The sequence below is a fragment of the Lepidothrix coronata genome, unplaced genomic scaffold, assembly GCF_001604755.1.
Source record: "Lepidothrix coronata isolate B3197 unplaced genomic scaffold, Lepidothrix_coronata-1.0 Scaffold59, whole genome shotgun sequence".
NCBI classification, from domain to species: Eukaryota; Metazoa; Chordata; class Aves; order Passeriformes; family Pipridae; genus Lepidothrix; species Lepidothrix coronata.
Window position 1 is genome coordinate 1459293 of NW_016690239.1, and position 261026 is coordinate 1720318.

Below are 261026 nucleotides of genomic sequence, written 5' to 3' on the forward strand. Positions count from 1 at the left end.
TTTCTCTTGCAGTAAGAAAGAATTGCTGCCAAGATGACCAGGATGCCCAGTGTCCCAGATATTAAACAAAATGGGTGCAGTCATTTTTGGGCTCAGCTGCTCTGTCCTTCCCAGAAACTACCTTGGTGCTACACATTGCTTGTTCCTGTCTGTCTTGGGGGATATTTTGCCTGGTATAAATGAACAGAATTGTTTTGCAATAATCATTTATTTGCAGGAGAAAATGTGTTTCTCCCAAGATAGATGAAAGTGGCAGAAAAGCAGAGAGGATAAATGAATTCAAACCCAGTATAATCAATGATGGACCCTTTATTTTCTGTTATTTTGTTTCAGTTCTGTCTTAAAACCAGGAAGTGAGTTTTTGCATAAAAGTGATTTGTGATTTATTTGGCACTTGTTTTGATGCAGACGTGGGATACACACAACCTGTTTGTTTCAACAATACTTGTGATGTTTATAGCTGCCTTTTTTTCCCTCCAACCTCATTTCCCCCCATTGGTTCCTGTCATCTCCTTTCCCGTTTACTTCTTAACTTGTCCTGCAACTTTTGTGTGCATCTCTACAAGTACTCCCTTCTGCACTCAAGAAAGAATCCTTGGATTGTCTTGAATATTTATCACTAAGATCTGTCTACATTCTTCATAAAGAAGAAAGAATGTTTGGAAGGTGCTTTTGCGTAATATTTAGCTGGCCTGTCCTTAAACTGGGAGAGCTGTGAAAGGTATGCAGGTTGTCATCAGCATCAGTGGGAAGTGGATATTTCCTAACAGAGAAATGTATTGGCGCTGGATAAAAGAGACAAATATGTCTAATCCCAAAGAAATGTTATGTATGTTGAAGTCAGAGGGGGTATTTGGCAAGAGCAAAGATACAGGATTCAGTCTGTTGCACCTACAGAGTTGCTGGGCATTTAAGTTAGAGCTGCTACAGAGGGAGCGACTTAGTGTCTGTTGCTTACATTGATAAAGCTTTGTTGTGTCTGCATTTTATTATTTCCTTAAGGACATATGCCCCTCTAGCTCCAATATATACCTGGCAAGTTTCCTGCTATGCATACCAAATGCTACAGTGGTAAAAATAACGCCAACTTAATTTTATTTGAATGAGAGAGAACAAAGTAACATTTTACTCAATTGGTTGAAAATTCCTGCTGTTGTATAAGAAGAAAATGCATTCTGCAAATTCTGTGCACAGTGATCTTTTCCTTTTAAATATGTTTTGCAGAGTGTTGAAAGAGAGCAGAGCAATCTGTCCAGTATTGTTTCTAATGTGTATAGAAGAAGCCTTAAAATGGAGCAAGAGCATCTGTATATAATATACACATTTAAAAAACCATTCTTTTCAATCCAGTTAAGCCTCCTTTGTGCTGGGAATTTTATGTTTGATATAGATTAATATTTTAATTTTTCCTTCCGACATTAAGAAAACCCAAGAGATTTTAGAAGAATGTTTTGGATCATGTTCTATTTGTTTGTTACAAAAAATTGTTTGTTTAGTTTTGTCTCCATTTATTGATGATATTGGAGCTTAAAAAAATAACAACAACTTGGCCTTTCTTTCACTTGCCAGCAGCTATTTCTTGACTTTTCAGTAGCAGGAGAGGGACTTTTTTTTTCCCTGTCTGTTTTGTTGTGAAGTTGTATTGGCAATTAAGCCGTGTATTTGGAAAGCAGAAGCATCATTGCTCTCCAATCAGCTCCTAACTGAATTTAATCAGTTGTCTTTAGGGAGCTAAAAGACATTGTGTTATATAGTTTTCATCATCTTTTTGAGCTTTGAGTGATAAGCAGCTTGTTCTGAGGGTTAGTTATGAAAGACTGAATTGGATCTGATCTCTACTTGTTGCTATTTTGACTGATGCTTGGTAATGATTTTGTTCCCAAGGGTTTTTTCAAAATACGGATCAGACAAAATATTTTGCACACAACACTATGGTGCTTCCCGGGAACATTATTTTAAGCAAATTGCATGTTCTGATAGCATTACGTATTTTGTGGTTGTGCTTCTGGACCTGTCTTTGTCAAGGTTTTATTTTAAATCTTAATGATTAATCACTGAGGCAGCCTGAGTTGTTGGGATTTTTATGTGTTGCAAGGGCAGATTAGATTGTGAAATAGGCTGTAGTCTATGGACTGGCTTACAGAAATATTTAAGGTTTTACAAATCTGTTTTTTTGCCTTTAAATGTTGGCTTGATGCCTGTTACACTGTGTTCGCTCAAAAACATAGCTATAAATAATTATGTAGGGAATTCATTATTCTTTTACTTTCCTCTAAGGACATTTGCTTAGTTGTGTAATTACCTATTGAATTTTATGAATGGTAAAACTAAGATTTGCACTAAAAACCAATTTGAAAATATTGACTTAGTTTTGCTCATAAACATGCCTCTTAATCTTGATTTCACCAGAGAACTGGTCCATGTCAGACGTGTATTCCTCTTCTTTTAATTGCCTTTTTTTCCTGATGTAGAGCTTATGTTTGATTTTTTAATTTTTCTTTTTCTTTTCACAAGGGGAAGAACTTATGTATTCAATTCATATGTGCAGCCTGCTAGTGAGGCAATGCATTTACGAGCTGAGCCACAAAGAGCTTGTATAGAGTGGACACAGATAGCTTTGGTCTTCAGGCCCAGTACTAACAATCTTATGCTGAATACCTGCCTATGCTTTCCCTGCTAGAAGCTATTCCTGCTTCTTGAAGACTATATGTGAACAAGATTGTGGCTAGATGGAAGATCTAAATAAATAATTACAAAAAACCTCATTTGTAAATTGATATATTCTTACATTCTTTGTGAGCCTCAAATGATGAGATGTGTTTTGCTTCCAGAGGAAAAAAAAAGGAGCTTTTCAGACTTTAGCTTTTACCCATAACAAAATGAAGGCATTTTTGGAGGTATTGTACAAACACTGATTTTAATACATGAAAATATGTATCTACTGCTCAGCTTAATTTTCTCATGTCAGGGGATATTTTGTTAGGTTCAGATTGTTTCTGATCTCTTTTTGCTGATTTCACTGAAAGCCACAGCAGTGATGCTGGTGGCCCCTGCTTGCTATTGTGGTTACATTGAAGCCTTACACAAGTGATAAATACTAGAATGTCCGATTATTTAAAACACATCTGAAACACATTAAAACTATTATTTCATGGGCAATTGATGGAATTGTGGTGCCCTATGTTTTTCACTCTAAGTTATAAGTTATTGAAGGAAATGTGTTGCGCTTGGATGAAGCCACCTTATAGTGAGTCTGGCATATGGAGTATGATGTCTGTACCGCTCTGTTCAGGTGTTAGTGGGAGCAACCAAACTTTGCTGTTAAGGCCAGTGCGTGACCTTAAATTGTGGGCAGACAATGTAGTTTCAGGGTGACCTGCTGTTTGTATCATACAATGTTAATCAGTTTTTAGTCAAATAAAGTGAGACTGCCTTTATTATGATATGAAATTACATAATGTCACTAGGAGGAGTACTAGTATGGGAAAGCAACTGTTTTATATGTATTTCTTGTTGTGTGAAGTGTACCAACTTCACCGAGAAGGTGTGTGTGAAGCACTTAGAACAGTGCAGGGATTCATAAGAATATGTCAGTTCAACAGCTGATGCAGAGTTTTATTCATGGCTTGTATTTGTTCCTGAGTCATGTGGTAAGAACCAGCAAGATGGGGAGTGGGAGTAGGACAGCCTTTAGAAGAGGTCTGGCTTGGGAGTGTAGGGCTGCAGAAAGAGAGGGAGGAGAAAAGGACTTTCCCTTCTGATGGCAGTTGTGGAGCTGCAGACATGGGGGAAAAAATTGCATTAGGCTCATTGAGCTATAGATTTCCTCAGCTGTAGTAAGAGTTTGAAAAGTCTCCTTTTTTGGCCTGGAGAGAATAGAACAGATGCCCCTATAAAGCATGGGATTTTGGCAGGCATGACTGGAGGGGAGATGGCTGAGAAAAACCCAGCAGAAAAGAAGTTCATTTGTGGACTTCAGTTCTTTCATGGGCCCCTTTTTGCCTCAAATGGTTTCTAAGAATAGAAATCAAAATGTTGCCATGTATTTAAAAAACCCACACACCCTTTAACCAAAACAAACAGGCAAAACATCATAAAGCTCTTCTTACATGTCCATTTACTCTTCTTGTATCAGAGTGTGAGAAAATTACAGGGGGGAACAACTGAATAATACTTTATTAAAAATTGAAGGATAGGAGCTCTCTTTACAGCCTGGAATAGGTGTACATGTTTGATGTTACTCTGTATGCAGCTGAAGTCAACACATCCTTTTCCAAGCAGCAATAGAAATCTCAAAGATGGGGCTCATATGTGATGGCTTCTGAGATGACTGCTAGCATTGCTTTTGATCTTGCTGAGGTGATGGGTGGGTGTTGCAAGGTTTCTGAGAGGTCCTATGTGGCCTCCTGCGAGAGAATAGGGGAGATGCGAGTTCTGAAGGAGGGTGGGTGGCATCCCTACTAGTGGCAGCTGTTGGACCTTCTTTGGCATTCCCATTGCTGCTGTCTTGCATCCTGTCTATGTGCTTCTCCTCTGAGTCTGAGAGGGAGAGGAGAAATGGGGCTTTCCAGTTGCTCAGGATCTACCAGAGCCTGCACTCAATCCCATTTGGCAGCATCAGGTGCTCCCCTTTTCAACAGGGCAATCGAAGGGTGTGGCAGTACTTGTGCATTACTGAGCCTGGTGGGACTTCTGCAGAGGAGGAGGAGGTAAGGGCTTGGTTATTTAGACAGGCAGAAATGTGAGGGGTTTTTAAGCAGTTAGACAAACTGCTGAAGGTTAAGAATGATCTTTCCAACTTTGCTAAATATACAGTGGGAGACTCTTCCATCACAGTGTATGGAATGAGAAGAAAGGATTAGCTTAACTCAGTGTTTAGGCTTTCCCTTTGGCCAAATATCTTCATGTCTCTCTCTTTCAGTTTTGTTTTAATCAGAGTGGGTTTGCAAGAGCTGAACCTTTCAAAGCCTTACATGTGTGCTGAGAAACTCCTTGCCTGTTTTTGCTTGTCCAGTGCAAGAAAAAAAACTACACAGTAGTAAATAGTTAAGATCAAAATTAGGAATAGGAATGAATGAAAATCAAGTGTTTTGTTTTATTTTGTCCCCTGCTTCTCCCAGAAAATTCACTGTGGTTTCTGGTTCTCGTATGCAGCATTGTCTTACTCAATAATTTTGAACATTGTGGTGAGATGCAAGGTCTATTATATGCTATCATCGAATGTTTTCTAGTTATGGTAAACACAAACATACAAAGTATCTGCAATGGGGCCAGGGTTCTTATGCACATATTTAATTATAGCTAATGCAGAGACTGTCAAAAATGTTTTATGAAGATAAATGCAGTACTTTCACAACATTTTCTTGTGGGTCTATTTACTTGGAAGGTTTTTTTAACAAGACCTTAAAATATGGGGGTTCTTTTTAGAAATAAGATGTTATAAGTCAGCTGCAAAATTCAGCTTATGATTACATGTAAGTGCACCATAAACATAACTGCATAATTCCTTTTATGGAAAAGTAAACCTGAAGTGATTTTTGTAATTTTAAATATTGCACCGATTTTCAGGGTTTGCTTTGATGCTGTATGGTTTTGATTGGGAACAAACACCTAACACAAGGAGAACAGCTTGGTCCCCTGTAAAGCAAATGTCATCCTCTGCTCCAAAATGCAAGTGTTTTCAAGGGAAAATAACTGCCCGTTGGAATGTGCACAAGCAGCTTTAGTTTCTCTCCCTTGTGAGGCCGGGCTGCTCCTAGTCGCTGTCAGGATTCAGGGAGTAAAGAAAGATACTCTGTAATTAGCCAGAGGGATTTACTGAACCTTTTGTCTTTCATGTTACTCCACCAGTATATTCCTGTTTAACTCAGGAGTGTTTTGTTTCGTCCCTTACTAAGTAGATACATTTTAACATATACAAGAGCCATTTCTGTCCAATTAGTCACAAAATTGCCAGTTTTGTGGGCAGTAGCAGCACAGAGCTGTCTTCTCTTGGACTATGCGCTTAGACAGTACTTCCAGCACTGATTATATGTTCCTGTAGATTTGAATGTTGCTTTTTTGTGTCATTTCACTCAGACTTTGCTGGAATATTAGGTAGGACCTGAAGCAATCCTAGGTATATAAAACCACTTCCTTAAAATCTGATATTGTAAAATATCTCAATTCTTCCACCTCTTCCAAAGTAGGTCATTAATAATACTGTTAAGATGCGTAGTATTATTTCTAAGTTCCACATAAACCTGTAGTCCCCTATGTGTTGAATGATTTTCAACAGCTGGTTTACTCATAGGATAATGAAAGAGAGAGAACTGGTTCTTGCAAACAAGTGAGTTGCTGAAAGAGGGGAATATGGGTGAAGTAGAAAAAGGCAGAAATATATATAGATATGCCTTTGATAGGTTTCCTCCTATTGTCTCCAGTCGTGGTTTTGAGTTTTCAGTTGTTGTGCAGATTAAACTTAGGGAGACTGTTGCAGGATGAAAATTAGCCTTCTGCTTTTAGGCCAAATTAGCTTTAAATGCTATGTCTTTTATGTTAGAAATATAGCTGGTTGATCAGTTGGCTCTGAAAAATGTCATTATCAGACCCAGCTTTTGCAGGGGACTGAGCTTAATGCAGGCTCCTGTAGAAACCATGAAGCATAGCTAGTTGGATTTATTTTTCCTAAAAATGATGAAAATTATAGTATTTATTCAGTATTTATTATTCCCCTTACTACTTTTTTAAACACATCTTATTGCACGTGTAGATCTCTGAAAAATAAATCAGTCTTTGTACAACTTCTTTGACCTTATTTACTTTTTAGGAATTCTTTTGAAAACAGTAATGTGTCAAGGAAATGTTTGCTTATAATAAGGAAAGATTAAAGACTATTTCAGCCTTGTCCTTGAAATAATTGCCAAGGAAATTGCTAGAGTTAGTAATAGCGTTTAATCAGGAGTCTGTCCAACATTAGCTACAATTTATCCATCATCTGCCATTTAAACTGAAATGGAAATAAGATGCTTTCCTAAGATGCTTGTATTATTAAATAATGTGCTGAAATAATATGTTGAAATAAAATTTCCCATGCTTAGGAGAAATAATGTTTGCTCAAACTCCATAAGCAGTTTGAAGTTATTGAAGGATAAAATTTGTAAAATCTTCAAGTTCCTGTTATTATCTGAGAAAAGTGAACAGTATTTTAAATGCTGTTACAGATATGACAAAGAAATGAAAGCATATCAATAGATTTGCCCAACTATTCTGTTACTATACTTTAAAATGTGAATGCATAAAATTAGTCAACATGTTACATAATAAATGTGATGATAAACTGTGGTATTGATATAAAGCCTTGGAATGAGATGATACAGCCAAGTGGAAGAGAGACGGCATCAGTCTGAGGCCTAAGAAGCAGTGATTCATTGGAGATAGTGTGAGAGAATTGGCAGGGTGCTGTGTGCTTTTTTTATGGAAACAACTTAGCTCTGGAAGGTTTAAGATTTTTCTAATCTTACTGATTAATTGCTCATAAGCAACAGCTACTTAGACCAATGCTTGAAAATTTTACACAGTGTTCAGCCTCCATGTGATATTTATTTATTTTAGAAAAACTCCTGGCAGTTTGAAGTACACTGCAGTATCACATTTTATCTTTCCTACAAATTTTTGCTATTCAGAGTTCAACTCATAACTTACTTAATTTTGTCCCATTATATGGCTAAAAGTCAGTGTAGTAAAATCTTCAGAATTTGGCATTTAATCTGGTATTCTTCTTTCTATCACAAATCTGCTTTCTGCTGTGGCAAGGTTCATCACATCAGTCCAGAGCTAAATCCTTTTGTCTCCTTGATATCACACACTCTTTATCCTACACCTTGTAGTTTCTTGCAAAAGGTCGGCTAAAACCAGGGCTTATTTCCATCATGCATCAAATGTATATCAGTTGGAGAACGTCCTATTAGTTCTTTTTTTTTTAATGGCAGATGGAGCTCAAAACCACTAGAAAATACGTATTTTTGGTACATCATATCTCTGTAACTGTAGTTTGTAACTATAGCTATGGTTGTTTCATTGTTGATGTGGGAAAGCACTTGTGGGTGGCTTACATTTAGCCAAGAGTTACTAAGAGATGAAATAATAATGAAACTTACTGTTGCAGTGTTTGTTTCATTAAATAAAAGAGGGAAAGATCATCGATGGGAACAAGAAGGGTTTGAGATGTTATGATTTTGGGAGATGTGTGTATCATTTGTCCTTTTATCACCAATGCAGAAAAAAGCCCCAGCCCCAGTTGGAAAGAGAGTTTTTCTTCTCTGATGGTTCCCTTGGGGTTGCTCTGAAATGGATCTGCTTGTACTGTGCTTCTGACTAAAGACTGAAGCATGTTGTTCAGAAAATGGCATTGATCTTTTCCATTTGACTAATTTTTGTGCTGTAAAATACTAACCTGTTTCGACTTGCCAGTACTATTCGTTCCACAGACCATTTACAAAAAGAGACAGACCTTGGCCAGATGAAATTTTTATCTCTGCTGTTTCCAAGGCAGTTTTCATTTTCCACCATTGGGAAATTTGTAGTCAGACAGCTTAAAATTCTGGATCAATTTACGCATCTGAAAAGAAGAATTCTTGATTTAGACATTGAATTACCTCCTCCTATTGCCTGAATATTTGGTAGACAGTGGACTTGGGGGAAATCCTATCCCTAGCTAGTACAAAACTTAAACAGAAAGCTCCCAGGCAGACTTTTTTTGGCAGCACACATAAGGTTTTATTTTTCATGCTAGGAAAGTTCACTGTATTTATAAGAACTGGTGTTATTCATGGTTTTTCAGAACACATACTTGAAGTCAAGCAGCTGCAATGTACAGTTAATCTGGCAAACATTTACCTCTCTGCTTAATCTGAGTATCACTCAGGGATTTTTCTAGCTCTTTATAAGGCTTTTTGAAAACTCTCACCAAAGTTGTTCTGCCAGGTGCAGAACAGGACCTTAACTTGGTCTTATTTGTACTATTGGACTTTCCTTTCAAGCCTGTTTAACTGTGTATGCATCACTAAATTTTTCTGTGAAAGTGGTATGTTAGTGGTCATTCAAGAGTTGGAAATACAATATCCCTTGTATTTCCAGGAAGACAGGATCTGTCTTAAAATACATCATCAGTTTTATTACATCCCCAAACAAGAACTATGAAAATCTGAAATGTGTATAAACCTATCTCTGCCAGCTTGAGAAAGTGCTTCTTATTGTTTTGCACTTGGCCGATAAGAGTGCTGCCAGCCACTGAGGCAAGGAGACAGCCCTCAGACAAGAGGAGGAGCCACTGAAGAGTAATTTACCAGTGCTGTAAATCACCAAACTACACTTGCACCGGTTTGCTGGGCCAGGGAGGCTGCACGGGCTGCTCACCTGGTGGTGAGGGGAAGGGTCTGGATGCTGTGTTCAGACGGGTGTCCTCTCCATCCCAGGTGGCCTCTGCATTGCTGGTGGGCTGTTTTAGGTCAAGTTCTGCATGCTGCTTTTTAGCCACAGAATGGACCATAGGAACAGTTACATGGATGTATACTATATACAGTACAGCCCAGGGCTGAAGAGTGTGGTTGAAATCCCTATCATGCCAAAACTCATCAAATTTGGATGTCTTAGTCTCTATGGTTTTGTTCAAACTACAGGAAGCCCTTGAGTTTGGAGCCCACCCTACCTGTACCATGAAAAGCAGAAATGTGTGTGAACACACCTTTTTCCTCACCTCCTTATTATAGTTTTCCTGTAAAGAAGTGAGTTTGTAAGGAGACCCAATCTACTGCGTGTTCCAGAAGGTTCTGAGTTTGGGCAATGGCTGGACTGTTCTCTCTCTGGGACTGCTGGACATTTCTCCGATAGTTTCACACCTGTGCTGGGGGCATGGACGTCCCTAGGTACTAGCAGGAGAGATTAATTCTGGTTTTGAATTAATGTTTTGACAAAAAATGTATTGTAAATTGTGATATCAGCAGGTGTTCAGTATGAGATACATTAGGAAGCAGATAGACATGGAAATTAAATTAATATATAAGCACAGATAGAAATTCCCAGCCTTTTTAAGCAGAAAACCCAGAATATCAGGGTAAACGAAGTGAATTTTCCCACTGTACCTATAAACATTTTGTACGGCCCATTTGCTGTATGGAGTATTCTAGGGATTTCTGAATAGAACTGATTTATCAGATTGCTAGCAGTCTGTTGTTTGTTAGGTCTCTAGGCACCATAAATGAGGGTGACTGAGGCATTTGGATAAATGTTGTTTCTTCCTTATATGGTACATCCTTACCGTCTAAGAGAGTATCTATTAATTACTACCCACTTTGCAAACTTGTCTGTTTTTTCATGAGAGGATAGGGTACAATTTGAACTATTCTATTTTTACAATCCTTTTTTCTCTGCTTTTATCCTGCTTTTCTAGGAGAAATGGAGAACCTGGTACAGCTTCTGTTGCTTAGCTCATTTTATCTGTCTTCAGTGAATGCTGTTGGCGTCAGCCAGGGCAGAAAGTGCTGTTTGAGCTCTCACCCGAGCTAGCAGCATTCCTGTGTGTGTGCTTGATTATGGAGACAGGCCATCTTTTCCAGAAGTTGATTTGTATTGCCTAAATTAGTCTTCTGCTCTGAATTACTCTGAATTACTCTCCTCTGAGCACAGGGGGAACATCAGCAAACCAGCTTTCTCGTTTAACTGCCTGTGGCTGGTTGCTGTGAACAGTGCCTTTTGCTCATACCTGTGTCTGATGGTCAGACTCTCTTCTCAGTTGATGTTTATAGAGCTATTTAGCATTAACAGCACCTTTTTAGCTATTGCGCACAGATTTAGCACACATTGCTACAGTGTTTTCTGTGTCTTTGCAGCTTTCTTGTTTCAATGGAACCTTTTTGCATCTGTTCTGCTCTATTGAAATCATATGTTCTATACCTATGGGGTGTAGAATACAGCAGCACATAAGCTGTTTTTAATTTTGTTGCTGTTCTGCATTTAGGAGTGACTCATTGCTCTGGAGACTGAGTTGATAAAACATTTGCACATCTCATTAATCTAATACTGTAATTCCCAAGAAACATTACACTGAAAAAACCTATTGGTAAGATGGTGCATGGTGAGCTTTCCTGTATTGTTAGTACTATGGTCTGCATGTAACAAACCTAGGTGCAATTTTCTATCAAATGAAAATCCAATGCAAGGACTTCTTCACAGAATCCAAAAATTGATGTCTTGGAACTCAGACTTCAGAAAGCATTGGATCAAGGGTTTGAAAAGGCTGCAGTTTCATTTTGTCAGTCATACCTTTAATTGTCATTAATATCAACTTTTATGCTTTTCTGAGCAGTGACACTTCTCTTTCTTTTTCAACATAAATCTTGGAAATTGGTGACAACCAGCAGATTCATCAAGCGATTGGTTTTAGAACTATTTTAAAGCTCTTATTTTATGTAATGGTCGTCCATAAAGTCATACAGAATAATTAAAAAAATGGAAACCCACATACAGCCTTGTTCCCCTATGGTTCTATGATTCTCATTTAGACAAACATTTTAATGTATAAAATATCTAAGTGAGCTACTTTTTAAATTCTGAGCACTAAACTGATTATCTTCTTGTCTCACTGACTATTTGTTTTTACTTTGTCTTGGAATATAGTGTCTCATGTCTCCCCTCCTTCCCTTCCCCTCCCGAAGACTTCAAACAAGAAAGAGCTAATGAAGGATCCCTACAGTCCATCTTTTCAGTATAAAAAATTCTAGAAGTGAGGAGAAGCTGAAGGTAACATGTGACATGGCAAACAATCATTCCCAATACTAATTGTAAAGGAATGTGCTTTTTGTAGAAAAGACAAGCAAAAAGTAGGAAGGGAAACCACTGGAGGGTCCATTGGAAAACATTTTACTATAGTCAGTCTTCAAACTTCTCACTTCAAAGACAGTAATACTAGGCCAGGCTTCAGAGCAACCTATTTTTTGGGATCTGAGCAGCCTGCCCCCATGTGAACTTGAAAACTCCCTATGTGGAGCAAAAGCTTGGTGTTTGCTGTAACATTCTTCATGATGAATGCTAGTTTTGCAGCATTTTTTNATAATAAGGAAAGATTAAAGACTATTTCAGCCTTGTCCTTGAAATAATTGCCAAGGAAATTGCTAGAGTTAGTAATAGCGTTTAATCAGGAGTCTTTCCAACATTAGCTACAATTTATCCATCATCTGCCATTTAAACTGAAATGGAAATAAGATGCTTTCCTAAGATGCTTGTATTATTAAATAATGTGCTGAAATAATATGTTGAAATAAAATTTCCCATGCTTAGGAGAAATAATGTTTGCTCAAACTCCATAAGCAGTTTGAAGTTATTGAAGGATAAAATTTGTAAAATCTTCAAGTTCCTGTTATTATCTGAGAAAAGTGAACAGTATTTTAAATGCTGTTACAGATATGACAAAGAAATGAAAGCACATCAATAGATTTGCCCAACTATTCTGTTACTATACTTTAAAATGTGAATGCATAAAATTAGTCAACATGTTACATAATAAATGTGATGATAAACTGTGGTATTGATATAAAGCCTTGGAATGAGATGATACAGCCAAGTGGAAGAGAGACGGCATCAGCCTGAGGCCTAAGAAGCAGTGATTCATTGGAGATAGTGTGAGAGAATTGGCAGGGTGCTGTGTGCTTTTTTTATGGAAACAACTTAGCTCTGGAAGGTTTAAGATTTTTCTAATCTTACTGATTAATTGCTCATAAGCAACAGCTACTTAGACCAATGCTTGAAAATTTTGCACAGTGTTCAGCCTCCATGTGATATTTATTTATTTTAGAAAAACTCCTGGCAGTTTGAAGTACACTGCAGTATCACATTTTATCTTTCCTACAAATTTTTGCTATTCAGAGTTCAACTCATAACTTACTTAATTTTGTCCCATTATATGGCTAAAAGTCAGTGTAGTAAAATCTTCAGAATTTGGCATTTAATCTGGTATTCTTCTTTCTATCACAAATCTGCTTTCTGCTGTGGCAAGGTTCATCACATCAGTCCAGAGCTAAATCCTTTTGTCTCCTTGATATCACACACTCTTTATCCTACACCTTGTAGTTTCTTGCAAAAGGTCGGCTAAAACCAGGGCTTATTTCCATCATGCATCAAATGTATATCAGTTGGAGAACGTCCTATTAGTTCTTTTTTTTTTAATGGCAGATGGAGCTCAAAACCACTAGAAAATACGTATTTTTGGTACATCATATCTCTGTAACTGTAGTTTGTAACTATAGCTATGGTTGTTTCATTGTTGATGTGGGAAAGCACTTGTGGGTGGCTTACATTTAGCCAAGAGTTACTAAGAGATGAAATAATAATGAAACTTACTGTTGCAGTGTTTGTTTCATTAAATAAAAGAGGGAAAGATCATCGATGGGAACAAGAAGGGTTTGAGATGTTATGATTTTGGGAGATGTGTGTATCATTTGTCCTTTTATCACCAATGCAGAAAAAAGCCCCAGCCCCAGTTGGAAAGAGAGTTTTTCTTCTCTGATGGTTCCCTTGGGGTTGCTCTGAAATGGATCTGCTTGTACTGTGCTTCTGACTAAAGACTGAAGCATGTTGTTCAGAAAATGGCATTGATCTTTTCCATTTGACTAATTTTTGTGCTGTAAAATACTAACCTGTTTCGACTTGCCAGTACTATTCGTTCCACAGACCATTTACAAAAAGAGACAGACCTTGGCCAGATGAAATTTTTATCTCTGCTGTTTCCAAGGCAGTTTTCATTTTCCACCATTGGGAAATTTGTAGTCAGACAGCTTAAAATTCTGGATCAATTTACGCATCTGAAAAGAAGAATTCTTGATTTAGACATTGAATTACCTCCTCCTATTGCCTGAATATTTGGTAGACAGTGGACTTGGGGGAAATCCTATCCCTAGCTAGTACAAAACTTAAACAGAAAGCTCCCAGGCAGACTTTTTTTGGCAGCACACATAAGGTTTTATTTTTCATGCTAGGAAAGTTCACTGTATTTATAAGAACTGGTGTTATTCATGGTTTTTCAGAACACATACTTGAAGTCAAGCAGCTGCAATGTACAGTTAATCTGGCAAACATTTACCTCTCTGCTTAATCTGAGTATCACTCAGGGATTTTTCTAGCTCTTTATAAGGCTTTTTGAAAACTCTCACCAAAGTTGTTCTGCCAGGTGCAGAACAGGACCTTAACTTGGTCTTATTTGTACTATTGGACTTTCCTTTCAAGCCTGTTTAACTGTGTATGCATCACTAAATTTTTCTGTGAAAGTGGTATGTTAGTGGTCATTCAAGAGTTGGAAATACAATATCCCTTGTATTTCCAGGAAGACAGGATCTGTCTTAAAATACATCATCAGTTTTATTACATCCCCAAACAAGAACTATGAAAATCTGAAATGTGTATAAACCTATCTCTGCCAGCTTGAGAAAGTGCTTCTTATTGTTTTGCACTTGGCCGATAAGAGTGCTGCCAGCCACTGAGGCAAGGAGACAGCCCTCAGACAAGAGGAGGAGCCACTGAAGAGTAATTTACCAGTGCTGTAAATCACCAAACTACACTTGCACCGGTTTGCTGGGCCAGGGAGGCTGCACGGGCTGCTCACCTGGTGGTGAGGGGAAGGGTCTGGATGCTGTGTTCAGACGGGTGTCCTCTCCATCCCAGGTGGCCTCTGCATTGCTGGTGGGCTGTTTTAGGTCAAGTTCTGCACGCTGCTTTTTAGCCACAGAATGGACCATAGGAACAGTTACATGGATGTATACTATATACAGTACAGCCCAGGGCTGAAGAGTGTGGTTGAAATCCCTATCATGCCAAAACTCATCAAATTTGGATGTCTTAGTCTCTATGGTTTTGTTCAAACTACAGGAAGCCCTTGAGTTTGGAGCCCACCCTACCTGTACCATGAAAAGCAGAAATGTGTGTGAACACACCTTTTTCCTCACCTCCTTATTATAGTTTTCCTGTAAAGAAGTGAGTTTGTAAGGAGACCCAATCTACTGTGTGTTCCAGAAGGTTCTGAGTTTGGGCAATGGCTGGACTGTTCTCTCTCTGGGACTGCTGGACATTTCTCCGATAGTTTCACACCTGTGCTGGGGGCATGGACGTCCCTAGGTACTAGCAGGAGAGATTAATTCTGGTTTTGAATTAATGTTTTGACAAAAAATGTATTGTAAATTGTGATATCAGCAGGTGTTCAGTATGAGATACATTAGGAAGCAGATAGACATGGAAATTAAATTAATATATAAGCACAGATAGAAATTCCCAGCCTTTTTAAGCAGAAAACCCAGAATATCAGGGTAAACGAAGTGAATTTTCCCACTGTACCTATAAACATTTTGTACGGCCCATTTGCTGTATGGAGTATTCTAGGGATTTCTGAATAGAACTGATATATCAGATTGCTAGCAGTCTGTTGTTTGTTAGGTCTCTAGGCACCATAAATGAGGGTGACTGAGGCATTTGGATAAATGTTGTTTCTTCCTTATATGGTACATCCTTACCGTCTAAGAGAGTATCTATTAATTACTACCCACTTTGCAAACTTGTCTGTTTTTTCATGAGAGGATAGGGTACAATTTGAACTATTCTATTTTTACAATCCTTTTTTCTCTGCTTTTATCCTGCTTTTCTAGGAGAAATGGAGAACCTGGTACAGCTTCTGTTGCTTAGCTCATTTTATCTGTCTTCAGTGAATGCTGTTGGCGTCAGCCAGGGCAGAAAGTGCTGTTTGAGCTCTCACCCGAGCTAGCAGCATTCCTGTGTGTGTGCTTGATTATGGAGACAGGCCATCTTTTCCAGAAGTTGATTTGTATTGCCTAAATTAGTCTTCTGCTCTGAATTACTCTGAATTACTCTCCTCTGAGCACAGGGGGAACATCAGCAAACCAGCTTTCTCGTTTAACTGCCTGTGGCTGGTTGCTGTGAACAGTGCCTTTTGCTCATACCTGTGTCTGATGGTCAGACTCTCTTCTCAGTTGATGTTTATAGAGCTATTTAGCATTAACAGCACCTTTTTAGCTATTGCGCACAGATTTAGCACACATTGCTACAGTGTTTTCTGTGTCTTTGCAGCTTTCTTGTTTCAATGGAACCTTTTTGCATCTGTTCTGCTCTATTGAAATCATATGTTCTATACCTATGGGGTGTAGAATACAGCAGCACATAAGCTGTTTTTAATTTTGTTGCTGTTCTGCATTTAGGAGTGACTCATTGCTCTGGAGACTGAGTTGATAAAACATTTGCACATCTCATTAATCTAATACTGTAATTCCCAAGAAACATTACACTGAAAAAACCTATTGGTAAGATGGTGCATGGTGAGCTTTCCTGTATTGTTAGTACTATGGTCTGCATGTAACAAACCTAGGTGCAATTTTCTATCAAATGAAAATACAATGCAAGGACTTCTTCACAGAATCCAAAAATTGATGTCTTGGAACTCAGACTTCAGAAAGCATTGGATCAAGGGTTTGAAAAGGCTGCAGTTTCATTTTGTCAGTCATACCTTTAATTGTCATTAATATCAACTTTTATGCTTTTCTGAGCAGTGACACTTCTCTTTCTTTTTCAACATAAATCTTGGAAATTGGTGACAACCAGCAGATTCATCAAGCGATTGGTTTTAGAACTATTTTAAAGCTCTTATTTTATGTAATGGTCGTCCATAAAGTCATACAGAATAATTAAAAAAATGGAAACCCACATACAGCCTTGTTCCCCTATGGTTCTATGATTCTCATTTAGACAAACATTTTAATGTATAAAATATCTAAGTGAGCTACTTTTTAAATTCTGAGCACTAAACTGATTATCTTCTTGTCTCACTGACTATTTGTTTTTACTTTGTCTTGGAATATAGTGTCTCATGTCTCCCCTCCTTCCCTTCCCCTCCCGAAGACTTCAAACAAGAAAGAGCTAATGAAGGATCCCTACAGTCCATCTTTTCAGTATAAAAAATTCTAGAAGTGAGGAGAAGCTGAAGGTAACATGTGACATGGCAAACAATCATTCCCAATACTAATTGTAAAGGAATGTGCTTTTTGTAGAAAAGACAAGCAAAAAGTAGGAAGGGAAACCACTGGAGGGTCCATTGGAAAACATTTTACTATAGTCAGTCTTCAAACTTCTCACTTCAAAGACAGTAATACTAGGCCAGGCTTCAGAGCAACCTATTTTTTGGGATCTGAGCAGCCTGCCCCCATGTGAACTTGAAAACTCCCTATGTGGAGCAAAAGCTTGGTGTTTGCTGTAACATTCTTCATGATGAATGCTAGTTTTGCAGCATTTTTTTGTCTTCTGAAAGTAATACCTTTTTAGGTAGTAAAGTAATGATAACATACCAAGGGTGAAAATTCGGAATGTGGTAAAATGTATGGGCAGTTCTCAACTTAAGCCAAACTCCGTTCTTGTAAATTTTTTTCTAATATAAGAAGATCGCACGATGAAGTAGAGCACCTAAGACAGCAAGCTGAACCTGAGCTTTGTTGGGTTTTTTTTAAGTTATCCATAGTATGTGTGTGTGTATACATGCTTTATTTCCTTTCCATCCAGAGGACATAAAAAAAGTTCTCTTGCCCTGTCACCAGTCACCTGTGGGCAGACTGGTGAGCACCTGATGTGTAAATTTGCCCCACAGTTTCTGGAGGGCAATGTTCTTCAAGTCACAGTGATTTTTTTTGTTGTTGTTGTTGTTGTTTTTGTTTTGTTTTGCCTCGTGTAAATGACATCTGCTCTGTTCAACTTTGTATGCATTCCAGGGACTTTCTGTTTATTGCAAATATAAGACTGGGCACCGAAACTCCAATTGAAGAAATATTTCTTTAACTTCCTATAACTTGAGATAATAACCTCCAGTTTAGGTTGGAGAGTATACCTACATGCAATTCAGCCTAGTAGGTAGTGTTTTAACATTTCTTGGTTCAAGATAGAGAAATATAAAATGAGCAAGTGAGCAACAGATAAATTGTATGGTCATAATTACCTGTAATAAATTGATTTTTAGATACCTGAAGTCCACCGATAACCTTATATATTTCTTCTGTAGCCTGTCCATTGTCCACCTGGGGTTCTTAACCTCTAGAATAAGATAAATGCCAAAATAGTCACCTTTTTTCTTTTTGATTATGTCCAAATCTTTATTCTTTTTCACGGCTGATGACATAGTGTTGTTTTGCATATAAATTCTAGTTAAAGTTCTCCTGTACAAAACAGGAAAACGTGATGAGAAAGTTAAATATATACCTTGCTTAACTGTAGGTATGTTTATAATCTTTTTATCCAAGCTTCATTGTTTTTTAGTTTCCATAGAAATGTCTTTTTTAACTGTGATTAATACCATCTTCTGTGTGCTACAGGCAGTAAAATAGAGTACATAATATTTCTAGAGTGTGTCAGACACCTGCTTTCAGTGTTCTCTAAAATATTTATGTGAATTAAAATAGACTGTTTTCAAATTTTTTTGAAAAGTACATCTTCTTCACTTTTTTTTTGTTTTTTATTTTTTTTAAGGAAAAGCTGTATTATTATATAGCAATATTTCTAGTACTGGGATTTGTCTTTATGTTTCTTCTTCATTTCAGATACGAAAAGTCTTTCAAGCTGGATTTATATAACACCTTTTTATGCCAAATATCTTGCATATTCTTTAAAAAAAAGAAAAGAAAAAAGAAAAGGCAGTATATTATTACCCAGATGATTCAAATTTCTGCTAAATTGAAATATTAAATTTGATATTGAAACTCTTACCATATGTTTGGGAGCAAGGAAAATAGTGAGAGGAATGAGAGGGAGTCAGAACATGATGAAAATTTGGCAAATGCTGAGACAAGTGCTGAGACAAGTGCTTCAGCACTGGGATGGACTTCATGATGTGTGGGGTGTGGGTGAGTTTCCATAGCAAGGAGGGCCACCCTGGAGCAGCCTTTGAGGTGGGAAGCAGCAGCCTTCAGTAGTCAGGGAGTGAGGAGAGGGTGTGCACCAGGAGCAGGATACCCTGGGTCCTGCTTGGGCCCTTCTTTCCTCAGGGGCTGGTGAGGGCCTTATCCTTGAGCAGTGACATCAACAGGTGAAAAGGTTAATATGGGTGGGAATAACAAACATGGGAGAAGTGTGGTCTCTCATGCCATCTCTTTGGTGTCCTACAAGCGTGGGGGCAGCTCTGTGAAGACCAAGTTGAGCGTGAGTGTCCAGCCAGAGAAAATGTATGCCGTGTTTTGTTTTCTTCAGCTTGAAAAGCAGCCAGGAGTGTTTTCTTCATAGCCTCCCTCAGCATGAGTGCAAGGCACGTGTGTCAGGTGGTGGTGTCTGCCATGTGAGCAGGGAGCAGAGGGGCTCTCCTGTGTGTGACCCTGTTAATTGTGTTAAATGGACAGGGAGGGAGAGAAAAAATATGAAGTTCTTGAACATCTGACAGGTGCATTTGGTGTTTAATATCCTTATCTGCCCAGAAATTTAAGGATTAAAGAAGCACGATTTGTTACAGCCATTTTCCCCTCTTGGATCTGTCATCTTGGCTGTAAGTAATGGATTATTTTGAGGAGGAAAAAAATGCCTCAAGGACACAACTCACTGCCCTCACAAATGACTTTACATCTTTTTTCCACGTATGTTTGAATTGCTTTTATCAGAGATTCTGAAATAGTGCCCTGGTACATAAGTTGTGGGAGATGGTTGCAAAGGCTGCAAGCTTTTGTATTTGTGAGTTTCCCTGATCTTGATGGAATGCAGACTTGATAGACACAAGTGAGAGTTGTAGTATCTTGAAGGAAGGGCTCTTGCCCCATTGAAGCAGAGGCATCGGTTTTTAAACCAGTGCATCCTACTCTTGATCTTTCTTTTTGAGGCCTGTTTCATTTTATAATGCTTCACGAAATGGCATTTGATCTTTTTATCCTGTGATTTAAAATCTGTCTACTATGTTAAGAACAGTAGTGCAAGAAGTGTGCATAATTTACTGAAGAAAATATAAAATTTTATAAACTAATTTTTTTTATTAAGGAGTAAATATATATTTATTCAAAATATTGGGAAAATTTCTGTTTTATCTTGTAGTGGTGTCCATCAGTTCTACATCTAAGCTTCATACATTGCCCCACAGTTCCTGTGCTCCGGGTCTTTCCCTTACTGTGTTCACATCACTTTGTCATCCATCTGTTTCTTTAGCTGGCAGCATACAGTTATTCACAAAACATGGATCAAATTAAGGATATTGAGTGGGGTACTTAGTATATCTTTAATTCTGAAGGCATGTTTCTTTCTGTTCCTTATACACAGCTTATGCTACTTCTTTTGTCTATGGAATAACCTATACTTTCCACTTTTATCTAAAGATATTGGCTGTTATGGTAGACTACCAAAGACTTGTTAAACATACTTCATTTTTATTCTTAATTCTGTTGGAGTTTTAGATACACAGACTGGCTCTAGTCATGATGCTTTTAAATTTATGGCTTTGTTTTTACTTGAGAAGAAAGAAAACCAACTCTATAAGAAGATAAAATATTCTCTTTGCTGAGATCAAGATGTGTTATATATAATATATTATGCAGAAATCTGTGCATTGCTTTCTAATTTATATATGATTGTTTCCAAAAGTAAACAAAATTAAATATGAAGTGAAATGGAATAAAATAATAAAACGATGAGGAGTTTTAAGTTTTTTCAATAACATCAAAACCTAACAAGAAGGTATCTGTTTCTAGATATGGAAAGAATCACCAAAAATATGTTTTGATGTCATTGCTACTTATGATACCAGGTGGCATTTTTTATTTTTCATTTTCCATGTCTTTTCCTCTGAGTCAGCAATCCAAAATAATTATCCTACTGTTTTTAATATTTATGATACAGATTCTGTTATATATATCTGTCTGGACAATTTGCAAAAGGCAATGAGATATGTGTAAGTTGTCCTGAAGAAACAGTCATGGACTGACTAAAGTTTAACCCATGTTAGCTTGTTGTTTCATTTGCATGCTAAGCAAATAAAAAATTTTAAATATTTGGTTTGCTGTTAGTCTACATGCATTATTAATATAAGCTACCAGATACTACCTTTTCTAATTAATCCTGCAGGAAAATAGTTGAGCCCTATTAGCAATATTACTAATAATTGATAGTACCAACTATTAAGTTGCCATAATACTTTCATAATGAAACCCAGTTTGTGTAACCTAAGTTTTTTAGACATATACTTTCACCTTAAGAGATGTGGCAAAAATGGAATTTCCTTTTTTTCCTAGAAAGTCAAATAATATATGTTTTCATTGCAATTCAGGTAGTTCAGAAAAATGCTAATTAAATATATTCAGTCGATTGAAGATGTAGCCAGGTTTTGCTCTTTGCCTTTTCCATTTGCCATTTCCCTTACTCTTTTCTAGTACTACATATTTGGCCACATGCATTCAATAGGTAATCTCCCTGTCAGAAGCTTGCATCATCTTCTGCTTAAATTGCATAAATTTAATTAGCAAATTCCTACTATAGCATCTTGTGTTTGATGTACCACTAAATTGAATACCCACTGGGTAACTGTTCTTCATGTTACTCGACCTTTGAGCCTGAGAGCTCCAACAGTGTTGTAAGTTCCATCATACTGGACAGAGTTTGGTATCAAGTGTTTCATAGAATCATATGATAGTTTGGGTTGGAAGGGACCATTGAAGGTCATCTAGTCCCACCCTCCTGCAATGAGCAGGAACATCTTCAACTGGATCATGTTGCTGAGAACTGCGTCTAACCTGGCCTTTAAAGTTTCCAGGGATGGGGCATCTACCATCTCTCTGAGCAATATTTTTCAGTGTCCCACCACCCCAGTCATAAAAAATGTCTCCCTTACATGACATCTGAGATCTAGTTTCCTTCTCATCTATGCATATTGGAAGAAATTTCTTTCCACATCTGTTCCTGTCCTCATTTTGCAGCTACTTTGAACTCTAGACCTGATTACTGAAAGCTTCAAAAAGGCTCCTCGGATCAGACCAGTATCAATGAGCTGAAGCTCAGTAATCCTGAGTAATTTGTGTCAGTTTTGGCTGTCTCGCTGCCGCAATGTCTAGAGCTCTCCTATGAGAGGATCCACTGTGCTGTTTTTTACCTGCAAGTCACTTTAAAGATAATTCTTCCAAATAAAATGAAATCTATTCTTTAATAGGTACAGCTCTCGAGTGAAATAAAAGATTGCTCAGAGTGGTGATTTTAAAATAGGACTATTTTAAACCAGATGTGCTTTTTGTTTTATTTACTTGCTGGGAGCAGGGTTCAGGTGTCTGTAATCGTTCCCTGTGAGTGACGATGCTCTTGTTACCAGGTTGCTTTGCAAGGAGAACTCTGCCTTTTGCTGCATCAGGGTGGGCAATGGAATTGGCTCTTGGAGATGAGGCCTGGGACCCTACACCTGATAGGCTTCAGGAATCAAATATTTCAGACTTTGTAGAGGACACTCTAAGTCTGAGACCCAAGGATGAGCTGGAAACAATTCCTGTGGAAGAAGTTCGAGACCTTAAACCTGAAGATTTGCAAGAATCTGCTCCTGCTGAAGCAACGCAGGACACTAAACCTGGGACTGGGCAGGTACAGCAAAGGGGTACTATAGGTTAAAGGTTTGGGGCAATTTTATGTCTACAGTAATGTATTTATTAACAATTATAATCTTACTGTTTTCTCAATTATACTTGAGAAGACTTGCTCGGGTTTTGTGGATTCAACCTGTTGTTTCTAAGAGGTCGGATCTGTGAAGCCCCAACAAGGCAGTGCATGTCATGCAAGCCCTTTTTGCCCTAGCTAGGCAGAAGTTTACGTATGCCCCGTCATCTTCAGGTGAATTGAGTGGAATGAGAGTATCTGTTGCAAGGTGACCTACATAGCCAACTTCTAGAGATAATGCTGATAGTGGATAAATTGAAGCTATCCTAATATGAGGTGGACTTTTGTGTACAATTTGATATTACTAGCCTCTGTTGAGAGTGAGGCTAGAAATATATGTTTCTATCTATAATATTTGTGGTACTGTGTTCCTCTGCAGAAAACTGCACTCTTTGATATCACACAGCTCAAGGAGAAACATGAATATTGGGAGCTTCAAGTACAGCAGGTGTAAAAGAGGTTTTTTATATTGGAACAAACTTAAAATCTTTTTCAGTGTTGTTCCAAACAAGTGAAAAAAAGATGTCAGGAATGAGAGACAGGCTTTGATGAACAGTCCTGGTGATCTGATCCTTCATTGTAAAACAAGTCCTTGCTCTTCTCTGCTGCAAGAAGCACACATGTCCTAAATGATGGATGGGGTTCTGCCCCCATTTGTATGAACTGTTCAGCTCTCTCTGTAGCAGGCATTTAAAACCTCTCTTACAAACCAGGTGAGTGTCCTACCCAGCAGGTGAGTGGGTCTGTGTCTTTTTCTCTGAGTCAATAGTCCAAATCTACTGGAAGTTGGATCTCAGCCTGCTATGTTTTGTGATAAGTGCTTTGAATTTTTTTTAAATTGAGATTTTCACCAACATTGCTATCCGAAATTTGAGAAGTCTGTCCCAAAGAAGCTTCTGTTAAAAATAGAATATTGTTGCAGAAAGTGTAGCTGACAGATTGACTGCTTTTATCTACAGTGTTGTTCTTTTGAAAAACTCTTAATTGAGAAATGTTAGGAAGAATTCCCTGTCAGAATGAAAAGATGAGTCTTGTTTCTGGATGAAAGAATATTTAATAATGCAACAAGAAAATTAACAAGTGTCTGACATTCTAATAATTCATGAATCTGAAAACATTTTTTACAGAGTGCCTTGACTGTTGGAAAATCTGAACTTCTGATATTGAATGTTTTTTCATTTTCTTATCAAGGGTTTGCCTGAGTTTTAGAGAGAAGGGTCAAGGTGAGATGTGACATGCTGTCATGCTTGCCAGCAGCCAAGCCCCACACAGCCGCTTACTAACTCACTCACTCCCCCACCAGTGGGATCTGGGAGAGAATCAGGAGGGTAAAAGCAAGCAAACTCATAGGTTGAGATAAAGACAGTTCAGTAGGAATAGGAAGAGCAAAAGCCGTGTGCACAAGCAAAACAAAACAAGGAATTGATTCACTGCTTCCCATGGGCAGGCAGGTGTTCAGCCATCCCCAGGAGAGCAGGGCCCCATCACACGATAACAGTGACTTGGGAAGGCAAACACCATCACTCCAAAGGTGCCCCTCTCCATCCTTCTTCCCCCAACTTTTTATACCAAGAATGATGCCATAAGCTACGTAATATTCCTTTGGTCAGTTTAGTTCAGCTGTCCCGGTTGTGTCTCCTCCCAGCCTCCCATGCACCCCCAATTTCCTCACCAGCGTGGCAATATGAAAAGCAGAAAAGGCCTTGGCTCTGTGTAAGCCCTGCTCAGCAATAACAAAAACATCTCTATGTTATTAACCTTGTGTTCAGCACAAATCCAAAACACAGCCCCACACTAGCCACAATGAAGAAAATTAACTCTACCATAACCAGCACACATGCAACTCAGGTACTAAAATTTTGAAGAATAAATGCTGCTGAAACATGGCTTTCTTTCTACTTCTAAAAATGATTTCTTGGTATGAGCAGACTTCACTCTAAATCTTGGCCTGTAATGGTTGATTTTCTTATTTGCCAAATAATTTGTTTATTTACTAAATAAGAATGTTATTCCATCTGTAATATTAAAGTGTGAGGGAATTCTTTAAGTTCCGCTTTAACAGTTCATCTTTTATAACTTTTTACCCAAGTAAAATTAAGTATTGCTGAATGAAAGAGTGTGATTGATTAATTAGCAGTTGGGATCCCTTTACATATGCCCTACATTCTTGAGGCTGGTTTTGAGAGGAAATAAGCCCTAATATGCATTTTCAAGTATGGAGTAAGGAAAGGACAAGGGCTATTTTCAAAACCTTGCGATTTAATCTTGGCATAGTTTATTGCTTTGCTCTGATGCCACTGAACATGCTTTTTCAGACCATAAAAATACAGCTCTGTGAAAACATTCACTTTGGCATAGCCCTCCACTTTTCTCTCTCTAATAGCTGGGAACAGTTCTTGCTGTTTAGTTCTGTAGTGTTTCCTGAGTTCTTTTGCTGTTGCTGACTGCATGTGTGGGACCTCATGAGTTCCAGGGTTGTATGTGTTCATGGCCCCTTTCAAAATGAAACTATTAATCATGTTGATAAAGTTGCAAAATTCTTGGCACGTGCTCAGGAGTTCTTGCTTATATTCAGAAGCTCTTTTTATTGTTTTTAAAACTCATCCTAACATTTCTTTAAGCTCTCTAGTGAACATTTAATTTAACTAAAAAAAGAGGGGATTCATTAGAAAATGTGTTCTCCCAGGAAATTTCTTAGTCTTAATACTTTGAACTGGATATAAATAAGTTAAGAAATTATTTCCATTAGGGTTTTAATGTTAGATAAATAAAAGCAAAGAACCATTTATAAAGAACTAAAGAATGCTATTGTTAGTAAAGATACAAAATGCTCAATCAACGCTTTTAAAAATATTTCTGCCTTTTTAGGACTGTCAAGAGGCAAACTTTCAGTGTATTCTGGACACTAAGCACTTGCATTATATAATGATGTGTGTGTAGTTCTTGAACTTTTAAAATAATGTTTAGTTTATGAACTTTTCAACTTGAGATACAGCAGATTTTGCCTGGTGACAGAAAGTAAACAGAAGTTAGAACCTGCAGTTTCATTAGCTGCCTAGACTAAATACAGTTTGTTTTCTAACACAGCAGTGTGAATGCCATTCATTCCCCAGCCTTTATATTCAGGGACTTCTAGTAGATTTATGGATCTTGAGTGTCTTTTTCTTTCTGTTTCTTGGTCTCCGTCCCTCCTTTTCTGGCATCATTTTGTAATGATTCAAATATTCCACTATTCTCTCTTTAAAATGCCAGTAGTGCTTGCTAGAAATGCCAAAGTAATGGACTAGGAAATTCTGGCTCCTTTTCTCTAGAAACAATCCAGCATCATCATACAGATGACAAAGCCACCATATCTTACCAATTTTAGCCTATGAGTGGGGAATCATTAGCAGCCAATAACTGCCCCTAATAATAGCAGACACTCCTACTATTAGGGGAGCATAGACTGACTGGGGCACAGGAGAGGATTGTTTCCGATAAGGTTTCCTGTAAAGTGTGAGTGTGCTTAAATAAGAACAAGTGACATGCTCAGCCAAGTATTTGGGTTTTATTACTCTCAAGGTGTTCTGCATAGCCCCTTGTAATTCCCCATTCTGTGCTGTTTGCTCTGCTCCCTTCCTCCATGAGGATAACTTCATTGATTACTCCAAGTTAGTCTAATAGATCTCACCTAAAGAAACTAAGTTTGATGCAGACTGGCTCCTTGGTATAACCTAGACATTAAATACCACTGTTTCTGCTGTCAGTGCTTTCTTTGGATGCAATCACAAAGCAACGCTAAAAGGACCTGGAGTCTGCAACATTGGCTCATTCCCAACATTTGTTACATCACGCCTTCTTCGGGGAGTGCAGTCGTGTGTCATCTTCACATATGGTCAGAGTACATTATGAGTGAATGGTGCTCTTTCCCAAAGAATGTGCAGCTGTTTTTTTCTGTTTGTGGTCAGGAGCAATTTAGATTGATAATATCCTTGGAGGAAGAAAAAATATATTTGTGGTGATGGATATCATGCATCCAAAGCAGCCTGATTTCTGTTCGCTATTCACATTAGAATCTTACTTGTCAGAATTTGCAATGCCTGTGATAATGGCTTTCTTCCCTTAGGGGGATTCATGTAAAAATTTTGAATCATGTACAAATTCATGTACAGGTCAGACTGCCTAATGCTTTCTGAGTTTTTATAAATTAATTTAATTGTAGCTGAGATAGCTCTTGTGATTTTTGGCTTTTCTTCCAGGCTGAATTAATGATTATTACTTCAACTGGTTGTAACAGGGTTCACTTGGATATTGGGTAATTAATCATAGAATGATAGAATCAACTGGGTTGGAAAAGACCACCGAGATCATCAAGTCCAACCCTTGATCCAACACTACCATGGTTACCAGACCATGGCACTAAGTGCCACATCCAGTCTCATCTTAAAAACCTCCAGGGACAGTGAATCCACCACCTCCCTGGGCAGCCCATTCCAATATCTGATTACTCTATCCATAAAAAATTTCTTCCTAATATCCAACCTAATCTTCCCCTGGCAGAACTTAAGATCGTGCCCTCTTGTCCTACTGCTGGTTGCCTGGGAGAAGAGACCAACCCCCACGTGGCTACAACCTCCTTTCAGGGAGTTGTAGAGAGAGATGAGGCCTCCCCTGAGCCTCCTTTTCTCCAGGCTAAACAACCCCAGCTCCCTCAGCCTCTCCTCATAGGACTTGTGCTGGAGTCTCTTCACCAACCTTTTTGCTCTTCTCTGGACCTACTCCAGCACCTCAATATTCTTCCTGAACTGACGGGCCCAGAACTGGACACAGAACACAAGGTGTGGCCTCACCAGCACTGAGTACAGGGGAAGAATCACTTCCCTGGTCCTGCTGGCCACACTGTTCCTGATACAGGCCAGGATGAATGTCCTATATCCTTGGGATGAATGTTGTTTACTATTGCCATTAATGACATAAACGAAGGGATTGAGTGCACCCTCAGCAGATTTGCAGATGACACCAAGCTGTTTGGTGCAGTTGACACACCTGAGGGATGGGGTGCTATTCAGAGTGACCTGCACAAGCTCAAAAAATGGGCCCCTGGGAGTCTCATGAGATTTAGTAAGACAGCACAAGGTGCTGCACCTGAGTCCAGGCAGCCCCTGGTTTCAATACAAGCTGGCAGATTAAGCCCTGCCAAGAAGGACTTGGGAGTGACGGTGTATGAGAGGTTGGACATGAGCCGGCAGTGTGTGCTTGCAGCCCAGAAAACCAATTGTATGCTGGGCTGCATCTAAAGAAGCATGGCCAGGTGATTCTGCCCCTCTACTCTTTAATTCATTACTGTGAGTGTGGTGAAGCACTGAAACAGGTTGCCCAGGGAAGTTTTGGATGCTCCATCCCTGGAAGTGTTCAAGACCAGGTTGGATGGGACTCTGAGCAACCTGGTCTAGTGGAAGGTGTCCCTGTCCATGGCAGATGAGTTGGAACGAGATGAGCTTTAAGGTCCCTTCCAATCCAAATAATTCTATGAATCTATGATGATTGGCACATCCTGAATGGGTCCTGTTTTATAAATGTAACCTCCTGAATCTCAAGCCAGTAGCTGGAACTGAGTTTGGCTTTTCAAGCTGGTTCTGTAGTGTACTGACACATTACTTCACAAGTCTGAACTGTGGTAAGCCGTTGGTTTTGAAGCTGAACATTCCATCAGGAAAGAGCTGCTGCTTACAAGCTGAGTTTTGCTGTCCCTGGCCATGGTCAGTTAAGCTGGTGTTAGAAGAGGTAGAGCAAGTGTGCTACATGACTTAGCCTACAGTGCTAAAGCCCTTTACAGTCACAGTCTACCAAATCCTGTGTGAAACCTGCGTGAGCAGCTGGAGAATTGTGATCATTGCTCGTAATGAGGAGCCATAACTTAGGCAAATATAAATGGTGACTCAGGGGACACTGTGAATTGTAAAACAGAGAACAGCAGATTAGTTTCAGAGGGGCAGATAGATGAATGCCCAGCAACCTCCCTTCAGCAACCCAAGGAGTGGAAAATGGCCCATAAAATGCCAAATAATCCAAAACACAAACTCTAATTATATCCATGATTTCAGATTCTAGATGAAAATTAGAAGGTTTCATAAATCAATACCAAGTTTTTAGGAGTAGAAAAAAGTATGAGGTTGAGATTAGTTTACAAAAGGCTTTTTTTTCAGATCATAGCATTGTTAATCAGGTTGTGTCTCAAATTACATTAGTTTAGAACTTACATTGTCTGTATTACTTCAGCAGGTCAAAAGTGTTTTGCTACATTTCGGTATTTATGTGGTTAATGGTGATCATCACAAATTTCTTCACTATTTTAATGCTAAAAAAATCACTTCCCCAACATTTCTTCCCTCCTGCCCCCCTTTCCTAGTTTTTTAAAGCTGTGTCATCCACCTTAATTCTTAAAGACTGTCCAAAATGCAGTTACTCTCACCTAATTTGTCTAGCTTCAGTTTCTAATCCTTTGCTTTTGTTTTGACGTTTTCTACTAGATTAAAGACCTATTTACTATTATAAGCCCTTCCTGCTCTAGCTTGTGTGTAATTCTTGTTCAAGTCACCTCCAAAATTTCTCACTGCAATAAACAGACTCAACTGCTTTAACATGCCTGAAGTAATTTTTCCATCACTCCTCTAAGATTTTACAGTTCTTAGCGGCAGCCTAAAAGACGTGGGCACCTGTCCTGCACATATTATCATAGTAATAATCTTGCTAATACCATAACATCACCTACTTGCTCTCTCTTGACATTTCTTTATAGGTTCAAATATCATGCTGACCTTCTAAGCTGCAGACTTGCAAAGAGTCTTTGTGTGAAACCAGTATTGTTCATGATCCTTTCTAGATTGCTCCTTTCCAAAATATTCTGTTACCTAGTTCCCCTTTTAAATAGATCTGTGTGTTTTGCTTAAATTAATTTAGGCAGGCCAAATTCAAAGTAATTGAGTCATCTCCATCATTGTTTTTGCATCCTAGGGTTTTCAGATCAACCTACCAGTGAAGTGTCCACTTTGTTGATTATCCTTTTTCTGCAAAATCATTGCCTTAGTCCATCAAATTTGGCAGAGCGGTGGAGCTCCCAAAGATGTTAATTTTATGCTGAAGTTGTGAAAAAAAGAGCAGGGGCTGTGAAGCAGACAGAAAAGGGTAGTTCCACAGTGAGCAGATGGTTGCAATCTGATCTTTGTCCCCTCTGTATGGCAGTGGTTGGATGGTGAGTAGATGTGAAACTTGTTGTAGAGCAACAAGCACATATGTACATTCAGGACAGCTGCTGTCATCTGAAGTTTGCCCTTGCAGAGGTAGGAAAGGATACTGGTGAAAGCAGGGAGCATTGTGGTGCTGCCAAGAATAGGAATTTGATGCATGAGGGGACTTCGGGAATCAGAGTCACTGGGCTAATGCAATGGATGGGATGGGGAAATGCATAAAGACTTAAACAAATGCAGGTTTTGCTGTTTTAGGCTGCCATTAGTTCCACTGAACTGGTTTACCATCCTTATGTTCACATATTAGGTGTGACATGGGTCTGGGCTGCATATTTAGATTGAAATGTGATTGTTTGTCAAATATTTTTTATATGTCAGTGCACTAAACACCCAAATCTATCTGAAAAAAAAGTATTTTTGTTTAAGTTAAAAAAATGAATGTACTATCCTAGTTTTTCTCAATGAAAAATTCAAACAGGAGACAGTCACAGCTAGAAACACTAAGCAAATATTTTAGAGCAGCAAAAGAAACCTAGTGTTGTGTTACTTTGGGTACTGTATGACAAAATTGATTAGAATGCTGTTTAAGAGCTAGCCTGTATTTTCAAAGACAAATCCTACATGATTAGACAGCTAATGCATTATTCATGTGATACTAGGGAGAGGTATAGATTTCTGCTGATAGTTACATATGGCCAGCCAGAGCAGTAGTATCTAGTCTTGCCATTACTTGCCATGGGGAAACATGATCAGGACTCTGTTGTGCTGTTATGGGGCCCTTTAGACCCCATTCTCTGCTGTACAGAAAGCCAAATGCAAAAAAGAGAATGGCAGTGAGAAGATATTAATTTGTGTAGATTTTTTTTGATGACAGTGGTTCAATTTTGAATAGCATCATTTAATGATTGTGGGTTGCTGTATTTTATATTTTTGTCGAAATAATATTTTATTTCTTAAAAATACTCTAGCAGAAATGTTTCTAAACATGTATATATAGAAGAAGGGGCCTCTGGTGGTCTAGTGGTTAGGGTGCAGGACTCTCACCGCTGCGACCTGGGTTCGATTCCCGGCCCCCCGGGCAGATGGAGCTCGTCAGCCCTGTGAGGCAATCCATCTAAGAGAAGGTCACTCTAAACAAACCTACGTTCTGAGACCCTCACTGCCACTGTCCAAGCGTGCTTGGCCCCGGCAGATGAACCTCAGGATTAAAGGGTGGGCTCAGTTCAGCGCACGCTGTGTCTCACCTAAAAAATCCACTGCGCAGGCTCAAAGGGTTAATGACCTTTCCCAAATCTTCGCTCACGAAGACTGGCCATTATTATAGAAGAAACAGATAAAAATATTATATGACCTTCAACTGCATCTTTAAGAACAAGTTTTCAAAAAGTTAACGGGCTAGATTATTTAACTTTTTCTGTGTTACTTTCTCTCAATTTTTTTTTAAAAATATCTTTTAAATAATAATTCATTATGATATATAGACCTTAACTCATGTTGCATGCTCTCTTTAAATGATTTGCTCATTGAATTTGCTCTACCAAAGCTATCTGTTATAAATATTTTGCTGGTGTCCAAGCACTGTTCAAATAAACTTTCTAATAATGTCTCTGAAGTCTGACATAGCAGGTGATTTGTTATGGTTATACAAAGGTAGGACTTACAAGATTAAGGCACTTGGCCTTGGAGCATTTGACTGTGAAGATCAAATGTTCAGTATAAGTGTATACAAAGATGATGTGGTATTTTCGATTTATCATGAAAATGAAGAAAATTGCTATAAAAGCAGATCATTGAAATATTTTACTGTTTCTGAAGTCTGCTTTTCTTACTGGTTTGGAAACTGGGTCAGTTGTATTCCCCCCATTCTGTTATTCACTAATGTCCAAGTGATATTAATTTCTACTCCATTTTTACATAACCTGTGAGGTCCCATGCAGATTTAACGTCCTTCTCTGAAGAAGTGCTTAGGAGTAGTTTTAAGTACATTAAGACCAGAATTGTATCATTTCTATCTATGTAGTATCTAACAAATCAGATTTTTACGTTTGTTAAATTGTTACATGATATTTTAGTTTAAGCCTACTATTAGCAATAATTGATTGAAGAGAGCTTATATTTTTCTGGTTTATTAATACAGCAAATTTAATTATTTTTTGTTTTGTTTTGTTACCAATCCTTCAAAATATAGCCACAAGAATCCTGTTTGGCCTGGTGAATTTAATGAAATATTCTTTTTATTGTGGTTCAGAGGGGTATCTCTTTACCATGCAAGGAAATTGAATTAAAAGCTGTCAGACTTCAAGGGGAGTTTTTTACAGCAAGCATGTGATGGAATTAGACCTAGATTGCAAGAATTAAAAAATATTGTGTTGTTAATAAATTGCCTCACCTACTAGCTAAGCATGCCCTTTTGGTTGCCTCGAAGTAGCAGCCAGTAGTTCAGATAATCAGATTGTAAACATCAGTGTCCAGTGATCTACTCTTGGCCTGCTTCAGGAGATCTGCTAGTCATATATAAAGAAACACTAAAAAAGACACATTTAAAAATGGGCAAGGAAATTTAATACACACTATTCTGTGCATGAAAGTGAATTCACCAGAATTTACATTTAATTTCTTGTCAAACACTAAGCATTTGATTGTAAACTCTGTGAAGTTGAGCTACATGCTGCAATTGGCATCTTCTGGAAATACTGCTCAAAGTGATAAAAAGTGCTTAAAAGTGTTATTGAAAGCTAGTAAGAAGGAAGAAAGACATTACAAGGAAGTATTATTCCAGATATGTGAGCATAATGGATTAATCTGTTGAATATAAAATTAGTTTTTGCTAGGTGTTTATTTTTTCTTTTTGACCAACACATTAGAGAATTTTATACAGGATAAATTATCATAGGGAAAAACAAAAAAAAGGAAGACAGCATCAATATTATTTTTGGAGGTTTTTAAAGTGCTTTTTGTTCTCTTCGGTTTATTTGAATTGTTTTTATTCTTGTGACTGAAAAAAGCAGTCAGGTAGATTAACTGTATTAATCAAAGACAGTGACCAATGAATCAGACGAGGAAGGATAAGAAGTCATGATCACTTCCATAATACCTGAGCAAAGTATATTGTAAATGCAAAATACAGTCTCCATGAGTGTGCATTGGGACATAATTTAGAGAAGCTGCTAGAGTTGGTTTCTGTAATTCATTCTCTCTTCATGATCACGGATGAAACATAACTGTGTCCCCCTGTGTTTATCATACAAGAATTAGCTCTTCATGTTTGTTATTGCCCAGGTTTTGTAAGTTATTTACAACATAAAGTAGAATTAAAATTTCCTACAACATATTCTAAGTTAAAAAAGACAAGTTCAAAATGTAATGATAATGTCCAGTGTATAAGTACAATAGCTTTATTTGAGAAAATGATAATATTTTTTTGCTGACAAAGGTGATGCCCTACTTGTGTAATTTGTTTTTGTAGTATCTCATCAACATGTATTCAGGGAAATAGAAAATATGTCTAGCTATATTTTCTAAACTATCAATCACTGTTAGAGAAGCATAATATATGATATATGTATCTTTTAATGACCAAGGTACTGTGTCCATAATTACTACAGAGTTTTTTATTCATGTAAATAAAACCACAGCATTTTAAAATGTTAAATTGCATAGATTCTTTGTGAAATGTGTTTCTTTTTTTCTACTCAGCAATCAGGCTTAAGTTCCTTTGAATATGGATGTTTATCTCTTGTCATTTTTGCATCAGAGTAGCACAGAGATAAATGTGGTTGAACTGAAGTTGCTGTGTACTGCCAGGACACTTGTATTTTTTTCCTAATACGTATTCTGCTGGCCAGCAGCACATGTGTGTGCGTAACGAATTTATCTTTTTTTGTTTTCATGTATCCTCTGAGGACAAATCTTTTGCTACATGTAATTGTAATACTCCGAACATATTCTCTCAGTGACCCCAAATGTTATGGACTTTTTGCTTCCTGTAGCATTGTAAGTATCAGCTAAGGGATATCTAAGCTTAAGAATACAAATACATAAAAATGCAATGCCATAATTCTGATTTTTGTTCTTCACAGTTTAATGTTTTATAAAGTTTCTCAATACAGTGAATAAACAAAAGCATGGCTATTACTTGGTTCTGTCTGAATTAGGCTGCAGTGAGTTCATATAGAGTACTAATTCACTGTTTCAAGAATGTTTGTAGAGAATGATTTGTCAGTTGTCTTATGCTCTGATGAAAAGAAAAATGGCTTTGAGTACAGTGCAAACATTTCCATTGTCTTCTAAATTTTGCGGTTAAAAAAGTTAGACACAAAAGAAATTTTGTTAATGAACATTGAATGTTAAGTAAATCAATTTCATTGAATTAAAATGAAGATTTAATAGGCAGAAGCCAGTGTTAAATGGTTACTGAGCATATCTAGGAAGAAGATGAAACACAACTAAATTTTTTTTGTATACTTGCAGAGATTGTTTTGGATTTCAAGCAGTTACATACACACAAAAAAAGACAGGTCTTAAGAAATTCTACTGTAGTTATAAAGGGTAGACCAGCAAAGAGGTTAATAATGTTTTCACTCAGTTTCCATGCAATTGAGTGCAACTTCCACATAAATTGTCAGAACAATCAGATGACAGTGAACTGGTTAATATTTACAGAATTATATTCTTGGATACAGAACTGTTGGTCTGGAAAATGAAATTCCACTTTTAATTTCTAAATATATGTTTGTTCCCTCTGTTCTCTGAATTTTATATTTAGTCCAATACACATGACATGGATGCTAAGTTTACCTAAAACAATTATCAATCTCGCCAGCCTTGACAAGGTTAGGGGAATTGTTCTGACCTTTTGCAGTGTCATTTAAAATCAAATATATCTTATGCTGCGATGTTACAGATGTCAGAAAACTTTCTAATAAGAATTGTTTTGATCACATCTTAAACTGCACCATCATATGATAAAGTAGTTCTCTGTTCCAACAGGATTATTTTGTGTTTAAAATTTATGCATGTTATTTTTTAAATTTTCATAAATTTTTATTTCTCTGATAGTGCACACACATTTATCATAGATATAGCAACAAAGCAATTAAGTCATAATCAATGAAGCAGCATAGAATTCCCAGATATCATACATTATATATTAGTTGCACAATTGCAGGGAAAAAGTTCTGCAGTGCTTGAGTATCTGAGTGTATAATTGCTATTAATGTTCATTAACTTGGTAAGACATATCTTTTGAAAATGTAAAGCAAATTGGATCAAACACTGTTTTTACTAAACCTTTACGGAACATTTTCATATAATTTTAAGGTTCAGATTTTTTTTCCAAATTATCATTTTCTCCATAGACGGTTCATTTGCTCTCATGTTCCCACTTTCACTGTGAGGTTTGAAAGATCAAAACTGAACAAAACTCATAAATTTCCTTGACTTCATGCTGAAAATTTTACATGATATTGCTGAAGAGATACAAGTCAACTCCACTCTACTGCAAGATTTCAGGGACTTCTTTGTTTATATATTAAAAATACTTTAAAATTTGAACTGGAAGTAAATTTCCTGATTATAGAATGGTTTTGATAAGCATGATAAAAAACTAAAGTGGCAGCTGTGTGTAAAAGCAGAAACTTGAGTTGTGCCCCCAACCCTTTATGGGGTCCAAACCAATGGCTGAACTGTACGTGTGCTGAAAACATTTTGTCCAAGACTAAATCTTGTCTGAAATAAAAAACTTTCTGTATGTAGTGGAGGCCTACAGAGGCCTTGGCACCAATTTTTGTTGATCTACTGAATGATTCCTGTTGTGCTACATAATTGCTAATGGAGACATAGCCAAGAATGTAATCTCCTACCAGTGTTAATTACTTCCTTAGATAACCAATTTCAAAGCTTCCTCCTTAGCATCCCACAACCTCCCCACTTCTTTAAATACTAGTACATTTTGTAAAAGTTGTTACTACTGAGTTAAATAGAGGTGGGTATTTTTTCAGTTATTGGCTTCCATTTCTTGCACACTATGCAAACCTACTAGAAGATACGATATTGCCTTGACTCTTGGCTAAAAAAAGAATAAGGATTGTTAGTGGTATAAGGTACTTGTGCAGCCAGAGGATTTGTTTTTGAAAACTGCTCCCTACATGTATGTATTATCAGGAAGGATGTGTAGCATCCTGACATTTGTTTCTATGTTCTCTGACATCAGGAATATGATAAACGAACAAAATGGGTTTGTGGACAAAATTATGAAAACAACACTTTAGATCTATTTAATTTTGCCTAAATCTGTGAAAGAAGAGTCTACACTCACTACAGTTGGTGGTTTTTTTTCAGGATAATTATAGATCCAACCTAAGGTTGCTTGAGCACTGAGATTACTTTCACAACTAAACAAATATAGATATCTTTGCAAAATGGATTATCAAGCTCTAGAACATGAAAGACTCTCTTTAGCTCTGGATTGAAGTCTTCTTACAAGACTCATTCTTAATTCTCTTGTAGTACTGTAGTCAGTCGAGTAACTTACAGCTTTGGGTGGCAATGGAAGTCTATGTCACGCAAACTCTAGTGATGAATAAACTTCTGACCGCATAGGATCACCATGCTGCTCCCTTAGCGCCCCTTCCACATACTGAAGAAAGAAGTGGTTTTGTTATTCCACATTGCCCCTTTCTGCCTTGAATGAAGCCAGAACGCTAATGCCGACCTTCAGCATGTGGATGATTGATGTTCTGCAAATCAACATTTTCCCAAGCAAAAGAAATGGACTGATATTAATAAGTTTTATTCCCTGATTGCTAGTTCTATAATTTATTAAAAGCCTGTGTATAGCCAGTTACTTTCCACCAAAAATTACATTTAGTATGAAAGTATTTCCCTATCTAAGAGTCCCTTTTATTTTCTCTGGATTTAAAATACTGAAAGGTAAAGAAGAGAGTGTCTTGCATCCCTGACATTGAATTTACCTTCCATTCACGTGTTATGTGCCTTAATATAATACTGTTCTGTTCAGGACATGAACTGCAGGACAAAAGTGTCTCTCCAGTTGTAGAGGCTTTTAATTTTTTTCTCTTTGTTGTTTTCTCATATCTGGATTTCTTTGTTTGTTTTTTTTCCCCCAAAAGATGGATAAGTTTTCATATTCTATGTTTTAGAAACAGTGTGGTTAAATGTTTCTGTTGAGATTGATATCTTTCTAAAAACAGTTCTATATAGTAGATAGTCGGAAATATTGTACCAGTAGCCCTCTTCTAGTATTTGAGTTTCAGAATAAAATAGTAACCAAATACTTGATGAACACATGGATTATGGATCTTGAAGGTTATATATGTCTGGGATCTGAAAAACATTGGCTTTTTTATGAGAGTGTCTTTTTGTAGTTACGGAGATAGTGCTGGTGAGCTTTAATTTGTATTTTATTAAGTAAAAAGTTTTTTAAGAAACTTTTGTAGGTTTTTTGCACTTGAATAATATCTTGGGACTAGAGTGGGACATTAAAGAGTGATATATTTTAAATACATGAATAGTCTTCCAGTATGCAAAATCCCCCATTTTGTTTCCTTTGCTAGGTTTCCTTTTGATTACAGATGGTCTATGTGATAGTTGCTATAGAAACCAGACCATTTTACTTCAATCTCTCCCTGTTGCTATGGTGTGCAGAGAGCTGCTATGTGTAATGTGTCATTTAGAATTTTTTGTGATACTCCATGTAATAGTTAACTTGCAATCAATATTCTGTAACGGCAGATAGAGTAATGTGACATGCTAATTAATGCTTTCTGCTACCAACTGTTGGATTCAACAGCTTGGCAGAAATTAGTTGCAAAGCTAGTTTGATGAATTCTGCAAATACAGCTTCCTTTAAATGCTCTAATATTAGAAGAAAATAACTCTGTTAACTCGCTGTTAGGCAGAATTGTTTTTCTTGCAATAGCACACTCCCTAACTGAGGATGAGTGTATACAAGGCACTCAGAACCTCTGAAGGCAGAAACCTTGGGTCTTCAGGGAGGCTACACCAGCCAAAGAAGCTGGTTTTGCAACCTGCAGTTGCTAGTGGCATCTGTAGCCTTCCAGCAGTTCCCAAAGGCAGCAGCAATTGGGATCGGTAAGCGTGAATAAGCTGGATCGCAGCTGTCGTGGCCTCCAACCTTCATCCTTCTGTCAGCCTGAAGTAAAACCAGTGTGGGGTAGGGTGTAAGACTTGTAACCCTTCCACGTTGCAGTTTTTGTATCTGGATTTGGCAACTAAAAATTTAAAAAAAATAAAATTCGATTTCTGTCAGACTTCAAAAATTAAATTTTCAGGAAATGCTCTAAGGATGGCATGAACAAGTCCTTGGCGAAGATGATGATCTTGTCATTCATTGTCCTGAGGTGAAGATGAGATTATTTTTATGCAGAACAGTTGTATACAGGAAGAAAGCCTGATCTGAAGCACATCACTGAGGACATCTATGTACTATGGCAAATGTTCGGTGATCAGTTGCCTACCACCAGACTTGGTTTAGTCGTAGCTCCTCCTTGATTTATTTTGCTCGCACCCCACTGCTAACGCAACATAAAAATAACAGAGCTTTCCCTGCACCTGAAGGGTTGGGAGGAGTCCACGCCATAGGAACGTGGTGGCTCTTTGCCTCCCCTCTGGGGTGACCAACCCCTAAAGGGGCTGTGCTGGGTGGGATCAGGAGTCGGGTTTGTGCCGTTGCGGTGGGCTGGCACAGCACCTTGGCCTGAAGCACCAGTGTGCTCCCCAGGAGCACATTCTGTGCAAATAAAGTGAGTTTCATGGGGATTTAATTTGTTCCCGAGTGTTGTCACCTCAGAGAGGCTTCAAAATCCTCATCCCACTTTCCCCACACAGTTTCAGTAATAAACAGCAAGGAGTGTTTAGATGATGTTAGCTGCGTCCTGAAGCTTCTGTGGGCTGTCTCTTCAGATGGGAAAATGGTACCATCAGGGTGCATGTGTGTATGGCTTTGGTAGAGTTCTCAAGGGAGAGACTTTAAGTCATGAAGCGGAACTCACTTTGAGACAGGAAAGCTTAATTATAGTCCCTTTTCAGATGTGAAATATTCTTTAATATTATTTAACCTGAAGTAAAGAAGAATAAAGAAAACTTTTTTGTTCTGTTAAGAGAAGTTTCGGGGAAATGGTGTGTGCTCTTTGGAAGTGCAATAAGATAAACCTTTGGAAACATCAGGATCCCTCTGCCAATGTATGCAGTATGCACTATTTATATGTTAGCATAATCATGTTTTCAGAGTTAAGCCTGGTATAAGTTAAATGACAATTCATCTTCAGCATAGCTAATTACCTCACAGCTCACATTTCATCGTCATGAATCATAGAATCATTAAGGTTGGAAAAGACTTCCAAGATCCTAGAGTCCAAGATCCTAGAGTCCCACCTTTGGCAAAACACCACTATGTCAACTAAACCATAGCACTAAGCACTAAGTGCCATGTCCAGTTGTTTCTTGAACCCTTCCAGACTACCGAGTCCAGCCATTAACCCATAACCACTGTGTTCACCACTAAACCATGTCTCTGTCACATCTGCATGCCTTTGTACACTTTCAAGGACAGTGATTCCACCACCTCCCTGGGCAGCCCATTCCAATGCCTGACCACCCTTTCAGTGAATAAAATTTATTCTGATGTCCAACCTTAACATCCCCTGGTGAAATTGAGGCCATTTCCTCTTGTCCTGCTTTTTTCTTAAATTATGTCCAGCCTTCCTGGACCCCTTTGTTTTTAACCAAGGGACTCTGAACCAGTGTCCTGAACAGACCAAAGTCCTCCCTTCAAAAGTCCAAGGCGGAGGTTTTGTTGACCCCCTTGTTGCTTCACCAAAAATCAGAAACTCATTGTTTTGTGTTCACTATGCCTGAGACGGACTCTGACCACCACATCTCCCACCAGCTCTTCTCTGTTCATAAACAGCAGGTCTAGTGGGCACCGTCCTTGGTAGGCTTGCTTACCAGCTGTGTCAGGAATTTATCTTTCACACACTGTAGGAACCTCCTAGACTGTCTTCTCTCCACTGTGTTGAGTTCCCAGCAGACATCCAGCAAGTTAAAGTCTCCTCAAAGAATTTAATCTCATTTTTATTTTTTTCGAGGTGATAAATATATGGAGTTAAATGTGCTAAATTGAATTTTTTTCTTAATCTGATTTACAGTGCTGAAGTTGAGTAGCACATATACCTATTACCTATCATTTGAGCACCTAAATCAGGAGATAGTCATAGCACTTACACCTTCCACTGTTGTCGTTTGTTGGTTTGGTTTTTTAATCACTTCTTTTTCTGTTTTTTCTTGACTGAACTTAAAATGAAATAATCAAAACTTCTACTTTAGGTCTCATGCCTTTGTTTAGAAAAAATACAAATTTTTGCCTCTTGGAGAAACATTGACTCACATAGCTACGAGTGCAAAGCACAATTCTTCATTCTTTGAGAGAGAGAGATGTTTGTCATGTCATAGGAACTGGCTTCTAAATTACATCCTTTCCAACACACATGTGTACAAATGGCAGTCACAGGGTTTATGTTTCACAGGAACTGTCTGTCACAGTCTCTATGGACCATGGGTGTGGGCCCTGTTGTATTCTAATAATATGAATTTTCAGAGTTCTAATAGTTTATTAATATTTACAAAGGAGAGGATAAATTCCAACAGTAAAGTAGTGCACATTTCAGCATAATTTTTCATATTAAAAGTTAAAGTCTTTTTTAACTAGCCTTCTTAATTAAAAATTAAGTCACCAAACACACTACACAATTGAGGAAAGCTGTCTGAAACTGTTGCTGTAAGAGTCAAAATTGAAATGGAGGGTAACATATGTTTTTGTTCTATCTCATTCATTCTTTTTGTTGTTATTGTTGCATGCGAGCTAATGGAAATGAAAGACCTCTAATCTAGATAATTGAACCTAGTCAGCTAAGATGCATTGAGAATCTGACATCTGGAAACATCAGGGTATATTAATCTTGTCATTTTAAGTGGTTATGTTTTAGAGGACACTACTAAAACTGCTATGGTGTGTTTATGGTTTGGGCTAAATGGTTTCCAAAATCAATCTTTGTCTTAAAATATATGTCCATGTGGATAGTATCGAAGATAGGTATGCAGATGGATGCTCATCTGATGTCATATAAAACATAATCCAGAGATCGTTCTTAAAATTTTAAGGTTTTATTTTAGAAGTCCGGATTGAGTTACTTCTTTGTATCACTGTTATCTAGGGAAAACAGAAAAATTATAGTAACCACTAGAAGTCACAGGTTATTTCCAAGTTACACATAATGTGTTCTTGAGCAGGAAATGTTACTTGCACCATGCCGGCTGAAATAATTTTCAGGTATTGACTGGAATGCATTTAAATACATTAGTTCAGACATGTCTTGATAATTTTGAGTATAGTTTTACTTTTTGTAGCTATGTAGCAACTGGATAGTCTTTAATTACAAATAAAGTATTTTTAATTTATTTCTTGCAGATTGAGCTTGTTTGTACTATTTTAATTCTTAAGTGACTTGCTAAAACACCTAAAACCCAACAAAAATCATTAAAGAATTTTTTTTAAGAGCATAGCCTTTATAGATTATGTACACAACTACTTCCTACAGAGATTTCCTTTATACTCTAAAGAAGACTGTTGCATTACTAAATGTCTTTCTAGCTCTCTTAATCCCTCTTGAGCAAAAGAGAGACATCTTCTGTTTCTTTGGTTGTGATGAGCTGTACTTGCTTTTAAAAACCCATGTGATTTGTGGGGTTTAGGTTGGTGCTTACTGTAAGCAAAATATTACCAGTAGTGCAGGTTTTTTTTTTCTTTTTGAGAGGTGCTTGATGCTTGATGTAGTAGTGCTTTATAATTAGCTGTGGAGGTAGGTTTCTTTTACATTTGTTTCTGGAGAATACTAGATGTGGCATGGATATTGTGTGCACTTGTATTTCTAGAAGTGAAAGTTTCTCTGTTGAAGACTTGAGGCAAAGTGTAATGAAACTGCTCCTGAAATTACATGTTTATTGCATCTTTGATGAAAGTGGTAGACTTCTGATTGATTTTACTAATGTCTTTCTTCTGTCCTCATGCCTTCCTCCCCCCCCGCCCCCTTCTGCTTGTGCTACTTCTAAAAATTACATTGCAATCTCTTTGGAACACATACTTTGCTCTGTTTCAGTTCCTTGGAGTACTTCGCACAGTTGGAGCAATGAAAATTATCAGATGTTGGAAGTAATACCTCAATTCACATTCTAGATGGTGAAAAGTAGACAAGACTAAACTAAGGTGGTTTTTTTTAAAGGAAAGAAAATGGAAAAATGTATTTATAACTTAAAAAAAGGGAAAGAAAAAATATCCTTACTTGTTTTCTTCCATAATTCAGGAGCGATTTTGGACTTTAGCATCCCCACCACTGCTCAGCTTTTACAATTTTTGTGTAAGATATAACACACAGAACTAAATTCAAAATCAAACTTGCAGGAAGCGAAACTAGCTTTGCTATATTTTAACAAAAATACTGAATACACTGTTGAGATTCCTAGTGGCAATTAAATCTACAGGATTTGCTGGAGCACAATATAAATTCAAACAGCAAGTCCATAAGTGTGCTTGACAACTAATTTCTTCACTCTAGAGAAAATGGCCTCCTCCTTTGTTTGATGCCAAAACCATTCTGTGCCTATTGTGTGTGTGGCAGCAGCTGTATAGAACGATTTCCTATACCATGAATATAGTTAATTGCTGCAGCTATAATTTCCCTTGGTGGAAGAAAAGTCCCATACCATCTGAAGGGGAAAGGAGAAAAGGAAAAAAAGTCCTTCAGGACTGGAATTGTAATTATGGGTTTGTTTTCTCTATTCTTTGTCAAGGTAGATTGGTACTGAAAAGATAAGCCTGACAGTGAGTTGAAAGTTGCTGGTGCACTGGAAGGTTGCTGTCCTTATGATAAATGCAATGCCAACGATGTGAACAGTGTAACAGATACTCATCTCCATGAGTAATGGCAAGTAATGTTCTTGGTTTTCTAAGATGTAGGACTGTGTTAAGAAATGTCTTTCTTTTTCATGAGATGCATCTTTCTCCATAGTGTGGACCTGTTTGCCACTTCGTTAACACTATCACTGTCTAATTCTGCTGAGGGAAGTGACAGCTTACTATGTATGAGGCACATACTCTTTCACCTACCCTGCAAAAATGTCAAGCTGCTCAAAATGTTGAAGATGAGTTGGACTCTTTCTTCCCGTTTAATCTGCTTACTTTTCTGACGATGAAGATCAGGAAATAGATCAATGCATAGCTTTTAGCCTCTGTTCCTGTTTTGCTTTAGTCTTTTTGCCATATTCTCCCTATAAAATGATTATGAGAACAGAGGTATGCAAAACAATTTTTATATTAATTTTTGGTACTCCTTTTAGGAACCAGAGTTGTGTTTCAAAGGAGGAAGAGCTGTAAATTCAGAATTAGTTTCAGTCCCTAGTATAAAAAGGTAAAGCTCTAAAATATTTCATTAATTCTCCTTTTGAATATTGTGCATTTCCTAATGTTTGTTTTTTCAAATTTAAGCTCACTAGCTTGCTGATTGTTGGTGTCACATTATGGACAAGCTGAAGGTATGACTAAGCGTAAGACACACAAGCTTTCCTGCGTCTGTGTTCCTGGACAAATAGAATTTGAGACAAATTCTTCTGAATAATTTCATCAGTGAATGAAACCAAGGGAGTAATTGTCCAGGAGTAAGCATTTGGTGTGTGCTACATGATAGTGGTGCTTAGCCTTTTACGAGGTGTCAAGACTTAGTATACCTGATACTACACAGGAACACATCTACAATTGATCTGAATCCAGCTGTACTCTTTGTTAATATAATTTATGTGCTCTGTCATAACCAAAGCACTATGCAGACAGTCTAAATCAACCATTTTGTAAGTGAAATAAGCTGCACTCTGTGGAAAAACAGTGAAGATATAAGATTGGTCTTGGAAGATTTTTTTTTTCTTTTAGTCCTATTTACAAAGTGCATTAATTATTGCATGCAGTTAGGTGACATCTAACTTCTGCCCTCTGGAACATGTGAAGGAAATTCTGTTAAGCTTAACTATAATAATTATTGCTTTTGTAGAGGAAAAGTCCTAAAAAGAATGAATGATGTCAAAAGATGAGAGAAAGTAAGATTTATGTAAATACTTGTAGTGACCTCATAAAACTGTGATGAAAGCAGCAGAAGTATTGTATTGCTTTTTAAAAGAGTTATAGCAATACTTTTTTTGAATATATTGTCCTCAAATAAGGATAGTCACTCCTGAATTAGCAGAAGCTAAGATTTTTATGCATTGTGAAGAGTAGGTGAGAGACTGGAGAGGATAGCAGAACATCTTTTTGCATAAAGATTTGTTCTCTTTTGACTTTCATGAAGCAGAGATTGAAATACCAGCCCTCAGGTGTGGCATAGAAGTAGGAAAGGGTATGCTGGTCTTTCTTAGCCATTTTCTAACCATTCATGACCAAACTTAGTGGTGGTGTTGAATAGATTGACATTAGATATTCTTGGGCCACCCCAAGCCTTCTACCTAGGAAAATTTAAAGTGGAGAAAACTGGGCCATCTGCTCGGGAGCAGATCCCAATACTGCAACTCCTGCAGACTTTAGCTTGGGCACAGCAGTGCCAGGGACTGCACTGAGCAGCCCATGGTCAGAAGGAGACGTCTTCCATCCCCATCTCTCCTGTCACTTCCCATCCAGGTTGGACTGCTGGCAGGTGTGGGAAGGGGCCTGTGTTTGCTCATCTCTGAGTGATGCTGATGCCAGTTCCCGGTCTTTCCCTGGGGAGGAGGTGGTGGGCAGTGGGAAAGCATTTGGCTGGCTGCCAGCAGGGCCCTGAAGGATATTAAGCTACATTTTAAATTAGTAAAGTTGGTGCAAGGGGGTTTAAGTTCTGGCTTCAAAACAAAGTTTTTGTTTTCAAGGTTGACCATATTTTTATTTTTTTTAATTAAGTAGTTAAAGAATACAGAAACTAAACATTTCATTATAGATCAAGTAAAAGATTTGGGATTCTTAATATAGTATTTCCTGAACTGTTCATGTCTGTGTAAACAATCTGACTTTTTTCTTTTTACTGGAAACCAATTTACTTTCTTAATTTGTGAACAGTTCAAAACCTATTTTATGCAGGACATCTTGCGAATTCTGTCATGATTTCAGTTTTTTCCTCTTGTTTCTCCTCAGAATGGAGCTGCTATTTTTCAGTTATTTTAGGCATCACTCCATGTTTAGTGTTATACCCATTTAGGATTCAAAGTTGCATCTACAAGGAAATGTAAAGGCATTAGCAGCACATGGCATACAGTTTGCTTTCTGTATCATACTTTTGTTTGCAAGTGGTAACATTTTTTGACTTGATTATGCCTCTAGGAGAAAAAAATGATAATGACATGCTGCATTTCATAATATTGTGCTGTATTCTTTATTATGTATACATTACATGGCTATGAAACCTGCAGTTCATGCTCTGCTGCTCTTCCCTCATTCCAGTCCTTTTGAACTTCTGATCACTCTGTTGTCAAAACAATATACCATCCAAACAGAGAAACCAAGATTAGTCAGATTTAAGTTATCATGTATGCAGTCTGTCTCAGGAGACAAGAGCTTCCTGACACCACATCAGGTTTCAAGCAAAGTAGGACTGTGAGGTTTAAAATGTTTTCATTTCCAGTGAAATGCTTTAATGCCATCTGAATTCTTCCAAGCAACAAGTAGCTGGAGGAAGTAGAGATTTCATTAGTTAATACCCTAGGGATATCTTATTTGAGTTCACGAGATGTGCCATCTGGAAATTCTTGTTCATTCACATGCTGCATCCTTTTTTGGACACTGAATAGCTCTGAGGTGCTTGATTTGAGTTGCTTTGGAAGTGCCCAAAATAAAATGGGGAGAAATATTTGAAAGTCTCTATTAAAAAATAAATAAATAATAAAAAAATCTGTTTTCATCTGAGTTGCCCAGGTTACCCTTCTCTGCTGTGAAACCAGTCCAAACTTCTCTTCTCCTCACTGCTATGCTCCAAGCACTGCCTTTTTTTCTTCTACTTTGCATCCAGTTATCCCTTAAATTTGCTAATAGGTCACCATCATCAGCATATCCTTCTCTTTCCCTCTCTTTTTTTTCTGCCTCTCTTCACGCACTAGAGTCTCCAGTAGGGTTTATAGAAACTTTGGGAACATTGCCAACTCCAGACAAGCATAATCAGCCCAATCGTTGTGACATTTTGATGACATCCCTTAGCCATCTTGCTTGTCATTGGATACGTTTGCTAGGATGAAGCTTGGGGTCTCCTGGTTCAATTGGGTTTTGCTTGCAAAATGTTAATTTGGGAAAAGTCTTTGATTTGGCAGAGCCCAAGGGTGTCAGAAGTGTAACTTATGGTTTTCTGTCTCTCTTTGCCTCCTATCCCATAGCCCCAGCCTTGGAGCTCAAGGGCTTCTGGGTTTTTTTGGTCCGGGGTATCGTAGCTGCCCATGGAGCCAAAGATTGGGAAATCCACATCCCCACAGAGACTGGCAAAGCCCAGAGGGTGCTGCAAAACTGGTAGTAATGTGTTTATTTTCACTCACCATTGCGTAACACAGACATCCTTCTTGGGCCTTGGGTCAGGTTGGAGAAGAAAGAATGTTTTGAATTACTTTAATGAAGTGTGCTGAAAATTCAATAATAAAATAGGATTTATTTTGTTATTTCAAAATCTATTCAAATATATTTAGCCTTAGTTTCTAAGGCATTTTATCCAAAATTGTGGCCCTTTGTGTAATAGCAGCCATGTTTATCCCTCAGTGTTTTCTACAGAATCTACAGTTTCTTTTCACTTGGCTACTCATTTAAGGAAATTTGTTGGAAATTAATGTTAAGTGAGGTTGTCTCCCTTAGTCAAATATTACCAAAACTGGCAAATGAGCCCAGTACAAAGAGGGAGACAAGTTTTATTTTATTAGGAAGCCAGTCTAAGAGGTGATTGTTATTTACTTCTATTTGTTTGGAAATAGTGAAATATTGCCCATCATCTGCAGAAAATCCACTGCATATTGCACCAGCTGCTTTTACTGTACTAGATTTATTTTCCTAGAAATGTTTCTTTTAAATAAGCTGTGATATGTATTTTAGAAAAAGTTGGAGTTTTTGTTTGTTTATTTTGTAAGAAAGAACTATCAGGGAATTTAACCGAGTACTGTGAACTTCTTAAAAAATATGGTTTGTGTGGCATTTGAACTTTTCTGTTCCTTATTTTATGGTTTGCCAATCAGCAACAATACAATTCAGTAGAAATATAGTAGCTGTTTTCCAAGAGTCCAACAAATTTTTTAATTATGGAGGGAATATTTGAAGAAGGCTTTGGAAGATAGTGAAACTGCTGTAAAAGGAAAATTCTGTTTTGTTGGGTTTTTTTTTAAATGTTGTAGTTTCTGTTTACTTTTTCATAGCAGTGCATTCTTGCAACTTTCCAGCTTCTTCTCAATGTCTATAACAGCTTCACAAACAATTGTAAAGCATCGTGTAATTGTCTTTTGAATACATTTCTTTTTCCATTAGTAGTAAGGACAGATTTAGAAAACCAGAGTTCTTTTCAATAAAATTAAACTGGTTATACCCTTTCTTACAATACAGAAATAATAGGTTGTTATTCTCCCATTGGGGCCTCTGGTGGTCTAGTGGTTAGGGTGCAGGACTCTCACCGCTGCGACCCGGGTTCGATTCCCGGCCCCCCGGGCAGATGGATCTCGTCAGCCTTGTAAGACAATCCATCTAAGAGAAGGTCACTCTAAACAAACCTACGTCCTGAGAACCTCACTGCCACTGTCCAAGCTTGCTTGGCCCCGGCAGATGAACCTCAGGATTAAAGGGTGGGCTCAGTTCAGCGCACGCTGTGTCTCACCTAAAAAATCCACTGCGCAGGCTCGAAGGGTTAATGACCATTCCCAAATCTTCGCTTGCGAAGACTGGCCATTATTATATTCTCCCATTGTATTCTAAAAGCTAAACATTAAGTAGTATAAGAAATGGAGATTGTAAATTCTTTCTTTAAGCAACAAAACTGCTGCAAGTTAAATTTAGGCAAAATTCTGTGAAAGACATCGACGGAGATCATTTAGTCCAACCCCCTTCTCAGAGCAGGCTCAGCTAGAGCTGGTTGTTTTAAGTATGTCTCAGGATGGAGACTGCACAGTCTCTCTGGGCAACTTGTTAAATGTGCTTAACCACCCTAACTATAAAATAGTTTTCTAATATTCAATTTGAATTGTCTGTATTTCAGCTTGTGCCCATTGCCTCTTGTGCTGCATGGGGCATCACTGCATAGGTGACATCCCTTTGGGTATGTGAACGTATGGATAAGGTCTCCCTGAACCTTCTCTTCTCCAGGCTGAACTTTACCAACTTTCTCTTCTTTCATGTAAGGTGCTCCAAGCCTTTAATCATCTTCATGGGCCTTGGCTGAACTGACTCTAGTCTGTTCATATATGTCTTGATGATGCTGTGTTTCCCTGGGGAAGAAGATTTTCTGCAGGAAAGAAGATTTGCAAGATTATGCCCCTCTGGGAATGTGTGATGAACTCTACACCTCATAGAATCGCTGTGAGTGAGTGGTTTGGAGCCTCTGAGATGTGGGGGCTCATGTGTACCCTCACTGTGGACATCATTATAAGCTGCTTCTAAGTGACCTGTCAGCAGAATTCTGCCTTTTTGGGGATTGGAAAACAAATGTATCTAGCTGTGAGAGTACCTTGCTCTGTCTCTCATGTACTCCTGAAATTGAAGTGCTCAAATGTGCTTAGCAGGTGGCTTGTCTTATGTTCCTCCTTTATCATCCCCTGCTCCTGCTCTGGATAGAGAAATGCAGCAGTTTGGGTTAAGAACTCAGAGTGGTTCTGGCTGTTTATTTTAACCTCTCGCATTACACAGAAGCTCTTAGATTTTGTAGCTGTGTCAGTGTGATCAGTGGTTTACTGACATGTTAAATCACACACATCTAGGAATGGAAGTGGATGCTACTGAGCAAAAATACATTCCACATCTACTGCGTGTAGCTGGTAACTTTCCAAATGGGCAGTGCTCATTGCTTTGGAATGACTCGTTCTTGGGCTGATTTCTTCTGTTTTCTTTCCTCCTCGTTCTGAGTGGGATGTTTTTTTAATGAGTGTCACTTAATAGAAAATGCGAACTAAATAGTGTTGATCCTCAGCAGTAGCTCGTCCCCTTTTACTGTAAAGAATACCATCAAAACTGTTGAGCAGTTCCTATCTGCAGTGGTTGTCTCCCCTTTGATGCTCACACTCCTTTTTCTCTCTTGTCTCCCTCCCTTGACAGTGTGATGCTGTAGCCCCAGTGGCTTGTAAGGGGCTTAATATGACAAGAGCTTACCATTAGCACACACACTCAATACAGTACGTTTATAATTTGCTGACTGGTTAAGTAGTTCAGTCAAGCCTAGAGTCCTTGACATTGCAGTTCACCATACTTCTATCTTGGGGCTAAGCAGATATTTCCCATGAAACATGATAAAACATGCCAGGATCCTCCTGCCTTTGTGCACTCTTTGGGCACTTCATGCTCCTGGTTAATGTTTTTTTGTGGTTTTTGTTTGTTTGTTTGTTTTGTTTTGTTTTGTTTTTGGTAGAGAGACATACTAATACTGTGAATAGATTTTTACTAAGTGATGCTTCAGTAGCCCTATGGGGACTGTGGGACAGAAAAAGCTCTTCTTCCAAACTCCTTTCTTTAACGAGTTACAGATGAGTCAGGTGGGATTTGCTTTGCAGTATATTTGCAGAGAATTTGTGGATTAACTAATGTGCATTTCATGTCATGATTAGCTGCATTGGAGCTACCACTGAACCCAGTACATTGGGATGTGTAAGCATAGACAGCTTGGAATTTAATTTAAAGCATGAATCAACAAGCAGATGTGCTAAAATAAGGAGAAAAAATAAGAACTAGACAGAACAGGTTAAGGAGAGTAAAGTACTGCAAGAAAAGGTTAAAAGACTGCCTGTCTTTCTAAAGTATTTTCTGAAAGGCAACCAGATGGAGAGTTTGACTGTTCTGATTTGAAAGGAAGAAAAGCAGCTTTTATGTCAAGAAACATAAGGAGAACTGTGTCTTATGTAGTCAAAAGATAGCATTACTGTGCCTGCTGTCAAGTCAGAAGATAGCATATGTGTTAATAGGTATTCTTTTCTAAACTTAAAATCTGTATTCAGTATTTTTATTGCTGCCCAGTGCAGTAATTTCTCCATGTGACTTCAAGAACATCTGCTAAAATTATTTTATCTTCTTTTATTTTAAGGATTTTAATAGATTGATGAAGCAGTTTAATAATACTTACAGATAATGTCATAAAATAAATTTATAATTATTTACTTTTTATTGCTTTACACTTTTTTATTTTCTGTGGCATTTTTTACATAAGCCTTTTATATTTAAATAGAGAGATATAGTCAAGTTTCAAATATTTAGTTACTAGTAACAGTTCTTTGGTCAACTTTGCCATCTAGTGGCTGTAATTAAAACAGAACCGCTCATTTTCTTGATTTTTTTTTTTTTAACAAAAAGTAATGTACCACAGTATTGCTGTTTTTTTTCTTCGCATCGAATATTCTATCATTTTTGAGTTGGCATAATTTTCAGATACGACTGAAACCACACATAATATGCTCATGAAAATAACCACTTTATCTTCTAATGTTTAAAAGCTTAGTAAATGAGTGACTGCAAGTATAGGAGAGTTTGATACATTCATTTTCTGTTTTTAAAAGAAAGTAGTCTTCTCATAATAGCATCAAAAGTAAAAACATAATCCCTGTTAAAATCTCTCATGAAAAGGTGTCATTTTAGGCTTCTTTTTGTACTACACATTGGTTTTCCTTTAATATCCTTGTAGCATATGTAAGATAAATTATCCTTCCTCAAATATCATCCCTACAAGGTAGAGAAAGGAGAAACCTGCAGCTGCAGTGCTTGTGCTCCTAGTATGCTTTATAGACACCTTGGCAGGCTGCTGAGTCCACAGACTGTATAAATACTGTTTTCTCCTCTTCTTAGTTCTGATGCAGAACCAAATCCAAGAGAAATAGAAATTAATATGGCTCTAAGTTGTAATTTTGTATATTGTACTGCCTATTTTTCTGTGAACTACCGTTAAAATAGAAACTGTAACAGCTGTTTCCTCAATCTTCCATATCCTGCAATGGCATGAACTGTGAACAACTACAGCAAAGAAATGTGTGGTGCAGTAACGACCCCTAAAACCTCTGGACAGTGATCCAGCTGCCATCCTCTCTCTGAACTACACCAAGCCACAGGCAAGGCAGCTCCCCAATTGATATGTAATCTTTTTTTTTCCCTCTCTCTTTTTTTTTTCAATCTAGAAGCATTTTTTTTTTCTTGCTCATATGCTTTGTTTAAATTTAGGAAAAAGTGGCTTAAAGAGAGATTGACGGAAAGTTAATTCTTTCATCAAGAAAAAAAAAACATCTCTATCCATAACATGGGCAATTGAAATTAACAGTGATATTTAATTTTTGAAAATGTCAAAACTGCCATTGCAGCAAGTTGATTTTTAAACATGAATTATCTACTCTTAATCTCTTTTCAGTTCCAAAGGAAAAAAATAACTGTTCTCTGAACAGTAGAACTACAGAAACTTGATTTTCTTTTGTTGTAGACCTTTTTTTATTTCATGTATCCCAATGATAATAAATCTTTCTAGGCAAGTGACAGCATGTGATGTGACTGATCCAAAGTTATATATATATGGTGATTTCTCACACATATAGGCACAATATAGTATTGTAGAAGAGCATGTAATGTTTGTTTATAATTTCATATGATTTTGTAATTATCAGGAGTTTGGGTATCTCTTATTTTATCCATCTTCTAGTAGTCACCAAGCCTGCAGAAGCAAAGTATCCTTGAAATTTCCAGTACATGAATTAAATTGACTAACAGGTGGAGAAACTGATGATGTGATGACAGAGAGAACCATCTGCTGGATGAAAGGAAGAATCACAGAATTACATAAAGCTTTGTTCCCGTAAGAAATCTCATCTAAAAAGCAATGGGAAAGGTTATCATACATCTTGGTCAAAATAGGGCCAAGAGAGCATAAGAAACTACAATAAGAAACTGAAAGTAACAGTAAGAAGTAGCATGGACATCTTCTTAATGTTTCATAACAGTCATATTATCAAATTCAATGCAGCAAATTATTTAACTTTTGGAACTTGTTTAATACATTCCTAAAGTACAGGAATGAGTAGGCATAAGAGCAGAACAAAAAGGGGGGGGTGGTGCAGACTGTCTTTAATGAGAAAGAAACAAGTCCTTGACTTTTGAGCTGGGGACTAGGGAGAGGTGCTGATAATGTCTGAGATGGCGCGAGAGATGACCTTCACATTGAAGGGGAAAACAAAGATGACTGGATGTAGAAGCTGCCAAAAGTGCATTGCTAATGAATTTCTGATAACATCTGTATATGCATGATATGACCTGAACTGATGGCAGAACATATCTGAACATTAGAGTTCTCAGGTGGAAACAGTAGGATTGTAGACAAATTGGAGGAAAGAAGAGAGGATACCACATAGAAACATGGTGTGTTCAAATACCTGTCTGACAGGAAAACCTGAAAAGCAGGCTGCCAGTACAGAGGGTGATGGATACAAGTAGAGGATCACAAGGAAAGAAGTTGAAATACAGTTGATGTTTTTGGATAACAAGAGGCAGAGTGAACTGCAGACATAAAGAACTTCAGCTGGCACGAAGACAACGTGTCTGTGAGCAGAACTCCCTTTAAAGAAGACTAGATATCTTGGATAGCAGATCACATAAAATATCCTGCATCAGAGCAGTGGTCCTAGCACAGTAGTCGATCTCTAACTGTAGTTAAAAATTATAGTAGTTGGAGAGGGTAGCAGAGAGCCTGTCAGATCTTTGAGGTCCCTCGTTTTCCTTGTTTTTTCAGAGTGTGTATCCCTCACTACTTGCACTTGTGTCAGTTTATGTATCTGCTGTCCTTGAATTCGTCCTCTCTTCTCCAGTCTGTGGTACTGCCAGTGGCAGCAATTACCAAAATTTCATGTCTAGTGTTGTAAGAAATATTTTATTTTATTTGCTTGATTTTATTTTACTTGTTTGAAACTGATCTCCTAGAAAGTTTAAACTATGACTTGCTGGTTGCAATTCTCTGACGTAAATCTGTGTGAGAAAAATTGCAGCTGTAACTTGGATGATACCTTAGCAGATTTGTATAAATCAAGGTTAGTGATAATTTAAGGCAAATTGTTTATGATCTGTCTTTGAAGAGCTTTAAACATCAAAAAATGAGCTTGAAAAAATTTGCAGTTTGGATTACCTCTCTAGATTAATAGGCAAAGTAGGGTTTGCATACATTGCTTCTTTTCAGGATCAGCTATTATAACAATGAGGAACTGTTTTACTTAAAGATAATTTTTAAATTATTTAAGCTATTTTTGCTCAGCAATTATGTGTGCATAGAAGTTGTAAGCAAGATCTAAATATTGCTGATTAATTAATACATTTGAACTAACAAAAATAACGTAGTGATAGATAAAAAAATCAAAATGTTTCAGGTTAAAAGCATTTTGCTCCTTTCCAGTCTCTTTAGAAAAAATTGAGTGCAACTTCATTAGCTTTATAAGATTAAAAAAAAAATTAAAAAATTGAGCAGTACAGCTCTGAGGTAGAGGCAGCCAGCATGAAGAGATCTTAATGAACATGAAGACTCCTTAAGACCAATATTTTTTTCCAGAGAAAGGTGAGCAGAGAAGAAACATTTATAACATTAATAGAAAGTCAACAACATTCATTTCTGGTAGAAGAGAGAAAGGTGGGAACCATACTTTGCAAAAGCTCATTGTCAATGATTAAATCAGCAAACTGTTACTTAAAAATGTAATCTGAATGCAGAATTCTTGAGCTAGTATTGCATATTTTTTATATTACATTAATTTTTTTCCTGGAAAACAGAGATCATGTATGGATGATACAGTAGACTTATTCTTTTGGAATACCACTAAAAAGACATCTGACTGAAGAATATTGTAGTCTGTCAAGCAGTGGAAGAGTTAGACATCAAAAAAAGTAGGTTCTTTAAAAGCCTTGTGAGGAATCAAGTGCAGCACATGATCAGTAAAATGTCATGTGGAGAAAGATGACACTCCTTGAGAGAAGTCACATTCTTAAGGTTATTTCCAGCAGTTTCTAAGAGCCAGAGTTTTCATACTTTCATACTTTGTGTGTGTGCGCGTGCATGTGTAATTTATTGCATAATACATAGGAAATGCTTTGTAAAAGTTGGACTTTTGAGAATCTCNAGTTTTCATACTTTCATACTTTGTGTGTGTGCGCGCGCGTGTGTAATTTATTGTATAATACATAGGAAATGCTTTGTAAAAGTTGGACTTTTGAGAATCTCATATAGGTTTTTTACCTGTAACTTCATAAGCAGAATGTGTTTTTTGGTTTGGTTTTGATTTTTAAGGGGTGCGGACTGCATCACTTTCTGTACAATTCAGAAAACTGAGGGATTCAGAAACAGCTTATTCTGCCAAAAAGTCTGAGACGTATTTGTTATAATTTCTCTGTCACCACAGACCCCTCATATAGTTTTGCATGGAAGCTTTAAATGCTTTATTTGTGGATAACTGAGTGGCTTAAAATATCTCAAATCAGTTTCTCTGAAGTGCTTCCCATTAAATGTTAATGCATAAATTAGTCTGTTTAGCAACTGACCAATATGCCAAAAACCTTTAGCTAAAAATAATACATTATTTCATAAACACTGACTCAGGTAAACTATTAAGAAGTGAGCCTGAAAAGCTTTAGAAGGATTACAATTAGAAGCAAATTAAACATTCTGATGCAAATTTAGGAATCCATTCACATACTTAGAATGAAGTTATGATGCAACCTAAATGTATGTGTAAATTTTTAGGGGGAGAGGCCTTTCTGAGGGACAGTGATTTACACTGAGTATCCATAACACAAAGCTCATGTCCCAGAAAAGTAGTTTTGATGATCTTCCAAGAGTCATGATGATTTGGGAGGGTTTTTAAGGACTGGAAGAAAGCAAATATAACCACGGTCTCCATGAAGGCTGAGAAGAAAAAGAAGAATCTAGAGAGCTACAGGCTGGTAACCTTTACCTCGATCCCAGTGAAAGCGCTGGAGCAAGTCCTTTTGGAAACTGTTATTAAACATATGAAGGACAAATAGGTGACTGGGACCAGTCAGCATATATTTACAAAGGGCAAATCGGGTTTGACCAGCTTGACAGTCTTTTACAATGAGGCTTAGAAGACAAGGGTAGAAGAATGGATGCTGCTTATCCTTCCTCTGGTGAAGTTTTCCAAGCTGTTTCCCAGGACATCCTCATAGGCAAAATGATGGACTAAATAAGTGGATGGTGAAGTGACTTGTCCGAACTGCCAGACTCAAAGGGCTGTGTTTAGCAGTGTGAAGTGCAGCCCATACTGGAGTCCAGTCACTAGTTTTGTGTCCCAGGTTACTAGTGTAACCTCTTCATTAATAGTCTGGGTGATTGAGTGGAGAATACCCTCAGCAAGTTTGTGGGTGCTACAAAACTGGGAGAAGTGGCTGATACGTCAGAGCATTGTGCTGCCTTCCAGATGGACCTCAACAGGCTGAAGAAAAGGTCTGATGGAAACCTCACGAAGTTCAACAAAGGGAAATGCACAGTTGTCCACCCAGAAAAAAATAACCCTGTGCACTAGTATAAACTGGGGCTGATCATCTACAAAGCAGCTTTGTAGAAAAGGCAATGGGATCCTGGTGAACTCCAAGTGAACACAAGTCAGCAACATGTCCTTACTGCAAAGCCCAAGAGCCTTCTAGGCTGTATTAGGAAGAGTACTGCCAGCAAGTCAAGGAGATGATCTTTCTCTGCTCAGCGCTTGTGAGACACATCTGGAGTGCTTCATCCAGTTCTGGGTTCCCTTGGATGAGAGAGACATGGACATTCTAGAGTGACACCAGCCAAGAGCCACAAAATACAGGCAATTCCAATTAAACATAAGATAAAGCTTTTTTTCTGCGGGGGTGGTCTAACACTTTTAACAGGTTGCCCAGAGAGGTTATGAAGCCTCCATCCTTGCAGATAACTTGAAACTCCCTTGGATATGGCCCTGAGCAACCTGTTCTTGCTGAACCTGCTCTGACCAGGGTGTTGGACCCGTGATCTCCAGTAGTGCCTTCCTACTTCAACCATTTTGTGATTCTGTGGATAAACTGAAATAATTTAAAGAACTTATCTGTAATGGATTCTGAAGGTAGCATAGGGTGCGCAATCATTTTTTCTGTGACTTCTTATAAGGTGTTTTGAGGGGAGGTTTTATTCTGTGGTTTGGTTTTTTTTTTCATCCAGAAAAAGGATTCAGCATAGTTTTTTTCTGTCATTACTCTCATTTGGAATGGATGCAATGCCGTTTGAGGTAGCTGAGGCAGCTGTTCCTTGAGCTTGCTGGCATTAAACACTTCAGATCCATCTCATTAGCTCTGGGCAGTCACTTGATCAGATTATGGACGATCTGGCCACGAGCTTTGGGTGACTGTGAGATGGCAGAGGCTTTACCCAGAGAGTGCTGGTTAGCTGAGGAAGCCAATCAAAGTAAACGACAACAATTCTCTGACAGCCTCTTTTTTTTTTTCCCACTCTTCAGTTTATATAACCTGTGAGATGAAGCACTTAAGGAGAATACAAATAACTGTATCCCTCATTTACCCTCTAAAGGTTCATTCCTATTCAATTTTTCATGCCAACCCATTCATTTAATTTCAGATAGGAACTTTTGTCCTTTCTTCTGTGCTGTTTCAGTATTGGAAAAGCTGCATCTAAATATTTGAAAATCAGCCTCACCTATTACTTCAAAACTCTTCTGAAGTTTCTCCTTATTTGTTATACCTGTCGGTATATGTGTCAATGTTTCTTCCTGCTTCCCAAGTGTCTCTACCAGTGTTCTAAATGTTTTCTATGTATCTGATAAGCTCCTTTTTTGAAGATGCTATTGTTTTGCCCTGTGTGCAAAAACAAAATCAATCACTGAGTACATTAACCTTGGTATTGTCTTAATGATAATGACTAACTAAAAGGTCATTTCAAAAATACATCACAAGAAAAACAAGATTCGTATATTTATTTTTCTTTTTCAATGTTAGAGCATGGAAAAAATACCTTTCACTGGCTTGGTGGTTTTCTGTCTTTTAGTGAGGTTTTCAGATTTTTAGTTATTCTTGTGTTAGATGCCTTGTTACACCTTCAATTTAAGGCAGCATGGAAGTTTTTTTATTAGAGTGACAATGGTAAGGGGAGTTTTGGTTGCAATTTTGCTGAGAATCATTAGACTCTTGCAGTTTGCCTTAAGACTAAGCTTACCCAAAAAGTACAGGGAAGATAGTGATAAAATTTGCTAATACAATAGTCATCATTGTTTCTCTAAATGCAATAAACACTGCTAGACATCATACATTTTGTAATGAGAATGTGGAAGACCAAAAAAAAAAAAAAAAAGGTAAGATACTTCACAGCACAGTGTGTGTGCTGAAGAAAATTTAACATAAAATGTACATGGTCTGATTCTGTATTCACTGCATTGTCCTATGGGAACTATGGAAAAGTCATATTTGCTGAACATAAAATTGTACTGGATTCCAACTATAATGGAGTTTGACTTGGACATATTTGTGTTCCTTCTATCCCCAAAATAGTCATCCCTCCCTCATCCCTCCATAAAAAGCGACTGGGACTCACAATGAAAAAAAAATTCTTTGGTAATTGTTTGACGTAGGTCATGACAAAGTATTTTAGTAATTTGGGAGTAGGAAGGGAGAGAGAAATCGAAGTAATTTTCCTGTCTATGTTGAAAGGAAAGATTTTATGGTTAAATTATGAAATCTTTGGTTGTGAGAGTAGTTGTAGACTAATTTGAGCAAGAGTTCTTGTACTGTTTTTTTAAGAGATGGCCGTGGTTGCTATGGGTCTTCTTGATGAGTTTCAGGAATAATTAAAAACATAGATGCATTTATCTTCTTTAGAAGCAATTGAAACTTCTAATATTAATTGATACTTTTCATGTTGTTTGCCTTACGAGTGCAGCACTTACATGAAACCAATATTATTGATGATTTCCAAACAAAATTCACAAATCTTTAAAGAAGTTGAATGTATAACACATAGCTGAAGCATGGCTTTTATATTTCTGTTTATGTATGGATCTTCCAAAAGAGTAAAAAGTAGTCATTATAAGGAGAGAATTTAGAGAACTGATTGTTATGTATATATGTAAGGAACTGCTGTATTATTCTGTCTAGCTGTATCTAATGTTTTATTCTATCATTAGCTGTTTTAAAAAATGATACTTTTTTATGGTGATATTCACTATGTCCTGACTTCACAATGCTTTTTTCTTCCTGCTAGTTGTCATTATTGGTATTATTAATAGTTTTATTAGAGTAACTCTAAACAGTCCTGATTAGTGAGATTAATGGTCTGCATTGTTTATTGATCTGGTATACTGCTTTTGGACTGTGAAAGTGTTACAAGGACACTTCCTTATGTGTCACCGTGAAGTACCAACTTCTGTTCTTCTGCTAATAAATCAATACCTATCTGACTGTGTGTTAAGAGGTAAAATAAAGATAACTTAGATTTAGGTGTATAGATTAGGTCCTTATATCCACAATTTCCTGTTTTTAATTTTATTAGTCTTATTATATTTTTTTAAGATGCTGAGAGGATATGCAGATCCGCCTGGGATGAGTTATCAGCAATATATCTTCACTAACAGTTGTGGCTTTACACCAAAACTACATTTGACTTAGAAAGACCAGTCAACCCACTGGTGTCTGTAGGAGCTGCTAGTTGTTAGATAGAGTGGAATAAAAACTACCAAAAAACTCCCATCACAAACAAACCCCCAAACCAGTCAAGCTAGTGATATTTGAATGACTAAATAGGCATTTTATTCCCCAAAGACACATAGATGCTTAGCACCACTGCTTTTAATTTTTTTAAGAGGGATGTTGCACATGAAAAAAAAAAAGCATACTTGAAATTGGCAGGAGTTAGGTGCATGAAGTGAGTTTGAGTTGCCACACTTTGGACCTGTAAATGTTAACTCTCTTAGTTGCGTGATTTTGTCACAGAGTCAGAGGGCTTCTGATTTCTATGGGCTGAACCTCATTATCTTCCACTGGAATAAAACTCTTCTCACCATTCAACTGGTTTGATTATCTGATAACATTTTACCCCCACACAGATAACTTACATTCTTTGGAGTCCCCTCTTTCAAGCTTGGAACCCAACCCAGCCTCTGAGGAGTACCATCTTCTTTTTCTTTACCTTTTTGAAAAGATTTAACCTTTTCATTAGTCATGATCACACAGTTTACATAAAAACAAGATAAAGATATCTTGTATAATCTCTAATTTTTTCATTGCAGCTTTTAATAATGTTATGATATAATTATAGTAAAAAATTATTATAATAAATGTAACAAATATTAATATATTAAATATTATTTTAGTAATAATAGCTGTTATTGTACTAAAAATATTTTCAGCATACTGCATATTCTAGTTTTTAGCAAAATGCTGGTAGTGAAAGAGTTAAGTACACCTCAATGTTAAAAAAGTGCCTCATATATTTATCTGACCATAGATATGCGATACTGGAGACATTTGCGACTCTTAGACCACTGCTATAAAGTAGTGAAGGACTTAATTTTAAGATATAGTGTAGCTATTAAGCCCTTTCAATATTGGAATACTCAGTCTCTACCAAAAGAAAAGTGATGAACTGTGATCATAAACAGGTTAATTTAATCTGTCCTGATTTCAGAAGTGTACCCTTATTACTTTAAGGGTAATAATTTTTCATTATATTTGTCTTTTCAAAATCATTATCTATAAGTCTCAATTATCCAAGTATTTAATTAGTTCTCTCAGTGTTTTTGGTAAAAAGAAAAAAAAGGTTGAAGTGTGTATTCTGAGTTTTAATGTTCTCTCAAGTTCTTTTTGTAAACAGTATCAGCAGAGGAGACTGTACCTCTGATGCAAGTCAGGTAGCAAGGCCACTCAGCAGTCCTGCCTACAGTTCATGTGAAACACGTATCGCCAGACAAAGCATCTGCCTATTTGGAGGGTGGTTCTGTAGTCCTGTGAATCCAGAGTGAATTAAAGTCACTCCATCATTTTTTCAGGCTGTTGGGAAGGGTTAATTAACAAATCAGATATGCCTAAGACCAGAGGTAACACTGAAGCAAGGATGCTCTTGCTGGTTTGTGCATTGGGAAGAAAGCTGTAATAGCAGCAGCAGCAGCAATAACAACAGCAGCAGCGACAGCAGCAGCAGCAAGAGACCTTCGGAAAGCCAGGGTTGCAGTGGTCTGAGATATAAAGATCCTGTTATGTCTCTGTCTCTTCCAACTTCAGAATGGTTGATACAAACCTTACGCCACGTGTAGTAAAGGATGCATACGAATACGGAATTTGCTTTGTAAGAACTGGATGCTGAGGAAATAAAGACGTGCCTCTGGGTTTTTGTTGTTGGGGGTTTTTTTCTACCTTTCTTTTTAAATCATCGGAAACAGAAGAGATTGATTTACTCAGAGAGAATAAGTTTCGTCTGTCTTCGATGTAATTTAAAACATCTTGGGAGCTGAAGGGTGACTGTTTTATTTACCTGTTCCCTTGCACTTGGGGCTGAAAAGTGAGGAGAGATGGACAGTGTCTCAGACGAGACAGGAATGACTGAAGCTTGGTGAAAGCATACCCTGATTGTTGTCTGCTGTCCTCTTCATGCAGTGCTGTGGGTTGGTGCACCGACGGCGAGTACGGGTTTCCTATGTAAGTTTTGATTTGTGTAAGAATGATGCTAACTTGTATGTTCAACTCCTAATATATTAGATGGTATGGTATGGCTGAGGCAGGTATTTTAATGTATAGCTGAGTGACTGACCAGAGTGCTAACTACATGTGAAGTAAGTTTTTACAGCCCAAAGACACAAGGATCTTTTTAACAGGTATGAGTCTCTTGTCATCTGTTTTCTTCTAACTTGTTCATATTCTCAAGAATATATCTTATTTTAAAATAAACCTGTAGTGTTAAAGGACTGGAAGTCTGACCATTCTGACTTCTTTTTCTAAGCTCTGTATTTATTCTTGCTAGTAGCTCTGTGTAAGTGGAGTCATTAGAAAAGGACATCTATTTATCTGTGTAAGATAAATGAAAATAAAGTTATAAGCAATTAGGGTCTGGGCACAAAAATTATTTGAAAGACCCTGAGGAACATAAAAATAATCTTATGAGGTAGTTCTTTTGAAAAAGAGCAGTAGTACAGTGGCAGAAGTATTGCCTGCTGGTTTGCACAGTGTATTTGCTTTCCCGAACAGAGTACTTCAATACTCTGGTGTGGTATGACTGCTCTGTCTTGCAAAATGGCTGTCTTCAACAAATTCCACAAGGAAGGCCAGCACCAAAGCTCAAGTATTAGTAATGAAAAAGATTGACTATTAGTTGAAATATGTCTGAACTATACTCAGCTGATATGCTAATCTCCTGAGTAATTAATTTGTGTTTTAACACTCAGTTTCTATTCTGCTGTTCAGTTGTCAGAGAGACATGATGAGAAGCAGGAGGTTGCAATGATCAGGCTAAGCTGCAAATTGAAATTTCTGAGTATTAGCAACAAGCAGCTTGTAGCTTGTTGCAGAAGGAAAGAGCAAAGGCATCAGGAGAAATAATTCTGTTGTCAGAAATGCTGTGTGTTTCTCTGTGCCGTAGAAAGGTCTTTTAGACAGTGCTTAAAAATCGATCACAGAACAAGCAAGGTCATAAATAGGTGCAATCTAGGTCAAAGTTTGTGTAGGGGACTGATGAAGAGAATAAAATTATTAAAAAGAAAACACATCTCTTCATAACATATTGCAGAGATGTAACCAATTGTAAATGTTAGTGTGGTCATAGTTGTTTTGTACAGCTAATTTGACTTTTGATGTATTTTGTTCTGACTGGTGCAATAGTTGATACTGTTCTGTAAGAAGCAGGCAGAAGTATGGAGCATCAGACAAGATCAAGGTAAGAATTAAAATAGTACAGCATTTTGTATAAACAAGGCAAAAAACAGTGCATAGTTACTTTTAGCCATCAATTCAATATAAAAGCAAAACTTGGACATCGCTTATACAGATACTTATTTGACATATAGCTATTCCCACCATTATGCAGAAGTTGAAATACAAATCCATTTTATGTATTTCTTAACTGTTAGATCCCTCAAGCCGGTGGAGTTTAGGGCATTTGAAAATACTGACCTCCTGAGATGCATCACCTTTCATTTCTCCTTGTTATTGTAGCACCAACCATTGTGAATAATATTATCTAGACAGAATAAAATATCTGCCTGTTTCACAACCTGGAAGTGTCAGAACACTCATTTGTGAATGACCATGACATCTACTCAGCTTTAGTCTCAGATTAAACCCCATGAATGCCATAATTTTTTTGATGTTTACGGGCAATGGAGAGAAAGATGCTTAGTGAATATTTTATAAAGTATTAAGGTTTGTACCTTATTTTGTGATACTTTTTGTGTAAATGGTATTGTGCCATGCTGATGGATCTTGTGGTATTCTGAAGACCCCACTAAATGTTTATAAAAAAGAAGGTTGCTCCGTCTTAGTTAGGACAAGTGAAATGAAGTTTGCCCTTGATCTTTTTGATCCGGTCCCTCTTACGTGAAAGACGACCGTGTTCTTAAATAACTTAATTACAATAAAAATTCTCACTGTTGTTTGAATCCTTGATTATCCAAACCCACTATTATTAAATTTTTTTGGCGTTCCCCATGGCATTGGGCTAATTGAGGTTGTACTGCGTGATTCTTTTGGGACGAAAGCACTGAAATTAAAGTGAGCCAAGATATGACCCTTTTTATTAACGTCTGAGTCACTGGGGAAAAACAGTAGACTTTTATTCTGGGTTATTAGTGTACAGTTCTGAAATTGCTTATGAATTTGTAGTGGTGAATGATCCACCTTAGAACTTTGGGGTGCTTTTTCATTTTTGGGGGAGTTTAAGATTCTGTACTTTATGTAACCAAAAACATACGACCAAATCTAACTGACTGTTGTTTGCTTCCAAAACAGCTCATCCTGGTCCAGGTCCTAAAAATTCTGGTCCAGGTGCAGATCTTCGTCATAATCAATCCCTTTGATGATCTTTTGGGTCAGGAATAGATCATTACCCTTAGTTACACAGGCTCACATTATTTCTTTGGAGGTGCAGCATTGTTGGTAAAGAAGATGTTTGTATTCATACATTGCTCCTTTCTGTGATCGCTTGCATGTTAGACTGTCATGCACAGAGATTAGTCCTGCAGCTGTGTGCAGGGATAAAACTGAAGACCTGGATGGGTTGTATCCATCTTTACCTTCTCTCCAGGCTTTGCGGCTGTTGAGTGATGTGCAGACCACACAATGGTAACAAAATGAAATTTGGCTCAGGAGTTCTCTCCGGGCTTTTCTCTCATTAACTCTTCCTTCATCATGGCACCATGTAATGCCTGCATTAAGTCCTGACTCTTTCTCGTCCTGTTCTGCAGTTTCTCTGGGTTAGTGGGTAATCAGGGTGATGGGAGGCTGAAGTGTCATTTAATGCAATATGTTTAATATGGTGTTCCCAAATCTTCGTTCGCGAAGCCTAGCCAATATGGTGTGGAATAATCTTCAGCTTCTAATGGTAGGATGTGCCATATGAACATTATGACTGCATGCTAATACCCAATTCTAGAAATAATGATTCTTATATTGGACATTTTCATGGCAAAGCTGGAGATAAGTGCAAATAACTTCTTCACCTTATTCCACTGGTCATGTGTGTGAGATGGGGTCATGCCATTTGTCAGACAGGGTCTATTTGGGGTAGTATTGAGGACTAGCTGTGTGGAGTCCTTCCAGTGAACAATCTCATCTCTTTCCGGAAGTGGAGTTTAAAACTAATTGTATGTTGGCCAGAAATGTTCTCACAACTCTTCCTGTCTGCACGATACAGAACATCTAAAAGCACTGGAGCCTGAAGACTGACCAGTTTATTTCACTTTCAAACTTTAGTCCAGTCTATCCATCCAACTTTCAAGAGAAGTTGTAGTCTGATGGAGGTCACTCAGAAATCTTACACTGTTTCCAGGTCTCTGCTGTTTTCCCTGGATGTGTCTGGAAATGAAGGCTGTTTGAACACAGAGTCCAAGATAATGTCAGAGTCTGCATGTTTCTGAACAGAGCAATTCTCTCAACCTCTTTGCTTGACTGTATGTGCTGCCTTCTCTTACTGCTGTGAGTGATCTCATTTGCAATGATGCAACTTTCCAGCCAAACTGGAAAAATTGTTTTTATGGCAACATAATAGGAGTTGATTCTGAACTTTTTATCCATGGCAAGTGAAATCAAGGAGGAGAGTCCATATTGTTTCTTGAAAGACTCTACAAGTCAGTGAACATGGAAGTAACGAAATACACATCTGGAAGTCATCTACCGGAGCACACAGACAGGTAAATGTAAGCACCTTGAGCATGTTAGTGTACTGCAGAGCTTCCTGGCTTCTCAGGGTGCAGGTGTGTTTGCAGAGTACTTGCTTATTACCATTCTTACAGAAGAGTAGGTATGGATGTAGCCATGGAGGACCAACAAAAGCTAATCTGGATAGGCAAGCCATAGGCTGGAATCCATTGTACTTTTAATAACAGCTTAAAATCTTTAGTTGTCTGGATTTCACAACATTGTATATAATAGTGATTTGTTTGAAAAATATTAATTTGTTTGAAAACTCATGTTGTTGACCTTTTGAATTTTTGTGTGCTTTTTTGTTTTGGTTTGGGTTTTTTCTAGAATTATGAAATTACTTTTTTGCTTAGCTGGATGGACTATTCAGAATAAGACTGAGCCAATGTTTTAAATATTTTCCTTAGCTTTAGAACTAATTTGATAAAACCTGGAGATGACGTCTGAAAGGCAAATATTCATTACTCTGGCTCTAATCCTTAACAAACGACTACTGTAATTTGCCATGAAAAAAAGGGGGGTAAAACTCTTTAAAAATGCATTTCAAAACAATATAAACTTTATTTAAATATAAGTAGTGAACTTTGTGGTATGGCTTGTACTGTGTATTTTAGTTTAACATAATTAAGGTCCTTGGTGTCATTTTTGTTTCAAGATGCTTCTTGTCTAATGGTGGGGACTGTAATTGGAGAGCTTTCTGCCTGCAGCAGTGAGCAGAATCCAGACGGTAGGCTTTTTGTGCCTGTGTCTGGAGGATATTTCAGACCTCCTGAGGAAATGTTCTCTTTTTGGTGGTGTTAGATTTGGACTAGGGCTTTTTTTTTCTGTTCCTTTTGAGACTGTAATCTTTTCCATCTATCACTTAATCATGTTCCTCACCAGACCATTCTTTATCATAGCAGATGCTGTCCTTTCCCTTGTTCCTTTTGTTCTCTACCTCCCTTTCTCTTCTTCATTGCTGATTTATAGTTTTGGGTTTTTTCCAGATATAGCTACTTTTTTTACTCTTCTCCACCATGCTTCTCTGGTTTTGACCTGCGGAATTCCTGCTTCACAGTTCTAAATTTCTTTTCCTTCTGTTGACATTAGCCTCAGCCTTGTATTTTCCCTTCCTAGGACTGCACCTGCAGGGCTATTTCTATGATCCCTAACACTCCTGTGCTGTTAAACCTAGTCTGGCATCTATCCCTCTTTTTTCCATTGTTGCTGTCATCAGTTTTAGTGGGAGTTTGAGCTGTTCACAAGTAAAAGTTGCAGGCTAAGGCAGCCATGGATGAACTGATGTTATCAGGATTTACCTCTGTGATTCTCTTTGTATATTGTAGGCAGAAAAGCACATGCTGAGAAGGAGGAAAGGAAGTATAGAGAAGTTGTGGTTTACTGATGATGAGATTTAGAGCAGTTCTTTTAGCATAAACCTGTTATATTTATAACTTAAAGGAATTGGCTGGAAAAGGAAAAATAGTCCTTTAACCTTTTTTAGTGACTGGACTGCCCTCAATATTGGGTGCCTCAGTACTGTTATGGAGCAACACATAATCTATGGATTTGGAGCATATTTTCTGTATTTAAAATATTTTTTGGAAGTTCTTTTGCATTTTTTTCTATACCCTAATTTTCTAATATTTCTCTTTGGTAGTGTGGAAAGAAGATAGTAAGTGAATAAAGTGGAATAAACTGATGTGGCAATATTTAAGGGGAAAGTGATCTGAAGCAAGACTCTGTTAGTTGTTGTATACCAGTCAAACTAGGACTGCTAAACTTTGCACTGATGAAATGAAAAGAAATAAATTCCCTTTACCTGCATTTACTCTGCTACAATTGTCTAACAACTTGTTATTCATTATTCTGGGGAGTAGTACTGAAGTTAAACTGTTTAGATTACAACTCCAGTCTTTTCACATGAAAATTCACACATTTGCTCCTATTGTTTTTCCTGTCCCATAATTAAGTAGTCATAATTTCTCTTTTGGACTCTGTGGCTCCATTTAAATGATTGCTTTCCATTTTATAGCACAGAGTTTGGACTACAAAGCCTCTGTTTAAAGAAAATACATTTTCTTGTCTCCCTTCTTTAAATTCTTTCTTCTTACTGCATTCCCTAGGTACAGCCTTTGAATTTAATTAACTAGCAAAAGGGGCTTCTTTTGAAAAAAAAATAATCTTACATTTAGGAGAATTAAATGGAACATTTATAGCTCATTTTGCATCTCGAAGTAAAAAATATATATAACAATATGGCTGGTGGGTAAAATATTGCAGGCAATATCTGCAGTAAGGGTCTGCTGGCTTTGCTTTTTTATTCCATACATAATGTAGCTGTTTGAATAATATATTTAAAAAGCTAAAAATTTCAAGACAGGAGTAATATCACAATTTTAATTTTATACTGAAGTAAAGAGTTATAGAACCCCATTTTAATTACTTTCCTCTATTCTCAGCTGTTAAGGCTGAATTCCTATTTCTTCTGGTAATCCTATCACTATTTCACTAATTGCTTAACTGGGGCATTATTTTGTTATTCCCTTCTAATTTGGGTATATCAAATTCGTGACATTGTTTGCATTGTTACTAGCAAGAAAAGCTCAAACTGGTGAAATCAACCTTCTTCACTTGTAAACTCCTCTTCCTCCCCCACCTTGACTTTATTTTATGCATATTATTTTAATATTACAGTTTTCTGAAGCTCTGCTTAAATAAGGTGTTTTTAAAAAGGCTTTGTGTTTTCTGAAACCTGTGGTATATTACTGAAAATAAGTTGCAAATTTGCAACAAGTTATACACTTAGACCACTGTACGCTCTATGATTAGGCTATTGGAGTTAATAAGTGGGAATCAGGACTTAATAACCTTTGTCTCCAGACTCACCAGTGATTCATCCTGTGGCTGTGAACAAATCATATAGAAAGAGGCCTGGGGCACTTCCTTTCCACAAAACTGACACTTTGATGGAAAGAGAATCGGGCTGCACAAGTATGTGTGCAGAAATATAATATTTTGTATGAAACCTGAAAAAAAGAGTATTTGTTGAAGCTAAACACTTAAAACTAGTTTGAGATTGCTACAAGTAAAATGTAACCCATTTTCATATTTCATGTCCTTTCAGCTCACAGTCTTTTTATCCTCTGCCTTTTCTCCCACTTCATACACAGTGAACTTTGTCATTCTTAGTTGGTAAAAATGTTTTTCTCCTTTGTTCTTAGGCTTTTATTGGTTTGGTTGTTTTGTTCTTTTGTGACTGTATGTTTTCCTTTCCAGCACTTACTTTTTCCTTCTGCTCTTCTTGGATATAATGTCTTTGAGTACAGTACTTACTGACTTCAGTGGTAGAGAAAAAATTTAAGTACTCCTGGCAATTTTAATACATTTTCTGATGAATTGGCATTCCATAACAATTTTATGAGACTGTGAAGTCATGATAAATTAACTGGCTATCTTACAATACTAATTGAGTCTCCTGAATTCTCTAAGGAAGATTGCAATGTTTAATGTCTTTCCTACTATCTTTATACTAAAGTGGCAAAATTAGTAACTTACTGACAGGGAAATGATAGAAAATAAAAGAATACTTTTATATTTGAATGGAAAAGATAGATTCGGTGAAGTGCTGAACATAGCAAAAGTCCTTCACTGAGCAGAATCTCTTCTGGTAAAAGTCTTGCAATGGTCTGGTGTGATTAAACACCCCTTTCCAGCAGGAACATTGAAAGAATACTGAAAAATTTTCCGAGCAAAGCCCTGACAGAATTAAATCTATCCAGAGATGTCAAGGGCATCAACAAAAGCTTCTATAGGTATATTGGTGATAAAAGGAAAACAAAGAAAAATGTGGTACCTTTGAAGACAGAAACAGGATACCTGGGTACCTGGGACATGGAGAAGACTGAGGTACTCAAAAACTTTTTTGCTTCAGTCTTCACTGACAAATGCTTCAGCCACACCACCCAAGTCACAGAAGGCAAAGGCAGAGACTGAGAATGTAGAACTGCCTGCTGTAGGAGATCATGTTTGAGACCATCTAAGGAACCTGAAGGTGCACAAGTCCATGGGACCTGATGAAATGCATCTGCGGGTCCTGAGGCAACTGGCAGATGAAGTGGCTAAGCCACTATCCATCATACGTGAGAAGTCATGGCAGTCAAGTGAAGTTCTCACTGACTTGAAAATGGGAAACGTAATCCCATATGCTATGCAATATGGAGAATAAGGAGGTGATTGGTAACAGTCAGCATGGTTTTACTAAGGGAAAATCATGCCTGACAGATTTGGTGGCCTTCTACATCTGGGCTACAGCATTGGTGGATGAGGGAAGAGAAACTGACATCATTTACCTGGGCTTGTGCAAAGCATTTGACACTGCCCTGCACAACATCCTGGTCTCTAAACTGAGGAGACATGGATCTGACAGATGGACCACTCGGTGAATAAGGAATTGGCTGGATAGTCGCACTCAAAGGGTTGTGGCCAATGGCTCAATGTCATTGTTGGGACAGTTTAACATCTTTATCAGCAGTATGGACAGTGGGATAAAGTGCACTGTCAGCAAGTTGGCTGACGTTAACAAGCTGTGTGGTGCAGTTGACATACTGGAGGGCAGAGATGCCATGCATAAGGACTTTGTCCTACTTGAGAGGTGCGCTTTTGCCAACCTCAAGAATTTCAATAAGGCCAAGTACAAGGTCTTGCACCTGGGTCAGGGCAATCCCAAGCACAGGTACAGGCTGGGCAGAGAGTATTCTGAGTGGACTGAGAGCCATAGACCCGAGGAGAAAGACTTAGAGGTGTTGGTGGATGAGAAGCTCAACATGACTAGGCAATGTGCGCTTGCAGTCCAGAAATTCAGCTGTATCCTGAGCTGCATCAAAAGAAGTGTGGCCAGCAGGTTGGCGGAAGTGATTCTCCCCTTCTACTCTGCTCTTCTGAGACCCTGCCTGGAGCACTGCATTCAGCTCTGGGGCCCCCAACATAAGAAGGACATGAACTTGCTGGAGTGAGTCCAAAGGAGGGCCATGAACATGATCAGAGGCATAGAACACCTCTCCTATGAAGACAGGCTGGTGGAGTTATGATTGTTCAGTCTGGAAAAGAGTAGGCTCTGGGCAAACCTTACAGCACCTTCCAGTCCCTGAAGGGGGCCTGCAAGAAAGCTGGACAGGGACAGGGACAGCCTGTGGTGATAGGACAAGGAAGAATGGTTTTAAACTCAAAGAGGGCAGATGTTACAAAGAAATTCTTCACTATATGAATGGTGAGACACCAGAGCAGGTTGCTTAGAGAAGTTTGGGCTGCCCCGTCCCTGGAAGTGTTCAACACAAGGTTGGATGGGGATTTGAGGAACTTGTTCCAGTGAAGGGTGTTTCTGCTTATGCCAGGGGCTTTGGAACTGAATGATCTTTAAGGTCCCTTCCAACCCAGACCATTCTATGGTTCTGTAAAAAGTAAGCTGTTGGTTAGTGAGTGAACGAAGCATCGGTTTGATTTATACCTCAGAGAGCAGTTTCACTTGTAGAGCTCTTTTATATGTCATTTCCAGTCACATCAACTTTAACATTATTCATGGCTGCAGATATGCCCTGAACCATCTAGATTGTAAATGTTAATAGTTTTGATGCTTATAACATTGTAATTTCTGTTCAGTTCAACCAAGCATGCACTACTGTAAGAAACAGATTATTTGTAGGGCTGTGGTACCAGGTGGCAGGGCCTTTATACTGAGTGTGCTGTGTTAATGGTTTATGTCTATTCTTTACTTAAAAACAGCCAGTCATCAGGAATGAGTAGTGTTTACACACTCCTCCTCTAGATGGAACCACTCTGCTACTTCACTTGGACGAAATACTATTAGTTTAAGAGCTGAAGAAACTGTTGCAGTATGTATTTGCAGTCATGATCTATGTTAACATGCACAAGTGTAACTAGGAGCATACTGTGTGGCATTAGAGCATAATGCAAAACAAGGAATGCTCTTGAGGTTTGTGTTCCTTCTGGAAACAATTTGAAGGTAGCATTTGCAAGCTTTGATCTGTTATAAAGGAATGAAAATTATTATCTTTATGGGAATAGTGACCTGTTTATTCTACATCTGGCAAAATGCTTCATCTTATCCCTCATCTCTGTAAAGTCTTTTTCAAAGCTTATAACCAGACTGCTAGCAATAACACTCACCATCTTCACATTTTATAGTCTTTTCTGTTTATGAGTTTGCACACAGAACTCGCTCAACTATACCAGGCATTGACACATCTATTTTCAGCAGAAACATCTTGCTTCATTTGTTGCTCTTCTATTTCCATTTGTTACTTCTAGAAACTATCCCAGGTAAAATAGCTTTCTTTTTCTTTGCTAACACTTTTCCCATATTTTCTGATCACTTGGATTTTTTCAGTAAGTTGTGAATACAACTTTTCCAAGGTTTCTCTGTTTTTATCTTACTTTAAAATACTCTGTTTTACTCATTTTTCCAGTTGTGAATGTGAGCTACATGTATTAGAAAATGTACTCTTTGCTGGTTTTATTGAATTAATTTGTGAGCCACAGATATTAATTAAACTGGATTTTTTGCTATTTCTAAGAGCATCACTTATGTGCAAGACTTGTCTCACTGCAGGCCATGCAAAAGATTCAGAAGATAGACCAGTTTGTTTAACTATGTGCCTACTCAGAATCAAACAGAGCAAAAAGTTGTCCAAAAGACAAGAAAGAAAAATATTGTAATACAGTTAATCTAATGGGGTTTAGTCTTCATTTTCTCCCAGAATATTGAAAGTGTGCTGAAATAGCATGGTTTTACACAAAACAAGCATTGGTAAATAAATATAAGATGCTGATTCTTGGCCCCCAGCAGCTAAGGAAAGACAGGCTTAGTCAGGCAATTATTTTAAGACTACATCCATTGTTTGATGCTATCCTATCTGCCTTGTGAGCAGAAGGAGATATGGCAATGGATTGTTACTCATTTTGTAGAATCTTTGTTACCACATAATAGTACTGAAATACCAAGTGATGAAGCATTGTTACTAGGCTATAGATATTAAAAAACAAAAATACTGTTCAGCAGTTATATTGTATGTAACAGTCCAATAAAGCTATTAAGATCCCAGATATAGAGGCAAAAACTGGACTGATTTATTGAACACGCAAGTGCTATTTAAGGGTCTCAGGGGCTTACATGCTAATGAGGAGGCAGGGTTATTCCAAACAGAGGTTTCCACAACCTATTAGCATTTCCAGTAACAGAGGTGACACAAGGAGAAAAATAATTTTACCTTTCTCCGATACAGTATTTACATTTTGCGGAAAAAGGTTCGATATTTCCAGTAAGCAGTTACATTGGGAAGGGTGATCAGCTTTACCCAAAAGAAGGATTTACACAGGGAGGGAGAAAACAATGGGATATTTGATAGCATCATGCAAAGTCTCTCTACATCCTGCTGGGGGAGATCGGGACAATGGATCTTGTCTGGTCTTTTAAATGGTGTTTTTTTCCCCAGCCTCTGTGGCCCAAGGCTTCCTGTTTAATCCTAGCTGTTCTTTTTCTGCTGGTATTCGAATTTTGGACTGAAACAGTTGTAAGTGTAATTCCCACACCTTGAATTTTCCAGCTTTTGGTAAAACATACTTTGGATATGCCAAGGCTCATTTTTGTGAAGGTTGCCTATAGATTACAATACATACCTTAGGAGAAGACAACAGTTGCAACAAGTCACCAAAGGGCATCAGAATGAAAGAAATGTTATCCTGACTGAGGCAAAGAAGGGTTCATTAAACCAGGAAAGTGCATGAAATGATACCTTGTCTAAGAAGGAAATATTTACGTCTCCAAGGAAACAAAACAGGATTTATTTTTTGAGGAAAAATGACCACAGAGTTTTGTAAATCAGGAAGAAATAAATTAAGTCTCAGTGTCAAACATTGAGGGGGGATTCAATGATCAGGTTAATTATAAAATGCTAAGTTCTTCACCAGAAAGAGATACTCAATGAGGGTTGCAGCCTCAGGGTTAAGAGATGCAGAAAGATGGAAAATGCAATAGAAACAGATTGTGCAAAGGAAGAGATTCAGCTTCTTTACTTTTGTCTTAATAAAAAAATTTAACTGTTGACTGCTTTGGAAGTTGAAAGAAAATCTCTTTTTTTTTTTTTAATCTTAAACTGGCTTCTGTCAAAGGTTGGAAAGCTCCTAGGTAATAACATGCCTCATCCAAGCCTATTGGAAGTCAAACTTCCCAACATATTCAATTCATATTTTAAGAAATATTCTGTTTGTCCAATGCATCTGCCAGGTAATGACCAAAGGTAATAAGATTTGCCTTAGGAAAGGGTGTCCCAGGATTGCGTAAATCTGTGTGTCCTAATCATCAGAGGGAATCAAGACAGCAATTTTTCAACTGGTCTCCAGTGAGGTTGCCAAAAAATGTTTTAAAACTGTTTCCCTTTTTATGATCTATGGTGTTACACCTTCACATCCATATGCAGTAGGGTTTCTTAAAAATTAAAATATTAAAAAACAAAGAAATAAACAAAACCCCACCAAAATCAAGAAAGCTTCTTAGGAGAGCTGGAAGATTGCACAGCAAATCTCTCCTGGTCTGAATGTGGTGACCTGGCTCAGCCTTGCCATTGCTGAGCTCCTGCCAGCTGCAGACACAGGACTCCTGTGCAGGACCCTTCCTCCAGGTGTGCATTTGAAAATGGGGTGTTTGGGCCAAATATTCTCCTTTTATTTTATACTTATATTTGAAATTGCTTTGGATTCAAAGAGATAAGACATCATGTCATCATGTTTTTTGCTAATACTGCTACTTACAGTTAAGGAGTTGACCCCCGTCATAGTTACATTTCTAAGCTGGATAAAGTGGTCCTTGTAACTTTTGAAGAAAAATGCCAAAGTACAGTAGACTGAAATAAACCTCAGACATCAATTGAAATAAATTTTTCTTGAAATAAATAAGTAAAAAGGAGACAGAACAGAGAAGATAAAAACTGTTTCCAGAAATAGTGATATTTACCTGTGGTACAGGCTGCAATCACAGAGGTGATCTCTGCAGTCACTCATGTCTGGATTCAAAGGAAATCTCTCTGCCTTCCTGTGCAAAGCTTGCTCACAGTACCAGTTGTTATTGTAAGGCTGCGTTGCAGGAATGCTGAACAAAAAGGATTTCTGTACCCCTTGAGAAATGGCATGATCACAGGCAGAAAAAAATTCTTTGTTTTCTTAGATACTGTAAAAATACAGAAGGAATAGTGTAGCTGGTTTGCATTAGGGAAGTCATATATGTTCTAGACAAAAATACATTTATTCAGATAACACGGATGGTAGACGAGACAGAAAAGCCAGTTTATGACTACTGCAGTAAAAAAAAAAGAGTTGTTCAAGAAGAGTTCAACCAGCTGGAAATCAAAATTTTGTAAAACTGCCAAAGTCAGTGAGACCCAAAGCAATTTTCTGATTCAATGATGGTCACATGTTCATGTGCCTGTGTGTTTTCTTTAATTTCTGTACTTTAAATTTAACAAATTTAAAGCATGCTAAAAAAGGACAAATTAGACAAATAAAACTTGCAGTTATGATAATTTCTTTGGAGCTTGTATTCTTCTTTTGTGTATGTGACAAGTTTCTGGGGTGCTTTTCAAATACAGAGGTGTGTGAATCACAAATTGAAAGTAACTTCTCTGTCACTTTGTCATAAAAAATGTGGATTTCTGACCTAAGAGGTAGAAAAGTAATTTTTTTTTTAAGAAATTATTACTATCTGGTTCCTTGATTCAATTTAGCAAATTACATTTACAGGTCTAAATGTACAAATTTATTTTGCTTAGAGAAATTGGAACTGTTCAAGGCCAGGTTGGATGAGGCCCTGAGCAACCTAATCTAGCGAATGGCTTCCCTGCCCATGGCAGGGGGCTTGGAACTGGAGGATTTTTTAGTTCCCTTACAACTCCAACCATTCTATGATTCTCTTAATTTAAGTGACTAAATTACTGAGATAAATACAGAACTCTTACCATGATTTCAGCAGGTTAAGTTTCTCGATTTGAACTTCAGAGATTCCTCAGTGTACTTCCCATACTGAGTAGGTACAATGTGGTGTCTCTATTGCAACACTACAGACCAGTTTGTCCAAGCTGCAGGGCTGACCAGCAACAGTGAATGTTACGACCCAGGAAAAATTGGTTATAAGAAATTCCTTCTTTCAGGACTTGCGTTTCCCAGTAAGAACCGGGATGAGAAAATAAGATGTGTCACTCACAACTCAGAAAGGTCTTGCCCAAGTCAAGCAAATGAGATAAATTTAAGGCCTATTTGATGGACTTGCAATGGTGTCTTGCCAAAACTAGATGCAAACTCCAGGAAGCTGGAAAAGGTATGGCCAGGACCGTTCTCAGCCACCAAGATTGCTTGTCCTGGTTCGGTTTCAACTTGTTGAGGCAGGATGTCAGCACCAGCCCAGCACCAAGAGGGATACATGAGCTGCTGCTGCACAAGGTAAACCTGCCTCCAAACACTCTAAAGTCTTGGAGATCAATGGGAATATCTGGCTTCACACATTTTGTCAATATGAAGTTTTGAAACTTTGCCAATGGTTGTGCCTTGCTGTGAAGGAGGACAGAGCAGGGATCTCAGGAGAGGCCATTGCCACTGCAGCTACTGCAGCCACTGCCTCCTGCCTGCCTCCTGCCTACCTCCTGCCTGCAGAGCACCACAGCCTGGCAGCACCAGGGTGGGAAATGGCTGTCCCTGTGCAGGAGGAGGAGGAGGAGGCTGGAGCAATGCTGGCTCTTCATCAGCTTAAATTGAAGGTATATTGCTGCCCCAGTGTTACATGTTGTGAATCATGTTGAGATAAAGATATTTGTGTTAGGTTATGGGCTTTATGAGAATCTCTTTCTCTCTCATTTTTAATTTGCATGAACCCTTCTAGGTTTGCAGACTGGTCTGTCCCACTGGCTGTTCTCTTAGCTCAGGAGGCCACTCTCTAGCACTACTGATAGGACACTCCTGTTAACAGGCAGCATAAATTGCTGCACATCATTCTGTCACATGCTGGTCGCTTTTATCCAGCAGTGCCCAAGATGTGCTCCTGAGCTTGTTCTGTGCTGGAACATTTAATTTGGTACATGAAAGATGATGTAATTCATGGCCTTTTTCCAGTACAATACTCTTGATTATATTGGATCGTGTTGGGCAACCTAAGAGGATAATCTGTGTATATAATACATAAATATTACCTGGACAAGCTGAACTTTATTTAATTACCTTTTCTTTGTCCCCTGTTCTGCCTTTTCACCCTAGTCTTGTTGACTAACTACAAAGGTACTATAAGCCAGAGCCAAGTGTTTTCCCTTGATCTGTCCTGGGCTGGCTGCTCACACCACTCTTGCTGTCTTCCCTGCATGTAGATGCTGTAACTCGAGAAGCAGAGATACAGGTCCATCATATCACTTTGTGTATAGCAAATATAAATAGACATGAGAAAGGGGAGAAAAAAAAGGCTGTATGAGCCAGTATCTTTCTGGATACACGGTCTTCAAGATGGCAAATATTGTAATCTTTTAATAGCATGTTTCAGAGCATTTTTGTTTAGAAAGCCATTCTTTGCAGTATGCTGCTTGTCCCTGAGGAATGATGTGACATAGTAGAACAGATTCTGCTTTGTACTTGCTTTTCATTGATGATTTCATTGATTAAAATACAACATTGTGAGAGTTTAAAATGAAACTGTCTCTCTGAAAGGCTTGCACAGTTCTAGTAATAATTTTGAATATCACTGCTCTAAACTTCATTGCTTATTCTTAGCAATTTTGGCTTGAAATGCTCGATGTTTTCTAATAACAACATCTAAAAAGCTCTGTTTTTTCATAGTCTAGGGTGTTTGGCTTTTCAGACTGTGAAATTTTTCAATCAATGCAAGAGATAGCCACAGGAAAATAGTATCATCAGATGGTGTATTTAATTAGTGTCAGAAGTAAAAAAAAAAGTTAAAAGAAATTTTTGTTTCTCTCTTATACTCTTCATGGCTTTGTTTGTGTGTATACAATGTTTCAGTGGTTTTGTTATATAAAATATTGCAAACGTGTCAGATCCTTTTTTTTTTTTTTTTGGCCCCGGGGGGGGAATCCGAAAGAAACGGTGGAAAAAGCAAAAAAAAAAAAACAGAAGAATAAAAAAGAAAATATTCAAGTCATGTCAATAACTCATAGTAAAGGATATTACTAAAAATTTCAAATAAATAAATGCATTAAAAAGCATTTATTTAATGTAAATATATTTGGATGAGAGATGCACACAAATGCGTTGGGGTAGTAGGTTTCATAGTTTTGATTTTCTTATATAAGAATAATAGAAACTTTTTCAGGTGTAGAAACAATTACTAGATTTTGAAAAAGACACCAGAATTCTTATTACTCCCCAAGGCTTGAGGAATTTTGTTTCATGGAAACATTCTTGGAATTAATATATTACTTCAGGAACTGATACCTTTCTTAACATGTAGTATATCTTTCACAGAAAGATTTGATTTGGCTTGCCGTTGATTATTGATTGATGCTTTTGATTATTTTTCTGTGTGATTTCGAATGCAATTTAATACTCACCAAGTATTAAACCTCAGTTCTTTAAGTATTTTTAGTAATTCCATTATTCTTTATTTGCAATGAACTGAAATACCACTGAAATATTACATTTACATACTCTTTAAGCTTTCCTTTGCCATGAGCATATCATTAATTTTCTACTTATAAATATCTAATGTGAACTTTTCAGTTACCTCTAAAGCATCATGCAAACCCTTGTAAAAATCAGATTTTTTTTTTCACATTTTTTGGTGAACCACTTTTTTTACACTTTTCTACATTATTATGAAACATTTCTATTTTTTCTTTGTACTGCTGAATAGGACAGATATAGAAAGAAGTTTTTGTCCTACCAGCTTTAGAAACTAGCTACAGGAAACAGATACTGCATGCTGTTAGTAGCCATAGAATTTCTTCCTGTTCTGAGAAGCATAATCCCTGAGTCAGCTGCAGTATCTCAGATAATACACTTTGAAAATATGAATGATGATTATAACCTATGACAAATACTGAAGAATTATTTTTAAATCAAACTTCAAGTTATCTGAATTTTGGTTGGCTTCAGACCTTTGCAGTTAGGGGTATTCTGGCTCCTTGTAAATCCATCCCATTTTCTTCCCTGCCTGCTGGGCTGTACCAGTGTGGCAGCAGCTTCTTGCCTTGCTACCTGACTCCTTCATTCATCCCATACACATTGACTTCGAAATTGTGCAGCTTGGAGGTTTTCTACGACCATGGCCTGTATTCCAGAAGTTTTTTTAGAATGAGATTAGAGGAAATGAGATGATCCTTTGAGAAACATTAGTTACAAGTATGATTTGGAGTAAGCTGTGGGGATCTGTCTAGAGCAAGGAGTCAGTTTGCTGCTGTTCTTTGTTTGGCGGGCCAAGCTGGGTGGTGACAGCACTGGTGGCTGAGACTGATGGGAGGGACAGTGAGGCTGGGAGTCAGAGGAGTTGGAGGGGAGGCCGGCAACTGGGCTGTGCAGTCACAAGTCATTTGGTGGCAGGGAGGAGATGACCACCAAAACTCAGAGCTGGCAGGGACAGCAGGAGGAGGGCACTCTGTCTAAGCAGCAATATCTTTCCACTATCAGTAAGCAGAAGACCATTTATCTGATCCTTTTTGAGGGTCTGGCCATTATTCTGCATAAAGAACAGCAAATACAGTTTGGCAGACCATGTCATGGATTCCTGTGTTATGTATACAAAGACTTTTCTTTAATGATCTTCATTAAGCAGTGCAGTCCTATAATATTCATCTAATTGCTTCACAAACTTTAATTAGCAAATTTACTGCATTTCTTTGCAAGGTTACATTCTTATCCTGTTTTATATTGAGAAAGCAGACACATTAATTCAAGTGTCTGGTAATTTTGGGGAGCCAAAATGAAATGTCTTGGGTAACATACATCTGTTTCAGTCACAGCTCTGAACTGAGGACAGTTGCAGGAAGTACTGTGAAGATTGTTACAATCAGAATCAATGCACACATTCATATATATTTTTTTTTCTGGTGATGATGGTGCTGGAACTTTTATTAAAACCTATTAAAAAAGCAAAACCTCTGAAGAAAATATTGAGATTAGGAATTCAGTTATTTGAAAGCTGAAACACCCTAGAATTTTGTGTATATGCTGCAATGTGCTATTTAAAGACCAAGTACCACATTCTTTTCTTCCTAAGACCATAGCTGTATTCATTACAGGATGACTGATACTCAGAAACAAAAAAACCCAACAATTGTCTTGATGTGAGACATCACTTTGTTGCTGAAGGCGGAGCTCACTAAGTCAATGTAGGGCAGGAAGAGAGAGGATAGTTTTATGAATAGAATGGAAATGGATTTGGTACTTGTTGGGCTTTTGGTGAGGCTGAACATTTTGGTTAAATTGAGATTTGGCTAATAGTCTAAGTATCTTGTGTACCAACATTTGGGAAAACCCAGCTTAAAACAGCTCTATGATCTCAAAATTGAAGTGCTGAAGATTTGTTTGCAGAACTGCTGAGTATGCAAAACAGCAAAAGTCCACAAATGTGCTCTAGATACAGAAAACATTACAGAATGTAAATTCTTGAAAGGATCAGACCAGAATCCTCTCAGACTAGATTCCTCATTAACTAATGGGCTCATCTGGAATTTATATTCCAGCTATCAAATGAGAATAACAGTAGCATCTCCCCTCACAAACATCTTCTGAAAACATGTTCATTACAGACAGAAAAACTATTGGATATTGCAGTGATTATACAAGAAATGCATCATGAGAAAGGAGAGGATGCATGATGAACACATGCAGAATATGTTTGTCATTTTATTTTTATTGTTCAGCATTGTTCCTCTTAAGAGGACCGTCTGTTTTCTACAGTGAGATTTGCGTCCTCTGGGATTAAAGATTACACCATAGGTCCTGCATATAACAGCTAATTTATAGACTTTCTAGTCTTGTTAGCATCTAAATTTTTAACCCTTATTGTCTTTTATTTCATGATAGTTTTGCAGTAAGAATTGCTTAATGTATGCCATTGGTACTAATTTAACTGCTTTAAGTAAAATCCAGTATTACAAAATCCTTCTGTGTGAGGGAATATATTTAGTTCATTTTATTCGAGCACATGCCTGGCAAGCCATTAGCAGCTGCTACTCTAAAATTCTGTGAACTGAGTTAATATTAAGAAGGAGAAAGCTCAAATGCCAGCTGTTTTCCAGCTGGTACGTATGGGACCAAGTTCATGTTTATTATCACAATATATAAGGACAGATCTGATGCAGTCTGTTCTACACCAGTGACAGTACTGCAGGATACCTTTGTGTTAGGTAGTAATGTAACAGACTTTATACTTATATTCTTTAACTTTCTGAATGGAATAAAGTAATTCATTTCTCCGTGAAATATTTTCTTTAATATGTCTAGACATGGCATATTTGAAACAGAACTGTTTCTAATAAATGCCTGACAACTCATTGAGAATCTTTCTTGTACTTGTGTTTCACTGCATAGAGTTGCTACATTGCTGGATGTCTATCCAGTCATATACCTTTGTATTCCTCCTTACCATCTGCTAGAATTGGAACCTCAGTGCATTTACTGGAGGCAATTATTCATTGTTTTATTTGAGCCCTAAATATTTGAAGCTACAGATAGTTCTTTAGCTCTATGAGACTTCTTTAGCTCTATGAGACTAAGTGGACTTATGAAGAAAAGAGGTATCTAATTAAAAACTGTGTGCATATAAACCTTTATTCTAGTATATGCAAAGCAAAGTGTACCAGACTTTTTCTATTACTTTCAACATGGATCTGAAGAAGACTGTAATTATTTTGAAATCAGATGCTTATTTCCACTGGAAAATACGCACACTTTATGTCTATCCTGGTCAGGATAAGCAGTTTCTAGAGTTTTGGGGTTTTTTTAACAAAGTAAAACATTTATGTTGCCACCTGGGAAAAGACCTTAATATTATTCTAATACCCACCAAAAAATTATGGACCATCCACAAGTTGAATTTGTGGAATCCTGAACCCATTGCATTTATGCAAATACATTAAATAATCAGTGTAAAGTGACAGATGATGCTTGAAACATAATCTAGATCTGTATCATCAGCAGATAATAATATTAAGTTATTATTTAGGAAGTCCTAGAAAAATGGGGTGTTGTGATGCAAGCTGCATCTGTGTGTCATATTCTCAATATCTGTCAGCTGGATTTAATTTTGTACTATTTTTAAATTGTTTTTTATCATCTTGCCCTCTTGTTCTGTTCCACCATCTCCTTCTGTATTTTATTTTTTTATTTTTTTGTTTTCTTCTTTTCAAGATAAAATATCACCATTTCAGGATAACACTGTAGTTTTATGATATGTCCTACCTTCTTACCTGCTGACTTGTATTTATATTTAAATAAACTAACATATATATATTTGAATATGGTTCAAGCAGGTCACTTCCTTATAGTGGGAAAAGAACTTTTGAATTAGATTCTGTTTGTGAGTTGTGTAGATACCAGCAGTAGGATTTCCAGATGTTATCCCAGGAAAGGACGATCCTTCTCACAAGTTCGGTGCTCAGACGCCGTGCAGGTACACTTGTACTGGATCCATACCTGAGCAGTAGCAACCAGATACACAGAGCACTTTAGGTACATCCTACCATTCTTGGATATACCATGCTCTCTGGTGAATCCATGAGACCCTAACAATCTCTTCCATCTGGAAATGGTTTGAAAGATTCCCCTGTAAATTCATACAGCTACTGAAAACAGGATCCATTTTCTCTCTCTTTAAAGACAGCGCAGTCTGGCTTTTTTCACTGCACTGTTTCTCTTCTAATGGACTGCTCCAAATGCTCTCATACTGTGCAGTGAAGCATAAGTATTTTGCAAATGGTACTGGCCTGTGTGCTGAGTGAGGGAGCAGAGGTCTTCCTGTATAATCCGATTTCAATCAACTCACTCTAATCACTACTGATAGTTGCAAAATTTAGCCTGGATCTGCTCTGGTAATCTAGATTGACAGGAGGTAAAAGTAAAAGGACAGAAGGGCAGAGGAACAAAGAGAAACGAGCAGGGACAGTGATTTTCTGTCTTTGCTTCCCTTTCTGGGACGCGTGTCTGTGCCGGCGAGTGAGCCCAGCGTGGCGGCAGGTGCCGGGAGAACAGGTGCCCTCCGCAGGGCTAGAGCTGCAGCCACCACACCACGGGCACTGGCAGTGCCACAGGTACCTGCATGATCTGTTGGCATGTATTATTTATTGACACTGAGATCCTAATTCTCTTAATTACTCAAAAGATCCTGGGGTCGTGAAATATTCAGGTATAGCAGCAGTTAAACAGTGCATCCATCCAGCAGCTGTGTATCTCTGACATCCTCTGAAGGCAAGTGGCTTCCAGTGTTGGGCTTCATTCTCCTACAACCTCAGAGCTTGGGTGGAAGCTTGGAGGATAACTGAACTCTGCATTTTCTCACTGAAAGGATAAAGTGTCTGTGAGAATAAGTCTTTTTGACTTTTGGTTTTAACTTTTCCAAGAGAAGAGCCAACTTTGGATTTCATGGATATACAGAAGTACAACCAGCTGCTGCTGAAGACAGATGTGTCTTGGTTTGACTGGATTGTACATCGGGAAGAAAAATGACTTTTTTTATTGTTACCTGACCACATGCTCAGAGTGCCTGTGTCAGCCAGGCTAAGGGAGATACACCCTGGTGTAACCAAGGCACCTGGACTACCCCTCCATCTGACTTTCCATGCTGGTGGGGCTGTTGTTGGTCTTTTCAGCCTTGCATGTTGCCATGCTAAAAACACCCAAGGCTAAAAATGTGTCCTGGGTAAGTACAAAAGAATGAACAAAGTTTCTATAAATATACATTTTTCATATATATATATGAATATGCTTCTCTCTATGTATGTAGAAATATAAACTTATACAGACTGAGGTATAAGGTAGATGAAAAGATTATAAATCATTAAATATCATAATTATTTAAAGTATTCCTAAGAATTAAGAAAAAAGCATACAGTATTTTGAATACTAGAATTTGGAGGAACTGTATTAGAAAATTTTACAATTAGAGACTCTCAGCTTACTTGTTTTTTATATATACTTTTCATCTATGCTGGTAAAGGATTTGTGCTGTGTACTTTTAAATCCATCGCAAAATTGCTGTGGCTTTCAGGGTGCACGGTCAAGGTTTTATGGTTTAAAGATCTTGAGGGGTTCAATGACCAATTATAGTTTAATTTCTATTTTCTTTTATTTCAGTAATTTGATACTGTAGGTGTTCTTCTGTGTGGTATGATTCACATCTTTAAGCATTATTTAAAAAGTCCAGGAATTGTTTCAGTATGTTGTTCTAATACACAGTGGGATGAGGGAGTCCGTTTTAGTGTCTTTTCTGTTGACTTTCCTCTTTTTTTTACTAAGAAAATACATTTTTATTTTGTTCTTATGTGTTATTTCTGTGCCAGAAACTAGGATTTTTATTGGGGAATAAAGTAAGCCACAAAATATAATTCCTAAGTAACAGTGCCCTTTCCTAACCCCCATCATGTATGATTATACAACGCTACCAGTGCACAGCCTGCTCTAGCAAATAAGCAGAATATCATTAAATCCCAGTTCCATGTAGAGTCCTGGAAATGCTGACAACTGCTCAGTAGATAGCTTTAGGGCTTCTTCAGTGACCTCTGAGTCCCAAATACTGCCCCAACTCTGTTCACCATGACTGCATTGCCTTTTCTACAGTGCTGGGGTTGTTTCGAAGTAAAGGATGTTGCTGCCAGTTGTGAGGATACAGATACCTTCCCTTCCCTGCTTAGTGATTAATAGCTATGAAAATGCATTAAATTTCAGATTAATTAGAAATTTAAGTATGTTCATGAAGCAGGTTGTGGTTTTATGTAAGCACGGTTGAGAGGTGTTTGTATCCCCCAAATTATGTTCTGAGGAATAAACTGCTCACATACAAAGTGTGTCTTCCTGGAAGTAGAAATCTCGTATGTTTGCAGCTATGATGGTCTCCAGGTTTGGGTATTTAAATATAAGGTATATTTAAGTATTGAAATATGTGTTTCTGTTTCTGTTGGAGAATGCTGAGGTACTTATTACCCATGGGTTTGCAGCATGGAATAATTACCAAGAATAAAATAAATAAGTCCTCTCTCCCACTCCATGCTTTCACTACCAATTTGCATAAAAAAGGAATTAGATATATGCTGTCATGGAAATGGTAAATTTTGGTAATTGTTTCAATTGTGTGATTGATACAGATTTTATCTATCATAGCATAGCTCTATGTTGTAGACATTAATGACCTTTAATTGTTTCACTAAACCCATAGTTGCACACATGAAATGTATAAAGTATAAACTGATTTGAAAATTCCTGTGCAAATATGACAACTTACATGATTGCAACTATGTGCTATATAAAGAAATAGATGCAGCATCCAAACCACTGTAGCTTTTGGTATTACTTCTACTTCATATACCATTTTCATGTTAAATAAAACCCACAAACAAACCTGCAAAAGTTATCTGTAAGGATTTCTGACTTTGTTTTGAACTAAGTGTGTTCTATTAGTAATTTATAATTGTGACTGAATAGCTGCTTGAGCAAAAGTAAGAAATTCATAGTTATAAAAAGATGAAGATAGTTTCATCTAATTCTTACATTTATCTCTTGCTCTTCAGTTTTATTGTGGGATGTGTGTGTTAAATCATTCCATCCATCTTTGGCAATACAATCTAAAAGTCACTCACTACTAAGTGATAGAAGGTATCACTTCTCTAGTAAGTATAATTTTGTGATAAGTATTTTAAATGAAAAAAAAAAAAGAAAAAGAATACCTATTGCATCAAGAATGTTTAAAACAAGTAATGAGAATAGTGATTTTTTTTTAGTGCTCTAATGTTTTGAAAATCTGACGTATCCTGCAGTGAAGTATAAGGGCACCTTACAGAATCAGATATCTGCTCAAAGTATCACTTGGTTTAAATCCCAGCAGGTGGGATTATCTTCAACTCCCTGAAAATCTGGATTTTGACTCTGAAAGTTTTACCTGTCTGGGGATTTGATCTTGATCTTTGTGCATATGCAGTGAAAATATGAGGGTCCAAGGCTGAATCACAAGGATGAGTGCATGAAAAAAATTTTGGCTGTAATCTAGCAAGACACTTTGACATCTGGTGAAATTTTGCCTAATTTTTCACCTGCACAGTATTGAGCTTGTGGCCAACCACTTTGCTGAATCAGGGTCTTTGCTAAATTTTTGCTATTCTGTGATTGAAGTTGACATTCCATCTTTGTATGTTTAGCATACAATGTTCTTAAGGACAGAAACCACACTGTGCTGGTGTATCTTTTTATCAAAAAACTGCTACCTGCATAATTCGTAGTTTCTCTTCAGGGACTTGAAGTGCCTACCTGAGTGCCTGCCCTTGTGAAAAAGAAAATCCAAACCTGCTACAATGTTTGAAAACTAGGCAGCTTCTGGGACCTTTGCCAACATTTTGCACCAACGTGTCTGACAATGCTGACTACTACAAGGACCCTCACCTCAGAAATAGCAAGGCTGAAAAATTAATATCTCATATCTTTCAAGCACTGAGGAGTCAACAACTTCTTAGTGTGTTGTTTCATCCCCAGAAGCTCTTCAGATGCCATTTGATAGATCTGCATGCCTTCGATATGGGCTCTGTGACTTGCGGCCATGGTTTTGTGGATATGATCACAAGGAAAGCTTTGATTGCTGCTATGTGTGGTGTCTGGCTTTTTAAAGGCAGTAAATGGCCTCCTAGGAGCTGTGGGGAGTTTTAACTTATGTGGAGAATATTTTCACTTCTCTCTCTAATGGCTGTTGGTGCTACCACATGTGAATGTTTTTGAAAGTTACTGGGAAGAACTGAAGCTGACCTAGACAAGAAGACTGTAAAATCTATTTGTCATCTAGTGCCTTGGGGTTTTTTATATTTGATTTGCAAAATGCATTCATCTAATTATCCCTAATGGAATAATTTTGTCAAATTGACTCCTATTGACATGAATTTAATTTTCATTGTCTAACATAAACAATTTGATTGTTTGTTTCTTTATGTAACAAAGCTACCTTTGAGCTCTGTGACAACTGTAGTTAGGACCTACAACTGTGGAAAAACCAGTAGGTTGCAATAAATGCAGCTATGTGACATGATATATTTCTTTAAACCATGTTTTCAACCTAGGCATCAGATGCTGGTGAGAACTTTGAACTAGGAACTTTGAAATTTGAAGTACCATAGCATCTTCAAAATATTGTTTTATGTGTGTTAGTGAAAGATTTCTCCCCTATAGTTTCTTTAAACTATTTGGCTTGTCTGTTATACCAGTATATTAAAGGAATAAACACCAGTATTCTATAAAAGTATATAAATTCCAGTATTCTATAAAAGACATCTAATTGTGTACCTGATGTAATTTTCAAGGGTAACATCATTTTAGTATTCTAACTACAATAATTTTTACCTATCCAAACGTCCTCTGGTCTTTGGAACCTTATGAGCCCTGCTGGAGGGCCACAAACCTTGACTCTGTGCCAAGGCAACCTACTGAGCAGAAAGGTCATTGAGCCATAAATGCACAAAAATAAATTCTAGCTCTTTAGCTGAAAGCTGTAGAGCCTCCCGCCATGCTCTGCTGCAAGTAGTTATAGATTGTGGCACCCACTGCAAAAAAAGAGCAAAATCTACGTGCCACTTCGGTAGAGTAACTCTTCTTCCCTGAAACAGAGGTTGGGGTGGGTGGGAAATTTGCTGCGTTGCTATTACTGTAAGTAGGATGCTTATGAGTGCGTACACAGTATGTTTCTGCTTTTATTAATATTTAAATTGAGTTGTCAGTGTTGGTATTTAAGAGAAAAATCTTCTTGATTGCAAAGTATCTTTTATCTCTGTCTTCTTAATTATTAACACTCTTTGTTGCACACCTACTATCACTCAAGTTCAAAGGAATGGAATTTACAGAGGAGAAATACTGACTTTAATGTAATTAACTAAATTTTAATTCCTGGTGAATTCCCTCAGCTAATAAAAGGGATTGATATTTCTATCTCACTTTATTACTTAAGAAGTTACGTGATGATCCACATGGTATTACAACAGTACAGAAAGTGAGTGAAGAAAGAAGTAAAAGAGGATGCAAATAATGAAATATGCTTGTTCTAGCTCAGAATATTTCAAGATAGGATGGGTCATTGGTGGAACATTTATAGAATAGTTCAGTTATATTGAAACTCTTGAAAACTGAAAAAATGGAAGATTATGTAGTCAAAGAAAAAGGGAGAGGAGGAGATAAAATTCTAGGGTAGAAAAGGGAGATAAAGTAAAAGGCAAAGTAGAGCTTTGAATCTAAGGAGATGTGATAGTATTAGAAAGAAAGGATTACCCAAATGCAGAAATACCAAGAAGAGGATGTAGCTACATTAAGAGCTCTATTTTTGTGTCTTCATTTGGGATCAACTTGAAAATAGGAAACTAAACAAGTAGTTTGAAGGACAGAGAGTGCAAAAAGCCTGGAAATAATAGGAAAGTTACCTAAATATGATTTCATGTTTACCATGAAACATGAAAGATTATGGTAATACGAATGAAATTTGATGTGCTTCTAGCAAAGAGGACAAAAGGTTCCCTTGCATGAGTTGTCTTGCTTGAGGTTCTCACGTGTCCTTTGAAAAATCGTGACTCTTGCCATTTGAATATTAACATAGCTGAAACAGCTGTAGGTATTTTTGGCTGAAATGTACCATTACTGGTGACAAACAGAAAAATAAAACAAATATTGTGTGTTACATTGCTTATGAAGTGGTGTTTCTTTTCAGTAAATTGATAGGTTGCTGTTTTAGTTCTGTCTTGGCCTGAGCTTAGTGTATGCTAATGAAAAATTATACTCATTCTGTCAAATAATCATGGACTGAAATGACATTGTAATTTGCTTTTTTCCTGGTTGTTATCAAGTCCTCAGTTTCTATTGGAGACAGGTCTTAGCATTCTTGGGTAATAGGCCAAGCTTCTTCTGCAAAGTTCTGATGTCAACTTTGTCTCTCTCTGCTGGCAGCACAGGTTTTTTTCTATTAATAGAGGTAGGCCTGGGTTATCTCCATCCCTCAGAGGCAAACCTGTGAGAAAACTCCTGTGGCTGCTGAATTGTCTTTCTTGGCTTGCACAGTGCTCCTGTGGTGTGCTACAGAAAGTTCAGGGGATTCAAAGCACTAGGAAAGAAAAGGCAAAAAGCTTAGCTGCATATTATCCCTTCCTCTGTTTTTTCTTTTACTTATTTATCAGTGTAATTCCCGCTGATTTTGGTTTGAGGTACATTCATAATCCGATTAGCAAAAAGGTCATCAGGGCATGCAGAACTTTGAGTAGTCTGCTGTAAGCTAGAGGACTTGCTTTCCTTGACATTTCTGAACGTTTTCCCTTGAACCAGGGGAACCAGGATTCTGCCACATCCTCAGAGCAGCTGGGCTGTGCCAGCAAACAGAGCTGCATGGATGGCAGCTTCTTTGGGAAGTATTGGCCCATGTGCAAGGCTGCAATTGCACTTGGTCTGCTGGCACTGGGAGTCTGGGATAGATGGGGGTGATACATCCCCATTGATAACACTGCTTGACTCAGGCAAGACTGCCTGATCTTTAACATTAGGCAATCATGTCTGAAAAATTAATGAGGCATTCCAAATTGGAATCTATCATTAATTTTAGCACTGCATCTTTGTGGAGAGTGTGCTGAGTTTGCGACTACTAGGCAGCAATTTTAAAGAGTTTGGAGGACAATTTATGTTAAAGGTAGAAAGTTGTTGTTAACTGACTTCATACAGTAATGAGGACTTAACATTCCCAGAATACTTTTTTGTGAATACCATGCAATAGCATATACAAGCATTTACCACAGACTTCTAACTGCTACTTCTAAGCTCTGTGGACTTCTGTAACCACACAAATATAATGGGGAAGGTAAGAGGAATATGTTTTCCCCTTCTTAAGATGTAAGAGTTAGAGGTAGGGTTTTTTCACTATCAAGAGTTAATAACAAAACAAGAAGTTACCAGTTGACCCAGTCACAACTGATTTGAGCTACCTTGAACTGTCTTGAAATTTTTAGAGGCCTTATGTTTATTCTGGGAGAGAGGAGAGTGTAGGAAAAAATACAAACCTGACTTTGAAGGTAATGTCATCTGAGTTAAATAGAAGGTGAAATTACAGAAGCATCTGTGCATAAAAGGAAATTATACCTATTTTTCTCAGCAGTATTTTTATTGGCCTTTGACATTACAATCTGGACACAGGAATGCCAGCTGTATATTCCAGTGGTTTAGTTATTTCTATTGTAATTTTATTTTTTCTTTCATAAATTTTTTGCCCCTGCAAAAATTGGAGATGCTTGCAATACAAATGTATACAGTAATTTTCCTATATTTAAATTGCAAAGATTAAAACTGTCTGGGGTTGCAATTTAGGACAAATTGCCAGATATATCTCGCATTTCTAGAGGCATAAATGGGCCTAGAGTGAATAAAGTGTAAATGGATTATTTTTCCAATGATGCATGACAAATTTAAACATGTAACTCAAAACAATAGTGCACTAATGGGAGAATTATTCCTAAAACTATGGTAGCCAAGGGAAACAGAAAGGTAGGCAAGAGAGTGGATAGTGGACATTTAGGGCTGAGAAAATACTGCAACTCTATGAATACTCTATAAAAACTAAAGAAGATAGAGAAGTTTTAACTCATTCATATTTGCCTAATGTTACAGATGATAGGGAAATATTTTGTTCCGTTGAACACACTAGTGCTGTATGTTAAGGCTGTATATTTTTGGTTTGGATTCATCTTTCTCCCTTTTAAAAATACTTGTCCTCATCACAGTTGCTAAATTTCAACTGGAATTCTGCTCGTGTATAGATTTGGTAATGTCCTGCTGTTATTTTATACCATTAAGTTATGTTGTCCTTCAAGTAATGTGTGATATGGAACAAAAATTATGCATATTGTAAAAGAGAAATGTTCAAGAAATGTGTCCATATTTTTTTAAAAATTTTGGATACAGCTGATCAGAATTTCATGTTCAAACTGTTAATTGTTTTTGAGTATTTAGGTCCAATTTGAATGTAATACTGTGCAGAAAACTAAGCCAAGTACACCATTTATTTTTATTATTTATTGTAGTAGAAAGAACTATGATAAAAATTACCACAATAAAAAAAAAGCAGCACCTTTAACATAGTTTCTCTGAATGGTCATCAGGAAATACTTACCTAGTTACTATAAAGTGTGTATTTGTTTCCTCCTAAGGTGTCAGTAAGCTGTGTAGTAAGATGTCTTCTATATAATGAGAACAGCATCATCACTTGTTAACACAGAATATAACAGTTGATTACTAGACTAGATAAATCTCAAGAAAGATATGCAGAGGTATGTCAAACAGAAAAAAAAAAGCTACAAATACCCTGCAAAAAGGTTATGCATGTGGATACACATTGTCAATGAAAATACCTCTCTTTCCCACTATACATGATTTCTAAATGTTTTCAGTCACAAGTGAAACATCTTGGAAATGAAAGAAGAAATTCAAAGAGAATGTGAGAGTGACATTAATTTGCTCTGAAAAAGCAGTAAAGAAGCAAATATAGGTGTAAAAGCTCTAGGTTTCAAGAATTCAAAAGTCCAGACTTGCACCTAGAGCCTGTTGGTGAGTCCTACTCTGCAGCAGCTCAAAGGATGGCCTTATATCTGATGTTCCACTATCTCTACTTCCTAATTTCTTTCAATTCATGTTGGTTTGGGTAAATAAGTATTTGGGTACTATAATAGATTCAGTTCTATCAGATACAGCATACTGAATTCTTGCCGTATTTCCAGACCAAATGCTTTTCTCCTCATTTCAATATGTCTGGCTTCTCTTCCAGGAATATCCTACTCCATGAAATTTCTGCCATGTTATAGAACCTGGTTCTTGAATATAAAGTATTTTTAATCAACTCTGTGAGAATTTATTAAGCAAATTTAATTTGATAAACTTCAACAGACACTCTCATACTTTCTGTAGTATCTTGCTTACAGAATTTTTAGAAAATAATAGGAGTGTCTTTGCAAACCACACCTCAGTTTTTTAGTTTTCAGCATTCCAAAGCAGTACCATATTCTTCATGTGCGAATTATTTTATTACAGGCTCATCTATGTGTATTACTTGCAGGTTTTTCTATCTTATGGCTTTTTCTTCCACTGGAAGAACTGCTGTGACAAACAGTTATTTATATTTTTTGATGTGACTTCCCTTGAGTCTTCCAGTCATTTTGAGGTTTTATTGTCTGATTTCCCTCTATATCCACTCTGTGTTGAATAAAGAATTCATATGCACCATAGGAGACAGTAATCAAAAGGGAAGACCATGAAATTCAACCAAGACAAATGCAGGGTCCTGTACCTGGGGAAGAATAACCCCATGAACCAGTATGGGCTGCGGGCTGACCTGCTGGAAGGTAGCTCTGTGGAGAAGGACATGGGTGTTCATGAGCCAGCAGTGTGCCCATGTGGCCAGGGACATCAAGGATATCCTGCGCTGCACTAGGAAGAGCACTGCCAGCAGGTCGAGGGAGGTGATCCTGCCCCTCTGCTCAGCCCTAGCAAGGCCCAGTCTGGAGTGGTGTGTCCATTTCGAGGCTCCTCAGTACAAGAGAGACATGGAGCTATTGGATCAGATCCAGCAGAGTGCTATGAAGATGATTGGGGCTCTGGAGCATCTCTCTTACGAGGAATGGCGAGGAATTACGAGGGGACCTCATCAGTGTCTATAATTACCTGAAGGAAGGGTGCCAAGAGGATGGATCCAAGCTCTTCTCAGTGATGCCAGGTAATAGTACAAGAGGCAGTGGGCAGAAACTGATGCACAGGAAGTTCCTCTGGAATGTGAGGAAGAGCTTCTTTACTGTGCAGTGACTGAGCACTGCAACAGATTACTGAGAGGTTGTGAAGTCTCCCTCACTGCAGACATTCAAGAACCATCTGGATGTAATTCTATTCAACTTGCTCTAGGATGACCCTGCTTGAGCAGGGAGGTTGGGCCAGATGACCCACTGGGTCCCTTCCAACCTGACCTATTCTGTAATTCTGTGAAATATGTTCAGCACTGTCTAGTGTACTAGGTACTCTTATTGTGAGTAAGGATAATATTTTTGTTAAATAATATTAAACATGTTATTTCTTAAATATGCATGTTATTTCTTAAAATAAGACTAGTAAACAATTTGACAGAGATGCATTTAAAAAACATAATCTCCTTAAGACTGAGAGGAAGCTATTAAAAAAAATTGCGTGTTACTGTGTTTGGTCCTTTGAGTGCATTAATATGCAAGATATTATTTTACAGATTTTTTCATTGCTGCACTTCTGAATGAGGTTTCCTGTTGTTAAACTCCAAGTACCAAAAGTTCTGGCTTACTCCTTCTTGGGCTAACAAGGACCATTCAGATGTCCTTGAAGTTAAAGTTCCTTCCTAAAGATACAGGAATATCTAAAGACATCAGGAAAACCAGAACGAAATCCAAAAAGCACAAGGGGAACGGGGAAAACAAAGTAATGTTATCCCAGCTGTTGATATTTACTTCTTTATTTGTTTCATATTAGAAGGCATGGATCAGACACGACATATTCTGAGAAACTGCTTACTCTTTATAAATCGTCATCTCAATCTAGTCCTAGAGCTGTTCTTGCCTGTTGGTGACAATGGGATGTTACTGGAATGCCTTTATTAGTTGTCAGAAATTAGAACAATAGTTAATATGGTCTGCTGTGATTCAGACAGGTGAGTATGAAGCGGAAGCACCAAAGTACAACACCCAAATTCAAGAACTTTCTTCTCACAAAAACCTTGATTTGCAAAATCGGAAGTTGCTCATATACCGTACCTCATTTCTCACAAACCAGACAACTAATTTTTTGGTTCTGTTTGATTGATCACTTAGAAAAAAGTGCACTTCCTTCTAATTTTATCAGACTTTCTATTGTACAGAAATTGAGATTTTAATTAGTGATTTCTGAACAGTGACAAAACAAAGATTTGTAAGTTCTTGGTGTGCATATGTGCATGGAATACTGTGCTTGGAAGACATTAATACATCGTGATGTTCTTTGGAGTCATTAACAACTGATAGAGAATTAAGCTAATGAGGCAAAATATAACTATAGAATGGACATTAATTTCCTCTTAAAATAACATATTTTTAGGAGTAGATTTTTGCAGAGGAAGGAGAAACGCAATCACACATTGCCATCTAAAGCAGATCTGCAATTTGACAACGGAAAAATTGTATTCTTTCATGGAAAATAAACAAAACATTTAGTTTCAAATCTGTTTTGAACTTTTTAAAAGTTTTAATGTAATATGGATATATTATTAATGTAATATTATAGTCTATATTGAGTTTCATTTAGGTAGCTTTCATTTTAAGAGTTTTGACAAATTATTATTTTTTTAAAATTGTAAAATACTTCTCAATATCATGGAAACTTGTGTTAGGAGATTTTTCCTATTGTAAACAGAAATTAAACAAACTGTGTGCCAGCTATTTCAGCACTGCAGGGCCCTTGCAAGGTCACTTAAAAAAGCTCATAAACTTAATTGAGTTCTCCTCGAGCTTTGATATGACGAGTAAGTAGAAAAGTGTTGGATCGCCAGAAATTTCAAAGTGTTCCCAGTGCCAGGGCCAAGAAAGCAGCAGGAGAAGGGACAGGGCAGAGCAGCGATGTGCTCTTGAGTTCCTGGCAAAATGACACAAAGATTAGAGCAAAATCTGCTAAGTGACTTTCCAACTTTCTTTTGAACAAACTGTACTCTCAAGTGTAATTTCAAATGTCATCAACTTTGTCACATGCTTAATGTAGTCCTATAAGTTTAAGTAATTATCTCTAAATGCTTGTTTGAAGTCAGTAAATCTGTTCTAGTGTAACCTCTGTGTGCTGTGTAAGTGCAAGGGCAAAGCTAGGTGTGGTTATTCTATATTTCTGATAAGTAAAATAACATCAGTCACACAATCTCATTCCACTGTCACCAGATCAGACATTTCAGTCTTTTCATCCTGTTAGGGATGACAAGGATTGTGGGCTGCACTGCAAGGCTTATGTTATTGGTCTGTTTTTCTCTATCAGATAGTCTCATATTATCAATCTATCACCTCTCTACAGTGTTGGACCAGAAGTCTATTTAAATGAGCAAAACTGATGTGTCACCTTTTCAAAACAAATGAGAAGTTTATTTTTATTTCAGCAAGTCTAGTGATCCAGGAACAGCCCCCAAGGCCTGGGCCTGGGAAATCTGAGTGGAATGTTCAGCTACTGTGCATGACTGGAGTGAGGTGGTTTTGCTTCAGACAGAAGTTAAGTCCCTGCTGATAGCCTAGCAGCATGGCTATTTAACCAGCACCATGATTTCTAATCTGTTTGTGGGAGGATCCAGGTTTGGGGCTGCTTGATAAGCTCCCCCAAACACCATCAGTCACTGCATTGATCTGCCAAACCTTATTTTCCCTTCTCTCCTCCCAAGTTCTTCACCTTTCCCACCCTCATTCTCATCCAAATAAAAAGCCCTCCCGTAAATAGTTTTTTCCCAATTTGTTCCAGTTTTGATATGTCTGACAGTGTTGCCCAGGCATATGGCCTTACAGCACCTTACTGATAGGGTTACTTGCACACTGTGTTACATGTGTGACCAGTTTGGTGGGAGAGGGAGGAGAAAGGTTCATATGCTGATGGGTAAATTAGGCACTAGTACCTCTCTAAATCTGAACTGCTACTGGGGAAACAACATGCTAAGTGATCAGATCCAAGTAAACATGCAAGTTTTAATTTGAACTCTTTTGTGGGTGATTCAAACACTCATGAAGAAATGGCTTTAGAATTGCAGTCTTTCCTGTAAATTTACCTTAAGATCTTAGTAAATTGGAAAGAGATTATTTTGAGATATTTTGTAGGTGACTTCTTCCAAGGGACAAAGTGTCTGGTTTGTTTTTCAAAGTGCTTCTTTGAAATGTATTTGTAACTAAAATAAATATTAAAAATGTGCACATTGCCTCCTTTAGAAAAAAAAAACAATAAAAAAGTCTAAAACCCAATTGCTCTAAACTATTGGAGTGATTTCTGCATATTTATAACTGGAACAGTGCTAGACTAGCTCATGATCGAGAATTAAAGACTTCTTTTCACTTGCAGCCAATGCTTTTAACTGCTCCCTTGTATCTTTTTCTCTGTATATTTATTGTTGCTAAGGGAAATACTTTGAATCCTATGAGAAATGAGGTATGTTCCCACACTAATGGAAACTACTGTATTCTTGTACTGTGCAGTTTTAAAGGAACTCTTCGTGCTGCAAGTTACATCACGAGTAATGAACACATTGGCTCTGGGAAAAGATGTTCTCCTAGTGACGGTGTAAACTTTGTTGTAAATATGACATTTTTAAGGAAAAGGAATGAAAAAGCTCTTTAGCAATGACTCAGGCATTTCAGATTAATTAATTATAGTGTTGTGTGATGGTCTTTGAACTCAGGCTCTACTTCAAGTACTAGTAGCTGGTTTATTGTTGATATATTGTAGTGTGCTAATGTCCTACTGATGGAGTTTAGCAGTGTGATTTTTATAGCTGTTGGATGGTTGTATTAACCATTGTATTGTTGCACAATGAATGGTACTACAGTTCTAAATCTGCACAGAAACTTGAAATAGTGAAGATTTGAGGCCAAATCTCACTGTGGTGTGAGAAAGAGGGGAGTTAACTTTCTATAGTTATTTCAGGCATAAGACATGTAGATTAAGGTAAATAATAGAAAGGTAAATACTTGCAATGGTAATAATATTGGAGTATATTTAGAAACAAAGGGCAAACTTTCTCTGAAGTATGTTATACCTTGTAGCATGGAATCTTAGACTGGCTTTGGAGGGACCCTAAAGACCATCTAGTTCCAATCCCATGGGCAGGGACACTTTCCAGTCGACTGCATTGCTCAAAGGCCCATCCCACTTGGCCTTGAACGCTTCCAGGGCTGAAGCGTCCACAACTTCTCTGGGAAACCTGCTCCAGTGCCTCATCAGCCTCCCAGTGAAGAATTTCTCCCTAATATCTGTTCTAAATCTCCACTCTTTCAGTTTTAAAATCATTCCCCCTTGTCCCGTCACTACATGTTCTTGTAAAAAGTCCCTCTTCAGCTTTCTTGTTGGCCCCCTTTACATACTGGAAGGCTGCTCCGAAGTCTTCCTGGAGCCTTCTCTTCTGCAAGCTCAACAGACCCAAGTCTCTCAGTCTGTCTTCATAGGAGAGGTGCTCCAGCTCTCTGATCATCTTTGTGGCCTTTTCTGGACTTGTTCCAACAGGTCCGTGTCCTTATGTTCAGGGCCCCAGAGCTGGATGCAGTACTCCTTGTGGGGTCTCACAAGGGCACAGTAGAGGGGGAGAATCACAACCCATAACCTGCTGGTTACACCTCTTTTAATGCAGCCCAGGATGTGGTTGGCTTTCTGTGATGTGAGCACACATTGTCAGCTCATACTGAACTTCCCATCCACCTACCAAGTCCTTTCGTCAGGGTCGCTCTCAATCCGTTTTCTGCCCATTCTGTATTTGTGCTTGCAATTGCCCTGACCCAGTTGCATCTGTCATTAACAAGAGACTTAATGGCACTGTTAAAACTGTAGTTTAGGTTGAAGTTTCAAGACTTGACAGACTGTGTAACTTGTAAAAATAGGTAGGTAATTCCTCAAGTCTATAACTAACTACTTAACACATGCATTCTGATAGGATTTTTCTTTTATGAGTGTGCCTGACTAAAAGGAGGAGGTTGAAGAAATCCATTCAAAACCATTGTGCTTCCAAAGTGAATGTTTTCTTTTTTTTCTGGTATTGGCCATGACTTGTATTAAGCTACACAAAAAGTAGCCTAATTAGATGTTCACTTCTTGTGTGGCCGTAATGTGCAAATTGACAGAGAATATGAAACCCAAAGAGAAAAAAATTCTTCCTGAAGATTCCAAGTAGTCATTGCGTTAAAGAACGAGAAGAAAGAGAGTTTTATACCTCACTGATGCAAAAGACTTTTTTGCTAACTGATAAATGCAGGACTCCAAATTAATGTTTATGAGCATAACAGAGACATTCATCTACTTGTTGGATGGGGATAAACTGGGATCTCATGTAAGAGAGTGGCCAGGCTGTTCTCTACTTAAGACAGGAGAAAAGGATTTTAACAAAAAAATAATAAGCTTTTGGATAATCTGAAAAGAGAGAGTAACTGAAAAAGTTAATCCAGAGGGCAGCGGATGTTCAGGAATGTTGAAATCTTTGCATTTTTATCTGTAACTGGATTGAACTAACTGTAAGCATCCATGGTGGGCCATTTCTTAGGCAAGGATTAGACCCATATATGAGCTGCGGCCTTGCAGAACCATCAGAGGGTGTTCCAGCTCTCCTCTTCATCATGCAGCATGGCCAGAAAAGAAACCAAGAAGAATAGCCGATGTTTAGAGTCAGAGCTTAACTTTCAAGACTCAGTAAGACAACAGGACCCGGATCTGATCCCACACTCTTTGAGACAGTGACCAATTCCCATTATAAGTTAGTTTAAGGTGGAAAAAAAAAAACCATAGTTCTCAACCTTTCCTCTTTAACCCTGCCTGTTAAACTGCAGCTTCTTGGGTTAGAATAGTAAAGTAAATGAAGTACTTTTTGCAGTCAAAAACAACCAATCTTCCTTCTAGCAGAAAACCACCTAGAAAGGAGAAAAGATTGCAGAGTGAAAACATAATAAAGAAAGTTGAATTGCAAAATAATTCAGCAATAGTGTTAATTATTGACAGGAAATTTATATAGAATTAAAAAAATAATATACATTATTTACTATCTCTTTTAAGGCCGTCATCAATTTCTACTCATAGATTCATTTTCAGGGGCACTATGCAGGTACTAGAAACCCAGGTTTGTGTCACCATTTACTTAAAGAATGCATTCACTAAACACTGTAGAACAGACCAATGTAATATTTTGTGCTCAAGGTCTTCGAGTTGCTTCCAGTAATTCATGATACCTTTGCAGTTCTGTGCTTAAGTTTATATGTTTTATTTTTTCATTAATATATTGTTTAACCTGAGAAATGTGACTGTGGTTCTGTTGCACAAAAATGTAACAACTGTGGCTTCACCCAGACTATCTTGTCTGTGTTCACATTTTTCAAGTTATCCATGGCACTTTAATCCTTAGCAAGTTGTCTTTTGGTGTGTTGTGATCCTTAATGGTACTGACCTTCGTGGTACAATATTACTGGAGAACTGGTGAGTTCTCTGGCTAAATGGGTGCAACTCCTTAGCACTGTTACTGCCAAATACTTCTTTCTGTTTCTGATGTTTTTAATTTGCATGATTAAGAATTGCTTCACCTGTTTGCAGCTGTAAATTAGGACAGCTGAATGCATTTTTTTTTTTTTCACAGACAGAACAGGGCAAATATTGGTTATTTATAGGAATTTATCATAGCATACAGGGAGGGTTTTGGGACCATCTATTGCATCCCTTCGTTCCCCCCCAGGGGATCTCTCCAGGCAGTCAGCCTCTTCCTGGGCTCTCAGGTTTCTGGGGGGAAAGTCTTCCTTCATGGTGGCCAACCCGTGGTCAGAGTAGGGGATCAGAAATTTAAACCTTAACATTTTGAAGAGTTTTTGCTTATTACCACAGTTCTGCTGATGTAGGCACTCCTACAAGATGTTAGTAAAGATCATCCATCTTTTCAGCTTGCCTTTTCCTAGTCAAACAACCTCCAAGCTCAGAAGCGTGTCAGGTCCACACATTTGTGAATGTGAATTGGGGATTCTGTGGAATGAGAGGAGGAGTGTAAGAAATGCCTTCAGTGAGACCCATTTCCGTCACTCTTTAAGCATAAGTCAGCATATTAAAAAGAGCTGTATTTTTAGCCAGGGTTGCTTCCTAGCAACGGACCATTTACTGTACTATGGGCTTAAAAAGTATTAAATAATTTTAGCTTTCCTACTTTAACCTCGATGGATTACACTAATGCCTCTAGGCTCTTTTCCTGTGTTATGTTATATGCTTTCCGGTACAGCAAACTACTGTCAAGACCATATTGTTCTTAACCCCAAATGCTGTAAAACTTTTTTTAACATATAGATGGGCAACATAATTTCTGCTAGGTTCCTTCTAAGCAACTAATTAGAAACTCAAGAGATTGCTATCTAAAAGCTGTCCTGATTTATACTTTCACAAGTTTATTAAAAAAAAGAAAAAAGAAGCCATGTAATTTTGTAAAAGATGTAAATAAAAATTAAGGCAAAAAAAAAAAGGAATTGGGAGTGGTTAACCTTTAAAACTGATAAATTTGCAGAATTTTTAGTTATTTCCATTGGATAGGGCGGAATATAATTAATTGATTAGATTTCTGTTATATTTTGAATTTAAAAAAAAATCTTGACTAATTTCCTTTTATTTCTAAATATTTAAGACTTATTACTCAACAATTCTCACTTTATGATTCAATTTTTACTTCTTTATTCACATTATAGTATTGTTTTGTAGAACTTACTTCAAAAGTGGTTTTGATTTTCAGCCATGACCGGTGCACATATCCTGCTGAAGGCAAATAATTAACCTGTCTGGCTTGATCAGCTTATTGTCTAAATAAAGCCTGTATTGTTTAAAGAGGATACTTTGGCTAAAGTATTTAAATGGTCTAGACCTGATAGTGCAAGAAGGCAAAGGTCATGCAAGTCATTTTCTTCCATACCCTCCTGCCTTTTAAATGTTAGTTAAATCTGAAGAAAATCACCCCCCTTGACAGAGAACCTGCCTTTCCGTAGGCAAAGTGTAGTCACCTAGGCTAAAGCAAAAATTACTTTTACACACATTTTAAATAGCTAGAAATAGTTACAGAAAGAAGCAAATAAGAAACCTTCAGTAAACTCCAGCCAGTGACTACTCCTTGTAGACGAATAAAATATCTTAAAGTTTAACCATAGAATAGATTAACCAAAGTATTTTAAAATACTTTAAATTCCTGTAAAGTCCTTAAAGTATTTTGAAAATATTTTAATTTTATTTTAAGAAGTTGAAGACTTGAAATATTTTTATCTTCTCCAACTATAAAAATGGTGGCTATTTGAAATATTAAGTTCTCAAAACAGTTAAAATATTATTTACCATTTAAAAGAAACATCTATTGATTTAGCCCTTATAACTAAATTTATGCCCTATTCAGCATCGAGGTCAATAGAGTACAAATCTCCTATGATTTAGGAATTTTATAATTTTTCCATATCATGTTTTTTGTCCTGTTTCTAGTGTTTTCTTGCTAGGTCTAGGCTAAATGTTTTTCCAGTGTTTCTGGAAGTGATAACCTTTTTCTTTACCCTGTTAGGCTTCACATTTAAAATGTGAAGCAAAAGTCTTTGGGCCAATTTTGTTGTTCTTTATGCATGGCTAAAGCAAACCACAGCTGTCAGCTTCTGTGCACGCCATGGAAGATGTTTATGCAAACCACTGAATAGGTCATTATACATGCTTAATGCAATTTTGCATGTAATAAAAGCCTACCATTTGAAAAACAAAAGTGCTGATCAAAAATGTCTATTTACTCTGGTTGAGGAAGTCTTTTATTATGTAGAAGGATAAACATAAATGGTAAGCATATTGCCCTAGTGCTGTGTCTCAGTTCTTGCCTGGTGGGAAGAAAAATATTAGTCTGTCTTGTTTCTTTGGTTCAGGTGCTTTTCTGTTTGATTACCAATTAATATTAACTGAGATAATGAGTATATAGTGCGGAAATGGGAACTGAGTATTCCATGGTCTGGCAGAAGGGAGACATGTTTAACTGTTACTGAGATGCAAAGGGAAATCAATGAATTCATGACACTGTTCATTATCGAGGCCCAAATACCTGTAAGGTTCTGAAGGGGCTTGTATTTGTAGCATACAATCTGAATTCAGACATTTCTTCAAATCGAGTCCTGAATCGGACACCAATATTTAAATTAATTTTTTTTTTAAACCTGAATGATTCATTTTGCATTTGCATTTCAGTAAAAGTAAATAGAAAAAAAAAATTGGTGTATTCCTAGTATTTTACAAGACATTACACAATGTTCCAAGACACTGATTTGGCCCTTGCTCCCACAAAAAAATGATTCAAGCAGCACTAACTAGCAGTGGTGGAACATGACCTTCAACACTGCTTTCCTGCACCAGATCAAGTGCTTGAAATCAGTGGATTTTCCCTACTTTTCATACAGCTACAAGTAATTATTTTTATTCTCCTAAACTTTTTATGTATTTGGGTCTCACTCTTTCCCATGTTATGTTGTAGTAACTTGGTCCTACTTGTGCATGCTCTGGAGCTGCCAGATGAAGTCTGGCAGGGGAACGGTGCAGAGACACTCTGTGATCTCAGCGTTAGGAGCTGATGTCTTGTTTGTCTGAAGAGTAAGATACTTCTTTCCCCTAAGAAATTTTGGAGCTTCCAGGAAAGAGCTTCCAGGGTTGAAATGTTAGGTTTGGCCTCTACTTTTGCCACATCCTTTTCTGGATCTGGTGCTTCCCATCCTTCATGAGCATATGGTGCCTTGCCATGGGGCTTATCTGTTCGGCACAGCTGGATGTGGATCCAGTCAGAATGGCCTAAAGTGGCAGTAACTCTCAAATGTAGTCAAGGAGGGCAGCTTGAAATTTGTCCAAGTGCAATGCTGTGATACTCCCCTTGTTTCTTGCTCTTTATGCATGAGTATGCATAGGAATGCCCAGCTGTGTGTAAGCATGCCCAAACCCAGCTGGGAACACCTGTCATGGTGGGAGATTGTACAGCTCAATTCTCTAGCACTGACCATGCGTTACGCTGTTTTCAGGGTTGGGATAATGCAATCTAAAAATGCTGTATAATAAATATTAGGATTATGCTAAGCTTAAAACATTCTACAGTGTCTTTTTATATTGTGCCAGGAAGATTTCAGCCCTTATAAAAATTGTCGTTTGGGATGTCATTTAATACCTATTTTGTATTGAGCTTCTGATTTTCTCTTTTACATGTAGTTTGACATGAGAAAAGATGAAATCATCGAATATATTTCACAGCAAAAAGGCAGGGTGAAATGTAATATCCATGTTGATATGGCAAAGGGCTGCAGAGCACTGAGCTGAAAACTCTTTTGAAAAAGTCTAAGGTCATATTTTTCAGGTCCTAAATTTTCAGAGAGAGAGATGTTTTAGTTGCATTTTCCTATACTCTTGAGAAATCTAAACAAGCTTCCTGGCTTGCGTCAAGGCTGCCCAGGCTGGCTGTGGCTGTGGCAGGGAGTCCCTGGGGCCTCTCACTGGTTTGTGCTGGGAGGTGCAGAATCAGGTCCGAAATCTGCACTTCTACCTTTTACAAAATCCTGCCATACGGTGAGTTTATGCTGCTGTCAGAACTTCATGTTTTTATGCTTCCATATTTTCTATTGTCCCAGTTTGATGATGAATTCTAGAGAGATTATAATAAGAATATGTCTTTTAAATTTTCTTTAGTAAATCTGAATAGATTAGTTTGAATCAAACATGTAAGAAAAAAATATTAAAGTAGCAGTATTAAAATCCCAAGGATGAAACATCATCCTGAGTTCCTCTGAAAAGTAGCCTTGCCAGAGCCAGCAAAATAACCTTCTTGAAGCCCACTTTCTTCTCTGCTCTGAAGGATTTTCTTATTCTTTTGCAAACAACTTTCACTATCCAGACCCCTTTCTAAAGATTTTGTTGAGCTTCAGAGATATTTATAGCTGGCTGCAATGTTTTATCATATAACATTCTCAGGTCCAGTTGATGGTACAGGAAACCCTCCCCAAATCCATATGTCTTTTACAGACAGTTGGTCTGATAAATGATGTGGTGAGTGGCATGCCAAGTCTTTCAGTGTTTCTGTGTTACATTTTAGTGTTACAGCTTTAGTGTTCTTTTGTGGCTTTTGGTTTATAAAACTGTATTGGTGTTATTGTAGCAGAACTTAGAAAATTCTGTTGCTATTGAATGTAATTTATTTACTGAGATAATGATTTATTTACTGAGATGATGAGTATGAAATAATTACTCATCAGAATTTGTTTTGTTGCACATATGCCTATTTGTTCAGATATCTGTCTGACTTGAAGAAAACTGTGTATTTATGTATTTAGTTGACTTGATAGTCTTAGTTTTCTTACTAAAATTGTCTTCAAGGGAGTGTGATGGAGTGTAGAGCACTAGCAGAGCAGATACAAATTTCCTTATGCTGCTACACTGTGTTTTTTTTCAAGGTTTTTATGTTTCTGCTTTGCTAGGAGAAAAAAAAGAAAAATTAAAAATCAGCAGTCTCAGGACTTGTAGAGTTAAAAATTAGTTTTACCATGGATATTTATTAAATTTGAGTGTTTTAAACAAGGCAAGAGACAATAGGTGAAGAAATTGAGTGAAATTGAAGCTGTAAACAAGTCTGTGGTCTTTAGATGGTACCCATATCCTCCGAGCAGAGTCATCAGTGAAAATGAAGAGATATGTCACTCATGTACCTTATGTCATGAGGACAGGAACATCCTGAAAAGTATAGGTGTAGTTATCTGCATAATGTGGAGTTCCTGGCTTTGACATCAGACAGAGCAGCAGTATCTTCTTTCATTCCTTCTGTGACCTGCCCATTTTGCAGAGCTGTGCATAAACAGCGAGTGCAGCCAGGTGAGCTCTTCCTCATTTCTGTAGGCAGCTGGACATGAAGCTGACAAATCCAGGCTGCCAAAGAACAGGAAACCCTGGACTTGGGGTAGAGGCCAGCCCTGTTTAATCCCTACATGGCATGAATGGGAAAGCAGAGTACTCCTGCCCAGAGACGGCACCAGTGCAGATTGCCTTTTATTCTGAATAGACTATAGTGTCAGCAGAGCAGGGAGCTGAACTTGGAAATGTTTATAAAAATGGTTTCCATTTAGTAGAGATGACCAATTTGTTTGCAGGATCTGGTTTTATTTATATCATAGTTTCCTATGCTAAACCCTCACTCCTAAATCCAGGGTTATAGGCAGTGAGCTGTAAGTGCAGCTCAGGCGAGGAGGTACAAAATGGCCTCTTGAGCTGTCAACCTTGGGACAATGACATGACCGAATTTAAACTCTTCCCGGCTCTGCTCCAGAAGCCTCTGGGATGCTCAGTCCATCACTTCTCCCTGTGTTCCCCTCCTCTCACAGGCCCTTTTTCTGGGAGCCAGGAGCTAAATATTGTAAAAACAGCTGCTCTGTTCCTGCTGCTCTGCTCTTGCTGCTCCAGTGTCTCATTTTAAATGCAGTCCTAAGACACTAAACAAATGGGATTGTTATTTTTATCTTATTCATTAGATGGTTCTCTGGTTCTCTGAAACTCTCTTTCTAAATGATCTTGCTTGTATTTTGTAATTTGTGATGTACCTTGTATAAATAAAATAAATGTGGGATGATGCTACCCTTGCAAAGACTCTATAATTTCCAAATGAATGTCCCAATCTGCAGACAACAATAATCGTAGTTGGTTTTGACTTTTTTCTCAAAAAAGATTTTATTGTCACCATTTCTATGTTGTAATACAAGTCAGATGGAAAAGGCTTGGAAATTAAATCGTAGCACTAGGCAAACTGATTCAGTGGCATTGAAATGTCATTTCTAGAATTATCCGGCTTACTGGGGAGTGTTTCAAGGAATAACCTTCTGGTGTGGCAGACTACAGTGGGGGGATTATATGGGGCTTTTGTAGCGGGCCAAATTCTGCTGGTGTTAATTAGGATTGTGTGAGCATAAGTGAGACACAAACTGTCCCAGTGAGTGCCATTTTATTTTTTAAATCTCTGTGGAATATTCATGACACTATTTATTTCAGGTAGGAATGGGCTTATATCCCTTTTACTTAAAAAAAAAAAAAAGAAGACAATTAGATGATGTATTGACAAAATTGTTCTACAAAGTCACAGCATTTGTTTTGTTTTCTGAAATTTTGGATATGTTTAGGACCCTGTTTTCAATAGAAATATATCTGATTTTAATTTTTTCTTAGAAACTCTGCAATATTACCCTGTGAGCAGGACCTAGAGCTTTGAAGGTTTCCAAAACATCCTTAGAACACAATTGAATGCTGTTTACAGAGGTTTCCAGAAAGGCAAGAAGGATCCTAAGGAAGCTACAGAGTGAAGAGTAGATACTGAGCCTGCGAGGCAGTTCTTCTGGTCCTACAACCATCCCAGCTTCTGCAGCAGCATAAAAAGAAAGAAAGAAATTGAGGATGGAAACTTTTGGATTCTACTCCCAAAACCTGTCAGCAGAAGAACATGGGAAGTTAGGATGGACAAACTTTATCTGAAAATGTTAGCATGATGCTTTGCATGATTCCCAATTTGCTATTTAACAGTGTCAGAATGAAATATTAAAAGACATAACTTTAAATTTCGAGTCAGTCTGAGTGTAGAATACAATATGCAGCCCGCTGTCTTCTGCTTCAGGAGACTAGAAGAAAATTGAGCTGATTAAATAGCATTAATACCGTTATTTTCAACAATGTTCTTTTCAACTGGGAGACTTTGCTATTTTTAAGAAAGTCAGATCAAAAGTTCAAGTGCTAAGAGGTGCTATAATTGCAATAAGCTTCTAACATAGTGAAGGGAACTTTTGGAACTGTAGCTAAAAGGGTGATTGTTACTGATTTAATGGTGTTCAGTGGGAGCTACCAAACACCTTATTAAAAGGAGAATCCAGGGAAGAGAAGAGGTATTTTTATTTAAATTATTTTTATGAGGAAATAAGACAATATGTGAGCTGTATTTAGGCCACTTCATTTTTACCTGGGATAAAAAATGCAGACGGGTGCTGGTGGTGAGGAGGAGGAGAAATGCATCTGTCCATTAAGTGACATCATTTGGGAGGCAGGGGTGTTTTCTTGTCTGCCTTCTACTGGACATCTGGCAAACTGCTAATTTCTTGATAATTTCCTGATAATTTCATTGTGCGAATAATTGGGCCATTTTTTTAAAGACTTCATAATTCTGTTATTAATTGTTCAGTTTGTTAGTATGCATTGAACATGAACGGGTTTAAAAAGCAGAAGCTGTTGCTTCTAAAATCAAGCAGGTTTTTGTGCTGATTTTGCAATTTTAAAGCAACTAAAGATTTTAAAAAATTAAATATTATATATATTAAATATAGTTATACTTAATAATGATGCAAGTTATATTTGTGAAATTAAGTATTATCATATCTAATACTATATTAATACTATTAATAATATTAATCGACTACTATTTAATATTATTCAGTTTACTGGGGGGAAAAGTCTGACTAGGCTTGAAACCTTGTAACTTGTGAATGCTAATTTCTCCTGTAGTTTTGCTACAGATATACTCTACTTCATGGACCAAGGATCAAGCCTAATACAATAACTCATTATTTGAGTTCTATCTCTTTCCTTTTGATAGTTGGCATTGGAAAAATGTTTAACGATTGCATATATTTATTCTGTTAATGGTTTTCATACTATGTATGAAATAATTCAGGGCTTTTAATATTGTTTTTCATAAAAATTTACCTTTCATTTATACTTGCCTTTTTTAAGTAGTTTGTTTTTGCTACTGCAGAGAAATGGAAACCTTTAAAATCAGTCCTATGATTAAATGATAAGATTAGGTAGTAGAAGAGGAGAGTACACAGAAATGACTAACTTATAATTTTTGCCAGGTGCCCATGCACCCTTGGCTCATCAGGAAAGGTGCTGGCAGCTGTTTGTTTATGTTAAGAGGGGATGGCATTTATGTCTTGTGTTAAATCCTTGATTGACGCAAACTGCCTAAATCTCCTTAGGAAGAAACAATCACTGAGAGGCGGGATGGGTCGGGTGGGCAGGAGACGCCTCTCGTAGGCAGAGCGGTGTCAGGACAAGCGCCTGCCTTGTGTTACCGGCGCTCGTCGGAGGCGCTTTGCTAAATGAGAAGGATGAGGAGCGGCAGCCAAACCCTCCCTTTGCTCTCCGTCTGCGTGGCCTTTGCCGGAGGGCTGGATGGGGTGCGCAAAGCAGTAAACTGTGGTTCAAAACGGTTACTTGAAGTGCAACGGCGCTTGAATTTCCTCTCACAGCAAGATAAGGAGTAAATTGTAAAAATAACAAATGTAAGAAAAAGTTAATTTCTCTGTTCTCTATGGGAATTCCCCTCGATGGATCAATAAACCCAAAGTTGGTTTTTGGGGGGATTTTTTGTTTGTTTGTTTTTTGTTTTTGTTTTTGTGAACAGAACTGCAGCATTTTGCTTCCTTTAAGTAATCCCACACTGCAAAGAAGGGGACAAATTGAAATGATGCTGCTTACTAGCAAGAATACCTTTCTGTCTCAGTTGAAAAAAAATAAAACTTCTGCAGCCATGACATGACCTGTTTTGTGATCATACTGAGCTTGGTAGTGGTAAACTGATACCTGAGTATTCCCATTCTCTTGTGCACTATTTCTCACATAGACTGATGTGAAAGTGTATCAGGAGAAGAGAAATACATAACCAAGGAGAGAGAGGGGGCTCTGAACCCTCCATCAAAAGTTATCTGTCACAAAACATCCTGTAAAGCAGCTCTAAACCAAAAATACTAGAGATGTAGCGCCTTCCAAATGACCTGACTTTTTCATGTACCAAAATGATTTATATTCTTCATTACAAATTCATTTTTGTCAGGGCTGATCTAATAGAATTACTAAAGAAATAAGTTTGCAAGTAATGGATCTTTATTTAGGTCTACTGGATTTCATAAGGAAAAAGGATTAAGAATTATTTTTTTTTTAAGGAAACTGTATTTTACTGACAGCTCTCAAGTGAGTTTTCAGGTCTTTAAAACAAGAATCATATATTAGTGTTTGATTAAATTACAATTTACAGGGTGTTTTAAGAAAGTAAGATTTGGAGAAAGGGTTTTCTTACAGGTTTTTTGTTGGTTTTTCAAAGAACACCAGTATAGGAGAATAACACAATAAGGTGAGCGAGAATGATTTAAAAGAAGAACAGGAAATCATATTGATTAGGAAAAAAGTCAAAATATTGTGAGAGTAGCAAATGATGTAGAGGTAGAAGGAAAAGATGACACAGAAAAGAATTAATCCAGAATTGAAGGTGAGCTTTTAAGTCAACTTGAGTAACAACCATGTTTGATTGATGCAGAAGTTGTAATCTGAAACAGAAGCAACCAGAGCAACCAAATTCTTAAAAATTCATGTGATTTATAGATATTCTGTTAAGGTACTGTGGTTGGCATGTTAATGTTTTAACATGTACCGAGATGGTAAATTGAGAATACTGGTTTTGTACCTGTAACTTTGGGCTTATTGTTGTCAGACACCACAAAACTTCTCTGTGTTGTCAACAACGTTTGCACAGAACATGGAAGACAACCCGATCAGATAAAGAGTGCTTCATTTCTGACATATGCATGCTATTAATGAACCAAATATGTAACATTAAAAATTTAGTCTACGAGATGATTTTAGTTTCTAATACTTTAAGAAAGAGGTGTAAAAGATTAATTCCATGTTTTTTCACCATTCAGGAGCTGGAAAAGGGATATCTCTCCTCCCTCTCTCAGCCTCAGCTGTGGGGTGGGCAGAGGGTTTTGGGTGGGCAGAGCAGCACTGAGCATGCTGCAGCTGTGCATCGGATTCAAAATCATTTCTGTAGTAAAATATGCTCTTTTAGAAAATACATTTGATTCATTCTCTTTTCTTCTTTAATTCCTGTCCCTTCTTTTATCTCTGTTACATAAGAAGCCTAATTGTTTTTACAATTCACATTATTTCTTTTCTACAATGTAGCCACCTCTCTGCATCATGAGCTAATCCCAAAATATCTCTTATGTACCAAAATAGCAAATGGGAGGGGTTTTTTTCTGTTTTGGTTTGATTTTGTGTTATGTTTTGTTTTCTCTTTTCTAGAAGCTTCTTTCCAGCAGCCTCTTGTCTAAATACTGCCCAGCAATCCTGTGGCATTCCCCAGATCTGGGACACAAAATCATTCCCTTAATTCCTGTCTCTGATTACTTTCTGATTCCAACCAGTCTCTGGGGCTGAAACAAACAGATTTCATATGTTTGATTTGCTGTGCCACTGAAATCTTTTATCAGCCAAGAATAAAAACAAACAAAAGAACTCCACACCCAAACCTCTTCTCTCTGCAGCTGTACAAGAGGGGGCACAGTTTGGAGGGCCATACAGTTTGAAATTCTCCCCAGGGGATGCAAAGTGAACATGTGCTTTATTTTGTATTATATTATACTGATCTGAATATGTCCCATGTCTAAAAAGTAAGGAAATTTTGTGTGGAAAGGCGATGAGAAGGGAAGCAGTGGTTGGGCTGGGTCCGTATCAGGGAAAACTTGTCTTAAAGAGGTTTATAGAAATAAACCCAGTTGCAAGGAGATAAATATGTATTTTTCTGAATAGATGTTTTCGGCAATCCTGAATCTGTGTGTAAAATGCCTGGACGAGTGATAGATGTGTATGTTACCAGGTCTTAAACAAATGTCAACTGCATTAATCTAACCAGGCATTTACATGACAGTGCTGCATCTGACACAGTTTTGTTTTGTAAGCTTCCTTTTAAATACTTCACCAAAGCTTTATGGAAATAATTAACTGAGTAAACGTAAAAAAGTAAGAAGATTCAGAACAGAAATAAGCTGATATTAGCAGTGCTCAAATGTGTTGGAAAGTCTTGAAGCCTTTAAGAGACATGTGAGATTTTCCATGGGCAACTGATGGCTTGGCCCTCCCTGCTGAGGGACGAGAGTCTGTCTTTTGAAAAAAAATTCTAGGTGAGCAGGTGAGAATATAAATTTGGAACCCTTGAGTTGGCTTAGAAACAATGGTGAAACAATTACCTGAAGGCATTTTAAAGTACATTTGTGGCCAGAAATGGGCCATGGCGTTGCCTGTAGGAGTTATTGAAGCTGTCTAACATTAAGGCTGTTTCTGTTCATGGGAGCTGAGGAGCATCAGAGGTTTCCTGGCAAAGGAACACTCTGTAGACTTGTCAGAGCAGTCCCTGGTGTGCGTTTGGCCAAGACTAACTTGCAGTCTTCCAGGCAGCTCTTTGGCATCACTTGTGAGACAGCACAGGCCAGGTAGTATTTCTGTGGGACAGTTTGGATTCAACCACCCTCTTTTGAAGGGAAAGAGAGTTAGTTAAATACTATGGACTTGGCAACTCCAGGCCAATTGGCTTTGGTTCAGGAGAAGGTCCAGGTATGTTTGATGCATTAGACCCCAGCAAGAGGAGCCAGAAGTACTGTTCCATGACAGTAGCCACCAATTTATCTTCTGGAGCCCTGCAGTGATTGCTCTGCTAACTGCTGTGACTGAACCAGGAGACCAGTGATCCAAGAGGAAAAGTCCTGATCTTTCTGCAACCTTGAAGGGACCTCAAAGAAGTACTTCTGTTTCTGTCCTTGTATGAAAGATGGCATTTGCATGACCAAGACTGCATTTTAGCAATCATTTGTAAGTCATGTTGTGGTTGATAATTCACATAATAGTAGATGTTTTGTAAAATACTTTTCTTTTTTGACTGAACAGATGATCTGAAATGCAATAAGTGGTATTTCACTGCCAAAAAATCATATGACCCTTTGGTTTCCATATTCTCCACATTCTTCTACTGTTCGGAGGTGAGGCACTGATACGGGAAGCACCAGGCTTTCTCTTACACAACAAACTATGGTGCTGCAGGCAACAAAAAGACTGCATGCTCCAATTTCAAATACTGACAAGATATTATGTCCCTTTTTGCCCATATTCTGCCCACTTAAAGTCTCACCTGTAAAGTGGGAAAAACGTTTCCTCCATCTTACTTCTTATTGTGAAGATAAATTTTTGAAACTATAGAGAATGCCAGTGACGAGCTTCTCAGAAAATAGAAAAAATGGAAGTAAATAACAAAGGTTTCAGAACAATGCAGGAGGCCTGAGTCCCAAATACTCAGGGGAACAGAGAGGAGAAAAAATATATAAGGTAGTAGATCACTAAACATTCATCTGTCTGATTGCTAAAAAATATAGGAGCTCCCTGAAAATGAGAATGTTATTATATGAGGACAAGGGAATTCAATTAACATTGACCAAATGCTTAATTGCTTTATTTTGCAGTCTAGTCTTCTGTCAAAGTAGGTTCTGTGGGTAATATATTGTAGTTTAAGCTTGGTATGACTGTGTTTCTTATCATTCTTTCCCTGCTTACACAAAAAAAACCCCCTCCAGTGCTTGTTATTATTAAAAAGAGTAAGTTAGCCTTCTTTTTGCTGTGTTACATTGTTTTCTTTAGCATAATTATGTGTCTTAATTGGCAAGTAATTGCTTTCCTAATCCAGATAAGTAGTCTTGAACTGTGAATTGCAAAGCCCAGTGCCTTTTAGATTCAGGGGTGGAGACCCTACTATTGTTTGTGAAGGATCACTGAAAATACTGCATTATCAGCCTAATAAACTATAATTTCTATCAATATGGAAAGATAATCTCAGATATTTGTAGGCTGTAGTATTCTGTGATAAATTGGGAACATGAAATAAATAGATGAGTGTAAATAATCCACTCTTATTGCATTGATAAGAGCTGAGAAAATAATTTTAAAATAGCATATTTTTAGTTCTGTTGTACTGACCTATTTTTGATATAATCTCTGAGGCTTTAATCTGAAGACTGTTCTCTGATTCCCTGTAAATCAGTGGACCTTACTGGGTAGTAGTTGTGGCTTATCTATTTATTTCAGCAAGGCTTTTTTCTATAGTAGTAATAATGAGTGCTTCACAAGGATTCAGTGATAATCCTGTTAACATTTTATTGCTTGTGCAATTACAAGGATGGATATAGATATCCTTGTGTGATTTTTTTATTATCGGTAGGAAAAAAAAAGCAATTTAACAAGAATTTGTAATTGTTCTTCACTGGAGCAAAATTATGCTTAAGAAGAAAGTAGATTATAAGAGCTCATCATACTTCTACATTACACATATCTTAAGGGCTACTGTGTGGGGAGTTTTCACTATTTGATAACAATCTCTTCCAAACTTCACTGTGAAGTTGCACATAAACAAATATGCATTCACTTACATATTAACAATTGCTCCATGTGGGCTCTGCTATGGTGTGATGTGTCTTTTGTACTTCAATATCAGATTGCTTTGCTGGCTCCTGATTAAGATCACAGACTAATCTACAATTTACAAGGGATATGTAATACTTTGTATACTTTGCATAAAAATAACGTAGGAGAAGAGTAATGACCCTGGACCTTCTCCCTTCCAGTATTTCCAGATGTGGTAATAATGGTCTGCTGTTGTTTTTATCCTCTGTTCAGAGATGGTTGTTAATTTGCAAAGCACAGAACATAAAAAACCCCTACACTGGAATATCGGGGGGGTGTATATCATACAGAATTGCAGTATTTATTTAATTATTTTCTTGGAGAATATGTATTAATTTTTCCAAATTACAGGTGCCTGTTAAACAGAAATTAATTTATACACCCAGAAATTGTGTCTGCTGGAACTTGTATAGTTGAAATGGGCCCCAGATGTTGCAGTTATGTAAGGGCCTAATCTAAAGCCAAATGAAGAGAGCCTTGTGGGCTTCAGATCACGCCAATAAGAACATTTTCAAAAGAATTAACATTGAAGGAGATTGCAGTAAGCTAACATTGTCTGTAGCTATTATAAGCATAAAATCAAAATATATGGATGAAGGGGTGTGCCTTAGTCACTGTGGATGGAGTTAAATTTGTACTTTGAATGGGAAAAATGAGGCATGAACTATCTTTAATTAAAAAAAAAAAGCCTTCGTTTAAACATTAGCCCAATTGTATGTATTTTAAAAGCCATCATTTTTCCTGTTTACTTAAGCATTTTTGTGGGGGTGGTAAATTATTAGTATTTTGAATATGAGACAACTATTGTGAAGTAGGTGTCTTTTCTGCTTTTAAACTGATACAGTATTAAATTGCAGAGCTATTGCTATGCATTACAAAATAAAAATAAAGCTCACAAAGGGGGTTAGGCCCTTGATAGGTTATCTCGTAAGGTTTTGCTGTGATCTAGGCTTGTTGCTCCACTGCTTCCAGCATCCTTTCCCCTGCTTTTGTTTCCTTTAGCTATTTCATCTTACTGACCCTGAAAAAAAAACAAAACCACAAAACAAACAAGTAGTTTCCTACTAAGCCAGGTATGTCACTGTCCTCCTGGAGGGATCTAACAAGTGCTGGGGCCAGCAGAGGGGAGGGAAGGCCCTGATGGAGGTACCATAGCTGGGGGCAAGAGTGGAGAGGACCAAGAGCTCTGCTCCCAGCAGTAGTGTTAATTTTTTTAAAATTTAAGTTTAACTGTTTTATGGGATGTTTGTCTTTTATGTGTTGCAATCAGACTCCTGTAAAGGTAACTTAAAATTTCATCTAGTGCTGAAGTTCCTTCTCTGCAGAAATTTAAACCAAACTGTAGGTGCTCTGTGAATCCTGCTTGCCTAACTAACACCTAACCTTGAAGTACTGTTGGACACTGATCCTACTTTGTGGATCTTGAAGTAAGGTATTGTCATGTAAAAATGGGAGTTACTTAGACTGCTGGAATTCCACATTTTCCATTAAATTGATTTTTGGCAAAGCAGTGTTTACTTGAAGCCAGGAAGATCAGCATCCATGAAGATGCAGCAATTCACTCTTGAATGCAACTGATGGTCTCAGGAGCAACAGTTTGCAAGACAATTTCTTCAAGCTAGCTGGTCAAAAGTGAGAAATATCAAGGTGCAGTTCTTGGTAAGCCAGGCACTCTTATTGTGCATTTCAGCTGTAAAACACAGCTGTGAACTTTTTTTCTCACAGTAGGTATCTAATCAAGTCATCTTGCCCTTGTTAAAAAACACCTGTCTAAGTCTTCTGTGTCTGTTATAACCAATAACACTGCTGCTTTGAACACTCAAACCTTCAAACCTATTTCAAATGTTTCAAACCTATTTTGAAATATTTAGGGATTACAAAATTTTCTCCTTTGTTCTGTGACAAATTTTTCATCTGGAGTCCTCTCCCACTTACAGAAAATAGTTGATTTTTCATTGGCGATGGAGAGAAAAACTGTCCTTTACTCAAACTGGACAGAGTGTACTTGGAAAGCGATCAGCAATCCTACAGCTCAGCTCCCAGTGTGCTGGGTGAGCAACTGGGCTGTTGTCTTTTGCTAGAAGTATTAGCCAGATGCTCTCTCAGCATCTCAGCTGGGGCTCTGCTGTGTCAGTGGGCACAGCAGAAAGTGGACCGGCCCTTTGGTAGAGATCTGAGAGGGGAGGATGAACCTGAGAAACTTTCATGGACTTTGACATGAACTAGGGGACTGAGTGGCCTCCTGCTGACAGGACTTGGGTGGTTTTGTGTGTTTTCTGTGGACAGGTGTTGCAAAAATTTAGAAAATCTGAGTATGGTTTGTTTGCTACTGAATTGTTGACTCTCTGTGATCTTTGACTAATTTATCATCCGTCTTCTCAACAAAAAATTTTAGATGTCGAAATTCATATATATCAACTTTGCGTAGGCATATGCAGTCTTCTACTGTCTTGCCATGATAAATAAATAAGGGATTTTAGTACCTTGATATCTTTTGGAAAGACTTCAGGTCTTCTAAAAGGGGAAAACAAACTCTTCTGAAGCTGAATCTTACTAGATGAGAAGAGCTGGTAATATATGACAAATATTTATGCCAAGGGGATAAATATTCAAATAGGGAAAGGGAACAGCTTGGATTGTAGTTAATCCACAACCTGAGGTCTTTGTATGGGATACTTAGATACCTAAAGGTTTGACTGAACCATCTCAGAAACATGAAGTTATGTTTTGAAAAATTTTGTAAGATTGATGAGATACTTGGTGACTGAATATCACAAATGTGATATCACAAATGTGATATCTGAGATAACTGAAGAAAAACAAATGCATTATCTGCCTTTAAAATGGGAAAGAAATAAGAAATAAAATAATTTTCCTGTATATATATACATGTATTAGATTTAGACATGTAGATTTACAAGTTGCCATGCATTACCTGTTCATGCATAAATCCATCAGAAAATGTCAGATAACATAATTCATAATGAGGCAGAATTACAATAAATTGCCTTAATTTGTTTGCCATATGCTAAGCATGCCCACATGTCCACATATGGATCAGCTGATGCACAATAACTTGGTGATGAGAAAAATTACTCATATGTCTTAAGGTTTTATCAGCTTCTGAGTTATTGACTGTGTGATCTCTAACTACTCATTTTTGATCTGGTTTGTCAACAAGAACTTTTATAGACTGACATCCATGCTTAACTTGGGATGGAAAGAGGCAGAGTGCAGATATCTTGCTTTGTTAGACAAAGAGACAAAACCAAAAAAACTTAAACATTCACAAGCAAGCCTCTATTAGTATGTTACTAAGCATTTAGTTAATCAGTACTTCTGTTTTCTGATGTTCTTAATGGCATTTATAGTCCAAACATAGTAAAATTTCATAAAGTTGTGTTTAAAATTATTTGAGACTTCTGATGAAATCATTTTGTAAATACAGAATATTAGATTTAAAGGCTGCTTCTCCATTACAGCTATACAGGATTAAAGAATGAATTACAATAGTAATAATTGGATTAATTGTGTTCTGTTCTTTTAGTAAAGATGTCATATTTTTCTGTAAGGGGGTGAAGGTCACTTACTTTTGTTCTAAGGTACCCTAATTTGTCAGGATACACAGCAGGCAGCTTTTAACAGATCTGGTACTTCTTAGGTGATGATTCACCCTGTTGGGCAAAAATAGACAGAAGTCATCTAGAACCTACTGTATACTAATTCCATGACTGTCTGCTCAGAAGTTAAAAAAATTAAAAAAAACCCAAACCAAACAAAAAAAAAAAAAAAAAATAAAAAGAAGTGATTCTCACTTTGCCATGTTTAGACACAACAATAGTCTCCAGAGAGTTCATGCCTTTAAATTAAAAAACTAATAAAAATACACTATAAACATAAAAANAAAAAAAAAAAAACAGAATAAAAAGAGGTGATTTCTATTATTCTATGGATAGAAGATTTAGGGAAATTTGGAAACTTTATGATTGGTACCGGTGAATTTTTCTATTGTTGTTTCCACAGTTTAAATCATCTTATTACTGTGTTTTCTACTACAAGGTTCTTTTATTTCAATATTGTGATACCAAAATTTGCCATGATGACAGCATGGTCTTATAAGCTTAGTTTCAGTATTCTGTAAATTCTGCCAAAGGGTAGAAAATAAGCCTCTGGAATGGGAGCTGCCCTGTCCTAATTGCAATATTCCAGTTGGGACTGTGATTGTGTGTTCTTCAGAGTAGTTCTGATTTGCCCTAAGATATTTGTGTCCCACAGCATGTGTTAAACTTTTTAAGGATAATAATTTTGCCAAAAACCTAGTTCAGTAACTTAACTGTAAAACCGCCGACATTATTAATACAGTGTTGCATCAGAAATCACTGTTTTTCTCACAGCCTTCTAAAATTGTATTTGCTGAAGTTTACTGTTTGCTTCCTCGGAAACTGGTAGTTTTTTCAACATTTTGAGTTTAATAATCCATCCTTAGAAGTGCCTTATGGAAGTCAAAATAAGTTATGCAAGAGGTTGTCAATGTTCTGTATATTTTTCTTTGCTGAATCTATTTCAGGTAAATAGGAATGTCTATTTAATGAGAAAGAAAGGCAAGGTTTCTACTTATTTAGCATCCAAACTGGACCTAATATGAATACTGAATTCTGAAACAGTGATAAAATTTCCACAATCCTGCATTCCCATACTCCCCTAAAAAGAAAAAAAAAATCAGGAAAAACACAGCAAACAAACAATCACCTGATCAGGTATTAAAGAAAAGTCACTTCTTGTTTCAGTGAATTAGAATTGTTAACAATGTGGTATGCTGATAATATAAATAAGAAATTACATTTTAAGATGTTAACTTTTTATTGATCAATCTTGGTACACCCTAAAAGTGGTTGTGTGAAAATATGTCTAGAAGCCAGTTAATATAAATGGAAGCCAGTTTGAAGTCTCTGTTTAAAAGAGAAAAAAAAGACCTGTTTTTATTCTTATTGTGAGACATGTAGGTAGGATCTACCTTTCCCTCTCCAAGTCCTGTTGACTTTACAGAGTCTACTCACAAAGTCAGTGTTAAGAGTTTGGCCTTTGAAAACAGGCCATGTTTTCAGATCTCATGGACCACAGTTTGGACTGGTTGGACTTTATGGGGCTTTGCTTGTCTCGCATGCCTATTAAAGACCAGTCTGAAGATGTAGGCAGAGGAGAAGATTGCCTAGCTCACTGAGCAGCAGGAGCCAAAAGAATGTTTGTGCTTGTTGCTACTCTGAGGAGTCACTGTCTCAGCATTCATTACCTCAGTGGTAACAGAGGCAGAAAGCATCTTCTCTGGAACTCTTTCTCTGTTTGTACCATTCCTTGCCTGTTGTGCTGCCTGCTGCTTTCTCCACTTTATTACACTCAGACCAATACAAACATATATCTTTCCTTCTTATTATTCACATCTAACCTATGCCCTTATTTTAAGTCTTGACCTTAATCTTGCAAATTCTTAAACTCATTAGGGCCAATAATACTATGCATGTGAGTTTTCCTGACGATTTCAGTGGACTGGCGAATGCACTGAAATATTGCCATGCTGATATGTCTAATGAGGCTTTTTTAGGATGGTGTTTTATATAAAGAATCATGATTAAGGTTCATTTACATGTATCTTCTACCATACTAGATCTTCTGTCTTAATTATAGTCAACCAGAACCTTCCTTTTACAGGGAAAATTTCCTACTTAAATTGAGATTTACAGCTTGAAATTCCAGTGCAAAATATCTCTGGGAGTGGGGGAGAAGAAAAAAAAAGATCTGTATCCACAAGCATCAATCAATCGATTATACAGTGTTTATGTTCAGGTGCTTCCCCAGGACTTGTTTCTGGCTGCACACCCAGTTGTAAGTTAACAGGGGGCCATGCATGCTGCAAGGCATGCATCTGAGATTAATAAAATGTTATGTTACTCCAGCAAGTGTGCAGGCTTCGTTCCTACAGCGCCTGACGTCACCGTGAGCACGGAGCCCTCCCACTCCTCCTTGGTAATTGATGGTGACGGGCTCTCCACTGAGCTGTAACCTAACATAGGGATTGAATCAGATCAACAGCTGAGAGAAATCACCATCAGTCTTGCTCCATACAGACAAAAGCTGGGCCCTGTAAACCAGGCCTTAGCTGGACAAGTATTTTAAATAATGGTTAATGCTGGCTGAGTTGCTGAAGTTTTCGCTGGTGCACTGCTTTGCTTCGGAGGTTTTGGTCCTGCAAGAAGTGTCGCTGTTGCTGGAAGGGCTGGCCTGCTTGGAGTGAGGCTGACATGCTTGACAGACGCCTGATGTCTCCTCAAACTAAGCACATTACTCCTGGGGTAAGCATATGCGGAAAGAGTGCAGGCCAGATGCTCGGGAGCCCTTTAATTTTACAATGTGATGTAGAGGCTGGCTTGCAAGTTAACTTAATTACAGTTAAACTGTTTCACTTTGTTCTCATCTAGCAAGCTGAAATGTTGTTGAGAAGTGTGTCGGCTTTTTTATGGAAGTCCAAACTATACTTTTTTAAAACATACTAACTTGACTTATAATGTTGAAAAAGTGAAAAAAAAATTAGTTGATGGGGAGGGAAAGCACTTGCAAGTGGCTGTTGCTGAGAGCTTCTGTCTAAAACCCTATTAATGTACTCAAAATGAAGTAGCTTGCTGTTTGTTCCGTGATTTTGGGGATTGTGCTAAATTATTTTCTCCTCAATATGAGTGCAATGGGACTCTCTGCTGGCAGTAGCTTGAAGTACATTCTCTTTACAGACAGAAACATTATACTCTACTATTTTTGTTTGGGTTATGTTGGAACACACTGAGAAGTTTTTTTTTTTTGCAGCATTTGACCAGGTACAGGTATCCTGGGGCCATAGACTTATAGCAGCAGATATCCCACAACATTTTTATTTTTATTTTATTGTGAAATAAAATATAAATAAATGACAAATACTATTTTTAAAGTTCTAATGGATGTGCTTTGTTTTCTTTTTTGCACTGTAAAACAAAGGAAGGGGATTAAAATAAAATTAACATAAACGTAATTTTAAGTCAAATGTTTCGCTTAAGCTTGCTGCTTTCTATAACATTTATGAGAGATTTGAATAAAGTTGCAGTAAAAGAAGTGTACCATAGACATGACAGTAGCTTTCCAGGGTTATTCTGAGAAAATTCAGGGGCATTGTCTTGTGTAACAGCTGCTCCAGAGCTTTTTTCTAGCAGGAAATCAGATTTGGATCATTCTTATTCCTGGATTATTTAGGGATCGCCACATAGGAAGCTAAGTAGTTATTGCTAACATCCATTCTGTTCTCATTTTATGGACAACTTTTCTTTATGGACAACTTCTTTTTAATCCAATTATAATGTGCTCATATGTTTGTGGGGGCAATAACGCAATGGTGAGTCTTACAGGAAGTATGCCATGAAGTAGGAAAGGGTACAAATATTATCTACAACTCCACTGAACGTGTTTTCAGCATGGATGTTCAGAACATTAGAAATCAGCTACTAATAGAATCACAGAACCATTTAGGTTGGAAAAGACCCTTGAGATCACTGAGTCCAACCATAGCTATAACCTTTAGTCTTTTCTTATCTAATTACTACAGTTGAAAGCTTAAGTCTTTATGTTTTAATTTATATACAAACAATTATTAAAAGTTCTGATGAATAATTATGTTTTAGGGTTCTCTGACAACTCCAATACAACTTAAATGGGGAAAAATTGGAGCATAATTTTTTTTCCTTGGAAAAAATTTGTAAAATGAAAAAAAAAGTCAAATTGGAAAATACTGTTTTCCTAAAGAGATGCAACCTAATGTTAGAACTTAGCACAAATAATGTCCACGTGTCCATGCAACATTTTCATCTTTCTGTCTACTGGTTGTCAAATAATGTCATCGAGGAAAAGGTGAGTTTGATTTATCTGGGCTATAGAGTAAAATGAAGCTTTTCCCTCCTAGCACATCACAAAGAACTCCAAGTTCTATTTAGCATGATCACAGAGGTCCTGTTAGATGGAGGAAGAAGTTACTGTTTGGCAGGGCAAGGGGATCACAGCGGGTGGTGCTGTGGATGTACAGCCCTTGTGAACTGAGAAGCAGCAATAAAGAGGGATAGGTGAAGTGAAACACAGGTGGCAAGGAATAAAAGGGATTCAACCATGTATGTTGCATGGATATGTCAACATTTGGTCAAAGCTTTTTTTCAAAGTGATAGTTGATGACCGTTCTTTTCATGTTTCCTCAGTTTTTATCCTAGCCTCTAGCTGTGTCATGAGGGAAAGACCATTTAGCTTTGCTAATGTGAATTTTGGCTGTAGTCACTTCTTGTTCAGAAGCATTTTATGGAAAACCTACTTGCAAATTAGCTTTTTTTTTGGCAGTACTAGTCCTCAGACATTATCTAATCGAAAAAATGAATTTTTTAAATGTCTTTGAGGAAAGTAATTGCAAAGATTAAAAAAGAGATATAGCTTGAGAACTTTCATATTTCTTGGCACGAATAATTAAGTAAATTGATAATTGATGATAGTCTTTTAATGACAGTTGTTGCATCAAAGGTGGATACAAATTGCATAATTGGCCATTGATACATTTTTCTGAATTGCCAAATTTCAGGATGTCCCTTGTAGCAGATTGACCCCTGATGTATTCAAGTTAATACAGAATGTTATAGTTGAATGAAATAAAACAATATTTATTGCATAACCACTGATATGTTTTCACCACCAACACAGTCATTGTAACATAAAAATTCTTCAATATGGAAACTTTGGTAACTGCCAGAAAGTGTAAGCACATCAGGCACAGTAATTCTCTACAGTCTCCTGAGGCTGTCATTTTGTCCTTACCTCACCCTCTATGCAGAGAAGTGGCACCCTGCCTTTTTCCAATTTACCCAAATTTACCTGAATTTATGTTTTTACCATCAGTGAAATATATATTTGCTGCTGCTATTTTTCATTCTGTTTTCAAGTTGCAGTGAACAAGCCTAGGAATTCATGAAATTGAAAAGGCTAATTCTGCTATTTATTTCCCAGAATCCATGGTGTGGAAATGCAGCAAAAAAAAGGGTGTAAAAGGAGGGGTGATAAAGTGCCTTGAAACTTCAATTGCATTCAGATATCCATTTTATAGGCTGTTAAACTAGGATGCTTTATTTCAATATTTTTAAATTATTTTTTTGCTATGGGCCAAAATACAGGAGAGATCAGAATTTTGAAAACAGGTTGTCTAATTACATATGAATATATAATCTTAAGTCCTTCATTATAAGTCCAGCATTCGTTTACAAATTTTTATGCGCCACTGGTACTGCATGTACACTGCACAAGAGCCTATGGTTTATAAAATACTTGTAACTGCTTAATAACAGCAACCACTGTTCTGTGACAATGATAATTTGGAAATCTTCTGACTGACAGATTAAATGTTTACATTGCAGCTCATGCCATCATCTTATATTTAAACAAGCTACTGAGTATTAAAGTATATGGACAGTCTTTGTATAACAGCTCTGATTTTTTAGGTTTATTTCCTAAGACAAGATTTATGCAATCCCACTTTCCATCTGTTAGTTGTGCTTCTCAGGAACTTCAATCCAATGACCAATTTAAATCAGACTTGCAGAGGTCTCAGAAGTGCTGAGTGACTATAACAGACCTTGGGGGCTGGACAGAGTTGTTAAAGCCATTTTCTCAACATGCCAGCATCGGAGACGTAAGACACTCTGGACTCCTCTGGCATCCAAAAGATAGCATCCAGCCAGCCAAGGAGCATGACTTTTACTCTGGAATAGCTGAAATGAACGTTGCCTCTTGTTCAACCAGCAGCTCACGGAAAGGGAAGAGAAGTTTGGGGAGGGGAGGGGAGCTGAGGGTACAGAACATGTGGTGTGTAGGGAAAATGAGAAAGAGCTGAAGGTACCGTGGAGGTGTGTGTGGGAACCCAAGCTCCATTTCTTCTGCTGTCACAAAACAACTTGTTTTTCTGCAGCTCATTAATGATACATTGCATTTTGCAGTATTTTAGTGGATATAAGCATCTATTTTTTCCTGAATATTTTGAGGCTGCTGAAAGGATGCCGTCAGATTGACAATTTATAATATTTGTCCCTTAAAAAATTTTAGCTTGTTAGTTAATGGTATTAATGGAATATAATTACTAGGAAAAAAAATACCATTTTAAAGCTCTGGTAGCAATTCTAGATTTAAAAGCTAAATTTCTCTTTGAGTAGGCTCGTGCTGATCAAAGAATGCCTGTAAAAAGACTGTCTTACAGTTGCAATAATTGTAACTTAGTGTCTTCTTAGTTTGACAAAGTTCTCAGTCAAGTATGTATTATTATTTCTGTGCAATTCCTGCGCAGAATTGTCTTGTTAGTACACAATTCAGTGTCCCAGTTCATCAAGATAAAGTTTCCCTGAAAATCTCTGTGACCAAGATGTTCTTAGGCTTTACAGTTTTCCCTCTTATTAAAAACCTTACAGATGGGGTTTGGACCAAAACACCTTTAAGGGTCCCTTCCAACACAAAATATTCTATGATTCTATGAGCAATATTCAGTGACTGATATTTATTTGAAAGATTCTGGTTATTTCTTTTCATGTCATATTCACATCTACTTTATCATTTTTATAAAATGATAATGTTCTTTTTATAAGCTAACAATGAAACAAGTATTTTCTAACCATAGTGTTATTTGAAAGAGTAATTTCTTCAGTATCTGTTCTCTAGAAACTTCCAAATGAATATATATATATATGAGGCATTAGAAAAAGTAATGTTTGAATTTTTAAAATAAAATATTTTATTTCAGCAATTTTTCAGCAATATTTCCTGTTTGTCTTGGGAACGGGGTCACTTTGGTATGTAAGAAATAGGTTAATGCTTGATTATATAATAGTTTCAATACCTGCTGCTATGGTGGGATGCTAGAAAAGTCGCTTTCAAACTAAGCACTTTGGTAACTTACTGCAAAATTCAAAGTAAATCAGTGAGTGCCCAAAATATCATGATATTTTCTAGCTGAATGTTTTCTGTCAAGGAAATGTGATCAGGTTCTATTGCTGTGATTTCACATGGATCTCCCTGCTTCATTAGTATTTGTATAGACATAAAAAAAACAACTAGCATTGTAATGGGGGAAATATTTCATTTTAGGAAAAGCTTGAGGAGTTGGAACTAAACCACTTGAGACAATAATTTCCTTATTAAATTTTAAAAAGAACTTTCTACATTGATGCTGGTTTACTGTAAATCCATTATTCCATTCATGTCACGTACAGCACAATATACAATTTGAGTTCAATTGTATGAATTTAGGAGAGGAGAAATTCTTGCAGCTTGGAATTAAAAATACTGTCTTCTTATAGGTCACTACCGTATTAAGATCAACAATTACGGATTTGTTTAGAATTCTTGTAATATTGCCTTTTTTCCTCATTTTAAATCAATTGCCTAGTAAGTTTTTTGTACTTAGGAGGAGTTCCTCTGTGACTTCAGAAATTCTCATCCAACTCATTATGTATCATAGGTTTGTACCTAAAAAGTTAGTAGAGTATCACTGCTGTATCATAGGAACAGGTTCACCTTTAAAACTCTTAACTAGGATGTAGAAAATACCTAAATGCCTTTTTTGGAGTATCAGAGTCCTGTGGTGTTGGACAGAGAAGGCAAGCCTCACACAGAAATGCAGTTGGAACGATTGCTCTTTGCTTTGATGCATGAGCTGTCAGCACTGTCAGCACAAGGGAACCAGGCTGTTTGGAGCATTCTTTTTATAAGCACTGATTATGAATTGTAGCAAGAGAAGGGTAAAAAAAAATGTGCCAAACAGAAAAATGTAATTGCAAAATCACATTTTTACACCAATCTAGATTATAAATGGGAAAAAATGTGTCCTTTTAGTGTGGAAGAGGAAGACCTTTTCACCTTGCCCTAAGTGTTCACCTTCTTACTCTCTGCTAACAAGATTCTGTTAATTTGAGTGGACAAGGAAGATTGACTAAAAGTACCTTACCTTCATGCTGCATCTCATCAGGGCAGTTCTGAAGACGTTGTTGTAACATGCTGCATTAGTTCTCTGTAAGGAACAACTTACAGTACTTTTTTCATCCATTACATCTCAAACTACTGCTCCCACTTAGCTGATATGCTGATATACTGTGTTTTCACCGCAAGACCCTGAGAGTTACTACCAGGGTTACACATCTGGCTTCCTGCTCATCAAACTGAGTACGTTTCTGCTGTGCCAGGGTGACGCCCAGTCTCATAGATGAGAGAGCCATTACAACAGCACATATGCTGCCTAAATTCCACTTTATTCCTATTTTGAACTCTGAAGTGGGTCTCAAGTGATAGATACTCCTTTCTGCAGAGACAAGTTTTCTAGCTTTCACATTTCACCAGAACTCATTTCACTGGAGTTTGTTAAATTGTACAAGCCAATACACCAAAAATTAAACATAATTAATTAATAGGATTGAAAAACTGTGGCCATCAGAAATATTAGAGGTTTCAAACACAGTAAAAATGAGAAATGGGAACTGAGATTTGAAGAAGAGATGAGGCCAAAGAAACCACAACATTTGGTGATATATATAATAATGGCCAGTCTTCGCGAGCGAAGATTTGGGAAAGGTCATTAACCCTTCGAGCCTGCGCAGTGGATTTTTTAGGTGAGACACAGCGTGCGCTGAACTGAGCCCACCCTTTAATCCTGAGGTTCATCTGCCGGGGCCGAGTGAAACTCGGACAGTGGCAGTGAGGGTCTCAGAACGTAGGTTTGTTTAGAGTGACCTTCTCTTAGATGGATTGCCTCACAGGGCTAACGAGCTCCATCTGCCCGGGGGGCCAGGAATCGAACCCGGGTCGCAGCGGTGAGAGTCCTGCACCCTAACCACTAGACCACCAGATTATTTGGTGATAACCAATAATTTAAATTGATGGAATTTTGGAATGATGGCTTGTGCCAAAAATGAATAAACAAAAGCAAAGTAAGCTAAAATGCCTGCTGTGACCTGTTGTTATGGCTCTCCTGGTTAGGTGCATTTTAGTTTCTGAAATGAGAACAGAATTTGGAGGTTTCGATTGCTCAAGTTTTACAAGCCCTTCTATAAATGCAATTCTGAGATATGGTTGGACATTTTAAAAAACAAAAACATTTTAAAGGACCAGGGGCTCAGACGTCTCCTCTATGAACTATTAGTTACTAATTTAATGTCCTGAGTATGGGAATTGCACAACAATAATACCCAGAGGACAACTTGTAACTGTAGCACAGTATTCAGGATGTGGATGTGGCCAGAGGTGGTTAATATCTGTGGTAGTTTGTGGTAGCTCCTGTACGCAGCTAAAAGCCAACGTTACTCCTCAGTCTGCAGCTCTGGGGGATCAGCATCTGGTGCTCACGGAGCTGCTCGTGGCACTTGAAACATTTCAGTGCCCCCAAAAGCAGACATATGCTGAGTGTGAGAGTTAAGAGACTTTCACTGAGGTTAAAACCTACTGTTTGTTTGATGTTGCGTTCAGTGCAGCAGGATGTAGTGGTGACACTATAAATTAGTAACTTTTCAGTGGAAAGCTGTATGTTTTAAGGAAAAATAGCCAGGACAGGCCGTTTTTATGGGGTTGTGTGAGGCTTATATGTTTTATTTCAAGATCTTAGTGTTCTGTCTGAAGATTGGTTCTGTTATTGATATTCTATGCTCAAAAGCATATTCATTTCCCTTCTTGCAATTAAGAAGTGTAGCAAAATGAACATTCTCTCTGTTTTAGTACTCAAAATATTATTTCTCTTAAATATGGTTTTTGAAGACATTTTTTTTCCAACCACTTAAAGCTCTGACAGAATTTAGTGTTTCAGAAGCTATTTCAGAAGTGTTTGGCAGAACATTTGGCTGCAGGTGACTTCTATGACCATCCTAGACCAGCAACACCATGTTGAATGCTTGAATTGTTCTTTCTGTTTATATCCCTGTTCTCTGTGTTTCACTGCAGCAATGTTCAACATGACTCTACATCACATGTAAAAAATAAAAAGTCTTGCCCACACATGGGAACAGTCACCTGTGAGCAGACCTTCCAACTTTATAGCATTTATAGCACCTCTCCAATATCCAAGTGATGCAGAGGATTCATAATACAACAAGTATTGGTATATTATGTATCTGTAATACAAATGGTATCAAACCTTTGCTAAGTTTCTGACACTCATTGTGAGTTGGGTTAGATCTTTTAATATGTAACTGCAAGGAGAACAGCGGTTTGTTATTTCTGTGACACTGTGAGAACATACTTACGTTATCTTTCAGTGCAGCAGGAGATAGCATGTGCCCCTAATGCATGTATGTTTGCAAGTTGAGAAGCTAAGTCTGCTGTTAATGTTATCACTGCTGTATCCTGAAATAGAAAACTGCAGGCAGATTGGATTGTGTTAGAGAATGGTAACCATAATAACCAATAACAATCTGCAAATGATAAGCAACTTCAGTGTTTAAAAATAAAATTTACATAGGATTCCAATAGTTCCATGGGCATACTTTCAGATTTTATTTTATTATTCATTCATTTTAAGCTTGTTTTTGAGATTTAAGATGTGGCATTAATCTGAAGGAAGTGTTTCATTAGTGCATCTTGAATTAGTTCACACTGGTTTTCTATACACCTAAATAAATCTCACAAAAAAAAATCTTACTTAACAACCCTCTTTCAGATGTACACCATCTATAAGGGAGAATTATAAGCATTCTACAGGATGTATGGAATTTTATGGAAGGAGATGGACTTTGATTTTATGGTTGGATGCAAAATGCATACATTCAGAAAAGAAATATAAAGTCTGCTGCAAATGCACCCTGATCATTTGGAATCTGCATCGTGTTCTGGGATGTTGCCCAATACTTCTGCTGATACAGAAATGAAAACAAACAAAAAAAACCCTCTTTAGCTTGACCCAAACCATGCTATTTTTAAGGGATGCTTTAAAAAGAAAGAAAGGTGTCATTCAAAAGAAGGAAGAGGTCCAGATTGTGTCCTGGCCCTGCCATCCTTCTCCTTTCATACCCCCAGGATACAAATAGGGTGTTTAGAAGGAGTCTCAGAAACTCTTAATTACGTAACAGGTTATGAAAGTATATGAGCATGGTGTTATGATCAAGCTGTTAACTCTTTTGAGTTAACATGTTTTCATTCTCCCTTGCTGAGATAGCCCTGTCATTTTCATAAAATACCTGAATGTTTCTTAGAACATGGAGTCTTATTTCCCAGTTGCTCTTAACTGCCAAGACACTGTGGTTACCACCACACTGCATTCAGGGAGTTACAACAACAATGAGAAGAACTGGAAAATGTGACGTCCAGAGGAACAAGGTGTCCTGGGCTTCAGATCCATCCTGTAGCTCTTTCAGGCAGCAACCCTCCTGGAGGTGTAAGCAAACCACAGTTCATGCTGCTGCAAGTGTGTTGCCCAGAGTTAGAATGACCAGCATGCGAGAAAATCAATCAAAGAGCTAAAATTCATATAAAAACTGAAAAATTGTTTGCTAATCATAATTTTCCCATATAAGTAACCTTGTTAAGAAATTATTAGGTGCTGGTGTGGGATGGGATAGTTTGGATGGAGGGTTATTAAACTGAAATAGCTTTTGCTCTTTCATCCCATATGTGAGAGGGGACAAGTTACTTAGAGATTTTTTGCCAGAGGTAAATGAAAAATGAAAATAGCAGCATTGCCAAAATTCCTTTAAAATGAAACTGTCGTGTTTACAAGAGACAATTCTTGTTGCTAGCTGTGTAAGAGAGTTACAAGCTGTTGATATTCTTCACTGGGATTTGAATTTGAATTAGGTAAGAGAGAGTCAATTGCTTTCCATTAGAGTTCCTGAAGAAAAAAATGTTGTTACTGTTGGATGCAAGTTGAAAGATTCTTGTTTATCAAGAAAGGTCTGTTTAGTCTATTAACCTTGACAACCATGTCAGCAGTTTTTTCTGTTGTTTTCCCAAAGGCACTAAGTTAAAGTACTATGATATACAAAGCTATTTATACTGTAGACAGTTCATAGCTATGCTTAAAAGACATAGGTCAGAGTTTAAATACCAGAGTTAAATCCTATTCTCTTTGACAATTTGAAAAGTCGTTATGCTGAATCTTGGAATATTGAAATGGAGGGATAGAATCGCTACAATATCAATGTGAATCAGATATTTTTATATGAATTTGTTACAGGTTCACAGACTGATTGAAGTAAAAGGAACCTCTGGAGCTAGTCCAATCACCTGCTAAGAGCAAGGCCACCTAGAGCTGGTTACCCAGGACTGTGATCAGCTTTTGAATATCTCCAGGGATGGAGACTCCTCAACCTCCCTGGGCAATCTGTGTCAGTACTCAGTCACCCTCACAGTACAATAAAAAGATTCAACAAAACAAACACCACCACCACCACCACCAAAAAAACACCTATGTTCAAATGGATTTTTCTATATTTCAGTCAATATTCGTTGCTTTTTGCCTTTTCCTTAGGAGTCACTGAGAAGAGCCTGGCTCTGTCTTCTTTACTCCCCTCCTACCAGATGCTATATACCTTAATAGATTTTTATAAAGGGAACAAAATTTAGGGAAGCAATCAGAGAAAACAAAGTCCACACATATTGACTCATGCATTTGTACCTGCTTGGCTCTGTTAACAGATGATTAGGATTGCTATTGCTGTCCTTGCTTCTACAGATGAGTAAGAGCTGCTCTAAAAGTGCTTGCATACAGTAGAAAGCTAAGTTACTTATTTTATTGCTGTGATTTACTTCATCATTTGAGACTATAATGTTGACTCTCACAGTCACAGTAGTTTATTTTTCTTTACTCTGAATGCTGCTCCTTAAGGGCTACTCTTCATCAAATTCGGTTTGGGTACCTGTGTAGCTCTCTGTCATACATCTTCAAGAACACGTCCTGCTGAAAGTACCAGTGGTGGAGAGGAGCAATTTCACCCTTAGCATTGTTTCTGCCTTCCATTTTTTAGACCATTTGCTACGGTTTTGACACTTTCTGCCTTTATCCCAGTTCTGTTGCTATACTAAAAATAGCATAGCAACTTTGTCTCTTCCTGAAGTCTCCAATTTACAGGTTTTCCAACAACCCATATTTGCTAGATCAACCAGTTCTACCCAGACATCCCACTTCAGCATTTCTGCCCTGGTCCTCACCATTCCCCTGTTCCCTGGTTACCACCTAGCTTTAGGCTAGCCAGGTAGCCAGCTGTCTCTGTGAAGGTCTTTTCAAATCCTTTTGTGCTCCCTACCTGCCATGAATGCTTTTCTTGCCTAATCCTAGTTCCTGTCTTCCGACCTGGCTTTTAGACTCTCCTCCCTGTGGGTCACAGAGTCACACTGCTTTCTTCTTTGTTCTGTACTCTCATTCCACCACATCTCCAGCTCCATCATTGCCAAATTCCTTTTTCCAACCTCTCTCTCTAATTTCCACTTTTGTGCTCACTCTTTCTATGTGGATCACGGGATTCTGGTCTGCAAGGGTCAGCACTGGCTCAACACTGTCCGCCCTATGCTGGCCAGTCCCATGTCACACTAAGATACCAGGAGAAGGCTGCACAGCAAAAACCCACTGCTATCACTTAGCTGGGAGTGGAGCAGAGGTCATCCAGCAGTGCTATGCTAAGTTTAAACACCCTCAACAGGAGTGGCATTTTTGCAGACTTTTAACTCTTGAATCATAAAAGCTATATACAGATTTGCTTTGTGGAGCCCTGAGACAGACTTTGCTACCTGTCATGATGTTTCAATTCAACAGAGCAATGAGCAATTCAGCTTATTTACTGTCCAAGCTGCCAGACTCTGGCTGCTTGTACTGTCTGTAGTGAGAATTACTTGTGACATGAAAGTCACTTATGGTGACAGCCTGAATAATGCCCTAAGTCTCTGTTGAGTGTTTGCAAACTGCAATCCTCCCTTGATTTCTTATTTGTGCCCAAAGTAGAGAAGCTGATAAAATTAATAAAAAAAAATTAAAATAATAATAATTTTCATACATAGAAAGGAATATGCTTTCCTTACTTTTGATGGTAGGAGCACTTGTAACATTCCTGCTGATTTTTTTTTCTCCAAATTTGATTAGGAGAGCCATATTCAAAAGGGAGCAATCAAGCCATGGCACCCAAAATTCAGTTGTTTATAAAAGCTGTATCTGACAAACAAAGTAATGTGTGATGACACTGGCTTTGCCTAGTATTGACAGGTGTGGTTTCGTGCTAAAAACACTGTGCAGTAAAGCTGAGGCAATTATATTACAGCTAATAAGTATATGTGACCACACTTGTTCAGCATCGATATGGACAACCAACTTGGGCAAGTGACTATTACATTCCACTAGTGGTGTCTGATGTCTGATATTTCCTGCCATACAGGAGTTGTGCATGTTTTATTTAATTTCTGGGAATACAATGTTATGGTATTATTTGTTTGAAGAGTAATTTGCAGTTGATATAATGTGAAGTGACCGGTTTGGCTGACAGATAAACTGATGCTATTTTGTAAACATATGGTTGGAAATAAAATTAGTGTCTTCTGATTTCTAATTTGCCCTTTCCAACCATTTTCTTGGTTTTAACTCAGCTTGTGAATACATACAAGAACTTGAAAAATCCAGAGTCATGAGTCACATCACATATAGTCAACAGAGGACTAAAGGTCTGTTTTGACAGAGAAGGCAGATTGAGAGAAGAATATCCTACTAACTCATGCAAAGAAATTGAGGTAGTCAAGACAAAGTGTATTTAAAATAAGCAGCGGATGAGGCAGGAGAAGGAACAGGGAGGATGTTTACAATGTATTTGAACTGCTTCATTTAGTGCTTTTGTTAGGAAAGAGGTCTTGTTCTCTTTCTTCCATGGAAGAGAAGGAAATTGAGGAGCACAAACTGGTTTTCAGTGCTCTGTGTGTATCTTGTCAAGAGATGTGTATATTATACTAACTCAATTATAGATATAAATGGGCAAGCATACACCCACACATTTCCTCCTTAAGACATTACATATTCTGTATTTTTTTCCTAGGGTTTATGTATAATTCTGATTATGGGATATAGTGCTAGCAGTAGTATGAACTATAAGGAATTGAGAGGACTGAGCTGAGAGGGGATGGGTTTCCTAGTGCTGTTTTAAAGCAGTTTTGAGTGGGGTCATGTTACTGAGTGCCAGCTGGTGGCCTTTTCCTCAGTTGTAAAGAACAGACTTTCCCAGAGGACACTATTTCTTCATCCTGGATTACTTTATGCTGTCCTAAAACATTTTTAATGGGATTTATTTTTAAGCCCCATTTTAATATTAGTTTGGGAATGCTGTTGGTGAATTAGTCTCTGAAGCCTTTTAGTGTTAAGTGTTTTATTCTGCTCTTTGACTGCTTTTACTCTTTCCTGCCTGCTCTGCCTGGACTAGAAGTTGTCCAGGAGCGAGGTAAGGTCTTGAATACCACGGTGTGGTATTGCATGCTGGATCTGCTTCCCGTGCACTGGATGTAGCGAGTATAACTTTCTGTTACCTGAGTGCCATTGTGCTACAGAGATAAAATTGCATCGTGTCTCACTTACAGAGCAGTCTAGTACTAATCAGCAGAAGGAAAGTGAAGTGAGTGAAACACAGAAACAGAAAAGAATCCTGGGCTGTTTTTGTTGTTATTGTTGTTGTTTTGTTTTGTTTTTTTTAAGAGAGAGAATTTTTTTTTTTTTTAAGAGATAGTGAAATAGCTCCATGGCTTTCTGCAGGACTCTCAAAGGAGCGAGGGGTAGGTTTAGGTGATCCAGAGTGTGACCCCTCGGTTCACCCAGTGCTGCTGGCTCGCCCCCAGCGCTCCGGCCGCAGCATCCTCCCCCTCAGCTTCTCGGTGATGAACACACCGAGCGGCCGCTCCCGAGGCGCTGCTCCCGCGATACGCCCGGCCTCTCCACCCCCAGCCGCGGCTCCGCGGGCCCCACTCGCGCTTTCCCAACCACGCGTTTCCCCGAAGACAATTTGGGCGGCGCCGTGCGAGGCGGGGCAGGGCCGGAACGCGGCGCTGTCGCCCCCCGCTGCCCGCACCGCCCCGGCTGGGGCTGCCCCGCACCGCCCCGGCTGGGGCTGCCCGCCCCGCACGGCTCCGGACGGGCTCGGGGGCTGCCGCCGCCGCAGCCGCCGTCCGGAGAGTTTGGCTCCCCGAGCACTTTTCCGTCCCGCCGGCCCCGCGGCCCCGCAGCAGAGACTCGGAGTTCATGCCCGAGAGCAGCAGCGCTCCAGGAGCAGCCCAAGCGTGGGAAAGCTGTGCCGCCGCTGGGAAGTCTGCCCGGCTGGGACACTGGAGCTGAGCATGCAGTGGAAGATCTGACTTCAGGCGTTTGGGCGCTCTGGGCAACTAGTGTCAGGCTGCGAAGGTGTAACTATGTACCTTTTTGGCAGTGAGGAATACGAAGCGGTAAGATGTAAACTATGGATTTTTTCCCCTCAATTGTTATTTACTTTTAATATTCCTGTCTTCAGAGTTTGTTGGGCAGGTTTGAATTTCTGTCAGTACAGTGGTCGAACTTCAGTACTCACTCATTCGACTGCTTTTTCAAAATGACATTTTTCTGCAAGTTCTTGGAGTACTGAGATACTATTTGCTAGATAAAATGCAATTTACTTTCTCTGTCTTGTTTATTGCATTGCGGTGATATTGAAAATATTTAACTACTGAATATTATAGGCAATGTGGACTCTTGAGTTAAGCAAATCCATGCCTACATTCAGATTTTGTCTCATACTTTGTAATGTAGATAGACTACAAAGAGCTTACAGAACTGCCCTTAATAGTATGTTTGTGGGGACGTTGCCAAACTGTTTCTTTCGTGCAGTTCGAAGCCCGTCATTGTAATGTAATGCAATGTCCATCAAAAAAACTGGCTTAAAAGAAAACCCAAACACACCCACATTAAGATCTGGCAAATCTTTACTTATGTTTGTAAAACAGCATTTGAAATAAGCTGATAACATCAGAGAAGACCAGAAGAAATTCACCAATAGCTCCACACTGTTGCATGACATAAAAGTTTGACATAAAATTTTGTAGCCTGTGGTTCAAGTGCTACACTGTAAGCAAAATGGATGCATTCTTCCACCTACTCGTGACTGAGTGCAAACCTGAGGAGCTTTGGGGAAAAATAATGAGACTGAAAAATATGTATGAACTCTACTATAGGACATCAAAATAAATTTCATATGTTAAAAAGTGACACATTTTTTGCACATAACTGACAATTGCAAATGTTTTGTTTTGATTATTAGTTGCTCTTCAAAGTATGAAAGGGCCTTTTATGGCAGTCTGGGTTCATTTCAAGGTATAATTCAGTTATTTTGGATTTTTTCCTTTTTTCTTTTTTTAATTCCAACCACCTATGTTTTTGAGGTGCAAGAAATGTAGAAGACATTCAGGAAAATAATTTAAGTGCAGCTGTCCGCACATTGAACTCATCTGTATGTGTGACTTGCACAAACTTTCACAAACCAAGAAAGGCAACTGAAAAGAACTTAGTTTCTCCAAAGCATTGGAGTCATTATACTGTAGATTGTTTATTTGTGTATAAAAATTGTAAAGCAAAAGAGACTTTGCTTGTTTTGAAGCTTTTTTGTTTTGTTTTGTTACATTTTGTAGGTATTTGTAAAGGGTTGCAAATCTCTTTTAACAGATTTTTAGATTTTTGCACAGTCTCTTCATTGCATTGTAGCCTGTAGAGTTACTTCCTGGTTTATATAGATAGTCTGAAATTTTGAAGTATCTTGAAAATAACCAAGATTAATAAAGAATGGTGTTAGGGCTTTGGATTCAAATCTCAATCTCTTCTCCTGATGCTGTTTCAACTTTTAGAAAGTATTGAAGTACTCTGTGTCATGGAGCATAGTTTAATGTTTAAGACACCTTTCCCAGACAGGTGGGCCGTGTCATTCCAGTCCCTTTTCTACTACATAGTTGTGCAAACTGAAATAACATCAATAGAAAAAGTAAGAAGTCCACCATGAATAGTGTGGAGTCAGGTTGGTTTTTTTTAATTTCCTTTTTTTTTCTTTTGTTCTTTTTGATATCTCTGGAGGTCCCTGAAACTGAAGTGTAATGACCTGTTCAAATAAAATGTTTCATTAAGTGCAAAATGAAACATCATTTTGGTCGTTTCTTCTTCGTTTTTCTTTAAAGCGAAATAGTTCAGGGCAAAATAGAGATGCACTTTTTTGGTGTTATTTTGGCAGCCATACTTACCAAGATGTTTGCTTTATTTGGTGGGAAGTACAGTAGAATTGATGGCATACATAAAGCTTTAAAAACACATTTATTATTCAGTAAAAGCTATAATCAATGTGAAACTTCTATCTGTGTAGATTTGTCATTCATGAAACCATATGCTCTGCACTGTGGAAAAGGCATTTGTTTTATCTTCCACACTTGAGTCACTAAAAGATGAAGTGAGTAAAAAGAGTGACAGTGAAGAATCTCAGAGTTTAATTTTAAGTTTGCTATTAATTTAAAGCAATTTTAATTTAGTTTTAGGCATTCTAGCTATGGATATAAAATTTGATTTTTATCCTAGGAAGGAGACTCCTGATGGAATGAAACAAAATATCACTAAAGCATCTCTTAGTGGAAATCCATCTTTAAAAACTCAACTTTTAAATAGAGTAATAGAGAAATGGAACTGTATGTGATCACTGTGTGCATTTCACATGCCCATATGTACATCCAGATGAGCCTGCATACACACTTGCAGAAACATCAGCTGAAGCGATGTTGTAACTCAGTTAAATTTAATAGCAAAACAGTGCAGACTGGTGCTACCAGTTTTTGCATGTGGTGTTCACTTTGCTTTCTTTTTGTTCCTGTCTATAAACAAGCTTGGATTATTAGCTTATTCTGAGTGCATAATAAGTCTAGATATCTGACAGTACTGATAATCAACTTTTATACCATCTCCCATCAACCCCAGCTAAACAGAGATAATATCACTTAAAAATCAGTTATCAAAAGACAAAGCTGGGGTTTATGACCACTTCATCTCAAAAATAAAAACAAAGTGTCATTTTATGACACAGTGACAAAAGCTATATTTTTGAAATAAATAATAAAACCATGTAGCTATGGTCCTTTCCTATTTCCATTAGTATTTTCATAAATGTTCTGGCTTGGGATGCAGAGTGTCTTTGACATTGCATTTTAACACTTTATGCAGATGCTTAATAAGCTCTTTATAACTGGTGGAATAAACATGTAGTACCTTTTGAGGCATTCTTTTATGCCATGTACTTGGCATTGTAGAGGTGCTTGGCTATATAAGTGATTTAATTTCATAAATACAGGAAACTATAAAATGCTACAGGCCGAACAGTCCCATTTGTGGCTCTAAGTTGTTTGTGTTTCCTGTTTGTTTGCAAAATAAACCTCTGATAACCAAACAGAACTGGAATAGTTCATTGAAAATGAAGCAGGAAGTGGGAGCTCCTTTTCACAGATACCTGGTAGATCATAGTCTGCACGAATCTCCAAAAGCAAAAGCATCTAAAACTTACTCCCAAGAGTCTTTTGAGTTGATGGCTAAGGGATGATGCTAGTGCTAGCTAGTGCTTGCATGTTTGGGAGGCCTGGCTGACTCTGCTGTGTCCCCAGGCTATACTTTTCCCATGGCTGCAGAGCCTCTGCTCTTCCTCCCTCAGGTGGCCTTGCCAGGGCTGTGGGTGCTGGGCATCTCCAGCTACATCCCCCACTGCCTTGCCAGGGGCCTCTGGGTGTAGGTATGTGGGCAAGGACTGATGCAGACTTGTCTCTGATGGGGCATGGGACACCTTTAGCATTTCATCTCTCCTTCCAGACAGCAGTCTTGCCTGGCAGAAACTTTTGGCTCTGTTGTGGCAGTATGATCAAACACTGTGATGGTAAGTGTAGGGTTAATTAGGATTTCTTCTGAGAACAACCTAATCATTGGAAAACTATTTTTTAGCAGAATAATTCGAGGGCATGGAGGAATTTTCATGGTGATTGGTCATTTAAGAAAAATCATTGCATTTCATTCAATCTATTGCATGAGACTTTCAAACTTTTGCAAACAAGAAGCTGCTTTTAAATTTCTTAAGAAACTCAAAACTCAGCTTTTTTTTGATCTCCATAGATATTTTTCTTGGAAAATGTTCTTGCAAAGAATGGGAAACCTCTTTATAAATCCAGTGGTTGTGATATTCAGAGCAAATGTTTTGGTTGCCTTGAAAATCCAGCATTTGTCACTTGTGTTCTCCAGGCAAAAGTTTTGAACTTGTCTATTTAAATTAAATCTTCACTTCCCTGGAGTTTTCCTATGTCCTCTTGCAGGATGGAGGACTTCTTATGGAATATTAAGTATGATGTTGATAGATGCCAGTTATACTCATGGCTCCTGCAGGGCAGCATTATCTTCTAAAAAGTATGAAAATCTGTCTGCTAAATTTCTAAAGGAGGGAAAGATCTTGAAGCAGTCAAATGTCATTCAGGTTTGAGAAGACTTACTTTTTAACTGCTATTTGTGAATCAGACAAATCCCAATTTCATGTGCACAGACATTCAGCTGATAGGGCTAATTTTGCTGTGTGAAGGGAAAACCCCACCTATTTTAGAAATATGCTATTGTAAGTTCTAGAAATCAGTAGGAAGAACACAGTGATGTGTTTTCAGTGTTTATTCTGAGTCATTACTACTTACCTTATTTCAGAATCTGAATGAAGGGAGAAAAGATAATAAGGGTGTTGTTTAAAAATGGAGAGAGTCATGTGTAACTGTTTAGCAACAGTAGTTTTAATCATATTGTGGACTGACACAGGAACGTGGCTGAAAATTATAAATCAGAATTGCTTCTTTGGGAACCTCTCCCTTGAATTTTACCTGTGGCAGAATGCTGTAAAAAGGTAACTATAACATTTTGGAGTTACTTTTCTATGTTCACCTTAGTTCAACCTAAGGCAACAACACCTAATGCTTTGTTCAAATAGATAAGTAGTACAACATGTGAGTGTAACTTGAAGTACAGACTTGAAAGGTAGTCAAATTAAATTCAGCCTCTGAGGTTAACATCAGAGCCATGAGTCCATCCTTGGACAAATCCTTGACATTTTGATTCTTTGTCTTTAAATATGAGGAGATACTTGGTTCGTTTCTAGTAACAATAGATGTTTATTTTTTAAACCTTGTAAATTTCTTTAAAAATACCAGCTTTATACATAACAAATGCTAGCATTTGATTAATTTCCAATCATAAGTGTTGTACAGGAGCACTAGGAATGGAGTTTCATGCCTAAAACTGTGTGTTTGGCAAGAACACTTAATGTGGAAGAAGGAATTGCTTACATATGAAAGATAGATGTGTTCACATCCAGAGCTGGATGTAAATTCGTGAAACAGTCACCCTTAGCAAGCCTTTTCCCTGTGGATTCTCTGCAGCAGCCAAAGTGTAGAAGCAATACAGTTTTTCTTTCCTAAATTGGAAAAATGAGGGTCATTCTGTATGGCATCGTTCCCCATGACAAGCTCAGAGACGTCGCAGCTGTGTTTTAAGCACTGCATGTGAGTTTTGGGATTCCCCCAAGGGAAGCCTGGAAGAGCTGCTGGTTTCGATCCTGTAGCAGAATGGCTCTTGAAGCAGTTTCAGTTTAGAATAGGGAAACACTAGAGAGGGAAACTCTAATAAACCTGTGCAGAGAAAGGTATTGGTCATTTCTGCGTTTCTCTCAAAATACCCAGTGTACTTTCCAGTTAGTGAATTGCACAACTGTAGCAACCACACCTTTTTCCCCAGAGAAAAATCACTTTTTAATCTAACTTCCTGTAGTGTATATGGAATAGATTGTTTAATAATGATGTTACTCTTTTAGCTTCATATGGCTTTCTTTTCCTTGTCTGCTGTTTTTAACTTGAATTTCACTGACTCAGGATGGAGCCTTTTATATTATTGACAATACACTGAAGGTATTTTTACTGTGTCTGACCTTCCTCTACCTCTGTTCCCACAATCCAACACATAAACAGTCAAGAAAAAGGTAGGGGGCTCTGTGAAGGTTGTAGATGGAGGCACTGAGGTGTAAGCCCTGTTACGTACGAGTCTATGAGCGGTAGATCAGCTGCCCCTCAAGTAAAGCACAGCATACCTGTTTTATAACTTAGTGTCCTGGGGTATGTGGTGCTCTTGGAGATTAAAGACAGGGTTCCACTTTCAGGAATTAACTTTTAGAAATAGGTATTTCCAACAGAAAGTAGGAAGCAAATCAACAACTGCAATTAACGTGGATCCTTTCGTACTGGGCTAGTGCTGAGAGGTGTCTGAAGACAATGGAGGAAGGGAATGAAGACATCTATCATTGTGGAAGAGGACTGCAGTTAGTACACGATGTTTGAGAAGCAGGTTTGTACCTAAGGCATGCGTGGGAGGGAGCTCTGTGAAGTGAACAAAGGCCAAACAGTTTTCAACATTTAGAAACCAACCACACTGACCAGCTCCAGGTGATGAAATAGCAAGGGAGAAGTTTACTTCTGTTTACAGAGCAGAGGCTAAGAAGTGTGAAGAGTGAAAACTGGCCTGTGTTGGGAGGACCAGTGCAGTTCACCTCACAAACATGAAGACAAAATAACAAAAACAGAGTACTTACAAATTGAGTACACAGATGGTGTGGGTGAGCAGCCTTGTGAACACTTTTCACAAAATCACAGAATGGTTGAGAGTGGAAGACATTTCTGGAGGTCATCTGGTCCAACCCTCCTGCTCAGGCAGGGCCACCTACAGCCAGTGGCACAGGACCATGTCCAGGCAGGTTTTGAGAATCTTCAAGGATAGAGACTCCACAACCTTTCTGGACAGTATATGGCAGTGTTCAGTCACCTTCATGGTGAAAAAGTTTCTGAACCTCCTGTGTTTCAGTTTGTGCCCACTGCCTCTGGTCTTGTGACTGGGCACCACTGAGAAGAGCTTGGCTCCACCCTCTTTGTACCCTCCTTTCAGGTATTTATATAAAACAAAAAGATGCCCCCTGAGCCTTTTCTTCTACAGGCTGAACAGTTTAAGCTCTCTCAGCCTTTCCTTATGTAAGACATGCTCCAGTCCCTTCATCATCTTTGTGGCCTTTCATTGGACTCTCTCCAGAACGTCTTCGTCTTCCTTTTCCTGAGGAGCCAGTAACTGAACACATCATTCCAGGTGTGGCCTCACCAGTGCTGAGTGTTTTGTTTGTGTGTTTTTATTGTAGCTCCTTTCTTTGCTTCCACCTCCATCTTTCTGCTTGTAGTGATGGAAAAAACCCCAAAGGGTGGAGATGAGTGGAGAGACCTGTCTCTGCGTGTCCTCTACCAAACTGCTTGAGGTAGCTCTGAACTTCTCAGCTACTTTTCCATTTGAAATAGCAGTGGGAAGGAGGGAAGGAAGTTTCTCATAAGATCTGGCTTCTAAGTGTGTTGATAGCACCAAGTCCTGATGAAATCTGTAAATTCATTAATTGGTCTTGGTTTCAGGTTTTTTTACCTCTGAAGGAAATGACTGTGATAATGATCTGCATCTTGGCAGAGCACTAATCGACCTCTTGTGTTAACTGGGATAGTTTGCCTCACTGAAGTGAACCAGTACAGACTTTGGGAAAAAAATAACTTAATGACTTCGTGATCAGGAATACTTGAGTTTTTCTATTCCATATTCATAATGTACTCAAATGTTAGGGGTAGGGGCAGTAATCTAGGTAGGGTAGCACAGAGCTAGCAATAAGCTAGTTCACTGGACTTCTCTGATTTATGTAGCAAAAACACACTTAATCCTTGGATTCCTCTGCACATGTGTTGTGTCTGTGTATTTTTCCAGGCTTTTGGGAATTATTTACAACTTCCTCCCTGTTACACTGCATATATTCATACTTTTTATTTCATTAGATATCAGGAGACCCATGCAGCTAGAGAAGTCTTCTGGGTAAAAGATACTAATTGCATGTGTGGTTTAAGTGATCCATTTATAACACTTGGGGTGGAGCCCAAAGTTGGAGCTATTTAGAAGAAGGTAGCTTGAATGTCTTTGGTTAAAGAAATGGGACTTATGCTGTGCATGGATATAGTACAAAAAAAATCCAGATCTTGCAGGAGCCCCAGTGTGGTGCCTTTAACAATAGAGTTATGTTAAAATTTGTTTTCCAGTTAAGTATTTATGACATGCATTTTGATGTCTATGTTGTTTAGCCTGTGGATGGATGTAAGGTAGCAGAAGGGCTGGCAGAAGGGTTAGCAGAAGATGTTTTATGTGCAAAATTGAAATCGTGACTTCCCTGCAGCACATATGGAAAACTAAAGTCAAGAAGGCGTGTTCACTCTGTCTGCATTACGTGCCTGCCTGCCTGGTGCGGCAGACTGCCTGTTTTGGATGCTCTATCCCAGGTAGCACAACTACTTCCCTCCCATCAATGGTATGTGAGGTGGTGTCTGGCAGTCTAGATAGTTTGTTGCTCTCTTGACCTTTCAAAACTATAGCAGTTATGACAGCTCAAATAAGCACTCCTAGCGTGCAGGCTGGATATAGTCCAGTAGCGTTTTGATAGGAACCTTCCACACAGGGAAATCAAGAGCCAAAAATCCTATTTCAGATTATCTGATCTGAAGTTTCTTTGTTAGTCTTTTCCAGGCACAATTCCTTTTTTTTATCCCCCTCCTTTTTTTCCCTCTTCTTTTGCAATTGAGGTTTTGTGTTTATGTCTGTTTGGAAATATGTTTTTGTTTTCCAGTTGATAATAATAAGTAGGTCTGCTGAACAAATTCAGAAACAGTTGATCACAGTAAACCTACCATTTGTTTTTATTTAATACTGGTTCACAGGAAAAGAATCCATCTACCTCCTTACCAAAGCCATAGACATCTATCTTCATGAAGACATGTCTTCTCTAAATTATAAACAAGCTCTGGGCAACTGGGCTGACCAAATGAAGTGCTGTTTGTTTACTTATAATACATGTTACTTTCCAGATAATGACTTCACCTGATGAATACGAATGACAAAATGCTGAGATAGGTAACTAATCTTTGATAGGAATCATCAATTCTTTTTTCAGCAAGCCCTTTATTTACACAGAAACAGGTAATGATAGCCAAGCTGGCTTATTATTGTTTATTATTTTATACATCTCTGATCAGAATTAATGTGTAAGATTCTGCCAGGAGAAAATTTGGCAAAACTTGGGCATTTTCATTGCTGTAACTACAGGACTATAGGAACCAGACATTTTAAAAAGTTTTTTTCTGAGAAATGGAATAATAAATTCCCTGATAAATTCTCCTGTGCATATTTCATTGTACACTGTTGTTTACAACACAGTGTGATTCTATAACTTTTAATTTAACAATACATAGGACTTTTTGGCATTTAAAATGCTTGAATTACATATCAAATTGTATGATTTACAATAGAGTTTTATAGTTCTGTCAGGTCTTACAAACCAGACAAATGGAGTTAATTGGTTTTAATACTTTTTTTGTTTTACTTTTTTTTTAAGACATTTTTTGGTTTTTTTTTCCTAAATATCTACACAAATGTTCTTATTAGAAATAAATTCTTTATATAAAAATAATTTCTTTAAATTTGTGTATTGATACAAGCTAAGCAATGTTGATTCAGAAATCAAAAATGAGAATGCTACCTACTCAGTTGAGTGCTGAAGTCTAAGGGCAGGTAGATCATTACAGAAATTCTAGGTCAGTTTATAGGAGCAAGGCTGATGCATGCATGTATCATAAGAACATAATTGTATTTCAAAGCTATTCCTTTAAGTAACAACTAAGTATGATAAGAAAAGGTTCTCTGCATGTCTTTTTATAAAGTTTATTTGCCTGAAGGGAAATTATAAACTTTTTTTTCATTTGAGGTTTATTTTATGTGCAGAAATGGACTTTAATGAACTTGACTTAGTGCTTAAATTCATAGGCTTGTATTTATCTGCTTGTGGAGGCAGCTCAGTGGCTAATTTTTGAGGCTAAATGTCGTATAACTTCAGAGTTTATTATCTTTAGATGTTAATTACTCTTAGAATTTCTTTATTTTTCTGGTGTAGGAGATTAACAACTAAAATTCTTTGTAAACTTGAAAAATTTTAATCCATGGAGATTGTCAAAACTTAACTAGACAAGGCCCTGAGTGAGCTAATTGGGCTTTGAATCTGGCACTAGTGAGCACGAGGTTGAACTAGATGTCTTTTCTCCAGATGTCTTCTCACCAGTCTACTTTTTTTCTGTGATTCCATTCAGAGCATGCAAGCTATGTAGAAGTCTTAAGGGCACCGAAGTAGAAATTCCCAGGTTTTTTATAAGTCAAAACTCACTCTTAGAAGTTTTCATCTTGTCCAGCAGTTGCCCATGATTTAGTTCCCTTTACTGAAGGATGCCCAATATAATTCTGAAATTTTAGGCCTCTAATCTGTACTTCACTGTGATTCTTTTACCTTCATGTCCATTCCATGTAAATATAGGGATATATCTATAAAGTACAATCTGAAGGACAGAGGTTCAGATTGTTGCTCAAATATAGTCAATTTATCATATGAATATTATTGTGGTTTACTCCATACATTTAAGAAAATTGTGTTCTGTTTCCCTTGATTCCTTCTAAATGGAATTATTTGGATTGTGTGCTGTAGTTCTGTTATTCATTATACAGACATCCTGGCAAGAACATGGGTGGCCTTCAGACATGCTAAAGCAAAATCATAAGGCTCATTGTACAAGGCTCTAGTACCGTATGTGAAATTTTGATTTTGCTGATTGAAATTTCACTTGAACTTAACAGTGAGAAAATGCTTTTTTTTCTTTTAAATAATCACCACATGCACCCATTTCCTGATAACTTAAGCAGGTTTGCCTTCTAAGAGTTTTCCTATGCATGCGTGAATGTTATTCCCCACCTCTCCCAGTAACACCGATTTGTAAGGAGAAATGAATAATTCTGTTCAGCAATATCATGTTAGTAGAAAATAATGTTCTTATCAGTTTGGATCCAGAGGTTTGGTGGAATTTGCAGGCCAGAATATCTGCCAAATCGTTTAGATGGGACTGTCCTTGGTGTCCTGAGAGAGAAAATACAATCCAACCTGATAACATTTCCTCTAGCTGTTGTAGCCTTGTCAGCACAGGAAGAAAATTTCAGATATTTCTGTAATCAAATGCCTCCCAGTAAAATGAATATATTTAAAAAAACCAAGCATGGCAATTTGTGCTGTTTTGCTTAGGGCTATTTTAAATAAACCTGGACATCTGTGTCTGTAAGCGTGGTGGGAGAGATTAGTCCTGCCAGTTACACAACATGTTTTGTGGATCAGCTTGCCTTGTGACAATTGAAAGTGTTGTTCCTGGACTTCTCTGGTAGATTTTATGACGTGAGTGAAATGCTATTTGATTTAAATAAGGTCTATTTTAGCCTAATCAAAGAGGAAACAAGAAGGAACTGCTATAGAGATCATAGGCTATGATGATTTTGAAAATGAACAGGACTAAAAAATGTTGATGCCTTTTTCTGCCTGCAGACAACTGACAAAACACAAGAGGTTATAAAAGACCATACTGTGTTACTGTGCCAACTACAGCAACAAACATTTCCTTTTCTTCTGCATGATGAAAGAAACAATAAGCTGTAATTTTTGGTTTATGCATTGTAAACTCAAAAACTTTGAACAGGAAGGAAGATGCTAACGTATTAATTACTGCTGAATATTGATAGACTAACTATTACAGAAGGATTGATGGAAGGAGAGCAGTGCAAACCTAGTGTTGCATTTAGTGTTGACTTCTGACTTTAGCCTGGTCAGGGACGCTCACATTGTGTCTGAAGAATCCTTGAAGGGGTTTGAGTACAAATGTATTTGAATTGTGATATAGCAGCACATATACAATCTACATGACTACTAAGCTGGCAATAGATGTGACCTAGAAAAGATGATGCATCTTGGGTTTCTTTAGAATTTGGTAATATTTGTCTGCCCATGTGTACTTTGGGAACTGACTTCATGTAAAACAGGATGAACACAGAGAGCCTGTTGAATGCTTGTAATCAGAAAAAACAGTTGTGGAATTAGCTTTCTGTTTATATGCTTCAATTCAGAAGCCTAGAACCACCTGGTATTTATTGGCTGGCTCTAATGGAAAATTACCTACAGTACAGAGATGGTTAGATATTACAAAAATGTATATTATTAAAAATAATAAAAGAAGGAAGATAGCTTACTAACTCTCCTTTTAGTGCCAGGTATATAAGCACAAATAACACTGAGGTAATTTTTTTTGGTTTGTCGATATTTTTCTACAATATTTTTCATCCTAGAAAAGACACCTTTCTGCTTCTGTGATCTTCTCTGCTGCTAAACTGGAGAGTGAGTGGCGAGAACTAGTAAAAGCTCAGAAATGCTCATTGGACTACCATCCATCTCTTACATTCTTGAAATATTATCTTATATCTTTCTTCTATTACTCTGAGATTTTTCCTCTCTAACCCTTCTTTGCTACTTTGTAATGGTGCTCCTCTTCTGGGTGATATGGATGATGCCCATCATTCATCTACCTGCTTCCTGCTGGCTCCTAGTTCACTCTCTTTATTTTTAGGACTCTCGTCCAAATAAGAGTGTCCTTACTGATTAAGACAGCAGAGCAGCAATCTCAGTGACACCTTTGTAATATTCCTGTCCGTCAGCAGAAATGCAGCGGTGATAGCAGCAGTGGTACTGATAATAAGTTTAGGTGGTAATACCTCAAGCAAGAGCTGATTCCCTTGTAAGGGAAAGTCCTTTTTATGAAACGTGATATCCTTTCATGACAAGGTAACCCACCTAGTTGCTTAAGGGAAGCGAGTTGATGTAATCTTTTTGAATTTCAATAAAGTTTTCAATACTCTCTCTCACAGGATCCTTCTGCACAAACTGTCCAGCACAGAGCTGGATAAACACATCATGGACTGGGTGAGGAATTGGCTCACTGGTTGAGCACAGAGGGTAACAGCGAATGGGATGATATCAGACTGGCGACCTGTCACTAGTGGGGTTCCCCAGGGCTCCATCTTAGGCCCTGTGCTCTTCAGTGTCTTCATAAATGACTTGGATGCAGAACTGGAAGGGATAATAAGCAAGTTTGCAGATGACACAAAGCTGGGAGGAACTGTTGACTCCCTCGAAGGCAGGGAGGCCCTGCAGAGAGACCTCGACAAATTAGAGAACTGGGCTATAATCAACCATATGAAGTTCAACAAGGCAAAATGCCAGATTCTGCACCTGGGTGTTTGTACAGACTGGGGAATGAGATGCTGGAACACAGTGCCCAGAAAGGGACCTGGGAGTCCTGGTAGACAGCAAGTTAAAATATGAGTCAGCAGTGCCCTGGCAGCCAGGAGTGTTGATAAGCCAAACTTATCATCAATACCACTGCTGCTATCACTCCGTGTCCTGGGAAGCATCAGGCAAAGCATCGCCAACCAGTTGAGGGAGGGGATTGTCCTGCTCTGCTCTGCACTGGTGCAGCCTCACCTTGAATACTGTGTGTGCAGTTTTGGGCACGGCAATATAAGAAATGTATTAAGCTGTTTAGAGAGTGCCCAAAGGAGGGCAATGAAGGTGGTGAAGAGCTTCGAGGGGAAGCCATGTGAGGAGCGGCTGAGGGCACTTGGTCTGTTCAGCCTGGAGGAGAGGAGACTGAGGGGAGACCTCATTGCAGTTACAACTTCCTTGTGAAGGGAAGAGGAGGGGCAGGCACTGATCACTTCTCTGTGGTGACCAGTGACAGGATCTGAGGGAATGGCCTGAAGTTGTGTCAGGAGAGGTTTAGGTTGGATATTAGGAAAAGGCTCTTCACCCAGAGGGTGGCTGGGTGCAGGAACACACTGTCCAGGACAGTAGTCACAGCACCAAGCCTGACAGAGTTCAAGAAGCATTTGGATGATACTCTCAGGCACATGGTGTGACTCTTGGGGATGGTCCTCCAGCAGAGCTGGGAGTTGGACTCAATGATCCTTGTGGCTCCCTTCCAACTCAGCAGATTCTGTGATTCTGTAAACTGGAGGAAATATGACTTTTAATTGAGCGTAAAAATATGAGTTTAAGGAGGGAATTGATTTCCTTACCAAACAATGGAGCAGAGAGGAAAAACAGGCTTTAGCCAGTGCAATTCCTGAAAAAAAATGAATTGTCAGGGATGACATGGGGTTGTTTGTATTTCTTTGGTGAGAGTTAGCACATGTTTTGAGACCTTAAGGCTTGCAGAACTGGAATTTCATTCTTGTGTCTTTCATCATTGCAGGTGCTGAAGACTCTTGTAAGTAGGAACTTGCTAGGGATGTGTTGGAAGGAATCTCTTCATCTGAGAGATTTTACAAAGTTAATTGATCCTGGTAGCATATTAATAATGCTGTTTTACAGCAATCTGAGGTACTGCTTGTCTTAAAATTTTTGAACAAGTTGACTGTTGTATAGCTCATGTGAAATCTATAAATGGAGGTTTGCTCAAAGTGTATGTTTGCTCTTTTTTTAGAAGAATTCTATTGTATTTCCAAGGTCACAGACTCTTTTGAAATCCTGAACTCTTGAGTCCTGTATGAACAGGAGCACAGGCATTATATCCAGGGAAGTGATCACAGCACTCGTTAGGACATACCTGCTTTACTGTGACCAGTTTTGGTGCCCCAATAGATGAAATATGTGGACAAATCAGAGAGGGTTCAGTGAAGGGCCTCAAGGATGGTTGAGGCTGGATCACTTGGCCTTCAGATGTAGGCTGAGGAACGAGGGCTTGCACAGCCTGGAGACAAGATTCTTCAGCATATGCAAGGAGGTTATCAAAAGCACAGAGCCAGTCTCCTCAGAGGAATGTGGTGGGAGGGCAATAAGCATGTATTTTCTGTCAGTATTCAGTATAGCAACAACAGATGAAAGAGCAACCAGTGGTTAAAAATTTGGTGCATCTTCTAGAGGAAGAAATGGCTTAGTGAGGGATATGATATAATGTGCTCTCCTGACCCAGGCAAAGTCTGTTCTGAATCAGAAAGAGGTCTGTTCCTGATGTTTCTTTATGTCTGGAAAACAGAAAATGTTTAGTCTTCTGGGTTGCAATAATTTTAGAAACCTGGATTTAGTTGTTATACTGGAAAGTGGCTGTTGTACTGTCCTAACATTTAAATATTTCAGAAAACACAAAATATTCCAACATTGAATTAGAAAAGTTCACTACAACATGTGCTGCTTTTATGATTTCCTTTAGTTTTTCTATTGCAATTCATTTATATTTTACTTCCTTTCAGGTTACCATCTAATCACTATCACCATCTTCTGCAGTAAACACTTTTCTGTTTCCATGTTACCTACAACAGACACTTCTCTTTTAACCCTCCCATCTTTATTTAAGCAGTCATATTTCAATAGTGCCAATATAAATCCATAGTACAATATCTGTTTTAGCTACAAGAATATACTATATATAGTATATTATATACTATAATACACAACCTTTTACTAATTCTTTTTTGTAAACAAGTGTTATATATACTCTTCACATTCCTGTGTTCCCTTGCAGATGGAAAACAGGGACCATAACATACAGAGGCTTCAGAGGCAACATACAGAGATGGGGAGAGTGCTCTAAAAGTGAGCAGAGTTAGAATCACAAACTCTATCTTGCTCTCCTTCTTTCAAAAGACAGTGGAGCCAGTGGATGGCAACAGTTGGCATCAATCAATCTATACATTAACTGGTATATTTTCATTTTAGAACAAAAACTATGAAGATATATGCTGGAGAGAGAGAATTTTCCAAGATCATTTTGATATGTGATAGGCAAGAGGGACAAAAGGCCTTTCCAGAGATTTTTCCATTGATGTGAAAGTATTACAGACTGTTGCATTCTTGAAATTAGATGAGAATAATTGTAGTATGTAAATAGTGAAAGGAGCCTTGTCCTCTTGGTAAAATCATAAGTAGTTTGCTTCAGTTTACTCTAGACCTGGTGGATAGGTAATGGGTATAAAGAAGCAGTCCTGATATTTTTCTAGCAGCGTACAAGGATGAAGGCTGAAACAAAGGACTAACACCTGAAACCACAAGGACTCACGTGACTTCTGACACTCTTGGAAACTGGGTTTACATTTAGCCCATTGATGAGGATATGTGTATTTTTTGCAGTGTGTATACCCTGAAGTAAATGGTGCCATGCAGTGTGAAAGCTGCTCACTTGGTGTTTCTGGCAATATCAAAGAGAGGAAGGCTGCAGATGCTTAAAGAGTCATCACATCTGCAAGATATACCTTGACTGAGTCACAAACGACCCTCTGTTTGATGGGTTTGGGTTTTCAGTGAGCCTAGGTTAGGGAAATCCAATTAATTAATTCTTTAATCTTCACTGTGCACAGTTTAACAAAGGTGCTGGTAAGAAAACCTCTCCTAATATAAGCAGTGAGCAAATTGCTCAGTGTTTTATGTCATGACAGTCACTGACTGCTGTTAACAAAAGATCATGACCAGAAAATCAAAATTTCTGTAGTAGACGATGGACTGGAAAATAAACTTAGCACTAGACAACTAGCGTGTGATGGCGCTTTTTTTCAGAGTGCATGATTGTCAGACTAACCCATTTAGAGATACGGGAAAAAAGATAGTTATTTAAACAGATGAACATTATATTTATGGTATAGAAATGAAAGGTAACAAGCAAAGCTATATGTAAAAACAGTAGTTACCTTTGAAAGCTGACAACATCTGAGTGCTGAAACTTGCAGTTGGCATTGGCACACTTGAGAGCCTCTGGCTAAGGATTAAGGGACAAACAAATAAAGTGTATATCATTGTGGGAGTCTTCTCTAGGCCACTCAGTTAGGACGACATTGAAGAATTATTCTTAAGGAATTAAGGGATACTTCTAAATCATTCATCCTTGCCCTTATGGGGAACTTCAACTTGTCAAATGTTAACTGGGATCACCACACCGCTAGCAAAAACAGGTCCAGAAGATTCCTACAACATCTAGATGATAACTTTATGGTGCAGGTCCTAAGGGAAGTGATTAGGAAAGATATCCTTCTTGATTTGTTCCTTGTTAACAGGGAGGGTCTTGTGAGTGAAGTGGTGATTGGTAGCTGCCTTGGCGAAAGAGATCATGAAGCAGTCAGGTTAAAAATCTCTCATGATAGGAGGAAAACTGACAGCAAATTTCAACACTGGATATGAGGAGAGGAGACTTCAGACTGTTCAGGGAACTAGTGAGTAAGGTCCCCTGGGAAAACACTTTTGAAGGTATTGGGGTCCATTAGTGCTGGTTGCTTTTCAGGCACCACCTCCTAAAGGCAGAGAAGCAGGCAATTTCAAAATGTCAGAGGTCCAACAGGTAAAGCAGAAGGCCAGCTTGGCTGAGCAGTGATCTTCTTCTGAAGCTAAGGCAAAAAAAGCCAATGGAAGAAAGGTCAGGAGATGTGGGACTACTACAGAGATGGTACTCACTATCGTAGAGAGAAAATTTGTGCAGCCAAAGCTCTAATACAGTTGAAGCTAGCCAGAAATGTGGGGGGCAATAAAAAGTGTTTTTTTAAATATTTTATTAGCAAAAGGCAATCCAGAAATAACATTGACCTATTACTTGATAAGGATTGTCACCACACAAATGGGGACATAGAAAAAGCAGAGATGTTTAATGCTTTCTTTGCTTCAACACTAGTGATGGGCTATGGGGGTCCCAGAGCCCTGAGCTGCAGGACTATGACTGTGAGAATGATAAAATCTGTCAACCCCAAAATTGTGCAGGATTTGCTGCTTATGGGGCTTGATGAGAATCATCCAAGAGTACTCAGAAGAGCTGGCTCATTTCGTTGCGAGACCTCTCTCAATGACTTTTGAATGGCCTTGGTAATCTGGAGAGATCCCAGTTGAATGGAAGCTGGCAAATGTCCCAGTTTTCAAGAATGGTAAGAGGGATGACCCTGGAAACTAGGGATCTGTCAGTCTCACTTCAGTGACTGGTAAAAATGGTGGTGGTGAAGATTGTTCTGGGAGTTACTGAAAAACACCTCAAAGACAACACAGTCATCAGTCACAGTCAGCACAGCTTCATTAGAGGAAAGTCCTGCTTGATGAACTTAATTTCCTTTTATGACAAGGCAACCCACCTAGTTGGTCAAGGGAAGTCGGTTCATGTAATCTTTTTGGATGTCATTAAAGCTTTTGATACTGTCTCTCACAGGATCCTTCTAGACACAATACCCAGCACACAGCTGGATAAACACATCTTGCAATAGATGAGCAACTGACTCATGGATTGGGCACAAAGAGTTATAGTAAATGGGGTTACATCAGGCTGGCAACCTGTCACTAGTGGGGTTTTGGGGTTCCGCAGGGCTCAGTCTTAGGACCAGTTCTCTTCAACATCTTTGTAAATAACGAACTAAGGACATGAAGGTATGCCAATAACACTAAATTGGGAGGAGCTGTTGACTCCCTTGAAGGCAGAAACCTGCTGCAGAGAGACCTCGACAAATTAGAGGACTGAGCAGTCACCAACTGTATGAAATTTAACAGGGGAAAGTGCCGGATTTTGCACCTGGGATGAGGCAACCCTGGATGCATATACAGACTGGGGAACAAGATGATGGAGAGTAGCACCATGGAAAGGGACCTGGGGGTCCTGGTCGATGGCAAGTTGAATATGAGTCAGCAGTGCCCTGACAGCCAGGAGGGCCAACTGTGTCCTGAGGGCATCAGGTAAAGCATCACCAACCAGTCGAGGGAGGGGATTGTCCCACTCTGCTCTGCACTGGTGCGGCCTCACCTTGAATATTGTGGCAGTTTTGGGCACCATAATATAAGAAAGGTATTAAGCTCTGAGAGTGTCCAAAGGAGGGCAACAAAGACGGTGAAGGGCCTTGAGGGGAAGCCGTATGAGGAGCGGCTGAGGGCACTTGGTCTGTTCAGCCTGGAGAAGAGGAGACTGAGGGGAGACCTCATTGCAGTTACAACTTCCTTGTGAGGGGAAGAGGAGGGGCAGGCACTGATCACTTCTCTGTGGTGACCGGTGACAGGATCTGAGGGAATGGCCTGAAGTTGTGTCAGGAGAGGTTTAGGCTGGATATTAGGAAAAGGTTCTTCCCCCAGAGAGTGGCTGGGTGCAGGAACAGACTGTCCAGGACAGTGGTCACAGCACCAACCCTGCCAGAGTTCAAGAAGGATAGGACAGTGATCTCAGGTGCATGGTGTGATTCTTGGGGTGGTCCTCTGCAGGGTCAGGAGATGGACTCGATGATCCTTGTGGTCCCTTCCAACCCAGGATACTTTATGATTCTGTGAAATAGTAAAATAAGGAAAACTTCACTGTATATGCTTAACATCAACGTTTTTACCAAGGTAAAAAAACAAATGAGCAAGCCAGCACCCAAATCTTCCCTTTGTTATATGGAGTAGATTAAAAATTTGACATTTAAAAACCAGGTAGAGATTGCATGTACTGAGATAATCTGATAAAATTCAAAGAAAATATTTTTTCCCTTCAGAATTCTCCATTGCTGACAGAATTTCATGTTGAATTTTCAAGGAAGCTATTTTTAAGTATGCAGAAAATCTTAATGACTTGAACCAAAATCCCAGATAAAAATATACTGACGATCTGGAACACAGAATCTAAATTGGCACTTTTAACTGAGCTGAGACAAATTAAGATGATGGTTGCCATGCTTTCCTGCAAATTCATTCTTTTTCTAGTTGTCTTTCTGTTTCGTTGTTGACATCCCAGATGTGTTTTCCATTTTTCCTCATTTTAACTGTTCCCTTTTAATTTTGTGGCTGACCCAATCTTTGTCTTTTTCTTTAAGCTCTTCTCTCAACACATAGCATCACAATTCTAAATTTTTTTTTTGAGTTGTATTTCTGCAAATAAAATCCTTCCTTTGTGATATTTGCTGCTTATTAATTATTACACTCAAAAATTACATTTTCATTTTTCCTGAAAACCTTTAATTTTAACCCCCTTCTGCTCCAGTAAACAGCACCACAGGTCAGCTTATTGTTACTAATATGCCTGGTTTACCTTTACCTAAGGACTTAAACATATAATCAAGTTCCCATGAGTCAACCAAGTTGATATGACAATATCCATGTGTCTGCTGACAGTCTGAGACAAAAGTGAGATGATTCAGGTTCATGTTGCTTGCAATCATTTACTTGGTGTATTTTTATTCCTTTGACACCTGTTTCTTAGTTGTTCCACTGGCAACATCTTAATTCTGTCATTGCTCTGACTTTTCTTTATAGCTCAAAATATTAATAGTTTAATGCCATCCTCTAGATCCAATTAACTGTCTCAAAACATTAAATCCCTTTTCCTTTTTTTTCTCTAGTTTTGGGGATTTTTTTGTTTTGTTTTTAAAGTTCTCAATTATGTGATTATATTGTTGATAAAGCATTTTTTTATAAACTTGGAGTCCTCCTTCTATTCCTGTCACTGACCTCTCCCTCAAAAGCACTTTCTCTTATTTCATAAATGTGAGAATCTCTCTGTCAGAATATACAGAGCAACCAGATTATCCTCCTTCAGAGGCTTTCACAGAACTAATCTCTGCCATAATACATATAGGAAACTTACTTCAAGAACAACCCACTATGGTTATGCAAGGGATGAGTCATAATGCTGGTATCGAATATTTAAAAATGCTTTATTTTCTATTGCATTGCTACCCTGATCTCTTACTTACTCCCTTTTTTTTTTTTGCTCATATTCTCTCATCCTTTAGATTGCAAGCTTGTTTAAGCAGGGCTTGTCATTCACTTTGTGACTGCACAGTAGGGATAGTGCATAGTACTTTAGGGATTCAAGGAGTTTTCCATCTTAGATTTTTTTTTTTAAAAAAAGGTAAACTAACAACCACAGCATCCCAGAGTTTTGGGGAGAGTTTAGCTCTGAGTATGAGGGCTTTCTCTGTTTGCTAACTAAGCTGAGCTCTGCAGCTACCTTTTTGCATATTGCCAAAATTTTTCTGAAGAAGAAACTTTTTCAGAAAATGGCCATGAGAAGACCATCAGTCCTCTAAGAAAACCTACTCATGCTACTTTTTTATAGTGAAACAACAGAAGAACAAACATTTAGGCCAATATAATGAAATATGGGTGCAAATATGTGGGTTTGCTTGGTGTCGGGGGTTATTTGGGTTTTTGTTTTTTAGTTTGTTCCTGATAAAGTAACTGGTACAACTGTTTACCTGGTTCATGAATACCAAAATCTAGTCTTCTGCAAACTTAAGGGCTATTTAAAAAACCTGTACTTTCATCCAGCTATAGGTTGGATTAGCACCTTGGAATATAGTTACTGTCGAGCTGGGTGCTGCAATCAAGCTTGACAAAGTCATGTTAAGGGTAAAGAGAAGACTGGTTTCCTATATAATCTCCTTTTTTAATCACATTGCCACCCTAAAGCTCCCAGCTGTTCTAAAATTTCAGTCCTGCTATTTGAACATCCCCCATGGCTGTAGATGCCAGCAATGCCCTGTTCACTCTAAACAACAACAAAAAAATTCTAATCAACATTGGGTTTATTTTTTAATGCAAACGTAGCAGAGTATTTCAATGCCTACTGTAGGATCTGGTAGCTGTCCTTGCATAGTAATTGTTTATTTACATGTGTGGGCAAATGGCCAAGCACCGAAGGGCCCATGCCAATGAGGGAGAGGGGTGGGAGTGGAGACTGGACATCAGGTGCAGACTTGGTAGTTGCCAGGTTGTGAAGTGTCCATGGTCCTTACACAAGGAGTTAACAATTCCTGCTTGATATCCCCTGAATGAAAACATGGCCTCTTTCCTTTTTTCCTTTGCTAAATGGTATTTCTTCAGTTTGTCATACACTTCAAATATACATTGCAAACAATTAATTGAATTAAATTTGGTCTTTCTATAAAAATTCTACCCTCAAATAATTAACTTTAACTTCTACCCTTAAATAACTAATAATTTAATAAATAACTATATTTAAATAATATAACATTGCATAGCATTCTCAGAGCAGCGTTTTGTGTTTTCTTCAAAACAATGACACTGTTTAGACATCTAGAGAAAACTTCATAGACAAGAAATTTTCACATTCACCACCTTTGCCACTCCACCAAACTGAGGTCCTTACTCATGGTGCGTTTGTGGGAGTGCTTCTGACATCTAACTGTGTGGCTCACACTTTTCGGGTTGATCAGTTTATGATGAAACAGGACAATCTGTATTCCTTATTGGCATTTTATAATTTGCCAGTGTTAGCAGTTTCACTTCATGCTAAACTTCAACATTTTACATATTGCCTTTGTTCTGAATCAATTTTAAAAGATTTTAAGTGAAATAAACATTTTATGGAAATATATTTTTTTACCATATTTTAAAGCACTCCAGAAGTAGTTGCATATCCCAAGGACATAATATACCATCTCAAATCATGTCCTAGCAGGACGTGATGTCATTCTTACTACTGCAACAGGATAAGAAGATAAGCAGTTAACAATATCTCTGTATGCATTCTGAATATTGAAATGAATTGTTCCTCTTATTGGCATAGTGAGGCCTGAGTTTTCCATATTCAAAGTACAAATCAAATTAAGACATAAATATATTTCTCCTTTTGGATTTAAAATTTTCATCAGCATTAAATGAATGAAAAGATGACAAATATACCTCAGAGAAGACCCCAGTATCATAAATGAGGGGTTTTATATATATGTGCCATCATATGTATTTCTTTATTCGTGGTAAAATCTTGCTACATGTTTGCTTACTGCTTCATGCCTTCATTTAATAAATAATAATGTAAAAAGTCTTAACTTGAAGGAACTTGTTTGATCTTTCTAAAAAGAGAATTATTTGAGAATTTTCAGTAATTTGGAAAATTATCTGTTCTAATGATATCTAATTAATAAGTGGATTAGAGTCTGTTAAAGACTCACGGTACTCAGAGAATTGCTTTTATTTTTATGAGAAAGACACAATATAAAGGCTATGATTGAATTGGCAAGAGTAATGGTAGTTGTATTAACCCAGTGAGAATTTATTACTCTACCAGAACAAACACATCAACAGATTTTACGCTACTAATGTAACACTGCAGTCAAAATCTGTACTTAAGCTCCAACTGTACAGATGAAAGTTAAGTGTGGGTACAGAAAACTAACAAGAAAATTAAGAGATCTAGAGGCACCACCTAATTTACCTAAAGAGTTTCTACCAGCAAGTAAAGGGAAATGATAAAAAACCCTCTTACTTGAAGAACCCAATCGTTTGAAGATGACACACTTCTACAGTACTGTAGAACTTCTACAATACTGAAGAACATAAGACATTTATGGTCTTGAAGGAAAAGGAGTTCAAATATGATCCCATATGACCACTAGCAATGGAAAAAACATGGGTTCACATTATGAGAATAGCTCATAGAAAGTACTCTGATATAATAAGTGGTAAGATGGTTGGTAAATATTTGTCAAGCATGTTATTAAAACAGGAAATTCTTTTTTGAACAAAATGAGTTTGTAAACCTGCCAAGTGAGGAAGAAAAGAAGAGGAATAATAAATAGATGGAGTAATTATTAACATGACTTATCTCACTTTTCTTAGACAGTTTCCCATGAAAGATGATGAACTGGGGGCTGCAGTAGAATATATTACATACATATATTACTGCAGCTCTTCCATTTTGCAGTGGAAGAAGATGGAGACCTGCAGAATTTCACAAAGGCTGAATTTCTGAAGCTCTTGGGAAAAGATTCATACTGTTCTCCAGAGCAACCCCATAAGCTTAAGTAACTCAGGGAGGAAATGTAGTTTCCTTGGTTGTCATGAATGGACAATGCACATCCACTTGTCATTATTTTTCTTAAATAGTAGGGTATTTCTATTACAATTTCATCACAGTTTTTATCAAAGCTTGATTTTTTTTTCATCTTAAAGTGATTGAATGCATTCTTAGTGTAAATAAAAATGTTCAGAAGTTTATACAATGAATTAAATGTAATTATATGCTACCCATTTTCCTGGATTACTCTACTGTAAGACTTGATTTTTTTCCATATTTAAGAAGCAAAGAAGTTTCCAACTTCTCCTTTCCACAGAAAATTTGCATGACCGTGTCCATCCCACTGGGAAAATAAATGTAATGTTGAGTTTGATTCATGTGATTTGTCAATATAATTAAAATAAATTGAGTCATTATGATTTTTTGGATGTGTGTTGGGACTGCGGCCAACATAAGACATGACCAGCACTGTAAATGATCTCTGTGGTCTGGAAGCTGAAATTCCAATTTTAGCGATTCTGGCCTGACCCAAAAGGCATTTTGCCCCCTTAGGGGAGATAAGAATTATGTTACTGTGCTTCACAAATTTTTTTATAGGGTGAGAACCATTTAGGCAGCATCCCTTGTGGACAGCAGAATGAAGTATAGTAAAACTGATGCTATGCCACTTGGTCAGTGTCAAATATGATGTGCTCACCATGGAAGTGCTGTAGGAAGGGAACACCTACACTAGCCATCATCTGATTGCCATGTCAGGCTTAATGGTTTCTTTGTTTGTTTTCCTTTTACTTAAAGGTAGTGTTGCTTCAGGGTTGGTTTATGACACCATGCCTCAGGCAGCAGAGTGGCACCAAGGAACTGCAGCACTGGTGGGGAAGGGCTTGGATGTGCCCTTTCCAAAGAGGGAGTGCTGCCGGACAGCAGAGTGTCCTGAGGGCTGGGACTCTATGGGGGAGCTCAGCTTTGATGCTGTGATAACATAAATGGTTTTGTCCATAGACCACTGTTGTGTCAACCATGACAGGATTTAAACTCTACACTAAACTTCTGTTGCTGCTCATCTTTTCCCACTATTTTCATTGGCAGGTGTGTCAGAAGTTGTGGCAAAGGGAAATTTTAAAGAATAGCAAAATTTGACAGGATTTGGGGACGTTACAGGGATGTTACAGGGCCTCTGCATTTTCTTAACAAACGAGATATTTTAAAAAATTCAAGAAAGTTTGAGTGTATTTTCTTTTGTTTTTTGCTCCTTTTGCTCTAGCTCAGGAGGCATTTTAGATTTGAACAGTCACTGTAACAGCAGATGTATCTGAACTTCTGAAGAGCAAAATACCCTTTGGAGAATAGGGGTTTTTTAATGTCAGTTCAAACACAGATTATAAAACTCTATGCTGTAACAATTACAGGCTTCAGAAAAGGAGAAAAAAAATAAAACATTTAGAAAGTTAAAAATTTGCTTTATTATAAACCACGGGTTTAGTGACAACTCTTGTTTGCTTTAATAATGGTGAAATGTAGGCTGCTGCATCACTTGTGATGGGCAATTTCATTGTTATACAGACATAAACCATGGCAGAATTCAAACCTTCTGGACACATGCTACGACATATGTATGACTGCTGTTCTCAGCTGTAATCTCTATTTGCTATTTATCTTGTGACTGTGAACTTATATTGAAGGCAAGCGCTGCAGTCAGCTACAGTAATCTTTATGGATGTTGTATGTCCATCAGTACATCATAAATGCCTTACCATGTTACTCCCATGTCAGTTTATTAAAGGGTAGAGGGTAACTCTGAAAAGCAGAATAGGGAAATTTAATGTTTTGTTTGGCTTTTGCCATATTAGGATCTAATATTTACGTGTTGTGTGTTGCAGTTATTCTTCGCTTCTTTCTTCTGCTAATGTCAGAAAAAATATAAGGAGTAACCAGGGGGTTAAATTCCCACTCAACAGGCATAATTTTGGCTTTTGTAAGGGAGCTGTGAGTGGAGCTGAGAGCTTTGCTCAGCGGAGGGCAGCGTTGCGTGACAGAACCCAGCGTCCAAGGGAAACGTGGCTGGCAGCAGACATACATGAAGGGAACGAGACGCTGTACCAGCTCTTCCAGTTTCACAGGGACCTTGCGTTTTCCAGCTGTTTACCCTGGAGATGTAAAATGGCAATTTGGCATAGGCTAACAGCCCGGTGTGATGTGAGCATCTGCGTAAAAGGCTGCACATATGGAGCATGCCCAGTGGTATGAACAGCCTGTTACCCCACCCCCAGCCAATCTAGGAAGAGATGAAATGAACTTTGCACTTGCAAATGTCACTGAATACATTTTGAACAGGATTTTAAAAGGTTCTCTTGCAAGCACTATTTTTAACAGCCAAATCCGCCCCCCAAAACAGAAAGGAAAAAGCCCTAGGTATTTTTCTGTCATCGATCTGAGTTTCTGATCAGCTGAAGCATCTCTCACAACATTTACCTGAAGCCGGTTTTATTTTATGTTTTTATCATTCAAGTTGAGATTTTTGGAGGTGGTGTGGATTTTTTGGGAATGAATATTTTTATTTTTTTTTTCTGGCATGAAAAAATTTGAGAATTTAATTGCAGTAGAATACTTGGAAACAGTGAGGCTGGAAGCTTGAAAGGCAGAGGGAAGAGAAGGAAGGCTCTCACAGCAGAGCATGGATAGGAAAGGAGCTGTGATTCTGCAGTGCTCAGTGTGCACATGTTTTATGAGATCAGTGCCGGGCGCTGCAGCTGCGGACAGTAACTGAGCTGTCTGGCTAATGAAGGCCACCTGGATCAGGCTTCTGAAAAGAGCCAAAGGAGGACGTCTGAAGAATTCTGATATCTGTGTAAGCCCTGCATTTTCCTTATCAGCTTATACTGTATGTATTGCAGAGACAGAGAGAAAAAAGGCGGTGAGGAGAGGACAGTTGTTTTCATTCTGATTGAATTAGCAGAACTCTATTTTGTATGCAGGGAGATGCAGACGGAAAGCAGAGCTGTCATTATTTATAGAGCTGTTCTGGCATTGTGGCTGCTTCCATTGTGGCGATACGGGGACATGTGTTGAGTCCAGACGGATTTTATTAGTTGGAAGTTGATTTGTGGTCATTTGCATGTTTTGCTGAGGGGCAGAGATGGATATGAGCCATTTGCAGTTCTGATGGGGAAAGTGTGTCAGGTAAAGAGGCTGCCCTAAAATAAAAATGCATAGCAAAGGTTAAATCTCTTAGCAGTGATATTGTGTAATGGTAATTGTTGATACTGAATTTGCATTTTGATTATAAAAGTCTGTTAGCTTGCTATTTCTGTCTCTGTTTAGAGTTTTCGTTTCTGTAGAGCCATCCTTGAAGCTACTGTGTGTCCTTCAGCCCTGCACTGCACCAGTGCTGTAGCTCTACAGAACAACTGGCTCTGCTTGCTGAAAAGCACACAAATAAGAGTGCAAGGATAGTGCAGGAAACAAAACACTGGGGAAGACACCTGCACTTTTGGAAAGTTTCCAGAAGAAAATATTAACCTAGGCATAATTTCTTCAAAGTGATTTTTTGCTTTGGACAGTTACTCTATTTTCAGGGATACAGAAGTAAGAAAAAAGGCAAAGTGCATAGCCACTTCTGCTTTTTTGTTGTTGTTGTTTTTTAAACATCAAAGGAACTTGTGACATATTTTTTCTTTTTCTTGTGCAGGGTTCGGCGGACTCCTACACCAGCCGTCCATCTGATTCAGATGTATCTCTGGAAGAAGATAGGGAAGCAGTGCGGAGAGAGGCAGAGCGACAGGCCCAGGCACAGCTTGAGAAAGCAAAGGTAAGGTGTTACTTCCAGTCACAAACTCATAAAATGCTCGGCTTTAGAGTGGGGGTTGAAATTAGAGGATCTTTAAGGTCCCTTCCAACTCAGACCATGCTATGATTCTTTGACTGTCATCTCATCTATTACTCATAAAATGTTTTTAATATGCTAACATATAGATTAGACCTCTTATAAACATACTCCAGACAGCAGGTGAAAATATATGTTCCACGACAAATCACTTGAAATAACTTTTCCATAAAAGGGATTTGATTGACTTGCATATTTCAGAACATTCTTATTTAAACCTGTGCATTTATTCTTTTATTAAATATATGCATTTATTGCAGTGTATAGGGTCAAAACCATGAGTTTTTACTGAAGATGTTTGTGAAAATTTGCCTATGGATTGCTATGGCATTCAAAGCTTGCAGTTCCAAAAATCAGTCCTCAAACATTGTATTCATCTCCCTTCAATGAAGGATCAGTCCCTACAAATCATATGTAAATTGGGAGAATCTGTTACAAGGGTGTTTTTTTCCTGAAGACTTCACTGACTTTCTTTATATTTTGTGTGTTAAATGATCCCATGAGTAATATATAGGTCTCCTACCTCCATACTCATGGCAAATAGTGACAATTTAGTAAGAAAACACTAAATAAACTTTAGGTTTTTGATGTGTGTTTATGTATTTTCCATGAGATGCATTTAGGAATGTGAAGGTTTTAGCAGTGGAAGTCAACAGGCTTTTTTTTCTTTCATCCATGCTGTATCTTTAAATACTACTGTACTTGTGAAAATTGTGCTCATCTTAATTGTTATCATTCATTTATCACTTCATTCCAGTTTTAGTTTTTTTGTAAGCTACCTGCCAGATTTCAGCATATTACTGTTTTCCAAAATCTGTTTTTCTTTCTAATATCTCATATTTAAATACACTGTTGAGATCCCTCCTCAGATCTACCTGATCTGCATTCTCTCTTTCCCTCTAACTCCCCTCCTCCATTTTGCCTTGTTTTTTTCTTTCTCTATCTCCCTTCCATCTCCCATTCCATTTAATTTTCCACTGCTAGCTTTCCCTCTGCTCATTTAGGCCACCTGTTTTACAAGAGTTCTTCAGAAATCCGTTGAGTCCAGATCACTGAGCTATGCAGCTGATTGTATGGCAAGGACCAGCTCTGTAAATAATACAGGACTATAATATACAAGCAGACATCTTCATTGGGCCAGAAAACCTGAATAGGGAAGCCAAAAATGTTTTTTTGAAAATGTAGTTGTTAACTGATATTTAATAAGAGCTCCTAAAGCAGCTTTTTAATGAGCTGCTGGAATGTGCCAACTGTAGGAGATGCTGAACATCTCTTTGAAGTTGAGTCTTGCAGTCCTGGGATCAGTATAGCAGAAACTCAACAGAAACAGTCTGCTTTTTCCCTTCAGCCTTGTATCTCAGAAATGTTGCTGATTCTATCAGGAGTTTCAGTTTTATCAGAGCTAATTTTTGCTGGTTGGAGATTTCTTTGCTCTGAGAAAGGTGATAAAAGCTGCCCTGAAATTCAGGTGAAGTGTTGAATTTTATCAGTAAATGCACGATCTTTAAAAGAAGAGTTGAAGTAATAGTATCTTGCGGATTAATCGGGGTAGCAGTGCAGCGCTTACTGCTGAACTGGTGCATCTCTTAGCAATGAGTAAATCTATGTGAGTGTTGCTATGGGAATTTGGCTTACTGATGCTGGCTTGAATGCATGGACAGCCCTTATGTAATATTCATGACCTCTAGCACAGCTGCCATTGTAGTTTGTAGAGAAACTGCTAGCAGACCCTGACTTCTAAAAGCTGCATTTCTATACATCAAACCAATGTTCCCACTCCAGCTGGCATAAGATGTAGTCTCTAGGTCTGACACCGTCTCAAACTGTAAGACAACTTGTGAACAGTCAAAGTAGTAAAGGCACTGGCAAAATCAACCTGCTATAACAATGGGTTATTCCAGTCACAGAAAACAGAAAACATAAAATTAGTTGTTTAAATCATTTGTGCTTTAAAATGGAATAAGGTTGTAATTACACTAGCATTTTTGTTTCTCTAGTCAAATGTTGAAAGTCATTCCAGGTTGTCATGTATGGAAATCATTTTATTTAGAGGCTATAACTGTGTAATAATACTTAGTCTAGCATAATATTTAAATTAATACTATTAAATAAAATATTATGTACAATTGGTGCTTATGTTTGAAATAAATGTTTAAATATATGTTTAAATTAAGCCTAACACCATAGATCTAAAATACGACAGGGTGTGTTTTTCTGTCTTTATTGATGTTTCAGTCCTTCACCTCCTTGAAACACAGTAAAATTAATAAAGCAGTAGCTGCTGGTGGTGCTGCCTGGCTCCTGTCAGTCCCCAGATCTGTTTCCTGCAGGCAACAGATTTTGCTGCCTGTTCCCCACAGCTGCCTCGCCTTTGCCCTGACCGACTTCTAGGCAGAGCCAAGTGACACAGCTGCTTTAACTTTTTGCCTTTTTGCATTGTGAGTGCAGTGTTGATCCTAAATAAAATCGTTACAATTATATTTGTCACAGGAATTAGAAGAGGATGACACACAGGAATAATGCAGTGCTGGAGGAAAGATGATGGTGAACTGAGGGGGGAGGAAAAAAAACTATTGAACTCTGTCACGGACTTAACGAAAACAGTTTAATGATATCCATTTTCCATCCTTACAGCTAAGGGAAAACATCTTAAACTGAAGAGAAAAATATAGTGATATAGCAGACAGTGGCAAATTTTTAGGATGATTTTAAGATTTTTAAATTGGGTTTTTATAGAGTCTAAGTGTTTGTGTACCATGAAGCTGGAATGTAATACACATCTCTGCATTTTCCCAAAGAGAGAGAATAAAACCAGAAAAGCTTGTAAGGAAATACACATTCTGGCCACTTTTATTCATTTATGTAATAGAAGCATCGATTCTCTGGAATACAGTTAAGCATATTTTGCTGACTCACTTTGGCATGTGACTTACTGTAAGGAAGGTGGGGCCATGGGTGAATATTCAGAGTCGTCCAGGGACAGAAATTTAAGAGGCAACCGATGAGGCTACCTGCAGGCCAGTATTTACTCCTGAGAGAAACAGATCTTCAAATGAAGCTGTTAAACCCAAACTGAGATGAAATGTTCTTTATTAAAACAGTTTAGGAATAAAAATGCAGAAAGGTTTGGTTTTTTTGGTTTTTTGTTTGTTTGTTTCTTTGGGGGTTTTGCTGTTGTTTGCTTGTTTGTTTTATATTAAAAAAAAAAAAAACATTTCAAGGCACCGAGGATTTCTTTGGTATCCTCCTCACAGACCATAGGATGTGGCTGCATCTAGGATAAAGAGAGAGGGCCTGTGTTGTGGCTGAATAGAGCATGGTAACATAACACAAATCTAAAGGCTTGTACTGATATTTTACTGAATTTCCTATTTCCACAAAACCATGAATCTTAAGCATTCCCAAGCCAGAAAATAATGATATTGTGTTTAATGTTAATCGGTTAAAAAAATTGTCATTTCTACAGACAAATGGTTTTGAAGGATGAAGATTCAAGGAAAATTATAGTAAATAGAGGGGACTTTTTTGTCCATTCCTTGCAAGTTTTCAACTAATTATCCCTTAAAATATTGCACCAAGTGAGAGGGATCAAAGGGAAACTGAAGTACAAGTTTTAATGAGAACTTTAAATTCAGTGCTAAGTGAGTTAAAATTTGTACATAAGAAAGGGGACTTCAGGAATGATTTTTGGTCCCATTCAATGCTGGTAAAATCAATTCAGATATGCCACTGATTTCTTTTGTCTCAAGCACTTCATATGTTGTGAACCTAGTTTTTGACTGAAATACAATTAGTCAGGTAGTCTGTAAGCCTTTTTTCTCTTCTGAAAAAAGTAGCTTTTTTCTTCCCTTCAATCTCTTCAAATTTTTAAACTTTGCCTCTTTTTTCCTCCCATAGCTTTAGAGCTCCTTATTGAGAGATAGTTTTGAGCTGAGATATATAGAATATTTTCAGAATTTTAGAAAATTGGTTTTTTTCAGTTATTTCAGTATGTTGGGTACTGAAAGTGCCAGTTAATAATTCAGGTTCTGTTTCTCTGGGACTAAGGGACAGCTTTTTGTTCTCTGTTACAGATTGTTCCCAACATCCTTTGCTCCTGAAACTTCTTAAATGACTGTCAAAATCAGATTGTGGTCTTTTAGAAGTCAGTAATTGTGTTCATAATAGGAAATCTCAGTTCCTCTCAGCTCTTCTTTGTTTGCACTCCACCTAATGCTCCACTGCCAAGCATCCTTTTAGGAGTTTGTAAAAATTTGAAATGCACGTAGCCATAGCTTAAAATGCCATTTAAATACTTTTTATCTTAACCACTGAACTTTTGATAACAGACATCTCTTTGCTGCCTCTTAGGCAATAATATAAGCTGTGGTCTTTTGCTTTTTTGGTGTGTGCTGTAGTAGTGGTGATGGCTTGTGACTGCGAGTAATAATGCAATATCCTAGTGTGTCTATGCATGGGTTGGGGACCACAGCTTGAAAAGTGTAGCAGGATGAAGGCATGAAAAAGATTGTCAGATGTAATTATCCAGTGCAATGTGCCAAGACTAGTTATCTGAGTATTTATTCGCTCTCAGACAGGTTTCACAGCCTCGGAATGACCCCATGCTGTTAGCAGGCAGCTGAAAAGCTAGTTGAGGTATGTCTGCTGAAGCTGCAGTAGCATTTTTGACAGGCCAGAACTGCCCATCACCTTGATGTGTGTCCTTATATTATGTCAGCTTGTTCCATCACGGAGACTCTTTCTATTTTCTCTCAATTATGAGAACATCATGGTGCTGAACAGCACCCAAAGTTATAACAACATAGGATAGTACTTTGTGTTGGATGCTGTGTATGGTAATATTTTTTTCATTCATTTCTTCCCCTTTTTCCTTTTGTTTTAGAATACTTTCATTGCATGTTATCATTTAGGTCACTAATGTTGTGCGTCAGAGTTGCTGAGATTACATGGGAGCTGGTACAGTGGTGTAGCTAGAAAAAAATTAGTTGTTGATCCCAAAGTACAGTTGCAAATCTGGTTGTTGCTTAGCTGCAGGTGAGTTCTGCGTTGCTGGATCTGCTCAAATCAGGTTACAGATACCTTTTTTCTTCATTTTCTTCATTAATTGCGGCTACTTTTTCTTAGGACTGCAGCATTGGGATATAAAGCAACTTCCTTTATGCTGTATGTGATATATATTTTTTGTTTGTTTCTATTCATGATCTATTTTGTCTTCAATTTAAGTGTATACACCTATTTTACACTAGTGCCTGTCTTTATATTGGTTATTCCCTGAACAGTTTATCTATTCGCACCATTGGGCTGCATTGTTTGGGGACTGGAATTCTTTCTTCCCATGGGGTCTCATGTAACCTGGAATCAAATGCCCCAGAGACAGTACCATCTCTAATTAAAGAACATCTGTCGTCTCCCATTCATTCTGTGATTACACAGTGATCAGATCTGTTTACTAAGTATCATAACATTTCCGCTTCTGCTTCTTGGGTGTGAGTAGAAAAAAGGAGCGGAATGATGTTAACACAGCCTACATTTAGATACCTAACTGCAGATAGATACTTTAGTGTCCTGACATTCTTCAAATAATAGCTAAAAGACATAAATTGTCTCCAAGGAACAGAGGCCATACTGAGAAGCAGTTCTGAGGACAAGCACAGCTTTTCTGTCTGCTCTCACCTGCTGCTTTCACATGAGCCTGTCTTCTCTGACTTGTTCTACATGGTTAAATTACCACATACAGGACAGAAATACCAGTGGTACTTTGTGTAAAAGAATTCTCAAAGAAATATTTTAACCAAAGTAGGTGTTGTAAGTCATGTGCAAACATCTGCACGTCTTAAATCCTTGCCCGTACATTTTTGTGCTCCTCCTCCTGCAGTTCTCTGGCAGACACAGCCAGTTAATTGTCAGCCTCTGCTGCAAGCTGGCACTGCACAGGTTACAGCAGAGGCTCCCAAGCCCTGATGTGCCTGCATCCCACCTGTGGCTGCTGAGCCAAGCTGCAGATAAGGTGTGCTCAGGCCAGCCCTCCCTGTGGTGGTGACTGATGGGTCTGGGTGTCGGGCCAGATGCTGATGTGGGGGTCAACAGAAGTTGCTGAGGGTCATGGGAATCATACTAGAGTATGAGAAGTGGCCTTGGGGATGTTCTTTGTGACTGGTGGCGAGTGGGTGTGGCATGGGAAAGGAAGAATTACAATATGCCTTTGCAGCTGCTCAGGCTGGCACAAAGGCGAGCACTTTCGCTGATGTAGATAGAGGTAGATGCTGCTGGTTGCTCTAAGCAAAGTAATTTCCATTTAAGACACATATGACCTGGTTCATTAACTTTCCTGAGGTTTATAGAGTCTGAGACAGTACACTGTAATCTAGAGCTTTGCTTTTATCAGCAGCTGTTCCAGCTACCTGGATACCATGGGTTTTTTAGTGGTTAACATATGGTTTTTCACTTGAAAGAGAATACTGAGTTAAATATAGAGGGAAAAATAGGCTTTCAGGGCACAGGCCATGGTAGCTATAATGATTGTAATGTTTGATTTTAAATGTCTGTGATTCTGCACCTGTGTACGCATTACATATATCCTTATACACATCCCTGTGTACATATGGATATACATTTTTATATATGTCTGCATGCATTAGATAACTTTCACTGGTGACTTGAACTGGCCATTTATATTCTACAGCTGGCTGTAAAATGGTTGTTTTATACACAGGGAGAACTTGTGAGAAAATACAAAGGTTTTGTCAGAGAATAAAGTTATCCTGTGATCAGAGCTGGTAGTGGACTGTCATGGGTTTTTTGAAAGAAAGAATGAGTCAGAGTAAGGACTTCAGTGCAGGCAACAAGTGGTTTGTCTTGCAGAGGTGCCCCAGCTAACACTGACCCACATGATGTGGTGCAGTGCCTTTGAGAAAGACTAGTTTGGACAGCAAAGCATTATGCTTTCTGCTTGTTATGCTGAAGGAACTAACCTGATTTCTGTTCAAGCAGACACCCAGCTGATGTGTGTTATTATGCAGAAAAGTATTTCATCTGCAATGAAAGCAAACCTCTAGTCACAGTTCTTGAGTCCTTGGCAAAGATCTGAATCCCTTCCCTTTTCACTAACCCACCCTCCTAAAAGAACAGGAAGGAAGAAAAAAATTAAAAAAACCCAGGTATCTGTAGTTTTGGTTTTGTATGTAAAAAAAATGGAAAGAAGCTTCAAAAATAATCTCTTTTTTTCTTCATAATTGCAACTTTTTTGGTAACATTACATGTAAGATGCCAATAAGTTCTAACTATAGGTAGCATTAGAGTGCTTTGGTACAAAATTAGACTGACATTAGATGTCAGTTGAAAAGCATTTCCCTTGGAAAATTTAATATTTGTTACATAAACTAGTCACAGATTCTATAAAACTTAAGAAAAATCAGTAGGAGCCCAAAGTAATCCTGTGATACCTGCAAGGAAGATACTGTGCATTCCCAGGGTAGGAACATTTTAAGTGCAAAACTCATCTTGAACTATGAAGAGCGTCTGAATTCTGCATAATTCATAGTATAAGAGAAATTAATTAAAAATGAAGATTCAGAGAGACCACACTGATGCTTTTCTGGTTGTGTTCTAGATACTTTCTGGATGCGTTCCTGCCATCTTTTCCTCTATATTTGGTGTAAAGCCAGTGCAAATCCTAGAGCAAAAAACATAGCATGAAATTCCTCTAACATTCACCTGTGGAACCTACAGAAAACTCCGAACGCTTCCTCTGTACGTTAACCTCCTATCCTGCATCAACATTTCCTTCAGCATTTCTTAGCCACCTGGGTTGTATTCCCAAATTAAATATGATAAACCCTCTATTTTATACTTTTAAAATAATCAATTCTGAGTTAAAATGTATGTACTGAGATACATTTTGTGCTGCCACAAAACATCAAAGATTAAACAGGCATTTATCCTTTGTGAAAGTTTGCATAACCATTTACTCTTCTCCATTAACTTTTGTGATGTGTTGCCAATGGGCTTTAGTCTTACAACTTTTACAACTACCTAGTATTATTTTTACTTACTTGATTGAACAAATTCAGTTCTAATAGCAAGTAAACAAGCAATCAAATATTTTTATTGCATCCGGTATGAAATCTTAACATATATGTTTCAGATGTTATTCACTAGCTTTAGATGAGATAGTACCCACTGAAATATTACTTCTTGGAGTTATTTTTCTTAAAACTCCTTCATCTCCTTACTAAATAGCTAAAGAGGGTCGTATTTAAATACAATTTTATTTTTAGCAAGACATGAAAATGGTACCTGTTTTAAAAAGTGATTCAGTGTCAGGCAATACAATTGTGCAGAAAATTCAGATTAATATTATTGCAGAGAATTCAAGGGTTTCTCCTATTTTATTTTTCTTTAGTATCTCCATCTTTAATTTACTTAGTATTCTCCTTATCCATATTTGGGTAATTTTAGCATACTGTAATTATTATATTACTTTTTTTTTTTATTCTTTTGGTTCCTTCCCATAACTGACATTAAAATACGAACTTCTTATTTGATTATTCTTAGAATTGAGACTCTGTCTTACTTCTTGGAATGTAGATATATGACTTAAGTACATGTCAGTGAGACTGTAGTTCATTCTCTTTTGGGGAATTTTACTAGATAAGATACATATTTTCAAGGTGATTTGTTGTTTATTACATCTAGAATCTAAAATCCAGTTTGAAAACTGATGCCTTATTTTCAGTATTTTGAACAAGTCTGCATTTGACAGGTATGAACAGCAAGGATGCACCCAATGGTTTGAGTTTTGTTGTGCAAATATACTTGTGTTATTGATCTGCAAGTCATTTTTCAATGACTGGAGGAAAAGCAAAGGGAAAAAACATCTTGAAAGGGAAGATGAAGGATTAAACTGCAGCTGCTTTGATTATTTTGACTGGAGTTGTCAGGTTGTTGAAATCAGAGAAGAGGTGCGCCTGCTGCTTTTTGGCTCCATCCACTCTGCCGATTATTTGAAAACTGAGTTTTTAAAAGTTGTTGGATTCTAATATTTCACCTGGGGTAAGATAGATGAACGTAAAGTGCCTAGGATTACTCAGTCTCACCATCACCTCTGTCTGTCATAAGAGAAACACTCACTGAAGTGAAAATGAGAAGCAGCCGTGGGTATCTGCCATCTTGCAAATCAACTGTGCACATTTCTTTTAATTATCAGCAGTAATAAATGGCAGGAATTGGAAAGGCAAATCTATTTCTGACTTTCAGTAGCAGTCAAATTACAGCTGAAAGTATCCTTCCCGGAGGAGCTGTAAGGGAATGTACTGTGCTTATCCCAGCTCTCTCATTACTTTGACCCTTTATTCCCTTTTTGCAGTGAGGCACGTGACTCACCCACAAAATATACATTTCTTTGCCTTCTGCCCTGGTGTTTCCTCGTTGTTTAATCCAATTGAAATGTAACACAGACCCACTATGGAAGTGCTCAACTGTGCTGCCTTCAAAGTAGCCCTGGTGTGTTTGCTGGACCTGGTCTGCTGGGGCTGAGCATGGGCCTGCCTTCTCCGGCTGCCTGCCAGCTCCCAAGCTGCCTTCTGTGGGCACAGGGATGTGAGGTTTCCTGACAGGAAGATAGGAAAGAGGAATGTTTTCAGTTTCTGTTGCTGTTCAGCTGGCAGTGACCTGGGGACCCCAGTAACTCCAGCAGCTTGTAGCAAAGGAGTGGTTGCCTCTCGTGAGGTAAACATGAAGAGCTGTGCTGGTATACATGCCTCTATAGGTGTGAACTCTAATACAGTTGAAACACTTGTTTCTCAGAAAGGAAAAGGTTCCTTACTCCTAATTTAAACTCTACTCAGCATAAAATCGCCAGATTAAATCACCCAGCATAATCTGCATCCTTGCTGTTTGCCTTCTGGAGCAAGATCTTGTTTTGACATTAGGCTCAGTGCTAGGTAAAATCTCCAATGGAAGCTCTCAAACCAGGAGCTTTATTTGGAAGCCTGTGATTACAGCATTGGCCTCAGGATGAGGGGAAATTAGGGGGCAAAATTGTTTTGGAACTTGACTGACACAGCCTTGTTCTGTGATTCCGCTTGCAGAAAATCCAGTGGGAAGGAGAAATGGGGAGCTGAATATTGGCATTCTTGAGCAGGTTTGAAACACTCAACTTTCATCTTGTGTTTCTCACCCTTGACAGTTTTTCTTACCCTTGATAGTGTTTCTCTTGCACCTTTTGACTGGTATGTCTCTTTGGCAGCACAGTTTCATGGCAGTGGCTACTAATGGCTCCAAAGCATTAGTTTAAGAAGTTTCCATCCCCATCTGCTCAGTTCTTTGGTTTTGGGAAGGTTAATCAAAGCCCAGGTTAGTTAGGCACAGTGCGTGTGGTGCAACTTCATAGGCAGTGGTGTGCTGTGGCATGGGGATGCAGGTGGAGTCAGTGCTCCAAACCACAAGGCTGGAAAAGTGAGTGTGCGTTTTTGGCTGAGAAATCCATTTTCTCCTTTGTGGGGTGGGATCTTGCACTTAACCTACCTCTAATCCTAGTTTCTGATACAGCAGCACATGTACGTGCTGCTGGTGTTCACCAGTTGCCAATGAATTTGATTGCACTTCAGGACTTTCCTTCAGAAGCTGTCTGATGTGAACAGGGACATGACTATACACTTGTTAGTTAATTCCACGAATATGATCGAGACAAAAAAAGGCATAAAATAATGTATCTGCTTCACTCTGTCATGAATGGAGAAAATCTTATTTCGATCTCAAAAATGACGTTTCAGTGTTTCTTCCTGGATGGCCCGGGCACATCCAGGCTAGAAATTTTGTCTAATGCAATCTGATAGTTGTGTTCTAATAGTCAGAAGTAAAACTGTGGTTTCTTCTTAAACTTCAGTGTATGTTGCAGCAATTTGTCTGTATTCACGAGCAATAGGCTCTCTGCCATTATGCAGGACTGTTGCATACTCAGACAGGAATGAAGACAAGCCTAATTTGACAGCTGGAACATATAGATACCATCCAGTATGCATCTTTCATGTCATCTCAAAGACAGTTTTTGATACCTTTTTCTGAGTTTTTTCTACCACTGGGTTCTTGAAGCTGTGATCATTAATTCTAGACACCATGAATGTCTGTTGTCGTACATGACTTCCCACAGAGTCTCCCTGTGCGTTTTAATCCTGATTTGAAGTTCTCACCACAGTGGTCTTTTGACAGGAGAAAAAATCCACACTACATGTAACAAACCATGCCCACTAAAGGAAACTCCTTTGTGAGAGCCTGGAATTGCAGAGAAGAAAGGCCACTAAATGCTCTATAACTTGTATCTTGTTCTCAAGTGTTTGTACAAAACTAAAAGTCATCGTATGTGCATCAACAGTATAATTTTTAGTAGTTGTCAAAACAGAAACACTTCTCTTTTTGAAAAACTGTAAAAAAAATGGTGTCTTACTGATATTGTCAAGTTTTTTATGCATCAATACAAAATAAAAATAACTTCAAGTCCTAAATTCATTTATTTGAAATGATGCATAAAGCATATGTTTGTTTTGTCAGATAGTTAATTTAGGTGCTCATATATTCAGTGTCAGTATTGCTATGATACTGCCTGTTTAGATTCTGTTTATCCATATAATCATAGCATCAAGCTCTAGACATTGTAAAAGAATGCTATGCTGGTTCCTTTTAAAAAGATCTGAAAAAGAAGTGTTGATTGTCGTCAATAAACTCATTTCTTTTGGGAAATTTCTGTAAACTACAGCTAACTCAGGAACCTCCATGTCAAAACCCACAAACAATTTTCTTCCCTGTTTGTTTTGTTTTGAATATTTTAAGTAGAAGTAAAAGACATCAAATGACAAAGTATGCATGAGAATTTATGTGGTGTTAATACATCTGGAGAAAAGTTCATGTCCTGATCCTTCCTCCAGTGCAGGGCTAAGAAATATCTAAGCATTTAGGAGAAATATGGGAGACCTTAGTTGGATACCATTTTCCTTGATTTGTTTCAGGGAGTTAAATTAGTTTCTTTTGCTCCAGGTTTTTTTTCCATCTTCTTATGAAGCATTCTGAAAGTTCAGGTGGAAATAAAAGTGGAAGGACATCTTGTCAAATCACTGAAATTTGTTGATGCTGTTTTTTCAGTGGAAGAACTGTGAATAGAAATAGAAGGTAATGTCTTACAATATTTTGAGGCAGTTCAGAACATACTATTTGAATTTAAGTTATAAATTAAGCGGCTAATCAAGGTCTAAGAATGCAAATTCATCTTGTTCAAAGAATATAAATTTAATTGATCAGTCTGGTCACACAGATTCATTTCCAGGGAGTCAAAACATGTGTTTTTGTAGAGTTCTGTCAATTTTTTCCAGAATTCTAAATCTTAAAAAGATGCTTTTTACTTGTCACTATTGTAGTAGATTTTTGCTCAAATAAAAAGGCCTTGTTTTCTAGTAGCTTTTTCAGTACATTCAATATTTCTTGTGACTTTGATTCTTCACATTTTATATAAAGTTTGAGATCTTTAGTGAAGTATGAGGTCTTTAGTACAGTAAAAGGAAGATAATTTGTTTAAGTCTCAGCAAATTAAGTATGTGATTCCTTTTAGTAACCATTGAGCAGTTGCTATGTGTGGCTTTAACTACTGAGGACAAAAACAGCTTTAGCAAATGCTGGGCTGTGTGTGAAATCAGTATCAAGTATGCATAGGAGAGAAACCTTTTGCAGAGGTGGGGGACGCACATGTTCTTGCATTACACTGTCAAATTTAGCAGTGAGTTGAATAACACCCAAAGAAATTTTATGCCTGAAGAGTAAGGCTTCTCTAATTAGTTGTAAGAGGCCAAATAATGGGTACTAAACACTGTATCATAGCAGTAAACATCTCATCCATCACTCTTTCATATGTAAGAGACTGCTGGGAATGGTGGTTTTTCAGAAAATAGTTAAAATAATAATAATAAACCACTGCTTGGGGTTCACTGTGCATCGTCTGAGGCGCTCTTTGTTTGCAGAAAGTTGTTTCATTTTGAAAGAGGACAGAGGGGATAAAATCTCTCAAATCTTCTTTGAATGTTCTGCAGATGTTTCTGATCTTTTTCTCATTTTTTGTTCACTTCTGAGTCCCAACACACACTTCCTCAGTATCTCCCACCCTGGGGATGGGCAAGAAAAGCTTTAACACCAGATTCTCCTACAGTCGGCTTTTAGAGGTAGAAAACATTGAAATTGCTTCCACTGCCTAACCAGTAGCTCAAAGATTTAACATCCTTGCTAAAAACCAACTCAGACCGGCATGTGTAAAGCCAGCCATGGCCAGTGGATGATGCTGAAACCCATATTGACACTGTCTTGCTCCCAGCGTCTGCTTTGAGGTGTGGTTTCGACCCCATTAAAAGGTGAATTTCTCGGATCAGCTTAATTACAAAACAAATCTAATAGATCTATTTCATAACATATATACCATATTTAAACTATTCATTCATCTCAGAGTCAAATTCAGAGGAACAGGAGAAGTATATTTTAATGTCATTGTAGAACTTAAAAGAAAAAAACCCTGTTGTATATTAAATGGACCCTAAATCTTTCCTACTTCCCTTAAGCTGGGAGGAGGTAGGCTGCATATGCAGAAAGCCAGTTTCGAGTAACATGTTTTGTTTACTGTAGAATGTTTAAATCACAAAATGAATTTTGTATTCCAGCCTTGGCTTAGTCATTATATTTAGCCTAGTTAAAGTAGAAGTTAGCAGATAGGCATTTGCAATTTTTTTAAAATTACTCTGATCAGTTTAGAATGTCTATCAAGGCAGGCACTTATTACATGTATAATGCATATATGCAAATAGTAGATACAGGTAAAGAAATGAGCCTACACTGACAGTGAAAGAAGTCTGTGTGTTTGTTAGTAGGCTGCAGCAAATTTCTGCACATTAAATAGTGAAAGAAATTCTTTCAACTTTAAGTCAAAATGTAGTCCAGGAAACCAGGTGCTTTTATCCCACAGTGACTTAAAGAAAGACATGAAGTCATCAGCCAAATGAAGTTTACATTTGAAAAAGGAACATATTCGAAATATACTGTATTTAAACACATTCCTAATCAGAATTCATTTGCAGTTATTTTTGTTTTCTATCAGACTACTCTAATCAGTTAATGATGTAAAAATTAACACAGTATTTTCTACAGATGAATGCTGTGGTCCAGCTCTTGTGCTGGAACAGCTTTTATGTGACTGCATGGTGAAATAAAATTGAGAAGTATTAGAGTTAAATGTAACCTAATGAATAAAAATAGCTATAAGCAGTATCAGTTTTGTGATCCTGTTCACTCCATTGCCATGCAGATTGTGGTTTGGGATCAGGAGACAGGCTACACGGCAGTAGGAGAACATAAGTTGGGGGTCATAGGAAGATAGTATTTAATTATGATGAGAATGTTGGCTGAAAGGAATTGAAAATATGCATAAAGCCATACATGAAGGTCATTCTGAATTAGAGTTCAATTTCATTAATAAAATACCCTTGAAAGTACATTTAAAACACTTCTGCTTCACTTCATAAAAAATGAGTACGTGACATCTGATGCAGGGCCATTCATCTCACCTCTGTGTTTCTCAAAAAGATACTTTATAGGGTGGATAGCTACTTTATATTTAGACATAAACTGACTAGTCCAAATTTTCTGAAGTATAAGTTTTTTCTAGATTTCATTAGATCAACATCTTGTAGGACAGTTACAACAACTCTCTTTGGTGGTATTTTTATCCTATTTTTCTCCATCTCTCTCTATATTTTACCTGACCTGTTACTCTCTTCAGATTTCTAATTCTTTCCTTTCCCCTTTTCCTCAATTTCTCCTTGTTAATCATGGTGATGAGGTGTCAAGTCCCAGGCAGTCTGCTCCCTTCCTCCCTGCCTGGCTGGAGCATCTCTGCAGGCTGGTGGTGATGCAGGGGGTGAGGAGGGGCTGGGAGCTGCTGTCGCCTGGAAGAGTAACCAGTCAGAGTAAGGAAATGGCATTTTTACAAATCTTGAAAACTGGCTCTTGTTTAACGAGGAGAGAGGAAATTATGAGGGGAAGGCTATGACCTCCTTTGCAGAATTCCTTCATCTCCAGTAGTTGTCTCCTCAGCTGTAGAAATAAACCCAACTGTGTAGACAGAATACATCATCTATCCTTCAATGTCTAGTCTAGTTTCCAGGGTCTTTCTCAACTGCCTTTATTCATGTGTTTGCTGATCAGTTAGTAAGTTGGGTAAAATTCACAATACACGAATTAAGCTGCCTTGAGACAGAACAGGAACTTTCTTATTTTTAGCAGCGGTGACAAAAGGGATCATTGAATGTGTGAATTCCATCCAAATGCACACTTGTATGATTTTCTTACAGTTTTTTAGTCTTCTCTTTTATATAATTTTATCATGAATAGAGCATTAATCCATTCCATTTGCTTTTCTGTAACAGTAGTCCACATTTTCTTTAAATTCAGAATGTCTTTTTTCTAAAGGCTGTTTTTAACCTGTGAAAAGTAGTTGTGCTTAATATAAGGCTTATATTTCAAAAAGATGGAAACATATCTCCAGAGCTAAAATTGTGTGTCTGTATATACAGACACACAATTACTTTCAAGTCTTAAATCTTTTAAAAGTGACCACTTGTATTTCAAATAACAGATTGTCAAATCACACCTGTTTGGTGTCCTGTGTGAAAAATTAGCTGAATTCATGTGAAATAGATGACCAGTTCCATTTTAAGATGTAAAGGAGACTGTAAATGTAGTGACTAAATATCTCAGATATAACAATTTTTTTTCACTTATCTGGATTCCTTCTCAAGGCATGAACCTTTTTTCCCCTCCCTCTAAAATAGCTCTAACTTGATTCAGTGCTGATTTTTCTAGATTGAGTTAGGATTTTCCCTGATGTTTCATGATGCTTTATAAATCATAATTACAAGCTATTTCCATATATTTATAAAGCACCTCACATTTATTTTAGGACATATTTGCTTGATGAATAATCTGTAGAAATAAAGGGGAAAAAAGTACCTAATTTGTTTTAGTCAAGGCTTGTGTAAGGCTGTGGGCTCTGAACACTGAATGCTAACCAAACATGAAGTCAGTGAAACAGCCTTTTGGGCTCAGACTTTGTAATGATTGCTCCTTCTTCTTCCTCTTGTTCTCTCCCCTGTTCACATTATTGAAAAATAGTTTCTTTTTTACATCTTTTTTTGCCACCTACATCTCTCTGGCTATATGCCAGATATATACTCCTTCCTTAGCATGCATTTCTTGCTACTGCTAAACAATTGTCACAAGTATATATTATAAGCTCTCACTTCATACTCTATTTTTTTGTATATTTGAAGTTTTTCTGTTTTGGTTGATTTTGGGGAGGTTTATGTGTTGTGGTTTGTTTCTATTTTTCCAGATAAGATATCTTAGCTAGTTGACATGAATGATCTAGTGCAACATATGTGATGGATTCAGTGGAGACTTTTAAGTGAACTTGTCACAACTTTGGTACAGTCGTAGTGACCAGCGCTCCTAATTCCTGCCCACTTGCTGCACAAGAACCCTGCCTACTACTCCTTACAGACTTGTTTTTCTTGGGTTTCTTTTGTAAACTTTTCATAGTTGTCTCATTCCTTGCTGATTTAAAAAATGCTGGTTTTTTGTTTTGTTTTGTTTTGTTTTTTAATATCCAGTACTCTTTCACCTTTCAGAAATACAGTCTGAAAACCATTAACTTCTGTGGTACCTCAGATACCATTTGCTAGTTATCCTGCATGTCTTATCTTAATCTATTATGTAAACATTGTGAGTTGTGGTGGATTTCTTTTCTACTAAGCCTGATTTTCAAGATAGGAAAACCTCTTGCATGATGACATGCAAGTTACCATAGACTTGGCACTGAGGCCCCAAAACCATGAAAGCCCTGATTTTTGGCACCTCTTTCTCATCATATGTCATCCACTTAAAATATTGTTGATAGTGTGTTCAGAATCAGCTGTGGATGTTTCTCAAGAAGTTGGTAGCTTCTTCAAACTCTGTTAACAGATTTCTGCTGGTATTATTTTTTTTTTTCAGTTAATTGGCTTTTTTTAATAATCTTCTTGAAAATTATCACTGGTCCACAGTATGAGAGTAGTGTTGCTATTGCTACTTGGTTTTTTGTTTCTTTGCCTACTTGCTTCCTTAAGGTTGAAACATTTCTTCCTGTCCAGTTTATGTGCTGTGATAACAAAGACTGCAAGGTATGTGCAGTATTGGTAAAAGCAGTGTTCTACATGTCTATTAAATAGAATAGGACATCTCTGTAGCTGATACCTTTTTAATTACTTTGTTCTTTTGGTCTAGTGAAAAAACACAGGCAAGTTTACATTTCTGATATTTAAAGTGTAGTTTGCCATTGCAAATAATGCCACTGCATTCACCTCTGTTGCATTTGCTTTCCTCATAGTGAGTGTCCCTTGCCGTGCTTCCTTTGCTTATGGGTTTTTTTCTATGACAGAGGAATGTTGTATTTTCGTATAAAAGAAGGTGCAATGATTGCAAATCTAGTGGAATGTGAGGTATTACACTGTTCATACATCAAACATATTTTTATAGATATCCTTTCAAGATTACTAAATAACAGAAAAATGTTTCATGTTTTCATGCCTTATTTGTTGGTCAGATCTCTGAGTTTGCAAAGGTACTGCCTTCCTTCACTCTAACCATCAAACATTTTCTGTAAGTACATATAGTGGTTGGCACTAGCTTTCAGATCAGGAGCTCTGAAAGGACTTTTTGCTATGCTGAAGTAGAGAATTTGCAAACATGAATTTTTGAGAGGCTCTGATTTTATAGCCTCAGCATTATACATGGAAAGGATAAAGACAGAGACAATATTTGCCTCTTGAATTCTGGGTGTGACTCTATCTTTATCTTTATTCTCCTATTTAGGAACATTTGGTACTTTCAAAGGCTAAAAATAGCTCTTGGCAATTTAAAATTAAACAATATTTCACTCAAAAGATTTCTGTTATTCTTTTACTTACCATGAACATGCACACGAAAAAATATCAGAGTGAAAATCTAGTTTATAGTCCTGCATAGCCAAAATTTGTTACAAGTTTTACCTTATGTTTATGATGTTGCTTGGTTTGAAATTTCAGGGGACCAAGAAGAAGGTTAATTGGAATGTCATACATGCTTGAGAAAATCAGCATTTTTAACTTAACTTTTTATAAAAGAAAACACGGTACAGGTATAGCTTAAGAGGTATGGGAATGGTTCTGTCTGCTCCTGGTGCATTAAATGTGCCTTTGTATTTATAGTTTGCTTTAAAAAGTATAATAATTATAATTTTAATAATTAGCCCAAATTTCTACAGATAACAGTTTTCGCTATAAAATAGAAAAATCTAAATATAACCGCAGTGAACTTTGGTTTTGGTTTATTTATGAATTGTAGTAATAAAAAAGTGAATGTATTTGTAAATCTTGAATCTTATAAAGAGTAGAAGAAAGACATGAGAAATATGATGCTGAAAAAATTTGGCTAGATGGTTATTGGAGAGTTTTGAAGCAAAAATTTGAGCGATGCGATAAAGACCCATGACTTAATGCTGTCTATCCATCTAGCTAAGTTTAGCTAACAACATGTAATTTTTTGAAGGGGCAAAAAACCTTTGACCTTTCTCTATTGTAATCTGTAGGAAAAATGAGCTGAATTTTACTTTTCACTTTTAAACACCAACATGTTTCTTTTGGGAGAACTGATGCTTTGGGAGAAGGTTGGCTAAATTATCACCAGCTTTTGAGTCATAAAAAGAATGAACAAAAGGAAGCACTTCATATGGAAAGTCAGGAATTTATCGTTAGTTTCACCAAAAAACTATTGTCTTTCCAATTTCAACAGTTTAGAATTATAAACAGTTAAAAAGATATACACACAAACATTCTAATATCTTCCCTTTTCTTCCTTCTGCACCACTGGGTCCTAAGGTCAGTGGCAGCTGTTGTGTTTAGGGTGGGGGTACAGTGAGTCATCACAGTGTCCTTTACTGGGAGGAGCCCAGTTCTGAGACTGGTGGTTTCTTCATCTTCCATATAGGATCCATCTTGAGTTGTTCTTGCCTTTGGGGCTTCATTGGGCTTTAATTCTGCATTACAATCATTGCTGCTGTGTGTGGTGTGCTTCACGTGTGCTGATAAGGGTTCTTCTCCGTTTGCCCCTAAGAGTGGGTTACACACAATGCCCAAAGGTGCACTTGTTTAATGGCCAGTTATAGATCACTAGGCAAGTTGCTTTTAGGCCTTGAGTCCCCAAGGATCGTTCAGAGCCTCTGCCTTCATCCCATACCTGGACTCCTCTCTGCTGCATTTTATTGTAGAGATACAGACTGTGCACTCCACATAGTTCCATTGTTTGTTATTACTCTTCATTAGTTGCAAAAATATCTAATAGGTATTACACAACACAGTTGTGCAGAGCTAAGCAAAAGGTAAAACAAAGTGCATAGCAATTACCTGGACTTAGATAATTTCTGTTGGGAACAGAAAATATCTGTTAGGAGAAGTCCTCTCCAGTCAGGGGAAGACAAGACCCTCAAACCTGTGATGTTAATTTAACAATAAGCTTGTGGCCGGTCACAAGAGACAGCAGTTCTTTATTTCTTTGTCTCCAAGGCCTGTGGAATCTTGCTGTTTATCTGTTCTTTCACTTGCCAGGTGACATTTCTCCCATTTTCCCCAGTGAGCCTTTGAAAGGAGAAGATTTGCACAGATGCCAGAGAGGCATCGTGGTGGCACCAAGGTCTGATGGGCTGAGCAGCGTTTTATTTAGTTAATCCTGACAGAGACAGTGGGAGAAGGGAGAGAGGATGTGGTGAGAGCCCTTTGAAGGAGAGGAAAGAGAAAACCCCAAAGATCTTCAAAAAAGCAGAATCTAGGAGATCTGAGAAGCACAGCTTTTGATGAGGTGGTATTGAAGGAATGGGAATAAATGGCGGGGGGGATATCAGAGAAGTAAATGCAATTTCCCCAGTTGCAGACCTCAAGAAATCACAAGACTAACACTAAAAGCAATGTCATTTATTAAATATGCTCCCAAGTTTCTGACCCCTTAGGAAAGGCCTGGGAAATATTTTCAAGCCTTCTTTCGCAATTGTGAGGACTAGAATATTAGCTTTTTTAATTTTATTTTAATGAGAGTTTGGATTTTAACTAAATTATAAAATTCTAAGACCATGGACTTTTGGAATAAGAACCAAATAATCCAAGACTTTAAAATTATGGGTATTGGCAACATTACTTTCTTGCCTTTGCAAAGCCAATAAACTGAAAGGGAGTGGAGAAATGCAAATGTTCCTTATCTGAATAACTTCAGCTGAAGTTATTATCTGAATACTTCTTATCTGAATAACTTGAGCAAGTAACTTAGATACTCCAGCACATTACTCCTTTCATGAGTTCAAGGGTTCTGGGAATTAACAAAACAGTGATGACAACAGGTGAAATACAAAGTAATTAGTATCTATTTCAAATTTTTTTTGTGACAAAGGCTATACACGGCCTTGGAGGTTTTGGCTGGTTGGTTGGTTGGTTGGTTTTTCTGTCTGATGTGAGTTTGTATCTCTGAAAACGTTATAGAATATATCTTTAAAAAATGCAAATAGCTGGAAAGGCGACTTCCATTTACCAACAAGAAAACCGGTTTTGTTGTGAGCAACCTTAGTGCTCTCTGTCCACTGACTGCACCACCAGATTTGTGTGAAGAGCCTTACAGAAAAGCCATATAGCATCTAGATTTAGTCACTGCTGTCATATTTCTATATTTAATCAAGAGTTATTATAGAAATACTCTTTTTAAAGTAATAACAATGTCACATGAAGATTATCTCAGAGGACTGTTTGTATCTCTTATGGCTATGACCTAAATTATCTATATTTAGAGCACATCACAGATCTGAATACCTGTGACTTCACAGTTTCTACTGTGAACTTCAAGTTTTAGTCAATCATGAATGCATGCAACTAGCAATGTAAGCTTCTTATTGTGGCCTTTTAGACCTGTGCAGCATTTTTCCATGATAAAATGCTCCTATTCTTTGAGCTGGTTACACATCAGAGTAAGAACAAAGAAAAAATTGTTTGCCCTGCTCTTAGTCTATGCATGCTCACTAATTATCCTTGTTTTGTATTATTCTAGTAAGAATTTACTGTGTTAGTAATTTTGTATTTTTATAGAAGAGGCTTACCTTTTCCTCCTTGAAAGATGTGTTATTCAGGATTTCTGTCTCACCAGCTTCCCCTTTGAGACTGGTTCTTCAATGTGATATTCTTTACACTTGAAGTTATATATGTGATTTCTTAATTACCCTTTGTGATGCTTGGTCATTTTTTTGTCCAGGACTAATGTCAAATGAAAGGCAATTCATTGATTATTGCATTAAAGTAATGGCCTTCACAATTCATAGGTTTTATCATATTAGTTGCAAAGGTTACTAATGGAAATAATAATATTGAATGGAGGACAGTAATCCTGCTAAATTGGAATTGATTATATAGTCATATACTTGAATAGCTAATTGAAATTCAAGAATCTTGTATTAAATGCAAAATTGTTACTGGTGAATTAATGCAATGAAAAAAAAGAGCCTTTTCTTTTTGAGCACTCTCATTCGATTATCACATCTTTATAAAACACGTTTTTATTTTAAATTAGCAGCAGACATTATTTCAAAGCATCTGGTTTATGACACTTTGAAAACAGTCAATTAGTTATTTGTATTCTCCTGTCATGATAGCACCTTAGAGGATACTTCACTATTGATTTTTACCATATAGATTGTTTTATCTTAATGAGTTGTATTTCCAGTTGTCTTGGAACTTTCTGACAGATATAGAAGCTGTCAGAGGCAAAATTAAGCATCTGATTCCTTATGGGTTTGGATAAAACTACTTAAAGAATTATCAGGTTTTTTTCCTTTCCTTACAAAAGACTGAGAAGATTAACTTTCTCTGAAATAGAATAACTTCTGGAAAGTGACTGCTATTATTTATTCTTATGCAACTTAAGTAAAACTATCCTTACACTTTTCTAGAAGTCATTTGCTAATAATTTGATTAAAACCCATACTCCCTAATCCAAATCAATTTTTAAGTATCATTTGGGGCAAGAAGTATGTAACTTTTGATCAGTACAGCTTAGTTACAATTTGGAACAAGTAAATGAATAAAAATTCACAGCCTGTAGAACAATTTCACTTTTTATTTTAGGAAGAGAAAATTGCTCAAAAGCAGAGAGACTGGAGATCTGTCATTCATGAACTGGTTATACAGTAGATAGTGAATTGCTTTCCCTTAGCTTGTTTTCAGCAACAGCCTTTGGCATGCCATAACCAAGGTTGGGAAGAAGCATCTCTCCTAACAGTTTTAGTGGAAATATCTGCTTCAGCCCCTGAACTGTCTTGTTGATTAAGATCCTGTATAGTATCTTCTTAAATAATTAATTAATGGGCATACTATCTGTTCAATTTTGTATTTTATCTGAATTAAACAGGAGGGTGAGAAGAGGCATTTTATGCCCCATGTGGAGGGATGAGCCTCCTAGGAGACGGAGCTGCCGCCGCCAGGAGCCACTGCTGTGGGGGTACATTTGGAGAGCAGCACCAGACAACAGCCACTCCACCTTGTCCCCTCAGGCAGCAGCTAGCTGTGCTCTGGGCTCCCTCCTTTGTCACCTTGCTGTTCCAAAACTAATGTACTCCATTAAGTTCAATAAGGATTTTATCGCCTGAGTTCTGGTCAAGAGAAATGCAGTGTTTTCTCAAGTTTTTTATACAGTTCATATTTTCATTTTTCACTTAAGTAATTTGTTGTCATGGTTTGCTCTGCTGTTTCATCTTCCTTGGACATACATGTCCAAGATGGTTGTGCTTCAGTGTACTTCAATAGAAAGATTTTGTGAGGTATTACCTTGTTGTAAGGGTGGTGTAAAACCAAGACTGATCCTGCTAATTTTAATTTACCAGGGAATCACATTAACCTCTGTTTTCCTGCCAAGGTAGCAAACTGAGTTCAGTAAGGTTGTTCAGTGTTGGCAGGATGTCCTAACACTGCAACCACAGTATTTAGCTCAAAACCTGCAATTATTTTCCATCCTCTCTGAAACCAGGGTGCTAGGAGGAAGGACAGATATGATACTGAATGGAAAGCAATAGTCAGTGAGAGCACTGCAGTGGTCAGTAAGATTTCTGAGGAACAGGATTTCCAGAGTCACAGAGAGCAGATAGGTTGGAAACACTGAAGCTGGGTTGGGTACTGGAGGGGAATTGTGTCTTTTCCCCACACGGCCTGTCAGCAAGGGAAGCAACGGAGGTTTTGGCTGCTGCTTTGCCCTAGGCCGAAGGAATGGGGTCAGAACAGTGAAATCCAGGAGGCACTTGGGAACTTGTGTAAGCTGCAGAAAGGTCTATGAGGGCCAAGAAGATGCCTGTAGTTAAAGCTGGAGACATCCTGGGTGTCCTGTTGGGAAGAGAGAAGATATTCTTTGTGAAGGGGCTGCAGTGTTCTTTTCGAGGACAAGAACTAGTGAAGTGCATAGGAGTGGCAGACCCGAACTGCTATATTTTAGTTGCTGTCTTCATTTATGTCTTCTGTCTGGTAGCACAGTTACTCTGTATGTAGGTTACCTGTAAAGATGACAGAAAAATCATGTCTTCTGTAGCATACGTTAAAAAAAAATCGGATAAGTCACAGGTTGTTTTGCTGTAATGTTAAGATATTGTCATATTGTCTGTTCAGAAGATACCCTTTATCCTCTACTTCAGAGACTCGAGTTACTTGTGGATGTTCTTGTTTTCCTCTATATGCAAAGGAAAGAGTAGCAATTTCTAAGCCTCAGAAGATTTTATTCCTTTCCTTCATATGCATTGCCCATTTACAGAAATGCTATGTCTGGCTTAACATGCAAGTTTACTTTCCTGGCCTTTTGGCCTTTTTCTATTCTCGGTACTGGGTACAAGTTTTTGTATCATGAGCTTAATTGTTTTTTTCTTTAAAGTCAGACATTGATAGCTTGGACTTCATTCAACCAGTCTTATATGTGTAAAACAAAGAAGCAAACAAGTCAACAGACCTATAACAGTGTGATAAAAGAGATAATTTACAATTTGGGAAAAAAAAAAAAAAGTAAAATCTTCACAATACTTGAAGCAGTTCATGAAATACTGATGGGAGAGAAATGACAAGGCCAGGGAGTCTAGTGGTTTGTGAGGTTATGGGAAGTGAAAGCTAGTCAGCTGCCATTACCCTCTACTTGACCACTTTGATATGGTGAACAAAAAGGTTAAAGGTTTCATGTTGTTTGCTTCTTCCCTCTTCCTTCTGGGAACAGTTGCGTCCCTTTTCTTGGCTGGATCAGCAGTAATGTCCTGACCTCATGAGGCATTTTCCCAGGAATTAAAGTCCCCTCCCTCTGTTCCTTGCCCTCCTGCATCCCATGGGATGGTGCTTCTCTCAGCAGTCTGACTAAATAGCCCCCTCAGAGAAGAAGGATGTGTCTCCCAAGGTCTTTTCACTAGGGTGGTAGGATTTTCTCTTTCCAGAAAAGAAACAGTATTTATAATGAAGGATCTGTTAGAAGCTTGTCTCTGCTATGCTTTTAAAGGCTCTAAGCTTTTCCTAAGCCTCTCAAGGGTTACTGGGTCAGCTACAGCTTCTGCTTCCTGAGGAATTCATTGGTTAGTTTTGATGTTAATGGTTCAAATCTGGTATAACATACTAAGCCAGTGAAAGGCAGCGTGTTCTTCACTGCTTGGAACAGGGCGGAAAAACACTCTCAGGTGGCTTGAAAAAACAGTTTTTCCACATAATGTCTTAATGTTATCTTTTGTAGAGTTTAATGTTTAACTGAATTTTATATTTAGGATAATAAATGCAGTTTGTAGACCCCAGATCCTTTTTCATACTGAATTTCTCTTTATTGAGGCTGTACTGTTACTGGACTACCACCAAGGGAAAGCAGTTCCCCAGTGCTACCATTAAACATTCTTTTTCTGTGACTTTGGCTTTTGGTTAATCACAGAGTGTGGTGGACATTTGTGCTTTGGTCACACTGGTTACACATATTTTGCTTTTACCTGCTCACCTATCACCACAAAACTTAAGCGTACTTGCTATGTGTAAGACTTCTACTCCCTCTATCAAATTTGTGTGAAAAACTGAAAACCACTGGCTGCAGAGGTCATGGTGTGTGGGATGACTGCTTGGGCAAGCACCAGAGCAGTCTCACTCACCTTAGAGTATGATGCCATGAGCCTCATTCTCTTGGGCACGCAGTGTAAAAGTCTCAGGAACACTTTTCCTCTGGTTTATTGCTTTCCTGTAATTCCAGTGGTACTGATGCTCAGAGTAAAGAAAAATAAAGTCTTAATACAAAGACCATCATAAACCAAACATCCTCTTATGCCTCCTGAAATCAGAACTGGCCAATTTGATCCTATGCAGAAGAAAAAAAAAAGAAGAAGAAAAAGTGTGAGCAAATAATACTGGCATGGTTCAGTCAGAAGGGGTTGGGCTTTGGGAGATTTATGAGAACATTGAGTTACATGGCCGGAACACATTATACGAGCTGAACTGTAAAAAAGGGGGAATACTTCCAGCTTAAATTCTGTTTATAACTTTTGCCTTTGACTTGCTATATAAAATGAGAATAAATAAAAGTAATCAGTTTACAGTTGTAACTGATGAGAAGAGTTACTTGGTGTTTGTTTTGTAGCTCCAATCACAAAAGTGCAAACAGCTGGAAAAGATAGAATTTATACAGAAATATTTTTTTTTATAGAACAAAAAACCCCAATTCAGTACATAGGATGACAGACTTGCTGCCTAAGCAGCAGCTATCTGCTTCTGGCCTGGCAGCACAGCCAGGGCCAGCCCTGCCACCCAGGGCTGTGTTTGCCAGGGTTCCTTGTTTCCTGCCACCTTGCTGCAGTGCTGCAGTCAAGGAGGATGGGAGCATGACAAAAATGTGTAACTGAGGCCTAACAACTCTCCATCAAAATGCCTCAGCTACTTTAGGAACTGCACTTCATTACCACACTGAATTTTTTAAGATTCTGGTCACTTACCAGATTTTCCTTCCTCTCTGTGGCCCCTAGGTCTGTCACATAAACATTTTGGCAAGAAGGTCTGCCAAGCCACATAGAGCAAGTGACACAGATAGTGAACAGTTTTGCACTTGGATGTTCTTGTGACCTTCCTTTAGCACTTGACACAACAGTTGAAGGTGACGTGGGGTACAGATGAAAAAGAAGGAGGCGGAATGAATTTTAAAATATATTTTGAGCAATAGGCTTGCTCAAATGTCCTTGCTTTGCTGGCTGCTGTGCTTTTGTTGACTGGGGAGACCTGTGTTGTAATCACATCAGAGGTAAAGCTAAAGGCCAGATCTAGCACTACTTCTACTGATTTTCTCCATGGGCAGTGCTGAGATGTGGGGTGGTGCTAGCTCCTGTGGTGGGGCTGCTTCCAGTGGCCCAGCAAGCTCAGTCAGCTGCTGCTCAGAGACAAGTGGCAGAACAGCATCCTATCAATTTCTCTTCTAACACGCTCTTTCACAGCTTAAGCTGTCTCACTCCTTCTCTCTTCTTTGCCTTTTTCTTTATTTATTTTTCCTCTGTGACAGTTTTGTCAGTCTTCAGGGTGTTTTAAATGCCACATTTCTGGCGGGTGTAAAAAGCTTTGAATGAGTGAATTCTAACACTTCCCTGTCTGGCCTTTGGAGGCCAATCACTGGTTACCTGACCCTCTGTGCTGACTTCCAAGCAGCAGACAAACGAACAAAATGCCCTCTGGAGTACCACCTTGTTCACATCTCTTGTCCTTTTCCCTGCCTGTTTCTTGGGAGAGTGGGTGTTGAAATCACTGCACTGCCAGGAGACTAGGATTGGGACCAGCCTGGGAGTAGCAGATACCTTAGACTTTTCTCTCTGTGCCTTAGGTTTTGAGGGTTGACTCTGTGGGAAAGTCTGAATATCGATGTTAAATTCTTGGTAATGTCCTTTGGGCTCAGCAGTCCAGGATGTTTGGCTGTTTTTCTGGCTCCTCTGAGCTTCCATCTCCTGACATACTTTCTACTTTTTTTCTGTCTTTTTGTAATCTTTGTGCTCACAGATAGGCCTGCCACCATTGTAGTTGGCTTGATCTGTCTTTCTTCCATACAAACACGGGCAGCCTCCTTATTGTGAGGGATTAAAGGGTGCTTTACAGGCCACTTTTCTGCACTTTCTGTATCTCAGTAAATTGCTACCTGACCCGACCTGCTATAGGTGACTTCTGCTCTGAGTAAGGTTGCTCTTTTTTTTAAGGCTTGTTTTCTGCCTAGCAACTTATTAACTTTTTTAGTTGAATAAACCCCACTTTGTTTCTTGTAGGATCCAAGAAAAATGAATCTTTCCTTCTGTCCCTCCGGTTCCAGTCTGTCCCTGCCTGCATATTGCCACTGTGAGCTGACTATGAATGCTTTTATGAATTTTGATATATAGGCCTTAGATGCCACATTAATAAACACATGAGAAGTTCATAGAGTACCATAAAAAGGTAATTAAGTAACCCAATATATATGGATACAGAGCTGTGTGTTTGCTTTGGAGACAAAAGGTAGGTAAGAAATAGTTCACTAGAAATATCTCTGTTCATAGAAAAAAATAATATGAGGTGCAGGAGAGGAGATTTGCTGTGCTGTTGACACCATGAAGTCCAGCAAGAGTTTGACCAAAGTGGAAGTAGTGAAACAGAGAGAATCTGAGTGTTTTGTGAGTGTTAGATTTTCCAGTCTGTTGCCTGATGGTTGATGCTTCTTCCTTCCTTTCTTCCTTCCTTTCTTCCTTCCTTTTTTCCTTCCTTTCTTCCTTCCTTTCTTCCTTCCTTCCTTCCTTTCTTCCTTCCTTCTTTCTTTCTTTCCTTTCTTTTCTTTCTTTCCTTTCTTTCTTTCTCGCTTTCTCCCTTCCTCCCTCCCTCCCTCCCTCCCTTCCTTCCTTCCTCTTTTTCTCTCTTCCTTCCTTCATCTCTCTTCCTTCCTCTCTCTTCCTTCCTTTCTCTCTCTTTCTACTTCTGTCTCCCTCTCTCCCTTCCTCTCTTTCTTTCTTTCTCTCTTTAATATTTAAGTAGTAATAAGTGATCAAACTTTTGACATAATAGCTGGCAAAGACTGGAGATGAACTCTAAAAGTAAAATAATTTAGTAAATGGACATATTTTGGTTTTTAAAATAGACTTCTGTAAATGTGAAAAACTTCACAGAGTAAAATAAAATTAAGACTTAAAGGGATTTCAGGGCATTCCCAAGAAGACTGTTCTTCTACGTACCACACAGGCATTGTGTAACTTTTCCCTGAAACCTGACAGTTAAAAATAAGTAATTTTCTGTGTTCTCCCTGCTGTTTTCTACACCTCTTATCATCATTGCTGCTCCTGTCCAAACTATTACTCTTCTCCACGAGATGGTGCAGCACGTGCTGTGTGAGGCCCCAGCCGCTCTCAAATTGTGTGGAAAGATCATTTTGGGCCATGTGGGCTGTATTCTTGCCTGGTCATCTTCCATGGGGTGCTGTCTTTCACACATTTATGACAGTCACTTCTAATTGTGATCCAATTCTTCAATCCTGTCATTAAGACATTGAGTCAGTTAAACATTTCTTTCTTACAAAGTTGATGAGTTTCTGGCCATCGGCAGCTTTCCTGATTAAATTGTGCTCTATTTGTTGTTTAGATTATTCTTCCAGTTTAGTAAGACAGTGTTGCAGACTTGCTGCTTTCTTCCACAGCTGAATCACAGAATATTCTGAGTTGGAAGGGACCCACAAAGATCATTGAGTCCAACTCTTAAGTGAATGGCCCATGCAGAGACTGAATTCAACATGCTCTAACCAACTGAGCTAATCTCAGGGTCTTTTAGTTTCCCCCACTTCAGTATTTGTAAATTTAAGAAGGACATTTTGTCTCTCATCATCCAGATAGGTAAAGGAAATTCTGAATAGTAATGGACAAGAAATACAAAGCTGCAGAATACCAATTAATTTGTTTTTCATATTTCATAGCAACTGTTAACTTTTCCAATCCATTGTGCAGTCCCCTTACTTTAGCATTAGTTTTAAAAATTGCTTGTGAGACAGAGGAGCAAAGTTCAGAGCATCAATCAGTCCAGCAGAGAGAGGGTTCTCTGCCATCTGTGTATTCTCCTATGGAAAGAATTAGGGCTGTGTGACGTATTTTGTTACAGAGACTTTCCTTGTTATCTTTGCTTTCTCTGCATAAGGTATTTTTTTTTGTTAATGTGATTTTTCTAGAAACTGAAGCTAGCTCAACTGTTTTTCCATCTGTCTTAGTCCTTTTTTCTTTATTACTATGCTTCAAAAATTGCCAGAGCAAAATATGCTATACCTGGAGGTTTATTAAACCTCTGTCTCACTTCTGTTTTTCTTTGTATACCCTTAATTTTTATTCCTTCATAATCAGGGTGAAGACTTTTCTCTTGGGTGCGGTAACTCTTTTCTTGATCTATTTTTACTATTAGTATAAATTAAAAGCAGGAGGAAAAACATTTTTATTACTACTATTTGAATATAATTTTATGCTGATTTTTCCCTTTTGTTGATTCTATTATATTAATATAATTTCCCCTTTAATATACTTTCCTAAATTTCAGGTTATGAACTTTCCATCTTTTTTCCTATTGGTTAATTTGTGCTTGTGCCCTTATTATTTCACTGAGGACCTGTCACTTGCCTGAACTATTTTTTTCCCTGAGAATTGCTTCCCATGGGAAGCACTTATACTTGAGAATACGCTGAAAGTGTAATAAAATCTGCTTTCCTGGAGACCATTGTATTCATTCTCCTATTATCAGTCTTTCCTCACTGTTGGTGAGTTTTTCCAATTCCTGATCATTTGTTTCTTTCCACTATCATGTTTTAAACAGTTTCTACCAATTGATTAGAAGCAAACCTAGAACAGCCCCCTTTATTTTGTTTTACCTCCTTGTGGCTTCCAGCACATTCGAACGAGTTACTCTTGCCCTTCTTGGTTCCATTCTCTATAAATGTCTACATAGTTTAAATATAGCATTAAGACAATGAACTATCCTTATATAATTGTTAATTATTCAAATAAAACCCTTATTATCTTCTTTAGACTTGATTGCTTATAATGTGTCTCTTTCATGTATCTTCCTTGGCTTGTTTGGTTGTTTTTTTCCTAATTTTATCCTTAAATCAAAGAGTTTCTATGGTCTGTCCCGTAGTGCATTCTGAACTTCAGAGAAGGCCTACGTATTTGTTGGTTTAGGAAGCATACTTCTTCTCCAATCCAGGAAATGCTATCTTCTTCATGTAAACTCTGATTATGCAATTATCACATAACTCTCCTTTGCTAATTAGACATGATTGCTGTTGGGCAGTGGACTTCCACTTCTTTCCACCACCATATCGGTGAGAATAAAAAGTGACAACAAAAATTTTGTGTAAATTGTTTGGTGATACATAAGCAGAAGAATTAATTGTCTTTGTTTTTTAACTGGATGCTGGTTAATTAGATACATCTGTATTGTTTCATGTGAAACCAATCTTTACAAACCCACCATGATATCATACACTATTAAATAAGAGTTATTTTACAGTGAATATTTGAAAACTTAAGCACATGTTGCATTAGAGTAATATGAAAATTACAAAACTGTGTAAAGTTAATATTGTGTTTATATTTATTCATTTTAAGTAATTTTTATTCTCATTATGCAGAAAAGGATTCATTTTAGATGAAAACGAGTAAAACACGTTTTTGTCTCCCAATGTCTGACTCAAAAACTGACACACAGCCATGAAAACATATACTAGAAATTTTTACTTTGATACCGATCAACCAATTTTAAAAGTTTTTCATGCTAGCAACGAAGAATATTTCTTTGGGATGAAATACAAATGTAAAAAAAGCTTGAAATGTATTATTTAAATAATAACTACTGACTTTATTGTCTTTCCATTCTCCATATCTTGCAAAAAGTTTTTATTCACAAAAAGCAGAATGTTTTGACAGCATTGCAGCTTAATATTCTACTCTTAAGCTTCACTCCAGTTTCTTAATTTCTTTATGTAAATACAGAAATGTAATATGTCTATTAATAAAACTCATTTAAATTTAAAAAATATAATGAGCAGAATTCTACCATCTGTTGTCCTGTATCCCTGGTGCCACTTTGTGCACATAGGTTATGTCATAATAAGCATTTACATGGCATACAACAGCTTGTATGCATTGAGGGTGTTGAGGCACGCTGGCATGCACAGAGCTGTATCACCAGATCCATAGTTGGTGGCATTCATCAACTCTTTACAGGGAAAGGTACTTCAGGGGGAAAAATAAGAAAAAACAGGGGAGAGGAAGAGAAAAAAGGCAAGGAGAGCCTTGGCCAGCTGGAGAAAGAAGTGATGAGATCCCCTGTTGAGTGTCCTTGTCCTCCTCTGGATGTTCTTCCCTCTACCGTATGAGGCAGTGAGAGAGAAACTAGATTTTGGATTTCTCTAATATAAACTAGACCCTACAAAATAAAGGGCAAGACAGTTTGGGGTTTGGAGGGGAGAAGGGCTGATTCTCAGGCCCTTGACAGTCACTTGCCAGGAGAACCTGCTGCAGCAACAGGTGATGACATGTAAAGCCTTGTGTAATGTTGAGTGTGTAAATGGCAGCTGCTTATGAACGAGACACCAGGATGTGTAATACCTGTTGTCTGTGGATAAAACAGCTTGTGCAGATAGGCAGGTGTATCATACAGGGTGGATTCCCTGGTAAGACTGATCACAGGCAGCTCCGCTTGCTTTGGTTCAGCCTGAGGAACTGTGTCCCTGCATACCCACAGAAAATTCAGTCCACTAAGCCAAAGAAAGTAGAGTAAATTAAAAATGTCTAGAAACCCAAATTAGAATTCTTGCTACCACTTTGCATTTTAATGCCATGTCTCTTTTTCTTAGAAAATAGTTACAATTCTTTGTAATTTTATTTTATGCTTTTATAATAACTCTTGCTGCATCGAGTCTGGAATGAAACCTCAACAGTTCTACGCTATAATAAGAGTAAGGTTTATTGCCAGCTAATGTTTCATCTGCTGGCTAGATGACTAGCTGTGCACCAGCTGTATAATATATTCTGTAAGGATATCATCATCACAGCACTTCACTCTTGCATCTCATACACCCACCAGGAAACACGTTTTATCTTGTGCTCTGAGCACAAATGGGATGTCTTAAGGAAAAGTAAGTAAGAATATTAGGAAATATTAAAGGGAAGTAATTCTGGTTTTATCTTATTACTGTGAGATAATGTTTTTGGAAAGGAATGAGATGAGAGCTCTCATAAGTCTGTAGGTGCTGATGATGGGCTGCTCTTGGCACAGCTCAGATGCAGAGTGGCCCAAAGCCTGGCTTTTAGCTGTCCTTTTGTTGGCTTCTCTCCTACATGGTTCTGCCTGGTTTCTGGCTTATGTCAGAGAACCCCTAGTACTGCTCTAGCTTAATTCTAAATCTTTGGAGGATTTTTTTCTGGCAAAAAGGGGTCTCCAGAACATATGAACAAGACCATGACTCTTCTTGTACCAGGGCAGGAGAATTGCAGTGCAACAGCAGCTCTGTTGATACTAAACTTCCTGGGAACTCTTCCCTTCAAAGAGAAGGGGAAGCGGTAAGTGCTCAGTGGTCTCCCAGATGTGCACAGGCACAGTGATAGTCAGGCTGAGGACTCAAAAATTGCCCTTTTGCTTAAAGCACAAAAGGCAGATTACAACAGATACAGGAGAATCATAATAGATAAAGTTGGTGATGTAGAATTTATTCTTCTTATGTTTGTCATTCTGCCAAAATTATGATATTTGGCCAAATATTTTATATGATTCTTATAAGCTTTATGTAAATTTTATTTAAACAAAACAACAAAAAAGGGACAAATTTTAGATAAAATTGTTTTAGATAAAACTGTTTCTCTTTGTTTTAGATAGCTCTAGTTCCCCAGACTCATGGTTGTTCTGCTTTTAGCAAATATTTGAAGAGCAGAGCCAAACTGTGCCTCAATTCTAGTCCTCTGTCTCTTACAAAATATTAAACCATTTGCAGTCTGTCAATTCTGTGATGGAAGTTGCAATGATTTTTTGGCAGTGGATATAGAGATTTCAGTCGTACTGATGGTGTTTGAAAACGTCAGTGTGACAATAGAAATGCATTGCCTGAGTGATCTTTTTGTTGTTTGTTTTATTTAAATGTGGAAAATTGCACATGCACACATAATTAAATAGAAAAACCTACAAACTGTGTATGTAATATCAGGTGCTCTAAAGCTAGAAAATGACAGATGTAAAGTGGTTCATGCTACCTTAGCTTTCCTGTGCTATATATGTTTATAATGCTATAGACATTACTGTATAGTCTGATTATATTTAATAACTAGTTGTTGATTGTTTTGTTTCTCCTTTCTTGTCTGGGGATTGGTTCATTAGTTTCCTGCTTGGGGGATAGAGAGAGGCAAAAAGTTATTCATGCCATTTTAAAAAGAGATAAATCATACCTTAGTGACCACTTGCTTTTCTCTTTAGAACTGAGGGAGCCTCACTCTTTAGTGGCAGAAATTAATCCATTGGACGGGTGTAGGATGCTATAGAGAGCTTCTTGAATTTTGCACATTTTTGGTTTGTTGTAAGGAGAGATCCCTCCTGCATGCAAGTAAGATATAGTACGTATTGCTCTCTACAACTACCTGAAAGAATGTTGGCCTCTTCTCCCAGGCAGCTAGTGACAGGACAAGAGGAAAAACGGCCTCAAGGTGTGCCAGGGGAGATTCAGGTTGGACATTAGGAAGAAGTTTTTGGAATGGGCTACCCAGGGAGATAGTGAAGTCACTGTCCCAGGACTTGTTCAAGAAATGACTGGTCATGGCACTGAGTGCCATGGTTCAGTTGATAAGTGGTGTTCGGTCAAAGGTTGGACTCAGTGACCTTGTACATCTTTTCCAACCTTAATGATTTCATGATTCTATGATTCTATAGTACTGAGGTGAGGGAAAATATAGGATTGTGAAGTTAATGGTTGAGCTATAATACTATGCATATTGAGGGCTAAGGTAAAGATACCACAACCATTCCCCAGAGTTAAAGGTAGCCCCATTTTCACTTTTCCTAAGTCTGAGATGTTCAACTTTTCAGGTTTTAACAAATATTCATTTACCACAGCTTTAAATATTTGTGTTTCTGTGCTCTATGTTTCTGTAATCTGTATCTGGGCTGTCAGGGAGATTTGCAGTTGAGATTGCATTTGAATTTATAAATGAGAAGTATCTCAGATAGTGCAAGACCTACACAAACAATAGATAACTCAGGTGAGGGATAGGATAACATAAACTATGGCTATAAAATGCAATCATGTGAAACGGGCAGGAGCATTGAGTCAGCTATGGTGTGTATCATGTCCTCATATACCTTCTCAGTTTTAGTTCTGCATATAAGTTAACAGCTAATAGAACATTTGACTTTTACGACTCTAAAATATCATCCTTGAAACCTATATTCATATAATTCCTGGAAATAGAGCAGTCTAGCTACAAAATGTATGTTTTCAACAGAGGAAGAATTTTTCAGCATTGTTTCTTAAAAAAAGCACTTAACATATTCTGTAAAAGTGAGACATTGCAATAAATATTAACCTTTGGATGTAGCAATCATAAAGACTTTCTCATACGTTTGAAAAAATAAGCTGCAAAATTATTTAAGTATTGGAACCAGCAATAAAACGTGCATGCATAATACTGAATTAAGAAACATTTTCAGCAATGCAGCATTTTCTCAAGAGCTTTTGATAATAGTATCTACGTTTTTAACCAACCACTGCATTGCTGATTAATTTAGTGTTTACTTTAGCTTGCTGTGTCACAGATTTATGCTTTTCCTGGAAAATATTTGTTTGTGAATAGCCTGAAAATGTTACTGCAGATCTTTTCTCTATGTGAACCTCAGTTTAGCCAAAAAGTTAAGATCTACTAAAATGCTGTCTCATATGCTTATAATGTCTCATAAGCATAAAATATCTTCATTTTGACATTGAAAAAAAGAACTTGAAATCCCAGCGCAGTATTTTTATTGCAAATGACAGTTTTCATCTGCTGGCTTTTGCTGCCAGAATAAGCATGTTTTCAGCAAGCACAAACAGACTTTTTCAGCTGTGCCTGTTTCCAGCGGTTCCTGTTAACTCCTCAAGTGGGTGGTACTGAAGAGCCACCTTTCTGGCACACTTGCATGCAGACAACACATGGCCACCATCAAGTTTTGGCATTATGCTCTAATAAAAAAAAAGACCCTGCTCATATGAGAAAGCTCGGTGTGCGTCAGTAAAGCTATTTCAGTCTTTGCTGCCTCCTGAGCTGAATGTAAACCGACATCGGTGACTCTATTAAAATACGATTTCGCAAAAGGAAGTAGGAAACTTGACTTTCAAGCTGTGTGTGAAGATGAGCTAAAATAGTAACAAAAGTATCTCTAGAGAGTACTAGAGGACAAAAAAAAATTTCCTCTGAAGTCTACCTATTGTTAAGAAAAAATGAATCTGGCAGACTCTCTTTTGTACCAGCTGGATGTGTTAAATTTTCTTTCTCTTTAGCACTGAAACCAGGCTTTGCTGTAGGTGGGATTCCAAGGAACTAGAAGGATGCAGAGATTTCCTCAGAAAATTTCACCAGTGGGCCTCAATCCTAAGGAAAATCACACTTAAGCTTTAAAAGCTGTTTCCATGCAGCAACACTTATAGCTTGCCCAGAGTCCAAGAGGAGGGCTGATCATGACAGTGGCTGGTGTAATGGTCACATCTCCTTGCTGGGTGCTCTTACAGGATGGTGCACATTGGTGTCAGGCACCAGAGAGCACCAGTTGTGACAATTCCTAGGCGAGAATTTGGTGAGCCAACCCTCTGTAAGGTAATGGCTGGGCACAGTTCACCTTGCCCTAATTTTGGAAACAGGTGAGAAAATGCACTCAGATCAAATAACTTCGTGTCTGACCACTTCTCTCCCAATCCTTCAGGAGGTATCCATGCTATCAAAAGCCTTAATAATTCAGGAGAGTTTGAATGTCATTCTACCATTGTTGTGCCTAGGCTGCTACTTATTAACTACAACTGTATTGTGCTTTGCTCTCCCACTGTACTTTTCAGCTCATTCATTTTGTTGGAAGTGCTGAATAGAGCACAAATCTTCTTTTTAGACCCCTTACACTTAGAACTGGAAATTGGTGATTTCTACTAGTAATAACACTTCATTTTGCATGTACTAGAGTATATAATCAAGTATTTGTTATCCATTATAGATTATGTCCCTCACTCATTGATACGTGAGAGAATTATAGTTACTGCATGTTTTTTCACCATCACAGTGGTGACATACTGGAGCAGGATGCACAGAGAGGTTGCGCTGTCTGTTCTTGGAGGTGCTCAAGACTCACTTGGTCACTGCCCTGAGCAGCCTGATGTACCCAGACCTGTTTTGGGCAGGGAGATCTGTTTTGGACTAGGACACACCAGAGGCCCCTTCCTGCTTCAATTATTCTGTGGTTCTGGCTTGCTATCTGACTTGTTTGGTATATGCACCCACACTAATAAAAGAAAACCTGATCTTTCTTGGGATGTCAAATTATTGATCCCTGCTTTTAGTGACAGCAGCTGCGTATGCTCTAATTTTCAGTTGGGACATCCATGAATTGTCATTGCTTCCTTAGCAATGAGATTGCTGAGCAGATGCTATTGTTAGAGACTGGACAATTACTTATCTGTAATGAGGCTCCAGCAATAATCAGCATTTAGAACAAAAATTACCTGTGAATTGTCTATGTTCTCAGGTGGGTTTTATTATTGTTTCATGTGTAACAGATGTATAAATTAATGTACAAAATAAAAAGGTAAAATAGGACAGTTATTATTTTTGCTTTTGCATTCTCAAGCTACTTTTGTGACAGTATATATTTCATAACATTGCAAATTTCTTTAGTAATGAAGTTCATGTAATTCTCTAAAACATATAGGTTTTGAACTATTTCTGCTTTATACGTCTGACTCTCTGTCATTAGCAGGGTAAAATACAGTGACATGCTTTTAACACAGCAGTCGTTAGGTCATCAGAGTGCTATTGATCTTTGTCCTGTGTGGAGTATTAATATTGTTTATGGCCCAAATACTATGTACAGGGCTACTCTGTGGAAATAGTGCCAAACATAGGTCATCATTTGTCATATTTGCTCCCTACCAAGACTGCTAATGAAAAGTTTAGTAGCAACAATCACTTTTCCTGAGCTGAAAGAAATGGCATGGCATTTTAAATTTTCATGAGTTCAAACCTGCTAGTGGTTTCATAGAGACCCATTATATTCATTACCCAAGAGAAAAATAATTCCTTGCTTTCCGAATAAGGTTACATGCATCTGTGAAAAGTGGATAGGGTGAAGGATGAGTAGCTTTATGAAGAAGTAGGGAAGGAGTGGACTTGCTTTGAGATACATTTTCTGAACTTTAACACAGATGCCAACTTTGACAAGCGTTTTGTCAAAATGGTAACTGTAGTACTTTTTTGAGTCAGTTCTTGCCTTTGTAAAGATATATTCTGATTTCATATAAACTGGTGTAAATACAGAAGGGCCTTTACTGTGAGAATGATGGAATAGAGAAAGAAATGAGATCGATCAGAGATCCTAGATCAGGCCCAGGTGTATGAAAATGGTTTGGAGAATGCTGTCATGAGTTTTTCTACATCTCGGTAGTATATGGGGAATAGAGATACCTCAATTATGAAGGAAAATTCCCAAAATTAGTGGCCATGAGGGAGATGACCTGTTGTGTGAGCAAATTCTGTGTCAAAAAATTTGTCATCTTGGCTGGGATCCACTGCCTCCGCTTGGTTTATGGCACAGAATAAAATATCTGAAATTAGTTATAGGAAAAAGGATCCTGTTATGTTTTAAGTACATTACTAGAAAAGAGATTGTATTATTTTGCTGTGCTGTTGAATGAAATATTTCTCAAATACAAATTCAACCAAGCAGGTGCAAAGTTGTTTAAACTGACAAATTGACTGAGACAGGTACAATGTGCAAATGCTTGTGTATGCATTCAATATGAGTTAGTCATAACACAAGAGTGAGGGAACATAGGTAATAAAGTATAATAATACTGCAAATAGTATGGACTTAGTAATGAGGTTAGTATGAAGATGTATAAAGTAAATATAACTTGTAAAGGAAGAAGTGAGATCCAGATAGAAAAAGATTAAATTGACTAAGGTCACTCTAGACTCACTTTAATTTGTGTTGGTTGTCAAAGTGTAAGCCAAAGATGGTTTAAGAGTTGGTGAATATAATTTTGTTGATTTATATTCTGAGTTTACATTGGAAGCTGAAACTGGTTTATGAAGAACCCCATTCCAGAGTGTGTTCCCTGCTACCCTAGTGGTACAGATGATGGTAATGTTCATGTCTGGTTGTTCTCCTTGTGGGTTTATTCAGTCTGTTGAATGTTGTACTTTTACAGGAGAATAAAAGAAAAACAAAGTGGAAATGTTCATTCTGAAGATATATGAACTTCTCCAGGCTACTTTGTTTCTCTAGAGAGACATGAAATGTTAAACTGTTTAACATCTCAGAGCATCTGTCCCTGTAGTCCAGTCTGTGGATTAACTGAGTGCTAAACTGTCACCCCATTTTCATATAAATTTAGAGAATGAACAGAAAGTGCTTAACTGTTTTGACCCAATCTAATTTTAGAACTGTAGGATACGTAACCAAATTCTAGATATATTTTAAAGTATACATATGCATATGTGAAAAAAATTACTTCTTTTTCATCAGACCCTAATTACGTAACAACTGAGCTTTTTTAGTTCAAGACAATGTAGTTCAGGAAAACTAGTTAATTTGACAGTTCTGGGAAAGCTTCAGAATTATTTATTTATGTAAAAAGACCAGAATTTAACTTCTATAAATTAATTAGTTTTAAATATTCAATTAGATGAAGTATTGTGGTCTAATCCCATGATAGTTGAGTCTCCCTTTCTACCAGTATGACAAGTATCTAAAATGGGACATTCCATTTCTGGGAATATCTGTAGCTCAATGTTCTGTTTTGTTTTTCTGCTCACAGAAATGAATTTTTTGATGGCAGAAAATGACAGAGGAGTTTTACCTGTTACTTTTTTTTCGTATTAAGATAGTTCTGGAGTAGTTTCTATTTTATTCTTTTTCTTGGATAACCAGGTGTTGTCTTCTAACAGGATATTTTAGATCACTTCTAAGAAGTATGTCAAGGACACTAACTTACTGAAGATGTCTATTAGTTGCAATGCTGCAAAGATTTTAAAGTCTGTAGTCAGCCTAAAGTCTTTCATCCACTGATACTATTAGGAGTAAGTAACAACACTTGAGCAATTTTTTATATTTGCTAGAGGATACAGAAATTGTGAGAATGAATAAGCAAGCGTACTGTCCCTCCTATCAGTGTTAGGCACAGATTGTTCCACAATATTTCAGTTCTTGTTCTGAGATATATTTCTACAATGACAGTTTCCTATGCTTTACAAAATTATCTTTCTTAATAACACCAAATTATTTATTTGATGAGATACTATTTGATACTAAGAATTGTTTAGAACATTTGACAATTTAATGCTTATTCATATCTGTATTTTCAATGTTGAAATTTGTAATAGCATAGAAAGCATCACCTCTGTTGGTCTGTAATTTTTACATTCAGGAAGGTTTTCGGGTTTTGCGTGAATATTAAAAAACAGTAGCTTATGCTGTCTTTTATTTTTAAGGAAGATATGTGATATTGCTGAATTCAGTGCCTGTGTGACTACTTCTTTGTGGCATGTCTAGTTCTATAATAGTTTGGTATCTTTTATGTAAGGTAAATGAGCGATAGTAATACTGAGAGTATTGTAAAGGAGATGAATAAGACAAATTTGAGTTGCTAGGAAGTGGACATACCTGTTCCATCAACAATGCAGGATTTTTTAATTGATGTGGAGAAATCACCAAAATTTATTTTTGGATGATTGCTTTCATAAATGCCCATTTTCAGAAATGTAATCATGAATGCATAATCATATCATGATGCCCTTCTAACAGTTTATCTGGTTACAACAAGGTTAACTCACTAAGGATTTATTGTTTACATACCAGAAATTTGTGTTAAGTGCCTAAACTCCTTTTGCAACACACTGGAAAAGATCAGGGTATGAGAAAGATGCCCAACACAATGAGCTAAGACAGCTCTTAGTTTTTTATTGTGTTTATATATATATTCATATATATATGTGTATATATATATATATTTTTATATATGTGTATATATGTATATAAAAACTATGGCTATCATCTTCTAACATAGTATGATAGCTAATAAATACATCTACTAAACTCATCTAAACCAGTTGCCTTTTGTTATATGTTTTTCTACATTTTTTTTCTGTTAATGGGTAAATCTGATTGGCCTATCTGTTGTGTAAACATATTTTTAAAAATATTATTTGTGATTGGAACTTTTTTTCTCCTGCATGGTAAAAATATAATCAAATTGTTTATATAACCTATATCCATTGAGTAACATATGGAGCATGTTTCAACAGCAATAGGATTTTCCTTGTTGGAAGAAAACAGACTTTAAAAATTATTGTCTGTTTATTTCATTATTGTGTTTCACATATTACTCTAATTTTTTTTAATTAATTTTTTTCCTAGAACAGGTTACCTGGAAAAAAAAGCCATTTGCAATGTTCTAACTGTGGCTAAGCAGCAAGAGAGATAGTCAATGCTTGAGATGTGTTATTTCAACCTGTAAATATATTCACCTGTATTTCATTTTTTAATCTGCCATTGGCTTTCTGGTTTAAATAAGTGTCTGTTTAAAATCATAGAATCATAGAATCATCATGGATGGAAAAATCCTCTATGATCATTGAGTCCAACGATTAATGTAGTGGTGACACTTTCAGTTTTTAGAGCCCTTCTACCCAAATCTTTCCTAAGATTCTTAAGATTTTTTTCACTGATTCCAGAAGAAAGAACAGATGGGATAAAGTTCTTCTCCAATAATTTCCTGATCATCCCTTTGTACAAACATGTATTTAGGTCCAGAATATCACATAAACATGAAGCCAATTCTGCAGTCCCATTGCAAAATTTAGTTCTGTTGAAACTGCTAGTTTCACTTCTGCAGGACACAGAGACTCTCTTGACCCCACTGTTATGAAAGAGCTTTCTAAATTAGAAAGCCTTCCTAGAATGTGCTCATAGATGTAATTGTCTGTTTATGGTAGTTCATTCAAATACAGGCCTATTTAAGGAGTTTTAAAGTCTGCTTTATTGGTACCCTGTGGGTTTTACAGCACATTAGACCTAAATGAAGCAATAAAGGGATCCTTCTCTCCATTTATTTCCAACTGTCCTTTCCAGGCTAGGTGGCATCATCCTACCTTTAGAATTATTTATGTATCTCCCTCATTATTTTATAATGTATTTTAATGTGGCAGGTCTCCTTTCTCTGGCACCATGTGAGTAATCGTGGGTAGAGCAGGCAGGGATTTTTAGTAATCAGAAAAATAGAGAATGATTTTTGTTTTCAGGTATTCATGTTTGCTGTCATGAAGTAGGGGGTGCATTTTCATAACTTCTACGTTGAGAAGAAAGGGAAGAAATTCCTTACATAGGAAATGAGATTTATTTTTTTGCTTGTCAGCTCTGCAAAATACCATACTTTTTGCCAAGCTGAAGTGATGATGGATACCAACTAATAAAGCTAAAATTGTCATCTGGTAGAAGTTTTACTATATTTTAAGATGAAGAGTTATGTCATGCCTTCCTCAATCACTTGTGAGCACCTCTGAGACTTAGTTCAACATTTTAAAGAGTATTTTACCAGCTTTAATGTATAGGCACTTCAGACTAGATAATAAGTGTGGTGTGGAGAATTCTGGGATGGGCTGAAGGTTTAGCCTAGGGTAGGACAATGGTGGGTCCTAGGGATACTGTGTGATATCCTTTGTTGGGAGACCAAGGTCAAGGTGGTGTTTAGCGTAGAATAAAGCAGAATAAGTTCTCCTGTATTCTGGTTGTACCTTTGAGAGGAGGAAGCCCTCAGTAGTTACAGTTTGAGCTGATGTGGACGGCAGCTTTTATTACCATACCTGTGCAGAAAAGTGTTCAGCACCAGTGGTGCTTGGGAGGAGAAGGTGGAAGGCAGGGCTGGGGTCCAGTGGGGGCGCTGACTCTTCCAGCAACTACTTCTTGAAAACAAAACTTGGGAAAATCCTCTAAACTCACTGATGTAGCAGTAAAAGTTATAGAAAGAGTTATGAGAATGAGCAAATCTCTCTGTGGTTGGTATTTAGTTATGACATGACGATCTAGGGGCACGTTGCTGTGCTCTAAGAATGGCTTGCAGTGAGATGACTTGCATAGGGGTCACTAACAGCTGCTGGCACCTCTTCTCCAAATTTGTATTTTCCCTGAACAATACCCGAGGGCTGAGGCTGAGAGGGCTTCACTAATGGCAGCCTTAGCAATGAGGCTGAGGTGACCAGCACGTGGGGGCCCAGAAAAAAAAGGTATGGAGGGAACAACATGGTGCAATGCTGTGCTCCCCTTGGCATGCCTTTTTCAGCCCCAGTGTCCCTGGGGCTGTAGGCTTTGTAGCTCTTGGAACCCTACCTCTTATGGCAGCCCCAAGCACAGAACTCGAAGCAGAACTGCAAACTAAGCATATTATATGGATCACCAACTGAATTGTAGTTTCTAATTACTGACTTGACTTATCTCAAATTAATTCAGAGCTCTATCACTTTCTAAAACTCTGTATTCTATGAAATGCGTTGATATTAAATTACTGGTATCAGTAAACGTGATTCTTCTTTATGTTTTGCATGGATGCAATGAGAGTTCTCTGTAACTGTTATGATTTTAAAAGGATAACTTACAGAATTTTTCTGTGTATATGTTTGTACATAAATATATGTTCGCAAGGGAAGTCTTCAGGCTGTTTATCTTTTCTTTTGCAGTCAAAACCTGTTGCATTTGCAGTTCGGACAAATGTTGGGTACAGTGCAGCTCATGATGACGATGTTCCAGTCCCAGGCATGGCCATCTCATTTGAGGCTAAAGATTTTCTTCATGTTAAAGAAGTAAGTAAAACCAGAGGAGTAAGTGAATCTCTCTTTAAGGGTATATTTGAGTAACAGTGCTACTATTTCACAATGCTGATAACACTTCACATTGTTAAAGCACTTTTCAAATGTTATTTAAATAAGGTAACAGTGTATCAGGAATTGAATGTTCTTTTAAATGCTATCCTCCTACAAGCAAAGACACAAATTCCTTAAAATCAAATTAATGAAGTTCAGAAAGCAAGCACTTTTCTTGTCTAGTAAGAGTCCCTTATTTATAGCTTTAAAAGTGTGTATCTGACTATTCAAAGATAAAATATTTGTGGTTTTTTTCTAACCTAGTACTGTGAGGGTTCATTGTGATTCAGGAGTCCAGGGTTGCTTCTCTTTTGTTTGTGTGATTGCATCTCAATTAACTCCAAAATCCTCAAGTCTCTTTTTTTTCTTTGAAGTTAATTCCCTGGCACAGACAATATTTTGTTAACAGTTACATGCTGGAGAACTGATATGATGTTTCAAGATGATAGCAACTTTCATAAAAGGTGCTTTGAGTTTGCTGCATTGGCTTTCTTCTCCTGTAGTTTGGCTTTGAAAAGTTTGAATTTTAACATTTTCAAACACCAAGAGTAATTTTATTTCTTTGCTCCTTGCAAGACAATCCCAAAGAAATAACTTGGTAACTTTGCCATGCAGGCCCTCCTCTGCAGCGTGCCGCTGCCTTCTGAATCATTCCCTCATTGTTTGAGGTTCCCAGCTTCTATTCATATTCCATTGGGGTTTGTTTCAAAATGGTCTATCTGGAAATGGAAATTTATAACAAAAGAACTAGAAAGTTAACTTAAGGTTGATAGCAACCCAACCATGCATGTGAAATTATGGCTTTTCCCCATTTTAGACTATCAGAAAATCCCTCAATAGTTATGATAGGTGATGCACAGTGATTCTGGTAGTGCAAGTGCTTTGCAGAAGCAAGAAACATTCCTAATACAGAGGTAGAAATACAGGTGGACAGAGACTACAGAAACACAAGAAATGGACTTCTAGTGCCTTCATACTGATGACTAATGGTCAAAATTTTCCATGTATAGTAAACATGCGAAAAGGGGATACTTTTGGTTCAGATTGTATATAGTGAAGGAAATATGTTTTCTATATGATAGTAGTGTGAAAGAATTGCTCTGTTCTGTCCTATAAAAGAAGTAGAGATGAGAAGGCACAGAGTTCTGGCAAAAGAAAACCATCATCATTCTTGAGTCTTGAAGCACTGGAAAATATGGCTCAGTTTGGTTAGATCAAATGATTTTCTGTAGTCATCTATTCCATCTGTACTTCAGATGAAGTGGTAATCTCAGACTTTACATCAAGTGTTTTCCCTGTTTCCATATGAACCAGAAACACAGTGTTAGCAGTTTTCTGTTAAAGTTTATGCTTTTTTCCTCACAGCACAACTTAGTCTCAGATGTACAGATACCTGGGAGAGCATCAGGATGAAAAATTTCTCTGAACTTTTCTGAATCTCCAAAAATACCTTGAAAGGAAGCTTAGCTCAGCTGAGTTGTTGTAATATCTGTGGCCACATGTAGCACTGAGAGATGGAAAAATAGATTAAAATGTTGTTGCAGTCTCAGGTGTAATAGAAGAGGAACTCTGTGCAAATAGCCTTTAAAACCACCTGGTTTTCTCTCTAAGCTGTCAAGGAAAGTTGGCTGCCTAGCAGTGCTAGGCCAGAGATGGGTTGGGGACGGGAGCCTGTGACCGGGTCCAGGTGCACCACTGGAATGGAAAAGCAGGAAAGGATCTGCAAGGAGTCAGACTTGGACTCTCTGGTTCCATGTTTGGCAGCAGCTGTTGTGTCTGGATGGGTTGAACCTCCCCAGAAGGGTGCTCCAAGCAGCAGCCCCTTTCCTGCATAGTTCTGTCCTCCCCCTCCATCTTCCTGCTCGCTCTTCAGGGCTCTGTATCCCAACAGATATTGCTCCTTCAGTAGTTTTGGTTCTCTCTGTGGTTAATGCTGGGAGAACTGAAATGTCCAAACTTCAATGATTTATGCAGATTAAAAGTAAAAAAAATATGTGACAATAAAATGAAGTATTGCTTTTATATTTTATACCTAACTTGTTGCTAGAAATAAAGAAACCTAAGTTAATGTCCAATAAGTTTTGCCTGTGTAATGATGCCATACTGGACTAATGCTGTCCTCTTCTTGTCCCTGAGGACTGTTCACTAATTTCTGCTGCTGAGAGGGCTCAAGAAAGAAAAAACTCAGTTCAAAATGTACATGGACAATGGTGAAAAGCATTGCAGTGATTATGTATGAGGGAAATTTATTTTCATTATTAGGTTACATTCATTAAAACTAAGTGGACATAAAGATGAAGGATTCCTTCCTGCATGAAGAAATGTGTGCTTCATCATGGTCACTTCTGAATATTTTGAGGCTTTAATTCATGGTCATAATTTTGCTTTGCATTTAATTCATATTTTGTGTTTCCCTTGGCATTCCAAGCACAGGTGAATTACAGAAAATCACTCACCCTTGCCAGCACTTTGGGAGCTGGACACCTCACTACCAAGATTTCCATTGATGCTTTTTAAAATTAGGAAGTATTATGTATGGTATTATCTACTTATAAAAGTATCTTATATTCCTTTTCATATACTGACACAGCATTTAGCTTTGAGACTTTGCAAAAGTGAATTCCACATGCTCTTATTTTTATATGAAGAAAAAATTTCTATGTATTTAACATTTCTATAACTGCAAATAAAATTAATGTTGTTATGTAGTAATCTGTTGTACTGTAGGACAGCATAAAATAATAGTGGCTGTTCAAATTGTAATTTAATGGTGGTTTTTAATTACCTGTCTCCTCCTTTTACCAAGTTGATGATTTAGTTAGCATTTTGCAATGAAAGGTTATAATTTTAATAATATGTTTCAGTCTAATACATCTTTGAGAAACTGCTATTCCAGATTAACTCCCTATCAAATGCTGGTATTCTTACTCATAAAGGCATCCCATTGGATGAATGTTACAGATCTCCTTATATATTATGTGCTTAAAAGTGCTTTTATTTTAATCTCTATTTTTTTGTGAGCTAAATATCTTACAGTTGGTTTCAAGCCTCGCAAGATTTCTATAGCTGCCAAAATGAAAGATAATACTGCAATTTAGGTTGTGTATCAATGATCCACCAATGATGTATTCGTGGTGAAATTAATTCCTTTGTGTGGGAGCCCACACATTTTACATTTTATTCCTAACTGTACACTTGTTAAAGCTACTTAATAAATAATTAAAAAGCACTATAATATTTAATATTTACATTAAGAGCTTCAAATTCAAGAAGGCAACTTTCTTCACATTCAGATGTTCTTCTACAGTTTCATAAATAATCCAAATTATCTAAAATTCATATTTGGTGGTAGTTATTCCCATGGAACACTGAGAGGCATGTGGGGCCATATAAAAGGGTGACCTATTCTCATCCAAAAATGGTGAATAAATAATAATGGAAAAAGGAAATAGTTTTACTCTTCAGACCTCTGAAAAATAAAAAACCTCCTCCCCAACCCCCTTGTGTGTGTATGAATAAATGTATTGAATTAGAGTAGTCATTATCTCATATTACATAGAGCTGAAATTCAGTTAGTTGGACTACTTGTGGATTTGTATAATTGTAAGGGTTTTTTAGTTATCTAAAGATATCCATTCCTTCTGGATCTATCATAGTTTATGATGCAGATCACATGAGCTATATGCAGTAGAGCATATATGAGCAGCAGAATTTGGTCATATTTCAGAAGATTTTGGTGACTTTGGAGGAGTGGGGGAGTTTGAGAAGCAGTATTTTTTAATTTGAATAGGGAACTGAATATAATGCAATAAAACCAATAGATTATTACAGAGTCATAAAAATTGTAGCAGTAGGTCAGAGTAGATCAGAAGAAGTCTCTGATGTTCTCCAAGGAGAACCATGAAGGGAAAACAAAAGCAACTTTCCTGTATGAAGGAAAAATACTGGGAAGCAAGAAACAAAAACCAGAAAGAAACATAAAGTCTATGAAGGAAGCTTTCTGCTTAAGCACTGTGGATTTTAATAATTTAAAAGGAATAACTATTTTAATGTATTTCTGAATGTTACCACAATTCTTCATTGCCGTAATAGCATAGCAGAGTGATTAAGTGCAGGGAAGAATTAAAAAAAAATGGCATAGCTGCAAATTAAAACTAACAAAATTATCCCAGATCTAGTAATTTCTCAGTATGTTACTTTTTTCTTTTTTTTTTTTTTCTAATCTGTAGAAATTTAATAATGACTGGTGGATAGGACGATTGGTAAAAGAAGGCTGTGAAATAGGATTCATACCAAGTCCAGTCAAACTAGAAAACATGAGGCTGCAGCATGAACAAAAGGCAAAACAAGGAAAATTCTACTCCAGGTAATAACAAGAAATCATTAAAAATAGTAGCATTGTCTGTGAAACAACTTGGAAATTAGTGCTGTGTATTGTTCATATGTATGATTAATTATCGTAAATGGCAGTTACAAACACTTTGAAATAATGAAGGAATTAATATATAATTGGTTATACGTTATTATAGAATATATAACATATTTTACATGTCAAATTATTAATTAATAAGACACTTAATGTCGTTGCTATTTTAGAGAAAAAGTAGATATTTAAATTGTTGATCTGTGGTGGCCTACAATGGAAGTTGGTCCATTTTTTTCATAAAGTATTTGCTAATATACCTTTCAGTTAGTACATTTACAATGTACATGCACAATTTTTGACTTAAAAAATAACTTTTCTAAATTCTGTAGCATTTGTTACTTGTTTTCATGATCTTTCTATTTATAAGTCGTTTTAAAGCTCGTTTTATAAATTAGAGAAAATGTTAAGATGAATTTATTGTAAGCCAAAGCCAGTGCCCATTAGTTCTTAGGGGAAAAAATGGTCTTGTCAAATTCATTGCCTACAAATACAGCTTTTAAAACCGCTACATTTTATGATGGAAATGTCATGGTCAAGTAATTTGTTACGTCTGACTGCAACCATCATTGCATAAGAAAAAGAGTCAGTATCCATGTATTGAACAATACTGCACGATAATAATAATGCCATCTTTGCTGTAGAATTCTTAATAAAGTAGCTTTCCAGTAACACATGTAGAAGCAAATACCAATTGTTAACCTCTAGGTATATAGGAAACAAATATTTCCAGTGTATCTGAGTGGGACAGACCTTGAATTGGACTAGAAACAATTTGGGAAGCCAAAAATGCTTTCCAAAAATGCCCATCCTCAACAGGAAGGGATGGAGTGTTTGAAGAGCATGTCTGTGTTAGGAGGACACCACGATTCCGCAGCACTCAGCTGCATTTGCCAGCTGTGAAATGCCTTTCCCATGCGCGTGCTGTCCTCAGCAGAAGGATGCTGGGTTCCTTATTCCTCTTGGGACACTTGTGATACACCCAGATCTGTCCCAGTGATTTGGTCCCTTTCCAAATTCTCCAGAACTTCTCACCGAAGATAACATTGTCCTACACCACAAAGGCATTAACTTAATGCTTATTAATATTTTAAAATAGAGAAAGTGGAAACTAGTACTATCACATGAATTATTTGAAGAGTGAAGTAGGCTTCCTTACATACTTTTCAGGGCTTTTCTCATTATGGTAACTGAAATAAATGACTAAAAGTATTGTTTGATTTTCATAACTTGAGTAGGTTTTCACAAAGAGGAACATGACAAAACCCTAGACTGCTTTAACTTTGAGAGACTTTTTTTTCCTAGGTGCTATCTTGTATTGAGAAAGCAGAAAGAATTTGTACTTCAATTAAATTGAAAAAAGGTAGACAAACACAGTCACATCTTCATTAGGGATTTATCAATAACTCTTCAGTCAAAGGAAACAGATATGCTTACTGGCTTAAGAATTAGTCTTAGTAATGGATTATAATAGTAATAATTATATACCAGTAGCGATATTAATAACTGGATTACATTAAGATCATGAAGTAGTGAGAGCAGCAAAATAAATTGCACAGCAGCACAAGGAGCATGATTGATGTTTGCATTTCCTCAGTCCTCAGTACGTGCATTTTGTGCGAGATGTATATTTTATACCACTGCCAGAACTGCTGTTTGTCTCACAGCTAACACCTCATTTAGAAGGCAGGTAATAAATAAACTAGAATAAATATTGAGAAACTACAGAACTTCAAACTAATTTATTACTTTACTTCAGTAAATCAGGAGGAAACTCTTCATCCAGTTTGGGTGACATCGTTCCTAGTTCCAGAAAATCGACGCCTCCATCATCTGGTGAGTATGTTGTAAACCCTTTGGCTTACAGGCCAATCAACCTAATCTGTTAAAATTGATATAGATTTAGTTCTATTTTTCCTATTCCCTATACTTCATAGGTAGAACCTTAGTGTTGAACTACCATGTAAGGCTGGTTTGGGTAGACTTGAAGTAATGGAGTCAATGCCAGCAAGTTCAGGCAGTGACAGGCACAATATTCCCTCTTTGCTTCTACCATGGAGTTTTATAGCAAAACCATAATAAATTGGTGAGACTACATTACAGTAGGATAGTTAAAGCACTCCTGCTGAACAATAAATACCTTCTGGTTCAGGAGAAAAAGCAGCAATAAAAATGAAAATTCTTGAAAGGTTTCTGCAGTAGCATCAAGAAAGACAGTCTTTTAAAACATCAGGAACTTTCGGTTTCACAATTCTGAGAATGTTCGTCACATAATTCTACGATACTGGATATTTCTTTTCCTTCTTCGACAAATTTTTCACAAATACTGTTTTGCATTTAGAGCATCTACAGATAGATTTAACTTCAGGTGGGTTGGATTCAAGAGGTATGAAGCAAATACATGGTGAGTTCGTGGAGAAAGATGGCATTAGCTCCTTGAAAAAAGCGTAGCAGATTACAAAAGAAAAAAAATTCTATTGAATTCAGCTGCTGCATTGCTGGATGTTTTATCTTTGCATGTACATTTTGAATACCTGAAAGCAGAAGATATTAATTAATGTTACTAGTGACTTGTCTGCTGGGGCAAAGATGTATTTTCCAATCATATTCATTTATACATAGCCTGGCCTACTGAGCAGGTGTCTTCAAATCAGGCTGAAGATTTTAGGGAATAAACGTGGACATTAAAACAGAGACAGAGGAATTCAATTATGTTATGTTAGTAGCTTCATTTGATTAAATGAATTGAAAAATATTTCTGTCTGTCTTGTGAAACCATGAATTTGTTTATAACAACCAACTTTATTATGATTGCAGTTTGTTTATCAAAACTCCAGCTTCACTTAAGTTCTCTTTTTTTTGAAAATATTTTTTTAGTTTATTAATGTGTGTCCATCACAAGTGGGCAGACTACACCTTAATCTTCCGTTTTATGATGACTTTAAATTGTTATGTTTACTGTTAAGGCCAACTTTTTCAACAATTGCATTTTTTTAGTAAAATTATCTATTTTGGACCTATATTGTAATTTTATAGTTAGAACATCTGAAATGCTGTAATATTGTTTTCTATCCAAAACCCACTTGAAGATCAGTACTTATATTTCCAGAATGTTGCCCAGAATTTAGAGGTAAGAGAACAGATAGCATACCTATGTCACCAGCTGACTGCTAGCCATCCTGTAATTTTCATTGCATTGAGCTGTTTCTTCAGGTGGTAGTTTTCAAAATCATGGTTTTCTGGAGAAAGAAGGAAATCTGGTAAAATTTATTCAGTTACATTGAAGATTTGGAAGATTGATATGAATAGTGCACATTAGCTGATTCTGTGATCATAAGATTTTGAGTCTACAATATTCTTTTGCTTATCTTAAGACATCCTAAAAAAGGCGAAAGAGACATAGTTTGCGACTAACACAAGAACTCAAGTGATTTTGAAGTACAATTTCAATTATCGTTCCGAAACCTCCTCTTTTTGAAAGTACAGTTGCAAACACATAATTTATTTAATGAGTTGAAGAATATTAACTGAACAAGTTAATTCCATTTTTTAACCTTGAGTCAGGGATGGTTTTTTTCAGTATAAAATAGTGCCACAGAAAAAACCAAATCAAATCAAACCCGCAAACAGGACTAAGACCCAGTGAAAAACAAATGAAAGGGAGGCTCATATTGATTTAAATAATCAATATTATATTGATATAGTAATCAATTCATACAGTCCTTGTAGGCCACCAAACTGAGTGATCATAATGGTGAAAATGACTTTTGAAAAAACAGTGAAATAAAGATAATTAACAGCAAAAGAACTGTCACAGAAGAATGTACATAGTGTGAAGAGTGAGAATGAGAAAAGGAGATATTGATATCTAGCTGATCAAGTTCTGCGTTTCTTTTTTACAGGAAAAGCTTAACAACTCTGATTTCTCTTTACTGACAATTTTAGTTGAACATACTGAAGGAGTTTTAATATGCCTTATTATGAGTGATTTACAGCATCTGTGCTGGCCTGTATTCAAGAAAAGATAATATGTTCTTTTTATACTTATGAAGAGGATGAAGGAACAGTGTTGCTAGAAGAAAATGTTACGTGGCTTCTGTGGCTGTTTTTAGGAGCAGGATTGTAGAAACAGGATGTGGATCTACACACCGGCTTTCCTGGGAAGGGCGAGCTCAACGGCACAGTGACTTAGGGATATGTGGATAATTCAAATGGGAAAATATACTTTATGCAAACAAAAGAAATCACTGCTCCAGTTGTCTCTTAAATCAGTAGCTGCACGTAGGCTTGACAGGAATATTTATTTGTTACATAATTTAATACCACATGCCACTGTATTAGTTGATATCCCACTCATCAAGCAGATGAAAGCAGGTCACTAAGATGGTTTCATAATAGTTTGCAATGATTAATTAAGGGTTTGGATAAAGTCAATGCAAACGATTCTGCTTACAGATCTATTTAGTGGTAGATTCAGTTTGACATAATGGCATGGCAAGATAAACCTGTGTTACCCGAGTGCGTTAAAAGGTGGGTAAAATCTTCACACACAAGAGTGATGTTGTACAGCACACTTCTGGTTCACTTTTGTGCATCTACCTGCTTTCTGAAGACAAATTTAAATCACTACTTAAGATCAGAATTGATCATAGTAAACAAGAAACCTTTTGTTTCATTTTGTTTTGTTTTACATGTAGTTGGCAGGTATCTGTTGGACTCAGCATTCAGGATAACGTGGCTTTGCGTCTTGATACTATATTTATTACTGAGTCTGTGAGGATTTTTATTGAAACTGTTACTATTTACTTGCTAAAGAGGGTAAACTATTCATAGTTACATTATAAGTATTGTTTGCCATATATTCTTTTGGGGTAGAGGCTGAACAGCAGTGGTTTGTTGTATTTGCTTCCATTTTGCCCTGTCTACATCCTCACTCTTTACAACAGGATCCATGTCCCTGAGTCAAGCTGGGATAAATTTCTGCTCTTCTGCTGCCCATTCATTTTAGTTTTCACTATTAGTAGATCAAATTTAATTATTCCTAATAAATATGTCTTATGAATACAATGCATTTTTAGTTAAAGGGGTTGAAAATGCCAATTGTAGTCCACCCTGTGATAAATGTAGATATTATTGTACCAATATCAGAATGATTTTGTCTGCAAAAGTGATTTTTCTGCTGTTTCTTCATTTCCTATAGACATGCTAGTGACATTTCAAATTTCAGTTGATGATGCCCATTTTGAACTAGGGTTCATTGCTATAAAACAGTCCAAATGTTTTGACCAAGTTCTGTTGTTTACATTGGTGAAAGTCTTATCTATTCCAGTGAACTACTTTGGATTTACACTGGTGTAAGAAGAACAAACTTGGCCATTGGTCTATTTTGTAAATGTTACAATAGCTGTTACAGATCACTTTCTGTCTTCTAATCCTTATGTCCTGCACCTTTAAATTATTCCCTTTGTTTTATTGTGTTTTGTTCTCATGGTTGATTTTTAGTTTTTATTTATTTATTACTCTGGACAGTTTTATTTCTCTTTACCCGTAATTTCCTTTTTTAACCTATCTTTACTTTCCCTGTCATCTGATAATTCTGAATTGTTTGTCTGTATGTAGCTATAGACATAGATGCCACTGGCTTAGATGCAGAAGAAAATGATATTCCAGCAAACCATCGCTCCCCCAAACCCAGTGCAAACAGTGTAACATCACCCCACTCCAAAGAGAAAAGAATGCCCTTCTTTAAGAAGGTAACACCGACTTCCAAGCTCCCATCTGTCCACCTGCTCACCTGCACTGCGTCACATTTCTAGTCCTGTTAACTGTCTGCGTCCTTTGACAAGCCAATAACATGCATGCTTTGTTGTTCTTTGTTTCTTTTCCATGCTGCTGTAGCTAAGCAGAAGCAGAAATCGGTAAGTTTATATTGACATTGCCTGTGTTTATCCTGCCACTGGCATCATTAGCATTGTTACTCCAGATTAACAATGCAGCTATTCTAGAATTAAGGAGGAAGAGATGTATTGAGCTGTTAGTGGATTCAGTACAAGAAAACAGGCAAGAGTTCAGTGTAACTGTGAAACTCTGCTACAGTACTTATCCTTTTTGATGGAATAATAGAACACATTTGAAAGGCCTTCTGAAAGTTTGAGAAAATTATTTCTAGAAAATCCATATAATTCACCTCTCTAGTGCCTGTTCAGTCTTTCTATATCTTTCTCAATTATATTTTTTTTTATTTCTCAGTCTATTGAAATCATTATTGGAGTCTATCAGATACTCAGTTTGTACTTAGAAAATGAATAAAAAATTGTTGTATTTTTAGTTTAGTCCATATTTAAGCTTCCAGTTCACTAAGTGCAAAATCTGCAGGTGCACAAGACCAGTGGAAAACCTCAGACTTGTTTTGACAGTTTACTTTGAGTTTTTCCTGTTGTCATGTATAAATTATCGGCCAAATGTTCTTGTCACCCATCAGTCAGACCTTTTTAGTATCTCAACTATTGGAAATGGCACTGGTCGTTTCCAGAAGAGCCAATGTCTCTCCATAGATAACCCAGATAACTAAAGAATTATGCAATTGACATTGTGTTACAACAAGCTGCAATACATTTCTAGGATCTTTGCTGGAATAAGTTGGCAAGACATTAGGTAGCAGCCAAACTATGCAGTGAAATACCATATTTCTCCTTTTTTTGTTTTAGAAGCTTTAGACTTCATAGCTCTTACTCACTTGTTTTTAACCATTTAAATCTACAGGTTATAACAGACTGTTATAGTGCCTATAAATAGTGCCAAGTGACATTGTTGTCCCTGCTGTGGATGCTTTCATGTTTAGTAAATAGAACTTTGTTTCTGGTGTTTTTTTTTCTTGAACTCTTTTAAATACTATTAATTCCTTCTCATTTCCAAAGTCATGACCATTGGCTTCAGTAGGGTCTGTTATGCCTGGTGTGGAAATCAACAATAGTTTCTTGTTTCTGAGTAGTTTCTTACTTAATCATATTTATAACCGCATAAAAAATGATAAGGAAGAATAATACATGTTGACATGTATTGGATGCTGTCTGCATAAGCATCTTTCAAAGGTTCATCTTCTAGATGAACCACCTTAGACCTGGACGGTGGTTAGTCACATCTCTTTCTTCTACTCTGTGGTGCCTCTTTTCTTCCATATCAGAATCATTACTGGATATAGCGAGGTTTGTGATACTGACACTTACATTAAGTACTGGATGGGCATTTCAAATTAATCTACATAGTCAAACCACTGAGCAAAAGCCATAGTGTCAAAACTGCTGGTTTTCAGTATGAGTTCATATTTGAAATTAAATCTGCAGTGAAAACTGTATAGCTCACTGACATTAGATTCTCTAATGCTAAATTAAAGAACTTTAATGCTTCCATTAGATAACTCTTACTCAATTTTCTGCTGAGGGCTTCATTATTTCAAGTTTTAAAGATTAGAGAAGAAATATGCCCATTTTGACAGAATAGATTTTAAGAATAATTCATATTCCATCAAATAAGGTAATTTCTATGCCTGCCCTAACTGTCAAATAGCTGGTTAACTTCTAGCATGTATGCCTTCAGTTGAGTTAGTCACATTAAGACAAAGATCTGTTGCATCGGGACACTCATTCTATAAGCACTTGCATATCTGCAAAGAATTTTTCATTGAATCTGTCTCTAATACACTTACCAGATTATTAATAATATTAGCAAGAAGAGTGGAGGATTGCATTTTGATACTGGCACACCTTAATTGCAGGGGTTTGCTTTGAAATGTGTTGAGTCAGTTTCTGTGCTGTGTAAAATAAATCCATTTCACATGCTTATGATGCCTTGGGCACTGGTATTCATTCTTATGTTACTAATTATTTGGTGAAACTACAGGTAACAAAAAACAAAATAAATTATGTTACAGAACATTCACAAAAATATTTTCTATGTTTTAGACTGCTTTAGACTGCTGCTTGTGTAGCACCGTGTGCTGTCACTGTACTAATGTCTGTCTTTGTGGGTTTGTGTTTTGGAATGTATATACTTATTTTAATGTTATTGTGAAACACCTTGGGATACATTGAGTACTAGAACAATGAACAGTGTCTGTATTCTGTTATCTTGACTGATGTATTTGTACTATGTAAGCATTAGAAAAATAGATCCAGCATTCCTTTTTCCATATCACTCAAATGTTTCTGGATTTGGATTTCAGTCATGTTTTCCCGAAGATAAACCAAAACTTCCCATATGAACAAAAAATTTTTCTGATAAGACCCATTCTTGGTGATTGATATATGTTGAAATAGCCATTTATTAACAAAGAAAAAAACCCCAAACCAACAGTTTAATTAATTTCTATTGCATTGTGATAACAATATAAAACCTTTGCAATCTTTGGAAGGAAGTAATCTTTTTATTATTGTATTTTAAAATACGTTTTAGAAATTGTGCATGATACATCAGTAAGTACTTTGATAAATATTGTACTAACAGAATCCATTCTTGGGTAGTGACAGGAACTTCCCAAAGTGGAAGAATTGCTATCCCAAGCTCTGTTTATGATAATTTTCTAGAAGTACTAAATCAGTCATTATTTTGGTTTCATTTTGCAACTGAATCATGGATGCAAATGTGGATGTCAGATTATGAGTGCTGCCGTGGGAATTTGCAGTGATGTCACAATGTTTTGTCAAGCAGTGGGCAGATCTGAACATTAAAAAAAGAGATTTTTTATGCTTTTTCCATCCCGATTTGTTTTATTTTTCTCTTTCATCATTTTCCTACATAAAATTTTTGTGGGAAACAGATGTCACATCTCTAGAGTCAATCATTTCAAATCATTAGTTGTTGGAAATAACCTTTTCAATTTACCTGTTAGGAATTGTGCAAAGGAACATAGAATAAGAGTTTTGTAACTATGCAGAGCAATTGTGAAAACAGTGGGAAAACCTAAAGTCCAAAAAAAGCTTTTTCAAAACAAATCCCTGAACCTCCTATGTCCTTATCTTGTACTACAAGTTTTTGGGAAAAGTTAATTAAAAGAGATTCCTTTGTTGGTGACATCACTGGAAATTCATAGTTCCTCATGTTATAAACAGTGTATAAACTTTCTCTAGGTGCTGTGACACTGAAAACTTTATCTGTTTTGCAGACAGAGCACATCCCTCCTTATGATGTAGTGCCTTCTATGCGACCAGTAGTTTTAGTGGGGCCTTCTCTGAAGGGATATGAGGTAATTGATTGTTGAGAATGTTTTATTTGCCAAAATACTGTGCTTCATTTGTGTTTGATATTTTATATCATAGACAAATATCTAGACAGTTTTTACTCCTAGTAAATAGTTGCTTATTTGTATTTTACTTCATGTCAGAATTGAGATGAAGAATAAATTGCATTCCGATCCTGTTGTTCAGATATGATTTACTGTCAGCTTTATTATATAATATTATTAGCATCAAGTATTATGAATTTCCTGTATGATTATTAATTTTTTGTTTGTTTGCTTCTAGGTAACAGATATGATGCAAAAAGCATTATTTGATTTTTTAAAACATAGATTCGAAGGGCGGTAAGTACTTGGCAATGCAAATATACTTCAGTTCAGGTTCTGTTTAGGTACTACCAGGATTTTAAGAAATTATGACATGGTAGAAAATCAAGAATGATGGATAATTAATTCCTTGATAAGTGGACTCTAGTGTGTATTGAAAGTTTCCTTGGCAGAACATGCAGAGGTTGTGTGGCAGTGGGAAGTGTTCAGGGGCGTATATTTGAGTGGAAAAAAGGATGTTTCCTTCTTGATGACTGCAACATTCACACTCCAAATTGCTAGATATTTGTCTACAAGTTAAAAAGTTATTTTAAGTATTTTTCAAGTGATACCTCATCAGTGCTTCTCAGGTTCTGAGCAAAATGACAAGAGCCACCATTTCTCCTCAGCTCTAATTCTTTACTTGGCATCGAACTTGGAAAGAGTGTTATGAGATTTTGACTATCTAATATATGGGATTGTCAAATCCAAATTTGATCCCTCAAGATAGGATCTTGGTTTGACAGTACTTCTGGGCTCTGTAGTGAGAAGTTTCAGAAGGACTAGGGTGCAGGGGTAAAGCAGTCCCCCACTTTGCTGAACTATGGTCACCCTTGGTATCAGATGAGCTGCACTTGCTGGGTTCTGATCTGAGCGCTGTGGCAGCAGACTAGGCAAGGTCCACTCAGATTTGTGTTTGAGCCCTCGGACATTACTGTAGTACAGATGTCAAATGATAATCTGCCTCTAAAAGCAGTAGCATGATCTGTAGCTCAAACATCACGGACCCATGGACCAGAGACATCAGGTGCATTCTCCACATGATTTTTGTGACTGGATCAAGCTACAGATTAATATGCGCTAATGGGTTGACATTGGGGGGGGGAAATTGAAAGAACAGGAAAGTGTTATAATATCTGTAACTTTCCATTTAGTTTGGAAGTGGACAGATCAGTAACACTATTCTATCTGTCCAGTCAAAACTCTGAAGAGGGAGCTTGAGGTTTTTTGTCAATAGCTTCAGCTCTTTAAAATGCAGATCATTGTTGTTTAAGCCGTTGGATTTTCTCAGTCAGAATAATGATGTTGATACCTAACCATTTATAAATCCCTCTTTATATTATTCAGGGTCATCAAACCTTAAACGCATACCTTCAGGACTGGAAGTTAACAAAACAGTGGTTGTTGCAAGCAAAAAAAAAAATACTGTGTTTTTATGTCTTTAGGTATTTTAGAGAATTTCTGATTTTCAGTTGTAGATCTAATTGAGGCAGGGTGAATCCTCAAATACTCTGAATACAATAGCAGATTTGAATCATCCCAAACTTTATTAGCAATCTGAACTGGTAATCAAGGTCCTGAACAAATTTGTACAGGAGGTTCTTAGATTCATACTACTGCTTTCAGCTGCCACACTGCTGTCCCTGCTCTCATTGCAATTGTTTCGCAATATGAACATACATATCCTTTGTTTTGAGAGCAGACTTGGTCATTCTGGTGAGACGTGTCTCAAAAGACATTAAAATGACCTTAGAAAGACGTTAAAATGAAAAACAGCATTTTTCATAGATAGAAAAACAGACTGTTAAATCTGGCTTGGTTCAATATACCATAATTGCATTTAAAAAGGACAAAAAAATTTCTATTACATGTAGGAGGGAAGACTGGCAGGAAAAAAATCCAAATCAAACCAAAACCCCCAAAAGTTGTAGAAGTTTCTAGTGTATATCCATTAACAAATAAAGGTAACTGATGACTACCCCAATATGAGTTTGATTTATTTTTAAGACAAATGGCATTATCTGTGAGGAGCTGTACCAGAAATCACAATCTTTGGTTATGTTTTTAGTTTAAGTTAAATCATGTCTAAATTTCCAAAATTACATTACTAATCTGTATTGTCCAAATAATTCTGCTTTTCCATATTAACTTCTGGCTTTATTGCATTTTTTAGGGTTTTAGATAAGTTAAGATAAGCTTAACACATGTTAAGCTCACTGGGAAATGACCTGTTGGATTACATTTCCTATGAACAAACAGCATCTGACAGTGCTTGCTAGAGAGGAGCCCTCCCTGTTCTTAGCAAATCCATTTCCTCCTTTTCAATTGCAAGTAAAATCCTACAAGGAAGAACAAGGGAATATCATCAGTCTGATTTAACTTTCAGCACTGGAAAAATGTGACCTCTGAACCTCATTAGACCAGAATTTGAAAGGGAACTTAAGAGTGTATTTTGACCCTGTAATGTGAAACAAACCAAAGTAACTGTTTTCCTAGGATGAAGTATATGCAGAAGGTTATGTAGCAAACTGAAAGTAACCACTTCTTCCTTGGCCCATCTTTCCTCATAAACACAAAACTGAGCATGCCAGTTTTCAAGTACATGTTTCTCTGTGTTACAGTTCCCATTTTTAGGTGGCCAGCATATTGCTGGGTCTTTCTGGAAAATCATAGGTAACTCTTACACTCTGTTAAAAAACACATGCTAGTAAACTGAACAATAAAATTTAAATAAATAAATAGATTATATTGATGTATTAGTTTCCCTGCTAAGACTTACCTTTACCATTTAATCCCTATATGTCTTATACGTATGGCTAAAATATGCCAGGTTGTCATTCAGTACCATTCAAGAAATTGGGGAAAAGAGAAACCAGCCTTTTCATACTGGGCATAGTTGTGCAAAGTCAGACTTTACACGGACTCATCGGACCCAGGCACTCCAGGGAAGTCCCATCTTCTGCAGCACATCTCTGACCTTCTGCTTCCCCTCTCCCCAGGCATGTGTAGCTTTGCAGGCAGTGGTCATACTGCATTTCAGAACTGTACAGAAGGATGATGTCTTATCAATAGTTCTTGTAGCAGTATTAGTTAGACAAAGTTTTTTCTCTGTTCCCATTATGGGAAGCATACTGTTCTTCTGAGAAGAAGTAGTTTTCCTATGGTCTTAACCATCTTCTAGTGTTAAATGAGAATTCTCCCCATATCCCCGAAAGATAAGTAACATTCTGTGCTATCTTACTGTCTTTATTGTTGCAGTATATCAATTACACGAGTCACAGCAGACATCTCGCTTGCCAAACGCTCAGTGTTAAACAATCCCAGTAAGCACGCGATAATAGAGCGATCCAACACGAGATCAAGCTTAGGTAAGTACCTATAATGATGCTATCTGCAAATTGCCTGTAAAGTATACGACTCTCAATTCATATGAGTAAGCTAAAAATAGCCTTCTCTCTGCTGTGAGAAAATCACAATTCCCATAATCCAGAAATCCTGCCACTAGAAATCATTTTAAAATCACTACCATGCAAACTTCATAAAGACCTGATTTTCGTTTATCCTGCTTATGCTCAATGTTTTGCTGTTTGCCTTGATGGGGAGAAGTAACCATCCATATAAAATCTGAAGACATGTTCTTCCACTTGAAAAAAAGTAACAGTTTTCAAATACTTGGAATTACATGTTATTATATGTTATTTATATTGTGCATAATCGTTAATAAGATTATTAGTAATGACAGCTACTGATATGAGGCCTGAAAAAAGTTATCGAGGGACACATTTTATGAATTTTGTATCAGTTTAAACTAATCCTGAGGTTGGTACAAAAAAAGAAGGATGGAAAAGTGTTTTTAAAATATTTTTTAAATGTTTCTTAAAAACTGTATAGCTAAGTTCATAGCATACACGTCTGTCATCTTACATGAGTCATTTTGTAGTGAAGCTTGTCCAGTTGTATAAATATTTAAACATTTATTAGCTAGAAAAAAAAAACAAACTTAGCTGGGAAGTTGTAACTAAATGTTACCATCTGCAATACAGGTGTCTCCACTGGAGCTTGTCATCATAAGGTGTCCTTAGAGCAAAGAGGAGAAGGTGGACACTTCGGAGTCTTAATTCCTGACTGATCTTAGCCTTTCCTATAGTGTGAGATCTTTTATATCCAGGACTGTGCTGCTACCACTAGTGCATTCCCTGTGTAGAGACACCTGGAGCTAGCTAGAAGGTATAGTGGAAGGTTCTCTGCCCATGTAGTGAGGTCGGAGCTAGATGATCTATCTTTAAGGTTCCTTCCAACCTAAACTGTTCTATGAATATAAGATTCTAAGATGAATTCTGCTAGGAGTCCACATACTTGTGTTAGGGCACCCAGCTGAGATATGGGACACAAGTCCCCGAAAAAGTCCTGTTCAAGTCCCCAGTCAAATACAAAAAAAAAGGAGGAACTTGCTAGATCACAGGTGAATGCTCCAGTCATCTTTCTGCCTTTGCTGCAGGTTCCTCTTAGTACCCTTCGAGAGAGCTTGGTTTCCCCTAAACACAGCATTGTATCTTGAAAACTTGTAAATTTTGTGGAACAGGAAAGGAATTTCATTCATCCTATTAAGTGGATTCTTTATCAGTTTTATTACAAAAAAATTTCTGACTCCACCTGTGCCATGACTGAATATTTAACACTTGCCTATTATAGTTGTCCTTCTTAGAAAAAGCTTCTCTGCCTTAAAAACTTTGACCTCCCTTTCTTGAAAATTTGCTTCTTAAAACCTTTGCTCTCAGCTATGTGGAGTCTGGATTTTTGCTTGCAAGTAGTCTGATAGCTTCCAAGTGTGTCTTATTTTAAGTGTTTTCAAATAGCAAAATGCAATGTACTGTAACAACATAATTAATATCTTTACACACAAAAATATTCTTTTATGTGAATTTCAGTCTTGTAACCAAAGTCTGTTTAATAATCTGTTGAAAATATAAAGTGTCATTTGTTTTGAATAGAACTGAAAATCAGTAATAAGGTTGGAGGTCACCCAGTCATGGAATGAACAGAATCATCATGATTGAGTTCCCAACCTGATCATCAAAGTGTGTGCAATTTTGCAATACTGCACAAATATATGCAGCGGTAAAAAGCATATCATCTATTCCTCATGCTAAAATATTCTCACATATGTAAAACAGCTATCACAAAAATGTATACAGGAAAAAAAATTCTATACAAATTAAATGTTGCCCAATCTTGTACACCTTCATCTCATGTAGAACCTTACCCTTGAGAGCATCAACATCTTTTCTTTGTGTCAAGGTACTTTTTTAGATAGAGGTATTTAAAATGGAAGTTCTGACAGAAGTTCAATTTGAGAGACTCAAAGATGACAGGAATTATGTATATATGTAAATATGTGGATAGATAGATATATCTCTCTAGTTTTTGTAACAGACCTGTTGTTATTAATTAAGATTTCCTGCTACATATCAGGTCTTCAGTTGCTTATAACTGTTCTAAAACTTAACTGATTTACAAACTAATTCTGAAGTATCTTGGGAAATATTAGATAGAGCAACTGAGTCATTTTAACCATGAAGTTAGGGCAAAAATTAATTTTACCTATGCTAAAATATTCTCAAAACCTTTTTTTTTCAGAAGCTGTAATACTTCTGTAGTTCCAGTAAACTAGCAGGGTTTTGAAATTTGCTAGTGAATTGAATGAAATTTCACTTACATATTTGTGGGCATTTTTTATGAAAATAACAAGAAAACTTTACCAAATTGTTAGAAGCTGCCATTAACACATGCCAGGCTTTGCGTCTGAATTGCCTAAAGACTCAGCCTTTCTTGGGCAAGGTCCAGCAATGATGCTGAGCAGAACCTGCTCCCAGCAGATTGAATCAGGTCAGCCAAGCAGAACTAAAGTGGAAAGATGCTCATCTTTCAAGTTGCAATCCCTACTTTGCTGTGCAGCATGGAATATGGAATAAAAAGACATTTTCTTTGAAGATGTTTGCCTGGAGGAAGAGGTGGCTGACCAGGCTCAGGGAGGAAGGCAAGTAGTGAAAATCCATTATGGAAAAGGTTGGAGTTATGGAGAAGGAGTTGGGATAGTTGTTAAAGGCGTGGCGTAAACCACAGAAGGACAAAAACCAGCCAGGAAGCAAGTCAGGCAGAGAAATGATGTGGCAGCAGTGTGTTGGGAGGAAAACTGAGATAAAATAAAATAAGCTGGAGTCAGAAAAGGTAACTGCTTTTGTAAGACAGTGGGAAAACCATTGCACAAGGCAAAATTAAAAAAGTACAAGAAGTGTAACAGCCTGTTTCCTTCCTTACCTGCAATGTACCTCAAGGTAGAAATAAGAGGCAGACTCAGAAAATGTCTTTGTAATCTGATGGTAGGTGGCCTCTCCTAGCAGTGGTTCACAAGGAAGACAACAATATACCTCTTCTTTGAGCATTTAGTTGGCTGAAGTAGAAGAGGTGAGTGGCAATTTCACACCATATAGTGGATTTTTTTTTTTCTTTAGTTTGTGTGACGAATTTGCTGTAAGCCAACCAAAAATCCTATTAAATCCTATTAAAAGAATATTATTCTTTTAATAATTTACAAATTCAAGTTGTGAAAAATAAAGGTTAGGAAGTGATAGTAAGAAGGCTAATTGTGTAGCTTCTTAGTAGCTTTAGGTTTATGTATGCTGTGATTTGGGGCCCCTGGTGGTCTAGTGGTTAGGGTGCAGGACTCTCACCGCTGCGACCCGGGTTCGAGGGGCCCCTGGTGGTCTAGTGGTTAGGGTGCAGGACTCTCACCGCTGCGACCCGGGTTCGATTCCCAGCCCCCGGGCAGATGGAGCTCATCAGCCCTGTAAGGCAATCCATCTAAGAGAAGGTCACTCTAAACAAACCTACGTCCTGAGACCCTCACTGCCACTGTCCAAGCTCACTCGGCCCTGGCAGATGAACCTCAGGATTAAAGGGTGGGCTCAGTTCAGCGCACGCTGTGTCTCACCTAAAAAATCCACTGCGCAGGCTCGAAGGGTAATGACCTTTCCCAAATCTTTGCTTGCGAAGACTGGCCATACATACATGCTGTGATTCAGTCTTTGTTTAAGTGTTTGCACACTACTTTTCCACCAATCCTCTGCCTTAGTTTTCTTGAAAAAAATATACAAACTAATGTGGGGAATTGGAATTTTTCAGTATATTGCTATTTCCCTTATTTCCCCATATTAACTTTGACAGTGTATGGGGCAAGAAACATCAGGAAGGCGAATGAAACTCTCTAAAAACACAACAGGACATTTTCAGTTTATGTTCCTGTTTTGGAAAGGGATTTAAATTTCAGTCTTAAGCGTACTGAGCACTGGTTTATCTCTGTGGTTCATCAGGTGTTAATTCTCTGTTGAAAAATGGGATGACCCCAGTGGGAGGGAGATCTGCTATATCTGATGGCCTGCAAGCTACAGCACTGCAGCACAGTGTGCCATGGGCCTCTCTTCTGAATCTCAGCAGCGGGCACACTCACCCAGGGCCAGCAAGTAGCCCCTTGACACCACTGAAGGCTTAGTGCCAGAGATGACAGCCTTTAAAGCTCACCAAGGCAGTGCAGAGTGTGCCATGTACTGGGGTGACTGCCGGTGCCTCAAGCCAGGGTGGGTCCCAGCAGAGGATGGAAGCACAGAGGGAAGGAGCATCCCCCTCCTTCCCTTCCTGCTGGGTTCCTCCACGCTGACTCCCATCCTGTCACTGGCTGTCGTGGCTTACCAAGTCAGAGATGAGGTGCGGTGCTGAAGGGTGCAAAAGGAGACTCCCTTTTTACTGAATTAACTGAAGAGCCCTGTGCAATAGTGGCTTTTGCTGCTTCTGATACAGAAATGCTGTATAGTATTGGACTAGTTATTTACAGACTTTATAAAGATGGCTATTTTCCCCTCATGTTTTCTGCATGCTTCAAGCATGTTTTTTAGAAGTACTAAGTATTGTAGCTGAAACAGAGATTCAAGCATTGAACCTGTCAACAATAGGGTATGCCATTAAAATCAGCATGTTGCATGGTAATACATTGAGTTGGAAAAGGCAGATGGAAACCAGGTAGTCCTATGGACTACTGGAGCTCCTGTTGGGTACCTTATGAAATACCAGCCTTGTGACTTCTCATTCCCCAGACATCCTCTTATTTTAGGCTCTTCTCTTTGCTGACATTTAACTTCGGAGGTATTCTTGTCATTCCAAGCCTAGCTCAAAGAATTCTTCCCTCCTCTCAGATCAGTACTGATATCCTGTACTGACAGTACCAAGCAGCATCAGGAATGTCCTGAGTCTTAGTACTGGCTTCTAAAAGAAGCTTCAAGGTTATGTTCCATTTTGGAAAAAAGAATCCCCAGAAATCAGGATTTCCATTTCTGAAATGGAGTCCCCCCAAATTATTCATAACCTCTGATTATTCTTTGTAATTCAGTTTTCTATCTGGAAAATATGAATAATTCCAGCTTCTCACCTAACCAGGATGTTTCAAAGTGAAAAATTGTTTTATTGTGTCAATGAAGTACCACCACAGTAAGTTCCATAAAGTAGCCCATAGTTTATTCATTCTCTTTTCAGAGAAAGATTAGAACCATGTGTTCTAAATGAGATCTGAAACACATATTTGACAATGAAGAGAAATTAAATTACTCAATGGCTTCTTTTCAGTGACTGTTTATTATAGCAAATACAGCTCCCCAGAACTGCTTTATGTTAATCCTAATCCCTCCCTCCTTCTAGATTCGATGGGAAACTATTCCTTTACTCACCCGCCTTTGTGAAGTGGTACCTCACGCAGCTAGACAGCCAGGCCACTGATTTATCCCTCACTTATGCTCACATTTGTGACCAGCAGTTTAACTGCAGCAGAGAAGGCTATTTCTTAGACTTTTGAAAATATATTATTGGGTTTTAAGTATTATTTTAATAAGTGTTCTGTCAATTACTTAATATGTTACAAAGGTAATGTGCTTGATATATTAATACCAAATACTTTTTTTCTGAGAAATAAGTAAACCTCTTTTTGAGAACTGTTACCTTATCACCCAATGTAGATCTGTGATATTGTGTATATTGTTCATAATTGTAGATAGCACAGAAAACAGTGAAGTGAGCACTATTATTTGGAACTGATTTAATAGATAACCCAGAATTAATTTCAAAGAGGCAGAGACAAACAATGTGATAACCAGGAGTAGGAATAGCCACGAGGAACTGGATATACAGGATTATAGGGTAGTCTCAATCAGCTTAATGCTACATACACCTATCGACTGACAGTTTGCTTTTGTAATGGAATCAGTTAAAAATAGACTTGGGATTTGAATCATTGGAAACCAATGCTACCACTGCATATCTAGTACAAAATTAATGTTATCAAGAATTTTTAAAAAATAGTGTTTGACTTGTAAAGATTTAGGAGGACAGTACAGTCTTATTCCTCTCCTATGTGAAAGATTGTTTTGTATATAAAGAGAAATGTTTGCTTGTCAATACATGTTTAACATGTGAGATGCTAGAACTAAATTTAAGGAAAGGGCAAATGATTAATTTCTTTAAAAGCCTGGAAGAAATCTGTCATTTTGAACAGAATTTTTTTCTCCAACAAGGTACAGTACATGGTTAAATCTCATTCAACTGAAAATCAGCCCCAGTTGGCTTAGTTAAATTTTTATATGGATACATGCCATTTGCAGAAACTGCTGAACCAGCTTTGTGCTTTTGCTGCATTTCTTTGTCAAAAGAACCCAAGCCTTTTTCTGTGTATGTTACACTTGTTATAACCTTACCTCATGCTGTATGCTTCGTACAAAACCTGATTGTCTTGGCTTTTTCCATTCTTTGCTTCATTAATGCTCTCCTTTTCCAGATGTTTTAGGTATGTATACAAGCTTGCAAATTACTTTTCCTGCTGTTTTGTGTTCAGTGCTTTATTGTACCTCACAGAACCACCGTGTGTTTCTTGCATCTGGCTCACGGATAGACAAAAGCTGATCCTGTACTGTGTTGCTAAGTCTTTCTTTTAAAAAACCTTGCTGGTTTTCCTTATTTATTTTCAAGTAATTCTAAAAACAGAGTTGACATTGACAAGTAAACGCTAAAGATTAGGTATTCTACTGTATACTTCTAAGGTATGTGCACCTAATCTGCATATTCTGACACAGATGTATGAATGTTGATGTAAAATATGTCATCGTGTATGTGTTAAATCAATTGCGGTCACATGCCTGGGAATCTGTTTATTTGCTTTCTCTGTGCACATGCAATAACCTGTCAGGCATTACATGTGCAATTACATACAGTTTGCATGTGCAATTGAGTGCCAACCTTTGGAAAGTTGTCTATAGAAAACGTATAGAGCTCCCATTTACATCATTAGGTTGATATTCCAAAGTTTTGTCTTCTGAAAATGAAATATAAATGCTTGAAGAAATAGTAGTGGATTACCTGTGCAAATTTCAGCCTCATATTTTTTTTTTCTTGATATTTGTGTAAAAAGCCAGTTGAATGCTTGAAAATATGGTAACAATTTATTTGTTTTGTTTTTATATATATGTATGAATACACACTATATATTATATCCATATATGAAATGTTATTATGTCTTCTCCATGTTTGGTAATTTAATGACAGTTGTTTGAAGTAAATGCTTCTCCAACTATAAATCAAAGATAAACTTAAAAGAGTGCTAGCTAGGCCTTATAAAAATCCCTCCTTACTTCCAGAGGCCAGGAAACAGGAATGCAAAACTGGGATTTAACCAAGAGTGTGTTCCAGGATCTAATATAGTTAAAGAAAATAGAAAAGGTGTTCAGTGTGTTGTGGAAAATCCTGATTGTTCCTTTTTTAATTTTATCTTCAAGGTAGCTGGGACAAATGTCCATAACTCTCATTTCCAGGCATTAAATCTTCAGATATTTTAATCTGTTAAACCTAAACCTGCCTTATACCGGAATGCTGTAATTAATATAGCAGATAAGAGGTTTGGGGTTTTCATGAGGATGTAGCTACACTTCTGTTTGCACACAAATGGGGAAAGAGTAGCATGAAGTTCCTGAACCGGTTATAATTTATCAGTCTCACATGTCCCAAAATGCTTTTTTATCCTGCTAGGCCAGCCAAGATTTTCTTAACATATAAGGTCAGAGTTTCCTTAATGAATTCTTTAGGTAGTTCTGGATTAGAAGTTTGGTCCTAACTTTCCAATATTATAACTTGCAAATAAGTTTTTGATACAGTATTGACAAAGTATTTTAATGAAATTTCCTGAGTGTTTTCAATGGATCAAGGGTTAGACTTGATCTCAGAGGTCCTTTCCAACCCGGCTGATTCTATGATCCCATGATATATGGGTGGAAAAAATCTTAATTTCTGTAAATTAGAGATAACTCCCAGCAACATGTTCCTATATTTTATCATAATACTTCACAGAAATATGTGTAATTGGTAATTATATTGAAACAAAACATGCTAGAGACAAAGGAATATAGCAATGTATTAGAATAATTTTTAAGGTTACAGATATCAATATGAAAACCAATATTTTTAGCCAGTTAGCTGTTTGCTTAAAAGCAGAGTACAATCTGCATGCCTTAAAACTATTCACACTGTAGGCTAAATGGATACAGGGTTTTTTTCTTTCTTCTGGGCTCACCAACTGATTAAAAGTTGGTGTCTCTATCCTCATTTTATCCAAGATTATGGGCCTGAGTTGTTTAACCAGAATGCAAAGAAGTCTGGGTTCACTCCTGTTCTCTGGTATGAACTCGTAATTTCCATCCCCATGACAGGGCTATGATCACCTTTAGGATGGTTGTTGGTTGGTCCTACTGAGTCGTACGCACTTTGCATAATAATTAAACTTTCCCTGGAGAAGGAACTGGAATCCATGTGTTTTGCCTCCCACTCTAAGCATCAGGCTGCAGAGTCAGTATCTCTCCCACTCAGTGAATACGCAAATGTTTTGCGAGTGGCACACCATCAGCAGGAGGGGTTGAATAGCCAGTGATAAAGTAGTTCCATATTCTATCTGTGAGAAATGTTGAACATTTTTATTTATGTTTGTTCTGTAAAAAAACAACAGACCTAGGGAACACTTACTTAGTGCCTATGTATGTACCAGAGCTGTAAAAGTCTGTAGCACTGCACTGAGTAATGAGGCACGGTACAAAAATACCCAAGTTAGTGCCAGCCTGATGTGATGATATCCCTTCTGAACTGGGCAGAGAGACTTGCTTGGTCCCCTGGGCAATATAAATTTTAGACTACTTCTTTGCCCAGTTTTACTATCCCAATTACTCCTTAACAGAGTGTAGGGAAGCCTAATGATGGGAGCCGCGCTATGGTACTGCATGGCACCTTCTGGAGCTGCTCCACTTTTGCCTGGCACAGTCATCTCCATCTCAGTGCAGCTCTCCCCTGTGCAGTGCTCAACCACTTATTTCAGCTGCAATCTGCTGATTTCAATCTTTTCCAGTCATAGGCCATTAAAATTTACTTCCAGTTTAAACTTGGCATAAGAAGCATTGTTCCATGAATGCTATTGTTTTGCTAGCCCAGAGAAATAGGGGAGGATGTAGATATTTTTATGTGCTATTTAGCATTTTTAAATGACACTATCTGTTTTATATTTTCACATAATTATAGTATTACATTTCAGGAGATGTTAGTTCATTATAAATAGATGTTGGTTATGCTGAAGTTCCCAAACATGGCATTGTATCTGTCAATACCACTTGGACATGTGTGTGCATTAAAAGCCATCTGAATTCTGCCTAAACTGAGCCTCAGCAGGCAAGAAGAGGAAAACCCTGTTTTCCTGCAGCACCTCACCCCACATCTCCCCTTCAGCAGAGCCCAGACGGGAGTGCCAAGCAGAGCAGCAGACATGCTTCTCTCCTTTCTGCCTTATCCCTTGCAGGAGCCCCATCTGTTAGGCATGAGTAACACATGCAGCCACTTTTCCTGGAAAATATTGTCATCCTCCCACTTCCACCTTCCACTTTTTACATAGCAAGCTAGTGGCTAAGGTATTTGGTGGAGATCAGGGAAATGAAAGCATATTCACTAAACTACATTTGTGTTAGAACTTTGATTAAAACACCTGTAATCCAGGTATCTTTTGTCAAATTGCCTGAGGACTAAGCTGAAGCATTTATTCTCTCTTACTTGCTTGTTTTCCAAGACTTTTTCCTTCTTAGCTGGGTACACTGCAGCGTAGGCTGCAGCTTTCTGCTCCCCAGCACTGGGACGCCCCCACAATGTGGAGTGGGACACACAGTCCTGCCTGGAGACTGCGGGACTGAACCTCCCTGGCTGGGGAAGGAAAGAAACCCTCTGTCCCCTACCCAGTATGATCCCTCTGTTAGCTCCCTGCCTGCCCAGAGCAGCATGGTGCTTGAGGGGAGGAAAGAGGAAGATGAGCAGGAAGAGGCCAAACACTTATGTACGTGTGGGGTTTCTTATTAGCTTGCTCTGATCTGCTCAAACACTGTGTAGTTTACTGGATTACCCTTCGTAGCTTCTTGGCCTCCTCGCTTTGTATAAAGTGAGCACAAATATCTAGTGCAGTCCAGGGTAGCCTGCTGTGGCCAGGTACCTGCATTCTGGTTTACAGCAATACCTAATGTAGACACTCTTGTGATTTTTACAGTGAGCACAAATATCTAGTGCAGTCCAGGGTAGCCTGCTGTGGCCAGGTACCTGCATTCTGGTTTACAGCAATATGTAATGTAGACACTCTTGTGATTTTTCACTCAATATAACCGTGTATACACACACGTTCAAAAATTAAAATTTTAATTCTGTCAGTCAAGCTCATGATTTTCTTCTTAATTGAGACTTGTGTGGGCCCAGCTCAGTAGTTATCGCTTCCTTTTTTTTTTTTCATTTTCATTTTCTTGGATTTCAGGTATGACCTTTATTCATTTCTCAGCAATTTTTTTTTTTTTTTTTGGTGCAAGACAATCTACATGCTTTTAAGGAATAAAAACCACATTTCTTTCTTTTGCCTTGATTGTGAATTTGAGAGGTTGCCTTAAACTTCTCATTATTCTAGTTATATTCATGGAATTTAGTAATTAGTTATTTTCAAGCAACTGTGTTTGTATAAAAGACTTAGTATAAGAAAAATCATGGCAACTGATGCTGTTCTCCTTAATTTACGAAATTATTTGAAAACCCTTTGTACAAGGTGCTGCTAATCATTTTATATGGCATAGATTGACTTAGGTGAGTTCTTTTCATGCCGTATGTTTGTAGTATCAGGAGCCCCGTTTAAAAAACTAGAATGCTTTGTCTCTGTAGCTGTTGCAATCCAAGCAACAATTTACATATCCAAGCAATAATTTACATATCTGTTTCTATGAACAAAACAGAGCCACTGATACCATAGACAGTAGCCAAGGTCAAATTAAATAGGATATAAAAGTCATACTGTGCACAGTTGACAGTTTGTGAACCTCACTGCTCCTTGCGAAGACCAAAGTCTCTTTGCTGCTATTAAGCAATATTTTGTGGTTCTAATTTGGCCTTTGCATGTCCATTTTGTGTCTCGTCCCTGCCATGAAACTTCCAGAGTCTTCCTAAAACAAAGTGCTGACATAGCCACTGCACTGTCAAGCTGAGTGTCCCAGTGACTCCTGGCTGCTATGGATGCTTTCAGCCCAAGTCTAAAGGAGGGTTGTGTTTCTCCAACTGTGGAGCATAGAGAATGTTCTTTTACCATGGCATTATATAAGTGACTCTAAATTCCACCATAGTTCACCATGTTATTAGTGAATTGACATAGATAAAATGCAGTGTTGTTGTGTCTTTGCCTTTACTTCAGGTGAGATTATTGTAATGAACTGTTAAAGACTTTTGCTTGAAATTCACTTGTAAGGTCCACCTGGTGTAAAGAATATTTGTCTGCCCCCATAATGGGATAAGCCCTTTACTAGTGCTCTCATTGTACTGAATTTCATTTCAAGGTGCAGTAAGGATATTGAGAATTAATATTTGGAAATAAGTTTAAATGTGCTATATTTAAAGATGTCTGGGAGATGTGTACTTACTGTTTCTTAGAGTTGTATGGGATAATTAGTTACATGCTCCTGTCATTTAAAATATGTTTGCTTTCTGGTTACTAAGGAGGCCATATGAAATAGATTGTAAGGGTGACTTCAAAATTTGATAGCTAATTTCTGGGTTTGAGTGTTGTAGCTGGGCTGCCAGCATTTCACAATGGTTGTCATAGTAGATCTAATTATTTTTATGCCTCTCATGATTTGCAAATACAATTTATTGGCGTTTAATGTTATAAGTTCACTCCAGTTATGCCTCTCCAGTACATAAGAAGGGACATTATTCTAAATAGACAGTATTCATGGAGGTGGGAAGATTGCAAAGCTATTGCTGTGCTGCTTTGAAGATACCCCTCTGTCACTGTTCTCAGCTCCCTATTTTAACTATCAGTGACATTTGTGTTACTATCCCCAGATGACATTTCGAGTTCTTTGCTTACTTTGGGCAAACGTCTGAGAGAAGATCTGTGCTGAGTGTCTTGTTGTGAAGGAATCTATGGGTATAGAATTAGGTTTTTGAGAGATGTTACTAAAGAAAGATGAAAACCAAAGCTATAGCAGTAGATAAAGTCTTTGTCATCTAAAAAGAGAAGCTACTATTATGTAAGTAATTGGCACAATCTTATGTGTAAAACTAGAATTCAAAGAAGATTTCAAGTGAAATGAAAGTTTTTCCAGATGCTGAAGAAGTGCTCTAAGGAAGAGGAGATAGGGACCTCTTCATCAGTCTCTGGCATTTTTCCCATCCATTCTTGAGTGGAGAATAGAGGCACATATATCAGTTCACCAATCACGCAGTGTAGTTCCTTGACCTTCTCTCCTACATTCAAGTTTAGAAAAATAAGTACTGAAATACTTTTTAGTCGATGAAAAAGATATCTCTCCATCTTCAGAGTCAAGTGGAAACTATTGGTTCACAGAGCCATAGTTACCTGCAGTTATTGCCCTGGGTATATTTCACAATAGAACATATCCTGAGGGCCTGCTCTGGCAAAGGGTGATTCAAAAAGTAAATCAGGAAATCTAGTCCACAGAGATGTGTTCTATAGTGGCAGAAAAGTGCTTCCAGCAGTGTAGCAAATACTGCTATCCCAGAAAAAATTATGATACAATGGCATAGAGGCAGATTTTGCTGGTTATAAATTGTCTTGAACAAGGGTTTTTTAGCAGTCTGGAATGGTCTTAAAATGATACATTAACTGATATTGTTATACTGACTGAAGTGTTGAGCCTGGTTTGAAATTGCAGGAAAGGAATCCAAACTTGTCATCAGAACAGCATGACAAGTTATCTCTGATATGTTTATTCTAGTTGTCATTTGGACTTAAATTAGGCATAGATTATTGACTGTCTTCTACCAAAACTCTGAGACAACAGTGTTCAGTGACTTCAGCAGTATTTCTACACAGCAAAGTTGCAGAAAATGTAATCATGAATGTGCCAAGAACCATCAGTTCTCCCTTAAAAAATGTGGTCCTAATTTAGATGCAGCTGGGCCACAGTGTTTCCAGTGACCAGCAGAAAAGCATGCACTAATGCTTTCCATATGCCATGCACACCTCACGATGTTTGCTGTTGTAAATGACTGATTGGCATGTACTCACCTAAAACTGGAGATAACTACAAACATTTGGAAGTGACCTCTAATAGATCCAAAACAGTGTCAACCTCCTCCAATGAAGGATATCATATATAGATTTTTCTGGTGACCATTTAGAGGTTACTTCATTTATAAAATGACCATAGCAATCACCTATTGATCTGGAACCAAAACACTGAGCTAAACTAGCTGGGATGCCTTGCTCTCTCTTGGAAATTTTGCAGCCTTATTATGGTACCTGATTTATTCAGTTGCTATTCTAAGATATCAAAAATCGATCTCTTCACATGTCTTGAAAGAGACCCTCTCTAATCACATAGATTGTGTTTCCAAGCAAAAGTAAAGCTTTTGCCAGTACAATGGATAAAAGGCTGATAGTGTAATTTCAAGAAACTCTCTATTAAGTTTTTGGTATCTCTTATTGACCTTTAAGTTTCTGTTGGTTGTCTTCTAATATTTACCTTGAATGGGCAAGATATCTAATCTGATTTTGGTTCATGAAGCGTGCACGACCTTTAAAGGGAAACCTTTATGAATTACTGCCTTGTCTACCTGATGACTTTCTTTGCAGACTTGCACAAATCACCCAGCTTCTGTAATTTCTCAGCCTATAGCAAAATTTGAGCAGGAAAATGTGATTCCATTTCAAGGATGATTTTGCTATTACAAGATTCAGTTTTGTTTCATTGGGGAATGAAGACAGTTTCTACACCACTTGTGAAAGTGGATGCAGCCCATCTGTCTTGGAGAGGTTTGTCCTGAAAAGTACTGCCAATCAGACAGGGTGCTGAGGAGCTGAGAGCATGACTACCAGAAGAAGAGAAGATTTTTCTCTGGGAAAATCACCTTTCCAGATCTTCTGGGGTTGTGAGGAAGACACCATAGCATTATTTGGATTATTGAGTTATTTCTCCTGAAAAAGTGTTTTACACATAATAATCAAAATTTTTACTGAGGCTACTATATGAAGGAAACTGTTTTCCAGAGCTTTGATAAGTTGAAGTAAATGGAAAAACATGAGTTTCTGCTAATATAGGCACTTCAGTACTTCCTAATGCCTATCTCAGGCACTCCAGTTTGAGCGAACTCGTTACTGCATAAGATTAAAGTCTGAACTGAAATTATTTACATGTAGGAAATTTGTGACATAGTAAGATTACTGTTTGATACAGCAGGCATTCATACCTCTTTTTTTCTTACATACATGGTCCGAGGTTTTGTAAGAAGGCACTAACAGTATCTCTCCAGTCTGGAATGGCAGGAATCGGTGAGGTGAAAGAGGCCCGCTGTGCTGCCTGCCAGGCAGCAAACCAGGGATGAAATGCTCTCATTAATGTTGCATTCATTGCTGTAGTGGGCCAGGGACATGCACAGATAACAACTCCTGCAAGCAGAGGAGGAGCAACACACCAGTTTACAACATTTTTACATTTCTTCAAACTAATCACCTCTTAGTATTTTTGTAACTCTAATTTTCTATTTCTCTGCAGCTGAAGTTCAAAGTGAAATTGAACGGATTTTTGAATTAGCGAGGACACTGCAGTTAGTAGTGCTTGACGCTGATACCATTAACCACCCAGCTCAGCTAAGCAAAACCTCTCTGGCTCCCATTATTGTATATGTAAAGATTTCTTCTCCTAAAGTAAGTATTGTAGTCACTTTCATGCTCTTTCAGTATTTTTTTAATTTTATTTTTTGGTCTTAAGTTCAGATAATCACGTGTCTTCACTCAAGTTCAGAGGCTACATATTGTTATTGCTTCTCTTTGGATGGTGAAGTATTACTAATCAAAAAGGTATCTCAGATCTAGTGTTACCAAGATCCATTTTGGAAAAGATGCTGTAGCTCCAATGGGCTTTTTAATTGAGATTGCACTTTTAGTTAAGTAATGCTAATGATTTGTTGAATCAAAATAATACAGAAATGAAAGAAACATTTTCACAGGATTGCTAAACTGTAACATCTTTCATTCCTTGAAAAAACCATGCACAGACCTTGCGAAGAGGCATTTGAAAGAAAAGAATGAATTTGTGGGAAGAGAACTCAGGAGATCATTTAAAAAAATTCAACTTAGAAAAAAAAAATAGAAGCAGCAGAGCAAAGTAGGAGGGGGACCTTTTAGTGACTGTAACAAAAAGATGTCTGGAAGTTAATGAAAATTAGCTCATTCTGGATTAAAGAGCATGGGAAATGTTCCTGAAGCCAGCAAATTAAGATTTTGCTCTGCTCAAGTGAGCAGTTTAAAATGTAAACATTTTAAGTGGTTATATATGTACATGAAGTCTGAACTTGGTCACTTTCATTAATGTCTTACTTTTCACAGGTTTTACAGAGGTTGATAAAATCTCGAGGGAAATCTCAGGCCAAACACCTTAATGTTCAGATGGTGGCAGCTGATAAACTGGCACAGTGTCCTCCCGTGAGTTACTGTTAATTTATGTCTTGTCTTTGAAAGGTGCCTTTCTTTTCAAGCACAAGGTTTATTACATAATTTTCAGGAATGTTTGCCCTCTTCTGGCCATTCTTCACTATTGCTTTTTTGCAGAATGCCTCCTGAGGGCTCCAGGCTCATCACAAGGGTGCAGGGGAGAAAAAAAGTCCTAGTCACAAGCAGTTATTAGGATGTGTGCTGATACATTCATGCTTCAATAAACTGAATGTTTGTTTTACTTGACAATTTTAGGGTGTTTTTGGCCTAAAATTGAACCCTCTCAGTGACTATGCTTTATCTCTGGTAGTTTAGGATAAGACCAATGTTTTCAGTAGCTCCCCTGGGGCATATATCACCATGGCCACTACTGTTGATGTTCTTGGTCACAGTTTTGGCAAAGAGCTGAGGGGTACCTGAGAGCTCTGCAGTTCTTCTGGTGATATGCACTGAAGTTAATTCTCTCAATTTCCACCATAAAGCAGAGGTGATGAGACCCCAACTGTTTTTTAAACATGACATGCATTGCTACCGGCATACTCAGCTGTCAAGAGTATGGGTAAGAGACCAGAAAATGAAGGTTCAGTTCAGTGACCTTCACAGAGACCTGCACAGGCCCTCAAAGAAGCCTTCTGGCTCCCTGACCAGGGAGGAAATAGAGGAAACTCACCTCCTAACTTCAGAAGCCTAAAATTAGACCATGTGCCTAGTATTTGTACAACACTTGGAAACTGAAGTATCTGTATTACTTGTGTTTCTTACTGTTGTTAGTTATTGGTCTTAGTTTGTCTTAGTGTTCTCTTAGTTATTCTAGATATAGGGAGTGATCCCTTTTCTTGCCGTTTCATTTTTTTCCTATAGCTAAATTCTTCAATATTTAACACTTCTTTCTGTATATTTGAGTTTTAAGATTTGTTCAAGCTGCTTCTTCATGTCTTCATTGACTGTTTGTGCATTACTAAGTGGAAGTCATGAGGACTTGTTTTGGCAACATTATTGCTAGTTATGATTGCTGTCTTTTGTATCAATTGCATTCAGAAAAACAAAAAACAAACAACAACAACAACAAAACCAAACAAAAAAGGTAAAATATCTTAATACAGTACTAGAAATGTGGTTCATTTTTGATGAATGGAAAGTGTGGTCAATGTCTCTAGCTGATGTCCCTTTAGCTGGTGATTATTCTCACTATAACCTCTCCTTTATCAGGAAATGTTCGATGTAATTCTTGATGAGAACCAGCTTGAAGATGCTTGTGAACACCTTGCTGACTATCTGGAAGCCTACTGGAAGGCTACACATCCACCTAGCAGCAATCCTCCTAACCAGCTTCTCACTCGCACACTTGCAACAGCCACTCTTCCTATTAGCCCAGGTCCAAATATTAATTTACAGGTACAGTTTTTATACTCTCTCTTCTTTTTTTTTTTCTGTCAACTTCTTCCTCTTCCAAAGCACAGTGATAGGCTGATACTAGAATATGCTGGATATGTTTCACTGTTGTTGATAGAGTAAGAGCTTTTTCAGTGAACATTCAACCATTTTCAGTATAAAAGGCAAACACAAGCATGCTATTGTTATTACTATTGTATTCATAGTAGCATGTGTTTGTGTACTGACCAGGGGGCTGGTTTTGATTTCAAGGACTTAGCCAGCCTGACTGAAAACATATGTTGATGTGAAGTGGAATACTTCAGGTTTTATTGTGCCCAGGACACCACTGTGCCAGTAATATTTGTACCAGCCACAAGCATTTTTGTAGCTGGTCATATGTAATCCAGTCAGAGAAATAAAAATGGGCTAATACTATGCACATTACAGCCTCTGGTAACTCTCTGACTGATGGACAGACTATTGCTAATAGGCAAATCCCAGCCCCAGAGACCCTACATGACAAATTGGGTTATGTACAGAGCAGATCCACAAATTTTGGAGGGAAATCTGTTCCAGTCTTCCCATAGGCTATAGAGTTGTAGAGGCTGAGAATGACTGACTCTATTGGTAAAGTCTCAAGGTCAAAGTGGCCCTTCTAGTGTTTCCTTTGTTCTTTTATTCACTGGCCACTGCTGTGAAAAGTACATATTTCCTTCAAGCCAAACTCTGACATAAAACTTGAGTCCTGCTGCACATGTTGTGCAGAAAGACCTTGAAAGGCAATATGTTCTGAACAGGGAGGACGCTGTCTAGCGAGCTGGGAAAAATAGACATTATTCCCACCTCTACACTGATGTGCCCACTGATATGGGCATATTATGTCCCCTCTATTCTCCTTCAACTTTTTGTTTGTGTAATTATATTAAGGTGCTCAGCATAAGGAGATGCTTTCATTTGTATATTTGTTGCATGGCATAAAATGAGGTCTTTAAAGATGATACTTAAATAGTGAGTGTTGCCTTGAGGCTGAGAAGATCACAGTGGGGGTTATAATACATCTGTCCCAGATAAAATAATGGCTAAATACATCTAAATTTCTACCTGAGTTCCATATATGCCCATAAATTACATACATATGCAAGTTGCAATTCATAACTTTGGCTAAGAAAAAAGCCTCCTTTTAGAAAATCAAAGAAAAAAAATGTATCTGCACCCCAATTAAAATACAAAAAAAATGGTGGGGTTTTTTGTTATGGTCTTGCAAAATCATTTTTTGTGTCAAAGAATTTCCCATTAGAAAACCATAGACTTTACGGGTTTGTTCTTTAACAAGAAAAATTTCTCTAGCCACCTTGAAGGGTATCTCCTTCTCTTGCTTTCAAAAGCAGTTTTAGGAAAAGAGACTGTAAGCTATAGTTCATTTCTGCCTTTTTTTCTGTCCTCAGAGCTGAAACACCCTGAAAAAATTGTGAGCTGGAAGAATTTCTGAGTATGAAATTCAGTTTTATTGTGTGCAGGCTTGCTAGATAAACTTTTTTTTTGCTTTGTAAACTTTTTAATTATTTTGCTCAAGTTTTTTTATGCCTTTTGGATGTGGATTCATAGTTCACTTACTCATTTTATTAACCACGTTCTCTGGAGGAACTATTACAAGAGTTTTAATAACACTTTTCTGAATGTTGTGCTATCTCCTTACAAACTAACATTTTTATTTTAAGGACTAAAAATGAGAGTGTATTTGCAGTGTCACAGTTTGTTTGTAGGTCTACTAATACAGAAGTGTGAATCAACAGGGGTGCCTTATGGAACACAGAACTTTTACATTGTTTTGGTTTCATTTTCCTATGATACATCTTCAGCTGACATCTAAAACCTGAGCCAGTCACTGTCTTGGCACAGAATGGTTTTATTTCCTTATCATGGTGGCATAACCCATTCTCTCAACAGTGTTAAGATCCTCTATTTAGAGAATTTGAAGTCTCTGTCTGTGCTGTTTTTGTGGACTGCTCTGCTGGGAAAGGCCAAACCACCAGCTGTTTAGCCTGGAGGAGCCACATCTGCACTGCAAAGCATTGGAGTCATCCTCCCCCAAGTCCAATGCAGTGCCCCTTTGCCATGAAACATACTTGTTTTTCGTGATTTTTCAGTCCTGGGTGTACATTGTAAAGAAAGATTTGTGTTGCCAGCTGCCAGAGTCGTGTTTTTATAGAATGATCCTGACTGTGTTGCATGGCACGAGGTGCTTGAAGGTGTGAGGCCTCCTGGGACTGTTTGAAATTAAATCAGCAAAGACCATACACCTCCTGTCCACCTGATGGAGAGCTTTGCAGCAAACTCTTGTGGAAATTGTTGACTGATTCCAAAAAGACTGGAGCAACCTCACACACACACGGTGCAGGCGATCAGGGACCACTGCATGGAAATAGGGAACAAGGCAAATTCACTTGGTGGACACAGACTTCTCTCTCCTCTTTCAGCACTCCTTAAACTTCTTTCTAAGAACCTCTACTTTGAAATTACAGCCCAAATAATGAAATAGGCTTATCTCAAACTTTCTCCATTTTAGACAAAAGGCCTTATGAGACTGGGCCATAAAATTCCAGCACAGCAGAATCTAATCCAAATCAGAGCCCTAATGTGGTTATGAACCACAAAGCCAGACTCTAATCCAGATTCAAACATTACCTGTTCAGTGTCCCTGTAACATTTATGGGCAAGTGAATTTGCCCATAAAATCCAACAGCCCTACACTATTTTGAAATTGCAGGTACTGTCTAAATTCATTCCTTATGTTCCTTCACATGTACTCATCATAGCAGAAAAGATGCATCTGAGCTTGTAAAAGTAGCACTGTGTTCAAAGCAGGTTCACATTTTGCATTTGCTCTCAAACCACAGCAATGATGGCTTTTAGTAGTCCTGATCATATACAGGTAAATACATATGTGTCATTTGACCATATGAGAATGAGAGGGTTTCATATGTATACCAAATTTATGTGCCTTAAAAACAGTCATGGTGATGAACTGATAAAAATTGTGTTTACACATTGAAACAGGCACTGCTTTGGACTCTTTCACTTTTCACTTGATTTCATTTACAGTTCACCTCTGTTGAGTCACTTCATTTCACTTTGAACACATCTATTCATGTTTACAATTACTACATTCCTTTCTGGCAAATCAGAATCATCTTGAGAATCATAAGAACAAGAAAAAACAAGAAATTTGATTGCTGTTCCTGTTACCTTGCTCTCATCTATACCATTTTTTTCAAATTAGGAACACACGGAATAAGCCATCTAGTTGCTGGAAAGTTTACAGAATAAAATGCTTTCTTAGAAAATTAAAATTGGTCAAATTTATCAAATTGCTGATTTGAAATATGTTGCTTTTTATAAGTTTCTGATGAAATACAGATTTTTTTCCTGTCCAATTTCCTGTCATTTTACTTTTTGGGTTCCTAGAAAACCCACCTTCCAGGATCTGTGGCTGAAGGACAAAATTTTCTAGCTCTTTTCCAGAAGACAGAAGGAAGATATGTTCATTAACTTTTCTGGAGGCAATCCTTATTTTTAGACAACTCTGAATATAGAAGGGCAAACTTTAGCCTAACTTCGGTAAATTCAGAGCAGTCTCACAAACAAATGCCTCTGTTAAAACCTATTTTAATTTTGTGCCAGCAGGGATGATTTTGTCTTGACATTCTTCACCTTTTATGAAAAGGATAATTCAATTTCAACATAAACTATTTCTTAAAATTGTTGCGATTAAGCTTGAGAAGTCTTTGGCTGTGGCTTGGCAACAAAAGCTGGTTAATGTAATGAAACCCCCAGATGAGTTAAATAATGTCACTTGTTCGTTTTGCAGTGATTTCAAAGCATTATGCGGGTGAAGAGTAGGTTTATTACCTGGTAATTTTTATTTAAGTCTTTTAATAGCAGTTGTGTGTTAGGAAATTCTGTATGTGATAATATCACTCTCCTCCTGCTTTTCTTGGCAATGGTCTATATTCTCAAGCTCTAAAAATTATAAGGTCAAAGTTTAATTTTTCATTACCATGAAGAAATGAAATGATTGCTGAGAAAACAAAAGGTCAGTGATACTATTAGTATCATAATACAAACTTTATTCATACCAGATTCAATTGCTTTTTTTTTCCTAAAAAAATAAGTTTTTCTAAAAGAGCCAAGGTTTTGTACTTTGGTTCTTCGGTGTAATCAACCTCCTAAGCCCACTAAAATCACTTTCCCATAGTGGCTGTTTCCAAGCGGATATCTGTAAACTCTCGACTGATACCTGCCCTTTCCTGGCATGATATGTCCTCTCTAATTTTTCTGCAGTTTATCTTGTTTCGTATGCTCTCTTTTTGTTTGGAGGGCGGTGGCACTTACTGCTAACTGGAATAGTCGGAAACATCACAAGAGACGTGAAAGTGTCATAGAATAACCCAAGTGCCACCCTCCATTCTGATGAGAGTGAAAGGAATCGTTTGTATTATAATACTGAATTTTCAGTAAAAGTTGAATTCTAATGGGTTTTTTTCTAGTTTAGATTCAAAGTGGATTGTTGTGTACTCGAATTTTATTGGTTTCATGGTACTTTCTAGTTGAATTTGATATTGGAGAAAGTTTTTCAGTGTGTACCTCATGTACATGAACTTACTGCTGGTTCTGATAGCAGGGATCTCAAGGAGACCAGAGGAATGACCATTCGGTCCCTGAACGCAGTGGTTCACAAATTGAAGAGGAAGCAAGAGTTGAACCCATCAAGAAATCCCAGCACCGCTCTTCCTCAAGCCAACACCACAACCATCGCAGTGGTGGTAGAGGCCTTCACAGGCAAGAAACTTTTGACTCAGAAACACAAGACAGCAGAGATTCAGCTTATGTAGAGCCAAAGGAGGACTACTCACATGACCACGGTGACCACTATGATTCTCACAGGGATCATAATCACAGAGACGAGTCCCATGGGAGCAGTGATCACAGACACAGAGAATCAAGGCATCGCTCAAAGGAGAGGGACCGCGAGCAGGACCACAATGAATGCAACAAACAGCGTAGTCGTCATAAATCAAGGGACCAATATTGTGACAAGGATGGGGAAGTGATATCGAAAAAACGTAATGATGCGGGAGAATGGAACAGGGATGTTTACATCCGTCAGTAACTTTTGCCTCTGGCAGTCTTGTGTTTCTTTGAAGTCTTGTAACAATGGCCCTTGAAAATATCTTTGGGTTCTTCATTGCAGAACACATGGTATCCTTCTGTATGCTGATTTGTATTGCTGTTGCTTGCATAGCAATAGCATGAAATAGAATATTCATATACTTATTTTTTTGGTTAGTGCTATATGAATTAGTGTGGTACAACTGAAGAGTTCCTGATGTTGTACTATGACATTTTTCAAGCTGTTTTTGGTAGCTGCCACTTGAACAATATCTGTTGCCATCAAGGTGTTGTTAGTGTTTTTTAAAAAAAAGGTACATTTGATGTTTAATAACTTCCCGTGTATTCAGCAAGCCAAGATCAGCACATAAAAGAATCTAAAACTTTTTGTCTGCTCTGATTTTTAATTTGTATGCACTTGATTTGCATATTGATTTAAGCACCACTCTGTCGCTTGTACCTCTGGTGGTCTCCATATGAAGACAGAATTGTCTTGCCTTACACACAGGGGATCATGGAGTCAAAATCTATTTTCTATGTACTGGTACTGTGTACTGTATATACAGTTTATAAATGTTATTTCTGCAGACACCTTCTTACTATATAAGTTTGATCACACTGTTTTAGAGTCCTAATGCCAAGTCAACAGATTTGCTTTTGAATTACTGGCAACTGGAACTAGCCTCACTTAGGAAATCTGTAACAGTGTTCAATCTAAATACTTCTTCTTCTGTAGCAGAAAGCTTATACTTATTGTAAATACGGATGAGTGCTTGAGATAAAGGGTGTAACTCTTTTACCTTATGCTGTCCTTGCAAACCCAATTTTGCATTTCAAGGTTATGGTAAAGATAATGACTTACCACTATAAATTATTCTTCTCTGTTCAGGTCACAAGATTGCAATGGGCACAGCTTAATTTTTGTTCTATTGTCAGTATACTAGAGCACACATGTTGGAGGCGTGTATGTGAGTGGTGGGTGGTGGATGGGCGTACGTGTGCATGTGCACATTAGGCAGTGAAGTGTGAGAATCTACTGAAGAAAACAAAGGTTACTCAACAGCCCAAAAAGTCTGCTTCTTCATTCTGTCTGTTAATTTAAAAATCCAAATTGCAGTCAGGGAATATGAGGGAGTTTACTGACCCAAGTAACTGGGAAAGTAGAAATCTGCTGGCTCTTTGTTGAGACTTCGGGAGAGCAAAAACAGGCAAATGTTACTGTGAGTTTCACTGGAAATGTAAAATCTTTGTTCTAGAGTATTTGTTTTAGCAAGAAAAGTTTACACAGCTTGTGGAGAGATATTTTGTTGGAAAATAAATTTTTGTAGCTTCTCCACTTTTTCTACACTTGCCAATTCCTCTGCATTCCCACTCTGCAGCCAGCTCACTGCTTTTCCTTCACCTAAGATGTTGTGCTGCTGGTGAGAGTATAGAAAAATGACTGTGACAAAATGCTTTGTTAGGAGCTTTCTAGAGAAAATGCATTGAAATCAAAGGGAGTGAACAGTTTGTTTTGCATTGAACACCTGTTGCACTGGTAAGTGGGGGCAAATTCACTATTATTTTTGACTCCAGGTTCCATACCCTTGCCTAGTGTAAAAGCTGTTCTGCATCACATATAGTCTTTGTAGTACTTGTATGAATGAAATACTTTTTGTATTTCCCTGTAAATAGCACGTTATATAAAGACTGTAGTGCGATAATAATTAAAGTAGCTGGAAGTTCTTTTTATTTATTATTTAAATTCTGGGAATATCAGCATTGCCTGATTTTGAATATCATTTTAGTGAAATGGATAAGATATATGGCAGGTGCATGTTTTCTCCAATCTCCTATCTCAGCATCCAAGTAATTCAGTTTAACTCCTTTAAACGTACTCTGTCCTTCCTCTCCCTCTCCCACCCCTCTCCCTGATGCTTTATAAGCATTTTTTACAACAACCTGAGAGTAAGAAATTCTGCTGTCAGATATCTGGCCATTCCTCCCAGCGCTGCTGACTCTTGTGGTTATTCAAGGGTAGGTTTTGGCTCAAAGCATGAACTATGGGGAACACAAGGAAAAGGGTTATTTTTCTAAAAATAAAATTCTCATCATTTTTCTAAACATCACTATATGACTTTGTAGACAAAGGAAGAATAGGTAAGTAGATCTGTTGTATTAGTAAATGGATATATAAGAGTACATAAACAGTGGCTTTTGATACAAGAGAATTTTCAGGGTATCTGTGAAAAATAACATTGCAAGACTTTGTTGTTTGAATCATATCAGATCATGTGTAAGTGGGAAGAGAAGTTATATTGTCTTGCTCTATATTGCCTGGCTTTAGCTAATTTACCAGCTTCAGTAAATGCTGTTGCTCTCTACAACTCATGATGGCTATGTCCTCTAAGAAGTGATTCCACTTCAATACCTTGAATATTTTGTTCTTTTTCTGTTGGGTTTTTGGTTTGTTTTGGGGTTTTTTTGTGGGTTCTTTGTTTGTTTGTTTGTTTGTTTTTACTTTTGCTCCAGAGAGTATTTATTTTTCACCTTTCTTAAAGTATTTTTAAGGAATATTTGGCAGAATTTCAAAGCACTGAGTAGTATATGAAAACTATGGAGTAGGTAGCCATGTATAGACATAAGAAAATAAAGAGCATAGTCCAAACACTAGTATTTAAGTATGGCCTATAAATTGATTTATGGAGTATAAACATCACAAAAAAGGACAAGTCCCAATCCAGCTAGTCATAGAAACATGTTTTGTATAGTGCTGCTGATTATGTACAGACAACGTACTAACAAAAACGCATATTTCTTAGACAGACTCACTGAATAGGTTTTTATTAGCCTTGCTAAGATACTTTCCTTCAGTTACTGTTTTAAGAGTGAGAAATCATTTGTAATGTGAGCTTGTACTACATATATTGCACAATACCACCTGCCTGCTGAGCACTACTTTGAAAAGCACTTTAACAGAGTTATGTCAATAAGAAGCTTTAAATATACTCCAGCTGGAGAACATATCAAAGGTTATTGTGATGAAATGTCTTTGCAAAGTTTTGCCAATAGAAAGTTTAATATTATTGTTTGCATTAGGATACTAATGAGTTTGTATTTCTATATCTGGTTTCAGGGTTTTGAGTCTGAGAAATGGTAGAGGTCCCAGTGAGCTCCAGAGTCTTCTTATGTATGTGTGGTGCGAAACAACCTGTAAAATTTCTGTTCAAATGAGCTAAAATACAATAAAATCAGTGGAACAAAAGGAAAGGGGAGGAAGATAAAATAGTTAAGTGATATGTAAGTCTTGGCAGCTCTAACTCTATATTTTTCTAAAGGATTTCAGTACATGGAAGGAATGCGATGCATTTCCAAATTTGCATGTATATATGTTAGACGTGAATCTTATTTTTGTGTGGGTTTTTTTCAAACGAATATACATCAGTGCTGAGTAGCCTGAGTCTATTTTTACCAGTTGTTTAGTGTCACACAGACATCATGGAAGAAAGTATTCTTGAGGAGGGACTGGAAGGAGGTGACAGTAACAGTCTCCAGACCAGCTAAGGGACAGGACAGTGGGGAAGAATAAGAAAAGAGTTTTGTGCACAGAGGCAGCATCAGTAGGAGTTAAGAGCTGAAAGTAACTATTTTTATTAAATCAATCCATAAATTATTGCCTAGAATTTAAAGAATTCTTCTAGAATGCTCATGAATTCATATTCTGTGTCTGGTATCCGGAGTTCAGAATTTGAAGAGAGTTCTGTAACTTTTGCTTCTCAATGTATAAAACTAAGGCTTTGGACCTATTTAATGAAGATCAGTTTTAAAGCCACAGAGAGTTTCAGTGGAGCATTTCTCTTCACAGAAATGTGTAAACTCTTAACCTATAGCCCTTATTATAAATGGAGGATAAGGAAATAGAATTCCACTCACTAAACCCTGAATAAAAGTAAAGACCCATTCTTACTTCTCCCTGCATACGTGGTTACTCTTCCTATACATGCAGTTCCTGCCCAGGTCTAATACCCTGCCCCTTAATACTTCCTGTCTTTTATGAGTTTGTTAGTAAATATAATTTTTAAGCTCTGTTGTAAAGTCATGCTCACGTTCTGTGACACCTGCAAAGGTTTTAATGGGGTCCACTATGATTCCCTCAGCTGGAATGAAGGGAGTGGTCTGACTGCTTTTAATCAATGTCTGTTCAAAGTAAAAAAATTGGTGTAAACCACCTCCTGTGTTTGTTAGTTACTAAAGACTCTTCAAGATTTATTTTGGTTTGTGGTTATGTTTGACCTCTGATTGCTTTAACACATCAGGCTGAAAGCTATTTCCCAAATGTTTTTGACTTAAATTCTTCTCCATCCATGAAAATCAAGCACATTGCAAAAAACTTGATTACATAGTCTAAAGGAAAACTGAGAAATTATTTTTCAGAGTGTAATATAACATTTCTGGTGTACATTTACTTATATTTATTACTTTATTGCAGATCTTTCACCAAAATTTTAGTTCTTCTATCATCTGTAAAATACAGATGCCATTTTTACTGTGAATGTTTTTAATCAAATGTGATTCAATCAAATTTATTGCTTGGCAATTTGTCTGTAATTTATTTCCCCACTTTTATATAACAAACTGTTACATATGAGCTTACAGTAGTTTTATAGACAGTTTCTTTTTATAACATACCACCCTAGAAATGTGTTCCTACACAAACTCAAAAAAGATTTATATCAGATATAATAGAGATTAAGTCGGTTCTTCTAACTCATCCATGTTCTCATTTCTTACTTTATTCTTGCCACTTTTATCTGTCATGCTATCATGCAGTACAAAATTGGATTTGTTCATAAACTTTTTAGTCATGAACAATCAAACATAAAAAGAAGGTTCTTTATATTTTAAACTACCCACTCCAAAGTAATTTCTTGTTGATCACCATCACCAGCCTATTTTTTACTAAAATACTCCCTTTACCTTAAAAAACATATGAAATCCTGTGATCCAAAAAATGGTGCATTCCATAACACTGAAACAGGAAAAAGCTGTATAATAATTTCATAATATATGAGGCTGCCTATTTTAGTATCTTTATATTGACCAAGATGAATATTTAGATTTGGCACTATTACTAATCACTCTTTCTGCAGATAGAGAAAACTACTTTTCAGACTTTCTTACAGACAGGATCTGATTGCATGCCTAATCTATTTTGTAGGATTAATCTTTCATTACAATGACAAGAACAATACCTTTTTAAATTTATTATATAAATATCTCATATAGTATATATAAGCACATATATATATATATATTCAGCTGTGCTTCAGCACCAATCACTGAAGTATAATTATTCAGTGTGTAAAGATTCTTATAGGAAACTAATCCTATTATGTATTTAAAACATGTATACACTATACATCAGAAATGTGTCAATGAGAAAGCATTCCTACACTTCTAGTTAAAGTCACAGTAAGATTGGAAAAGGAGAAAAAAAAAAAGAAGGTCATCCATCGAACTTTAGTCATCTAAATTAGTCAAACCTGTAGTCAGAGAAAGGATGCTGGCTCCTTCAAGGTATGATTTGGAGCATCTCAACTGACTTTCTGTTCTGAACTGCATGACGAAGTCTCTTCCCAACTACAACAAGGAAAGCAGCCTCGTGGAAAGAGCTGAGGCTTATCCCTTTAATATGCTGAATGCTCTTTTAAGTCTAGCAGTTGACTTTTGCAGAAACAAACCTATTAGTTAAAGTTCATCTATCAGTAATTTTTTTCAGCTAAAGTCTGGTCTGCAATTACACTGGAATCAAATAGAAGTTAGCTACTTTTTCTTCCCACTCCTCACCCCCAAGAAATTTCTCATATAAAATCAAGTGAGGTCACCTTCTTGAAAAGCCTGTTTATCATCCAAAACTAAAGAAATCTGGGAAAGTCTCAACAAATCTTCCACTAAAAATTCAGCAATCTTAATTCCTTCAAATTCTGCATTGCACAAATCCTGCTACTGAAACCGGAGGTAAAGTTCCTTACTTTATATAAATATACAAACTTCAGTATATAGTCTATGTGTGCTGATTAATGTTTACAAAATTTATATATTCTGCAAAAAAGAAAATGCTTTTTTACTAGCACTGAGTTAAAGATTTCAACACATACTAACAATTTGTTACCAGGTAATTATTTTAGCCATATTTAGACTAAAAAGACTGTAATTTATAGTACAAGCTTTCATGATTCTACATAGGATATCTCACCTACTACTGATGAAACAAAATTACTTTAAATCTTCTTTAGATATGTTGTGTTTAATGGCAAGGAGTGACCAACAAAAGCAGAGCAGTACACAAGAATTCCATCCTCCTATCCTTCTAGGATAGGACTTACAGAGGATGTACTAGTCAACCTTGGCAGAACAGGAGACATTTGTTTTTTATTTTAGAAGAGTAGAAAACATATGGTACCAAAACATTTATAGAAAATATAAGTAAACAACCAGACTACTGAGAAACAAATCTATAGATTGTTTTGATTGCAAGCAAATACAAATGCACTTCTGACAGTAGAAAGACAAATGATAAAAGAACTATCGCTCTTTTTAATCCAACAAATAGTTATGTGTGAAAAGACAGACATTTTTCAGATAATGTTTTTTAAAACTGGAAATTGATGAGAGAGAGGAAACAAACAAACACACAGAGATGTCAGTTTACGTTTTTGAATTGTACTTACCTTTCCTTCTAATTTTAGTGCTATTGTCAGTTCCAGCAGGTCTGAGAAAAGAGAATCCTGTTCAAACTGGAACTGAAGCAGAATTTTCAAATACAGCTAACATCTTTAAGAAATTTAGGTTATTAAATCTTTGAGCAATGTATTAAGGCAGTTCTCATTAGCATGCTTCTCCATTTTCAATTTTCACACGATTTTAGCTGGTGATGCTTTCTAACCAATAAAGAGTTAATATTCTTAGTTCTTTGAAAGGTGATTTGCAACATTTCAGATGGTATTATGCATTGTTTTCTGTCTTTTAATATATTAATCACAACTGTAGCCCCTTCTGTTGCAAATGTTTGATTTTAAAATTGTCACTTGTCAGCCAGTCCAGTAGCCTATTTCAGAACCAATACAGTTTATGCATGGGAAGTTTGATGTTGAAACAATATTTATTTACATTCCCAGAGTGAGATGGTTTAATATATTCATGCTGCTATAAAAGACATGCTACAAAGCCTAATCGTATTTTGTGTATATACTATGTGTACAGAGAATCTTGCTTGTATTAAAATAAAAGAGAAATGAGGTTCTAAGTATCAATTTATAAAACAGTTCTTTGTAACATGTTACAGTGTTTTGTGAAGCACTATTTAATGAAACATTAACTATCAGTAAACCTCCATAGAAACTTCCTTTTCAAAAATTCATTACAATAGCTCTCATTTATTTTATTTATGTTTTCATTTCATAAAGTAGTTTACATCCCCTTCCTGTGCTTGCTGCACCAGATAAGCAACACCAGTATGAGTGAACATACTTGTCATTCAGGCACTGACCTGCTGTAAATACAAAAGCGAAGGAAGACTTAAAAATGATACTACCCTTCCCCCAACCATGACTTTCTTGCAACCTGTGGCTCTTTCCCATCAGAACAGCTGGCAGATTTTACTGCTGCCATAGCAACCCTGCCGTCAGTCCGTTGGCTTGGTAACATTGCAGCAGGAAGAAACGCACTTCACGTCTGAACTGTTCTTAGACTCACTGAGGTATTTTTTCAGGTTGCATTCCCAGATCCTTATTTACTCTTCGATTTAATAAATTTTGCAATGAAAAATCCTATACAGTCCTTATTTGCCAATGAGATCAGGTCATCTTCTCTGGAATCTTGCAATGAATTAATATCCATTCCTTGCAATGTCACAGCAGCTGGATCAAACCTCTGCAGCAGCTTCAACTGATCAAGTGTCAGTCCAGCTCCCTTCATGCCTTCTCCTCCAATGTGAGGTTCCTGTTCAAGTAACAAAGAAAAGCAAATTATTGCATCTGTAAAATTCTTAAAGGCCTTATATGTATTCTGCTGAGTATATGCAGAATACTTAACTGGTAATGTGGAAAAGCTAGGTTTGTATCATTTACACCAGGTGGGATTCAGAAGTAATGTGGCCTTCTTTTCTTGCCTTCATCTGGCCAATATCTACAAACATATATACAAGGTTCAGAGTACTTTGAGGAGGTGGTGGTGCCCCTCACCCACTTCAACCCATTGCTTAGAGCACTTGTTGATGAGTACACAGGTCTAAATCAATTCATTACTCAAAGGACTGAAACATGACAAGAAAGCTGTTATCACCAGACAGCTGGTCCAAAGGTTTTAGGTTGCCACTTTTAAATGATGCAGCATTTCTGTGTACTGACTAATAGCTGTGTACTGACTAATAGCTATTAGTTAAGTCAAAAATAGTCATTCCTTAGCCCATTACTAATATACTCAGTAACAGTAGTAGAAATACCTGGATTCTTCACATTGAAAACTTGAACTGCAGAGACTGAAAGCCCCAGTCCAGAATACTTTATTGCCTGAGGAAGCATCATTCTGGCAAATGATGCAGCAGAAAAATCTGAACTTCAGATTTTTTATATGTCATGTAATAAGACTAATAGATAAATGGGACCACTGTTACATGTGTATGTCTATGAGGCAGAGAAAAAAAGAAAGCAACGCTTAGGTATCTGAATTCAGGAGATGACATTTGGCATCAAAATCCTGGAGAGGAGAAGGGCTTAAAATCACAGCCCTTTTCTCAGTGTTTCTTGTGAGTAGCCCTGACTGTTTTTTATTTAATACACTCCTGGAAGAAATCTAATTCTTAGCTGGATTTGCTTTCAATGCATTCATTAAGGAATAGAAAAAATGTACAAAAGCTAGCACTGCAATATCAAAAGTAGATCTCTTTTGTCAATCTAGTCTAATGTAGTCTATAATGCAGCCTGCAGCAGAGCATTTTGTCAGTCATCACACTTTGCAAACACATGATCTCACCCAGTCAGCACATGATGTGAGTTAGCTGCTTAACCACATATTGTGTGCAGTAAAGCTGGACAACCAAGAGGTTGAAGCCTGATTCTTCTCTTCCTTCCCCTCAATAGGATTTCAGTGTTTTCCAGGTAAAAGACAAAAAGAGGTGTCTATTGCAAATTGAGAGAAAAATAACATACAAAGGGAGACAAGGGTAGCAACTTGAAGTAATGCAGTAGAAGGATGGAAAGATAGAAATCTATGAAAAACAGTACTGCACAGGTTCAAGCAACTTGCTCAAAGAAAGACCAGTGTTTTTGTATACCTTTTCATTTTTTCTTCCAGTTAAGTTACTGCATTTAAGCTGATCTACAGTATCTCCTGTGTAACACCTAAGAGGAAGTAAGTCTGCACAAAGGATCAGCTGCGACGTGGTAACATCCACCTATGAGAACGACACCTATGGCTCCATCTCCTTTCCTTACTCATCTTACCCAACATGATTCCAGGATCTATTGCCAAACTGAGAAATGGGGAAACAGTGGACTGGGTATAAAAGGAGGTGTCCAATAAGTGACTAAACAACATAGGAAATAAATACATAAAGGAACATGAGGTAAGTAGACCTTAGACTCCAGGTTCCTGTTCATTGGAAAATATCACCTTACTTTACACTATTGGAGAACTGGTTATAAGGTACTAGAAACTATCTATGGGTAAACAATTCAGTGTCATTTAATTTAAAATATACTATTCACAAAAAATTTATTCTTATGGCGTTTGTGTGTGAAGAACAGTGCTTTATTTAAGACTGATATTACAGGTGAGAGAAAGTCTATTAAACCAGAATTAATCTTGCATTTGAGTTAATAGGGCTTGTGTTTCACTTTGTAATTCTATCAGGGAGAATTTTTTTATATTGTTAGGTAAAATGTATAATCTTAGTTGAAATGGCTGGAACTGAAAAATTCCTAGTAAATGGATGGAAAGAAAGCAGACAGAAGAACAGAACAAACAAATCGTTGAAGAAGAGCTTCAATTCTGTTAAATCTTTACCAGTCTTCATATAATTTCTTATTGTATACCTGTTGTATATATTTTGTTAATTTCAGTTAAAAGGTTCATCTAAACTTCTTAAGACAGGTACAAGTCATCACAGAATGTATAAGTAAGCTAAACAGGTATTGGAGGTAGATATTTCCTTAAAGCCATAACGATAAACAACTACCCCACCCAGCTCATCACATCATCAGAGGAAGAGGGATGCATACAGTGGGAGGGACAGACTCCCTCAAAGTACTAATAAAGGTAACAGATATTTTTTAACTGTACAGAGTATGTGGTATAGATAAAAAATTCTAGCCCGAAATAAATTTGTTCCCTCATTCCTTTAAATAAAGCAAAAATAGCACCCATACGTATAAAATCCTCCTTCCTCAAAACACAAGTTTATTTTCACTTATGTCCCATCCTTTATGTATGTCGTCACAACTTCAGTGGCATTAATAAAATAATTTTCACCTTTCCTATCAATGTGCAAAAGAAGAGAATAAAATATATGCATTAAAGAACAATTGCAAGACAATCTGTCTAAACTATCTTTCGTCCCTGTTGTGTTTTAAAAGACTGTTGCACAAATCAAAATAACCACAATACACAGTGGGAAGCTATTTAATGATCCCTAAACGAAGCGCAATTAAGCACAAAATTAGATTGTAAAAAAGCTGAAATCCTCACGTTATTTTTATCCACAGCAGTTAAAATTGTCCACAGTGAAAAAGAGATTTATTGATAGTAAATATAGTGTGTAACTTCACAGTTCCAAAACAAGCTCATTAGATTGCGTGAAGTACCCTAAAAATACTATTACCTGTGGATGAAGCTGGAGGCATGGAAATCTTTTCAGGGCCCAAGCAACTTGCTCTTCATTTTCAGAAAGTGTAATCGTACATGTACTGTATACTAAAACACCTCCTGGCTTCAGCAACTTCACTGCCTGCAAGGAGAATAATCAATAGTACAGCTTATTTTTAAATGTAAAAACTTTCATATTAAGCAACATTAAGCAAGAATCCGTTAAGCAATAATATTAAAACTTAGCACTTAATTAAACTCAAATCTCTCTAAGAGAGGCATTAGGATACTAATTCGTCTCAGGGAATACAGTAAAGGATCCCATGGATTAGAAAGGTTCTTCTTTCTAAACAGGCATTATAGCTCATGCAGTTTATTAATGCCATTGAGATGATTCACCTTGTAAGAGTTGTTATTTATACAGCTCTGCATATCCCAGACAGATTAGTAGGTCTGTTTTCACCACCTGCTGTCAACCATGGATACACAATACTTTTATCAGTTATATTAGATGTCAACTGTTTCCACATATTTCGCATGGAAGCTATATCTATGCTACTTTTCAAGCTGTCATTCACTTTGAATATGTGTCATAGAATCATAGAATCATAGAATCATAGAATCAGCTGGGTTGGAAGGGACCTCCAAGATCATCAAGTCCAACCCTTGATCCACTACCACCGTGGTTACTAGACCATGGCACTAAGTGCCACATCCACTCTCATCTTAAAAACTTCCAGGGACGGAGAATCCACCACTTCCCTGGGCAGCCCATTCCAGTGTTTGATTACCTTCTCTGTAAAGAATTTCTTCCTAATATCTAACCTAAACCTCCCCTGGCACAGCTTAAGACCATGCCCTCTTGTCTTACTGATAGCTGCCTGGGAGAAGAGACCAACCCCCACCTGGCTACAACCTCCTTTCAGGGAGTTGTAGAGAGTGATGAGGTTTCCCCTGAGCCTCCTCTTCTCCAGGCTGAACAACCCCAACTCCCTCAGCCTCTCCTCATAGGACTTGTGCTCCAGTCCCTTCACCAGCCTTGTTGCTCTTCTCTGGACCTGCTCCAGCACCTCAATATCCTTCCTGAACTGAGGGGCCCAGAACTGGACACAGTCCTCGAGGTGTGGCCTCACCAGTGCTGAGTACAGGGGAAGAATCACTTCCCTGGACCTGCTGGCCACACTGTTCCTGATCCAGGCCAGGATGCCATTGGCCTTCTTGGCCACCTGGGCACACTGCTGGCTCACGTTCAGCTTCCTGTCAATCCAAACTTCCAGGTCCCTTTCTGCCTGGCTGCTCTCCAGCCACTCTGTCCCCAGCCTGTAGCGCTGCAGGGGGTTGTTGTGGCCAAAGTGCAGGACCCGGCACTTGGCCTTGTTGAACCTCATCCCGTTGGAATCAGCCCAACCCAGTCTGTCCAGGTCCCTCTGCAGAGCCCTCCTGCCTTCCAGCTGATTGACACTTAGTGTCAAGCTTAGTGTCATCTGCAAATTTGCTGATGGTGGACTCAATCCTCTCATCTAAATCATCAATAAAGATATTAGACAGAACTGGGCCCAACACTGATCCCACCACTAGTGACCAGCCGCCAACTGGATGCAGCACCGTTCACCACCACTCTCTGGGCCTGGCCCTCCAGCCAGTTCCTAATCCATCAGAGAGTGCCCCTGTCCAAGCTGGGCTGCCAGCTTTTTCAGGAGAATGCTGTGGGATACAGTGTCAAAGGCTTTGCTGAAGTCCAGATAGACCACATCCATAGCCTTCCCCTCATCCACCAGGCAGGTCACCTGATCATAAAAGGAGATCACATTTGTCAGACAGGACCTGCCCTTCCTAAATCCATGCTGGCTGGGTCTGATCCAATGTCCATCCTGTAGGTGCTGTGTGATTGCACTGAGGATGATCTGCTCCATAACCTTGCCAGGCACTGAGATCAGGCTGACGGGCCTGTAGTTTCCTGGGTCCTCCTTCCGGCCCTTTCTGTGGATGGGCATGACATTCCCCAACTTCCAATCATCTAGGACCTCCCCAGTGAGCCAGGACTGTTGGTAGATGATGGAGAGAGGCTTGGTGAGCTCTTCTGCCAGCTCCCTCATCACCCTTCGGTGGATCCCATCTAGTCCCATAGACTTGTGGGGATCCAAGTGGCTCAGTAGGTCACTAACTGTTTCCTTCTGGATTACAGGGGAGCTATTCAGCTTCTTAGTTCTGTCTACGCTCCAGAAGCCAGCTGTCCTCAGGACAACCCTTACTGTTGAAAACTGAGGTAAAGAAGGTGTTACATACCTCAGCCTTTTCCTCATCTTTGATAACCATATTCCTGCCTATGTCCAATAAAGAATAATGGAGGTTTTATAAAAAAAGGAGGTGTCATTCAGATTTAGACAAGTTGCATTAAATTTTATCTTTCAGCATCAGCCCAAGCACGCTCCTCAGCAGGCTCCTAAGAAACTTTCTCTGTGACTTAGACCCTTGCAATTATTATAAACTAAAAGTGATGAAACTGAGGGATTTAAAAAAACACAAAGGTTTTTATTTACTATGTATTACATATACCTTTCCCATGCTCCAATGAATTGACTTCACCTAGCAATAGATATGGTGGAGCTGAGAGGTTAACTAGACCCTTACACTTCTTAGCTGCTGAAAAAGTAGGGAAAATAAGGCACCATTTTTTCAGTATGAAGTTTTATGCTGCAGAAGCATTTACGTTCAATTTAGCTTATCTACTCAGTGTTTAATACATACCACAGTGAAAAGCTTGCGCTGTAGTGGCTGGTAAGAGGTCACTTCCTTTAAAGTTGAAGAATAAGCCATGTTTGGTCTCTGTCCCATCCCACTACATGGAGCATCAAGAAGAATTCGATCAAATGATTCTGGTGAGAATGGAGGTCCTTCTGTAAAAAGCACATAGCTTTGTAAAATTTGTGTTTCTTTCCTTGAGACTTTGCTGCAGAAAAGGACAAGCTGTTACTGCTTCCTTGATGTAAAACATTAATGTAGTATAGACAGTGTCTGCAAAAGCAGTCTCAGCTAGAGACAAGTCTCAGCACTGCTGGTGGTAGTTTTCATCTCCCAGAAAACTAAACAGTTTAAGTTCTGTGAGCTCAGAAATTATCCCTTTAGGCAATAATAATTTTTAAACTTATTTTAGTAATTTGAAAGTAATATGTAAAAGTAATCAAACAAGTAAGTGGAAATATGATTGGTCAGAGATGTTGAGTACAGAGTTGTACATATAGGCTGTGATGAACCACAGTTAGCTCATAACTGAAACAAACCTTTACTGAGAGAAACCTGTAGTTAATTGTTACTACTGCCTTAAATAATAATTGGAATGTCAATATGATAACTATTTCTTGTGATGCATGCATATCCATAGAAAATAAAGCACTTCATAATAACATGAACCATTACAAGTTCTAATGTGTGACATGATGTCTCCATGGCAGGACAATTCAATAAACAAGGACTGAGAAGACAAGAACAATTTCTAACTACTACTTGGATGATATGGGAATATGTATCTTCTACACGCAGAGCCTGCTTTAATCTGAACCCCACTGGCTCAACAGCCCAAAAGTTTCTACCTCCTCAGTTCTAGAGAGGCTGTCCAGCTCAGTATCTCCAGGTACTACTGCTCCCATACTTCTACTATCGTACTACTGCTAACTAGCTTGTTCCTGCACTACAAAATGAGTCTATCTGATTTATCTACCTCTGATCCATTACTAAAATGTTCAAAATATGTCATGTCTTGCTTGCAGAGATGTACAGAAAAGCCTTCAGGATCTCTGGGTGGAACATCTTGCTCTTGTTCATCAGTGTAATTGCTACACACCACCTACAATATTTAATGTTCATAAAGAGACAATTAAGAAAGTATCTTTGTTCCTCCAAAGCAGGAATAACTGCAAGGCATAGGGACAAAGAAGGTGAATTATGCAATCTGATTCCTACTTAGGCTAACCACTGACTGAGACAAAATAGAGTGAGAAAGAACAGCATACTTTGCACAACAAACTAAAAATAATCAAGACAGCAGATACCGTTTAAATCATTCTGTCATGGGAACAGAACCAGTATCATAACTGCAGCACTTCAGAAAAGCAAATGAAATGAACTTAAAATAATACACTGTGCGTCTATATAACTTTCCACTGAACAGCTGAACAAACATCCATGAACTAAACGTTGCAGCACTCCTGGGAGTTAGGTATTAATAACCCAATTTTACTGATGAGGATTATGAGGCAGGAAAGCCAAGCAAGTCTGCACAAATAGCTTTTTTCTCAGACTAGGTCAGACAATTGAGAGTATGGGGTTAAACAGGATCATGAAAGAAGCTTTAAGGCTTCTTCTTTCTTTGATATTATCTGGGAAAGGAATGCATTTCCTTTGAGCATATTAGGTTGTGATAAGAACAGATCATTTGACTTTTGTATTTGCTTCATAGAGAAGCTGATAATTACAAAAGAGTAGAAAATAAAAGCACATTCACAGTGCTGAAGCAACTTAAGAATCTGCCAAAATTTCAAGGACTTGTAGACCTGTGGCAGGTTTAATACTATTAGTGCAAAACATTCCTATTTTCTTCTAAAAGCCAAATTGTTTATTTTACCTTGTTCATCCTCTCGTTTCTCAACTGAAAGAGCCTTTGTTCCATCATAGCAAAAGGCCTTAATGCAATTCAATTGTAGCAATTCAGCGTTCAGCTTGATTTTTTTGACCTTGTTAGCTATCTTGTCCATGGCTATTACTTCACCCTGAAAAGAAAAACCCCGAAGTTTTCATCAAAAGCATAGGGATTAATTGGATGTGCATTTTTTGATTTCCTTCCCCACCCCCAGCCATGAGCAGTGAATAGAATAAAGCTTAGTTTTCCCTACAGAATCATTTTATTCCTAAATCCACATTCCTACAGTCCTTGCTTGCCCATAGTCTCAATGATACCCACATTAGTCCAGATACTAGTCTGAAGCTGTGTGCCTTCTGACTGGCACTGACTGCTCAGTACTGTCAGTCTAAGGGACCCTATCATGTCTGACTTTGACAAGTGGGTTTTTTGTTTATTTTCTTTTTTGTTTGTTTTGAACTGTTTTACTGAGCACTAAAGTAAAAATGTAATCATTTGAAAAGGGTAAAAACCTCAAATACATGGTAAAATAGGTCAACAGGTTTAAATTTGCATGGAGATGGTAACAAACACTACAACATACAAGGCAGTCCTGAGGAAATGAGGCCCACAGCCCTGCCTCTGACTTGCTCAGACTCATAACATACTGTTATACTTGCAGTAGTTGCCACTCAATTTATTTTGGGAAATAGTGTAAATACCAGAATAAATTTAGAGGTGGGGGGAGGGAAATCAAAATGTTTCTTTCCCTCTCCCAAGATAAATTAAAACAGACACAAACCACTAACTGCTACATCAAACCTGTAAACAGAAAGGAAAGCAAACAGCAGCATCGGTAAAATCCAGAACCATAATACTATTTAAAAAAAAACAAAACAATGACCAAAACCCTCTACTAGACTTGCTATAGCAAAACAGAATCTGCTGAGGAAACATGACAACTTTTCTCCACTTTATGATGGCTCTCTAAAGGCTTATGGAAGGGTGACATGTCTAATAATGTAGCTGTTGTCTGTATGTCATGTTAGCCATTATGTAGGTCTACAACTGAGAAGTACAAAAAGATACATGTTGCATCAATAATGTCCAGCCTTCAGGTACTGTAAGCCAAATCACCTCTTACAGGAGCACTCACGAACCACGTGCCACTGCTTCTCCCCGAACACCATTCAACCCATTGCACACGTACACTAAGAACTGACTGTGCTTCAAAGTTACGTCTGTTGCTATAATGGGATTTGCAGCACATGTGCAGTACTGTGGATATAAGGAGATCATAGAATCATAGAATGGTTTGTGCCGGAAGGGACCTTAAAAGATCATCTCATTCCAACTTCCCCTGCCATGGACAGGGACACCTTCCACTACACCAGGTTGCTCAGAGTCCCATACAACCTGGCCTTGAACACTTCCAGGGATGGGGCATCCATAGCTTCTCTGGACAGCCTGTTCCAGCACCTCACCACCCTCTGAGTACAGAATTCCCTCCTAATATCTGTGTTTCTCGTGTAAAAATCACTCTTCTTTTTTATAAGCCCTCTTTAAGTACTGGAAGGCCACAACGAAGCCTTCTCTTCTCCAGGCTGAACAGCTCCAACTCTTTCAGCCTGTCTTCATAGTAGAGCTGCTCCAGCCCTCCAATCACCTTCATGGCCTCCTCTGGACCCACTCTAGCAGGTCCACTTCTTTTCTGTGTCCACTTCTTTTGTGGGACCCAAGAACCATACACAATACTCCAAGTGGTGTCTCATCAGAGCAGAGCAGAGGGGCAGAATCCCCCCCCTTCACCTGCTGCCCCTGCTGCTTTTGATGCAGCCCAGGATATGGTTGGTTCTGGGCTGCAAGTTCACATTTCCAGCTCATGTCCAGCTACTTATCACCAGCAATCCCAACTCAGCAGGACCGCTTTCAGTGAGTAGTTCTTTCAGCTTTCCTGTCTAGGATTGCCTGGACCCAGGTGCAGGAGGTTGCACTTGGACTAGCTGAATCTCAGGAGGCTCCCATGGGCCCACTTCTCTAGTCCAGTTCCCTTTGGATGGCATCCTGTCCCTCAGGTGTATCAACTGCACCTCTCAGCTTGGTGTCATTGGCCAATTTGGTGAGGATGCACTTGATCTCACTGTCTGATATTGATAAAGATACTAAAGAGCACCGGTACCAAGAAGGACCGGTGAGGAACACTGCTCATCATCGGCCTCCACCTGGACATGAGAGCCATTGGCCAAAACTCTCTGGCTGCATCTTGAGAGACTCAGAAAAAAGAATGAGCTGGCAGACAACACTTCTTCCCCATGTCAGCCACTGCCAGAACAACTATGTAAAAGACATCTGGAAAAAACAGTGGTCTGAAGGGGGATAGAGATAATAAATTCTCAAATTTTAACTATTCCAAATTCCTATTTAAAAGATCTTAACAGAGTAATTTTACATCTTGATTATCTCATCTAAAACAATACACTAATTTCTACAATTATAAAACAAAAAAGTAAGATTGTTTCAAATATTCTGAAATGTTAATAATTCAATATACCATCTATAGAAATTCAGTATAGAAAATCTGTGAATGGAATTTAAAAACCAAAAAGCAGTGCTTTTTTCAATGTCTTCAACTTTCCATATATTAAATTAAAATTATATACTCAAAAAAGGAAAATCAATTCAGATAAATATTCATCATCTGTATCCTTACTCTTTACCACTTTAACTGGAGGTAAGCACAATCAAAATATGTAAAGTGACTAAGGATACATACACAGATGGAAAAACTACAGATATAAATGAATCTATGACAGAAATATGTGATTTCCAGACTTCCTTTATTTATCACACTGAAATTCTTTACTGGAAGCTTTATATATTTATCTAATAAATGTCTAATGACTGTCTAATGCCTTTTGCAAATGTTCCACATTGAGGGAAGAAAACACTTCTACAGATAAAACCACCACAGAACTGAATACATGCCTTTTCTAAATACATTCATATCATTAAACAGTGTACTTCCCATTAATGCACAGGCAACTGTCAAAGTACCACATAATGAAACTGCAAGACTTCTAAATGATCTGATATATTCTAGTAACCCTATACCAACAAAAATAATAACACCTTACAAAATTTTAGAAGAAATATTACGTGCTTTTCCCCTCTCTGCTAGAAAAGATAACCTGCATTTCTGTGTTTCATTGTGCATATAGCAACTTAATATATGCAAATTTTTATTACTACATTCTTATTTGATTATGTGATAGTTTCCTTTGTCTTTCTCTACGTATTGTTTTGTTGCGTCTCATTTTTGTCACTTTCTCATGAGATAGTTTTGGATTTGTGACATTCTACCACAGAATGACAAATTCAGACTAGAAATTCAGTCTCAGATT

The 261026-nt window shown here is 37.6% G+C and overlaps 2 protein-coding genes across 12 annotated transcripts in view; one reads left to right on the top strand and one right to left on the bottom strand.

Moving 5' to 3' along the window:
- The first annotated feature begins 60453 nt into the window (after nt 1-60453).
- Nucleotides 60454-243502, top strand: CACNB2 (calcium voltage-gated channel auxiliary subunit beta 2). 11 transcript variants are annotated; one of them, XM_017817213.1, is made up of 14 exons: nt 60454-60843; nt 159314-159433; nt 202605-202727; nt 207017-207153; nt 208970-209046; nt 212830-212963; nt 216371-216451; nt 216729-216787; nt 219788-219897; nt 226404-226412; nt 234688-234839; nt 235521-235616; nt 236835-237020; nt 241678-243502. In XM_017817213.1, the coding sequence occupies exons 1-14, from the start codon at nt 60796-60798 to the stop codon at nt 242167-242169; spliced, it is 1824 nt and encodes a 607-aa protein (XP_017672702.1). In that variant the 5' UTR covers nt 60454-60795; the 3' UTR covers nt 242170-243502. The 11 variants fall into 11 exon arrangements, with proteins under 11 accessions (XP_017672702.1, XP_017672704.1, XP_017672698.1 ...); XM_017817215.1 differs by lacking the exon at nt 60454-60843 and adding an exon at nt 132189-132285; XM_017817209.1 differs by lacking the exon at nt 60454-60843 and adding an exon at nt 157902-158473.
- Nucleotides 243503-249321: 5819 nt separating this feature from the next.
- Nucleotides 249322-261026, bottom strand: part of NSUN6 (NOP2/Sun RNA methyltransferase family member 6) — a 21015-nt gene continuing 9310 nt past the window's right edge. Inside the window, exons 7-10 of the mRNA XM_017817061.1 lie at nt 257632-257776; nt 255759-255907; nt 253027-253152; nt 249322-250148 (exon numbers count right to left, since the gene is read on the bottom strand). Coding sequence (XP_017672550.1) covers nt 249936-250148; nt 253027-253152; nt 255759-255907; nt 257632-257776 — 633 coding nt within the window. The 3' untranslated portion in view covers nt 249322-249935. The remainder of the gene's footprint in view (nt 250149-253026; nt 253153-255758; nt 255908-257631; nt 257777-261026) is intronic.

What these genes read in the sequence shown, in the direction of transcription:
- CACNB2 (XM_017817209.1), top strand. Translation starts at nt 158,405, where the DNA reads ATGAAGGCCACCTGGATCAGGCTTCTGAAAAGAGCCAAAGGAGGACGT. An exon ending in GAATGCCCTTCTTTAAGAAG is followed by an intron (nt 212,964 to 216,370) that starts GTAACACCGACT and finishes TCTGTTTTGCAG; the next exon opens with ACAGAGCACATCCCTCCTTA. An exon ending in GTCCAAATATTAATTTACAG is followed by an intron (nt 237,021 to 241,677) that starts GTACAGTTTTTA and finishes TGGTTCTGATAG; the next exon opens with CAGGGATCTCAAGGAGACCA.